The 216378-nt window shown below is 45.0% G+C and overlaps 6 protein-coding genes, 2 long non-coding RNA genes and 2 pseudogenes across 64 annotated transcripts; 5 read left to right on the top strand and 5 right to left on the bottom strand.

Annotated features, from left to right (window-relative positions):
• The first annotated feature begins 5459 nt into the window (after window positions 1–5459).
• Window positions 5460–82863, top strand: MAPK8IP3 (mitogen-activated protein kinase 8 interacting protein 3). Of its 50 annotated transcripts, none has more exons than XR_015277533.1 (34): window positions 5460–6094; window positions 30339–30459; window positions 31209–31279; window positions 32031–32122; window positions 33924–33947; window positions 37891–38035; window positions 43040–43289; window positions 46012–46114; window positions 48527–48645; window positions 52880–52891; window positions 54507–54524; window positions 56801–56858; window positions 57831–57983; window positions 59637–59691; window positions 61482–61612; window positions 62198–62254; window positions 62712–62882; window positions 64582–64708; window positions 65523–65618; window positions 66835–66996; window positions 67937–68102; window positions 68561–68746; window positions 69359–69542; window positions 70321–70440; window positions 70709–70789; window positions 71460–71527; window positions 72595–72743; window positions 75174–75345; window positions 75446–75559; window positions 76771–76809; window positions 78383–78562; window positions 78816–78959; window positions 79985–80444; window positions 81130–82863. XR_015277533.1 is itself a non-coding variant. In XM_086855064.1 (34 exons), the coding sequence occupies exons 1-33, from the start codon at window positions 5777–5779 to the stop codon at window positions 80104–80106; spliced, it is 4008 nt and encodes a 1335-aa protein (XP_086711190.1). In that variant the 5' UTR covers window positions 5460–5776; the 3' UTR covers window positions 80107–80127; window positions 81130–82863. The 50 variants fall into 50 exon arrangements, 26 of the variants coding, with proteins under 26 accessions (XP_086711190.1, XP_086711185.1, XP_086711184.1 ...); XR_015277528.1 differs by having other exon boundaries at window positions 59637–59718; XR_015277527.1 differs by having other exon boundaries at window positions 59637–59718; window positions 61464–61612.
• Window positions 31087–36314, bottom strand: LOC111935828 (uncharacterized). Its single transcript, XR_002867877.2, has 3 exons — window positions 36267–36314; window positions 35290–35449; window positions 31087–34645 (listed from the first exon to the last, which is right to left on the bottom strand). It is a non-coding gene; the product is annotated as an uncharacterized LOC111935828 (long non-coding RNA).
• Window positions 82864–85956: 3093 nt separating the features above from the next.
• Window positions 85957–89724, bottom strand: MRPS34 (mitochondrial ribosomal protein S34). Its single transcript, XM_023936369.2, has 4 exons — window positions 89424–89724; window positions 87614–88717; window positions 87470–87512; window positions 85957–86626 (listed from the first exon to the last, which is right to left on the bottom strand). Exons 2-4 carry the CDS (start codon window positions 88235–88237, stop codon window positions 86352–86354), a joined length of 942 nt encoding a protein of 313 aa, XP_023792137.2. The 5' UTR covers window positions 88238–88717; window positions 89424–89724; the 3' UTR covers window positions 85957–86351.
• On the top strand, window positions 89686–117310 carry GLYR1 (glyoxylate reductase 1 homolog). 6 transcript variants are annotated; one of them, XM_086855086.1, is made up of 17 exons: window positions 89718–89830; window positions 91620–91734; window positions 91849–91885; window positions 92771–92850; window positions 101359–101497; window positions 102063–102305; window positions 105303–105389; window positions 106264–106320; window positions 107376–107426; window positions 107568–107641; window positions 109406–109505; window positions 110717–110827; window positions 111126–111227; window positions 112280–112442; window positions 112854–113033; window positions 113525–113649; window positions 113985–117310. In XM_086855086.1, the coding sequence occupies exons 2-17, from the start codon at window positions 91703–91705 to the stop codon at window positions 114057–114059; spliced, it is 1656 nt and encodes a 551-aa protein (XP_086711212.1). In that variant the 5' UTR covers window positions 89718–89830; window positions 91620–91702; the 3' UTR covers window positions 114060–117310. The 6 variants fall into 6 exon arrangements, with proteins under 6 accessions (XP_086711213.1, XP_086711211.1, XP_086711216.1 ...); XM_086855088.1 differs by having other exon boundaries at window positions 89721–89830; window positions 102063–102173; XM_086855087.1 differs by lacking the exon at window positions 91620–91734 and having other exon boundaries at window positions 89686–89830; window positions 102063–102173.
• Window positions 117311–118120: 810 nt separating this feature from the next.
• On the top strand, window positions 118121–131922 carry ROGDI (rogdi atypical leucine zipper). Of its 2 annotated transcripts, none has more exons than XM_086855092.1 (11): window positions 118121–118487; window positions 120754–120825; window positions 122077–122212; window positions 123537–123591; window positions 124107–124187; window positions 127057–127152; window positions 128412–128510; window positions 128987–129100; window positions 129845–129894; window positions 130403–130529; window positions 131023–131922. In XM_086855092.1, exons 2-11 carry the CDS (start codon window positions 120768–120770, stop codon window positions 131062–131064), a joined length of 858 nt encoding a protein of 285 aa, XP_086711218.1. In that variant the 5' UTR covers window positions 118121–118487; window positions 120754–120767; the 3' UTR covers window positions 131065–131922. The 2 variants fall into 2 exon arrangements, with proteins under 2 accessions (XP_086711218.1, XP_023792135.2); XM_023936367.2 differs by having other exon boundaries at window positions 118365–118487; window positions 122130–122212.
• Window positions 131923–138302: 6380 nt separating this feature from the next.
• On the top strand, window positions 138303–143659 carry LOC147649989 (uncharacterized). Its single transcript, XR_015277550.1, has 2 exons — window positions 138303–139556; window positions 143475–143659. It is a non-coding gene; the product is annotated as an uncharacterized LOC147649989 (long non-coding RNA).
• A 692-nt stretch (window positions 143660–144351) lies between these two features.
• On the bottom strand, window positions 144352–147085 carry LOC147649988 (uncharacterized). The gene is given in 1 exon segment (XM_086855091.1): window positions 144352–147085. A coding segment is annotated over 1 exon segment (1176 nt). The 5' UTR covers window positions 145597–147085; the 3' UTR covers window positions 144352–144420.
• Window positions 147086–162612: 15527 nt separating this feature from the next.
• LOC147649987 (septin-2-like) lies at window positions 162613–180219 on the top strand (annotated as a pseudogene). The gene is made up of 13 exons (XR_015277307.1): window positions 162613–162698; window positions 163572–163604; window positions 164748–164868; window positions 168912–168998; window positions 170156–170279; window positions 173515–173649; window positions 173898–174017; window positions 175293–175394; window positions 175688–175833; window positions 176494–176577; window positions 178278–178335; window positions 179338–179450; window positions 179854–180219. The product of XR_015277307.1 is annotated as a septin-2-like (transcript).
• Window positions 180220–204052: 23833 nt separating this feature from the next.
• Window positions 204053–205632, bottom strand: LOC147649986 (uncharacterized). Its single transcript, XM_086853972.1, is given in 2 exon segments — window positions 204053–205102; window positions 205104–205632. Coding segments are annotated over 2 exon segments (1440 nt in total). The 5' UTR covers window positions 205569–205632; the 3' UTR covers window positions 204053–204127.
• A 3671-nt stretch (window positions 205633–209303) lies between these two features.
• LOC147649985 (uncharacterized) lies at window positions 209304–210801 on the bottom strand (annotated as a pseudogene).
• Between the last annotated feature and the right edge of the window lie 5577 nt (window positions 210802–216378).

The raw sequence follows: 216378 nt of genomic DNA, 5'->3' as shown, positions 1-216378 counted from the left end.
CTGGCCAGGGGCCACCAGCGCCCCTGACGGCTGTGCCCGGAACTGCAACAAAGCAGAAAGTGCCTGCAGCCAAGAGAAGGCTGTGGTTGGGTTTCCGGATTTTGTTTGTTGTTGTTGCCGTTTTTGTTTGCCTTGTTACACACATATGTATCTACTAATAAAGAACTGTTATTCCTTTTACCATCTCTTTGCGTGAAAGTCCTGTAATTTCAGAGTTACAATAATTTGGAGGGAAGGGAGTCACATTTTCTACTACAAGGCAGGTTTCCGCTTTCCTTGGCAGACACCTGTTTTTCAAACCAAGGCACCTAAATGTTAGACTCCGTCAGGGCAAAGGGCTGAGAAGGCGCTTTGCCCCAGGCCGTGAGAAGAAGGATCTCCTATAGTTGGGGTGAGCAAAAGCTCACCCGTGTTATAAATACATATTGTGATACTGGGTTTTTGCAAGTATTAAGATGAATATATGTTAGAATAGCTTTTGCTATGTCTTTTTCTTTTTTCTCCTGCTAGAAGCTAAAAAGTTTTCAGGTGTAGGTCAAAAAGAATTTTGGACATTAGGGCTATGGCTTGTCTGTACAAAGCGAGATAACCTCCAGTGAACAGATGAATGGGGCCCAGGCTACTCAACTTCGCTATCAACGCTCACTGCCTGTAGAAGAAAGAACCCAAGCCCAAATAAAAAGATGATAAAAGAGAAATGAAAACCAAATGTGCATGCTCTAAAAAGGTGGACCCAAGGAGTAGCCATGCAGAACAGTTCCTGGAAAAGTTTGAATATGCATAAATCCATGTAGCAGGAATGCTATATAAAGGGTGTTTCCAAAGCACCAGGTGTGCCCTTGGCAGAGAGCCAAGCACCCGGCCATTTTAACCCTTTGCTTTATTGTCTTTGTCTCCTATTGCCTTTTTGTTTATATTAAACCTTCTAAAATTTATCAGGTGAGTGAACCTCATTTTTCACACCCAAAATGCCCCTGCAAATATATATGCTAATAGTACAAGAAAGTTCTACAATTTCTCTGTTATTATTGGTTAGAATTTGGCGCAATGTTTTACATATTCTGAATTCCTGTTTTTTATTGGACCCTTTCCCTCAGACTCCACCCCTAACCTACCTTATAAATTTGTAACCTATGCTGACCCTTGCCTTTTTAGTGAACCCCATACTGTTGTCTGGCTTATGTGTTTGTTGTTTTTGTATTAAAGTATTATTTTTCGGGTCACTGAATCATACCTGTGAAAAACGAGGTTCACATATTTTTATATAAAATTAAAAAAGTTTAATAGAAAGACAATTAGGAGATAGAAATAAAGTAAAATGTACAAATATACCAGGGTGCCTCAACATTCAGCTAAGAGAGCACACTTTACTAACAAAGGATTGTCCCTTAAAAATAGAACCCTGTTACCTATTCATAAATTCTCATACATGATTCAAACATTCCTCTTAAGTTTTAGATGTTTTTTTGTTTAGTTTTAACTCACCACCTCCCAAAGTAGATCAGTTCTCATGGCTCCACTGAGTCTCACACTCCCTGCTAACAGAGGTTCAATAATTTCTTCCCTTGGAGCACTGGTCACTGCTGTCTTCATCTGGATAAAATAATCTAAGAATGCAGTGGTGGTGGTGGGGGGGTTCTGACTATCTTTTTCAGTCTCTGGGTTATATAAATGTAATAAATGGTCTTGATTCATGCTAACTAAATTGTAACTATTTGGAAAGTTATTATTAGAAGCAATCAGGAGAATCAGTGTTATAAGGCAGATGTACACCTTCACAACTGTTACATGTTAAAATTAAGATACAGGATGTAGTTTGGAAGATAAGTGATGTCCCAAGACAAAAACAGCCTTGAGATGGACAAAATTAGAATGACTTTAGGCATAGGGCCTAAAATTCATTAAATGTAAGACTAATTAGTGGACTTACATAACACAACGCTTAGTATGCCCATGCAAACCTGTAGGGTTATCCAGAGTGTTAAAAACGAGATTCACTTAATAAATTATAAAAAGTTTAATATAAACAAAAAGACAATTAGGAGACAAAGGAAATAAAGCAAAGAGTTAAAACGGCTGGGTGCCCTGGCGGGTTGCCAGGAACACACCTGGTATCTCGGGAACACTCTTTTTATCCCCTCCTGCTGTGAGGGTTTAATGCATATTCAAACTTTTTCAAGAAGTATTTAGCATGTCCCCTCCCTGGTTCCACCTATTTAGAACATGCTCTGTATAGTTTTTATTTTTGCTGATAATCATTATTTTAAGTTTGGTTTCCTTTCTTCTGCAAATGGTCAGTGTTGATAACAGTCTGGGCCCCTCATCCTGCCCTGGTGACAGCTGGGCTTCACATCCGTCCTTCTGCTGCTGCCAACGGCCTGGTCCTGGCTGTTGATAACAGCCATTGTCCTTCCACTGATAACAGCTTGGGCTCCTCTGTCTTTGCCCTCTGGGGTTTCCTTGCTTGTACTAGGAGATTCCTTTAAGCTTAAAACTTGTTAGCAAGAAAAAAGTACATACATAGCCAAGAAGTATTTAACATATAATATTCATCTTAAAACTTGTGAAAGCCAATATCACAATAGAGATTTATAACAAGAGGACAGAGAGGATGAGTGTAAGCCTTCGTCCAAAGACCACCAAAAGAAGACTGAAGACCTCCTAACAAGTGAAGCATGTGCCATGAGGAATAGTGACGTAAAGTCAAAAAAAGTCAGAAATAGGAGGAAACTTATGGGAAACATTAATGAATATGTATAAGCATTCAGTATGTAAGTTTAGCTTAAAGTGCTTTGTTTTGTATGTGAGGCAGGGTGGGAAGCCCTCCCAATACCCTGGTCAGTTTTGTACATGATGTAGGGTAACAAGCCCTCCCTGTACCCTGGTCGGTTTTGCTTATGCTTTAATCATACTTAGTTACTGGCAAATTAAATACACAAATTGTATTTTTTTTGCTAAATTGTATTCTTTTACTAAATTGTATTCTTTTGTGCAAAATTACTATTCAATTCACTAAATTGTATTCATGTTTAATTAAACTGTTATTAACTCAAAGGACCTAGTTGTCAAAATTCTAATTTCATTTATAACAATAAACAAAAGTAGTTTTTGCTTTAATACCATGCTAACATATATGTATTATACCACTATTTGTAAGTTTTATCAATAACAGAAATAGAAGAACCTATATTAATACAGCGAAGTTTTCTGACATTATACATATAATATTCATTTGTGAAAAGCCAATAATATAATATGCACTTATAACAATGCCCATCCCTCATTTATTTGCCATCCTCTTGGGGACCTCTCGCTGAGGATCCTGAGGTAGCAGTGGCCAGACCATCCAGACCCAACATGCTACACATAAAAATACTAATTCTTTCACAAAGCAAAGTTCCAACTGTCCAGGTGAAAAAACCCCAATAGTTAATTGGACATCATATGGTTATTACGAAAGGAAAATTCTGATTTTCCTTGCACAGTCTCAGTGTTTCTATCTATTTCTCACTCCTTGTGCTTTTATTTTTCCAACTTGGAAAGGTAAGCTCTTCAGGAAAGGGCCATAACACAATTGCATATGTATAGCACAGTCAGTTTTTAGTCTGCCATTAGTGCTAAAAAAATAGCAATTTGAATCCTAGATAAACTCCTATGCTAGATGCAATAAAACCCCAAAAGGGATTGAATAAGCAAATATTTTGCTTGCCAACTTTCATCTGGAAGTGGTATTTTAACTCTCACACATGGCAGCACCTAGCATTCCTGCCATTTCTTGACTCATCTCTAGACTTGAAGTTATTTATGAATTTATAAATATAGGAATGTATATTTTAATGTACAAATTAAGTTAAGACAATCACTGTCTTTCAGCAGGAGCTTTAACAATGTCACTGGACCTGAACCAGGATTCTGTTGTATAAAGGAGGATGCAGTTCAACTGATATCCCCACCCCTCAGGGATGCATGTTAGACCTGTTGGGATTACAGTCAGAAGAACTAAGTAATGTCATGAGCTCATCAGTCCTTGTAGTTCAACAGGCTTTAGTTTGTGTCACTTCCATTGTTTCAGTTTCTTATGTATGTGGGCAACATGCAAGAAAACTTTATAAACATTTTTACATGCTCTCTAGATTACATGAGATTAGGACTTCAGTGTAATATGGAATTAGTAAATAAGCCTTGCCTCTCTCCTTACCTGCCTTGCTTTTCTCTCTGTTCACCTTTACGTTTGTATTCATGATATTTTAAATGAAATCATGCATTTAATAAAGCACATGCTCACGTTTGTTACCAATCTGTGTTTGTTGTGAATGACCTCTTTATAGACCTCTTAGTATATAAAGTTTCCCACGCAAGACTCAGTGAATCAAGGCCCAACATGGGTAATTTGTTGGGTTTGAAATTTTTAAGCAAAAGTGTCTTTACATTTGTTTCACATCTGTTTCTTGTATCTATGCATTCAGTGCCTCTGATGTGCTTGGCTGGGCCTGCTCTGTGTGGAAACATTTGAAAATCTGGCTGTTACATTCAGGCGTCTCATGATCTACTGGTGATCCATCCCAAAACTAATTACACCTCAACCTCAATTACTATAGGACCCTTCCAAGTGAACTATACCTGTTTCATTAAGTATTCTATTGCGTTCCATTCCTTCCCTTTCAATTCTCCTTTTTTAGAGACAAATAGGTTTTTGCTATAAAAGCAGCAGTCTAAAAGCTGCTAGGCTCTGAATCATGTCTATCAGCATGTAGTCAGCTATAAAGATGTAACATAGAAAAAAACAGTCATAAAACTTAAAATTCTTAATTACCAGTGAGATGTGATATTCCCATTGCAATTAGGCTTTCTGGGGAGGGTTAAAGTTCTTTCCCTTTGTGCAGTATGAAGCTTTTAGGGTCATTGCTAGTCACGACTCTGGAATTACACTCTTCTTCGGTGCCCTAAGCCAAATGAAGGTCTGGGGAGCCTTTTCATAAATCAGCGCCTTATTTCGCTCTCCTGCCAGGCTGGTCTCAGTACAGAGAATGATTCCTGCTGTCTTCCTCCAACTCTACAGCCCAAACTCAGCTGAGCTCAGGATGTGGCAGACTCTGACTTCTGTGACACCTACTGAAGGTGCTAGAGATTGCCGAGGGTGTTGGAGCTGCTGCCCGTAATTTAGTGTGTGCTGTAGTTGCTTTGGGAAATCTACTGATGAAATTCGGTGGTTGTGCTGGATTTTCTTTTGGGACTTGAGATGGCAAATTTTGCCCTCTGGCTTTCGGTTCATCCCTAACTGAACAGGTCCTTGTCTGCCTTCTGTGCAGTAACTACAGCTGCCTGATGTTGCTAATAAAACTACCGCGGCTGTGACGAGTCTCTAACGCGGCTCCCAGAGCCAGTGCGTGTCCGAGATGCGGCGCGACCCAGGCATGCGCTGGCTCATGCTCGGTGTCCCTGCGCGTGACGCCGCAGCGTGGGGCCCCGCGCGCGCCCATCGCGCCTTGCGTGGAGCCCCGGTGCGCGCTTCTTTGTCTGCCGCGGGACTCGGGGGACGGAACCGGCCGCGGGTGGCTCGCCATCACCGCTGCCGTTCGTGTGTCCAGTGCAAGAAGCACTGCGGCGCCGGGCCTGCTCTCAGCACGGGTATCTCGCGACCCCGATCCAGCAGCTCTGGGCGGTCCGTGACGCTGCGGGCGGGGCGGGGCAGCGCCCGGTGGCGGCGGCGGCGGCGGCGGCGACGACGTCAGCGGGGCGCGGAGCGGAGCGGGGTAGAGGGCTGTCGGCCGGCAGGATGCTGGAGATCCAGCTGGACGATGGCGGCGTGGGGGGGTACCCGGGCGATGATTACTGCTCGGGGTCGGTGATGTCGGAGCGGGTCTCGGGCCTCGCTAACAGCATCTACCGCGAGTTCGAGCGGCTGATCCACTGCTACGACGAGGAGGTGGTGAAGGAGCTGATGCCGCTGGTGGTGACGGTGCTGGAGAACCTGGACTCGGTGCTCACCGACAACCAGGAGCACGAGGTGGAGCTGGAGCTACTGCGGGAGGACAACGAGCAGCTGCTCACGCAGTACGAGCGGGAGAAGGCGCTGCGCAAGCAGGCCGAGGAGGTGAGTGCCGCCGCCCCGCGACCATCTTGGCCTCGGCCGAGAGGGTACCCCAATGCAGGGGAGCGGGAGGGTCGAGAGGGTGGCGGGGGTTCCTCAGGGCTGCGGTTGGGCCACCTCTCACAGGCCTTCGCTCCGTCGCCCCGATCGCCGCCACTGGCGTGTCCCTGCTGCCCGCGCCCCCGCGGTGGGCCCGGCTCGGGGGAGGGGGGGGGCGGGGGGCGGCGGGAGCCCCAGGGCAGTGGCCGCCGGTACTTTCTAGAAGCGGAGTGCGGGGGCGGGCCCGGCGAGGTGCATCCCCTCCCGCGAGGGTGCGGGGCTCCCGCCTCCAGGCCTTCTCCGGCCCCGGCAGGCCCGGCTCCTCCGCCGCACCGCGGTGCTGGGGCCCACTGCGGATGAGCTGCCCCGTGACAGCGAGAGGGAAAAAAAAGCCGAACCAAAATAGCTGCAATCCTGTGGAATTCGTGAGGAATTAAGAATTCACTTTGCAATGCCAACAGCATCCGGAGGGGTCAGCATAATTTGTCGTGTAAAAAATAGTTTTTAAAATGGGTAATTTGTGCAGCCATCCAGCACTTTCAATGTCAGCTGTAAGCTGTTTCGTTGCACCATAGAATTGCCTTTAGAGTATAACCTCTTATTTTTGAAACTTATTTTTATCAAAACTTTGCCTTGCGTTTCAATAAAATCGTTTCCAAGTCATCACCTGCCGTTTCCTGGAGCGTGGATGCACTCCAGGGAGAACCGGGGCAGGGTTGCCCAGCTGGTGGGGTTGTTTGAAAGCGGTTCATGAGAAATCCAACCCCTCTGATGAAGGGAAACGGTTATAGGCACTTGAATGTACACAAGACAGATGGGAGGTGATCTGCACTCTTTTATCTTCCTGCGTCTGTGCCTGTCCCTGCTGAAATACACAACATTCTTTCAGCCTTGAAGGCTGGGAGCCATAGGGATTGTTGTTCAGCCTTTTGGAGTGACAGTCTGTGAGCTGGGATAGAGCTTTGGTGCTGAAAAAATCCATCCTCACCACATCATCCCCACCATATCATCTCCTTTAAACTTCCTAAAAAGTGAGTTTTTCTGTCTTCTAGACAAAGGAAGAGCAGAAGATTTAAGATTCAGTTGCTTTCCTAGGAGTCAAGTCCTGATTTGATATGGGGTAATAATAAAATAAAAGAAATGGTAATTAATGAAATAGTTGTTGAACCGGAGAATGGTGTAAAACATATGCAAGATTTTCACAGATGTGTTCTTGTTGCTTAATAGTCATGTGTAAGAAGCTTTGTAACTTGTGGTCCATTATTGATTCTGAAAGCAAGAGCCAGTCAGTTAAAAGTTTTAGTCCCAAGTTCTAATTATGTATTAATGGACTAATAAATGATCCTGAAGTTCTTTTGAATGCTTGTAGGGGTTGAAAAATTGTCCTGAGTACACAAGGCTTATTTATGTTGTGTAGAGACAGCATTTTGCAGCTTCTGAGAATTAATTTTTAAAGTAAACTATTTATGGGAAAAAATGAGACTGCAAATGGACGTTGAAACAGTCCATCTTGCATCTTTGGACTGGAGTGGATTTCTGTTCTGGGCTTACTAGATACAGGATGTGTCTTCTGGAAACAAATGTACTGATAGCAGTTACATTCCCTACAAGGAAACTTGGGAACCGTGGCAAATGCCATTTGCCAATGGTATTTTTAAAAAGTGAGATTAAAAAGTGCTGCTGCTGCTGAAGATATACTGTCATCCTTATGCACAGCTCACTGTAAGTGGGGGAAGTGTCTGCAAGGAGATTTGTTATCAAAAAGGAATAGATAATGTGTTTCTTATGAGAATAAATGAGCATTCTGCCTCTACAGACCCCCTATTACAAGGTCATGCATGGACTGCACAGCTGCTGTTTCCCTCAGTATATAACAAAGTACATTATTTATCTTTACTTGTTTCCCACGTACTGCTTACTCTGCAGTAAATTACATATTATGGGAATTCTGCTGTCAGGTAATTGTACACAATCAAAAACCAGAAAAGTGTTTTCTTCCCAGAATGTGCATTGCTGCTCTGAAACCGTGCCACAGTGACCAGGGACTGTCCATCCCACTCCTCCAACAGTATCAGTTTCGTGATCTGTGCCTTGGGTAAGATCTTCATTTCTAACTGGGAAGATCCTCCCCTGGAAACAGGATTTGACCTTAGTCTTGATTCCTCTTTGTGTCTGAGTGCCAGTTACAACAATTAATGGACACTGAGAGGTTGGAGATGAAAAATTGATCTGTTCTCTTGCAATATCCTGTCAAAGACCCTGAGTTTATGGTTGCTTTATGTTGATTTATTAAATTCAAAGTAACTGGTATAACAGGTGGGCATTGTTCTGGCATAAAAATGTGCTTTGTATTGGCTGATTACCACCGTGCAGAGCCATTGCACCTTGCTGTTCATCTTTATGCAGCAGTTGTGCACAGCAGACTGTACAGGTATGGTTTGTTAAATTAATATTAATTGTAGAATCATAGATACTTGAAATAGTTTCATCTAGTTCCAACACCTAGTTCCAACTATCTAGTTCCTATATCCAAGTCTAGTTCCAACACCCCTGCTGTGGGCAGAGAAACAGCTTCCTTTTCACTAAAGGCCATAAAGGAAGGTTTTCCTTCCCAAAATCACTGTCTTAAGATAATTCTACATATTGTCTTTTAAATTATTTTTTGCCAAAAGCAAATTAATGCTTTATTTTCTAATAACTATTTTCTAATGCTTAGGTTGTAGAGACTTCTTTGTAGAGACTTCTTGTTTTTTACTTGTCCTAAAATATGGCAGCAAAAGCATCTGGGCAAGTGGATTTTGAATACAAGTTCCTTGGCCTGAGGCAGTGCTGTCAGTTGCTGTTGTTATTGAAATTTTCCATGACCTCCCAGCTACTGAAGATATGGGATTGCACCAGATTTTCGTGGTTTTGTTTTCTTCCATCTGTTTCATACAAACATGGAATACATATGTGTGACTGTAGGGTCATTATTGCTTGTGTGGTTTGGTGGTCTGTGGAATCACAGACTCCTCTAGTGTGTCTGTAATCTCCTGAGATTGAGTCCCACACCCTTGATCAGTTAGGGGCAGCTGGAGCAGATTGTCCAGGACCTAGTTAGAGTTTGAACATCTCCATGAATAGAGACTCTGCAATGTCTCTGGGCCACCTGTCCCAGTGTCTGACCCCTTGCAGGAAAAATGTGCGTCCTTGCATTCAGATGGAATTCTGTGTGGTTTCTCTTGTGCCCATTGCCACCTGTCCAGAGCAGAGTCTCATCCTTGCTCCCTCCCAGCAGGTACTTGAGCACCTTAGTCAGATCTCCCAGAGCCTTCTTGAGCAGCCCCAGCCCTCTCAACTGCTCCGCCTATGCAAGATGTTCCAGTCCCTTTACCACCTTTGTGGCCCTGGTATTTGGACAGGTGCATAGGGCATTACTTATTTTTTAGTGGCTAAGTATTTGGTTTAGCTTGATCTCTTAAGGAAATGAAGCTGTTGTGATTGCTCTTAGGAGAGCCCCAAATAACTTAGGAAACTGGTGGCTGCTTTCAGACATATTTGTTAAATAAAAAGGTTACTTAAATTTTTTAGTGTGTCTTTTTGGTAAACAGTGAAAGATAAAGGTCAAGTGGAGGTCCTGGATGTTGAAGGGACAGATAGAGTTAGCACTGTGCTAGTGATTGGCAGCAGGACAGTTAGCACGTGGGTCCGGGGCAGATGGGTCCAGCATGCGCATACTGTTGTTTTCTGGAGTCTGCTCAGGGGATGTGTAGAGGTAGAGTTGGGATGAGGAAAGGGCTAGGGACCTGCAGAAATCCCTAGGGAAAATTTGCCTTACTGGGTCCACTCTTAATGAGACATTTTGATGTCTCAAAGCAAACTGCTTTTCTAATGTTCTATATTCTTCCTCTCTTGAAGACAAGCATCACTGTGTGCCCTAAATGCTGATTTCTGCAGTTGTTGTTCATCACACTGGGCACTGATGCCAAGATGAATGTGGACATGTGAATGCACATAAAAGCTTTACAAGGGTGTTTGGGGAGTGTTTGCATGGCTTCTTGGAGTTAGAAAAGCCAGATGGGCCTCTGCCATGTGGGAGGTGCCTTCAGACACCTTGTTGCATGAAAACTGCTTCTAGGGAAATTTATGTCCCAAAGGAATGGTGGTGGCTGTCCACAGAACACAAAGCTCTTTAGTATCAAAGTAAGAGTGCTTTGCAACATCAGTTCATGCTCATTAGAGTGTTTAAAATGGTAGTCATTGAAGATGCATATAGGTATGGTGTAGAGGTAAGGACTTGGTGCTCATCAGAAGATCTGACCCCTTTTGTAGACTTTATGTAGCTTGTGTTCTGTGCTGTGGCAGTCCAGCACCTGGGAGCAACTTCCATTGGAATGTGGCTGGGAAAACCTCTGCCTCAGTAACACTGGTTGTTCCCATACACTTGACTCCTGGTCAGTAGTCAATGTGTTGCCAGGCTGCAGGTGTTGAAGGGCAGGTGCTGCTGCTGTGTCAGTGTCCTGGGCCTCTGCTGGGCTCTTGGAACAAGGAGTTAGCATATAAATGTGTGGCAGAGCCTGCTGGGCTGCAGGTCTCATGGACTTGTGTTGTTGGACTTGGCCAGGAGATGGACAGTGCTGTCTTGAGCTCTCTAGGGTGCGGTGTGGGCTTCAGCAGCATGGTAACCCCTTGAAGCAATGTCTCCTGCCTCCTGTGACAATGGGCTGTCTTCAGCATTGTTATTGTGGGCTTCTCTATGGGTCTTTTGACAGAACCACAGACTGGTTGAGGTTGGAAGGAGCCTTTGGAGCTCATTTGCTCCCGTTGCTCAAGCAGGGTCACCCAGAGCAGGCTGCCCATGAGCATGTCCAAGCAGTGTTTGAGTGTTTCCAAGATGGTGGGAGACTACAAGATCTCCTTGGGCAATCTGTGCCAGTGCTCATAGGGAAAAATGGTTTTCTTATGTTTAAAGGGAACCAGCTGTGTTGCAGTTTGTGCACATTTCTTTTTGTTCTGTCACTGAGCACACTGGAGAGAGAGACTGCTCCTTCATCTCTGCACTTCCCCTTCAGATATTCATATACATTGATGAGACCCCTTGAACCTGCTCTTCTCCAGGTATTCCAATCCTTTTGTTATACTTGTGGTCCTTCACTGGGTTCTCTTCAGTCTTTCTCTGTCCCCCTTGTGCTAGAGAGTCCATCACTGGGCACAGCACTCTCAACCTGGTGGCCATAGCCCAGAACACTCATTGCCCCCAGGTCACATCACTGGTTCATGTTTAACCTGGTGTCCGCCAGCAACCCCAGTTTTCTGCCAAGCTGGGTGACCCCAGCATGGGCCTGTATTCCACAGGGGCAGGATGTGAACTGTGAAAGCCCTTTGCTGGCATTGCCAAGTGTAGAACTTTTAATTGAAGGACACCTGGGTGTTGTCATCCTTTCCCACAAGAAGCAGTGTGCCTGTCTCCTGCTGTCGTGTCTCTGGGGCCATCACTCCTTGTTATAGCTTGCTGTTTGCATTGTTATCTACCTTAGAAGCACACTCAATTACCAGTAAGTAATTTTAATGTAATAAGAAGGCTTCGATGTCTTGTTTGAAGATCAGTGGCAGTATTTTGGAAGAGCTGGTCCTTTGTGAGGGGCACTGTGGCTGCCACATGTACCTGAAGAGCTTTCTGCTGTGGAAATATGGCGAGTTTGCTGACTCCTGTCTGCATCTCAAACAGCACAAAGGCTTGTAACAACCTCCCCCCATTTGTTACGGGATGCCTTAAATATTGTCCTACCTTGTACCCTCCTCTTTAGGGAGATGGGGAGGAAGGATGACAAAAGTGATAGTTATGGAGAAAGCACACTGTAAGTGCTTTCTCTTGTCCTGCCTTGTATCTGCTTTCTCTGTGGAATGACTTCCAGCCCGGGAAGGTGTTTTGTTTCCCCAACCTGAAAATTTATCTTAAAAATATCTGATTAATGGGAATTTCTGCAGTCTGATGGAGACCTCATAGCATCCAATGAGGAAAGCTTTGCGGAGTATGGGAGACCAGATGCTTTTACATGGATCCTTTGCACTATAGGCTGGTGAAAATAACTGGCAAGCGTGAAATGCAGGTTCACTGGGTACCTGATCTGTCTCCATATCCTTCACACCCTCTTGGTCCGTTCCTGGAGCTTGCAGGCACTATCAGATTATAATGCTGGGGTTAGGTGTCCTTTCTTTTGTCCTTTCTCACCTATAGAATTTTCCCCATTAATTGTGGGGAAACCTGACTGCAGGTACTTACTGGGTGCTTGAGAAGACAGAGTTTGTCTGGGCCCAGGGGGAATGGGGGCAGGAAAAAGAGAGGGTAGGGGTAGCTGCTGGGGAGCTCGCTTCTTTGGCTTCAGAGCAGAACACACTCGGAGCTGTTGTTGCTTGGAGAAAGGAATTCGCCATAACCCAGATGGAGCTGCTTCTTCTTCTTCTTCTGTGGGCCTCACACCCCTTGTCCTGCTGGGATGTCCTGCAGTGCCAGCCATCGCCCTGGAGCTTCTGATACACCTCGTCCACCGGCCCAGGATTTTCTGCTCAGTCCTGCAGTGCTAGGCACTGCCACGGAGCTGCTGATACACCTCATCCACCAGCCCAGGATCTCTGCACATTCCTGCCGTACCAGCTAAGTGTTCCGCAGAGTCCTGTAGGGGCACCGGGATCGACTGCCCGCAAGGGGGTTTGTGGGGCAAAGCTTCTCCATCCTTTCCCGTCTCGGCCAAGAATGCTTTCATGGGGTCCCTGGTTATTGTTGTTTTGTGTCTTGTTATACATACTAGTAAAGAACTCTTATTCCAACCCCCATATCTTTGCCTGAGAGCCCCTTAATTTTGAAATTATAATTTGGAGGGAGGGGGTTTACATTTTTCATTCCAGAGGAGGCTCCTGCCCTCCCTAACAGACACCTGCCTTCCAAACCAAGACATTCACCCATGGAAGAAGTATCAGAGTATTTGTGGCTATTAGAGGGTTATTCCAATTTACCTTGAATTCTCTTCTGCACTTACCTTGATTTACAAAAGCTTTTGGTCCTGGACAAACCAGATTCTTCATTCTCATCAGAAGTACTGTGATACTTGTAATGATAGTCTTCTGCTGAGCAGGAAGATGTTCCTTACATATTTATGATACTTGTTCCTTTTTCCCAAAATACATCCATTTAGTTGTTCAGAATTAGAAAGCAACACAAGTGAGAGCATTTGTGGTGACACTGTTGTGTCGTCTGGGTGACGCAAACTTCATGTTTTGGGGATGTTAACCATTGTGTCTCAATTTTCTCTTATGCCTTTTTTTCAGTGATTTCATTTGACCATGAGTCAGAATTGATCATGGTCAAATGATTAATTGACAATACAATTATACAGTATTGTAGATTATTATTAAAACTCAGCAACTGAAGATAGTAAAATAAAGTAACCAACAACAAAAAATGCTTCTGGAGGTACCTGAGTTTGAAATTTGTATCTAAGTAGGTTAGTTATTTTAGATTAAGATTCTAATGTTCTCTCTGAACTGGTGAAAGAAGCTCACTGGCCTTACAGCCTCCTTCATGGTGTCTCTCCCCAGGCTGAATTTTCTCACCTTTTGTAAACATGTTGTCTGATAACTGCTATGACAGAAGTTGCTTAATAAAGAAAAAGAACTTTGTGTTTCAAGTGTTACTTAAGATTGTCATACAAAGAATATGCATTAAGTAGGCATGGATGTGTGTTAAGATGTAACTATATTGTGCTTGATTCGTGGAAACCTACAGCTTGCAACCTGCACAGAATAAATGTCTCATTTCTAAAGACTCTGTGTCTTTGTTTAGAGAGCTCCTAAAATTGACAGTGGCTAACTGCATTGGCCGACAGTCAGTATGTGCCTCTTGGGAAAAGGGTTGGCAGTGTTGGGATGCTGAGCGTGCCTTTCCTTACAAACCCTCCAGCAATTAAAACTGAATAGGATTGTAAGTTAAAAACTTACTATCCCATCTTGTGTCTTCTGATGCAGGACTAGAATTGATGTTAATACTAATAACACTAAAGAGATAATTCCTTCCTTCCTCTGAAGGTAGATTGTGACATTTGTTGGGAGGTAACTCAGTGATGCCTTTTGTCTGCTCAAAGTGAGGGTGGAGAGCTGCCTCTGCCAGCAGCAGGGGTGTTGCCTGACATTCTGGATCAGGTGCCCCCCCCCCCCTTCCTGCCCACAGGACAGCACAGCAGGGACTGCTCTCTTCTTTCCTGGTATGATGGCAGTTTTGTGGCAATCTGCCCTTTTTTCTTTGTCTCATCCTTTGCACATGGCTCTAGAGAAGGGCAGTGAAGCATTGTTGGCTATGGGGTGGGGTGGCAGTGCCGGTGGAACCTATGCTGGCAGCAGTGATGCATCCTGAGGGTTGTAGAATGTGCTGTGCTGGGGACCCCAGCTCTTGTGGGATCAGCCAGTGCTGGCTTTGTGCTGTGGAGTGATGTGTGTCCCGCTGCTGCTTTCTCGTCAGCTGGTCTGATGGAGGATACCCAATGCACACTGAGAGCTGAAGTACAGATGCTTTGGGGTTATGCTCTGAGTGATGCAGAAGCAGCTTGTTCCTTCCATTGTACTTTTTTCATCTTCACCCCATCAAAAGTTTGTATGCAGAATAATTTTTTTTTGGTGAAAACTATACATGTTTCTAGCTTATTAGAGATAATGTTATAGGACATCAGCTGTTGGAAAGCCACTTGCTATAAACACATAATTAGTTTTATAATAAAATTTTTTCTAAAAAAATTCATGAATTCTACACTGCTGGGATGAAATGCATTTAGAGACACTTCTGTTTACAAGTTCTGTTAATTTAGAGGAATGTACCAAAGACAGTTTGTGATGCCGTTTTGCAATAGAGACTGGCCCTATGATGCATGCTTCTAAATCATGTCTCTATGAGGAATCAGTCCTTGCCATCTGGTAACCTTTATTCTCACTAATCTTGGAATGAAAAAATCTGTATCCAGACACAGAGCCTTCATACAAATCCTTGCTCAAGCTCATGGCAATTATTAATATTCATAAATATCAGTGTGTTACTAAAAATTGCCTTGTAAATAAAATTGTGAGCAAGCATTATGAGCTGTGATTTATTTAAAAAGCAGTTTAGGAAAACCTGAATATCAGTTGATAATGATGATCAGAGGCGATGGCCAGGTTTCCCCTCAATTATGCAGGGTTACCCGTGCAAGTCAGACTGTGATCCCCAAGTGAGCTTTGATGAGGAACTTCTTCCTCTGGTGTAATGAAAGAGCTGCTGCCTGGTCCCTTTCTGTTAATGGCTTTGCAAGTTGATTTGTCAGTCATACTTTTGGAATGTCCCCAGGTATATGTAGGCAGAAGTTACTACTGGAGATCCAGGATGCAGAGTTTTAAGAGAAAAGCCAAGAAGTCTGGGAGGATTTGGCTTTACTACCATTGCAGGTAGATTTAAATAGTAGAATCACAGACTGGTTTGTGTTGGAATGGACCTTCAAGCTCATCTCGTTCCACCCCCTGCCATGGGCAGGGACACCTCGCACTACACCAGGTTGATCCAAGCACCATCCAAACCCTGGCCTTGGACACTTCCAGGAATGGGGCATCCACAGTTTCCCTGGGCGACCTGTGCCTGGGCTTCCCGACCTTCACAGGGAGTAATTTCTTTGTAATACCTAACCTCCTGAAGTTTAAAGCCATCCCCCCATATCCCATCAAGTTTGGAGAGGGATTGTAATGACTGAAGTTTCAAGAAAATTCTCCAGTCAATCTTCATTTTCCTGAAAATTATGGTCTTCCATCTAGCAAAGGCACCTTGCCACCTTCATTGTTTCTTTTGTCCACTGGGGAGGATGAAGGCCGCCCACATTCCCATCATCATTGGCTGTCTTGGTGCCTCTGACAGGCTGTAGCAGACTGAATACTATCATGCCATTGAGGAGGAAGCAAGGGATGTCCCAGGTGTATCTTGCCTGGCAGGACAGGTGGCTTTATTTCAGGATTCAGTGGGAAGCACCAAACCTTTTGCTCCTGAGTTGAATTGTGATGTGGCCTTCTCTGGTCATGAACACCTACTGGTGTCTGTCTTCTGTCCCAGTGCCCTGGTTGGAAGTGACCTGCTCTTAGCAGGACATGATGCTCAACTGAGTCTGATAAAAACAGTTTCAGGCTCTTAATTATCTTTCCTATTCTGCCTGGGTCCTGGCCATCCCACTTGGTGGTGTAAATGCGAGTTGCTACTCAGTTCCAGAGCAGACCTGCTTGTCCCTCTCAAGACAGCTTCAGCAGAGGGTTGCCTGCTCGTCCACCTGCAAGGTTTTGTGGAAAGATTTTCCCATTGGACGCTTGCTGAGTTTTTCCCAAAAGATAATTGTATATAATAATTGTAAGTACTAACTGAAAACAGGAAAATTTACTGATCTGTTAATGGTTGGGTATTTTCAAGGCGTATGGCCCAAAAGCACATTAGCTTTTTGCCCTATTCTGGTTTGGGATTCTGTGCTTGAAAAAGGACTGAAAGAGCCTATTTGCAACACATTTATGAACAGCACATATAGGGGAAGTGTACAATGTGAGGTACCATACATTTTTAAGAACTTGGGTATGGAGAAGTACCTTCTCCTCCCCATGATGGAGAGAGATGTCATTTCAGTGTATTTTATCATTTATTTCACCATTCAATGATAGCTTTTTAAGATAACTCAAGTACATGTTTTGGTTGAGCTAAATCAGTAATCTCTATTTATTAGCAAAACCAGAGAATTCTACTTTGGAGGGGAGGACAGTGTCTCAGGAGGGACATCACAAAATCATTTAGGTTAGAAAAGACCTTCAAGATCAGCAAGTCCAACCTTTGACCCATTGCTACCATGTCAACCAGACCAAAGCGCTGAACGCCATGTCCAGTTGTTTTTTGAGCACCTCTAGGGACAGTGACTCCACTGCCTCCATAGGCTGCCCCGCTACTCCTGGGCTGGAGTTGGGGTTGTACATCAGGCGGTCTTCTTCCTTCCTTCCTATGTGACTGTGGCTTCAGTGATAGGCTGTTCCCTCATTCTGGGGCCCTGCCCTCCCACCTGCCTACTCCCCTTTAGCTGCCAGTGGCTGCTCTGCTTCTCACTTGTGCATGGTCTTTGATCTTCTGCGCACTTTGTTACTAACTTTTAAACTTGTAAACTAAGGATTTAACACCTCTTGGGTTAGTTCTGTAGTTTAACAGAGTTTTTCATCACAACCACTGTTGCATCTGTGGTGAAACTGCAGCATCTTTCTGTAAATTCTACTTGTTTGAATCACTGATGACATTTCAGTTAGCCCCACCTTGTCCCACCTCCCTGGCTTTTGTGTGCCTTGCCATTCCTTCAGCTGGGTGGCTTTTGTAGTGGTCTTGAGTTCAGTCAAAACCACCACATAATTTGCACCATAATTCCAGATAACAAAAATACCTACAAATATATTTTTGCCCTCACAAAGGAAGACAAGTTTACACTACCAGCTTGTGTAATTTTATTTTTTTTTTCTTTTTATAATGTTTTTCCATTAATATTTGTTTCACTGTCTATTGTAATCCATGCTCGTCTCTGGTCAGCATTTAAAACCAGTGCATCAGTGTCTTTTATCTCCCAGAATGGACGCTTGTGCTAAGCTATGCAGAAGGCAGAAAACTGTGACTTCAGTAATGCAATGTCATACATGTAAAAATATATAAAATATTTAGGAAGAAATTAAAATCAGGCAGGCCAAAGTCTGGACAGTGATAGTTGAATGCTTTACACTTGCTTCACTTGGGGCACTATGATTTTGGAGAGGATCCACATCTATGATCTTGAAGTAGGGAAACTCATCTTAAACTAGTTCTTACCAGGGAATTTTACTGGGAATGCGTCTGTCCAAGTGCACTGCTTTCATGGAGTAGTCTACTGTGGAAGCAGTGTGTGAAGCAGGAGGGTCATGCATGTTACAAGGTGATGGATGTCTGACAGCCACTCCACCTGTTAATATTGGATAGTATAAGCTGTGTGTTTATACACCCACATTAAGGTTAACATTAAAAATGTGTGTAGCTGTAGTAGGTATAGCCACATCACTGAGCACTGTCTTGGTTTAAGTTGAATTACTTCAGACTTGAGCCCTAAGGACTTCATACTGCATAGTAATTTTTGCCCCAGTTCTGTAGCTGTTTTGCTACCAGCATTCTCAGAAACACCTGCTCTTCCTTAAAAACAGGGCAGCAGCACTGGAAAGGACTTCCTGAGTCAGCATGTCCAGTCCTTGAGTTTTGCAGGAACTCAAGTAACATAATCTGTTTCAAAAATATATCAAGCTTGGTTAAACCTCCTGCCTCTATTCCATCCTTCCTCAAAATTGCAGTGGAATACTTTTTTGGGTTTTAATTCATGGCCTGGTTTTCCTGGTTTGTTATCGTGCTATCATTGTCTTTTACTACTAGTGAATTTTTTCCCTACCAAGTATTTATTTCTTTTTTTTTTTTTAAGGGAAACTGGTCCTGTCCTGTCTGGTCTCTACAGGGCCCTGGAGCCAAACTCTATTCCCTTGCCAAAGAAGGCAGATTTACTGGCCTGTGCCATGTGTCACTTGGCCAGCCTAGTCTTGTTTTATAGATTCCCTCATATTTCCTTGACTGACCCTTAGCCACATCTGGTGCTCCGTCTGGTCCTCTCTCTGAGAGGCAGGAGGAATAACATGTGATTTTCCAGAGAAAACTTACCTGTGCCTTATAGTGTGTAAATGCTCTCTGTGAGTGTCCCAGTGGCCCATGGCCTTTTTCAAAGTGTTAGTAATAAGGTTTATGTGGGGGCTTTCATCTTTGTTAGTAGTCTGGTGTGGCCTATATGACATGGAGTAGTTGAAATGGCAGCATGTCCATCTCCTCTCTGCCCTCTGTGGCTGCAGTTGCACCTGGCCCAGAGCATGTCACCACGACGCCGATCATCAGCTCCTTCCTCAGCTCCTTCCTCTCCATCCTTCTCGTCACAGCCCAAGTGATGGTTCTCATGTGCACTCAAGTGCTGTTCAGCCCTGCATTGCTCTGGTCTCCAGCATCATCCAGTTTTTCTCTGTGATAGTTTGTTCTCTTTAGTGACACTTCCTAGTCTAGTGTCATCTGCAGGACTTCATAGCCACACCTTCCTTCTTGTTTGCCATTCTGGTGGAAATAAGGTTAAGGCTGTTATCAAGGCCAGCTGTTCTACCAGAAGCCCATCCCTTCTTGGTGCACCCCTTTCTTCTCCTGCATCTTCTGTCACAATTAACCTTGTCATTAGTCCCATTGGGAGATGAGAGCAGCTGGATGGGTGAACACTGTCTGAGGCAGAGCCTGGAGCAGGGTCCGAGGTGTGGGAGGGTCCCTCTGTCTTTTGGCTGTGCTGGAAGACCAGGCTTACTGCATGGAGAGCATCATAAGGGAAAAGTAAGTCTCCCTTGGAAAAAGGCTCAGGTCCCGTGGAACAGGAATATGGGAGATGGTAATCTTTGCATACATCAACAAAAAAGTCATTTATTTCACAGAAGGCAGCCAAAGTCCCATCTATGATTATTGAATATCTAGTAGATAAAAGATGTTATTTTCACTTCTTGAAGTTGGCTTCAGGAACATAAATCTTTTATCTCCAAGCTCTACAGATATAAAGGAAATGTTATTTCACTATGCTTCCATGGAGGTTGGAATGTTCCTTCAGGAGTGCATTTGTCTTTGAGGATAGCTAAGATTCCAGCACAGGGCATAGCTCAGAGCATCTTTCCACTGATGCCGAATTGATTTTTGCCTTTTTTGCTTTTATATATTCTCTATGTTCTTTACACATGTATTTGAAGCTCTGTAGCCTATTATTGAAGCTATGTACTGTGTATCCTTCTAGGCTAATAAATTGTAAAAGCTTGGTTAAAAATACAGTTAAAATGACATTATACTGTTCTCTTTTATGATGTTTTGGGCATTTTGCTAATAATTTGCCATGTTTACAGTCAGCTTTATTTGCAGACAGAGACCTCACCTGAGGAAGGCTGATAATTATTTTTCCATATGAAATGCTTATATATATGTCTTCATGTGATTCAGGGTTATATACATATTAATTACTCAATATAAAAAGGTTATTGTAATAATGCATTTCGAATATAAAATTCCTCCAGGGCTGATATGTAATGTATGCTGTACCGGGAATATGGTTTGAACTTCAGGTCAAGCTCTGCAATAAAAATGTTAGAGTTTTCACAGTTGCCACAGCTGTGATGGCACAAATACACTCAAAATGAGGAAACCACAGTAAGCAGAACAGAGGACACAGGAGAACACAGAGCACTGTCTGCAAGGGACATCTGAGAACACAGCATTTGCTCAGTTTTATGACAAGTATAGCGTAAGATTCTGAAAAAGTATGAGTTGGTAAATCAGCTACTAGTGAGTTTTAACAAGTGTGCTCTAGTCGCAGATTTAAATTGTTGGTTCTTCATGCCAGAACTGCAGCTCTGTTCAGCTTTTTGTCAGTGCATGTTGTAGTTGATAGCTTGAGATATATCTTTTCCCTTTTCCGGTTGTGATTTCCACCCCCCCAGCCCCCCACACTTCTTTTTCTCCTATTGCTTACCTGGAGGCAAGTTACCATGGTTACTGAAGTTTTCTCTCCTCAGCGAGAGGCCGGATGGAGTGGAGAGGGGACCCAGCTGGCATTTCCAGCTGCTTGAAATCTCTTTAGCCTGGAAAGCACCGGGTTGGGAGGAGAGAGACCCTTCTCTCCAGCATGAAACTTGTAACTCTGTTTTTCCTGTCCCAGAGTGCCTTTGAGCTATGGAAGCCGAGAGGGCATTCTTACCTTCCCTTTCTTTCCCTCCTGCGTTGCCAGGAAACCGTGCCTCCCCCCACCTTTCTCTCCCCCTCTGCCCCTCTGTGGAGAATACTCCTACACCTTTGTGGGCACTTGAAGAAGTTGGTGTCTGTTGTTTCTTATCTTGGTATGTGTAACCTTGATTTGTAGAAAGTTTGTAAAATACACTAGCAGAGAAAAATAATTGTTTCTCTCTCTGATGTTCCCTCCCTCCAAAAAACCCTGTTAAAAGAGACCCCCCAGACCCCAAATCCTTTGTCTCTCATCCTTTGGATTCCCCGTCACAGAAATAAACTGTGGAATGTAACCCAGGGGGAGATTCCACCTGATTTCTTTGCTCGTTTGATAGACTTGCCTTCCAGAAGTAACTCAGAGAGCCCCAAAAATAGAACATATGCTGGCTTGAAACCAGAGTGAAGAGAAACCTCATCACTGGGCTAAGCTGGGCCACTCTGAAGGTTTGAGTCAAGTGCAGTGCGGAAGGGGGAGAGTTTGGCCTTTTGGGCTGTGTGCTGTAACACTTATAGTGGAGACAGTGTCTTCTGTTTCCTGTAATTGAGATCCTTTGGAGATGGAGAACATACAGTCTGTTACCATAATTTACTCTTCCTGATGTCATCAGGATCAGGGGTTCACTCTACAGGTACCATGACTGCAATCACTTGGAACAGGATCTGCTGAAGGCAAGCGCTTTCCAGGAGAAAGGGTGGCATTGCTTGGAGCACCCCCAGACCCATGGGTCTGTCACCTTGAGGCACTGAGGAGCAAGATGAGTGATAATCAGGTGAAATACAGGGAGTTTTTTTTTACCTGTAAATGACATTGCTCTCAAGGAGCCAAAATGTTTCTAAAATTCTTTTTAGGTATAGCATGATGGAAATGCAGGTATGTTTTTATCACTGAGGGGTAACTAATGATCATGGTTTTCTGTTTTCTGAGGGTTCATTTCAGCTCTTGAGACCAGCAAGGGAGAGCAGTTTTAAATATTATTAAACTCTTTGTTTTCCCAAGGGAAACACTAAATATATCTGTACTGCCTTTCTGCTGGGAATGTTTTTGTGCGATAAGGTCAAGGTAACATTGGTGTAAAGTAGACAACTCAATTTCTTAATATTCTACTTCATCTTTGTGAAATAAGTGCCTATAGGGATAAAAAGCTGAAGATAGAATCACAGAATGGTTTGGACTGGAAGAGACCTTAAAGCCCATCTTGTCCTGCTCCCTGTCATGGGCAGGGACACCTTCTGTCGTCCCAGGGTGCTCCAAGTCCCACCCAACCTGGTCACCACCAACCTTGTGCCAGGGCCTCGCCACCCTCACAGGGAAGAATTTCTTCCTAGTATTCCATTTAACCCTGCACTCTGGCAGTGGTCTGAGCATGTCTGTGGCCTCCTCTGGACTCACTCCTGGAGCTCTACATCCTTGTGATGAGGACCCCTGAACTGGAGGCAGCACTGCAGGTGGGGTCTCACCTGAATGAAGTTGAGGGGAAGAATACCCTCCCTCTCCCTGCTTCCCAGGCTAAAAGGAAACTACAGCTGCTTCTAGTGAGGGGTTTCTTCTTCCAACACAGCTTTCACCCACAGCCCTGCACCCCAACTCAGGTCTGGACTGAACCCCAGCACTCCCTTTGCTGGGCACCCACTGCACACACTGCCAGCCACCACATATTAAGGCCACATAATGAGATTTCTGAATCTCTGTGCATCTCTGTCTCTGTTTGATTTCTCACTGATCCGATGATTTCTGATGATATATTACTATTTTTAGTAATTTTCTTCCTTTTCAAGAGACAGGAAAGCAGGAAGCCAAGCAATCCACAATGTACTACTGCTCTTCAGAAGCATGGTCATTCTTTGGCCTTGGTATGGTTTTGTGATAGTTTTTTTCCCTTGAAGAGTAGTGTGTGAACCACTGTTGTTTGCCATAATCCTGGATTATTACAGATCAGTGATTCTTCTTGGAATCCAGGGATAGAGCCTTGCAGAAAAAATTGCATGTGACATTTATATGAATAGTAGTTTCATATTCCAGTTCTCTTAGATGACTGAGGTGATTAAATGTTTAATTGTTCATATTCAGAAATCATTATTTGAAATTAGGTGTAGAGGCTCTTGTCGTGGTTTTAAACCACTAACTAAGAAAATTACTTACTTCTTGCTGTGAGATATGGATTAGAATAAGAGCAAAACAGGCATACAACTTAAAAGGGGAAAAAAAAAGAAAGTTTATTGACAAACCACAGTAATAAGAACACCAGAATAAACTTCCAGAAAAACCTTTCCATCCCCTATCTACCCACTATTCCCTTGTACACATGACAACAGAGACAAAAACTCTGGAACTCTGATGGTTAAAACAGTCCCAATTCTTGCTAGTCTTTTTACCAATCTTTATAGAGAAACAGAAGTTTCTTCCTGTTAATTTATGGAGTTTCTCACAAGAAAACTATTTTTGTTATAGTTTTCTATTGCCCTAATGTTAGCTGTCTAGAGATGCTATTATTAGAGTTCACTCCTCCCATTCTCACATCACTCTGAAGTGTGTATGGGCCATGCGTCTAGAGATAGCATTTTTAAGGATAAGTTATTCAAAGGCAAAAAAAGAAAAAAAAAAGTCTTCTTCATCTGTTTCTGTGAGCTTCACCAGAAAACAGTTTTCTCATGGCCTCTCAGGGCTTCAAATCTCTCAACAGTTTTCTCATGGCCTCTCAAGGCTTTTAATCTCCTAGTACTTCACTATACTATAATTACTCTTTACTCAAATTTACACTTTGAACACTATTCCTCTCTAGATCCTATATCATGAATTAAAGGAGTTCTTTTCAGGACTTCATTGTCCATCTCCATAGTTTTAACAGGGAGATATTTCAGCTTAATTAAAGCATCTTCTTAATTCTCTACTTTCCTTGAAGCTTCTTTTCTTTCCTGTCACTGGTAGTTTATAAAGTCTCTTTTCATGTTGATATCTCTCTCTCTCTCTCTCTGGATAAAAAGATTAATCCGCAAGTCTCATCTGGGTAATGAAAGAGTTAACATCTTGCCCAGGCTTTTGTAGATGGTTCGGTGATCTCTGCCGAACAGGAGCTGGAGCCGTCTGCGATGGGAAGTTCTTCATGGCTGCTCTAGAGCGTGTAGTCTCTGCTCCAACCCGCTGCAAGTCCAGGGTTTCCCTCTTTCTTCACTGGGCAGTTTCTAGTGAATTAGTTACAGCAAAACCTGCAGCCGAGCCAGAGATCGGCCCGGCCCGGGCCCGAAGAAAACCTTCCCCAGGCCCCCCCATCTCCCGGCCGGGAGACGAGGCAGGCCCGGCCCCATCCCCGCCCAGCCGCATGGCCTGGGCAGGGACGAGAGGCCTGGAGCTCAGCCACCCTCCACAGCCAGAAAACAAAGAGAACCCAGAGAGCTCTGCTTTTACATTTTAAGGTAGGGTTCACAAGTTGATCCCACTTTTCAATGGCCTAAACTGCTGTCAATTCCCAGCAATGACCGATAATTGGTCAAGAGAAAAGACTCCAAGCACTTCCCAGCAACTCCAACTCCCTTAAAGGTAAAGTAACTCCATGACAGCTCTGGAAAAAAAAAAGGGGGAAAAAAATAAAATACTAATGTTTTGGTCAGCCTTGCTGTTGAGAAATCCTGGGGCTGGGGGCTGTTTCTACTTCCAGTGCACCCACTGGTTTGTCATGGTGGGAGACCAAAGAAAAAGTAGTTTTTCTTTACCATTAGTGGAATTCTCATGTCCTTTTTATTTCTCTTTTCTGAATGTCTTTATTTCATCTCCAGAAAGCTGGAGTTGGAACCTGTGAATTCTGGAGGTCAAGGTGTGAGCTGAGCTCTGTTCAGTGAAACCATCAGGGAAAACCAGCGACAGCACCTCGCCCTAGGAATGAGAAACCTCTGAAATCAAGGGCAGGTGCATTAGCAGGCTCAACCTGGTATGCTTCACCACCACCAGATTTTTCTTTTGCCTCTTGGCAGCACTAAAGTGAAAGAATGCCATCAATTATTTGCAATGCAGTGTTAAAACTCAGTAGCCTGGGCATTGGAATTGTGGCAGAGTGTATAGTAAAGTGCTTTGTAAAGAGTGTATTGGGTTATTTTAAGATGCATTTAAAAAGTCCATGAGGCTATGCTGTTTGGTTGTTTCTTTGGGTTTTTTTTGTCCCCTACTTGGCTTCAAACTGACAGAGAGCAGGGTTAGATAGGATATTGGGAAGAAATTGTTCCCTGTGAAGGTGGGGAGGCCCTTGTGCAGGTTGCCCAAAGAAGCTGTAGCTGCCCCATACTTGGAAGTGTTCAAGGACAGGTTTATTTGGCTTGCAACAAAGTGGTGTAGTAGAAGGTACCGTGGCAGGGTACAGGAACAAGATGGTCTTTAAGGTCCTTTCCAACCCAAACCAATTGTGTGATTCTATTCTCCTGTTAAATGTTTATAATGAAAGAGCACTATTTGTAGTGCCTGCTTTCAGAAGTCATTGGAATTGTACTGTTCTGAGGTCAGAATTGTGGATTTGATTCCTGCGAATATCCCCTGCCCTTAGGAAAGCTTGCTGGTTAGCAAGTGTGAATTAGCATGCACAGAACTTTGGAATTTAATCTTTGTGCATCAAACATCTCTGCAGCATTTAGGGAGGATTGGCTGGGCACAGACTGAAGATAAAAAGCATGAAAAGTGTGAGAGTAAATCGTAAGAATTCTTTTTCTCTTATAACTGTGTTTGATGCTTTTTGTAAATATTACAGCCAGAAAATATTCTGATGGGAAGGAGACTTACAAGTTAGTGTTCCCTCTGCCTGGTTATTTTTAGGAGGTTTTAAAGGGTTGGGGTGATATACTGGTTCCCCTCCAAGTTACTGAGAAATTCCTACAGCTTCAACAGGGTCAGGGTTGTATAGTCTCCCTGAAAGAAATGGAAAAAGTGAAATGCCAGTGGATATTTGTTTACTGAGTTGTATTCACTGAAAAACATGTACTTGCAGTATGACTGCCTCTGGGAGCCTGGTTAAAAAAAAGTTAAAAAAAACCATAAAAAAAACCCTTATGCAGTTTTTGCTCTCTTTTCTCCTGCCGTGTTGGAAATTTCCAGCACCATGTGAAGGCAGAGTTTGGTGCAGAGAAATCTGTGTGACTGGGGATTTCCTGTGTGCTGGGAATACACTTGGCAGATTGTGTTTGGGCAGCAGAGATGCTGGAGCCAGTCTGGCTGCTCATCTGGGCCACCTGCAGCCGCATACCTTGGGCTTTGAGCCGCATCTTGTGGCCTGTGGTCTGGCATTATGCTGGAGACAAGGTGCTGCATCTGCTGTCTGTCTCTGGAGGCTCTCTCTCATTCACAAGATTAACTCATATGAACATCGAGTGCCTATTTTCTCCAAACTTCTGGTGCAGCTTAGTTGTACTTTCGGGTCTGCTCACATCTCTGACTAAAGTTAGTTAAATCTCTGCTGCTTCTAGTGGCTAGTGAGGCATTTCCGTGGATGCTGTATGGAATGTCTGTTGTGGCCTTACTGGGAAAAAATAGAGTCTGCCTGGATACCCTCATGAGAGCTCACTGGTGCCATGAAGGATGAGCAGCAGTGTCATCTGGATATTAGGAACATCTTCCTTGGGCAAAGCCCTGGCAGGAATACTCTCCTTATTCTGCCATGCTCACTTCACTCTATACTTCGGACTTTTTCTGCTGTCAGAGCTTGTGATGAGCATGGAGAAGCTCAGGTGTAATGAATTCTGATGTCAGAACAGGTATAAGGTGCTGCAGAGCCAGGAACTGTGTCAAGCCTGTGGGTCCCTGCATACAAATGCCATTGTTTGATCTCCTCAGCACCGGGATGGGTTTTTATCCAAAATGCTGTTCTGCCCTACAAACACCTAGGGCAATATTAATTTTTAATATCATTGTCTCCATGTTTCTTTCTTTTCCAGGTGCTTAATTGATTTTTAGTTTTATGTTCCTTTGATTACTTTTGGGTTACAAAATAGACAGTGTGAGGAAAAAGACTGAGCCATATTTATAGAAGAGTTAATATTTCAATCAGTTTCCTCTGAATTAAACCAAAACAGCAGTAGCAAATCTAGGAATCCTATTAAAGGTGACCTACACTACTAGAATAACATTTGGCTTGTATCTTCTTTTCTTTTTTAATTTGCTGTTGAGAAACCTGTGAATTATTTCCTTAATGTGCATTCATTTTTATTGTTTCTAAATCCCTCATTCCTGCCTGGGGAAGGGGGGAGGGGAAGTAGTTGCGTGTTCCTGGGTGGAGAAAGGGGAGCAGGAAAGTGGTGAAAGCTGAGCCACTGCGATGGGATGGGGATTTAGCCCTTGGCTGTAATTAAAAGGGTTAATAATAAAGCTTTAGTACAGAGTGCTTCCAGCAAAATCCTATGAGGAGATGTAGATTATACCAGGAAAAGACTCTTTGTGGGAATAGTTTCCATCAGCTTACAGATGGAGCAAGTGAAACTGCTGCTTCTCAGCTCTGTTGCTCATTGTCAGTGTCTGTTAGGGCTTCTTTTCCTTTTTTACTCATTCTGAAATTGTATTGTTCTGAAAAAGGTTTCAAAAATAAATCCACAAATTTACAAGGCAGGTTGTTCTATAAAGTTCTCAGAACCCATAAAACAAGTTTCTGGGTGAGTGACTAAAGGATTTCAGTGTTTAATTGATATTTCAGGAAGAAACACCTACTTAAAAATCTAAACCCCTGAACAATCTTAAATAATAAGTAAATGTTTAGCCTCTGACATGATTTCTTTATAGCAGAAGAAAGGTGTTGGCATTGGTGCTATTTCTAGAAAATTCTGTGCAAAACAGTCATAAGTGGGAAAAAACCCCAAACACTTACTACAGTATATTTGGGCAGGAAGAGGAATAAAGTTAAAAGCCCAGTTAGAAGTTAAAGGCACTGCGGAACACTGAGTGCAGGGAAGCAAGAAGTGGCTAAAGCGTGTTTGCTTGTTTCTAAAAATACGGTTGTGTAGGAATGCAAATTGAGTCACTGCTCCCAGGAATTTATTGAGCAGTTTTAAAAGTTTGCAAGAATCATAAATATTGTTGCTTTCAGTCAACTGCAGAGAGAATCCCATTTATAATGATGGCTTCAGTGTCCCTGATAATAATTCCAGTAAAAGCAATAGAGAATGTGCACTGGGTTTACCCTGAGAGTGCAGCAATGTGGGTATTTTCATGTAGAGATTTAACAAAATAATCTTACTGAGCATTTAAATATGTTAGTTTCCCTGTGAGTCTTTGCCAAAAAATATTCTTACCACTGTCTGTCTCTTTTTGAGTAAAACAAAGCTTTAATTTGTTAAATTGAAATTCTCATGTTCCTGAGCAGTGGTGCTTGTGGAGAGAACATTTCCCCCATGCAGAGGGCAGAGGGAAGGAGATTTTCTTCCCCATTATCCATGCTTTTAGACAGAGGAGGTTTCTCCAGCCAATGTACATGTACTGGTGAATCTGATGGGCCTGGACCTAAGGAGGATTTGGCAAACAGATAGAGAGAAAGAGAGGCAGGGTCAGGAGCAGAGCCTTATGAGCTCTTCACAGACCCCTCTTGCTTCCTGTGGGCTCATCTTGGCCCATAAACATTTTTAAGGGTGGATAAAACCCTGCTTGGCTTAATTTCCTTCTTGATTTCATCCTCAAGAACTCCAGATCCAGGGCTGCTCCCAACCCTAGCTGTCCTCATGCAGCTCAGCTTTTGGGTTGGTGTTCTAGTTACTGGACTGGTTGGTGCAAATAATGCTGTACTTCTGGCTTCCTTGGATGGAACTATGCAGACGTAATGAGACTTGAATTTTGGGTTTGTAAGCCAGGCCAGGATGTGTACTGCAGCTAATGGGATAGTTTTGCAGTACTGTGCCCTTGTGAGACTAGTGGGAGCATTCAGGCTTGGTTTGCTGTGGAGAGGTATGTGTTCTCTGAGCCTTAGGGACATTCCCACCAGTTTGTGTCAGTGGTGATACTAGAAACAGCTGTTTCTAAATCTAGATGTGTAGGTTATGGGTCATTATTGCATTACTGTACTGTGCAGAAAACCTCTGATAACCATGTATTGCACAAAAACCAGGCTGGTCAAGCTATATGCAGAGATGTGGAGATGCATTCACTTCCCAGGGATCCTGTGTAGAGAGAAACATTTTAACAGAGTAAAAGCATGATATTTTAGTAAAAGCCTGTCTGCACAAGCCATTTTTTAATCCAGGCGGCAGTATTAAAGGCAGTGTCCTTGAAACTCTCCTGAAACAGCGAGAATAAAGGGAAACAATGGCATTGTGTACTGGGGAAAGAATGTAAACAATATGTATCAACCAGTAGTAGCTTGCTAAGCCTGCAGACCCTGTCAGACCCTTTAAAAGTGTGCTAAAGATAGAAATAAACGACATTCGTGATATTTCTGTGAAGACTTGGTGAATAGTCTGAGCGGTTTTTCAATAATCCTGCTTAGTTTAAATATTTCATTATATTTTATTATATTATATGATCTAATGGTATTATAGTATACTATATGATATTTCATTATATGGAGCTTCTGTGGCTCCAGTTCCTACCATGAGTTGTGTAATATCCCACACTGGAGCTGAATGGAATGTTCCACATATTTTACTCTGCTCATGTGTGCTGGTGTCCATGTCAGGGAGTGAGTAAAGCTCACAGGTGAGAAGTGACAGTTTACAGAATGAGGAGCCTGAAATCAGGTATTTTCCTGTTGTGTTTTCATTGGAAATGAGTGTATCTGTGGAATCTTTCCTTTGGTCCAGTGTCCTATCCAGGAGTCACACGGCTGTGTGCAGCTGCCTCTGTGTTGGTGATGATGGGAGTGAGCAGCACCAGAGCTGGTGGGCTTAGTTTTCCAAAAGACTTGCACATTTCTGCAAGACTTGTCCCCCCACAGGAATTTTGGGTGGAGCTCTTTTCATCTGCATCATTAGAAGAGTTACTCTGAAGGTTTTTTACATAGGTATTTTTAAATACATGATTGTGGAAATAAAATTTTCCTTTTGTGACATCAAATTAACAAGAATCAAAATTCAGCCTGTCACAAAGAAGACCAGCATTGCTGATAATGATGGAGTTGTGCTGGTTTACAGAACTCGTGTTGACCATAGTTTATATATTATTATGCATTAAAGATAACAATACGCTTCTAATATAAAATAGACTCTTCATCTTGATTAAATGCTGTTGTGCTACTTACAGTACTTAAAAAATTCTTATTTCTGTTTTGTAATTTATATTCCCTCAGTTTATATTCTCTCAAATCTGTTTTTGTGAGGAGAGGAAGGGTCATGGTAAGGCAAACCCAACTTATGTATAATCCTCATCTGTGCCTCCTTCTCCACTTCTTCCCTATGCAGAAGTTCATAGAGTTTGAAGATGCACTGGAACAGGAAAAGAAAGAACTACAAATCCAAGTGGAACACCTTGAATTTCAGACTCGACAGCTGGAGCTGAAGACCAAAAACTATGCAGACCAGAGTAAGCAAAGCTGTGCACCCAACACCATTATACACAAGCCTTCCACACACATACAATCTACTTTAAAAATAATCTTCATAATTTTTTTTTTTGTTATATTGTCATTTGTGCAAAGCCCAAAATATCTGGTTGTTCCTTCCTTTGATGTAAAATTCTGAGCTTTCCAAAGGTGGGATGTACCCACATTAACTCAGCAGAGGCTACATTTCTTGTCTTTTGTGGTCAGTTTCTCCAGATGCAAGGTGCAAGATTTGGGCCTTTGGAACCTGGTTTCCAGTTTCTCCTTGTACAATCTTCTATTCTTATAAAAGTAATTTCATTCTTTCGTTAGTTACTTAGTTACTTAGTATATTTGTTTTTAAAAATACTTCCTTAATATGTGCAGCCATTGAAGTTCCCCTCAGAATTTGCTGGTGTTTTGTCCAGTACTTCTGCTTCTCTACGAGCCAGAAGAGCCAGTCTGAGAGGACAATTTAAATTGTTGCCAAACTAAGATGCTTACAGGGCAACCAGGCTACTGCTGAAAAACTTCTGTGGTTTTATTGCATTTGTGGTGCAGAATTACTGGTATTTGGAACATGCAAGTACCCATGAACTAAGTTTGTAACAGACGAAATCCCACAATTCTGTTTCTGTTTGTTTTATTCAGTAGGTATAAATTGATTTCTAAAAAAATAGGCATTGTTTCTCAAATAGTTTATTTTGAGAGCCAGGTGTATGTCAGCTGATAGCTGGATCTTCTCTTGCAGTTTCTCGACTGGAGGAACGTGAATCGGAAATGAAGAAGGAGTATAATGCTCTGCATCAGCGTCACACAGAGGTAGGATATCATCTTTCTAAATAAATAAACTCTTTGTCTATATCTACATGACTATATCATGTCAAGGAACTCAGCTTTACAATCCTAGTGATGACCAGAGCTGCTGAACTTTGGGAACATCAGAAATACCTGACTGGGGGGTGTAAAGAGGATGGAGACAGGCTGTGTTCACTGGTGCCCAGTGGAGGCAGCTGGCGCAAACTAGGACACAGAAAGATCACTGTGAACAAAGTAGTAAAAACCACTTTACTGCAAGACAATGAGCCCTGGCATAGGTTGTTCAGAGGCATATTGGAGTCTCCTTCCTTGGTGATATTAATAAGCCAGCTGGACACAGTCCCATGGCAGCCTGCTCTGTGTGGCCCTATTTCAGCAGGGGGTGGACTGATGGACTTTAGGACATTCCTTCCAATCTCATCTGTTCTGTGATGCTGTGCACAGTGTCCCGCTACCTCATCTCCCATTGCCAACAAGCCTCCAGGCTTGTGTTGTTGTTGTTGGGATATGTTCTTTCAAGGCTCTTTGGTTATGAGATGCAGTTGAAGTAATTTCTGACACTATATGTCGAGAAATTTCCTATCAGATTAGACCATTCACATAAATCATCAGCTTAGAAGGCAACAATAAAGACAAGGAAGTCTGCAAAAAAACCCAGGGAATTTGAAATGGATGCCATAGAAAATTAAACAAAAGTAGAAAATGAGCCTTTTCTTCTCATCTGTTTGCCTCATGGATTTTTTTCTCCTCACAGATGATCCAGACCTATGTGGAACATATCGAGCGATCTAAGATGCAGCAAGTTGGGGGAAATAACCAAACTGAGAGCAGCGTACCTGGGAGGAGGTAGGGCCATGACCTCTCCATGTAACAGGTGTCTCCTGGGAGCTTACATGCTGAGTGTGCATGTTTGAGAGAGAAAACAGAGCAGGACCTTTCCCTGGGGACACAGATTGTAGCTGAAGCTCTCATTTAATGGGTTCTGGGTGAGCTGTGGGTACTTGATGGTGAGGAGCTTTGTGTGTTGTTTCATAAAGGCAAAGTTTTATCATGCTATTGATGGTGCCTCTGGAAAACACATTTGTATTCTTAGGTGGTGTGTAAAAGTTTATCTGTAGAACGAATGGATGTGTCAAATAAAGTGTTTGTGTGTGTACATGTCTTTGTATGTGGGATAGGCAGCAAAACCATAGCAATTAAATGTATTAGCTGCTACAGGATATTTTCACCTGTTCTTTAAGAGGAAGCTTTCTGTCAGTCACCAAAGATCCTGCTTACATCCAGGAAATGGATTTTCCTCCCTTCCTGCAGTGTTTGGGTTCTGACTAGAAATAGATTGTCTAAAATATAGGAATCAAATGAGAAAAACAAAAAAAAAGCTAGATGTCAGTTTTCCTAGGCAGAAAAGACAGGCATGAGGGGTGTAGAAAGGTTGAGAGGACATGGTGTAAAAAGAACCAGTAGTTTGTAGGTGCTCGTCTGTTTATAAAATCTCCACACTATTTTTCTTCCTTCTCTTCTATCCCTCACAGTCTGGAAATCCAGAGTTAGCTCCCAGAACATGATCTGATCCTAGTGTTAGAGAAGGAATGGGATAAGTCTCTTAGGCTTTTTTCTTTCCCAGCTTATGCTTCTGGAAGAATATATCTGTGGAAGTGCTTACACAGTAAAATCTAAAAGTACCGTAGGCAAAAGCAAATTCAGGGCACCTCTCTTTTAAGTGGTGAGTCCTGTCTCTTTTAAGTCTCTTTTAAGTGGTGAGCACCTGCCAACTTTGAGTCATAGAATCATAGAATATCCTGAGTTAAAAGGGATCATCGAAGTCCCACTCCTGAGATGGACTGCATAGTAGAAATAATTTTTGATTTTTTCCTTTCTTAAAAGCTTAAAAGCTTTTCCTTTCCTGACTCTGAAATAAAAGTATATGAATTATAGCTTTATGTTAACATTCCATGAAAGAGTAGCCCACTGGAAAGTGTTGCTGGTTGTATCTACAAGGTTGCCAGTCTCAGTGGTGAAGGGCAAAATTTTCATCAAGAATGGCCTTTTTATGTCAGAGAAGTTAGTCTTTTACCCTTTAAGTGTAGCATATTGCTAGTGTCCTTGGAGAGAAACACTGTTGGTGAAAAGCCCGTGATGGGACTGTGATCCAAGTGTGTAGGAACTGCCAGTGGGAAGTGGGAGTTTTTCTTCAGTCTCCAGCTTTACACTGTTTGTGTGTGTGTGTGTGTAGCTCTCTGTTGTGCTTGTGCACAAGCACCTGGGGCAGGTGTGTTTTGATGTCATTGCACTGTTGGAGGGAGGAGGGAGGAACACCAGTGTTTGTGGATCACCCAGTGCACTGGGTGGGGGGGACAGGTATAATTTCTCATGACCTGTGAAACAAATTTGGGTGCATTTATTTTAAATAAATGGGACTAGGGAGAAGTTTCAGCAGCAACTTTTGTGGAGGTAGTGTGTATCAATAGCCATCCAAGAGGTGTAATGAGTTTGTACTCACTTCCACATGGTGTGAGTTGCAGTGCATGTGTACCTTATGTCTGTGGTGGGTTGCATGTTTGCATGACATTTGCTCTCTAATGGTTGTTCTTTTTGTCTCGCTTTTTGTGGGATTGCTGCTGTTTCGCTGTTGTGTTTGTCACTGCAGTCATCGCCAGTCCTGGAGGAAAAGGTAAATCCTATTGCTGCACCTGTACTTCATTAATCCAAGTGTTGGAGGTTGCTGTGGAGTGGTTACAGTGTGATGCTGGGAATGTACTGTACTGACATATTTTCTCTCTGTGTCTACTGACACCTGTGCTGGAATTGCTGGTTCAGGGCTGCAGCAGGACCCGTGGAGCTGGGATTAACACAGCAGGGAGAAGCTTGTGCATGCAAATGCAGAAGACACACAAGTTTGGTTCCAAAACAGGATCAAATGTATGGGATGGGATGTTTACACTTCACATCCCATAATGTTTTAAAAAGTCAGGAATAATAGACCCATAGAATCATAGAAAATCCTGAGTTAGAAGGGGTCCATAAGGATTTTCAAATCCAGATCCATCCCTGCAATCCCATCCTGTGCCTGAGAGTAGTACCCAAATGCTCCTGGAGCTCTGGCAGCCTTGGGACTGTGACCATTCCCTGGGGAGCTTGTTGAGTGTCCACCACTCTCTGGGGGAAGAATTTTTACCTGAAATTCAGCCTAACACTCCCCTGACACATCTGTATACAATTCCCTGAGGTTCCAAGAAATTTATTCTCTTACCATTCTCTAGAGAACAAGCCATGCCTGATTCCTGAGTGGAGAAGAACAGGTGTCAGTGTCAGTAGGTTTCCAAAGGCACTTTTGGCTGATGGTTGGGTAGGGAATGCTGTGCCCAGAGCCTTCAAAGAGAGTAGTTCTACTCTTTAAATTCTGGCAAACAAACTGTAGTTTTGTTATGTTTTGTAAACTTTAGGATATTGCTTGAAGAACTTCCTAATCCCAGGTTTTAGCTACTGCAAACCTGTATTGGAGAGTGTGCTGTTCACTTTGTAACTCAAGGTGGAACTAACAAGTGAAGTGTTAAAGCTCACCCTGGGTGAGTCCTGGAATGATTTGGGTATATGAGGGCAACTGCAGCAAAATTTAGACAAGCCCTGAGGACACTTTAAATTTATTTGCATTTAAATTTGGTAGCCAACTCCAGGACTGCAAAACTGGAATTAGCTCTTCAGCAGTGTTTGCTCTTTACCCTTTGATGAGAGATTTTGAAGAGGCTTGAAGGTGTTTCCAAAGAAACTCGGCAAGGAAATTTCCTAAGTCTTTGCTAAAATTCCTGTCTGAAGATTCTACAGCTTCTGATGCTACAGAGACTCTGTACCTCTGTCTCTTTAATAGGGACTGTGAAATTCACACATTTCCTCTCCATTCAGTGGCTCCTGTATTTCCTTGTGTGTTAAGTGTGTATGTGTTTGCATATCAACAAAAAAGAAAAGGGGAAAGTATAATTTAATGTCTATCAGCATACTTTTGGGGCAGCTCTTACGTCTCAGTGTTGTCAGTGAGTTACGTCAAGTCATTCCAGCATAGTCACTAAGATATTCTGGCTGCACCACTGGTTTGACAAGGACTGTTCTGCAGTTACAGGAAACTTTCTCCTGCTCTATACATCTGTGGAAGCAAGACTCTTACACTATCATTCGGTCCTGAAGAAAAGGAAAGATACAATGGTTAAAGCATCTCAAAAAATTACCCAGTTTTGTTTTCTCCATAAAAAAAGAGAGATTTTTTGGAAGTCGAATCTTAGGGACCCTTGGAATATTTCTTTATCAGTAAAACTAGGAATTTTCTGATTTTGTGGCATAAAGTGGCTCTGATTTCTAGTTTTGAATCCCTTCATAATCTCTTACACATAATTAACTCTACTTTCTGTGGTGCTTGTATCAATGCCAGGGTGAAGATTTCCTAGGAGAGGAAACATTTGCCTAGTACATTATTTAGAAACTTTTGTAGGAACTTAAAACCCAGCTGTTAGAAACTTTCAGGGTCTTGGAATGATAGCAGTGGGATAAAGAAAGCAGAGAGGCAGAGGTAATTGTCCCTTGGCATCATGACCTAGTAGGAGCAGATGTAAGTGGCAGGTTACAGTCATAAATTGGGATTTAGACAAACAGCGGTGAAATGTTTTCACTAAACCTTCAGCAGTTATTTAAGTCACAAGCCTTTCGTAATGGAAAGAAAAAGCTACAAGGAAACTGACAATTTCTATCACATAGGAGTCTGGACTTGAATCTGTGGAGAATGGTAGAATCATTAAGGTTGGAAAAGACCTCCAAGATCATCAAGTCCAACCTTTAATTGGATACCCTCATGCCCACTAAATCATATCTCAAAGTACCACATCCACACATCTTTTGAATGCTTCCAAGAGTTCTGAATCCACTACTGTCCTGGTCAGCCTGCTTCCATGCTTAACCACTGTTTCAGTGAAGAAATTTTCTGCAATATCCAATCTGAACCTACCTTGGTGCAACTTGAGGATATTTCCTCTTGTCCTGTGGCTTGTTACCTGTGAGAAGGTTAATGATGATCAGTGATCTGTGTTCTTCCAACACCCAGTTGCATGCCTCCTTTCTAAGAGGGTATGTATATGAAACTTCCATGTATGAGTCTAGTATCTTAAGGAGGGGATTTTAATGTAGATTCCTAGGAAAAGTTCATCCCATGCAGGCCACACTGGAAACACCTTTCTTGCCCTATCTTGCCTATCCAAGACAGGCCACAGGAGGCCTTTTTGCCTATTTGAGGTAGGCACTGATGCAGCAATGCAGCATGATGTCGTGGCTGGGCAGTGCTGGGAGTGACTTCGAAGGTTGGGCATTGTGGTTTTTCTCAGCAAATATCGTCTCCTCTGCTGGACACTCCATCTCTCTATTTTCTAAAAGAGCTAGTTGGTGTACCATCCCCTGTATTAGTGTGTTTGCTCTGTCCCAGAGGCCCTGTAGCAGTTGCTTGCCATGGTCATAGGTGGGGTGTCTGTGCTTGTTTCCAAGCCTGGGCATGACACCCAATGCTGATGATCATTACAGACAGGCACATGGAGGTCTGCTGTTACTAACAGTGTGCTACAGAATGGCAGGTTTCATCACACCCCCACAATTAAGCAGAAATGCTGTGCAGGAGTAGGTGAAGTATGATTGAGTCCAAGTGTAGGTGCACATCACACAAAGAATCAATTTAGTTCAGCTCCGCAGGGACTGGAGGCAATTAGAGATACTCTGAACCATTTTCTGGGTTCAGCAAGCTGCTGCCACAGCCTTTCCACCTCCACTGCTTGCTCTAGATTTTCTCCCACTGAAGCTTGATCTCAAAATCTGTGCCAGCTTTTGTTTGGAATCAAACCTGCAGCTAGCGAGTCACCTACAGTTGCCAGAAAGGAGAGAGGATGAACAGAGCATACTTAGAGACACCTAGCAATATGCATGATGCATTAATTTTTATCTTTGTTTTTTGAGAATGCATTGTGAGTGCATTGTAATACGGACATGGAGAGAGATCAAAGAGTATAAATACTCTCTTTCATGCTTAAAAGTGGAAGTGATCTAACCCCTCTGGTTCCTGTTGTTGAAGCTCACCAGATTTGGGGTGGAATGTCATAAGTTTAATGTAGATGACACTTAAAAGCTTTATTCTTCACCCTGTGATGACATCTCTAGAAGCTATGGAGCTTTTACTTTTTTGCTGTGAGAATTGTTTTCCGTTGCTTATTTTCCTTGTACCTTTATTTCTCAGAAGAAGCACTGACTTAAATTGGCTGGTGGTTCCCTGCACTTTCATGATCCTCCAAATTTCTCATACTGATTGAGCAGTCAGTTGAACCTGTTGTGGCCACTGACCCCCTCCCTATTAAAGTTTCCCCAGGAGGAGGTGTTACTCTAGCTGTAACACCATGGAACGGAGCAGCCAGCACCACGGAAGTGTGGGAGTTGGGAGTTCAGACAGCTGCCACTTGAGGGTAACAGCTGCAGTCCAGTTAATAGTGACTAGTATTTCACATACACTAGCTTGCTATTTGTTTTCTATCAGAACCTTGTACATTGCTAACACACTTTCCTCTCTCTCTCTCTCTCCCTGTTTGTCTCTTTAGCAGGAAGGAACGTCCCAACTCTCTCAATGTCTTCCCCCTCGCTGATGGCATGGTACGTGGGCAGATAGGGGCCAAGATCGTCCCAACACTGGACCACTGGCACCTGAGTGACCTCGGCCAGCTGCAGTCCAACTCCAGCTACAAGGTTTTCTAGACCATCACAGAGCAAGGGTTTCCCACTCTCTCGCTGTCGATAACATCTCACATTTTCATTAAGCTAGAGACAATCTGTGTCCGTAACCCTTTGCAGCCTCTCCCTATGTATTTGCTCCCATAGTAGCTGTGCTGGAGGTGGGAGGATATTCTTCTGCAGATCTGGCATATGGTGCAGGAAGGATTTGACGCAGCCCCTCATGCTGCTTGTCTCAGGGATAATCTCCTTTACTTGGCTGGCCCCAAGTTGAGAGGGATGTGTGTGAAAGGAGTTAGGGATTGAGTGAAGAGAAATCCTTCACTTCTTAATGGTTTATTTGGAAGAAGGCATGGTGGAACCTATCTCTTCTCTCCACCTCGATAAGAGCAATGGTTCTGCAACTCAAGTGGGGCCAGGCATTGTGTTGCACTTGCCCATAAGTGTCTGTCATTTTTGGCTGATCTCCTGGCCTTCCTGTCTTCACTAAAAAGGGCTCCCTTGTTATTCTCTCTGGATGCCCAAGTCTTGCACTGCGCTTAAAGGTCTTATGTTCCACCTATGCCTAGTCACTGCTCTAGACTTGCACTGTCTACCTTCAGTACATCTTTCACTGTTACTGCTCTGCCTTCTGCATCAGGTGTTCCAAAATCCTCACAGCATTGCAGCAGCACTGGAGCAGCTCATGGTGCTGCCTGATGCATCTTGTGCTCTGCTCTGCCATTCAGAGGTCTCCACTCTGCTATTTGGAGATTGGTCTGAGCCCCAAGGCCCAAGTGGTGTGCTCTGAGCTGACAGCTCACTGCAGCTATTTACAGATTAGGCTATGCATGCTACAGTGCATTTCCCATGATCTATACTTGTAGATTTTGCAAAGTCTTTGTGCGTAGGATCCCACCAAGTTCTCCTCTTTAAATGATTTTCCACAAATGCCTGGTGACAGGTCTGAGAGACACTGGTTTCTCTGCTGAGCACAGCTCAATGTGTCCACTGGTATCTCAGAGATTTTCTGCTCTACTTCAAAAGTGTCTGATTAAATTTACCTTCACTCTGCTTGGAATTTGTAGAACATCAGCTGTTTTATGTGTCACATGTAAGGACTGGTCTTCTTTTGAAAAGTTGTGAATCACTGATCCTGTAAACTACATTGAGGCAGTAAAGGCGAAGAGGAGATTAAGAAAAGGAAATCCCCAGCCTGTTGTACCCCTTCTGTATGTCTCCAGATTCCATGAATGGGCTTTCACGTGAGGCACTCCACAGCAGTGGCCTTGATGCATAGACAAATTCACTGTTTACTCAGAAAACAAAGCAGCAAGTTAATTTTTTTAACACTATGTCTGTAAAACAGCCAGGCCTAGCACAGCACAGATGTCAGCAGTTTGTCAGCTCTCTGCCATTGTGGAATTTGGAAATCCAAAATATCTTTGCCTGTTGGCAAAAGATGGAGGGTTGGAATCCAGTCCTTATTGTAGTGTTAGAGGCACAGAATTTTGGGAAATGTAGCAGCTTGTAGAACACCATTGACATCCTACAGCTGTTCCTTGAAAGCTCTGCCTGAAATTACAGAATAGCAGTGCCACACTGTACAATAACATAATAACGGATGGCGGAAATGAGGACAGAGCATGAATGTGTTTCTTCGTGCTTATGCTGTGCCAAGACAACCAAAATGTATAGAGCCCAGCCCACCTCTGGAATCAGTTATTCCAGAGGCTCTCCAGGCAGTGCTGCACACCTTGGCATGAACAGACCTTCCAATGATCATGGGCAGTGGGGGTTAGTTTTTAGAGAAGAACTGGATGGACAGTGTTGTTAGATCCATCTTCCACAGCCTTGCTAAGGTCTAATTCTTTAAGTAGTCCCACTGAGAACTTGCATAAGAAGTAACCCAGCATCTGCATTTCAGGGGAATGCAGCAGCAACTCAGATAAATGGGAAGCTTTGGTGGCCAAGTTCAGCTCAGAGTGGAGTGCTGGGATAAAGGAGGCTAGATGGTACAGTGGACCTGAGGAGCTTGTGCTGTGGAAGACTTGGATGGGTAGTCTGTTACGGAGAATTTCCTGAGTATGGAACAAATTAATGAATAATTAAAGGATGTAATTGACTGACTTGCTAGTTTGAAATGGAGATTTTCCTCCCACAAGTTTCTTGAACACTCTGTGACTGAAATGCTGTTTCTTAAATCCTCTGTATGACTGACTTCTCAGAGGTGTGGCTCATGCATCCCTTGCCTCTTCTTCAGAGCTCTGGTATTTTGCTGACATCACTTACTCATGACTCACTTTCCCAGTATGTACCTGACTATTCTCACTATTTTTTCTGCTTCATGGCGCCATGCTGTGCTTCCATTTTAAGTATCCTTGTTTTCTTTTTATTACTATTTTCTATTTTAGTTGCTGTCATTATTTTATTTTTGCATTCAGTTGTACATTTATTTTATACAATGTTTTGGAGATAAAAGTCCTTAACATTTTTGTTTTTATGTACTATGCTTTCAGTGTTATAACCATACAATTGTGGCTTCTCATGGTGACATATGACTGCTATGAATGTTGGGCCTTTACAATGCATTTTGGAGGTCACTACTACACAGTTGATGTTTAGGAGGTTGACAGGTATGACTGTAGGTAAGTGGTGGCTGTGGAGATTATTCTTTGGGTGAGCTATGGGTTTTGGAGAATGCCTCCTTTGCTGGAGAGAAGAGCTGTACTCTTAGTGCAATATTTAGCATTAACAGAGCACTCAGACAGTAGAAGGAAGATACCAGCTTCTGGGCTGCTAAGAGGGATACATTGGTAGTATATACATTTGGGAGGAATTTTCCAATGCAGGCTGGAAGGTCGATAAATTATGCTTTCTAGCTAAATGCAAAATTCACATCTATAACTTAAGAGTAGTGAAAGACCGGGGTAATTACTTATTCATGTGTTCAGGTAAGAGGCAAGTTATGTCAATAAACAAGAAGTTACAGGATATTGCTGATGCAAATATCACCCTATAGACACTGATGGTCCAGGGCTTTTGGATGACATCTGGTTCATAAGTACGAGGAATGACAAGTGGAGTCGACCCATCTGGGTGTCTCTTACATGCCTAAGATGCTTCTGAACTTCAGTTATTTTCATAGACTTAGAGTGGATCCAAGAACATCCCTGAATTCTTTCATCCAGCAGCAGTTTTGTTTGAGGAAAGAAGTTTAATGGTGGCACTTCACACTTGATACTCTTTGTCCCTTTGTACATCTGAAAGCACAGAAGACAAACTGCAGCTGAAGTAGTCCAAAGCTTACTGGAGCCTGTTTATTATCAAAAATCCCATTTGATTCTTTTTTTTTTCCTTTACATGCTTGGAAAGTAGCTCCTAAATCAGGAATATGAAGAAGAGGTGGGAAGTGTGGTTTTCACATGTAGCAACCTAAGTGCAAAATTCTCATCTCAGTCTTGCTGCTAAAACCAGCATATATGCTGGGAGATGGTTTGGATACTCATATGAGAATGTGGGTACTGTTTGGACTGACAATGCAGAAAATATACAAAATGTGGATTGCATTTAATGGTAGTGCCATTTACAAAAATGTGAGTTTCCAATATAAATGCACAGATGCAGTGTAAACGCTTTGACTTCCACGGGGTAGTATGCACCACGGCATTGTAAGATAAGTATACAGAGGCCAGTCTAATTAAAGGAAGATCTTAATAAAATTCCAGATTTAACAAAAATAAGGCTGCAAAGGGTTAAGTCACTATTTTTTTTCAGTCTTCCCCTTCATCCCATATTGGATTTTGTGGTCATGTTGTGAAGCTGTTATTAGAACAAGCGAATGTGACTTCCAGATGAGCGAAGTGAAATGGTGTCACAGCTCCAAGGTTGGGGGGCTCAGAGTAGCCTCTGAACAGAACCAGCAGAACTAGAGATCTCTCTAGTACTTCCACAGAGGTGAGAGGCTAGTGATGAAGATGAAAGCTGGGTCTGGATGTGCAGATGCCACCGCACCCAATTGCAATTCACTGTAATGTATAACTCTCAGCGTTATGTCACCTCCCGGCAGGCAGTAGTTAGAGCGGGCTGCCCTTAAGACTGGGGAGGTCTCATTTGGGTCTGAGAGAGGTCATTCGTTATCTGACTGAAGCAGTACTGCCTTAATTCACAAACACAGGTCACAGAGTAAGACCCTGACCAAGTCTTGAAGCCTCACTCTTCCTCAGGAGATGATGGTACAAGAAGTGGGGATGTAATGTCTCTTAGAACCATGAGCCATTTTGCACATTCCATACTGATAATCCATCTTCTGTGTTCATTTCTCACCTTTCTGAATTATTGGGTATTGTCATCTTGCCATTTGGAAGTGGGAGACCATACCTGTTTCTGCTGTGTTCTCAAGCTGGACCCATGCCTGCCTAGCTCTGCATAAGGTGGTTTGGGGACATAGGTCTCCTGTGTCAGACAAGCCAGAGCATCCCAGATCAGTGTCCACTCTGCTTCTGCAGTTTAGTGGCATAACCATTTTGCTGTTTCCTCATCCAGGTGTGTTGGTGGCTTACAGTAATGATACCAGCCAAGACTTCTAAGAGGCCACTTCAGATCCTTCCCAAGCGATATCCATGTTGCCTTCCAGCCTTGGGAAACACTGGCCTAGTTTGCTGCAAGTGCCAAAGCCCTTTAGCTTTCACTGTAGTTAGTGTGAGCGAGCTACAGGTGCTTTTCACCTGTGATAAGGCCACCTTTCTTGAGATCACATACCCGTGTGATTTGTAAAAACCAATATTCAGTTGTGAAGGAGGAAGGTTATAGCCCTTTCCACAGGTGGGATTTGCTTGTTGAGTTCAGCACGAGAACTCACTGCTTCACTGTGGTGGTAGTACCTGGTGTCACCAGCAAACAGTGGGACATGTAACTGGTACAGTGAGCAAGAACCATGCTCATAATGCTTTAAGGCAGCCATACACCAGAAAATGGGACTTACTGAAATGTATAATTGTGCTTTTCCCTTTCTGTTCTGCTGCCCTGGAATTGCCACAGTGCCCTCAAGATGAAATGTCTGAATCTGGGCAGTCCTCGGCAGCTGCCACGCCAAGCACCACGGGAACCAAGTCCAACACTCCCACATCATCTGTGCCCTCTGCCGCTGTCACCCCTCTGAACGAGAGCATCCAGCCCATCAGCGAGTACACCAATGGCACCACCAAGAGCAATAAGAGGGCACGAGAAAAGCGGAACAGCCGGAACATGGAAGTCCAGGTCACACAGGAGATGAGGAATGTCAGCATAGGTATGGCAGCTGGAGCTGAGGTACTTGGTCACTAACATCATTGAATTCCCAGTGCTTGTGTCTCTCTGTTACAGAGAGAGGCTGGGCGACTGCACTGTAAGTATAGAATTTTAGGAAGCCTGACTTCGAAAGGTACATGAATGAGACAGGGTTAATTGGATGTTAGCAGTTTTCTGCATAGCAAATTTTTGAAAACATCAGTTATATGAGTAATTTCACAAATTCACAGGGTGGGAACAGGTTATGGAGCTCAGTTCCCTACAGTGGCATGTATTCATGTCATGGGACCTCTTTCATGAGTGCTCAAGTCACGTCTTAGGCTGAGCTTTTGGAAAGGGGTTTCTGGACCTCATCAATATGACAGTTAAAAGCTTATATTTAGTTTTCTGTGTGGGTTTATTCATAAGTATTTTATATCCAGATGTTCAAATGTCAAATTTGTCAGTGAGATTAAATAATTATTTTCCTTCTGTGCTGTTATCCAACACTATGATTTGCTTAGTAGAATTGTATCCAGCTGTTTCAGCTAAGTGAGCTGACTTTTTTATCCTCTTCCTCATATAAGAACACTCCCAAATCTGTGGAAGTTACAGTTGTTTTCTCTCCATTTTCCAGAGTACTTTAGTAATTTGAATTCATGATTTCTTCTCAGGGAAGCCATCATCTAAGCTTTAGCACTAGGCTGTTAAATAAGTAAATGATGTAATAACATGATAAAAGGCCCTTTAGCTGTGCCTGTGTAGTGTCTGAGCAGATCTACCCTGGATTGTGAGACTTGCAGTGGCCACCAGAAATGAGAAGTGATCTGTTTTACAGATCTTAAAATGAACTTAATTATGAACTTAAAATACAAAAGGACTGTAAGATTTTTTTAAAGATTCTTGTTAAAATTTCTTATTGGAATAATCTGCAGGAGCACAGAGGTAAACATAGGTCTCTGAGGATGGCATCTGAACCAGGTGATCTTCTTTACCCACGTTACTCCTTGGGAAGCAGAAGTTATAACTAAGTTATTACTGCAGCAGAAATTCCTCTGCTAATATTCGCAAGCTGGTTCCTAACAAATTAAGACCAGAAACCAACATACAACATCTTTTGCTGCAGCACTAAATGAGAACTGCCATAACTGAGTCCCAGTCGGTATTTTCCTGAGGGGGTCCTCAGGGTCACAGATGTCCATCTGTCAGAGACTAGGATAGTTGTCCATTGGAGCATATGGGTTCTGCACAGCCTGCTGTTAGATTGTGGTATGGCTGTGATCTTGGCCAAGGCAAGACCATGAAACACTTATAGCAGGAAAGCTAAGCATGGATGTCAGTTGTTTGGATGCTCTGTAAATACCCTGGTTCTTACAGTTGCTGCTTTACAAGCTCATCTGCTATCGATAGTTTTCTTGGGTCAAAGTCATCTCTTTTTTGTATGTGTGCAATTGTGAAGTGGAAGCTTTATTTTTTATTTTTTTTCACTTTTTTTGGTGGAAATGTGATATTGTGGAATTTGCTCAAAGCAGAGAGATATGGCTTCTTTATGTGCTCTGCATATTCAACCTTTCAGCTATTTTTCACCCCTAATGCAAAATCAGTTCTCCATGCTTAGAAGTAATGCACGTACTTGAATTTTAATAATGTATTTTATGCATCTGTATTTAAAATGTCTGTCAGTGATGCACATGCCTTAGAGCTGAGCTGCCAAAAATGGTACTCAGAGGTATTTGCAGAAAAGTGTCCCAGCTTGATAAAATAAAGCTGAGGAAGGCTGTGTTTATATTAGGCCTGCTGGGTGTGGATGCCTGCTTTGGCAACAGATCCACATCATACTTTGTCTTCCAGCCTGGATTTGCTGCCAGCCGGTGCACAATGCCAGTCTAAAGAAATTAACACTTCAGTTGTTCAAAGTTCATGGACTTTGTATATTTGGCTACTGAGATCATCTAGAAAGGTCAAAAATGTCACATCTAAGTTCATTGAGGGACTAATGTAATTCACAAATTAGCTCGTTAATCCTTCAGGAATTCTTTGTGTGAACAGACACTGTGTTCATGTTGCTTGTTCAGAATAGCTGCAAGTCTGAGCTTTTGAAGAGTTTGGTATTCAATAAATAGGACTTGACAAGAGGAAGAAATTCTTTATTCTTTAAATATTGGCTTCAGGCTGTAGATTTCACACAAACCAGACTTCATTTATCAGTTTTGAAGTCAAGTTTCACTGTAATGGGTATCTAAGCCAGTGTAGACTTGAGAATTTGTATTGAAAACCTGATTCTATTAAAACTAAACTAAATAATGCCAGTTCCTAACAATAGTAATTTTTATAAAGCTATACAGAAGAGCACTGTGTTGCCTTCGATCTCAGCTAATCCTGAGTTACGCGTTCTGAATATTCTGAATCCTGAATTTCTAATTGGAAGATAAAAAGGGAGTTTGGGAATTTATTTTCAATGGATAATAATGGATAAAATATTTCTGCTTATCCCATTTTAGTGAGTATTCAGGGCAATGACTTCAGTGATGCTCTGGAATGGGGTTGGGAAGGGGGGTGTTTATGGTGTTCCTGCTCTGGAATTGAGAGACCACCTTCAACAACTTTCTGTTCTGATTTTAAGACTTTGAGCATGGCACCATGAAATTTTCAAACCTCAATATTCAAACCTGTAAATGTCCCTTCAAGAAATACCATTCTCTGAAAGTCCTGATCCTGTACATGATATGTACTGTCTTACCTAGGGATGGGCAGCAGCGATGAGTGGTCCGATGTCCAGGACATTATTGATTCTACCCCAGAGCTGGATATGTGTCAGGACCCCCGCCTGGAACGCACGGGTAGCAGGTACTGATCGTGACTTTTCCCTGTGTGATGTCACTTGGTTTCATGAGGAGTGAAGAGTGGGTTCTCTGACTCATAGTGAGCTCACAATGCAGATGTTTGAGACAGTCTATATACTCTGCTTAGTATCAGAGGTCCTGACCTGCTTTGTGTTCTCCAAAAGGCAGATGCCTGCTGGTGATCTGCGGGAGAATATGTACAGCTGACCCAGGACTGGGCTTGTTTGCCTTGCTGATCCGGGAGTTTGGAGGGATGATGGAGCAGCAGAACGTTTAAGAAAAGCAAAGAGAACATAGGCTTAAGCAGTTTTTTACTGAAATTTACCTTTTAGCCTTGTCCAGTGGGTAATTTGGCACTGTATCAGCAAAAGACCCCACCAAAATCTTACAGATATGAAGAAAATATAGTATCCTGCCAGAGTGAAGGCAAGATTATCTGATGATCCCAGTCTGGACTGGATTTGCTCACCCTGTTGAGAACCCCCACTAAGAAAGGGTATGAGCAGCAATAACAACCTGCATTTCTCAGCTGGGCAGGCACACACAGTTAAGCTCCCCTTGGGACATATAGGATGCCTGGACTAATTTTAGGGTCAGGAGTACTCTAGGGAGTTGAAACTGCTCTGTGTGGGGAAGACAAAAGTGACTGATGAGATCTGATAAAAAATTGGTCACATCCAAGGGAAAGAAGGAAATAGAGAAGATTGATGCACCAGAGCTCTTTAGGCAGGAATCCCTGCTCCAAGTGGTGAGACTGAGAGCTACAGGAGATATAGCCTGACTTGGACTGCTGACAGTGTCTGTGCTGCTCTGAAAGCAGAGTGCTTTCATGATACATATAGCTCTGAATGCTGAACAGGAAATTTCAGTCTGAATTAGGTCTCCAGGTCAGACTGAGTACTGGTTTCTCTTGTAATCTGTGCTGATCGTCGGACTGTGTGATTCATTTGCAGTGCCATTACATCACCATTTGTACCACCTCAGTGCTCTCAGCGTCTGGGTAGATGGAATTTTTCTGTAATTGGAAAACAATTTCTTTTCCTCTTCTTTGCAATGGGCTGTAGCTCCATTATCGGGGCAGCTACTACACTCCATTTGTAATCACGAAGATTATTTATGTGATAGTGAAGCCATACAACTTGAGATCATCTCAGTTGGTTCTGACCTTTCTGATAGATTGCTGGAGAAATTGCACAGCTGCTGTTCATGTTGGTTGATGTCACTCATACAAGGCAGGGCACTGCAAAGTATTTATAACTCACATTAAGACAATTTTTTAGAGTAGACAGCCACAATCCTAGAGGTTGCCTTGCCTGCATATCCTGTAACAGCTGTTTCCTGCTTTGAGCCGTGAGGCTGTCGAGAAATACAAGATTCTTGTTGGTATCAAAGACACTGAGAGGTGAAAATGTGCTGTCAAATGATAACACCAAAAACTATTAACTTTGATTTACCTTTAATGACATACATTTGGGGACATGTAAAGAAGCATTTCAATACATAGGCTTACCCGAAGGGAAAACGGACCCTTCAGTCTGATTGCACTTAACTGGTTGGCCAGGTAAAAAAGGCCATTTCTATTTTCAGCACTGAATTTCTTATCTGGTCTTACTGTTGCCTGAGGTTTCTGTCTAGATTGATAGGAGCATGGGAACCCTTGCAGAATCTGACAGGTCAAAGCTGAGCTCTTCTGCGAGTTGAAATTTTTCTGTGAAACATTAAATAGTCCTTAACTTGTGTGACTTCAAAGTAAATCATATAGGTGAGCTTTGAGGTTGTGCATGGATAGGTGTGTCCTCAGCACAAGAAACATGTGAAGGTGATGGAGCAAGTCCAGAGGATGCCATGGACGTGCTCCACGGGCTGAAGCTCCTCTGCTCTGGAGAGCAGGAGGAGAAGAGGAGGTTCCAGGAAGACCTCAGTGCCCTTTCCAGGGTCCAAAGGGGCTCCAGGAGAGCTGGACTTTGGACAAGGGCCTGGAGGTACAGGACAAGGGGGAATGACTTCCCACTGCCAGAGGGAAGGGTTAAAAGATATCAGGGAAAAAAGTTTGTTGTCCGGAGAAACTGGCTGCCCCTGGATCCCTGGAAGTGTCCAAGGCCAGGTTGGGCGGGGCTTAGAGCAACCTGGGATAGTGGAAGGTGTCCCTGCCCATGGCAGGGGCTTGAAACAAGGTGGTCTTTAAGGTTCCTTCCAACCTAAATCATCCCATGATTCTATTATTTGGGGAATAACACATGCTATTTTTTTTTCCTTTGTGTGTTCCCTGATTCAGCCAGTGATGAACAGATGGAATGTGCTTTCAGGGTTTTGATTGCAACAGTCTGAAATGCTCAGTATTTCGAAGATAATTTTTTGAGCTTAAATGTTGCCAAGTAACAAGATTCCTTCTGTTTATTTTTGCTTCCAACAACAGCCCAACACAGGGGATTGTGAACAAAGCATTTGGCATCAACACGGACTCCCTGTACCATGAACTTTCCACAGCGGGGTCTGAGGTCATTGGAGATGTTGATGAAGGAGCAGATCTGCTAGGTAAAACCTTGTTAGAACCATTCTGTTTTCTCTGGTACAATGACACTGTATTAAGCATTTGGAAACATTAAATGCTGTTTTTCTTTCAGAACTTGGATGTTTAGCTTTTTTAAGAATGCATGGAAATTGAGACACATGTGACAGAAGCATGTACCTGCAGTACAGTAATGATTAATCTAAGCTGTTAGGTAACTTTTATTAGTCTTTAGTGCATAAGTTATTTTTCTATAGGATTCTCCCACACAAGTAATATGAAGACAAAATTTGCTCCTTCTGCTTCTGGCCAAAAATTCCTCCCCCAGTAATTTTATATTCAGAGTAAAAAATTTGTTTGAAATTTGTAAGAAAGTAACTCATTTGGTTAAGTTTTTGATATTTAAATGATGTGGAAATATTATGGTCTTTAATGCAGTATTTACTGATTTACAGTCAGCCTAAGTGATGTAATAATTCACTTTTTAAGTTGGTTTTGAAGGTGTTTGTAATACTTGTAGCCAGGATATGTTCTGTGTTCCTGGCTGGGACTCTGCAGCAGTCAGAGAAGCAGCTTTGCCTCTGAGCCCTCTCCAGACTTTTTCTATCGGATTCCTGAGTATCTAAGTCTTGTTTTTTGACAGAATTTAAGCATGTTCATAATTCCTGCTGTTTTCCTGCATCAGGACACTACAAGTGGTCTTTGAATACTCAGGTGATGTGGGCAGCTGATAGAGTTTGTAGCAGTGTAGCTCATTTTCCATGTTACTGCTTGCTTTAAGGAGCTTTGGGATCGATGAGAACTTCAGAAACAATGTGTTATGTGTACTTAGTGGCAAGAGATCTGATGTGAAATCGAACATTTATTTTCTGATGATTACTGATACAGATCTGCTTATGGATAATCTTGTAAATTTGGTTTTGTGTATGTGTCCAAAACAGAATGAGCTGAAGTATGTCATAGACTTGTAGCAGCTCACCTTTGCCCAAATTAGGAAGGTATTGGCTTTGATATGTCTTGTATCAGGACCCTTAAGAAGCATATGTTTCTGCAGGGGAGGGTGGATTTTGCCCTTTTAAACAAAAAATTAACCTTGACGATGTGGGCTGAAATCTGGAAAGGAGTACTTCTTGTTTGACGAAAGACAAATATCTGTGAAATTGTACTATTATAGCCAATAGTATGATTGGAATTAAGAACATGAACCAGACCATCATGAGAATGCTTGCAATAGCTTTTTGATATGAGTAGGTTTGGGTTGTTTGTTTTTTTTTTAAATCATGCTAGCCCCTGCAGCATGTATGAGAGCCTTCATGCCATTGCCTAAAGCATAAAATAATTTATTGTTTCACCTTCAACTCAAGATTGCCAGAAGAAAAACTATCTGTAGAAGACTCAGGATGAACACACAGGCTTTCTCTGCCTGCAGTGGGAGGCAATCTGTGCAAATATTTACAAAATTAAGAATTTTGAAGGAAAAGCAAGATTTCTGGGTTTGAGAATCCCCTAGATGCTGGTAGCCATTTGCAGAAGGGCTGGAGCTCCTGCTTAAAGGGAAGCTTGACAGTAGGAACACACGTGATGGTTAAAGCTGTGGCATGAATTTTGGTTAGACAGCTCTATACATTATCAGGAGCTCTCTTCCTATAGGAATCAAAACACTAAAACCATGGATAATCTTGCTATTGAGTATGCCTTTCTTGGTCCTTGTGTTCACTCCTTCCTTATCAAGGAGTATTGGGTTGATTCTGTGTCTCTGTCTGCTAATCACTGTGCCAACTGCTGCTTTCCTTCTCCCCCCAGAATGGCTGGGGTATCAAGTATTACAGGCTTGGAAGAGTTAATATTCTGGAAAATGACTTGCTTGGTGTGTAAACGTCTTCAGACAATGTGCTTCCCACTTTGGAAGCCTGCCTCCTGGAAATCCACTTCCCGTTGGGATGACCCTGTAGCCTGACCCAGTGATCAGCAAGAAATGCAGACTGTTGTTTTAAAAGGCCCAAAGCTTTTTGTTGCCCAAATCTTGCATGGTTGTTCACTACAGTCTCAGATGAAGTCAAAGGTGCTTCACCTCTTCCTGCTACAAGGCTGCACAAAGACTTCGGTGTGGTGAGATGTCTGTTGTTTGGGAGTTATGACTTGCAATAGAAGTGTACAAAGACTGTTGAACAGTGCCCATGTAAGTGTTGAGCCCTGAAGATCATAGTGTAATTTTTGAAGACTGTAGCATGGCTTACGAGGAGGACATTTCTATGCTGGGACAATTTTCTGGCACAGCACCAGACCCTCTTGGGCGATCCCGTGGTGGGTCAGCAAAATAGCTGGTTCCTTTTCAAACTTGGGAGATGGACTGTGGTGAAATCAGGTAGTTCTGTGCCTTTTTTTGTGATAAACATTGATCTAATTAATCCTTTTGCTGAGTTTTGGCCACTGACTCTGGCACATACGAGTGTTTTTAAAATGAACACACACATTGTTGGTTGTCCAAAGGGAGTGAGTGCAGAGAGATCTCAGGGGTTGTGTCTGTCAACAAGAAATGAGACTGGTACTTTTTTTTGGCTTTGCACAACAGAAGGCACAAAAGAAAGTCTGGTAAAGATAGAAGCAAAGGGTTAAATCTCAGGGCTGACAAAAATCTGTCAACATAATCCAAAATTTTGTCTTTTTTTTAGGTAGAATGTTCTCTCTTTGTACTGTACTTTTGAATCTGAAGAGACACAGAGGAAATGGTGCTTTATGAGCATCATGTTTATAAAAGCATTATGTAAGAAACAAGCTGAAAGAGTTCTCTCTTGGTCTTATTTGGAGCTCACTTCTTTCTGTAAATCAAATTAATGAATGACTCTAAGGTCACTTAAGTGAAGACTTACTACTTCCTCCAATCTCTGAAAACTTGGCAGTCGTTCTGTAATTTATTTTGGTCTCGGTTTCTTAAAGAAAGAAAAACCTCATTAAAGAAGACTTTAAAAGCAGGACTTACTGAAATTACCCTTGAGCAGTGGCTGGCAGACAAGTCTGATTCTGGAATGAAAAATCCCATTTATTCCTGGTATATAATTGGCATTCTTCATGTTTTACTATTTTGAATAAAACCCACAAAACATGTGGGTTTCCTCCTGCCTCTAATACTGCTTTACATACATGGGTTTGTATAAGAAGTACTCTGGAGAAAAATGTGGAGTGAGAACAATTATTTACTAGTGGGAATAGAGGACCAAATTCCCTTATTTCTCCTACAGACTTAGGAGCACTAGTTGTGTATTTTCCTGCATATTCACTTGTTAATCACAGGTGATCCTGGGTAGGCTCCTGCTCTCCCATCTCCCCTTTTCTCAGCTCCCCCTTCTACCAGATCCCACTTCCTGCTCTTCCCTCTCCCAAGAGTTTCCATCAAACCATCACAGCAGTTTGGGTGTGCTCAGTGGACAGGTCCTTTTATTGAGGGTGGTGGGCTGATTGCCCAAAGAGGCTGTGGCTGCCTCATCTCTGGGAGTGTCCAAGGCTAGGTTAGAGGAGGCTTGGAGCAACCTGGGATAGTGAAAGGTGTCCCTGCCCATGGCAGGGGGTAAAACTGTGGATGATCATTCCAATCTAGACCATTCTGTGATTCAGGTTTAGGATAACCAACTATATTTGCTTTGGAAATGAAAGAACAGGGGGTCTATGGTAAAGACAGAAATGCAGCCTTATTACCGGTAAGTTTATATATAGTGTTGTGTACAGAAATTGTAATGAGATTATCAAACTAAGTTCCAGTGCTACACTGTACAAAAAAAAAGGTTTTACATGCAACCAGTTGTCTTTTGCAGACTGAAGTGTCACTGGAGAGCACAGTTATTGTCAGAGGATCCAGGTGTTAAAATCACAAGGGGAGGGGAAGTGAGAGGTAGTGGGAATGAGCTGTTCTGAATTTAGTGGTAGATGACTAAATAAAGACAAAAAAGGGTTAACCCAGTTGAGGAAGATCTGATTGCCTCGCATCCACGTCTGGAAATCTGGGGATAGATAGCTGAGGTGTATGTTTGCAGTTGTACCACAGGTTACTTTTCCTTGGTTGGTTTTTCTGTCCTATATGTAGAGTCATGCCATCAGCAGCTATGGCAGGTCCTGTCCTTACTATTTCATGCCTTTTGACATTGAAATGGCTGAATCATTGTTAATTTTTTTTGAACAAGATTTTGTTGGTTTCAGTCACTGATGGATCCTTTTTCACTTCCTTTTTCCCTTGTCTCTCTGTGCTTCGCTGGACATGGCGCATAGGGGAGTTCTCAGGTGTGTATCTCCTGCTCAGTTCTCCTTGTTTCCTTTTTTCTAGTTAAGGTTGGATGATGTGGTATACACGTGTGATACTCCCCTGCTCTTGTCCAAACACAGCTGGCTTTGCAGACTTCTCCCACCTTGCCGTGCTTGGTTGCCTCACACTGATGGGTCCCTGCAGCAGGAGGTCCCTGCTCTGCTCACATTCCTGCTGCCTCTCAACCCACTTTCTCTTGAGTGGCTGCAGGCAGGTTTGCTCCACAGTGTCGCACTAGCCTGTCACTTGAGGTCTCAGGGCTCAAAGGACTTTTTCTGCCAGGAAGGATACTTGTAGCAGAGGTTGGGTAGGAACAGACTGAGTGAGGGTCCCGCTGTCCTCTCCATGGCCTGTGCTGTGAAGAGTCCCTCCATGTACCAGTGGCTGTGGGGGGTTACCTGGTGCAAACCAACCCCCTAGAGGTACTGTGGCAGTGACATTAAAGACACTTTCGTGATGGGTTAGAGTGGCAAAGCTCTGTCTTTGGTGAAAACTTTACCTTTTTGTCTCAGAAGCTGGGTGATGGCTCTGTCCTTTGTTGGAGGAAGCTTGCTGCTCTAGGGCCATGCCATCAGGTTTGCACCTGCTTCTAAAATACACTTGGGCCCTGATGCAATTTCAGTTGAAGTCAAGGGGATCGCTCTTGATTACAGTACAAATGGGGTAAAAATTGCTCTGTAGTAAAGACGGAGACCTGGCAGCTGCGATGGTGCCAACAAGCTGTGCTATGTCCCTGTGCCCAGCACTGCTCAGTGTGGGCTCTGTAATGATGCCAAGAAAGGGATGGAATCATGTCTTCTTTTAATTCAGACTTGTTTTACTGTAAGCCACATTTTTTGTGAACATTCCTCAGAAAACCTCCCACTGAAGTTTGGTTGAAGTTTGTTGCAGTGTGGAGGTACCTTTTGGCCTTTTTAGGCCAGACAAAAGTTTTGATACTCAGCCCCACTTTTGTTCTTTTTTCCCCTGCTACTGTTCTTCCTTCGCCCTATTCATCATGTCTATTGACCTGCCTTTGTTGTGGTGATGGGAAACTCAAGGATGAGTTTATAGGGAAGATGATGAAGATGAAGGATGCAGATGAAGGTCATCTCCAACTTACCCTGACATCTGTTGTGATAGAACAAGGGGCGATGGTTTTAAACAAAAGAAGTGAGGTTTAGATTAGATAAAAGAATTTATTTTTTTTTTGCAATTAGGGTGGTAAGGCCCTGGCACAGGTTGCCCAGAGAAGCTGTGGCTGCTTCATCCCTGGGAGTGTTCAAGGCCAGGTTAGATGGGGCTTAGAGAAATGTTGTCTAGTGGGAGGGAATAGCAGGGACTGGAAATGGATGAGTTTTAAATGTCTCTTTCAACCCACACTGTTCTGTGACACTCTGAGGTAAAGTCCCTGTTAGGTCAAGCTACAGCAGAACAAGATAACTTTCTACCAAGCATCACATGTGCTGGCACCACACACTGTACATGTGCTGATGAGCTGCTCTGTTTGCTGTTTACAGACTGGTACTTAATGGCTGCTGTTTTTCTCTTCCTTTCTTCCCCTTTGTCCCCATCTCTTTCTGTTCCCTTTCTCGTATGGGATGGCTCTCATAGTACGGGATGATTTCTTTGGTAAGGCGAAGGCCTTTTTACTTTTTTTCCTTTTTTTTTTTATGTGCATTTTTTTCTGCATTCCTTTCATCCACTCATCATCTGTCCATATGCCTTGTATCACCTTGGTTTGGTTTTTTGTGGTAGAGGCAGCACCTCTTCAAGAATCAGGATGCAGCTGCTCTGTTGAGGTGGTTTGGGGATTCTCGTCTGTTTCAATGTCATTGATTATCTGCTTTGATGCTTCACATTGTTTGCCTGGCTGTGGGATAAAGATGGTGTAGGTGCTCTGCTGGATAGGGCTCTGCCCAGACCTCATATCCCTTTGCTCCATGCCCCAGAGGGTTGAAGAGGTCTCCTTATAGTCTCTGCACACTGAAAGTTTTATTCCCATGAGCAGAGCTGTCCTATTACAGCCTGTGCAAGATGATCTTGTAGCACTGTTCCATGGCTCTACGAGGCTTCCTCCTGTTCTTTATTGCTGAAGGAGCCTTTATGACCCTCTAGGTGTTTAAGGCATTGGGCTGTCACTGCATCATACACAAGTAGAAACTGTGGTGAAGGATACTGAGGGAATGCTGTGTGACCTTCAGTTCTGGTATGATAGCTCACCCTCTTCCCAGAATTAATTTCTTTCCCAAAAACAGCTGCAGAGAGGGATGTATGACTCAATAATATGAAGGAAAAAGATTTAATAAAAAAAAAAATATGGGGATGAGCTTTTCCCTGGATGTTCTTCAGCACCTTTAATGTTCTTGTGTCAATTTAATGCCTTACAGGCTAAATATTTAATTGGTTATTTGTACAATCACTAAAAACGAGCAAGAAAATAATTTTATAAACAGAAGACTTCTGGGTCTTCTGACCTACATGCAGCATGTCGTAAAAAACAAGGGCTATAGATATTTCACCTTATCAACCCAAAATCCACTGTAGTTTTGCATTGCAATTAGTGTTTCTCACTTTTGTGCTGTTGAAATATTCTCTAATACACATTGCCTGAAACATGAAAGTGATTAATTATCTGTCACTAATTTTTCAAAAGTTTTTTGAAAATGCTGCTTCTTACTCATTCTTGCTGGGAATTTGCATTTGTCATCATAAATTCATCCTGTTTAACTGTGGGAAGAAGATCTGTGTGTTGGAGTGTTGTGGTGTTTTCTCACTTCTCATGTGCTGCCATGTTCTTCTAACTTCCATTTAATTCAAGTTTGTGTTGTTTTTACTTTCTGCAAATACTAATTAATCAGCAAATGATGTATCATGAAGACTGTTGATGTCTTTGCTGTGAAGGAAGAGAGAGTTCAGAGGGCAGGACAAATACTGATTGTGGGGAGACTTCTTCATGCTCTGGGACCTGTGGTGAGATATGAGCTGCACCCCTCAGGACTGTCCTCCAACAGGGAGAGGCCTCTGCCTTCAGTTCTCAGGTGGCCTCTGTTCCTTACCGTAGGACAGAGGCTGACCCTGAGACTCAACAAGTTCTTGGCAGTGGGAAACAATCCAGATGTGCTTTTGGTCCCTAAATTTCATTTGTTCTATGAAATACTGAATTTGACCTTCACTCTTAGCCCCAGATGTGTCAATGTTCTTGTAAACCAGTCTGCAGATTGCAATTGTACATGGATGCCAAAGTGCAAGTGCAGTGTCTGCTGTAGGTGTTGAGTGTGGTTCTGAAGTGGTGGAACTGAGACTTCCCATTTTAAATACCTGTGAAGAAACTGTTAGAGCTGTAAGGGTACAGGTACAGGATTGTCCCTGTAGCAAGGGACAATCTGCAGTCCTATTAAATTGCTCTAAATAAACTAAATTAATTGCTATTAAAATTACTCAAGCACAAGGTCAGTAATGGGTAAGCCTTTCGTATGCATGAAACTCTTCACAACCATGATCCCAAATCATGCAAACAGAAAATTTGGCTTATACTAAGAAAGGAAGAAAATCACTGGTGTGCAGATCAGGAGAGCAACAATAGCTCATGGCTGAACCAGGAGTTACTGCCTTGACTTCCCTGATTGTTACTAGTGAAGCTTTCCCCTCTGTCCCTCTCAAAGAGGTCTGTTAAGGTTGGGGTGAGAAGCTAGGTCTGAATTTGTATTCTCTACAGGACAAATGGATGTCTTTGCTGGTGCTGTTTGGTCATTCAGCTAGAGACACACCACTCTCCACACAAAACACAGTAATCTAGGGAAGCCTAACAAAAGTGATTTCTTTTCCTCAAGCTTAAGTTAGGCAGTGCCACAAAAGCTGCATGTTTCTAGGAGAGCAGGTGAAAACTGCCTGGCCTTTCTTTTCAGGAATGGGCAAAGAAGTGGGCAATCTGCTGTTGGAGAACTCTCAGCTGCTGGAGACCAAGTAAGGAACTGTCGCATGCTCTGACCTACCTGCCTGGTTAAAAATGAGATGTCACCTTGGAGTAGGTCTTGGTCAGAACTCCTGCCTCACTTTTTTTATCTAAATGGTTGTTCTGAATACTTGTTCCTTCACTTGCAGAAGAAGAATTGCTCTCCTGAGCTATTTTCTTACTGTTTTCCTTTCTGCAGGCACTTGGATAAAGCCTCTAGGCATGTACTGGTAGGGCCTGATGTCATCTGAGATCAGTTGCAAGGTTTAAATTAACTTCAGTGGGAATCTGTGTGTTGGTCTGAGCCTCTGTGAGGATGTTGCTGATAATAAGGTTTTATTTGCAAGGTTTGTTATTAGGAAAAAAAAAAAATTGTCACTGTTGAGTTCTCAAATATTTTGTAGTTGATGAAGGAGAAGCAGACAATGTAATGGAGTTTATTTTTGAGAAAAGCTAGTAAACCAGCTATTAAAACTGAGGAGCCAGGAAGAGGAAAGCAGAGTACACCCAGGGGAGCTCTGGAGAACCCACTGTTACGGGAAGCTACTGATTTTATAAATTTAAGATGTTTTGTAGCTGATTGGAAATGTGTATTTCTATTGCCATCATCTGTAATCATCCTCAAGTGCAGATGACAGCAGTTCTGAGAGATGTATTTCAGACTTTAATTCTGTCAAAAACAGATAGGTTGCTCTACACATGCCTTCTGCAGTGTTCTGCCATTTTCTGAAGGAGAGGTTGGTTTGTTAGTCAGGATACAGGAATGGACAAACCTCATCCTGAACAATTTGGGTGATTTCTCTGTTCTTCTGCAGCTCCATCTTCCCAAAGTTTAATTTCCCTTGTGTCATAGCTGAATTGAATTGTTAAACACACTTGTTTCAACTCTCCTTGTAGTGCCTGGGACTTTAGTTAAAGGTCTCTTTTATGGACAGCTGCTGGCTTTGGGCATTTTTGCTTATTGTCCCTTTCACATCTTCAAGAAATGCTTTGAACGTTGTGAAGAATGATTTGATTGCCAAGGTGGACCAGCTGTCTGGGGAGCAGGAGGTGCTGAAGGGAGAACTGGAAGCAACAAAGCAAGCCAAAGCCAAAATAGAAACCAGAGTCAAGGAGCTGGAGGAGGAGCTAAAGAGGTGAGTGATTACTCCCCTGCCCCAAGGAGCTGGGAGTGAGGAGTGGTAAGCCCATCTCCTGTTTTATTCTGTTTCATTCATGGGGTTAGCATTGACATCCAAAGGTACTTTAGGGAGCACAACAGGGCAGGATTAGTATTCTGAAGCAGCTAAACCCAGGCTCCCTGGAGTGAAGCATTAAAGGTTTAAATTTGCAATTAAAAGGCAACCAACCAACAACAACCAAAACCACTCAAAGAAAGGGAATTTCAAAACCAATAGTTTTGAAGGAAACTGCCAAGCGCTTGATCCTTCTGGCAGCCAGGCTAGCTCTGAGACAAGTGAATACCCATTCAGTTGCTGAAAGAGCTCATACAGGATTACACAAGAAATATTTAAATGCCTGTATCAGTAATTGTTTCATTGCTCATGTAAAGACTGTGAAGAGGCGAAAGAGTTTCTAAAGTCTGATACAGGAAGATATTACTTATTATCTTGCTTTCAAACTAAAAAAACTAAAAGCCAACTGCCCAGCAAAACCTGGGATGGTTTCACATCCATACACACAAAGCTGCCTCCTGGAGCTCGGATCAGAACAGTTTCATTGTGGCTGGCTGTGCTTGACTGCAGGTGCTCTGGGCAGAAGACACAGTTTGTTCTCCAGCTGGAATCTAGAAGATGCTGTAGTCTGAGCTCAGAATCACCGAGAATAACACAGTCTGGTCTCTTTGTTGTTCAGTATCACACTATATTAGGAACGGTGAAGTAGTATGGCATGACTCTCTTAGCTGTCCAAGAGAGCAAAGTTTATTATTCTTAATCTTCTTTTGTACACATGTTCAACAAGGTCTGAGAGGTAAAACTCTCATTGGTCATTAAAGGTACACATTGCCATCATCTGTTAAGTGGAACACCGCCCCTTGACTGTTTTCCTAAAAACCACCTGCAAAGATTGTTGTCCTTTACCAAGGACTGTTTGGATTCTTTCTTATGCTTTCTCAGGCCCAAATGAGAAACCTGTGTGACTTAGTTTCACACAGGCTCTGTGCTCCCTGCCTGCTTTCAGTATCCGTAGTTCAGAATGTCTGAAATGGAAGTAGTCTTGCAAGGGAGGTTTTTTAGATGCCTTTTGTAATGCCTCATAAAGTAGGAGTTCAAAGAAAATTAAAGCACTTACGTAAATACTTTCAATATTTTTTGACAGGGTTTGGTGTTCTTTATCATTTTGGCAAACTGTTCTTCACATTGGGGGCTTTTTTCACTGTATTGAATCACAAAGAATCAGAGAATCTACTGAAATCAGAAGCATTTTGGCCAGCATTTTCCCTGTTGGAAATGGCTCAATTCTCATCAAATATTTGAATATTAAATATTTGAATGTAGATGCTGGTTCAGAAATAGAAACTGGCTGGATTCTTCCAGTGATCAGTATTTTGGTGCTCACAACAAATGTTTGAAAAAAATGGGGTGAGATCAGTGAAGCTGTTAAGAGTAATGTGCTGGAAGAGGGAGGGAAAATGCCAGAAAAGCATCTCAGAATTTGTACACTTGGTACACATGGTTTGAGATCACCCCCTTGTGATGGATGCAGCCAGACTTCCCATAGCTGGTTCTCTTCCCAAAGCCAGCCATGGTGTCACTTGCTGTTTTGATCCCTTTCTTCCTGTTTCCTAGAGTGAAATCTGAAGCAATTGTTGCCCGACGAGAGCCCAAAGAGGAGGTGGAGGATGTAAGCAGCTATCTCTGTACAGAATTGGTATATGACATTACTAAAATGCCTGTGGGGAAAGGGGGTTGATTTACTTTCCTATATTGCTTCATGTATATGAGTCCTGAGATGCAGATTGATGTGCCTTTGTTAGCAGTGAGGGCAAGGGTGGTGAATGGGTTGTGGCTGATGAGCATGAAATCCCTTCATACAACTTTCAAACCAGAATCTGGCACAGAGGTGCAGCCGACCCAGTGGCAGCACTACTGTGCAGGATACAGTTTCTCCAGCTGGGTGCTAGAGCACTGCCCTGTTCAATACCATCCTAATTTAGAATTAAAACCTAATGTGAAGTGAGGATTCCCTCAAGCTATTATGATTGTCAGGCTTCTCCAGAAGAGCCTGTCCCCTTGTTGGCAGTGAAGATGTAGCTGTGAGGACATCATGCAGTGAAATCCAGCTTACGCAGCCAGCTTTGCAATGGTGACTAGCACCATGTCTTAGTGCTATGTTTTCCTTGTTAATTCTTTTCCATAGTCCAGTACTGCCTGTTAGAGCGTACAGGCAGAGAAGGCTTGTGGGCTGTTCTTCTAGGACAGCTCTTGAAACTGGTTTGGCTGGGATAGGGGCTTTTCAACAAAGACCGGCTTAACTGAAAAAAAGGCAAATCAAGCAGTAACAAGATTGTACTTGTAAATGTCCCTGCTAGAGAATTCAATAGAGTAATAATAAGGTAAAACTTACCAGTGTTACTGTTTTCTTTCTTACACAAGGTATCAGAGCAGGTTCTGTTTTAGCCTAAATCTTTTGACTTAATTGGAGTGAACTTTTTGTCTGTTGAGAATTTAGGTAGATAGGAACATTTTCAGGTTGTGGTTATGAGCTGCTGAAGAGAGTTGGATTTGTTTAGAGCTGAACAGACAGGAGGTCCGGTTCTTTTTATAATTTAAAAAATAATTGATAAATCCCTTTTTGTTTATACAGTTCTTGTTTTGACTAGTCATACATATTTGATTCAAAGTCTAGGGAGGCTAGAGAGCAACTGGGTTAATTTGTGCTGTTCCAGCTCTCAGTAGCACTTACCAGGCAGGCTGAACTAGGGAATTGCCACAATGTAGCACAGCCCTGTGCCACCTCCTAGTAATGAGTTTCCAAAACCCATGCAGTTTTTATTTTGGGCAGATATTTTCTGCAACTTAGTCATGTTGTTCTCATTTTCCACTCTTCAAAAGAGGCTTTCACTCCTGTTGTTCCCAACCCAAAGCTGCCTGTGCCCTCATTGGAAGGTCAGGTTGTCTCACGAAAGAGGAAAAGGCATTTCCTTTGTTTCCTCTATCCTGTCTTTATCCATCTGTACTAACAGAATACCTCCTTCCAGTCCTCCTGAGGGGGCAGATGGCATTATGTGGTGCTCCCTGCTGCTTGTGACTGGCTTTGCTACTGAATTAAAACTTTGGTTTCCAAATTTTTGGACCAACAGGCCACTGTCAATTCTTACCATTCCTTGCAGACTATCAAAGCACCTTGTGGGCAATAGTCCTACACTGAGCTGTGTATATGGGAGGGCTGTGTGTTCAAGTTGGTGGTGATTCTCATTCTAATTTCCATGGGTTTGCCGAACACCCAGAGGTCCATGGCCATAGCTGGGAGCTCACTGTCTGAATTAGCTCCTTATATGGGGTAATGGGGGTGAAATCAAGCAGGACAGGAGAAGAATTAACAGATATGTGTCTGTCTCCTGACTTGCCCGGTACTAACCTCAATCCCATTCCATCTTTTGTTTGCTGAAGCAGTGCTCCTCCCCTCTGCAGGACAACATTCCCATTGCCCAGCGCCGACGTTTCACCCGTGTGGAGATGGCCCGGGTCCTGATGGAGCGCAACCAGTACAAGGAGAGGCTGATGGAGCTCCAGGAGGCTGTCAGGTGGACAGAGATGATCAGGTGAGGCTGGGTGTTGGGTAGAATCCCTGTTTAGGACAGAACCTGTTCATGTTTTACCTTGTGGTCAATGCAATCCCTACTAATATAGGGTTGAGAGGTACTGGGAGTTTTCCAGACTGTAGATGCTTCTCTCCTAATACCAGTTCTTTCTCTCTTGTTCTTGAACCTGGGCTGCAAATCTTATGTTGCCACCATTATTTGGAGACACTGGACAGTTGTTTGTCTTGCTTGTTTCTTGTGTGCTTATTAAATTGGGAGAAGCTCTAGGGAGGAGTATTGCTTCTGATTGATGAGTTCTAAAGGCTACAGCTTGAAGTGACTCTAATGCTGGGGTCCCCGCACTGTCTGTGGCAGACAGCGTTACAGAGAATTGATAAAACTTCATGTTAAACATACTTACTTGCTTTTCACCTCAGCATTGATACTTAAAGTGGAGTGGTGTGCTTGCATTGAAGACCAGTGCATGTCCCTTTCCCTGGTGTCTTGAAACAAGTTAGAATGAATTCTGACTTTCAACATGGCTTCCTTAATGGACATGACCTCATGCTTGGCAGAGATTAACTTGGTTCTGCTGTTTGTCCATAGAGCTTCCCGTGAGCACCCATCCGTCCAGGAGAAGAAGAAATCCACCATTTGGCAGTTGTAAGTTCTTTGGTGGTTCGTGCAAGATAAGGAAAAGGGGGAGTGTTGCTATTTCTACTTTAGACAGCAACTTAGTAGACACTGACATTAATGTCAGAGAGAAGTGTTCTAGACTTAACCCTTTTGCCTTCAAGAGCTTCCTTTGTCCTTAGTGAAATTAAAATCAGATCTCACCATGCACACTGATTTTGTTTCACAAGCTGAAAAAGATCATGAGTATCCTGGAATGGAAACTTTCATACATTCACAGTCAGTTGTAATAGGTACCTATTTCTGGAAGCTAAAAACACCTTGTACCAATCAAACCAAGGATGTAGGTCTGGGTTTAAACTAGAGCAGTTTTTGTGACAGGCTTACAGCCTTTGATCACAGCCTCTTGCTTCCCCTTTTGTGTATCTATGATGCCTGTCTCCCCAGGCATCTTTTCTCTTACTTTTTGATCTTTTTCTGTCCCTAGCTTCAGCCGTCTGTTCAGCTCTTCCTCCAGCCCTCCCCCAGCAAAGAGGACCTACCCCTCTGTGAATATCCACTACAAGTCTCCCACCACAGCGGGGTTCAGCCAGCGGCGCAGCCACACCATGTGCCAGATCTCCTCCAGCAGCCGCACCCTTGAGTTCTTCCCTGACGAGTGAGTTGCAGGGCTGTGTGCCAAGCCAGGCTCCCCTGTAGCTCTCCTAAAGAGCAGCAGTGTTTGAAATAAGCTGTTTTCTACTTTGGAAACAGTGTGTGTGATGTTAATATGTCTCTATTGTCTGTGGTTTATCTCCCTGAGCTTTCACTCATCAGTTACTACATGGATGGGTTCAGCAAACCTTGTCCTCCCAAACATACAGTATCCATGGCTTTCCAGGCTGTGATGGATCATCTCAGCAGGGACCACTGGAGCTCAAGTTGACCCCAGTCTAGTTCTGCACTTGTATTTGCAGACTGGGATGGAATGAAGGAGGGTTTTTGTGGTGGAGTGTGATGGCAGCATCCGGACAAAGGGATGGAATGTCTGCACAACACTTTAGACAAGGGGTTTAAGTGAAGATAAAAGTTCTTTCCACAGTTCATTTAAGTTCCAGTACTTGGTTTTAATCTTAAGCATGCTAAAAATGAGCCTCTGAGTATTGCTACTACAGTCTTACCCAAATTCTTTGTGTTGCTGACATGAAAGGAAGAAAACTCTTCAGGGCTTTACAAGACTAGACAACATGTTCCACCATGGAAAAGGTTGTGTGGTTTCACATGTTTTTATGGAAGGACTTTGTAGAATGTGGTGGTAAAGTGTTACCGCTGAAGATGAATAGATCACACGGACACAGTTCGAAGTGTGGTGAAAGAAAGAGCAGAGTTTATTTTTCCTCCCAGGATTTATAGGTTTCTGACCACGGCCAGGGATTGGATGGTCAGAATAACACTTTCTCACTGCACTGGCCATGAGAGATGCCCATCACAAGACGTGTAACAGAAAAAAAGTACACATATCTATGTTTACAGTTACTGTCCTGGGAAAGTCTTTAGAAAACTATGTTAGCAAGCTCAGAAGCTGAGTTTTCAGGGCAACAGTAAAGTAGGATAACTTCTACAATGAAAAAGATTTGTTGAAAAGACACTGGATCTTGTAGAAGGGTAAATTTAAATGTTTTAGATACCCACTGCGCTTACTCAGTCTTTTTCTCTAATGACATCTAAGTATTTCCCAGCAGTGCATTACATAATGGGGCTGCCCACAGGATTTAATTTTTCTGCTGATGTTGTTTGTGCCTCAGATGATACTTTAAAAACCTTTTGAGGGCTGGGGCCTACAAACAACATTTATTCACATTAAAACATGTCTAAAAGCTCACAGATCAATTTTTGGTTTAACCTTTGCCAGTGCAAAGCTGGAGTTAGTTGTTGGAACCAGCAGTTAGTGCACATCTTCCTTGTCAGCAGAGAAAGCTTAAAAATGAACAGAAAAATTCATAGTTTACTATAATGAGGAGAGGAAGAACTGAAAATGCCTTCCTGATGGAGACATTAGATTAATAAATTGTAACAGCTCAGCAAAAATTGGTGTGATCTCCTAGATAGTTTTTCAAAAGGATTATTTTCTGTTTCTGAAGGGCTCTTGGAACATCATAAGAGGTGATGACAATGCCTTGGCTTGCCATATCGCTCAGGTGGCAGAACTGCCTGTATCTGCTTCTCAACAGAGTTTTTTTGTTTCTGATTCCCTACATCTATTTTCACAGCTGGATTTGGTTTTCTGTGTGTGCCCTCCCCAATACTGGCCATACTCCCTTCACCCTCAGCTCCTCTCTTTAACCATCAGCTGGGTGACAGTGTGCTTCTCTCCTCAGTGACTGTACGTCCTCGGCACGCCGTGAGCAGAAGCGAGAGCAGTACCGGCAGGTCCGGGAGCACGTGCGGAACGATGATGGGCGGTTGCAGGCTTGTGGTTGGAGCCTCCCAGCCAAGTACAAGCAGGTAGGGACCATGCTTTGGACAAGCTGAGTGGGACATTAACTAAGGACCCTAGTCGTAAACTATTTGATTTAGATCTACCATGTGCATATTTTGTTTGTATGATAACTGTACAGACCAAATTAATGTTCTGTATAACTCCACCAAAGTCAATGGAGGGACATTCCTCTGCAAGAAAATACTGAAACTGAAAAGTATTCTAAACTAAAAGTACCCTAAACCAGAGTCCAGTTGTTTTTTTTTTTTTAAAATATTTTGTTATAATTGGACTGGAACATTAGTTACTTCATTTATAATCTGGTAACTTTAACAGTCATTTAGTATGAAAAACAAATGAAAAAAGTTTATGCCCACTTCTTCCCATCAGTAACACAAAATCAAACAGCATCAGCCTCATTTGTTGTTAAAGGCCTCACTTTTAACTGGTCAGAGACCCCCTGAATGGGATGAGCCTGGCAGCATGGCTTGGAGGTTTCAGGCCATAGAATCATTAAGTCTGGAAAAGACCTTTAAGGTCATCAAGTCCAACTGTCATGATGGAAGGGACTGCTAGTGTCCTGACTCTTTTCAGGGAGCATCCTTTCTCTTATCAGCAGAGCAATGTGTAGCCTCTGTTTGCCATCACTGGGGCACTGATGATTATAAGATGTTCTCTTGGGTGTGCTGCTCCTCTTAAGGACTCTGTTTCACACAAGATGTGATAGGAAGTCTCAGCAGCAGCCACCTCTGGTTGGTTCTGCCACATTGATTCCACCTCTCTTTCCATATCCTGGTGTTTGCAGCTTTATACTGTCTTTTTTGTCTTTTCTCTCCCTAGCTGAGTCCCAATGGTGGTCAGGAAGACACTCGCATGAAAAATGTCCCTGTGCCTGTGTACTGTCGCCCACTAGTAGAGAAGGATCCAACTATGAAGGTATGTTGTTTCTGCTTACCATGCAGTCCAGAAAGGGGACATGAAAGAAATAAGCAAATAATTTAGGTCACTAATCCTGCAGTTTTTACAATTTGTGTTCTTTTGACAATATATATTTCAGATTCCATCTTCCACTTCCTTTTTCTGAATGGTGGTTTGCAGTGAATGTAGGAAGAAGTATTTTAGGACAAATTCTCATCTGGTTCTGGTTGCTAGGTCCCCTGATGTTTTCTGACACCTTTTGCTTTTTTGAGATAGTTCATCAACAACAGCAATATTTTATGCTTCTAATGCTTTTGCTAAGACTCCTCAGGGTGTAATGGAAACTGATATAAAAATTAATGAAAATGACCAAGTGAAAGCAAAAACATATTTTATCACTCCTTAGGTTCTACTGTTAACCAGAATTCATTGGTAATAGGCCAGTATTATCTGGAGCAGATTTTTGTGAAGCCATGTCTATTAATACTAGAATGTTTTGAGTAGAATTGCAGTTGGGCAAAAGTGGTCATCTGTGCAGGTGGCAGACTTAGCTGCTGTAACTGATTGTTTTGAAATAGCCAGTTTGTCATTACTTCATTCAGAGATGATTTTCAGAAGTCATCCTGATGCTTAAATTGTAAGAAAAAATTTATGCTGTTGTTTCTAGAAGGTTCTAGGAATGATCTTTAGATAACGTTCTGTACAGCATCTTTCCCTTAAGGTTTTAGATAAATCTAGTATTTGTTTTTGTAGTCCTGTTCCAAGCATTCTCTTAAGAAGCTCTCTGGAAATAATTCATAGGAGGTTAGCTGGATTTGATTTCAGAAAACTGCTTATGTGGGAGCTAAACCAGCAGACTTTTTTCCACACTTCCAGAGATGGGGCAGCCACAGGCTTCTCTGGGCAACCAAGCCTCACACCCTCACAGGGAAGAATCTTTTTCTAATACCTTACTTAACCTGCCTTCTGTCAGTTTGAACACATTAAGCAGCTGCCATGTCCTGGGTTGCTTTGCTGCAGTGATTAAAAAGCAGTGAAGTTGCTGGATACAGAGATCCTCTGTCTTACCTCCATCAAATTGGATATCTTCTAGTAGAAATCATCAAGATCTGGTGTTTCCAACTAAATGTTTTAGATGTTTGGCATTTGACAGTTCTACACAAAGGTAACTGAATTCAAAGAGACCAAGGAGCCTGCAGAATTCTTAGTTCAGATTCTGGCTTCTCTTTCTTAGCTGTGGTGTGCAGCTGGAGTCAATCTCTCAGGATGGAGACCTTTGGAACAGGAGCCTGGGAATGGACAGAAACTAGATCCTGGGCACGATCCCCTCACCTGTGATAGGGAAGTGGAAGGCGAGAACAACAAAAGTAATCATACATCTCCTGAGAAAAAAAAGGTCAGAAAATAAAATGGATTTTTTTCCCTCCAATGTTTTTTCTCATTTCATCCCTACCATACCCCCTCTCTCAGTACTTTTGTACTATGCCATAAAATATTCTTGTACTTGTGGGGCAGTTGTGGTGTGCTGGTGCTTCTGTAACTTTTGGTATGATTTGGGACAAATCATCTAGTATAAAGTTTTCCAACCTTTGCTTTTGAAACGTTTGGAATTTTGAATAAAAACCTAATTAATAAGGTCAATTAAATGCTTGATGAGGTTGCTAGGAAAATTACATAGCCCTCATCATTGTAAATTAAAAAAATAATAAATACATTGAGGCAAAGCTTTTGTTAAAAGAATAGAGTCTGTGAGTCCATTTGGGCCTTTTGAGATTTAATCCATTTCTGTTTTTTGGCAGTCTTAAGTGATTATTTGGGGGTTTTTTCCTATGTAAAGAACTACGCTGTAATTTGCAGATAATAATACAATATTTTATGCTGTCTGGTTTGTAGGGTTTTTCTCCATACCTGTCTTACACTGCTGCCTTGTACTCTCCCAACACCAGCTTGCTTAAGCTCATCAATTGTCTGCATCCCAGATTCATGGCATTCTGAATGACGTGATGAATATTCAGTGATACATTTTTTAGACATCTCAACAGAAAAATTAGTGACGGAATTGCCCTTGCCCTAAGGAATCAGACATGCTCTTTGGCCAGTGCTTTGGATACTAGTGCAGCAACATGAATGGAATAAAATTAATAAAAATAAAAATTAAAATATAACTGATTAGACAACTACATAAAAGAGAAAAATTTCTTTTATAGATCTACTGTAGAATAGAGTATATAATTTAAAATAAATAACACTGTGTGTAAATATTGCCAAGCACTGTTTGGCTCAGGTTGATCCAAGAGGACTGCTGATCATGCCTGTGTGTGTCTACTCTCCCAAAGGCAAAGGAGCTCCATGAGATGGATGCCACATCCAGCCGTGTCTGGATCCTCACTAGCACACTGTCAACCAGTAAAGTTGTGATCATTGATGCCAACCAGCCTGGCACAGTGGTGGACCAGTTCACTGTCTGCAATGCTCACGTGCTCTGCATCTCCAGCATCCCTGGTGAGTGCAGCCCAGGCTGGGGCCTGCATAGGGTCACCTGCCCCACTGAGGAGTAATAGACGTCCTCACTTTAGAAGTAACCCCTGGGATTTGTTGTGTTCTGTAGTGGTTCCTCAAAATCATAACCTAGATGTTGCCTTCCTGTAGGACTTCTCTGTGGAGATCCCTCCCTGTTCAGAGTTCAGTAAGTCGTTTCTTTGGTACACAAAGGGTGTTTTTTGGAAGCAGGAGTGAACCTTGTCTGGTGTGGAAGGGCTCTGTACCTGCCTTGGATGCTGATACTAGGCATGAGGGGATCTGCTGTGGATCAGGCTGCTGATGGATGCTATGGTGCCTCCCCAGGGTAGTGAACCACAAGGATCAGAATTTCTCATCAGTAGGGTGACCTCAGGAGTACAGCTAGATTAAATTAGCAGTGACTGCTTGATTCACATGGGAACCTGTTCTTTGCCCTTCAGCGGCCAGTGAGAGTGACTATCCCCCAGGTGAGATCTTCCTGGAGGGGGAGGTGAATCCTGAAGAGTCAGCTGGAGCAGATGGTGTCTTGGCAGGGATCACGCTGGTGGGCTGTGCAACCCGCTGCAATGTGCCACGAAGCAACTGTTCCTCGCGTGGGGACACACCTGTGCTGGACAAGGGACAGAGTAAGTTTTGGGATGTAAAACTTTGTAACATTTCAGTTATGGCTAGTCCTGTATGAGCTCATGGTATAAGAGCCACATCCTCCTGTCCCCAAGTTAAGCACTTCAGAGGCCTCCAGAATTTTGTTATTATGGTACAGGGTACCAAGGGCCCTTATGGTACAGTTATTTTTATAGCAATCCTTTTTTGTTTGCTTCACATGCTGCAGCCTGATTGTGGGAGTCATGAAGCAGAGTATTTTGGGCGTGTGAGATGTTTGCCCTGTTACAGATGCAGCTGTTCTGATTGCTTTGTTCCCTGAGCCTTGGAAAGCCAATTAAGCTCACATGCAAATCATACTGCTGCCCTTGCTGACTCCATACTGTAGTGACAGTCTTGGAGCCCTTCCGATGCTGTGCTGTGCTAGTCACAGATTAGGCCTCACTTTAAAATAGTGTGTATTCCCATCCAGGCAGAAGATACTGGATGAGCTGCTGCTATGTCTGTGGCACATGGTCAGGGCTTGATTGAGTTTGGCAAGGGAAGGTAGATTAAAAAATTGACAGCCTGATGTCTACATAGTTAACTCACCAGCCTATTCTTCAGAATGTCTCACACTGTTCATTGTCCTCCAGATGAGGTGGCTCCTGTCTGCAATGGGAAGATCAACCAGTCTCAGTCTACTGAGGAAGCAACAGAGGCTACAGAGGTGCCGGAGAGCAGTGCCAGTGAGGCAGAGCCAACACAGGCCCGGCCTGGGCCTCTCACCGAGCACGTGTTCACAGACCCTGTCCCAGCCCAGGCTCCCAGGCAGAATGGGTAGGTGGGCTGGGGTCAGAGTAATGATTCTGTTCTATTACTAATCAATTCCGTTTTCGTAAGCTTTGTGATAAGAGAAGCAATCAGCATGATCTGATAAAGTGTTAGTCTTCTGTCAGTTTTGTGCCCAAATAATATTACAGATGGGGTAACAGGGAAAGAAAAAAATGAAATGAAAGCAGATGTGACTCAGCCTGCAATTGAAGGTGTCAGCTGTTAAAATGCAGATATTTGACCTCTCACTATGAATTTAGACCTGTGGTTAAGGCAGATCTTCCAAAGTATGTGTACACTTCCTGTTGTTATTGAAGGAGCTTACTGATATGTGTATAGAAATGATGACTAATTTATTCTCGTAGTACTTCTGATGTGCTGTAGAATAACCAAGAAAGCGTATTCACCACTCAAAAGCTCTTAAGACAAATAAAGGTGATGTGATGGCCTGAAGAACAGGGTGGAAGTCATGGATAGAGATTGTTCCCGAATGCCCATGTTGCTCTGAGTTGTTTCTGTTGAAGCTGGAAGTGAACAGAGAAAATATTATTTGTGTAATAGTCTTGCTAAAAGCTCAGGGTCTGTAATTTGAAGTATTTTTGTAAGGGGAAGAGGAAGGAAATACTGTAAATTACAGATTTGCAGTTGAAAACTACTGAAGAGAATGAAGCAGTTTGTGTCTTCCAGGCCCAAACCTCTCTGTGGGTGCCGGGCTGTGGGTTTAGGTGGGCATTCTGTGCACTGCTGCTGCAAAATCTCTAACATGTTTCTTTTGCTTCTTCAGGGAGAATGGGCAGCTGAAGATGGAGCCAAGCACAACACTGCCAGATCAGGAGTCAACCAGGGATGCTGGGACCTGCACCAGTGCCTCCCCCACCATGTGGCTGGGAGCTCAGAATGGCTGGTGTGTTCCCCTTGGGCTGGTAGATCTTTTATCACCTCCCTGCTCTGGGCTCCTATTTTTCATGACCACACACATTTTGTTCACTGCTTGTTTCTGGAAAAGGTTTTCATTCCTCTTTTCATTGCTCAGCTCACCATAGTCTAAGTGATTTAACATCACTTTCTTACCTCACCTCCACCTTTCCTACCAGAAAGGAAGAATGAAACCTGGGCAGGCTGAAGTTGTGGGGCCCTGCTGCTAACCTTCCCCAATTTGCTCTCTCTCACAGGCTTTATGTGCACTCAGCTGTGTCCAACTGGAAGAAGTGTCTGCACTCAATAAAGCTGAAGGACTCTGTGCTGAGCCTGGTGTAAGTGTGTGTTCCAAGGGACCCGGTGGAGAAGGTTCAGGACCTGAGAAATGCTGTAGAGGGGCTTAGCAGCTCTTTGTCGTGGACTTACAGAATCACAGAATGGTTCGGGTTGGAACGGGCCTTAAAGATCCTCTTGTTTAAACTCCCTGCCACAAGCAAGGATACCTTCCACTAGACCAGGTTGCTCCAAGCCCCGTCCACATCCCCAGCCTTGAATACTTTCAAGGATGTATCAGCCACAACTTTTTCTTTGCTTTCCTAAGTGCATTGTTTTGTGAGAGAAGTTTCCCAAGGTTTTTTTAATGGGAAAGCCTCATACCAACCCATTTTCCTGCTCAGTTGCAGTCCTGACCCAATTCAGTAAATACATAACTAGCAATATCAGGAAGAAGTGGGGCAAAATTTCACTGGGGGGTAAATTAGGGGGAATTTGTTGAAATTGATGGTGTTTGTATTATGAAGGAGAAGAATTTCATCAACAGAAAATTTACAGATGTGATGATCTTACTGCAGTGAAGGTAAGAGGTGTAACCTCTTGCAGGATGTTCCTGCAGTGCAAAACAGACTGGGAATTTTGGAGACACTGTAAAGATGGTGTGTATGGATGAGTTTTTGAATCCCTCACTTCTACGGCATTTTTTATGTATTTACTATTCTGTTATTTCAGGCATGTGAAAGGGAGGGTCCTGGTTGCTCTGGCAGATGGAACACTAGCTATATTCCATCGGGGAGAAGGTAAGAATCAATGTAATAGAGAACACAAAAATTGGCTGAAAGTGTAGCAGTGGATTAAATGCTCTTCCAAGGTGAGAAAGTTGCTGGCTGCTGGGGTACAAACACTGAGTTAAAACACATAGCTATTGTACACATGATTGCTGTCCTAAACCATCTCAGATGTACTCTAATACCACTTCCTGAGCTTTTCTGAACAAAAATGTGTGTATGTGCACATGTGAAGTAAATTTGACACTTTTCGGAATACATATGCTGTGCACTTGTTTGAGATACACTTAGTAAACTCAATTTCTGGTCCTCTTCACTGCTGTGGGCTTTGTTTCCCTTTGTGGCTTGAGCAGTTTCTTAGCTGTGTTCACATCGGACAACGCATGGTAATTTGCTAACTGTGACTAATGTTGTCATATAAAAAACTTAGTTATTCACTGAGTAGCAGTTCATTCAGCAAGCAGAAATAGAGATTTCTGGGCTTGTGCAATTCAAATTTCGATTAAGCTTTTGTCATGAGCTCAAGCCCGACCATTGACACATCAAAATTGTTCCCATCAGAAATAAGATAAAGCTTCATGACGTAGAGGCCTCCTGTCTGTGAAGGACACAATATCTGGTTAGTTAAAAATAAGAGCGAGAGGAGATTTGATTCCTTTTCCTGGATTTGACACTTTGGGGGAATTATGTTGTAGGTCTGTGATGTGAGGAAGCCTCAACATGAAGACTGTATGGCCCATTTCCTTTTAAGTTGCTGCATAGTCTTCTCTCTTCTCCCGCTGGTTTTGTTGTACTTGTTAGAGAAGCCTGTTCACTTCTTGCAATAAAGGATGTTTAAATTGGCCTGATTTGAGAGCTGTCGGACACCAAACTAAACTGTATTGTTACATGTTTCATAAGTGTAAGGCTGTGACCCCAGGAGTCATGGGAAGGTCACAGACATAAGCAAACTGAGCATTTGAGTATCAGCTAAGCCTGTGTACCCAGATATATATAGAAAGTTAGAGGATTCTGTTGTATGCTTACATGTCATGCATGTATGTTTATATGCATCTTTCCACACTTGTTCTTCACCGTAGATGGTCAGTGGGATCTCAGTAATTACCACCTGATGGATCTTGGCCACACTCATCACTCCATCCGTTGCATGGCTGTGGTCTATGATAGAGTCTGGTGTGGCTACAAGAATAAAATCCATGTTATCCAGCCGAAGACGATGCAGATTGAGGTAAGAGAGCACATATGTGTCTATGGGTGCACACACTTATGTTGTAGTTATTCTTGCAGTTGTTCTCTGCTATTTTGTGTAAAATTCAGAACATTTGGGTTATCATTGCTGACCACAAGACCAAGACTGTCAGTCTGGGTCATGTTATGATCTAATCTGCCAGGGGATATTTGTTCCTTCCTCCCTTTGCAGAGCATAATTCTATCAGTCTAAATTGATAATTTTCTTTGCCTTTACTGGGGAGTCTGTGAGGTCATGTACTGTTCAAACATAGGTGTTTGTTTTACAATGACTCTTCACGTATAATCTGAGGCTTTTCCATATGTAGGCATGCATTAGCTTTGTTTAATATTTGGTTAAGAAAAAAGAAACTACTTACAGAAATTATTTTTTTGAGAAAAATTGTTAGAATTTTTTTTTCTTGTGCTTGAAAAAAACTAATAGCTGGCTAGTTTTGAGAATTCATAATTTATTAAACTATTTGGAAACTGTGTCTGTTTCTGTGAAATTCACATTTTAAAAACAGGCAAGCCTGCTCTTGCTTTTAGTTTTGAGGAAGAAGTAGTGTTGGTAGGGCCAGCCCCATTCTGTTTTGGCCTGTATGGCCTGGCAGGGCCAGGCCGGGCCCTAGCAGTAGCTGGGGGAAGGAATGGAGGCTGCGGCGCCCTGGCCGAGATTAGGCCATATTAGTAGCCTAATATGGCTACTAATACTTCACTAACATTAAGCTTTTTTTTTTGGCCTGTGCTGAGTTGGAGTCCGCTGGGCCCTGGGAGTGGCTGTGGGCCAGGCTAGGCTTCTTTTGCTGTGTCCTTTTAGCGGCTGCCAGGCAGAAGGAGGGGCTTAGCACCGTTTATAATTTATTAGCTACTGCCTAGTAGAAATTGTTACAATCTTCTGCAGGCTTGGGTGAGATACTAACTTTTTTTAGTACATAGATGAGACTTGTAGACTATAATTTTTTGGGGGTGAGAGAAAAAGATAAAATAAAGACACGTAGAAGACAATATAAAGACAGTGAGGTCAGTAAAAAAATGTCAAGTCCTAAATAGAAGGTGAATGAGAAAATGCCCTAGTATTTGGGCTAAAAGTTCTTTTAGTAAGGCCATAAAAATAGACTATGATACACTAAAATATCACCTTTACTTCATGGGAAAGTATGGGGGATAAAGTGTTCAAACTGTAGATGTGAGCAGAGGCATCCATTAATGAAATAAAGTTAATGTTAAAGTAGCTATGATCTCATGCAAAGTTTGAACAGAAAAAGAAAAATAAGAGTAATAAAGATCCTTTGCTCCCAGGGAGAGAAGAAGAAGACCTCTGTTCCCAGAAATAGAAATAATCACAAAAATAAATAAAAAAACCCTTTACTTTTAAACAGCTCATCCTTAAGATAATACCCCATAAGTTAACATAGCCCATTAATTCAGCTGTGTAAGGCTGTAAAAATAAAAAGAGCTTCACAATTACAGATTTTTTTCCTGGGCAGCTGCTATTTGTGAAAATAAAAAAACTACAAGAAAACTGTTCCTTGTAAAGAAGTCTTCATAGCATGGCAAAAAAACCCCCAACAACTCCTCTCCCTACAAGAGCTGATGAAAAACTATTGTAAAAGTACTAACTAATTTAAAATCCCAGATCTTGTCTCTACATGGTCAGTTGGGGAAGAAAAAAGTCAAGCAAAGGGAGGAAAAGGGTTCTGAAAGTTTTAGTCTAATTTTTCTTATTCTTTTAATTTTGTTAATAAAGTATTCTTCATACCCTTTAAGTTTAAAGCCTATTTTGCCCTCCTCCTCATCCATTTCTCACAACAAAAAATAAATAAATGCACTAGTAATTTTAGCTAACACTAAACCCACGACATTATTTAGTACGTTAACCGAAAAAATCAGATTAACAAACCTAAACCACTACAAGGCATTCTGGCACAAAGGAACAGTACAATTAGTAAGCCCCCGGGATCCCACTAAAGAAGAAACAGTGTTTAGTGCCTTTTGGGTGAAAATCAGTACAATGGTGTTGGTACAAATCTGTGAGTGCTTGAAATAATTCTAATCAAGGAGATAAGAAGTGCTGGATCTGAAGTTCACATTAATGTTCCAAAGCAGTTTGATCTTTGGAATTTATCCTGGAGTTTTGTGTTTTCTTCTTCTATCAAGTACATTGAAAGCTCTTGGCATCTAAATGTTCTTGCTCCTCAAGTGGTCTGAAAAGACTGTCAACTCTTCAAAGCTGCTATACAGCTGCTCAAGCAAAGGATTTTTTTGTGTACAGTAGTGAACTGCTGGGATCAGCTGTCATTTACACAGCTTTTCTCCAAGATCTTTCGAATCCAAACAAGTGATCTCAGTTGAAAATGGAATGTATGTATATGTGGAGTATAGATAATGGCAAAACTTCTGTGAACTCAGGTTGGTTCACCTATTTCAGAAATCCTTTGATGCCCATCCTCGTCGGGAGAGCCAGGTGCGACAGCTGGCATGGATTGGAGATGGAGTGTGGGTTTCCATCCGCCTGGACTCCACGCTGAGGCTCTACCATGCCCACAGCCATCAACATCTGCAGGATGTTGACATTGAGCCTTACGTCAGCAAGATGCTAGGTGAGGGTCTGTTGCTTACTGAGCTTAAGGCAGAATTAGCCCAAAGCAGACCTTGCCCAAAGTCATCACTGACTCCCCAACTCTCATTTGTGCTTCCCAGGCACTGGAAAGCTGGGCTTCTCCTTCGTGCGGATCACAGCCCTGCTCATTGCTGGCAACCGACTGTGGGTGGGCACCGGGAACGGTGTTGTCATCTCCATTCCCCTGACTGAGAGTAAGTGACATTATTGAAAGTACTCCGGCATCTCCCCTAAAAAAAAGAATATTTTAGGTGGTACTTGTTCAGCATGGCAGGTGGTTCAGGCAGGCTGATGCTTTCCTGACATTTGACACCATTTAATCATAGCCATGTTCGGGGAGAAGAGCTCAGAGTATGAGCAGCCCTGGACCTTGACAGAGCAGTGATGCAAACTCATTGTGTAGCTACTGTGAAACAGGGGAAACAAAGCTTTGGGAATTGTAGTAAGTCTCCAAAGGGAGGCGATGGAATGAGAGGTCACCAGGAAGATCTCCCTGGAAATTCTATTTTGGCCTAGTCATCCAAATGTTTCCATAGCAGTATTTTCCAGAAACTGAGCTTAGAAAAGCTCAATTTACTCAGATTAGGGCTCAGTTTTATCAGTCAAGTAGAAATAGGTATCCTACACCAAATCCAGCCTGGTGAGGGGACCCAACAGTAAGAGTAAATAGGTGAATCTTTGGAGCTGGAAGTTTAGTTGAAGATCTTACTAGTTCTGTTCTGTACCTGCCTGTCAGCATCTTATTTTGAAGGTTTTATCCAGGTCACCATGGGGAAGTAGGATTTCAGGCTGATTGCAATTGCTGTCAACAGAAAGCAGACAAATGTATGTTTTCTCACCAATGCCCACAGGAAAGCTGAGAAGCAAATAAAATTGTGTAAAAAGAGCAAACCTCTTGTAATCCTCCTGAAAATCAGGCTTGGAATGGTCTCTGAGGGCAGTGAAGCTGTATGTGCCTGGGATTAACACCAGGAGGGCAGCGACACAATCCTGTTCATGCATTGCAATTTTGGTCTTGTTTCTAAGTTCCTATCTGGAGTCCATTGTCTTAAGGCTGCTGTCCTTGTTCTGGGTTAAACTTTTTCCCTGCTGTAAACCAATTACTTTATCTTTGTGTGTTCCTGTAAAAAATGAGGTAAACAAGAAAATCTCACTAAAAATGTAGCAGTGGGTCCTTGTGACATGGACCCTCTCCCACCTCAGATACTATGTCCCTGTATGGTAAGAGCAAAGTGAGCAAGAATAGTGTTAGTATGTTAATAGGAGCTTCTGTGGTGGTTTCTCTAGGTTTTATACTATTTTTGTTGCCCCCAAATTACCTCCCAGTAATCACCTTTTTCTTCTCTCCCATCCTGCCTGTCACTTCCCGTGCCCCTCTGTGTTCCCACTCCCTTCCTGTGCCTAGCTGTAGTCCTCCACCGCGGCCAACTCCTTGGGCTCCGGGGTAAGTCCATTGCCTCCCCTCCACAGCTGTCATTCCTTTTACACTCATCTCCCTATGTAGTCATTCTCCCACCCTTCCATTCTGCCATTCAACTTCTCTCCATCCATTTTTCCTCATCACTCTTTTGTTTTAAGTTGCATTAGAAAAAGGCAACCAGAGACAGTCATGTAAAGTATCCTCATTTCCCATGGCTGTAAATAATTTTTTCCATCTCATTGTTGATCCTTCTGGTTTTTTGTGTTAAGAATAATTATTCTTCAGCAGTGGTTCCCTTACTGTGGTAGACTGGTTTGAGATGGGGACTGGAAAAGTTCATTGATTCAGAAGCAGGAGTAGAGTGTTCTTCCAGGGTCTCCCTTGCTCATCCTTTGTTTACAAGGTTGTTTCTTTTATCAGTTTCAGGCCAATGGCTAGCAGTGCTATGGCACCTGCCAGCTGTAATTCATCAAACAAGATGTTGAACCCAAGTGGACTTGATAAGCATGAAGAATTGTTTATGTTTGTGCCAGTTAAGGCAGGATCTGAATTCAAATTCACGGCTTTCCAGGGTCTGAAATTAGAGGGGCGTTTTTCTCACTTAAAGACATTCATGTGGATGTCCAGATGCATTATCAACACATGTCTCCACCTTTTAAAGCATATGATATTAGTTGCAGTAAAAATCCAGATACTGTACATACACACTGACTCTCATTCTTCCGTCAAAGTATTTGTACTTGTCCCACCATCCTGGCTTGAGCTTGATGGGGAGAAGTCTCTTTTGTCCAAGTCACATAACTGAAATTCACCCCAAGTTAAAACACAGAACTGCAGATAATTAATGAAACAATCAACCTCTCTCACAGAAAAGTGAAATCTGCCTGGTTTAATATTGTTCCCGTTGTACTAATATACGTGCATGCAGAAGGAAAGCATCTCCCACCCCGAGCGCAGTGTACTGGTCTCTGTTGCTTGGTGAGTGGAAACTGTCACATTCTCGGAGCTTGATCATGAGGGATACAGGCACCTAAACCCTTCTTGGAAGCTGTGGATGATGAGCATCTGAAAGATGTTAATTGCTGAAGTAGCTGACAATCTGGTGTCATTGTTAAATCAAGAAATGAGGAAGGTTCTCACTCCACTTCTGTGATGGCTCTGAGTGGACTGGGAGGCTTCACCAGACTGAGAGACTGCTTTCAGCAGCATGTGTACTCATGACTGGGCGTGAGCAAAGGACTTGACTTGGAAGTTGAGCAGCATCACTAATCCAGAGCAGTAATTCTCCTCCAGGGGACAGTGGACACTTCGGGTACCCTGCCAGCTACAAAAGACCAAGGTTGATCCTAGGACAGCAGGTTATTTCTGGAGGCTGGACAGGATCACTGCTGGTGACACCAGTCTAGCTTGCCCCACTCCAAAAGAGAGGGACTGTGTAATCTGGTCTTCTCCATCACATCACTCGTAAAAGACCTTTAAAGAGACCTGCACATTTACAGGTTTTCCTTCACAGCTCTTGAGTTTTCTCTTTGAGTCCCTTCTGTAAAGGTGACTCAAAGCTATCACCACTGATGGTGTTCCTGCTCCCTGTCTCCAGCCAACAAGACTTCACCAACCTCTGGAGAGGGCAGTCGCTCCGGTGGGGTCATCCATGTGTATGGTGATGACAACAGTGACAAATCTGCCAGTAGCTTCATTCCGTACTGCTCCATGGCTCAGGCACAGCTCTGCTTCCATGGCCACCGTGATGCTGTCAAGTTCTTCGTCTCTGTGCCTGGTAAGGATGTGCACAGTCCTCCCTCAGCAAGGGCATGTCCCTCCACTCTTCTGTAGCAGGGGCTGGAGCTGATCTGCAGCAGACTAGGGTTCTGGCCATGGCTGGCACTTCCAGTAGTTCACACATCTATGTTTAAAGTGGAGTGACTGCCAGATATGACTAGCAGAAAGAATTGCTCTGCACAATATGTTTGTGTGTGTGAACTGTGTGAGGGCTGAGCAGAGGCACTGACAGCACCTCTGTCCTCTCCTAGGCAATGTCCTTGCGACCCTGAACGGGAGTGTGTTGGACAGCCCTTCGGAGAACCCCAGCACAGCAGCCACTGAGACTGAGGGGCAGAAGCTAAAGAATGTCCTGGTGCTGAGTGGTGGAGAAGGGTACATCGATTTCCGGATTGGTAAGTGCCCTTGGTGGGAAGCATCTGGAAAGGTGGTGGGTGCATAGCTGTGGTCATGGAGTAAGGCATCACTGTTGCGGGGAGCCAAAGCAGAAAAGCCCCACACTGTTTCTCCTGCATCTGGCTGGGAGGGCAATTAAGGATTTTCCTTGCACAGCACAAGGCTGTCAACCTGTGCCCTGTGGCTGCAGTGCCACATGGCTATAATGATGCCTGCAAAATGGAGAACAAAACAACACTCTTTAGAGACAATACTGATAATAGGAAGTAATATAAAAGCAGGTCTTTAACTGGAGGCTTCCAGGTACAGTATACACACATGGTATAGGACTTCTACAATTTTGTAAGTTAAACAAATTAATGTATTTAACAAATATTGTCCAATCAGAAGAGCAGTTGGTTAGGTAATTTTCCCCAGGTTCTACCCCTCTGGAGTTGGTCCAAGAGCTTTGCCACACATTTATTATGCCTGTGATTCATGGTAAAAAGCAAGGTGTCCTTGGTTAACTAAAAATGCAAGGCTAAATAGTATATCAGGAATGTGTTAGTGAGTTAGTGTACTGTTCTAAAATGTAGGGGAAAAGGGCAGGAAAAGTACTGGGAGCTACCACCATGCATTAGCAATCTACAAAGCTACAAATATATGAAAACTATCATAAAATAGCATCAGTATGAATGGTTTTGGAAAGAACAAATGCATCTGTGCCACTGGCTCCATACACTGCTGCCCCACTACAATCATCTATGCTGCTGAGGGTGCTCTGTGTAAAAATCGGCTTCCCTGAAAGGAAGGGTGTTTTTTGCTGCTGCTGGAGCTAGTTTGTCCCATCCATGCAGTCCAGCTTCAGAAAAGAATGGGGTTGCTGTAAATGTTCTCCAGGCACAGAGAAAGATCTCAGCTCACAGTGTCTATTACCAGACTTCTGGGACTCTAAAAGGGGTATTGGCCTCTTTGGAGTATTCCAGAGCAGTGCACTATGACATTTTCCTTCCTGACATTTCTACTCTCTTTGTTCTCTGTTCAGGGGATGGAGAAGATGATGAGACGGAAGAGAATGCAGGAGATGGCACCCAGGTGAAGCCAATACTTTCCAAGGCTGAACGGAGCCACATTATTGTGTGGCAGGTATCATACATCCCTGAGTGAGAATTCCTCTTTTTCCACAATGTAAGTGTCCCTCCTCCCACCCGAATGCCATGATGTACATACAGAACGCCTGCATTATAACTCCTTCTGGAAACTGACCCTGGACAACTGCAACGGTTCCTGCCTTGGACTGTGACCCCCTTGAACCTCTGAACTTGCAGCTTTCATCTCAGGCCCGTATGCTTTTGGCATGGTTAGGTTCTTGTTCTGCTCTGGAGCTGGCATCTAAAAGGAGAAGAATGGCAGTACACCATGAAGTGAGCTTGGAGCCAGGACTGTGGGAAACCTTTGCCCAGTGTCAGGAGGGGCAGCTGGAGGGGAGTGGCTAAGGTTCTTGGGTAGGTTGCCTCACTCCCACCTGCATGAGAAAAAAGTGTGTCCCCCAGGTATTCCCTGCTAAAGCAGTGATGGTGAATCATTTCTGCAGCACCCCAGCAGAAATCCTTCTAGCTCATGGGTAGACTCTTCATCTTATCCTTATTCACCCTTAAGCACAGAATAACATCCTCTGGACTTAGAGAAACCAATGTCCAATGAACCCTCCAAAGAGCATCATGGTTTCAGCAGCACTTTGGCTGTGGGGCTGGAGAAGGCAGCAGCACCCTTACTGTGGGGATCACATCTTCCATCTTTGCAGGGGGAAAGTCCTTTCCTTTACTGCTGCTGGTTGCCTTGGCAGTCATGTGCTGGGAGTCTGCCTGTGTGTGTGCCAAGAGAATTGTTTTGTGGGCTCAAATGGGAGATAGGTGTTTGATTGTCAGTGCCAAACAGCCATAGTAGCTAAAGGGTACTGGAGTGTTGCTTTTTTAAGACCAGAAAAGGCAACACTTTTAACTTCCCTTCCAAAAATTCCATACAGAAAAGAACTCCTGAGTTCATTCTGAAAGGTTCATGTGGTGGTTGTCTCTGCTTTGCATTTGGTGGCTTTTAAAAGACAGGCAAGGGCAGATGGTGTTGATCTGCTGTGACTTCTACATTAACACATTGAGATTGCCTCATCTCAAGGCTGTGTCTTCTTTTTAGGACCTGCTGGAAGGAGATCTCTTTTCACAAAGACTTGGAAAACAGAGACTTGGCAGTTGGTTAGGAAAGACTGGACAAGTGCAGTCAAGGCTATTTCTCACCTGATGTCACACAGAAAAAGGAACTGAGGCTAGATTCCTGACATCTTTTACCTAACATCACAAGCAGTGACTATGCTAGTAAGTAGTTTGAAAAGATGGAAATTTCTGACTCCTGGAAAAAATTGACAGCCCCCAAGAGAAGTGGTGATAGCCCTTTCTGTCTAAGCAATGCTGAGTGATTGCAGATATGCATCCTGCTTACAAACCAAGCAGCAAAAAATGGGCCCAGGGTGAGTGGTTTTGAGCTCAAGATGCAGAATATGGAAGTTCCTGGTGTAGAGGTGTGTTCTCCCTTTCTGACACGGTCCTGCAAGGACAAATTCTGTGTCCCTTGAACATTGTTTTCTGGGTGTGCAGGACTAGGGCAAATTGCATTTTTTAGTGATGAATTTGGAAGCTTGTGATGGTCATCTTGTTTCTTCCTTGACCTGTACAGCACTCCAGGGTTCACAAAGATGTCCATGTGACAGTATGGGGACAGCTGGGAAAGCCTCCATCTCCTCTTCCACTGTGTCCTGTGCTTGCTGCCATGGATCAGGTTTGCAGGTCCTGGTGTGCTGCAGGGATGCCATATTCCCAGGGGATGCTTTAATGTGGCATCTCTCCTGACACAGCAGCACCAAAACACTTTTTGTATCCACAGTTCAGGAAAGGGTGAGGCATAAATTTTCCCTGCAAGAAGGCAGGAGACACCTCTGGTGAACAGAGGCCTCAGCCAGCCACAGTGGTGCCCATGCTATGTGTCAGCAGTGCTGGTGACATGAACCACCACACCACTCCTCCCCAAGCCAGGAATCCAGCTGGAGGGCATCTTCCGGGTATCTGCATACTGGGCTCTGTGACTGGCACGAGGTTAAGGGATGTTTTGAGCCACTGCCTGCATGTTGGGGGAGCTTTCACCAGGGACATTTTGCTGGGGCACTGCTGACTGTTCCAGGCTTCTCATTCACTTTCGCCATATACGCTCTGTTAGGAAGACTTCTTTGGATTCCAATACACAGTGCATTGAAGTTAACAACACAACATTTAGAGCACAGATTCCACTGTCATGTAATATTTCATCAGTTAGGGCCAGGCAAATTTCAGAATTTGGGCTACCTGAAGGGAAAAAAAGAAGCCCTGGTAGGGTTCAGTTCCTTAGTTCTGTCAACACTTTCATAGGAAAGTCAGAATTTGTACCACTGACTGGTTTGAACAGTTGAAGGGACAGCACTTGGTCTCCTGTCACCCACTGGGCCCTAACAACATGATGGAACCTCCCATCAGGTTCCTTTCCAACTCAATGCTGTGTTTTCTTCCAAGACAAGCACATGGCCCAGAGGGGCAGTTGCAGGGGGGATACCCAGCCTCCACTGATAGCTCCTGCAGCCTTGGGTGGCTGCTGGGCATCAAGGTGAAAACTGACTGGCTTCAGTACGCTTCTCTGTCATATCTCCACTGTGATGTATGTAAAGTATCTTGTATGTTACAAAAGGATTTTTAAAAGTGTCTTAAGGCCTGTAAACTCCGCTGTTTGGTCTGAAGATGGCATTCTGTAAAGAGCCTGCTGTATGAATACATTCCCGTGCTTTGTCCCCTATGCTATCAACAACAAACCGTATCTGTTCTGTATGTAATAAACATGTTAACATCAGCTTGGGCAGTGTGTTGTGTTCCTATGAAGGCACTGGGATTGTTGTTCAGTCTTTAACAGGACACTTGCAAGGATGGGAATGCAGCTCGAGTGTTCCCTGTTGAGCAGTTCAGTGACAAGAAATGAAATGTGGATGGGTCACAAGGTGAGAGCAGAAGGGGCTGGTCCAGCAAGCAACAGTGCAATCTGTAGCTTGTACCAGTGGCAGAAATAAATGGTGGAAATAAAAGGTGGCACAGATTCAGAACTAGAAGCTGGAGCAGAGAAGCATTCTGCTGGCTTCCTGCAACTTTAGTCAGGGTGGCTCTTTCAGGTGAACTGTCAGGGATAACACATTGGGTCATTTTTCAGTACTGTACAGATTGGCACTTCACAGTCCCATAGGCATCAGTGATAACAGCATCATTTGACCGTAGGGAGCTTGCTCCTCAGTCCCAGCAGCATTTGGACACCTTCAACAATTTTGTAGAACTGCATTGATTCAAGGGCTAGACATGGCAATGTACAAGGGAACTCTGTCCGTAAGACTGGAGAGGTGCTCCAGGATCTTCTGCCCTAAGGCAAGTCACCTCCACACCACTGTGGTGTGGCACAGGCCAGGGTGTAGTAAAACTGGCAATGCCTCTGCAGTTAATGGAGCGAGGTTTGGAAACATGTGCTGTGATCCATCCTAAATCCCTGGGGCTGCACCCCTTGAAATGGGCAGGAGCAGTTTGAGCAGAGCTGTGGAGGCCCAGGGACCAAAATACCTGGGGGTGCAGAGGCAAAAGGGGAGAGATGCCTATATAGAACAGTAAGAAAAGGCCTCCCTCCCATGGGCCTTTTGCAGCCACACGTTCTTTTGGGTTCTGGTGTTCTGATAGTGTGTGGGGATTGATGTCACCCTTGATCAGCCCCTGTTTACCATTCAGGTACCCTTCCTAGAATGTTCTTCCTTCCCTTAACCTCCACTGGCTCTGTTTTGCCACATTGTTCCACCCCTGTTATCCCCTTGGTTCTCCTAACCCTTATCCACTCCCCTGCATCTCTTCCCTTGTCCCTATCGGACTCTAACCCTCAGATCTGCCCCTTTTGCCCCTCATTTAAGTCTGTGCCCATAGCCCAATCCTTGGTCCTTGTCCCTGCACCTATTCAAAGCTGTGTTCAATAAACCAGTTGTTGGATTGCAAAAAGAAGAATCCATCCCTTTGTCAGCATTTTCTACGATGTGCTCTGGGCCCCAGGAATGCTAGTCAATCTCGGGATCTCGTTGAGGCATGCACTGTAACACAGGGCCCTGGGTGAAGTACACCCATGTCTGGTGGCTAAGAAAGCATGTCACTGCCAACACCCTTCAAACAATCCCCCTGTGTTGGTAAACAATCTGTGAGGTAACATACAAGTTTGGGAGGCCCATCAGAGCTCACAGCATGTTCTGAGCATGGAATCCAACACACACCCAATAGGCTGTGCAGCTTCCCAGAAGGGACCTTCACTGTCAGGGTAAGGCTCCCAGGCTGTCGGGGCTCTGTGAGAAGACACCCATTCCCCCAGGTGTTATGACCCTGAGCTCACCAGTAGGTCCTAACTGTCCTGATCAGTGACACCTAGACCCCCACCTTTACACGGGCCCTTTCCTCCTATGGCTCAGGAGCCTCACTGAAGCACAACCTGGAGTCTTCAACTGTCTGTTTCCAGCCACCCCTGGATAGACTCTTTGGACCTGGGGGGCTGCATTTTGACTACATCATCTTCAGAGATTCACCCAAGCTTTTAGGTGAGTCTATACCTTATCAGCTACATCTGGTTTTGCTGCTGGCTTGGCTCCCTGGTAAGGGTGACCCATGACCCTTGACTTTTGGTCACAGGTCATTTCTTGCCTTTCTGGGGCTGCTGTGATCAGCACTTGGGTCTGTCCACTGTGGTCAGATTCTGTGTGCCCCCTCAGGGAGACAACTTCTCTGCTGGTGCTACATTGAGATCCCGACTGGATTCACAACTACACCTCCCTCCCATCTCCGTTTTTCTTGGTTTGTGTTCAGTAGTACCTCAGTCATGGTGAGGACAGGAAGACACCAGCTCAGCTCAGTGCCCAGCAGTGAATTCTGGGAATCAGTCAAACTACCTTCCAGCCACAGCAACTGCCATGGGAAGGCTCACAGCCCTCAAACTGTGCATTTAACACTATTCCCGATTCTCCCTCTCCTGTATTCTCCCATTCCTTCTGAAGCCAGAGAACTAGATCTGGCACATGCTCTTCAGTGCTCCTGCCACAACAAGGCAGGCTCAGTTCTTCCCAGACTCTGCTCCTTGTCACAGGACCAGCTTATAACTCACAAGAAAAGCTTTCCTTCATATCACATGGCATCTTAATCCTTCAGGAGCCTCTGGTGAGGAAATGGAAATACAGGTAGCCACTGTCAATCCGTGTGCTCCTGCCTGATGACAGCCATTTCCTGCTGGCTGGGGCCACATGTTACCAGCCTCATCCAGGCCACACACACCGGGTTGAGCAGAGTCCCATTTGCGCTCTCCCTCACTAAATCCCTTCAGGTTATTTGTGATTTCAGGATGCTGCAGTAAATGGAACACCACCTCCTGACTACCTGCAGACACAGGGACTAAAAAGTTACCTCTGCAGGGAATTGATCTATAGAGCTGAACAGCTCTTGTGCTCCTTTCACCCACACCCAGACCAGACCCTCCAACAGCCTTTGACACAGCAGCAGCATTTGCAGCCACTGCATAAGATGAAATACCAGGAACTGTGCTCAGGAGCTCCATGTTTTAATGTTCATAACATGCTGCCCTGGAACAGGGATAATTTACATTTGGCTTCAAATGGTAAGAGCCCACCTCCTTTGCATCACCAGAATTAAAAAAATTCTCCTATCTCTTGACAGCCATCTTTGGCAGTAAGAGATGGATATTTTTGGAATATCTTAGTATTGAAGTCATGTTCCTCACTTCCTGTTCACTGCCTTCACATTCAAGTAACCCAGAACATCCTGCTGTGTTCAGAGAACCAGATGCTGTGCCTGAACTAATGGCTCTGCATTTGGCTGCCATGATGATTTCCAGGCATTGAAAAAAAATCATGAATTTTCTTAGAACTGTGCTGCAAAATTAAGAAAACTTTTATTTCCATTTGCAGATACATTTTTTCACAGCTCTGTGAAATACTGTGATAGTCATTTTTGTATGATTCATGCAGGACCCAAGTTGTGTAAAAAATTTTATGCTCCAAAGAACTGCAGCTGGCTGACTGGAGCTGTGTATTTAGAGACTATCCAAGGAATCATTTTTGCTGACTGAAACCAAAGTTACAGAAGAGGAGTCTGAATATATCTGCAGCTTCCCTTTCAGATGAGGTGACTGTAGAGGGCTGAGGAGAAAGCTGGAAACATACTACCATAATGAGCACAGAGGGACTCTCTAAGACCCCTTATGCACTGGGCTTCTAACAGGCAGCGAGAGCACATGGGATGCTCAGAACACATAACAAGTCTTTATACCAGTGTCCCTGCAGCTTTTTTCTTTGCCGGATCTTGGGGAGAGGCCAGCACCTTCTCCAGATCAATAATTGGCTCCATGATTGGTTTTCCCTCCTTCTGCCACTGTGCAAGGATCATGGCTCGGAGCAGTGGTGGGTAGGGCAGGAAATGAACAGTCTCCTCAGGCACTGGGGTGAATTTCTTGAAGGCCTCCTCCTCGTGTTTCGGCACCATACGCCAATCATGGTACATGGCTTTGTCAATCTCCCTCACTTTCTCTTCAGTTTTACCTGGGAAAAGATGATGAACACCAGTGGGTAACACCATCACAAAAAAATGACTCCAGACACATTGTTAACTCTTTGGCACCCAAAATGCTACAACAGGCAAGAGTAAACAGTTTTCAAAGGGCCAGATAAATTATTCCCTGCTACACTGTAGGATCGTTCTTCTGTCCTTGAGAATTGAAATAGGAACAGGCTAGAAGGACTACAGGCAAGATGTTCCAGCCTTGTGGATGACAACCTCTCTTAATTTAGTTTTGCTTGGTCTCTCTCAAGTTCCATTGCCATGGCTAAGGAACAAGATTAATTTCTCCCTACAATGACGAAAGCTTCCTGGAAAACCAAGTGTTAAAAGTTCTCAACAACTTAAAAGCCTTTGAATGGGTACTATTTCAGTAATTCCAGTAAGGGAAATTTGTATACTTAATATAAAACAGCTCTAAAAAGAAAAACTCACTCATACAACTCCAATCATTATTTTAAAATTCTAGTGAAACAACTTACTTGCCATTGCACTTTTTCCTTTTTAGTGACAATTTTAATTGGAATACCATCACGCTCATATTGTGTCATGCTTTGAAAGTCTCAGAATAGTCAGCTCATCTAATATGATTTTAGTGCTGCTGTTCCCCAAGGTCATACTGTACTGGCTCTCCCACAGCATTCCTTGGAAAGACATTCTGAAGTAGCTAGATCCCAGCTTTTGAAACGCGGGGAACTTCTTTTCCAATTAGAAGATCTGAGAAAAACAAATTTCCCAGGCAGGTAGCCCACGATTTCCCTACCACCCTCAAGCACCCGGTGCTCTCTAGCCCTGCCCCCATGTGTGGGAAAACGAGCCGGTTTTACCTTTGAAAGTCAGGTAGCCCCAGGCTCTTCCATGGTCCATGTTCTGCAAAGAAAAGAGAAACCTGTTGAGAGTGGGTCGCGGCGGACCGGCGGGCGGGAGCTCCGCAGAGCGCAGCGGGGCGGCGGGCAGCACGGGGCAGGTACCTCGGCCATGTAGTCCGCCTTCACCTTGGTGATGACCCAGTAGCAGGGCTCGTCGTGCGCCCACAGCCAGGACTTGCGGGTTACGGTGCGGCCCACGCCGAAGCGCGGCAGGCGGCAGAGCAGCGCGAACAGCCGGTTCTCGTTCCGCACGTCCTCCCAGGCCCGCACGGGCAGCCGTTTCTGCGTCAGCGGTCGCCGCATGGTCTCGTAGTCCACGGAGAAGCGCTGAGAGTCTCGCGGCCTATCCTTCAGCGCCCGATACTCGCGGATCTTCTTGGCCATGGCGGCGATGGGCCGGTGCAGCTTCTTGCGGGCCATGGCGACGGCCGAGGGCGCGGAGCCGAGCAGAACTGAGAGCCGTACCCGGACCCACCGATCCCACCTCTTCCGGAAGCCGTGCCGTGTCCCGCGGAAGTCGCCCCGCCCGTCGTGAGCCACAGCCGCAGCGTTCCGCGTGGCCCAGCCGCCCGCGGTGGGCACTCTCCGGCTGTTGCCCGCAGAGCGCATGGCGTGCCGCGGCCTCTCGCTGTGGTGGTGGACCTGCCGGTGCCAGCAGGCCCGGCGCGGCCTGACGGTTCTGTGTGCTGGGCGGCTCTCGGGGGAGCCGGGCTTGGTTGTTGACATGCATCTCTGAACAGCGTCTGGTTTAGAAAAATCTGAGCAGATTCAGCTATGTCAGGGAAAGTTCAAAGCCTGAGCAAACCAAATTTTAGGACGATTAAAGCAACAGGTTTGGCCCAGTCTTCAGTCAGAGGCTGGGCCGCGAGCAAGGAGCTGGGTCATGGAACTCCATACTGGGAAAAGACAAAATTCTTCTGACCTGCTCCAGCCATGGAATACTAGCACAGTTAGGCCACACTTTTAGTAAGTAGACTTATAAGTAGAAACTGCATAGATCAGTCCCTGGATTTTGGCTATAGACTGGTAAATTAAATCTGACAGAAGAGTTTAATTTTTTCTTTGAAATCCCTATGTTAAATTAAAGGAAGTTCAACAATTCCAGCGTTGCTGCGATGTCCTATATTGAAGGCATTCAGGACACTGAGTGGGTTTTTCCAGCAGCCAAGATCAACGTGTGAGGAGAAAGGGGTGTATTCATGTGTGCTACACATAAAAAAAGTAAACCACACATTAAAAAGTCTGACAACACTCTTAAGACTAATATGGTGCATCTCTTGAAAAAAGACAGGGGCATAGGAGTAAGCAGGAGGTACCTGACTGAGAAACACCAGTTTAGAATAAAATACTTTATCTCAATCCACACAAAACTGGGGAAATAGCAGAGCAGTTAAACCACTTATTACAAGGTACAGATTTGGGAGCTTGTACCCAGGAGTTGTGAAGCACAAGGATCAAGCTCGTGTCCATTTAAGACACCCAGGCATCAGTTTCTGTGAGCCCACAGAGGAGAAGAGGTGACAAGAATGCTTGAAAAAAATGTGAAATTTGCTTTGTTAGATGGACAGAAATTAAAAGCATTATCACACACAGCAAGTCATCACGGAAAACGATGCAGCTCCGCAACAGCTGACCACATACGGCGTCTCCCCCAGCATGGGAGAACGAGCGCAAATCGTATTCCAAACCCGCCACTTCCTGGTATGGCCCCGCGGGGGATACATATGCAGTCCAAGGGCAGCGAGCAGCGGCACCAGCGGAGCCCGGTTACTGCTTCATAAGGGGAACTCTCAAAGAAACCGCTGTTAATTCGGGGGTGCTGCAGTGCCCTTCGCTGCCCCGGCACAAACATGGCCCCACTAGATGTGGGGGCGGCAGCCACCACCAGAGTGGCCCAGCAGAGTAACACCACCTCACGGGCTGCCACCGGCACTTCCCACGATGCGCTCGGCACACAGCGCTCCTTCCACCGCCACTTCCAAACGCTCCACATGAGCTCCTGCGCGACAGCTCCCACGATCCCACGTCCGGCGGGTAGCCCCAGGAACATCCGACTAGAGAGGCCGGTGAGCCTCCCTCCTACCTCGGCCCCGCCCCGCGCCCAAATGGGAACCACGGCCAGCACAACGAGGAGGGAGAAGGGAGAGGCCGCTGACAGCCCTACCGCCCACGTGATGGACCGCCTGCCCACGTGACGGGCCCACCCAATGGGCGCGGCCGCCGCTTCCCTCCCGCTGCTCCCGGCAGCCCCTGCGCGGCGCGGCCGGTCTGTGTCGGTAAGATGGCGGCCGTGAGTCTGAGGCTCGGAGACCTGGTGTGGTGAGTGGCGGCTCGGGCTGGGTAGCGGCTGCGGAGCATGGCGGCCCGGGCGCCCTTAGGAGAATCAGGCTGCGGCTGCGGAGATGCAGGCGGGGCTGCACCCAACCCTGGGAACGACGCAGCGGGAGCCGAGTCGGGCTGGGCCGCGCTGGGCGCTGTCAGCTCGCGGTCGACTCTGGGGAGCGGGTGCGGGCAGGGTGGGGCTTGGCAGGGCAGGGCAGTGATGGGGCCGCTGCCGGGTTGCGGGTATCGTCGCCGCCGTCCTTGGGGCGGTGTGGGAGGAGCGGCGGGAGTCAGCCCAGAGCTAGGGCACCGGGCCGGCGGGAGGTGGGCTGGGCTGTGAGCCGGGCCGGCACTGGAGGCTGGCGGGGGCGGTGCATTATGGAAGCTGTGTCAGATGGAGGGATGCGGGAAGCCGGACGGAAGGACGTACGCTTTGGGGTTCCTTGGTAAGCATGGGCTCAGCTCCCGAGGGATGCGAGAAAGGTTAGAGATAAAAGGTGTTTAGGGAGAGCCACGGCACCGTTTCATGACAATGAAGCGACACAACAATCCAGCGTTTCGTTGCAAGGTGGGGTGTCCCTGTGGAAGCCCCCAGAAGCCATTTCCCCTTGTCACTGCACTCTTACCCTAAAATAGTCAGAGCTGTGATTTTGTGTTTCCTGGTTGGGAGAAGTAAGAGCATTCCACTGTGCCCTGTGAGCACCGATTAAGTGTATAGGTTCTGCTATGCTGAATGGGCTAGGCTGTCCTGCCAGGGCTCAGAGAAGTAGCTAATTCCCAACACGTAAATGCATGCATTTATACTGATAACCCAGATAAAAAGAAGTATGTGCTTTAGGCTGTGACAGCTGCAGCTCTCATCTGAAAAATTTACAGTGCTGGGAAGTTGTTTAATTTATATAGCAAAATAAGCAAACATTAGTTACTTTTAGCATATTTCTTTCAGATGAGATTTTGGGGAGTGTTCTGCTCTCAGTGTTGGAATGCAGATTATCCTGCTTTAGTTTTGTACATGACAGCCAGGTACTGTCCCTAGACCTGTCACAGGGAACTTTTAACAACCAGAAAGCAATAGCAGAAAGGGTTTGCTGATTTATTTTCTCAGTGCAGGAATGGGAGCATTGATTATGAGACATGGTCATAGTCACAGTTCTTGGCAGTGTTCCTGCCTGCCCCGGCTTCTGAATCGTCTGGGCAGCATTGCCATCTCAGGGGGCTGCAGTGCCACTTGCTGAGAAGTTTTGTGTCAGGAGTTGTTGGGCCCCACAGGTTCTTTGCCTGTCTCTTGCAAGACAGTTACTAATGGAGTTTTGAGAGTACTGCAGCACAAGTCAGTGACAAGGGTGAAATAAGGATAAAGCTCACCAGGAAAGCTGGTGAGCTGAGGGCTAAGACTAATGTCTCTTTCTCCTCTGTGATTATTTCTAATATTGCCTAGTTTTCATAATGGAAACATTTCCAAGTGTAGAAAGTAGACTTTTCTGCCTGTTTTTCAATGACTCTTCGCATCTTTAGTTAGTGTGGGGGTAAGCACCTGACGAAAGTGATAGTGTTGAACCTGTTGTGGGGATCCTGCCATTAGTGCTTTCCTGTGAGAATCAGAACCTCAGATTTCTGAGCTGGGAAATGGTGGCTGCTCTGCTCACCAACTTCTCTAGACAGGCAGATGGACATTCTCAACCTGAATTGTGGTCTGATTGCCTGCATCAGTGCTTTTTTTCAGTTCCATATGATGAAATATCCACACTTATGGTGCTGCAGTGGCTATTTGTTTTGTATCTTGCAGGCAGTGTAGCTGCTACTCTTCTCTTCAGTTCTGACTGTCCAGCAAGGTCAAACAGACTGTCCAGAGACCTGAGTTAGGTGCAGATGTCAGCCATGTGTCCTGCCTTGCATAGAAGGTTTGGACTGCAAATTGTAATTAATATGAAAAGTGACAAAATGTGAAAAAGCAGACACTGGGATAGTTGTTTTTTTCTCTGATTCTAGTGCCTAATACTTTATTTTTTCTTTAGGGGGAAGCTGGGCCGCTACCCTCCATGGCCAGGGAAGGTGAGGTTTGTTTGTATTTATTGTTGCTGTCTTAGTTTTCATGGCTTGTGGTTTTTTTTTTGTTTAGGTGCACATTGTTTTGTGTTTTCCTTCTGTGTAGGGAAAGCTTTGCCTGAAAGCACATATACCCCACAAATATAAACTGTGAACTAGTTTAGGGCTTTATTTGATCTATTATCTCAGTCTGTCAGTAACAGGTGGTAGTTCATATGGAATGAAAAGCAGAGACACAGCTCTGGAATTGCTAATGTTTCCCAAATTTAGTTGTTTAATCCCTGTCACTTTCTGCAAGACACATTTCTTCCATAATAAGTTGGTTAGCAGTATTGTGTTAAATAATAGACATAAGGAGTCTGGCTTCTCAATATACTGTTTTAAAGCTGTGTTTTTTGAGAATTATTTGGGGTAATTTGATCCTACTTCTGGTTTGGTTAGGGGTTTTTTGATTAAAGATTAAAAAAAAAAGAATTTTATATGCCATTTCTATTATTTCTACTTCTCTGAAAGACTTTTTGTCTTTTATGTCGTATGAGGGCTAAGCATGCTGAGGTAACAGCATGAGTCAGGGAAAAGAATTGTTGGTGTGGCTGACAACTATATATATTTGGTTTTTGAATCAAGTTAACACCAGGCTCATGTACAGGTGTCGCCTGTATAACTGAATGTTAGCTTTTCTTCTTGCTAATATTTTGAACTTGATAAGCAATCTATTCTGGGAGTAAAGACAAAATTTAAATTTTAAGGATTACCTAAATGGAACAAATTTTAATGCCAGTTATCTTCCTAATCAGATTTTAAAAAAATCTATAAAGCTGAACACTGGCTGGTAAAATCACAAAATTTGTCACTATGTGCTTTTTAATTTTGATTTCTAATCACCTTCAGATTGTTAACCCACCTAAAGATCTGAAGAAACCTCGAGGAAAAAAGTGCTTCTTTGTGAAGTTTTTTGGAACAGAAGATCAGTATGTACCTGCTTGTTTTCATCTGGGGAAAATATTGTACCACATAGCGTGGATCTTTTGTGGAAGAAATATTTACTAATATTTTTTTTGTGGAAGAAATATATACCAATATTACTGTGCAATATAGCGTCATAAAGGATTCCCTTTGAACCACACAATAAAATAAATTCAACTATTACTAGATGATGTAGCTGCTCAATGGGGTGTAGGAAGACTGTAAAAACTTAGCTTAGGATTTGAGTTGCTGCTGTGATGATAGCTTGCCACTTTTAGCTGAGACATGACTCTGTTAGATTTTAGCCTGTAACCATGAATGAGAAAGGTACAGCTCAGAGTATTTTATTTTGCTGCCAGAGGAGTACAATTGACTATATAATTGCCATTTGTGAAAGAATATACTGTCCTACTTACTGATTGAAAATATTCTTGCTGTGCTTTTGGAAGACTTCACTATAAGAGAGCCAAAACTGTTTTAGATTGCCTTTTTGCAAGGCAGAATTTAATGATTTCAAATGTGAACAAAATCATAATTGTCTTAGATTTAAATGATTACAATCTAGGGGAAAAAAACCCCCAAAAAAAACCTCTGAGAACTTGGATATTTTATGAAACTGAAAATTATTTTGATAATTTTTCAGTTTTCCTCTTTGTTTTCTGCTATATCCTATTAAGTCATGGAATAAAGAAGGAAATTGCAAATATCTGTGGAAGACTAAAAAACCCTTTACTTTTTGGAAGAAAGGTGACAAGAACTGAGGCCATTTGATGAATATGTCTTAAGGAAATTATTTTTGCTTAATACTTCAAAAATTTTTTCCATTAAGAAATGAGGTCTAAACTTGATGGAGTAGTAGTGTATGCCACATACTAATGGTAATGTTTGGATCTCTAGTAACTTGAGGCAGGTGAAGGTTGATTTGAGGGCAGAGAATGTTTTTTGGTGGTGTTATTAAATATGGTTATTTGTGCTAATAAATTCTGAGTTGAAGTGGATTATTTCTGTCCTGATAATTTGTTCTCAATTCTTGTATTTCACATTATTGAATCAAATACAGGGGTTTTTTGGTATTAAGACAAGCAGTCAAATATCTTTGATACTGTAGCTGAGATTAGTAACGTGATTGCAAACTAACAGTTCAGAGCTGCAAAATAATCGGGATTATTTGCAAGATTCTAGAGCTCTGGCTGGGGCATATTCAGTCATCTGGCACAGTAAGATAGTGTGGTTGTTGTAGTGTAGCCCCTTACCCCAATCTCCAGCTTGTGAAATTTAATGATATCATGCTAGATAATCATTAATTAAAAATTTGTTTGTTTTGATTGGCATACCCTACCTGAAAACTGAACAGAAATAAATACTATCACCTTTCTTTCAAATAGTGTTGATAGAGAGAAGATAGAGAAGCCTGTGTGCCTCTTCTGTCCTGACTTGGAACTTCAAAAGGCTGTGCTGGTTAGATCTGTGCTCTTCTAACCAGTGTGTTCCTTGGGCAAGTTCTCACATTTGAGCATAATCAGTGAGCCAGTCTCGAGTATAGTAACAGTATTAAGTATATAATCAGTGAGATATAAATCAGGAAAGATATAAATTATTTCACTTTAAATGTGAAGGTGAAGAGAAAATCTCTTATTTTGTACAAGTAAAGTAGTGGGTTTTGTGAATACTTTTTTCAGGTCTTTGTATAAACAGGACTTGGAAATATGAAACTGAGAGAATGTCACCACCTTATGAGCAGCCTGAGTAATAGCAGAGTGCAGAGGGGGTGTTTGAGGGATGGTGAGGAGCACACTTATCCATACTGGTGGTCTAGTGTATGTAGCTTTGTTTTTTGGCACTTCTCTTTTTCTGCTATGTTCATGCTGTTTGATGGCATTTCTTTACCATGGATCCATTGCTGCAGCTCTTGTATTACTTGCTTATCCTTTGAGCTTGAACAGGAGAGGATCTGGTGTCGTCTGTTCACCTCTTGTCCAGTGTGTATAAGGCAAAAATGAGGAGAGTCCCTCCCATGAATTTCTGAGTGTTCTTGCCAGTGAGTTTGTGGAGAGGTAGGCAATCTTGGGCCTTATTTTAGTCTTATTTCCTTCTGAGGATTCCTAGGTGCCTGCTGTGGCCAGAGATGCCCCTGTTCCAGTCTGGGTGAAAATTGTTCCCTCCTGACTCATGTGCCTTTGGTTTGTCATGCTAAAGGTTAAGGAAGAAGATGTTTGGAAGTAAAAATGGATGTGCATGAGCAGAGCAGAGTGGTAAATAAAAACATACTGATGGTATGGCAGTGGTTTTTGGTGTAATGTGTAACTTTTGGTAATTTGTGAAATTCTGGCTAGCTTAGGATACAGCACAGCAGAAATGCATTTTCCTTTTCCTGCAAATTGAATATTACCGTGTACTGGGCCTGTGCAATGCCACAGTGAGTAAGGGAACAGATTAATTGGAAAGCTGTGAGTGTTGTGGTCCGAGACACAGGTGAGAGCATGAGTGCATTCAGACTGTTCTCTAGGTCCTGGATTTTGATAATTTTTCTGCTGAGCTCTGTGTTAATTGTGTTGGTGATGTTTCTCCTGTTAGTTCTGAAGGAATGGGTTTTCTGGAATCTAAGGATTGTCTACCCATGGAAGCAGATTTTGCTTGTGTTTAAGCTGTGAAGTACATATCTTTACCACAGTGAAAGCCACCTTGATGTTCCTAGTAGTGATGTAATATCTATGTCCTATTCTAAGTGATTGTGTGCATCGCAATTAAGGCAATTGTGTAATGTCTTTTTATTACCTTGTTCTCCAAATTGATAATAAGGCTTTTCTAGTCTAACTAAGAGTTGTTTTTCTGAGTGTCTCTTCTTAGAGTAAGTCACATTAAAAGGATTCTTTATATAAAATCAAGAACAGTTGATGTTTCCTGACCATAGACCTGACAAGCATGTAACAATATCCATTGCAAGAATCTAAACAGCAAATTTCATTTAATTTAGAAGCGGAACTTACACCTCTTATCTGTGTTTATAACTTCTCAGATGTGCTTCTCAGGTAGTATTTAAAATCCCCTTTTATTATAATTTCCATGCTACAGTCTTGTCATAGAAAATCTTTGTAGATATTTCAGTAGTCAAGTAAGAACTTTTATTTTGCTGTATATGTATATTTATTGCTTTTAGTAGTTACAACTTATAGACTGGCTGGCCCACACGTCTTTCTTGGTGTGTGTCATACAGTTAAAAATATTTTTATATTTTTTGGCCTGCTTAGGAATTCATTATTACATTTGTCAAAACTAAAAATACCATTGCTTTGAAGGTGTTTTTTTCTGCTATGATTTTATAGAAATACTAATGTGAGTCCTGCAGCCATCAGAGATGTGTGTACAAACACAGCCATTCACCTTCCTTCCCCTTTTGGTACTCACTAACAGCCAAATGGACTTGCAAGTCATGTATGTCACAGTCTTAACAGGAAGCTGGGAAAGCCCATTCTTTCTTACACCCTTTTGAAGCATCAGTGTGAAACTAAATATGATGGGGTCAAGGGGCACTTCCTGACTTTATGTATTAAGGAAGAAATGGAGGAAGCATGCAATCTAAGATAGCCTGTTTCCATCAGGTGCAGTGATTTTAACACAGCACTCCTTTCCATCCTCCATGTTCTATTTGGGTGAAAGCACCTACCCTTTTCTTCTGCCTATTTTTTTTTTTCTTCACTGTTTTTCCTGGTTTTCAAGGAGAGAGAGTAAATTCAGGATGTAGTCTTTCTGATATGTTCTTCCAGGTCCTGACACCAGAAAACACTTGTTTTAAATTTGCCAACTGTTGGAAATACACCTTAGTAGTCAGAGGGGCTGGAGGGATAGGCTGATCTGATGGAGGGGGTGAGCTTGTGTTTCTGGTACTTCTCAGTGAGGCAGATTATCCCACGTGGAGCTCTGTGTTGCTGTAGCAGAGCCAGCTGGAATGTTGAAAATCTCTGCAGGCACAGTACCATAGCTGAAAATCACTACAGACAAAACTGTGGATCATGTTACGATTTAGAATTTCATACAAGGTGTAAGGCTGTTGAAATCTGAGAATCAAAATAAATCCAAATTGGCGGAGTTGAATGCAAAAGAAATAATGGAATTGAGAAAAGACAAAAAGGAAGTGTGCAAAAAGGTTTGTGTGGAAATTGAAAACAAAAAAAAGGTGCCTTGACTCAGAAGGGGAACCAAAGAGAAACATGAAACTAAATCAGATATCATACTTGTGCCTTATTATCTTGTTGTTTGCCTTAAGTGATGCGATCCTGCCCATGAGTCAACCAAAAACCAATGTTTGGGTGACCTTGGCCAGTACATCAGGCTTGGATACCATTTGTTTGATTTATTCAAGTCCAGAAAAGCCATTCTCAACCTTCTTGGTCAGTTTACCAGTAGATTGGCCAATACCAAAAAATGTCTCTCCAGATCTTTCACGATTTGTTATAAATCCCAATGACGGATAGGGTGTCTTAACCAAATTTCTCCCTGAGGCACCCTATGAAGCTCAAGAATTGAAAATCTTTGGCTCAGTGAAAATGGATTTTTGTATAATATTTGGCTTTCCTCAGTCAAAACAAAATGAAGACAAAATCACAGATGTCACTCCAAATCACACCTTGTAAAAAAATGCGACATCTTGGTGCAATTACACCTCAGCCTTGCACCTTTGTGGAGAGAACTTCTGAAAGTAAGCATGTATGTATTGATTGTTTTCATAGTTATCATAGTATTTGTACCTTGTCTACTTCAGTGTATCCAATAGTGCTTTGACAAAGCTGTCAAAGCAGTGCTCATGGTTCAAACAGGAGAGTGAGATGCTGGAACCCTAACCCCCAACACCTGGGCACAGAGAATTAAAAGCTTTCTGTGCTAACAGGCACTGACCCACAGGAGAACAGTGTATTTGACCTGAGGCCATGGAAAGGCTTCCAAAATTGAATTGAGATTGTAAATGTGTAGTTTAAATAGAAGTGTGTTATATCACATGGTGGAAAATACAGTTTAAGGTTTTAGGATATAGTAATACATATGTAGCAAGATGGGGGTTTTAGGGCGTAGGCTTATCTTGCTTTTTCACCTTCATGGGTATTGGTATTATGGGATTGGGTGGGAAAGTCCACAGTGCGGAGCACAAGTGTTTGGTTTTTGGGTTAAAAGTAAAAATAAATTAGTTGCCATTTTATAATTGGATAGCTTACACTTAAAAGGTCCTGTAGAGAGAGATCTGGGGTTCCATTTTTAGTTTGTTAGCTTGATGTGCTGTGTGCTGTCTGTGAGAATGTAATACAGATACGAAAAGATAAACAACTGAGTCCGAATACAAAAACCGTCTCTCTCATTAATTCCAACCATGAGGAAAAGAGCAGTGAGACATTTTGCACTAAGTTGAAGAGTTTAGTTATTTGAGTGATTTAATTGATGAGGGTTAGGATGTTCCCTTTTAATAGAAGGAAATCCATCTTGATTTCTGTTGTGCTCACACACACTGGTCTTGTAAATAACTAAGCAGTTTTCTTTTGACTTTTAGAACTGGTTGTGTTAGCATTTAGTATGGGCATCTAAAGTTCTACAGTCTAAAGCAATAAATTTTTTCCCGGACTGTGGTAAATAGAAATTTTGAGATATAGTGCCACTGTTTTCATCCCTAGCTGTACAGTCTGCAAAAAGCAAGTATTAGTCGATATTCTTCTATCTCATTTCTGTAGCTTATCATTAGGGGTTGGTATCTCTAGACAGGAAGAGAGTGGCTGAAATGGTGAGGGTTTGAAGATCTCCTTGCCTGTGCCATGCTTGTGCCGGGGATTTGAATCTGATGTCTGCATCTCTCTGTTCCACTACTTCCATGTGGCTGCAGGTTGTTTTCATACCTGCCTCATCTTATTCTAAGTTTTGCTTATTGTTCATGTGTATAATGTGCATGTTGACATGAGCAGTGTTTTTACGAGTGGTATTTTGGAGAGGATGAGGAACAGTGTGGAGAAATGAAAAGAGACAGCTGTTGCTAACTGGTATTTTTGTTACATCTTTTCACTTTCCATGTAGCCCATTCTTTACACATGCCTGGTGACTGTGCAGCAGGATGAACACAATTTCATCTTAAATATGACATCTTAAGTGTCATCGCTAATGTTTTTCTTGTGTATTGATTCATTGCTGAATCAGGAGAGAAACAGTAGCTCCTTTTATATGTCATATCCTTAAGACTGATCTAAATACTGAGCTTCATTGGCCTTGAGGGTATTGAGATCTTGTGTATAAACGTGAATGATTTTGTTTGGTGAAAAGTTTTTTTGTTTTCAAGTTTTGAAACACTGCATGCAATTGGTTTGTGGATGTTGGTGTCAAAAGATGCTCATCTCTTACAGAAGGTTGTCCAGGTAGGTGATGCATAAACACACTGGAAAGGAAAAGACCAATTTAATTTTTTTCCTGTTTTTTTTTAAGTTTCTTTTTAACCGAGGCAATGTTTAAGATTGTTTTTCACTTATTAGTTTTTCTCTGAGATCTCTAGTTCTTTGTCCTGGTGGATCACAAGTGCCAAGATGCACCTTTGAAGCTGGGGACCAGAAAGCTTTGTGCTTTGTGCTTTCTCTATACCAAAGAAAAAGGAATGAGAAAGGAAGCTAATGAGCATGTGCAGTGAGGAGGGATAGGATGTGCAGACACCTAAGAGAATGCCTTGAGAGCAAATAACTTTTTTTTATTTAGAAATTGTCCTGTAACAATGTTTAACATGCTTTCTTATATTGTGGTCCAAAATTTTGTTTCCTTTGCACACACACTTCGTGATGAAAGGCTTCTCATGAGCTGGTGCTCTGTAGTATTCAGGGGTGTTTGTCACTGTTTGTCATACAGGCAGGCTTTACAGTGTAAGGTAACTTTAAAGGTGTGTTTTACAGTAATGTCTGGGCAGTTGGTAGAGATTCTCTGAGTAGCTGCTGGACTCAGACTTTATGCAGACTGAATGCAATGATTTGACTTGTTAGATTAAGTCAGTTGTTATAAAAATGATGTAAACTAAGTGAATGGATCCAGCTTTGCACGTAGGAGCACTGGGTTCTTTGGAAAGAATGCTGGCATTTTCCATAGTCAGTTCTATCAGGAGGTCTTGTCTCTGCAAATGAGACTCAAAATGTTTCAGTCTACTTTCTTAAAGTTGATTCCTGATTGCAATTTACAAGCAATTGCTACTTACAGTGAAGAGAAAGGTCTTAATGAAGTTATAGAGTTTGTTTTGTGAAGAGAGGACAATCAAGATTCAGCAAAACATTACTATTATTTTTTGTTATTTTAATCTTCGTGTTCAGTTTAACTATATGACATGGTGCATACAGTGTCTGAAAATGCAGCTATTAAATAACTTCATCTGCTTGCAGGAGCTAGATTGCACTGGGAAATATTTAAAACCTGTAATTGTGGATAGTCTATGTAACAGAGATACCTGGGGACAAGAGAAAGTCTGATTGCCTCATTTTTGCTGTGTTCTAAGAAGTACCATTGGCTATACTAACTGAGGGAAGGGCTTTCAAAACTTACACAGTTCTGTTTCTGGTAGGGTAGAAGTAGCTTTGTAACAGTGTGGTTGATGAGCCTGGGCTTGAATTTGTGGAAGGGGAAAGGTGGATTAATCTCTGAGAGCCACAACGAATTCAGGCACCAAGAGGAGCAAAGACATTCCCTTAAACCTCACTGAAGAAGTGGTAGAAGAGCTTGTTTATGTAGAGGAAAGTGAAATTGTCACCCATACTTGATGACTTCACCATTTGGTAAATGCTAAGAAGTCTTATTTATCAGGAGCTGAAACAGGGAAAGTTGATTTTCCTTGAAAGACTGCAGTCTTAATAGGACTGCATGTTAATACTCTGCTATTGTACAAGTCAGGTTATCTTAAAATAGCAACAGTGAAGGAAATAGTTATTTTTCCTCAAAAACAAAATTGTTGTTTTTGTGCAGAATACCTGGGTACATCAGAAACAAGTGCAGCAATGAGCTATGGCTTTTGTATTCACTCTGTGTGGTCATCTCTATAGTGAGATGCATAATTTTGGGGTTTTTTTCCTACAGTTTTTTTAGACAGCTGTGTGCTGAATACTTTTGAACCAGATTGATAGCTGAGAATTGTTAAGTGAACTTTGCTTTCAACAACCTCTTGAGTAGATTTGTGGTATTGGCTAGTTACCTGGAGGTGTGGGATTGTGGGTGTTCCTCATGGTGAAACAAGTGCAGTCGTTGTTTTAAATGCATCCTGTGATCACATCCTAAAGATGTTTTGCCAATAGAGAATAATGCTTAGAGGGGGACAGTGCTGGAATGAGAGGAGATAAAGCTTAAGAAATAACTAAGTAAAAGTACCAGAAGAAAATTCTCAGTTTCTAGATAGGAAGTACTTTGGGATGCTGTCATCAGTAGATTAGGGGAGAAAGTGTAGCTGTGTTTCTCAAAGTGAGATGACTGAGAGAGTTGCAGTTTGGAGACTATAACTAGCTTCTTTTTTTTGTTTCAAGTGCTTGGATCAAAGTGGAGCAGCTGAAGCCTTATCACCCTCACAAAGAGGAAATGATAAAGATTAACAAGGGTAAGCGCTTCCAGCAAGCTGTGGATGCCGTAGAGGAGTTTCTTAGAAAAACCAAAGGCAAGGACCAGGTGAGTGGGTTCTTTTTCACTGTGTGCATCAAAACAGGTCTTGGCATGAATGTTGATTAGATGCCTTATTATGTGAAAGGAGCTTGTTCCTCTGGCAAATTGAGGAGGATTTTATTTTCCTTTGGTTTTTGGGGTTTATTTCCTATCCTCTCTTCTTCCCCATTTAATCTTGTTTGGTGGGGAAAAGCGATTATTGGATTATTAAATGATGAAGAAACTGAAGAGGCTAATTGGTCTGCTTGTGATGATTTTATACATCAGTCTTAAGAATTTGGTATCTAGTAATCTTGTCTTTAGTATGTTAGAAGTGCACAGTCCTGGCAAGTCTTCAGCTGGCCTGTTCCGTTACACGCTTGCTTAAACTGGTGTGTTTTTGCAGGAGAACTAACCAGGAACTTCACTCACCAACTCCAAAGGGCTAACAGATATGTAGTTTTCAAGTTGTTGTGCTGTTGTTTTGCTTGATAGTAATCAGCACAGAGTCCTTCACATCCTTGGTTTTGCATGAAAATCATTCCATCTCTTCTCTTCTTTCCTTACCATCTTCTATTCTATAATCTCTCAGGCGTCTTCCCATAACTCCACTGAAGAGAAGAATCGGCGTAATTCCAGTGAAGAAAGAGGCAAGCAATCTGCTGGTGAAGAGAAACGCAAAGGCAGTTTGTCTGAAGGAAAGGTGAAGAAGGGCACAGGGGAAGGAAAAAAGAGGGTCTCTTCTGTCTCGTCAGAGAGAGGATCAAAATCACCCTTGAAAAAAGCCCAGGATCAGAGCCCCCGAAAGCGGGGGCGTCCACCCAAGGACGAGAAGGTTTGTGTTGTGCATGTCCGCCAGTGCCCATGGACTTGGCAACTGGCCTTGAGGGCTGACTGGCACCTTGACTAAAAGGCCACCAGGAAGGATCAGTTCAGTATCCCTTTTTTTAAACTTTTCCATGTTGCTACTTCTAGACCATTTGGCTGCCCGATACCCTTGGCAAGTATATTGTTGCTACTTCCTGTGATTTTTACCAGTTAGTTACTGTGAGTGGCTCTGTTCGTATCTTTGAGAGGGCTTTGAAAGCTGTATCAGAAGGATCCATTCTTTTGTCTTGTTATCTCTCAAGTTCAGTTTGTGCAGGAAGGATTAGCAAAGAGATACAGGTCTTCATCTGGCTCCTGACTTCTCCCATCTCATCTACTTCGTATGATCGGGTGATAAGTAGCCGCTTAACTTCAACCTCAGTACTCACAATGAGTGAAATATCCTTAAGAGCTAGGGCTTAAAGAAGAAATTTGTAGCATGGGGAATCCACCAGAAGAATTGTCTTCATTTCAGCTTCTGTGCTTTAGGATATGTTCCCATCCTCCATTATAAAGGAGCCTTAATATTTTATTCCCACCACTTTCCTGGTATTTCTTGATGTTGTGGCAGCACTTTGTCTACCCTTGTTTAGAGTTCCAGCCTTTTGATTAAGGAACTCCCTGTTGTGGTCTAGATCTTCCTGTTCCAAATGGATATTTATTTTGGTGGATTATTACAAGGCACATCCTCCATTGGAGACTACACCTGAAGACAACTGGGAGACCTCGACTGAAACATCATATGGCAACGTGCTTGCTCACCTGTACTTCAAGGGGACCATGTTGTGCTTCACAGTTTTATGTTTCAGTCAGGATGCAAGTCAAAATTGTGGTCTTTGCTCTCCCAAACTGTGAATGGATTGGCCTTCACTGGTTGAACAGCAGACTCTCTCTTGATGTAGTAAAATGAAGTTGATCATCTCGGATATTAGCTGCGAAGGCATCATAAAATAGAGTCATAGAATATCCTGATTTGGAAGGGACACAAGGATCATCAAGTCCAACTCCTAAGGGATTAAAGGAAATACTGGCTCTTTTTTTAGCACCAGTGTCTGAAATTAGGCTGTGCAACAGATCTCATCAGTTTCTTCTTTTGAGGGAAGCTGGAGAAGGGGAGAATGGATGCTTATTTATTAATTATAACTAATAATTACAGAACTTGTCTTGACTGATGCAGGAAAATGCTTCATTGGCAACATAATTTTCACTTTTCGAAGTGTCTTCCTATAAACATGTCCCCACATATTTCTGTCAAAATAAGCCACAAGACCTTTTTTTTTCTCTTGCAAAATGATTCTGTGTCTTTGAGCTAGATTCATTCCAAAATTGATCAAAGCTAATGGCTGGGTGAATTCTGATTGTGCTGACACATTGCATACATAGGTTTTACTGTGTTAGCTACCTTAGGACATCAGAGTGCTTTGAGTGAGCTAATTGTGGTAGTAGACATTATTTTACACATGACAAGCAGAGTGATTTTAAAGTTGCCCCGAAGTGGTGGCCAGCTGTGTGATAACTTCCTGGCTACAAACCAGGAAATTAAGCAGAATAAGGTAGGAAAGTAAGCCTTATAGCTTCTGGAAAGTGACAAATAAAATAATTGCCATGAAAATATAATAGTACTGCCTTAATACTGTTTTTCAGCTTATGAAGTAATTTTAAAATTTTGTCTTCTTGCCTGGTTCTCAAAAATTCCTCAAGTTTTTAGCCCTAGAGTAGAAAACATTTTCATGTTGTCCTGTATTAATACAGGATTTGGGATTTTTTTTCTCCATCTCAGTCCAAATTCTGGCTTCCAAGCAATAAGGATGCATAAAAATCAAGAATCCAGTTGTTGCTGAGGTATGCTCTGTCTAGAAAGCCCCAGAAAGGCTCTGTGGCCATAGATGATCATTCAAATACTCTTATTTTTAAGCTTATATGAATATTTTTGACGGAGCAACAGAACTTCATAGGTATCCAAGCAGGTTTTATCCATGCTTTACCAGCTGAAGTGTGCAGGACTCTCTCTAGACACTACAAGGTTGGAGACTGATGTCTGCATTGTCCTGCTAACACTTGGACAGTTGCATCGTTCTGGGTTACCTCCAGGAGTCTTGCTCTGGCTATTTTTGCAAACAGTGTTCTTCTCTTGTGCTTCTGTGTGGATACTAAGGTATATTGTGCATTTTCAGGAAGAAATTTCGGAGGGGAGATAATGTGACTCCATTTCTGAACCTTCATTTCAGAGGAAGACAGCACGTATTATGCAGAAGTCTTGTGCATTCTTTTCACATAGCATAAAAACCTAGAGGTCTGTAGCATATGTTTATGACCTACAGCATGAAGACCTATTTTAACCTATATGTCTTGGGGAAATAAAAGATAAAGTTTTAATCTTCTCAACAGTAAAACCCCCAATATGTTAAGTACTATCATGATATTACAAACCAGGGCCTGTGGAGCAGATGGGGCAGCCCACATACCAGTTTATCTCTTGGGTTCTGCAAACTTGAGCAGGTGTGGCTGTCAACCTCATGCTTTGAAGGTTCTCCTGATAACAGGTAGGCTATTCTATTGTGACAGGGTAGGATTAAAAGAGTTCAGACCTCTGCTTGTAATGATGTTCTTTACTCATTTGTTAAGCTTCTTGCATCCACCAGAGGAAAATACGGAATCAAGCATGTTGGTTTTCAGCTCACTTCATAAGTGCCCAAGTGCAATCATTCCTCTTAGGTGTGAAGAATGGACTCTCCAGAAGCCATAAATCTGGTTGAATTCCTTCGCTGGCATTTGATGTTTTTCTCACCTCACATGTATTGCTAATACTCTGTGTTTAAATTTGAATGCTCATGGAAGGCCTGTGAAATGGAAGGCATTTCTAGTGCTTTCAGAGCTCTGTGTGTGTGCTCAAATGGTGATCGTGATGTGACCAGCCCCTGAGCCAGGTTTTAAGCTCTTTCTGATCCTCCTTCTGTCTCCTCAGGACCTCACAATTCCAGAGTCAAGTACAGTGAAGAGAGTGATGACTGGAACAGTGGCTGGATTTAAATGGCCACCGAGTGTGAGTGAGGTGAGAAGCTTTACAACATCTAGGATCTGAGTTTGTGGCAGCAAATCTAGATCCCTTTGGCTGTAAAACATCAAGATCTTGTATTCTCGTGTTAGAATGTACTGCAGCGTAACAAAGCTGAACAATATCCCAGACAGTTCACAAATATGCTGGGAAATGAGATTTCTGTCTCTGTGGTACTATTTGCAGATTCACATTTAACATGCTGTACTAATGTTTACACTTTTTGTTTCAAAAGCATTTTTGTGACTGACTTCCCAAAAGTGGAGGTGGTGTGGATAGTGTCTCCCTGTCTGAATACTAGCACATGGGGTGCTTTCATTTGATTTCCTTCACAAGCAGCTTTTGAAGACCTTTTGATTTTGTTGAACAAATGAGTGATCAGTAAAGCAGTGTAAGAGCAATGTGATTCCAGGCTTCTATTTATGATGATCACTGGGGAGATGAGGTATCTGGGCCTGCAGTCCTTGTTGCGGTTAGGATGGGTTTGCTTGGCATGTGACAATCTCCAGTCAATTCCCAGAATGCTAGAAATTCCTTGGAAGCTGGAGAATAAGTGTTTTCATTTGCTTGGGAGAGGAATAAGTGGAATATGAATTTTCTTCCTCTCATGTTTATCTTGCTTGTATACTTCTTTGATTTTCTTACAGATGTTGAAAAATGAGGAATTTGGTTAGAGTGGATTTGGTTTTGAGAAAGGAACACAATGTAAACTACTCAGTTAATTAAATATGCTCCTTGTGACAGCTGATACATTTTATATTTCCCCCCTTATTCTGTTGTTCTCATGCGGCTTAGGAGAGCAAGGGAATTGTGCTGTGGTCACTCAGTGACTCTGGATTTATTTCTGAGGCTGTACTTTCTCTCTTTATAGCCTGTGAAGGACAGTGATCCACACTTTCATCACTTCCTGCTAAGCCAGACAGAGAAGGTAAGGATTTGGCGGACCAGATCATGCTGCTGAGTAGCTTGGAATCTTGCCCTTTGCTGGAACTGAATACAAAGAGCATGCATAAAGAGCTCCAGAATTTTGTTCTTTAAGGGCTGGCAATTAGATTAGTTGAAGTACTTCCAAGCCTTAAGATTTAGAGTGATTTAGCATTAAGCACAGTGAATAGATTTAAGTAATTCAAGATTATCTAGCACTAGTTTTTGACAGATCTGATGCAATAAATTCTGTAGAAGGAACAGGATGGACAGGAAAACCTTTTTTTTTGTGTTCAAAAATCCTGTTGTTTGATTGTTTTTGATGGTTGTCCTATCAGTTTCTTCATCTGGATAGGCTTGTCAATTCACTGAATGTTGCAGGAAAACTTCCAGGACCAGAAAAGCTCCTTATAAAATACAACCAGTTTATCTCCCGAGAGTCAGAAGCCTTACAGGATTTTATATTCAGCAGTGAACATCAGGAGGAAAAGGAAAGATCAAATTAAGCATAAAAGGATTTATATCTCGCTGAGGATCTGGGCAGAGCCAGAAGGATTAAGAGCTCCTAACAGTTTTATCTAGACAAGCTCACAGTAGGCAGCATGGGGAGAAATAGCCTTTGCCTTAGCATTTGTGGAAAGCCACATGCCTTCTCATATTAACCAGAAGGTTTTGGTTCCACAACTGCAGAGACATAGTGGGTGTAGATGTGAGGCTTCATGGCAGGCTTCAGAGAGCTAAATGTAGGAGTAGAGATGGCCTGGGTTCTGCTGCCTCCAGAGGAGCCTGTTGTAGGAACTACAGAAAGGAGTTAGCAGTGCCTCTCTTAGAAGACAGGCTGAATTGTTGGAGCAGGGTGAGAAAGAATGATCTTAATGTCTTGCAATGTATTTTAGGTTTTATTTTCTCCCCTTGAGGGAAGCCCCAGAGTTGTCCTGCTTTGAAGGTGGTGGTGGGTAGATGAGCTGCCTGTTTCTGTGGAACAAGGATATGGTCTGTTTGCTCGGCAGAGTAAATCAGCACTGTCCTTCCCCTGAATGCTTTGTCTTCTCCATACAGCCAGCTGTCTGCTATCAAGCCATCACAAAGAAGCTGAAGGTTTGTGAAGAGGTAAAGCAAATCTTCATTTTGATGGATTTTTATTGTTATGAGGCCTTGCAGTTCTTCCAGAGCTGTGCATGATATTGTTTTTAATATTATTTTTCCCTTCTCTCTTCCCCCCCGCATCCCCCCCACCCCCCACTCCCTCAGGAGACAGGATCCACCTCCATCCAGGCAGCAGACAGCACAGCAGTCAATGGCAGCATCACGCCTACAGACAAAAAGTAAGATTTCCAGTGCACTTCAGCCATTTCCTTCCCGGCTCACATATACAGCCACTCTCCAGCTTGTCACTGAATGAATAATAGAATGAATAAACCTAACATTTCCCTTTAACTGCACATTCCTTCTGTCCTTGTGCAAAACAGTTTTGGGGTGCATGGTGGGAGGGAGGCAGCTAAAAACAAAGGGGGCTGTACAATACAAAATTCAGAGTAAGTTCTGTCCTGGATACATTTGCGAGTGTTTCAGGAGCAGTCCTTTTCAGTAGATCCCACTGCAGGCTGTTAGCAGCATATTCCTGAGTGTCAAATGAGATAGGAAGATAAAAGGGGATCTGTCTCCAGTAGGGCCTGGCAGTTGACTGGGATTGTTTAATTGCTCTCCTGAGCATGCAGAAGACAAGAGGAAGAGGGAGATGTGTTTTCCCATCACAAGGAAGCACGTGAGCTTTCTGGTTTCTCCTCATACCCTCATTCTCCTTTTTAGAGTGAGAGAAACTTAACTTGAGCTTCCTGTTTTGCTCTGTAACTTCTGCGCTGTTCAAATTGAGTTCAGGCCACTTACTATTTGCTGTTGGGGCAGTTCACATGGGATGTCAGTTCTCACCTATACTGCAGGGGAACAAGAATAACAATGAAGCTGTTCAGGTAAAACAGTCTCTCAGGAAAGTGCATCTCAGAGGTGGGTTGGGAAGGAAGGAGTATTTCTGCTGGTTTAGAGATTTGAAAATAGGTAGACCTTATTTGGGCCATGTGAGGAAACCGTAGTGATTTGCTCTGCCTTGTCTAAATTAGTTTGCTTGGAGAAAAGGCAGCATGGCTAGCTGGGAGAGGACAAGTGGCTTGTGAAAGCCATGATGCAGCTGTAGTGTGGCTAATTCTGCAGAATTAACTGCAGATTTGCCAGGTAGATTTTATTGTGAAGTTACCTTAGATGTAACTGAATACTTCAGAATCTGTCTGAAAACTGTGGGTTTTGTGGGAGCTGCATGATGGATAAAAGGGTTCTTGCAGCAATATCTGCAGAGGAATTCCTGTTGCAAGTGATTGTAGGGACTTGGTGGTATATTTTCTTTTCTTTGAATGGAGGGAGTGAAACTCTTTCCAGCTTGTGGGAGGAGGGGAAGGGTGTTTTCTGGGACTGATGGGGAACTGTACTGGCCTAATACTTCCTTTCTTCTTGTGTCTGAAATGGCAGCTGTAGAGCAGGGACTAAGTCTTTGGTCTGGCATGATGCTTAGCCTAGTAGTCTTTGCTAGGCGTTATTAAACATAAGATACTAATGTATCATTCAATTATACAAGTAAGCATTGTATGCGTGACTTAGTTTTAAAGCCAGAAGTTAATTAGAGGAGTACCTGCTCATTTCTAAGTGTTTCCTTTAACTTCAGTAAGGCAATGACTGCCAATAGAAGGCACGCAAATAGCAATTTTAGTAAATAAAAAACCACACACAAACAAAACACCCCAAACAAATAAAAAGAACCCAGACCATCCAAACCTTTAATATTTAGGTGATCTTCTAAAATACGCTAAAGACTTTCTTCAGGAAATTGTTAGGGATGCTTGGTGAGCAAAATAAATTCCAGCCTGATTTTAAAGCTTAGTATTTGCCCACTGTAGCTGTGGCTGCAGTGGAACATGTTTGGGTATTTTTTTGTGCTGCTGATTTTTTTTGTGCTCCAGTTTGCTCTTCATCATTTCCATCACCATGAGAAACGGACACTGATTGCTCTTTCTTGCATTAATGTTTATCTATACCCTCAGGATAGGATTTCTGGGCCTTGGTCTGATGGGAAGTGGCATTGTCTCCAACTTGCTGAAGATGGGTCACACTGTCACTGTGTGGAACCGGACTGCTGAGAAGGTAGGCATGTGCTTAAACCTCTCCTAAATATTCAGTTACTCCCTGTATCTCATGGAATCATCTGTCAGTGGTGCCTGGGAGAGGATGCCAAAGAAACACAAGGATACGCTTGTGAACTTGTTCTGTACTGTTTCCTGTGTGCTTGTTGGTGGGCATGTGTAACTAAGTGCAGCTGTGGTCTGTTCTAGTGAGGTCACTCTTATGTAAGCACTCCCGCTCCACTGCCTTTTTGTGTGAGAGGAGAGAGTTGTCAGAAAAATTACACCATTGTATGTGTTAAAGAATGGGATGTAGCATGTCTCTGAAAATACTGCTGATGTGAATAGCCATGTCAATGTATTGTGCATCTGTGAATAGCCATGAAAATACTGCTGATGTGAATAGCCATGCAGTGTATTGGGCCAAAAAGGCCAAGTGCAGGGAGTTATCCCTGGAGATTGAGGTATGGTAAGATGCACTGCCCAGCCACAGGTTAGTCTACATATATTGTGCTAGTCATATGGTAACAAGTGTTCTGTTAAAGATCTACTGTGTCATGAGACCAGGATGGAGAAGGGCTTTATAGGAGTATTTGAAATGAAAATGGAGCTTACATTGCATTGCACTTATATACTAGGCATTGTCCTAGAAAAATAGGTAGCTGGGGGACCCACTGTAAGATACTGTGTAATATCAAAGTGGGAAGGGCACCGTGGTTACTTTGTTAAAAGGTGATTAAAAGATTTATTTTTTTCAAGAGCAAAACATGGCTGGTATGAGGGGATAAATAAGAAGGAGCTAAGATTTTGAAGCAGCAGCCCTCTGAAACACATCAGTCTCAGCTGTGCATGTTCCTGTTACTATCCAATAACACATTTTGCTATCTCCTTTTTACATTATTTTTCCCTAAATCTCCCTTTTTTCCATAATAATTTATTGTCAAATGCACAACATTCTTACAATTTCGCCTAAGAGTTTTGTTTCTGTGTGTCTTTCTTTCAAAGTTGTTCACCTGTTCTTCAGAAAAGCTGCAAAAGAGCCGGGTGTGTGCATGTGCGTGCGCGTGTGTGTGTGTTGACAAACAGAAGTAACAGAAGACGAAGTTGCTGTGTAATTAACATGCCTGACTCCTTTGGAGTTGTGTCCAGCAGTGGAGTTTGTACAGCAAAATGCAGAAAATCCATTTTCTCTGTATTTAATTTGTCTTACCTTTGGACTTGTGCCTTTTGCAGTGTGATTTGTTCATCCAGGAGGGGGCACGGCTGGGAAGAACCCCTGCTGAAGTAGTCTCCACCTGTGACATCACGTTTGCCTGTGTATCAGATCCAAAAGCAGCAAAGGATGTAAGGATTAGCTCTTACTTTACCTCTGCTGGTTAGCCTACGAGACGGCAGTCATTGAATGCCAGTTCTGATTCCTGCTAACCACAGTAGTCTGGATCATGGTACATCCTGAGCAGTGCAGCTGTGTAAAAAAGAAATGTCCCAACAAAAAAACATTTTAAAAACTAAGTCTTTGAGGGCATGTTCTGATAACGCTCTGGGGGTCTGTCACTGCAGTGCCAGTCTCAGTTGGACTCCTGCAAAACTGGGACTTCTCTGCAGACACCCTATTGCTTTACCGCTCTTCTGTTCTCCACAGCTGGTGCTTGGTCCAAGTGGAGTGTTGCAGGGGATTCGCCCAGGGAAGTGTTACGTGGATATGTCCACCGTGGATGCAGATACAGTCACAGAGCTGGCCCAGGTAATCACCAACTGAGCCTCTTACCAGCAGCAGCTGTTCATTCAGCAGCAGTTCTGCAGTTTGTGTTGCTTCAGGTGCTTTATTACTTTTGGTAATAAAACTGCTTCTAGCGGTCTTTGGGCTTTTGGGAGAGTCTCAAGTTCCAGGCAGACAAGACAAAATAGCATGTCAAATCTTGACCAGCAAAGAGTGTTGGATGAGATGTTCCCTGGTGATACCAGCAAAGCCTGTAGATTTGGCAGAGCTATTACCTGGCACCAGTGCAAACAGATATCCAAATTTTGATTTCCTAAGAAATATTTGTAGACAGGTTGGTATTCTGTAACAAACTTGAGGGTAAAACCCTGTCTGGATTAATGACTAATGAAAGGTATAATGCCTAGCTTAAATGCTTTGGTTGGGGAAAATTATTGTCTTCACATTTCATTCTATGGAAATACTATTATAGGATTTCTGTAGAAGTGTTCTGATTACTTCTGCTGTAGTATCTGTGATTTCTTTTTGACATCTTGATTGTTCCCCACTGGCTAAGGCAGCGTGGTGGTTTTACAAGGAAGGGGAGCTGGTTTTGGTGAAGTTTTAAGTAGACATGTTGGTGATGCACTATTGTCTAACATCAATTCAGAGAATGCAAATCACCCACATTAATAAATGTCTGGCGGAAGACATTTGTCAAAGGCCTTTCCTCTGTGGGAAAGAGGGGAAAATATAATGATCAATCTTCTGGGATTCTTATGCCATATGTACACTTTCAACATTGGTCTCTTGGCCAATATAGGGTGCCATGACTAAAACATGTCAGTTCAGCTACTTAAAACATGCACAGTAGTGATGGGTACAGGAGGGTCTTGCCTGGAGTGTGAGGTCAACTTCTGATCTTAAGCACATTTTGCAGGATAAAATGTGATACATCACATTAGTGCTTGCCTCTCCTGTTTATATGGTGGAGCTATTTGTTCTGCTTTAAAATTCTGTCCTTAGGAGCAGGAATGCCCTAAATGATGGTCCTGCTGCTGTTCATGCACAGCTAACCAGAGATGCTCTTCTCCCAGGTGATTGTGTCCCGAGGTGGTCGCTTTCTGGAAGCACCAGTCTCAGGAAACCAGCAGCTCTCCAATGATGGAATGCTTGTGATCCTGGCAGCTGGTGACAGGGGTTTATATGAGGACTGCAGCAGCTGTTTCCAAGCTATGGGGAAGACCTCTTTTTTCCTAGGTAATTGAAACATGGAAGGCCTGATAGCAGTTTCTTAGTGCAAGGACTGGGAAATTTCAGCAAGGAGTCTGATATGTGTCATCTTTATCTTTTCTCTTTGGGCAGTTTGGGAAACTGGTCTGCTTCTCCAAAACTTGGCCAGTTTCAAAGCCTGCAGGCTAAGGATTCTTTTTTGAATGCTGGCTCATTTTGGAGGATCTGTGATGCTTTTGGTTTTACATTATATTTTAAAATTTCTCCATTCCTTTGAGTGCTTGGAAAATGGGAATAATTTCTGAAGTCTTTCAGGACAAGGGAGAGCGGCCAAGTGCTTGATGCTAGGAGTCTAGCAGTGTTACTGCTGTGTGGGCTGGCAAAGTAGGGTTGTTGTTTCTCTTCTGGAGGAATCCCAATGATGTGTCTTGCTCCTAGGTGAAGTAGGCAATGCCGCCAAGATGATGCTGATTGTGAACATGGTCCAAGGCAGCTTCATGGCAACAATAGCAGAAGGACTCACTTTGGCTCAAGTGACTGGCCAGTCCCAGCAGACCCTTCTGGATATCCTCAATCAGGGACAACTTGCCAGCATCTTCCTGGACCAGAAGTGCCAAAGTAAAGTTATCTTATATTGTTCTCTTACAATCCATCAGTGTTTCAGATAGTGGCAAAAGGTAGAAAATAACAGTCCCATTCTTCATCAGCCTGGGATTATGATTATTTTAAGCACTCTGGAAATGAAGAGCTGAGTTCCCATTCCTTCCCCTTTATAGCTAGGACTTCTGAGAATCTGAGTTAGGACTACTTAGAGCTTAAGTTAGGATTTCATGGGGGCAGGGTAACAAGTGAAATGGAGGGCGAGCTGCTTAGAAATCTGAGCTCACTTTGTCAGTGGGCAGTATCTGTGACATCATATATGTGACATCATGTATAGTAGTGACATCATCTACTGTGGCCAGATGAAGATAGCAAGTAGAAAAACAGGAGAACTAACAATAGTGATCAGCAATGGAAAGGAAAGATTGATGTTGAATTGGCAGCCCCCTGCAGTGTGGGCTTGGCTTAATTTTGTCACGCTTACTTTTTGCATCGGTTCCTCTCCACAGATATCTTGCAAGGAAACTTTAAACCTGATTTCTACCTGAAATACATACAGAAGGATCTTAGATTAGCTATTGCACTGGGCGATTCTGTCAACCACCCAACTCCCATGGCAGCTGCTGCCAATGAGGTAAGAGTTGGTCAGTGTTCAGATGTGTTCTTCAGCATTTATTCAAAAGAGCCATTTGTCAACCAGAGACACAGATCTAAGAGTTACATCATCTCTAAGACAAAGGAATAGTGATTGAAATATATTTTTACTAGGGTGGCATTCGATTTGTTTTGATTGTAGAGACCCTTAGAATGTTACATCAGGAAACACAGAAAGACCTGGCACTGTGATCTGCACTTGGATTATTTGACACACTGTACAGTTCTCTGGTTGCAGTGGTCAGCAGAGGAGTTTTTCTGCTGGGAAAAGGCTTCACACGAGCAGGGTCTGATCCTTTTCTGATTTCTCTTTAGGTATATAAACGAGCAAAAGCATTGGACCAATCTGACAACGACATGTCTGCAGTGTACAGGGCCTACATCCATTAGGCTGCACCCTTCTTACTGTTCATATGATGATTATTGATTAATATTATTATGATACTGGGTTTTAACTCTGGACCAGTCCATCTCTGTCTTTCCATTTCCTTTTATACACAAACTTTGAGACCTGCTGCGGTGAGCCTTCCACTGTGGCAGAAGGGGGGAGGAGGGGGCTGGGATTGTTGCAGTCTAATTAGAAAAATCCATGTCATGCACTGACAGTCATGAGACAGAACAGCGGCAATTGTTCAGAAGCTCTGAGGCAACTCTGCCAGAAATCTGCTGCTTGGCTGCTTTAATTTTCCTCTTTGTTTGCTAGTCCAAGATGCTGTTTCTAACAATCCCTTTTCTCCTTTGCTGTGAAATAATGCAAGTGTTGGACTCTGCATCAAGGGGACAGGGCAACATCTATCTACCTGTCATATCAGGTCCCATCTATCTACCTGTGAATATGACTCAAGTCCTTGGTCCCAAGTAAGGTGAGGAGCATTCCTGCTAATTAGCCACTGTTAGAGAACAAAGCACCTCCCATGGAGGAGAAGGGCAGTTCCAGAGGGTAAGGGGAGTTGAGTGCAACACTGTTGTGATTCAGTTTCTTTTTGGACTTCCACTTCCCCAGCACCTTGCTGGAGGAATTCCTGAACTGTTAAAGACAATACATTGCATCCATGTCTTCCCCTGTACAGACAACTATGGCTTAGGGAACACAAACTGTACTGAAAATAGGAGAATGCCAAAGTCAATGAGGCTCCTGAAAGGCTTATCATAGCTCATCCAGAAAGTCACTGGAAAGTAACATGTTTGCATAGAAAACTGCAAGGGAAACATAGAGCCTGTAAAACTGGGCTAGAGATTTTACTTGTTCCTGGCCTTAGCTTATGTTATGTTACTACTTGTTTGGTTTTTTTAACCCTTGTAGTCAATAATTACTAAGGTATGTTGGATTACAGCAGTGTCACAAGCAGGGTGGTGAGTCTGAAAGGGGAGAGAAGAATGATACAAGATTGAGTTTCCTGAGCTCCTTTCCATAGTCTCTGGCCTTTGCATGGTTGTCACATCTCTCAGTCTCTTTGCCCATCTATGAAGGTGGGTGATGGTTACCTACCTCACACAAGGATACTTTTGTGTACTGGCTAGTGATCTTTATACATGTCAGATTTTCCATACATGTAGTAGCGTTACTACTTTGGGTACAAGATAGCACAGCATAAGCCTTCTCCCTGTATCTGTGAACTCTGCTTGTGGCCAGACACCAACTTCTAGAAAGACCAGTAATTGATACTGGGGAGGCTAAGACCACTGCTGAGCTTTAGTCTAGGGATGGGTGACATGAACTGCAGATGCCAAGGCTAGAAATCAGATACTCTACTGTCTATCTTCTCTCAGTGTAGATGGAGCAGCTCAGAGTCCAAAGGATACCTGTCACTAAAAATGCACAGTGTGGCTTGTATTTTGGTTTGTTTGGGGTTTTTTTCCCCCCATTCTCAGTCTTAGCCTTTTGGGAGTGTTCTTATATTTTAAATTCCAGTGTTAGAAAAATGCCAATGAGAAACTTTGGCCAAAATCACTTCTCAGTGGTACAATCTCTGTCCTCCCTTGGGCTGGGATTATGAAAGGAAAGAAGATGAATTTAAATTGCACCATGTTCCTGACATCTGCCCCTGCCACCTTATTTTTTTTTTCTAGGAACTTAATGGCTGTGTAAGGAAATTTCCCCTGGGTTAGGATTTCTTACCAGTTCTGCTTTGTGCAGCATAAGGTTCAGGGGCATCTTTTTAAGAAAGTGTCACATACTCATTTTGAATCACAACATCTAATGCCTCATGCTGTAAATGTTACTTTGAGTATTTTACCTCCTGTGGTGACTGTTCCTAATTAGACTGTGGGCTAATGCTGTATTCTGTATTACTTATGTCCTGTGGTGAACACCTGGCAACAGAGCTGTCAGACCTCACTGCCTGTTGGCCACTGTGTGTAGATGATGGTAGTTCTATACCCAAGTTCCTTTGGCAATGCCACTGCTCTTCTGCATGTAGGTATTCACATTAAAGGTATATAAAATTCCCAGGATAGCTAGCCATTGACCTACTTTGGCACACTGTTCTTGCCCCAGAACTCCACAGTTAGTATCTGAAGTACTTTGTTAAACATGCCACAGTAAAAAATAAAAGCTCTCACATGAATTACGCATTGAGGGCATCCGAGGGAAGTTGTGGGTTTGGGGGGCAGGAGATGAGACTAAAGGAAAAAAATCTTTTGGGAGGAAGAAGGAGGTACTGTCCCATGTGCAGTTGAGAGTGAACAGTGCTGAGCCAGTTCAATGGCATCCCCACCTGTCCCTGCCTTCATGGGCCAGAGTGACAGTGAATGAGCGTGAACAAAGGTAATGGAGGATCTTTGTTAGTTTGTGGTGCCTCTGTATACAAAGAGAATGCCAGAGGAGCTCTCTAGTCCTGTTACAAGTAAAGGACCAGTCCCTAGGCAGTTTGCTGCTGCAGGGTTTGTTTCTAGAAATACTGTAGTTCCCAGAATGGAGATGGTTATTTCTGTAGGAGTGGCAGATGTAGTTCAGCACTGTAATTTATCCTGTGAGGATCTGACTGCAGCTTTCAGCTGTTGTGGGTGGCTGTAGAGAGGCTGCAGTGCTGCCTGGACAGCTGTACAGTCACAGGTTTGCCCAGGAGGAGGAGCAGGAGACGACCAAGAGCTCTGATGTGGCTTTGAAGAGGAGGGATGGAAATGGGGGAATCCAGACTGTTCCAGACGCCGGTTGAGATTGCTGTCAGTCTCACTCAGATTCTTGTATTTATGTCTGTAGCCTCTGAACATGGATTTGAGTCTGTTCCTAGGCCTGGGATTTGGGGGAGGGAAGTGGGGGAAGCAGTGGATTGAGAGATGCTCTAATAAAACTGGCTAGTTAATGTTGTCCTAATATTGTTGACAATTCTGTAAAGTTTCTTTTTATGAAGATTTGTTTTAGCAGTTGGCTTTTTCTTTTGACTCCCTCCTTTTTAAAGAGAAAATGTGACACTTGTGAAAAGCTTGTAAGAAAAGCAGTTTCATTTTTCCTCAGTGATAGATCCCATAGTTCATTAAGGTTGTGAATTTTTATTTTCCTGCCTTGTTTTTAATTAACATTTGTCATTCAGAATAGGATGTGTGAAAATGTTTAAATGGCAAAAGGTTTTTTTGATTTTTTTTTTGTGCAATTAACAAAGCTACTGGCAAAAAGAATAAAACCTTTCTTGGTAACAGAATGTTCTTGTGGCATTTTCTGAAGTCTGTCAGAGCTGTCTCGGGGCATTAAAGAAATATGTGTTCCTCAGAACACTAGAAACGCAGAACTGCTGAAAACCGAGTAACCTTAAGAGCACTACAGTGAAAGATGAAGCATGGAACTGTCAGTGAGGAATTACAGAGGATGAGTTTGGATAAATTCCATGCTCTGTGTGCAGAAGGCTGTATGCATCTGGGATGAGAGGAGGATACTTGGTTTTAATGTTTTAGTGTTGATGACAATTTCTGATAAGTTTTGGGCTGGGACATCTATTCTTCTGGCGTTTGGGGTTTTTTTGAGCGCATTGGAAGATTCCTGTCCATCGCAGGAGAGTGGAATACGATGAGAATTAAGGATCGTCTCAACCCCAGACATCTCATGATTCTGTGAACACTAACTCAGCAGTGAGTTGGGTATTCTAAGACCTGATCCTTAACTGAAATATTTACAAGTTCTGAATACTACTTGTGGATAATCACACAATTGGACAACAGTAACTGTTGCTGCCCTGAGGCACGAGGATGAAATGAAGTGTAGATAAGAGTGGGGTTTGGGTGCAGTGAGTTACAGGTGCCCAAGGAAGCACACCTTTTGAGCACTGTCAGTAAAGGCAACAGTTAGTTAGTTGGTCGAGAGCTGTGCTTGCAGCAGGAACTAGGGCTGTTGGAAGGTTTCCCTACCCTGGGCACGAAGGTTCATTCCCATCTCCCAGCCCGCAGCGGCTGGTGTGGTGAAGGTGCTATGACCTCACGTCTCGCCCGCAGTACAGCCATTGTGAAAGGGAACTCACGGACTTCCGTACGAAGACCTCACCAGGATAAATGTATTTATTTTAAGAAGTGATGAGACTTCTACGTCTTCACTAATTTCTGAATATTCTTACACGCAGCTCGGTTTGATCCTCGCCGCTGTGCCCTTGGCTGGGGGGGCAGGTCACAGCCATCTTCCAGCATCGACAGGCTCGGGGGCGGCTGTCCGGGCCGATGGGCCCCGCCGTGCCTGATGTCGCGCACGGGGCCCCGCCCCTGCGGACGGCGAAGGGCAGTGGCTCCGCCCAATCAAGCGCTGCTGCGCCATGCGCGCTGGGAGCCGGGGGCGGGGCCGGTGGTGTCGGAGTGGCGGCGGCGATGGCAAGCCAGGGGGAGCGGGCGGTGCTGGTGAGTCGGGAGGGCGTTCGGCGGGGCCAGGGCGAGCGGCAGCGGCCTCTCCCTGGACATGACAGTACTGCCGGCCCCCCGCAAGTTCGTTCTGTCTGGTCGGGCTCGGGCGGGGAGCCGCTGGATGGCGGCAAGGACGTCCCCATCGCCCGTGTCTGGGCCGAGCGCTGTGCGGAGGCTGCCCGGGCCTAGCCTTAGAGCACCTGCCCTGGCTGCCGGCGCTCCCCAAGTTCTGGCTCTGCTGTCGGGCCAGGCTTTCGGGCACCCTGTCGCCGTGTGGCTCGGAGGCCGCGGCCTCCTCCCGCCTCGCCCGCCAGCAGCGCCCAAGGCGCTCTGCCACCGGCGCCGCTCCTCCGATGGGCCGGGTGGGATGGGATAGCAAGGCCGGGGCCGCCCTGCTCCCGTCACACCGTCACACCGTGAATGTGCCTTTCGGCCTTGGTGTCCTGCTGAACCGCCCCGCACATGGCGGGTGCCCGAGACACCCTAGTGACCTGGTAGCAGCGGGGACGGCGCAGAGCTGTCGTCACTGCGGCTCCCCGGGACAGGAGCTCCGAAAAGAAATGAAATCTCCGGTCTGGAGAAGGAGTTCAGAGATCCATCGATCCTGGGTGGAAAGCCACATGGGAAAACGGTTTTTTCTAGTGTCATATGGTTTAGAAGAGTATGACCAGCATTACCCAAAAACACAGATGTGCATGAACTTGACTTAGTCCAAAATTAATAGGCGGGGAAGGGAGATTCCCTGCTGTGACTGAAGGGAGGAAGGATACCAATGGGAATTTTGAGTAGAAACGCCTGCATGGTGCTGGTGGGTGTTGGAGGTATTAAGGACATCTGCTGCACCCATGGGATCACTGTTCCTTCAGGAACCTGGAAGAGGGCAAATCGTTACAGAGTGAAGAGAGCTGCAGATCTATCTTCTCTGTGGTGATCAGTGGCAGGATATGAGGGAGCACCATGGAGCTCTATGTCAGGGGAGGTTTAGGCTGGATATTTGGAAAAATTTCTTCACCCAAAGGGTGGTCAGGCACTGCAGTAGACTCCCCACACTAGGACTTCATGATCCTTGTGGGTCCCTTCCAGTTAAGAACATTCTGTGATCAGTATAATTTCCAGAAACCCAGATCAAGATTAAAGTGTTCCTGTGCCCAAACTGCTTTGAAGAATGTCAGGGAATCCTGCCTGGCTTTGTTGTGTGTGCCTGCCTTGGATAAATGTTTGCTGAAACAAACCTGACTTTGTCCTACTGCTTGTTGAGATAACTCTTGCATAAGGTGATGACACATCAGTGGGGGGGTTGTGCTCCTCATGGTGAATAGGAATAATCTAGCAGAGAAACTGCAAGCTTAAAGTTCTGAGTTGACCATAGCTTGCTTATTTTTCTGTGGGCAACATGCTCAAAAATCTCCCCATGGAAGATTTCTCTTTTCTTACAGGATGACAAGTGGCAATCTTTTCTTTCTCCCATACTTGCCTCTGTCACCCACTTCTTTGATGACCTGCATGGAGCTCATGGTTTAACAGGAACTTTAGATGTGCTTTGAGGGTCTGCTTTATGCATGCTTCTTTGTGGCAGCAGCCGATGGAGGCTCAAGGCAGTGAGTCATCAGATCCAAACTTGTTCGTTACTGAATCTTCCCAATGATTTGGAGTCCCCAGCCTGTGTCCCCCTCCACCCCCTTTTCAGCTTAACTTGTTTTGGTTTGAGACTGCTATTGCTTGGGGAAATGTTTGGGATGGGGGATGCTCATTTTAGTTTTTATCATTGTTTCTCACCACCTAATTAGCTACAAATCTGTCTGCAAGTTGATTCAGTTTTGCCTGTGCCAGGAGTTGGTAATGGATTTTCCTAGCTTTACCTTGGCCCATGATCTTATTTCCTCCCCACCCATTGAGGAAGGGGCAGTGAGGGAGGCTGGGTATGTGTCTGGCAGCGACATCCCAACAGCTTAAAAAGATGCCCCAGTTTTTGAAGCAATAGGATTTGCTCTGAAAATTGCATTTGACTTCAGTAGGTTTTTGGTACAGTGATTTGTGTGAATGTTGCTTTCTTAAACTAAGTCAGGGCAAGAATGAGGACAGTTCATTGGACTGGGGTGGAGAGGTGTTTCAACAAATCGGGAAGAAGTATTTGTTTTCCTTTACTTAAACAGCATGCAAACAGCAGTACACTTAGAACTTAAATAATTTTCGCATGTGTCTGAGATATTTGTTTCCAGTGTTTTATGTCTAATGATTCCACTGCTATTTTTCCACGACATAGGAAGAAGAATTTAAATGGCTTTTACAAGAAGATGTCCATGCTGTTTTGAGACAGCTGCAGGATATTTTGAAGGTGAGGTTAATTTTGTCTGAGTTTTGTGTTGTGGCTTTGTTTGACCTTCTGTGTAAGGAATGGTGATAGATTTCCCCTGCAGGAAGAAATTCTTGGTAGAGGCTGCATGGAAAGGTCATCCATGCATGTCCAGTTGTGTCCCTAGTGCTTGCTTTCCCTCTGCTCTTGAGGATGCCCAGTAAAGCTAATTTCCCCAAGATTGCTCTGTTCTTGACCCTCTGCTGAGATCTGCTTTGAAAAGGCACATGGAGGCAGCCAGACCTATCTGCCAGGCATTTGCCTGAGATAGGAGTACTTTCTGGTACAGAGAATCTGAATCTGCCTGTAAGTCTGACATGTGCTAGTGGAAGCAAGCAACATGTCCTTTAGCTGACAGCTGCTACTTGTGCAGTAGTTACTAGCATGAACTCTCCTTGTTTAAAATCTTCCTTTCCTCAAAATGCGCACTCCTCAGCTGGTACCAGCCTCTTTCAGAGGCCTGATGTCTCCAGCTGAAGCAGATGGGCAGCACTTTTCTCACCCTTCTCCAGCCTGAGCATGTGCTGCGGGGTTGACTCTTTCCAAGCAGCCAGTGGAGAACTGGCCAAAGGGACTTGTGTGCACCGAGAATTCACCATGTGTCTGCTGGGTCGTTGTTCAACAGGCCCAGCCCCTTAACAATGTCTAGTTTTGGGAGGTTATGTAGTGATGGAAGAGCAGGGCCAAAAATGTGGAGGAGAGGGACAAGTGCCAGAGCAAATATGAGTACCGTAGTGCTGACTCAGAGCCCCAGGACTGGAGTTAGTATCAGGTGACAATAGACTGCAATAACTATATATATAGCATCCGTTTTGGAGAATTTATTACTGTTTTGAGGGTGAAGTGTGTGAAGGGCAGTCACCAGCCAGTATAACCAGGTGGAGGGCTGGGGAGGGCTGGTTTTCACTTCAGACTTCCTTCATGTGTAAAGACAGCTGTGATAAGGGGCAGCACCATGGTGCCTGAGGGTGTGCAGAGCTGAGCTGTTGTGTGCTGCTCCTTCTGTGGACAGCTTGGGGATCCTGCTGGCACTGCCCAGCTACAGGGTGTGGGATTTCCAAATGCCTTTTCCTATGGGTTGCATGTGCTTAGCCTTCTCCTGGGCTTCACCAGTCCTGCAGTAGGATGGAATACAAGTGCTTTGCTTGATGGACTTCAGGAGGCTGGCAGAGGTGACTGCTACATATTCAGCCACTTGCTGGTGTCCACATTATCTTTGTTTCTGACTTACAGTGTTCTGGGCCCAGGCACATGCTCCAGCACTCACTGTGTCTTCTCTTGGGCAGGAGGCCTCCCACCGCTTTGCCTTGCCCACCAGTGGCTCAGGAGGAGCTGTCAGGCAGGAGAACTTTGTATTAAGCACATCAGGGTAAGTGGTGGTGGTCAGTGGGTCACTTCCCTCTGCAGCAAAGGGTGCAAGTCCAGGAGGATCTGTGGTGAAGGGCTTTGCAGACGCCCTGGAGTAATGAGTTTTCTTTAATAGGAGATTTTGCTTTAAGGAAAACAAGCTAACTCTCATGGCAGGTGAAGATAACAGTCTGTAGCGATGCTCCAGGGCTGCCTGAGCCAGCCTTATGCCATTTCCTGCTGTCACCTGTAACATAGTCACTGATTCCTGACCACATATTTGTTGGTTGCCTTAGTCCTGCTGGCAGTTTGTCAAGGGGCATTTTTCTCATTATGACACAGGGAGTTGCAATTACAAGACCCTAATTCTGCTCTTGGCTCAGTTTCTGACCTTCACTATGAAGAAATATTAATCTTTGTTGTAATCTCCCTACAACTGCAATAGTAAATCTTCTTCACACAAAACAAACAGAGGCTTGTGCAAAAGGTGCTATAGGTGAGCACTTCTTCTGAAATGGATACCCAGTTTTTGATCCTCAGTGTGGCCCTTGGTCTCGATAGGTGCTCTGGCAGAGTTCACAATCATGTCAGAAAGTAGTTAACCTTAGTCATTAGGAATGTTACAGGATTTCAAGGAATCATACAGTAATTCTGTATGTAAAAACTAAGTTTGAGGGTGTCTTCTTCAGATCTTAGTTAAAATTAATTTAGTTTTCATTTGTTATTGTTTTAAGGATGATCTTGCAGTGTTGATGTAGAGTCTCTAATACAGTAAAATGTAAGGTATGGCCCAACCAGGTGCTTCAGTCTTCTCCTCACACTGTTCATTGTAGATGTGAGTCATCTTACAGGACTTTTCAAAGGGTTTGGGATGTGGGATTTTTATTTATTTAAAGTTGTGGGGTTTTACTTATTTAGGGTCTTTTTTCTTGGAATGGAGTGTGGTTTGGGGTGGCTTTCAACTCCTGTAGGAATCACGTAACACTTCAAAGTCAGTAATTAATTTATTGTCTTGTGCTTGTGCCTGCTAGGGCTGTTTGTAACAGCAACCAAATTGTTGACAGGTGATAAATGGAATAAGAATAGGATCAGAAATGAAGTTATTGTTTTTGGCAGAGCAATTAGGGTGAGGTGGCCCGTAAAGAATATGACAGGAGTTTACCACAGGCCAAGAACTGGGTACTTGAATGTGTGTGTAGTGTTCAGCTGCTGGGCAGGAGTAGTGTTCAGACACCGGGCAGGAGGAGCCATGCTGGCTACACAGGACAAGGAGGGGAGGTGTTAGGCTGGCAGTTGATAGGTGTCTCTTGTGACATGTGTTGCCCAGATGTTTCCTCTCATTCCAGCACAGACCAGGTGAAAGGTGTGATGACGCTGCAGGGAGATGCACTGTGTCAAGCTGTGAGTACTTGCCACACTTCTTGCTTTGTGCTACAAGGGGTGGGTGTCATCCTTATCACCCTTTGATCACCTCAGGGAGGGTGGTCACCCTGGTTATGTGTTACCAGTGATCAGTGTTCTTTGTCAGTCCTCCCTAATTGGCCTTCATGTTTCAGCAACCATTGAAATTTGTCAAGATCCAGCATCTGACATCCCCTTCTACCACCACCATATGGTGGTGAGTGCTGTAGTCAACTTCTGTGGGGATTCCTTGCCTTTACCACTTTATTGTGTAATAACAAATTTCCTTGGGGACCTTCTGGGCTGAGGTCATATGTCCTGCCTGGATCCTGATTCACTCAATGCACTTCAACCTATTTGTATTAATATCATCCTGTGGAAGCACTGCTGTTCTGGCTGTGCCAGGACTCAGAAGGCAGTTTGCCTGGATGGTCTGAAGGTGGGAATGTGACTGCCAGCCCCAACTTCTGCATACAGGCATTTCTTGCTCTCATGTGTTTGTTTCTTTTTTCAAGGATGTTAATCTGAAAATGCCCAGAAACAATCAGCTCCTGCATTTTGCATTCCGGGAAGACAAGCAGTGGAAATTGCAGCAGGTACCTGTTGGGTCTACATGCCCACCTGTCCATAGCCTCAGTGCTCTCTGAGCAGTAACTTTAGTCTTTTGAGAGAGACTGTAATGTCCATTCCACATGAGCTACAGTGGTAAAAGCTAAGGGAGGAAGCAGGTGCAATTAAATCAGTTACATTCAGTTAGGGTGCCTGGATGGGCTCATTTCAAGACACACCATTTGATCTGAAGGCTGTCTACATAGCAGTCATGGTCCTTTAAAGGAGTGCCTGAGGTGCTTGTGTGGGACTGTCCCATATCACCCCAGGCTAGTAAGGCAAAGAGCAGCTTCAGGGGCTTTGAGTAGCTTGCTCTCATTCTCTTACAGATGCACTTGTTTACACTGAGAACAAATTATTATGTTCCAGCATGTCTGAGTTCCCTCAGGTAAGGAGTTAAAAGAATACAGCTATCCAGAACCAGAATCTCTTTCCCATCGTTTTGCTAGGACATACCTGATTTCAGGATCTGACCTAGTATCTGAAGACATGTTTTTCCTCGATTACTTTGTCACAGCTGAGTAGGTTGGAGGAAAATGGAATCAATATGCTTCCTTGTGCCGTAGCTCAGATTTTTCTAGATGGTGAATGTAGTTGGCATTGACTGCAGTTCCAAATATCTGCTTTAGCAGTGAAAGCTCCACCTAGTAACTTTGTAGAAATCTAGAAAATTGTGTACTTGGGATGTTAATACCAAACTTGACTGAGTTTGTTTATGCCTTGCAACAAAGCAAGGAAGGTTTTGTGACAACACCCAGCGGTGCCTCCTCTTTTGTGGCTGTTCTGTACTGCTGCCTGGTTGATAGACTTCTACCAGCTATAAAAGGAAAACAACTTCCTTTATTTACTTGCATTATGTGTTCTAACGTTATTTAGATATGGAGTGTGAGTGCCTAAAGGACTGAGCACAGAAGCAAATAAAGTGGTTCTATGGTGATCTTTGGCCTGAATTAAAACTTAGCATCTCAAGGGAATATCTTCCCTTAATGAGACATGTCAGTTGGAGTTCTGTTTCTCTGTACAAAGTGAAGTCATGGGTAAGAAGTTGTAGTGTAGGCATGTTTTTGAGGAACACAAGTGCAGGCACATTAATTTTGAGGAAATTGTTTAGAAAACAAAGCAAAATCAAGGGGAAATCTGAATGAAGCAAATCATAACAGCAGGGTTGGCGTCGCTTGTTTGGGTAGTGCTGCCAGGAAAAGTTTAGCTTGCTCAGAAGACTCTGGGAGATGTAAAGGCTGGAGGTGATGACATTTGGAGATGCCCAAGTACCTGCAGTATCTCTGCAGTCTGACAGTGGATTCTCACTCTTCTCTCTCTGATCTCCTGTGCAAGAGCTTTCTAAGAGCAAGGCTGTTTGGCGTTCCCTGAGCTCTGCATTAGAAGGAACCAGAGCCAGGTCTATGCCAGTGGGGCTTCTACAAGGATATAGAGGTGGGAACTGTGACTGCTGGAGGGCACTGTAAATATATCAAACTACAAATACTATAGGCTGTGTTGCCTGTCTCCCAGCAGACACTTCTCATACAAGCTTCTCTGCTTAGCTGTTCCATTTGCACCCTCTAATTTACTCCTTGGGCTTGTTTTTTAATTTTCATGCTGCTGCCTGAAATTGAACACAAATCAGTTTCTCCCAGGGCCATTATCTTCCTCTGGTTTGTCCTTGCTCCCATGAAAGCAAGGATACACCTATCAACCTTCCATTTATAACTGTGTTCCTCTTGCTTGAGAAGAACTTGAGCCACCTATGTCCTGAGTCTGGTCCAGTCCCACACAATGGCACAGCTTCTTGATGCTGGAGATAACTCTCAATTCCAACAATTTTACTTCAGAAGGACTCTGAGATACTGAGAGAGACACTGTATTAGAAATTACTGCTCATTGATGTCGTCTGTTTTAGCTCTGATAGGATGAAATCATTGTTCATGGTGCTAGAGCTGACTGCTATATGCCATTAGCAGTGAGAATTTCTATCAGGGCATTGTTTTCAGAGCACTCCCATGTTGAGAGTGCCTGATGTCACTTCAGGACAGGAGCAATATCTGTACTGACAATCCAGGTTATAGCTGTCAGACTGGTCTGCATCTCCAGTCAATGAGTGGAGAGCCCAGTAATGCTTCTGGACAGCAGTGGTAGGTTTGTGTTTGAGAGTGTCTGACATTTAGACATGACATTATATCTGAGAAGACATCGTTCTTAAGGCCAGTGAGATAATAGTGAAATCTTTACTTCAAAGTGCAGAGCACTTGATAAGCTTGCCACGGTTTTCCCCTGGAGGGATGTCCCTTGAATGGGCTGTGATAAGCTTATCTCAACCCTCTCCTGGAGAGATACCCCTTAGATGGGACCATCCTCCCTTGTCATGGTGAGGGCTTCAGCTATCCCACCATTCTTTGATGCCTGTGTTGATTTTTTTGTAACCCATTGGTTTCTCCCCCTTGGTACCACCCTTGCTTTCCCCCATAAAAACCCCAGCTTCTGCCCAGTTAAGGAGGGAGCCACTGTCCCTGGCACCCCTTCACAGAGCTGCTGGACAATAAAGGCTGTCTCTGTGGAATCGCCACATGATGCTCATGTCTGTCTCTGAGTTGGCCTGGGATAATCTCGCAAGCTGAGCTGAAATCACTGAGCTGGAAATCACTGAGCTAATCACTTGCAGCCACAGGCTGCACCTTGCTGAGGTTTCCTGGTGGCCACAAGACTGCCTGAGACCCCTAGAAGCCCATCCCTTGCGGGACCTCTCCCTGGGAAGGTCATGGCATTCCAGGTCGGACCAACAGACCCGGCCTGACTACCACATCCCAATGTGTTCTTATGGAATATTTCTTTCATAGGGCTGCATTTGTACCTTTGCAGATCCAGGATGCTAGAAACCATGTGAACCAAGCAATTTACCTGCTTATGAACAGAGATGTGAACTACCAGTTCAAAACAGGCTTGGAGGTGCTTAAGGTGAGGAGAAAGCCCCTGCTGCTTGGGTCGGAACATGCATTTTTCTTCCCTCCATTTGTTGTTTTAAACACATTTAATGCACATTACTGTCTGAGTCTCCTAGTGGAAACAGTCTTCATAGTTGTACCAGTATGTACCCATGTCAAGAAGTGTCCATGTGACCTCATTTTTTATATGAATCTGTACTAGTTTAGCATTCGTAACAGGGCTGTACATCCTGGTGAACAGTAATCTGAGCAGTCAGTGCCCTGTTACACACCAGTGATAATCTGGATAATATTCTTTGATCTTTTGTGGATGATGTTACATAACTTAATGCTCTTTGTTGATTGGTGCTGCTGGCGAGAGCAGTGAGACAGCCATCAGTAAACAGAAGATGACAGTACTTGTGATTTACTGAAAATCTGAAAGTGACTTCTCTCTTGCCAGTAGTATTTTCTGGGGTCTAATACACAGCAGCTGCTGCATGGCAGTGAAGCCCAACCTTCTGCTTGGAAATGCCCTCTGAAGGCACCAGAATTTCAGCTTGCTCATTAAAATCCATCACAACATCAAACATGAGAAAATTAAACTTTTTAGTTTCCATATGGGCAAGGGCTACATATAGGAAGAAGCTAGGTAATAAAACTATTTCCTTTAACTTTCAAGTGGAAGTAAGGGGAGATGTTGGTCATGATAGAAAGTGCTTTCATCTTAGCAGTCATGAGCTCTATAACAGATATGTTGCTTCTCCCTTTTTTTCTGGAAGAGGAAGTCTGTCTGAATAGAGCCTTTGAACGGTGGTTTCTAGCAGGATTGGCCTCACAATGAGCGCGTTTTCTATTGCCTTGCTCATAGCTGGTTATGAACAGAGGGAGCCCATGCAGCAGTTGCACCTTTGATGTGGGAGTGGGGAGACTGAGAATGCAGCTTGTTTTTTCCTTAGTGCCTGTTCTGAAGAGCTGATGATGAATTTGTTGATGCCTCTGTGGCATCAGTAATTGATCTTACGTTGCCTTGGTATTCCTGTCATGAATAGCTGTTCTCTCATCAGTTGCTGGTATTGAACGCTTCTGACCTGTCTCATAACTCTCTAATGGTGGTAACTGTTAAACTGCATTTATGTGGGAGCCATCCCTTCCCAGTAAGTTCCTGAATTCCTGGAAGGGTGAGGTGTAGTGGTGGTTGTTGTTTTAACACTTGCAGAAGGCTATAGGATTCTACAACACACTGTCCAGAGCTGTGCACACTCAACAGTGGTTCTGTACATTAACTTGTAGCTTATGGATGCTGTGATGTTGCAGCTCTCCAGAGCCCGAAATCGGCTGACCACTCCTGCCACTCTGACACTACCAGAAATTGCCTCCAGTGGTCTCACAGTAAGTATGTGGTGGTCTAGATCTCTATACAGGTCTGGCAGCATTGCAACAGTTTGGATACTGGGCTGCATCCTGGTGGAAGTGGGTTTCTGAAGTGTCTCCTGAGGCAGAACTGAAGCAAATGCAAATCCTGAGTGGTTTTGGCTGCTCTGTATCTTCCTGGGACAGCACAGCTGACTTGGGCAGCTGACTCTGGTTCTCAGAGAGTAAGTTCTGTTCTCTGCCCAAGAGTCTTGTCCAGGGATGATTTGCCCTTGTGAACACTGCTCCACCCTCTCTTGTCACTGTCATGCACATACTGTTTGATCAAGGGCAGTGAGAGCCGCATTCGTTGCCTGCAGCTGCTCAGTCTTTGTTTCTCTCCTAATGTTTTTTTTTTTTTTTGCCATGGGGTCATTGTAGTGTGGCTTGGGAAAAGGGAATGATTTCCCAGCATTAGAAATGATGATCTTTTCAATGACTAATTTTCTTGCCAGAAAATGTTCACCCCTGCGCTGCCTCCAGACATCCTTGTGAATTTCTATATTAACCTGAACAAGCTGTGTCTCACTGTCTACCAACTCCACATGCTGCAGCCCAGCACAACCAAGGTGATGCCTGGTATCTCCTGAGCCTTTGTTTAGTTTCCTCTCCTTACATCCCAGTGTGAGGAGGAAATCACACTACTACCTGATGCAATGTTATGTTCATAAGATAATGCAGAAATGAGTTCAGCTGGTGCTAAGTGTCTGTGTTTTAAGTCTGCTGCACACAGAACACTGGCTTTAAATCTAGTTTGGGGCATGGCTGTTTAGCCCAGAAGAACATACCAGTGCTGTGGAGTAAGCCGTTTTTTACCAAGTACTTTAAATATAGCTTGGTAATTTTGTGTACTTTTGGAAGGACATAGTTATATTAATCCAGCTTACATCAGAGTAGCATCTTTGGTTTCCTAATGGAGTTTTGATGGATACTTTTCTGTTTCACCTTTTGTATGGGTCAACTTGATGTCCTGTAAAAACAGTGTTAAACTCCTAAGATTTATGAAATGCAGTTCTTCCATAAGGAAGATTTTCCTGAAAATCTGTATTTTGTTTTTCTTCTGGGTCTTCTCATCTTATTTCTGTAGTTATAAAATTTGTAGCTACATTGAACTGAGCCAATGTGTAGAATTTCTTTCATGATGGAGTAGGAAGGGTTCTAACAAAAAGGGATTCCATACTGATGAAGTGTCTAGGCAAATAGAGCATGGGTGTTTCTTGATGTCAGGCTATTGAAAGTGTAAACCTTGAATGTCTTTCTTCTAAGTGGTTTGTTCACATCATCAAAATCCTATTAATCTTTTCCTTCTCTAGAACTTCAAGCCTACTGGAGGGTCTGTTTTGCACAACCCTGGGGCCATGTTGTAAGTATAGTCATTGCAAGGGTAGTGTACCTGAATAACAGGTGTTTGTATGTCTTGAGGGTCCAAACAGCTGTGTGCAGTTTCCATTATAGCATCTACAAAGTGGAGAAACTGGACTGAGTCACTTGCTGTGGATTCTCTGTTGTGTCTCTTTAATGATTTGGTCCTAAGGGTCAAAATATGTGAATTTCCAGGATTCAGCCCATCTAGATAGTGCCATGAGTTTATCTAGAGATGAGAGTTTACAACGAAAATGAGTGTTTGGTTATTGGCATTGCCATCTGCATTCCCTACCTCTGTGCCTGTCTGTAATGAATGGAAGTTCCTACCTTCATCCCCTAGCTTAACTATAAATCTGGTCAGAGATGGACTTGAGTGTTTGCATTCTGTAACTGCCAGGTGTTGATTTAAATGTGACAGAAATCATTATAATCTCTCCTATGGGAATGCGGGACAGTTGAGTTCTGTGCTGTTGTGTGTGAAGCTGTGCTCTTTTCCCCCCCTCCAGTGAGTTTGGCAGCCAGCGATATGAAGTCAGCCATGTCCATAAAGTGGAATGTGTTGTCCCATGGTTAAACGATGCCCTTGTCTTCTTCACAGTTTCACTGCAGCTTTGCCAGCAACTGAAGGACAAGGTAATGGCCTTGAAAAAGGGGCTTTGTTTTTAACTCTGGGTTTTGAGAGGACCTCTGATCTGATGTGATGTTATTCTGTTCAGCTTGCCAAAAATAAGGGGTGAGTCAGTGTTCTGGAGCCGGGGACCTGGCTGGTACTGCCTAGCAAATAGCCATAGGATAAGTATTGTGGCACATGTCTGCTGAGCTGTTGACTAGATGGAAAGGAGCAAATAGACACTTCCATGTTCTCAGTCATGAGGTGGATGAGAGGAAACAAGTAACCTAGATTCCAACAGATCAGTGCTCAGTTCCAGCTCTGTAACTGCCGCCTTGAGCAAGTAACTTTGTGCTTCTTGAGTGACAGCAGCAGCAAACCTGCTCTTCAGTAGTACAGTGCTGAAGTGTGTAATTCTGTGAAGCTATGTCCTCCCTCACACATTACATGCTCTTTTTTTTTTTTTTGTGGTCCAAAGGGTATGGGAACTTACCTGCTTTTGTTCTTGCTTTCCAGATCTCTGTTTTCTCCAGTTACTGGAACTACAGGCCATATTAATTCTCTATGGAATGGTCTAAGCCCTTACAGTACTTCCAGTGTCTCTCTCTGTTCTCTCATGCCAGCTGAGTCCAGGTCAGCCTGAGGAGTGCTGGGTTTCACTGCCAGATGCCCTGCACAGGGCAGGGTCAGTGTACCCAGAGACACAGCTTTAGTAGCCTTGTCTGGGATTGCTGCATAAACAGGGCACCAAGTAGTGCTAGGTGGTTGGCAGGAGCTTCCATTGGTCCCTCTCGTGCATTATGTGGCTCACAATTCCCTATCTCTTGACGAGTTACACAGGTCTGCTAAAAGGGATAGGTGCTCTGGAGCACCCTCACTAACTAGATTTGTGCTGCATTGTGCTGTAACTAACTCCTTGACTGTAAAGTGGCTGGGAAGGGGGGAAAACAGACTAACTTAACACACTTGTTAAAAGGTAGGGCATGTTGCTCCATGTAGTGAAATATGTTTCTCTTATCTGGTCCAGCTGTGCTTATAACTAACCCTGAGTGACTCCCTCCCCTGCCTGTTTTGCTCATCCCCATGTTACCGATTCCCCTTTGGGGATGCTCTTTCTTGCTGTTGTTTGAATTATTTCCCCCATCATCCAGCATCAATGTGATAATTATTTTTCCCTAAGCCCTGGTTGGGCCGGTTGGTTTTTTTCTAGGTTTAGTATCTTGTTTTCACCACCAGCCTTTGGAGTTGCCTTGGTGTACCTTGTGCAGTCTTTCATCTTGTCATTAAACGCAAAGTGAGTACTGCATTGCTGCTATGATTTGCTGCCTATGTATGCTACAATGTATAACTCATCCCTTTAGCCACTGATAACCATGAAATAAAGACCCTGCAGTGCTCATGTGGGCTGTGAAAGAATGAGTATCTGATATTCTGTGCTCTCTCACAAGTGAGTGTCTGTTCTTGGTTATGCATGGTGGGTTGTCTTTTGCTTTACTGGGGAGGACAGTAGTGGAGGCACTACTAGCTGAGCAGCTCTTCAGAGGCTGAGCTGTTTGCATAGCCTCAGCTCAGTGTTGTCTGATACTTGAATGCTAGCTGAAGTAGTTTTCCAAACATGCCTTCCCTCTAATCGACACACACATTTATGTATTCTGGGAGAAATCCAGTCCAGGTTTTCCAAGTTACTCACTGACTCCATTTCATTCTCTGGGAGAAATCCAGTCTGGGTTTTCTGTCCAACCATCAGACTCCTTTCCTTACTCTCCAGGGAATCGAGTCTGGGTTTTCCAAGTTACTCACTGACTCCATTCTGTACTGAGCAAGAAATCCAATGGACTGACTTTATTTCGAATTCTAGGAGAAACCCAGTCCAGGATTTCTCTCCAACACAGTCTGTTCTAAACTCTAGGTGAAATCCAGTCATGGTTTTCCCTCCTACCGATTCCATTTCGTACTCTAGGAGAAGTCCAGTCTGGATTTTCCCTCCAACAGACTCACTTCCATACTCCAGGATAAATTCAGTCCCAGTTTTCCAAATTCCCAACTCACTTGATTCTGTACTCTGGACGAAATCCCATTCAAGTTTTCCCTCCAACATGCTGACTCCATTCCGTACTCTGGGAAAAATCCGTGCTGGGTCCTCTGTCCAACCAACTAACTCAATTCTGTATTCCAGGAGAAATCCAGGCTGGGATTTCCCTCCAGCTGGCACACACCCATCCATATTCCCAGAGAAATCCAGTCTGGGTTTTCTGTCCAACCGTCAGACTCAATTCCATACTCTGCAGGAAATACAGTCCGGGTTTTCCATGTTACCGAGTGACTGTACTCAGTACTACGGCAGAAATCCAGTCCAGGTTTTCCAATTTGTTGCCTGACTCCATTCTGTACTCGGAGAAATCCAGTCCAGGTTTTCCCTCAAACCGACTCCCCTCCGTACTCTGGGATTAATCCAGACCCAGTTTTCCCTCCAACGGACTCCATTCCATACTCAGGACAAATCCAGTCCAGGTTTTCCAAGTTACTCACTGACTCCATTCTGTACTCTGGGAGAAATCCAGTCCAGGTTTACTCTCCAACCAACTCTGTTCCGTACTCTGGCAGAAATCCAGTCTGAGTTTTCCAATTTCCCGCTGTCTTGGTTCTAGAAGACAGGTGTCTGGTAGGGAGAGCAGGAGCCTCCTTTGGCATGAAAGAATGTAGACCCCCTCCCTCCAAATTATTATAAATTTGAAATCAAGGGGCTTTTAGGCAGAGATCTGGGGATAGGAATAACAGTTCTTTACTAGTATAACCAGGCAAACAGACAACAGTAACTACAGCATTAGCAAGAAAACAGAACCAGAGACCCTGTGACAGCCTTCTCCGCTGAGACAGGATGGAGGAGAGGCTTTGTTTTCACAAACCCCCTCAGGCGGGCAGTCCTGGTGCTCCTGCAGGGCTCTGAGGAACAGTTGGCTGGAACAGCAGGGATGAGCAGAGATCCTGGGCCAGTGGCAGAGGTGTATCAGCAGCTCTGCAGTGGTGGCTGGCACTGCCACACGTCCCGGCAGGACAGGGGTGCGAGGCCACCAACAAAGAGGGAAGAAGGAGAAGAAGCAGCAGCTCTGTCTGGGTGATGGCGAAATTCCCTTCTCCCTACTGCAGCAGCTCTGCGCCCAAAAAGAAGAACGTCTTTCCCCAAAGCCAAAGAAAGCCCACCAAACTGTCCCCACCCTCCTTTTTCCTATCCCCCTTCCCCCCCTGGGCCCTCTTTGTCCTTTGTCGAGCACCTGCTAAGTACCCATAGTTAGGTTGTCCCCACAACTAATGGGTAAAAATTCCACGGGCAAGCCAGAACAACAAAAAAAAGGACACCTAACCCCCAACACCCGCCTGACTGCATTCCGTACTCCAGGAGAAATTGAGTCCGGGTTTTCCAAATCACCAAGTGAATCTATTCTGTACAATGGGAGAAATCCACTCCAGATTTTGCAATTTCCTGCATGATTCCATTCCGTACTCCCAGAGAAATCCAATTTGGGTTTTCCCACCAACTGACTCCAATCTGTACTCTAGGAGAAATCCAATCCAGGTTTTCCCTCCAACCACCTCCATTCCATACTCTGGGAGAAAACCAGTCTGGGTATTCCCTCCAACCAATTCCAGTCTGCACTCTGTGACAAATCCACTTGGTTGTTCCACTTTACTGCCCAACTGCATTCCGTACTCGGGGAGAAATCCAGTCCAGGTTCTCCCTCCAGCCAACTTAATTTAGTACTCTGGGCTGAATCTGCTCTGGATTTTCAAAGTTAATCACTGACTCCATTCCGTACTCTGCGGGAAGTCCAGTCTGGGTTTTCCAAGTTACTGACTATCTCTGTTCTGTACTATGGGAGAAATCCAGTCCAGGTCTTCCAGTTTGACTCCTGACTCTATTCCATGCTCTCAGAGAAATCCAGTCCAGTTTTTCCCTCTGACTTGATTCCACTGTCTGGGAAAAATCCACTCCTGGTTTTCCAAATTACCAGCTCTATTGATTCTGTCCTCAGGAAGAAATCTCATTGAAGTTTTCTCTCCGACAGACTGACTCCATTCCGTGCCCCAGGACAAATCCACTCAGGGTTTTCCAAGTTACTCACCAACTCCATTCCGTACTGTGTGAGAAATCCAGTCCAGGTTTTCTCTCCAACAGAGTGACTCTATTCTGAACTCTGGGAGAAATCCAGTATGGATTTTCTGTCCAATCATCACACTCCATTCCTTAGTCTGTGGGAAATCCAATTTGAATTTTCCAAGTTACTGACTGACTCTACTCCGTACTATGGGAGAAATCTAGTCTGGGTGTCCCAATTTGCCACCTGACTCCACTCCGAACACTGGGAGAAATCCAGTCAGGGTTTTCCCTCCAGCCGACTCCATTCTGTACTCCAGGAGAAATCCAGTCCCAGTTTTTGGTCTCGCCGATTCTATTCCATGCTCTGGGAGAAATACATTCTGGGTTTCCCTTCCAAACATCTACTTTTTGTACTCCGGGACAAATCTAGAAGTAGAGTCAGGGGTTTCCTTGTTACTGACTGGCTCCATTCCCTACTCTGGGACAAATCCACTCCGGGTTGTCATGGTTTTAAAGCAGCAACTAAAAAATCACTAGAAAACTTACTTATTTTTTGCTGTGAGATACGGATTAGAACAAGGGCAAAACAGGCTTAAAACTTAACAGGAATAAAGAAAGTTTATTAACAAAAACTACAAGAATAAGAAACTAGAATAAAACTTCCAGAACAACCCTTTTCTCCCCCACTACTCAACCATTCCCTTATTCACATGACAGCATAGAGACAAAATACTTTGGAGGTTAATACAGTCTTAATTCTTGCTATAATCTTTTCATCAGTCTTTGTAGAGAAACAGAAGTCTTCTTCTGCTAATCTATGGAGTTTTTCCCAAGAAAACTATTTTTCTCCATAGCTTTCTATTTCTCTGATGCCAGCTGCCCAGAAAATTCTGCCGTCAGTCCACCCCTCCCATTTCACATCACTCTGAGGTGTGTTATGGGTCAAATGAGTCTAGGGATGTCATTTTTAAGGATGAGTTATTTAAAGGCAAAAGTTCTCTTTATCTGTTTTTGTGAGCCTGTCTAGAAACAGAAGTTTTCTCTTTGCCTCTCAAAGGCCACAAATCTTCAACTATTACTTCTCCCCCTCTGTTACAATATTTCACAGTATCACAACCACTTCATCATTTGCTCAAAATCCTCACTTTGAAACACTCCATTCCTCCCAATATACTGTCATGAATTAAAGGAGTTTTTTTCAGAACACTATTGTCCATCTCCATAGCTTTAACAGAAAAGTATTTCAGCTTATTAAAGCATCTCCTTCTTTCTCTACTCCCACTGAGGCTTAATTCTTTTCTTCACTGTCTTTAATAGTTTATAGGGTCCTTTTACATGTTGATCATTCTCTCTTTCTCTCTCCGGAAAAAAGGATTAATCTGCAAGTTTCATCTGGGTAATGAAAGGGTTAAAATCTTGCCCAGGCCTTGTAGCTGGTTCTGTTATTTCTGCCAGAGCGGCGGCTGGAGCTGTCTGCGATGGCCTCTCTTTACTTGGCAGTCTCTGGTAAAACTCAGCCGTGGCAGAAACTGCAGCCGAGCCAGGGGAACCGGCCTGCCCCGGCCTAGGCCCGCTTGCCTTCTCCCCCACCCCCCACCTCTGTGGCCTTGAACAGCCTGGTGAGGAGGAGGCCGAGCTGGAGCCTTGTTACCTGTTGAAAAGCTGGAAACCAAAGAGGACCAGAAATTCCCAGACTTACATCTTAAAGTAGGTGTTCACAGGTTGATCTCACTTTTCAATGGTTAAAATCACTGCCAGTTTTCAGAAATGGCTAATAATTGGTCAGGAGAAAAAACTCCCATCAGCCTCCAGCAGTTTCAACTTCCCCCAGCTCTCAAAGCTAATCCTAAAGGTGCAGAACTCAATATATATATATAAAGCAGGAGATTGGGAATACCAATATCATAAAGTCACCCCAGGACATGGGTTTTCCAATTTACTCACCATCTCAATTCCGTGCTGTGTGAGAAATCCAGTCCTGGTTTTCTCTCCAACAGACTGACTATTACATATTCTGGGTGAAATCCAGTCCGGGTTTTTTGTATAGCCATCAGACTCCATACCTTACTCTGTGGGAAATCTAGTCTGGATTCTCCAAGTTACTGACTGACTCCATTCTGTACTGAGGGAAAAATCCAGTCTGGGTTTTCCCTCCAACCAACTCCATTCCATACTCCAGGACAAATCCACTCTGGGTTTTCCAAGTTACTCACCAGCTCCATTCTGTGCTGTGAGACACATCCAGTCCGGGTTTTCCCTCCAACCAACTTCATTCTGTATTCTGTGTTCTGGGAGAAATCCAGTCCAGGTTTTCCAAGTTACTCACTGATTCCATTCCATACTCCGGTTTTCTCTCCAACAGACTAACTCCATTCTGAACTTCAGGAGAAATCCGGTCGGGTTTTCTGTCCAACTGTCAGACTCCAATCCATACTCTATGGGAAATCCAGTCCAGATTTTCCAAAGTACTGACTGACTATTCCGTACTCCAGGAGAAATCCAGTCCGGGTTTTCAAATTTGCCACCTGACTCCATTCTGGGAGAAATCCATACAGGGTTTTTCCCCCACCCGACTCCATTCCATACATTGGGAAATATCCAGTCCAGGTTTTCCAATTTGCTGCCTAACTCCATTCCATACTCTGCGATAATGCCACTCCTGGTTTTCCCACCAACTGACTCAATTCCATACTCCGGGACAAATCCACTCTGGGTTTTCCAATTTACCGCCTAACTCTGTGCCGTACTCCCGGAGAAACCCAGTCAGAGTTTTCCCTCCAGCCGACTCAATTCCATATTCCGGGAGAAATCTGGACCAGGTTTTCCAAGTTACCGACTGACGCTACTATGTACTATGGGAGGGTTTTCCAATTTATCACCTAACTCCATTCTGTACTGGGGGACAAATCCAGAAGTACAATAGGGGTTTTCCATGCTACTGACTGACTCCATTCTGTACTCCAGGAAACATCCAGTCTGAGTTTTCACTCCAATTGACCCAATTCTGTACTCCAGGAGAAATCCAGACAGGGTTTTCCAATTGGCTGCCTGACTTCATTTCATATTTCAGGAGAATGCCACTTCTGGTTTTCCCACCAACCAACTCAATTCCGTTGTCCAGGACAAGTCCACTCCAGGTTTTCCAAGTTACTTGCTGACTCCATTCCACAATCTTGGAGAAATCCAGCCCAGGTTTTCTCTCCAACAGACAAACTCCATTCTAAACCCCAGGACAAATCAAGTCCGGGTTTTTTGTCTGAGCTTCAGACTCCATTTCGTACTTTGCGGGAAATCGACTCTGGGTTTTCCAAGTTATTGACTCTATTCTGTACTATGGGAGAAATCCAGTCCAGGTTTTTTTTCCAAATGACTCAATTTCAAACTCTGGGAAAAATGCAATCCGGGTTTGCCAAATTACCACTCACTCAATTTTGTACTCCAGAAGAAATCCCGTCCAAGTTTTCCTTCCAATAGACTGACTCCATTGCATACTCTGGGAGAAATCCAGTCTGGGTGCTCCATCCAACCGATTGATTCCATTCCATACTCCGGGAGAAAGCCAGTCCTGCTCTTCCCACCAGCCGACTCCATTCTGTACTCCCAGAGAAATCTTAAACCAGGTTTTCAAAGCTATTGACTGATGCCATTCCGTACTCTGGGAGAAATCCGATCTGGGTTTTCCAATTTACAGCCTAACTCCATTCTTTACTCTGGGAGAAGTCCAGTCCAGGTTTTCCCTCCAACCAACTCAATTCCATACTCTGGGAAATATCCAAAAGTAAAGTTGAGATTTTCCATGCTACCGACTGACTCCATTCCGTAGTCTGGGAGAAATCCAGTCTGAGTTTTCACCCCAGTCCACCAAATTCTGTGCTCTGGGAGATACCCAGTCAGGGTTTTTCAATTTACTGCCTGACTCCATTCCGTAGTCCGGACAAATCCAGTCCAGGGTTTCCCTCCAACAGACTGACTCCATTACGTACTCTGGGAAAAATCCATTCTGGGTTCTCCATCCAACCAACTCCATTCCATACTCTGGGAGAAATTCACTCTGGATTTTCCCCCGAAGCGACTCCATTCTGTACTCCGGGCCAAATCCACTCTGAGTTTTCCAAGTTACTCACTGACTCCATTCCGTACTCTGGGAGAAATCGAGTCCAGGTTTTCCCTCCAACCAACTATATTCTGTACTTTGGGAGAAGTCCAGTCTGGATTTTCCTTCCAACCAACTCAATTCCGTACTCTGGGAAACATCCAAAAGTACAGTCGAGGTTTTCCATGTTACCGACTGACTCCATTCTGTGCTCCAGGAGAATTCCATCTGGGTTTCCTGCCGCGGTGACGGAAAGCCCGGAGCACTGCGACTTCTCTAGAGAAACGGCCCTGAGAAGGGCCGGGTCGAAGCACGTGAGCAGCTTCAAGCAGTCGAGTTATTCCAGCTCAGGCTCAGTGGTAGTTGAGTGATTTCAGCTCAGCTTGGCTCGGCGGCGGCAGGCAACACAGGAAGCAGGGACGAGAATGGTGGTCCAGCATTCCACCAAGGCAAAACCTTTTATTCAGGCAGAGCTTCGGGGGCGGGGGTGGGGGGGGGGAGACACCAATGGGACACAACAGTTTAACATATCTAACTCAAAGACCCCTGGGAGTGACACATTGTGTCTCTCTTACAGAGAAGTATCTCCTCTCCAGGGAAGAGCCAGGATCTCCGGCTCCCGGGCTCCTCCACACCCGCAGTTTCCCTATTTACTGACTGACTCTGTTCCATAGACCTGGCCCCCAAATTCTGCCTGCCACTGGTGTAGACCTGTACGCCAGCTGTGGACCCAGGTAGACCTGCCCTCCCGGGATCACCAGGATCAAGATAGATCTGTTTGCCAGCAGCAGACCTGGATAAACCTGGCCTCCTGGGACCACACGCCACAGGATTTGACCTGCTTGCTGTCCTCGGACCCAGGTAGAAATGGCAGCCCAGGGCCACCCACCACCACAGTAGAGCTGTTTCGCCGGCCCCAGCCCCAGGTCAACCTGGCCTCCAGAGGCTGCCTGCCACTGGGGTAGACCTCTCCACAGGCTCCGGACCAGGGTAGACCTGGCATTCCAGGGCCACCAAGCCACCAGGGTAGACCTTACTGCCTGCTCGAGACCCAGGTGGACCTGGCCTCCCACAACCGCCCCTCTCTGCGCAGTTCCCCCGTCCCCGTGTCAAGCTGCCCCACCCCGTGCACCGCCCCCTGTCAACGCATCACAATGCCCCACACCATGTGCCGCCCGCCATCGATGTGCCACGCTGTCCTGCCCTGCCCCTTGTTGCCGAGACATACCGCCCCGTGCACCACCCTCCGTCCCCGTGTCAAGCTGCCCTGCCCAGCGTTCTGGCCCTTGTTGCTGTGTCATATCATGATGCCATACCCCTCTCTCCGCCTCCTGTCATGCCACCCCGCCCCTGCCCCCCGCCACTTTATCACCTTTCTCTGGCCCTCTGTAGAGGTGTGTAGAGGTCACCTCAGGTCACTGCCCCCTGTAGAGATGTCATGCTGCTCTGTCCCAGGCTGCTGCCCCTGCCGCGACATCATGCCACTCTGCCCCCAGTTGCCATCCACTGGAGGTCCATCACGCTGCCCCGCCCTACACGCTGCCCCCGGCACCACATCACACTACTCCGTTCCACATGGCATCGGTGACGTAAACAATGGCACCATGATTCCCAGTATCAGATGGCCACACTGCTGCTGGAGTTACTCATTAATACAACCCAATATTCATTTACTCACATGATCGCCTAACAACTCACACCTCAACTTCCACACCATGCCACGTAAAACCATCCTGCACTGGCACATGGTCCACGCTGCTTCACCCACACAGCATTGGTGACGTAAACAATGGTACCATGTTTCCCAGAATCACATAACCGCACTGCTGTTAAAATTGCTCATTAATACAACCCAATAATCGTTTAATCACATAATTGCCTAACAACGCACATGGCACCCATCTGCTTTCCAGACAGAACGACACCAGTTCCCCACACTCTGCTGCGCAACACCAAGCTGTGGCGCGCTACCACATGGCAGATCCCCCTGGCGTGGCCCAGGCAGATGGTGAGGAGCCGCGAACAGCCAGCAGCGTGCAGTGCAGCTCAGGGGACATGTGTGTGCCACCATTTTTTCTGGAACTATGTGACACTTGGGCGCAGCCTTTTTTTTTATCAGACCCACATTGCTGCACTGCACCGCTAGGCCACCGCCATGCTGCGCCCTAGCGCTGGGGTAAACCTGGCCTCTACCCACCCCACTCGTCACCCCCAGCCACTGCATCACACCACCCTGCCACGCCCACCAGCCCCCATTCTTGCATTAAGCCGTCCTGCCCCACACGCCGCCCCCATCGCTGCATTAGGCTGCCCCCCTTCGCCCCCCATCAGTATGCCGCTCGGCCCCACCCCATGTTTCACCATCTGTAGCTGTGTCATGCCACCCCGCTCCTCTCACTGCCACCCGTTCTCGCATCAATTTATCCCGCCCTGCCCACCACCCCCCGCTGTGACATCACGCCGCTCCACACTCCATTGCCGTGTCACACCACACCGTCTGGCACCACCGCCACGTTGTTACACTGCTCCGCATTTGGTGGCCACCCCCAAAGTCCCTTCAAGCCGCGCAGCCCTGTGCACCACATCTGGACATCATGTCACACCGCCCTGCCCAGCGTGCTGCCGTCCATCGAAGCATCATGGCACCCCGTCCTGCGCACTGCCCGCCGTCTACGCATCACGACCCCTGCCCTGCCCTGCCCCTTGTTGCGGCGACAGGCAGCCCTGCCTTGCACACCTTCCATCTCTGTGCAAAGCCCGTTTTTCCCCATTTCTTAACCCTTTGTCCCCATTTTTTAACCCTTTTTCTCCCATTTTTAACCCTTTTTTTCCCTATTTTTTCCACATTTTTCCTCATTTCCCCCCCCTTCCAGTATACACCAGTTTAACAAGTCCCAGTTGAGGCTCAGGAGCAGTAGAGAGCCTGGCTCCCAGTATAAACCAGTCCAAACCAGTAACCCCAAACCCCCTTTTAACCCTTTCTTAAACCATTTTCCCCCATTTCTCCCCCATTTTGAACCCTTTCTCCCCCATTTTGAACCCTTTTTTCCCCATTTTCCCCCAGTTTTTCCCATTTTTTCCCCATTTCTCCCCCTCCTAGTATAAATCAGTTTAACCAGTACCAGCAGAGGCCTGGGAGCAATAAAGTGCTTGCCCCTCATTGGGGCTGAATGCCATGTCCAGGATGCTCCAGCCCACCTGGCGGCCCCTGCTGGCCCAAAGGACCTGCAGCCCCTCCCCTAACACCTCGAACAGACGCAAGGCGTGGTCTCGGGGGGGGGGGGGGGGGGGGGACGGGACGATGGGAATTTCATGGGATTTTTTTGGAATTTTGGGGGTTTTGGGGGAATTGGGGGATTTGTGGGGGAAATTGGGGAGATCGGGAAAAAAATGGGAGTTTTGTGGAGAAAATGGGGGATTCTGGGGGAAAATTGGGGATTTGAGGGAGAAATCTGGGGGTTTGTGGTGAAAATCTGGGAAAAATTGGGGATTTTGGGGGGAAATTGGGGGTTTTGGGGAAATCTGGGGGGAAATCGGAGAGATCAGGGGAGAAAAACCAGGAGTTTCAGGTGGCAATTTGGGGATTATGGGGGAAAATCAGGGGGAAACTGGGGGGTTTGGGGGGAAATTTGTGGATTTTGGGTGAAAATCTGGGATTTGGGGTAAAAAATTGGGGATTTCATGGGGAAATTTGGGAGTTTTGGGGGGAAATCTGGGAAAATTGGGGGTTTTGGGTGAAAATCCAGGAGTTTTGGGGAATTTGGGGGGGAAACCAGGAAAAAATTGGTAATTTGGGGGGGAAGTTGGGGATTTCCAGGTGAAAATCCAGGAGTTTAGGGAATTGTGGGCAAAAATTTAGGAGTTTTGAAGATTTGGGGTCACATTTCTGGGAATTTCAGGAATTCCACCGAACCCCAGCACCCAAAAATGCCCAAAAAATGACTTGAAACCCCAACCCCTACCCAACCCCTGCCCTGAAAAATCCCCAAAACACCCAGAATTCTCCCAATTTTTCCCAAATTTCCCCAAATTTTCTCCAATTCCTGGGAATTCTGGGAGTTCCCACCTATCCTGAGAGGCCGTCAGGAATTTCCAGCTGCATTCCAAGATGCCGCTGAAAACCTTCTGGGGGGTGGAGCTCCACTGCTGCCTTGTGATTGGGCAGGAAGCTGCAGAGGGGGCAGGGCCTGAGGGGCCAGGGACACCATGCCCTCTCTGAAGAGACATGTCCCCTGACCCAGGAAACCAGTATGGACCAGTATAAACCAGTATAGATGGGTTCAAACCAGTCCAAAACAGATCAAACCAGTCTAAACCAGTCCAAATCAGTTTAAACCTGTTCAAACCGACCTGAACCAGTTCAAACCAGTTCAAACTGATCCAAACTGGTTCAAATCAGATAAAACTCGTCAAGACAGGTTCAAACTGGTCCAAACCAGTTTAAACCAGTTTCAAACCAAAGCCAAGCCCCCTTTTAACCCTTTCTCAACCCATTTTCCCCCATTTCTTCCCCATTTTTAACCTTTTTTCCCCATTTTAACCCTTTCTTAGTTATTTTAACCCTTTTTTCACTGTTTTTCCCCGTTTTTTGCCATTTCTCCCCATTCTCCCCCCTCCCAGTATAAGCCAGTCCAAACCAGTCCAAACCAATAACCCTATTGCTCCATTTCCCTCAATTTTTCCCCATTTTTAACTCCCCCCCATTTTCAACACTTCCCCCCTATTTTTAGCTCTTCTTCCCCCAGTTTTTCACCTTTTTCCCCATTTTCCCCTTCCCAGTATAAACCTGTGTCACGATCCGCAAGGTGGGATTCGTGATGTGCCAAAAGACCACAATAGGCCGTCCTGATCTTCCCACTGCCTTCCAGCCAAAACATCCAACAAATCATTTGGGATATCTCCAAGCACTACTTTGATACTTAATTGTTCTTCCTCTCCAGGTAATAAAATTTTTACAAAAGCTATTTTCATAGTTTCTGAAGTTCCCAAAGCATTCAGGACACAGTATCTTTTCTTTATTGGAACAATTCCACATTTTTGGGCAGTTGCATTTGTTAATGCAGAAATTTGGGCTCCACTGTCTATTACAAAAATGACCAGTGTTCACTTGGGACCAACTATTGCTGTTATTAATAAATCTCCAGTTTGTTGATTGCAGGTGAGCTGTCTAAGATATATCCAACTGCCCCCCCATCTCTATGCTCACCTTCAATTAGAGACGGGGGTTCAAGTTTCCCTGCTTCTGAAAATGTTTCAATTCCATTGCTAAACTTTGGGGTTGTTTCTGCTCCCTGTCCAGAGCTTGTGAGTGATTTTGCTTTGACCCACTGCTCAGAAACTGTGATTGTTTCTGTTCACTGTCCAGAACCTGTGAGTGATGTTGCTTTGGCCCACTATCCAGATATTGTGCATAAGGCTGTGTTGGCTCACTGCCTGGAGTAGGTTGAGGGGAAGGTGGAGCACTTGGTACAACGGGGCTGGACTGCTGCCACTGAGAAATCAGTTTCTTAATTTTTCAAATGGTAGGTTATCCATTAACCCCTTTGGTATCCCCTTTTTCAGCCCCAAGTTCCACCAATACTGTCGGCTAGAAATTTGCCTACCCTTTTCTGTTTTTATGTTGGGAGGGGCAATGTGCCTAACACCCTTTGTTCTTTCTAGCTTTTCCTCTGGGGTTTTTACAGGACCATATTTTCTATTATAGTTTAGTAACTCTTCTGCAACTTCACTCCATGTCCAAATTTTGTGATTTCCAGCAGCTAAATTGAGTTGTGAGTTCATATGTGGTGAAGGATTCGTGTAGAGAAAACCCAGGATCAACAGATCTACTTTTATTATTTGGGTTTTCCAGAAGCCTGTCCAGTCTTTCTATTGGGCTTATGGCAGCTATCGTTTTCTGGAGAAGGATAACAGTGGGTTTAAGCGATTCTGGAAGGCCACGAATTAAAGGAGTCATAATTTCAGCCTTCACGGGTAACAACATTGGTGATTCAGAACTAACAATTAATTTTCTTTCATGAATCAGTTGTAGACAAGCTGCCTTATGAATGTTTTCTAGAATTTGGTCTGGGGAGCCAGTTAGAGCTACAGGATCTCCCCTTTCCAGGGGATTAAGTCCCCCTGCCCAATATGCAGCTCGCTGTGTTAGGGACTATGGGTTGCGGTTATCTCCTGTTGTTGAGAAAACACCATGTCCCCAATAACCACTTGCTTCTTGTTCAGATAATCGAATTTGATCTCCCCCTGTGAGAGACACTTGAAATACGTATTCTGTCTCTGACTCGTGAGGGAGACGCCTGTACTCCTTTTTTAACTTAGCCAATTCAGTAGCAGTGTACGGGATTTCTTTAGTGGTTATATATGGATCAAGATCTTCATCATTGATATAATTATATTCTGTTTTAATCAAAGGTCTTATTTGGGAGCAACAGTTTTCACCACAATTTTTTACCAAATGTAATTCTGCTTGAGGATATATGTGATTTATCTGAGGAGTTTCTTTTTCCAACGACTCCTTAAAGCAATCAGCAGACTGTGAATTTTTGGCACACTTCTCACTCAGAGCAGTTCGTAAGAAATGAATTTCATTTTGCAAACTTTCAACTAAATTTTGTAGGGATTGTATAATTACATTCTCTTCCTGCCTTCGTTTCATGCAAGCCTCTACAGGTGACGTAAGGCAAGCTCCCAATACAGAACAAATTATGGTTTTATTACGGCCAAATTTGAACTTTGCCTCATGTTGCAGGGAGTAAATTCTATCAGTTACATTTTCCAGGTTGAACCAATTATTTTGAGCCCATTCTTCCCCAGCTGGGGAGGGCTTAGCATTGTGTTTTGCTAACAAAGCAATGAATGCAGCTTTATCTTTTATACTAGAGTTTTCAGAGTGTTCACTCATCTTTGTGTGTGAAGGGTTCAGTACCACTACAGGGAGGTAAGACTTAAGTTACGCACAGACGCAGCCTTTGCCACGTCACCCTTTGCGTCCCTGTATGGATGAAGAGACCAAATCTGCTTGGGAGGCACCCCTTTATGTTAAAATTCAAGTTGTCTCTTTACTACACCAGGCAGTCAAAATTCATCAAAAACACATAACAGTACACAGAACCACTACAGGGAGGTAAAACTCAGTCACACTACATCAGACACAGCCAACACTGCGTTCCCCCATGCCGTGGGTGGAGAGACCAAATCTGCTTGGGAGGCACCCCTTTATGTTAAAATTCAGGTTGTCTCTCCACTACACCAAGCAGTCAGCATATAAAAAATCAGTGAGTCCCACCTTTTGTACTCAAAGATCCCATGTAAAATTCTGAAGACAGAGCCCTCAAATGAGTGTAGGGGTGCTTTGCCCTGAGGCATGTGCAGTTTGCGAGAAATTCGAGTCGCCTCCCTTGCTTTCTAGACACTGCTCACCAGCGTGGCAGGCTAGGTGCGGCTGAAGCGAAATGTCCTTCCCCTGATACAGACTGCACAACAACCTGCAACCCCTTCTGTCTCTCAGAATCCTGTCCGTGACGCCAATTTATGTCACGATCCGCAAGGTGGGATTCGTGATGTGGTTCTTTTAGTCGGTCTTAGAGTACAAAAGATTATCAGCAAACCAAGGACTTAAACAAGAAAACACAGTTTATTGAGTGCTCATCAGCACTAATATGCGATAGAGGGAAAGAAAAGAGAAAGCAAAGCATAAGGAAAAGAGAGTAAGGGGATTATAGCTACCAACGTCGAAGTCCACTCAGCTGTCCAACGACGCAGAGTCTTCTGTCCGTTGGGGAGATCTCAAAGGAAGGTAAGTTTGGGGTATCATTTTATAGTCTTTTGCAAAGCGAGGGGCGCAGGGCCAAAACCAGAGGAGATTGATGATCATTGTGATGAATTTCATTGTGCAGGGAGCAGGTGTAGGGTACAGAGAGATCCATGTCTTGCAAGTCTTTGCTCACCAGCAGGAACGAGGGCAAGGTGTTGTGGAAAACCCATTGCACAGGGTACCACGCACAAGCCTCTGCTCACCAGCAGGAATGAGAGCCATGAGTCGTGGAAAACCCGTTGCATAGGTTACCAAGCCTCTGCTCACCAGCAGGAACGAGAGCAGTGTACCGTGCAACCACCTGCAAACAATCACTGAGCAAACATCCATCTCAGCTAGGCCCAAACCCCCTGTCATGGAGTTACTTTACCTTTAAGGGAGTTGGAGTTGCTGGGAAGTGCTTGGAGTCTTTTCTCCTGACCAATTATCGGTCATTGCTGGGAATTGACAGCAGTTTAGGCCATTGAAAAGTGGGATCAACTTGTGAACCCTACCTTAAAATGTAAAAGCAGAGCTCTCTGGGTTCTTTTTGTTTTTCTGGCTGTGGAGGGTGGCTGAGCTCCAGGCCTCTCGTCCCTGCCCAGGCCATGCGGCTGGGCGGGGATGGGGCCGGGCCTGCCCCGTCTCCCGGCCGGGAGATGGGGGGGGCCTGGGGAAGGTTTTTCTCGGGCCCGGGCCGAGCCGATCTCTGGCTCGGCTGCAGGTTTTGCTGTAACTACATTCACTAGAAACTGCCAAGTGAAGAAAGAGAGAAGCCCTGGACTTGCAGCGGGTTGGAGCAGCGACCACACGCTCCAGAGCAGCCATGAGGAACTTTCCATCGCAGACGGCTCCAGCTCCTGTTCGGCAGAGATCTCTAAACCATCTACAAAAGCCTGGGCAAGATTTTAACTCTTTCATTACCCAGATGAGACTTGCGGATTAATCTTTTTATCCAGAGAGAGAGAGAGAGAGAGAGAGATCAACATGAAAAGAGACTTTATAAACTACCAGTGACAAGAAAGAAAAGAAGCTTCAGGAAAGGTAGAGAATTAAGAAGATGCTTTAATTAAGCTGAAATATCTCCCTGTTAAAACTATGGAGATGGACAATAAAGTCCTGAAAAGAACTCCTTTAATTCATGATATAGGATCTAGAGAGGAATAGTGTTCAAAGTGTAAATTTGAGTAAAGAGTAATTATAGTATAGTGAAGTACTAAGAGATTAAAAGCCTTGAGAGGCCATGAGAAAACTGTTGAGAGATTTGAAGCCCTGAGAGGCCATGAGAAAACTGTTTTCTAGTGAAGTTCACAGAAACAGATGAAGAAGACTTTTTTTTGCCTTTGAATAACTTATCCTTAAAAATGCTATCTCTAGACTCATGGCCCATACACACTTCAGAGTGATGTGAAAATGGGAGGAGTGAACTCTAATAATAGCAGCTCTGAGCAGCTAACATTAGGGCAATAGAAAACTATAACAAAAATAGTTTTCTTGTGAGAAACTCCATAAATTAACAGGAAGAAACTTCTGTTTCTCTATAAAGACTGGTGAACATACTAGCAAGAATTGGGACTGTTTTAACCATCAGAGTTCCAGAGTTTTTGTCTCTGTTGTCATGTGAACAAGAGAATAGTGGGTGGATAGGAGATGGAAAGGTTTTTCTGGAAGTTTATTCTGGTGTTCTTATTATTGTGGTTTGTCAATAAACTTTCTTTTTTTTTCCCTTTTAAGTTGTATGCCTGTTTTGCTCTTATTCTAATCCATATCTCACAGCAAGAAGTAAATAATTTTCTTAGTTAGTGGTTTAAAACCACGACACCCCCAAACCAAGTCCCTTGTGATATTCAGGGTCTCAGTCTCTGTCCTTGAGACAGCTGTGAGAAAGATGAGGGAATCTTCGGACCGTCTCTTACAACCTGTCCAAACCAGTAACCCCAAACCCCATTTTTCCCCATTTTCCCCTTTTCTCACCATTTTTAATCCTTCCCCCCCACATTTCTCTTCCATTTTTAACCCATTTTCCCCATTTTTTTACTGTTTTTTCTCATTTTTTTGCTGTTTCCTCCCATTTTCCTTCCTCTCAGTATAAACCAGTACAAACCAGTAACCCCAGACCCCCAGGCACATCAGGGCACACCAGGGCAGACTGGGGCACACTGGGACACACCCAGGCACACCTGGGCACACCCAAACACACTGGGGAACATGGGGGCACATCCAAACACACCGGGGTACACCAAGGCACATAGGGGCACACCCTGGCACACCTGGGCACACCTGAACACACTGGGGCAGAACAGGGCACACCAGGGCACACTTGGGCACACCCAGACAAATTCGGGCACACCCAGACAAATTCAGTCACACAAAGACACACCCGGCCACACTGGGGTACACCAAGGCACACCAGGGCACACCAGGGCATTCCCGTGCACACTCGGGCACACCTGGATAAACTTGGGCACACAGAGACACACTCGTGCACACCTGGGCACACCTGGGCACATGCGGACACACCTGAGCCCACCTGGGTACATCTGGGTGCACCTGGGCACACCATGGCCCACCCAAAGACACCTGGGCACACATGGGTACACCAGTGCACAACTGAGCACAACTGGGCACACCTGGGCCCAAAGGGGCACATCTGTACTCACCAGGCCACACCCAGCCACTCCTGGGTACTCCTGAGCTTGCTTGGGCACAGTTGGGCACACCCGGGCACATGTGGGCACACCCGGGGATGAGAAAGCACACCTTGGAACACTGGGGCAGACCCAAACACACCTGGGCACACAGGCACATCTGGGCACACCGGGGCACACCCGGGCTCACCTGGGCACACCCAGACACTCCTAGGCACACCTGGGCACACTGGGCTTACCCTGGCAAACTTGGACACATCCAGGCACACCTGGGCACTCCAGGGCATACTCGGGGCCCACCTGGGAACACTGGGGCACACACGGGCACACCTGGGTGTTGCACTCAGCAACCTCAGGATCTCGTCCAGGGAAGCAGCAGGATTCTGGGGACCAGCATCAAACACCAACGAGACGGGCTCACGGTTCATGAAACCATTTATTCAGCATGGGAACAAACTCAGGTCCAGAACAGAGAGCTCTGAAGAGAGGCACAGCAGGGGTTTTTGAGGGACAGAACCGAGGGCTTCCACCTTTGAGGGTGGAGTTCAGGGTCAGGGACCAGTAGAAGCACAGCAAGGGAGAAACCCCCAGGGACTCAAACCCAATCAGAACTCCTGGGCTGCCCTTCACAAGGGGTTTGGGGTGGGACAATGTTAACTCTTTGTCTCCCTGAGGCTGCTGCCACACCTGGGAACACCCAGGCACACCCGGGTTTAACTGGGCACACCCGGGAACACCAGGGCTCAGCTGAGCATACCTGGACACACTGGGGCACACCCAGGCACACAGGGGCACATCCTGACACACCAGGGAACACCTGGGCACACCTGGACTCACCCAAACACACCAGGACACACCCAGGCACACTCAAGCACACTGGGGCACACCTGCGCACACCAGGGCACATCTAGGAACACCTGGGCCAACCTGGGCAGAATTGAGCACACCTGGACATGCCAGGGCATGCCCAAACACCCGGTCACAGCTGGGCACTCTGGGGCACACCTGGGCCCACCTGGGCACACTTGGGCACTCCTGGGCCCACCTGCACACACCTGGGCACACAGGGGCACACCCAAACACACTTGGGCATGCCCAGGCACACCTGGGCCCATTCGGGCATACCCACGCACACCGCTGCCCACCCTGGCACACAGGGGCAGACGCAAATGCACCTGGGCACACCCGGGCACACCTGGACACACCAGGGCACACCTGGGCACACCAGGGAACACTAGGGATCACACAGGCATACATGGGCACACCAGGGCACACCCGGGCTCAACAGGGCACACCCAGGCACTCCCAGGCACACCTGGGCTCACTGGGCTTACCCAGGCAAACTTGGGCACACCCAGGCACACCTGGGCACACCTGGGTGATAGTAAAAGGTTTCAAAATCATAGAAAATTTGGGGACTTAGAAAGAAAGTTAAGCTTGGAAAGCCCTGGGAAAAGCAGGCCCTGGGAAATGTTAGGCCTTGTGCTTGCTAAAGATCAGGTCAAACTGCACCTGTGTAATCAGTATATGAAAAATGATATAATTGTTAGAAGTGATTAGATATAATTATTGTTTAAAGAACATAAGGAACAATGTTAGGGGGTTGAGGGGGATCACGAGAAATCCATGCTTGGATGAAAACAATGCATACAATAGAACAGTGTAAGTTTAATAATTAATATGTAAGTTACATAACGATAGAGTATAAAAACATGTTCAACTCAAAACCAAGTGGGGTCAGATTTGGGTATGTGTACCCCTGACACCCAGAGCTCTTAATAAAGCACTTTCATATAATCATTCCGTGATTATGTGTGTTCCTGAATGCTAACACGGGCATGCCTGGGTCCACCTGGGATCACCGGGGCACACCTGGGCACACTCTGGCACACCTGGGCAGACTCAAGCATCCTTGAGCATTCCCAGGCACATTCTGGCACAGCTGGGCACAGCTGGGCACAGCTGGGCACACCCAGGCACACCAGGGCACACCTGGGCATGCCCAGGCACGCCCTAACACACCTGGGCACACCTGTGTACACTGGGGTATAACTGAACATACCTGGGCTGACCTGGGCATGACTGAACACACCTGGCCACTCCAGGGCACACCCAAAACACCTGGGAACAACTGGGCCCACCCGGGCACAGTTGGGCACTCATGGGCAGACCTGCGCACTCCTGGGCACAGCTGGGCATACCGGGCACGCCCAGGCACAGCCGGGTTCACCTGGTCACATCTGGGCACACCAGGACACACCTGGGCAATCTTGGGAACACCTGGTCACATGTATGTTCACCTGTGCCCACATGGGCCCATCTGGGCACACCTGACACACCTGAGCACACCTGGGCACACCTGCTTGCATCTGGGCACATGTGAGCCCACTTGGGCACCACCTTGGCACTCCTGGCCAAATCTCAGCGCATTTGGGCCCACAAGGGATTACCTGGGCACAGCCAAGCACACCTGTGCATACCTCGGAACTCCTGGGCATACCTCATACAACCTTGGCACATTTGGGAACTCCTGGGTACACCTCAGCCCACTGTAGCACACCTGTGCATACCAAAGCACACCTGGGCACATCTGGGGAACATCTGGGGAACAACTGGGTACACCTGGCCACACATGGACACTCCTAGGTACTCCTGGGCTCTCCTGGGATCATCTGGGCCATCATGGGCACACCTGGGCCAACCTGGGCACACCTAAGCACACCCGGGAGTACATGGGCTCACCTGGGCATGACCACCATGGAAGCCCTTGGCAAATCTCAGCACATGTGGGCCCACATGGGCTCACCTGAGCACACCCAAGCACACCTGGACATACCTAGTAACTTCTAAGTAATCCTGACCTCTCCTGGGCACATGTGGACAAAAATGGGAATACCTGGGTCAACCTGGGCACACGTAAGCACACCTGGGCATACATGGGAACACCTGGGAACAGCCAAGCATACCTAGGACTACCTTGGAACTCCTGGGCTAACCTCAGACCGCCTTAGCACACCGGGGGTCATCTGGGCTCACATGGGCACATCTGCACACACTTGCATACACGGGTACACCTGGCCACACCTGGGTACTGGTGGGCACTCCAGCATTTTCCTGGGCACATTTGGGCCAACATGGGCTCACATGGGCCAACCTGAGCACACCTAAGCACACCTGGGTGTACATGGGCTCATCTGGGCTTACTCAAGCACACATGGGCACACCTAAGATCTCCTGGGCACACCTGGGACCACTGTGGTACCCGTGGACATAGCTGGGCACAGCTGGGCTCCACTGGGCACTCCCGACTATGCCTGGGCATGCTCATGCACACCTGGGCACACCAAGCACACCTGGACATACCTTGGGACACACACAGGCACTCCTCAGACCACCTTGGCACCCCTGGGCATATCTGAGCACTCCCAGTGACGTCTGGGCATACCGATGCACACCTGGGGACACCTGGGCACACCTGGGACCACCTTGGAACCCCTGGCCAAATCTCACCACATCTGGGCCCACATGGGCTTACCTGGGCACACCCAAGCACACCTGGGTACACCTGGGAATGCATGGGAACAACTGGGACCACCATGGTACTCCTGGGCAGACCTCGGGACACCTTGGCTCCACTGGGCTCACATCGGCTACGCCTGGGCATGCTCATGCACACCTGGGCACTCATGGGCACACCTGGGACCACTTTGGCACCCCTTGGCCTGTCTGGGCACATTTTGCATCACATGGGCCCATCTGGGCACACCCAAGCACACCTGGGAACACCTGGGCTCTCATGGGCACACCTGGGCACACCTGGTCTCCACTGGGCACACCTGAGCATACCTGGGCACACATGGGCTCTCATGGGCACATCTGGGCACTCCTGGGCACACCTGGGTACACCTTGGCACCCCTCGCCCTTTCTGGGCACATTTTGGCTCACATGGGCCCATCTGGGTACACCAAATCACATGGGAACAATTGAGAACATCTGGGCACACCTGGGCACACCGATGCACACATGGGCATACCTGGGCATAGCTGGGCAAACATGGGCACACCTCATAACACATTGACACACTTGAGAATTTCTGGGCATATCTGGGTATACTGGGCTTGCATGGCCAGTCCTCAATCCACCTTGGCACCCCTGGGAACTCTTTGGAACACCTGTGCACACCAGGGAACTCCTGGCCATTCCTGGGCTCTCCTGGTCACATCTGGGCCAACATGGGCAACCCTGGGCTAATCTGGGCACAGCTAAGCACACCTGGGCATGCATGGGCTCACCTGGGCAGACCCAAGCACACCTGGGTACACCTGGGAATTCCTGGGCACACCTGGGACCACTGTGGTACCCCTGGGCACAGTGGCGCACAGCTGGAATTTGCTGGGCTCTCCCGGTTACACCTGGGCATACCCATGCACACCTGGGCACTCCTGGGCATACCTGACCACCTTGGAACACCAGGGCAAAACTCACCACATCTGGGCCCACATGGGCCCTCCTGGGCATACCTGGGCACACTTGGGCACACCTGGGCAAACCTGGGACCTCCTGGGCACATTTGCGACCCCCTTGGCACCCTGGGTATATCTGGCCACACCTGGGCTAACATGGGCAAATCTGGACACATCTGGGCACTTCTGAGAACACCTGGGACCACCTTGGCACCCCTGGCCAAATCTCAGCACATCTGGACCCACATGGGCTCACCTGAGAACACCCAAACACACATGGGCATACCTGGGCAGACATGGGCACTCCTCAGACCACCTTGGCACCCCTGGGCACATCTGAATACACCTAGGCATACATGGGCCAATCTGGGCACATCTGGGCACTGCTGGGCACACCTGGGAACACCTTGGCACTCCTGGCCAAATCTCAGCACCTCTGGGCCCACATGGGCTCATCTGAGCGCACCCAAACACACATGGGCATACCTGGGCACACATGGGTGCACCTCAGACCACCTTGGCACCCCTGGCCATATCTGGGCACATCTCGGCCCATGTGGGCTCATCTGGGCACGCTTGGGCCCAGCTGGGCACACCTGGTCTCCACTGGGGACTCCTAGCTACGGCTGGGCATACCTGGGAACACATGGGCACACCTCATACCACATTGACACACCTGGGCATATCTGGGCACATCTTGGCTCACATGGGCCCATCTGGGAACATCTGGGTACACCTGGGCACACCTGGGAACCCCTGGTCTCTCCTGGGCACACCTGAGCATAGCTGGACACACATGGGCTCTCACAGGCACATCTGGGCACTCCTGTTCACACCAGGGACAACCTTGGCACCCCTCGGCCTGTCTGGGCACATTTTGGCTTACATGGGCCCATCTGAATACATCCAAACACACCTGGGCACACCTAGGCCACCGGGGGCACACCTAAGCACACCTGGGCAGACATGGGCACTCCTCAGACCACCTTAACACCCTAAGGCATATCTGGGCACACCTGGGCTCACATGGGCCAATCTGGGTACATCTGGGCACTCCTGGGCACACCTGGGAACACCTTGGCATCCCTGGCCAAATCTCAGCACATCTGGGCCCACATGGGCTCACTTGAGCACACCCAAACACACATGGGCATACCTGAGCACACATGGGCACACCTTAAACCACCTTGGCATCCCTGGGCATATCTGGGCACATCTTAGCTCACATGGGCATGTCTGGGCACTGCTGGGCAAACCTGGGCTCTCCTTGGCACACCTGGGCACACCTGGGAACTCCTGGGCACACTTGGAACTCCCTTGGCACCCCTCGGCCTGTCTGGGCACATTTTGGCTCACATGGGCATATCTCGGCCCAGCTGGGCAAACCCGGGCTCTCCTCGGCACACCTGGGCACACCTGGGAACTCTTGGGGACACTTGGGACTCCATTGGCACCCTTCGGCCATTCTGGGCACATTTTGGCTCACTTGGGCCCATGTGGGAATATCTGGGTACACCTGGGTATATCTGGGCACTCCTGGGCACACCCTGGACCACCTTGGCACCCCTCGGCCTGTCTGGGCACATTTTGGCTCACATGGGCCCATCTGGGTACACCCAAGCACACCTGGGCTCTCCTGGGCACACCTGGGCCACCCAGGGCACACCTAAGCACACCTGGGCAGACATGGGCCCTCCTCAGACCACATTAGCACCCTAGGGAATATCTGGGCAAACCTGGGCTCACATGGGCCAATCTGGGTACACCTAGGCTCTCATGGGCACACCTGGGAACACCTTGGCAGCCCTGGCCAAATCTGGGAACATCTGGGCCCACATGGGCTCACCTGAGCACACCCAAGCACACATGGGCATACCTGGGCACACATGGGGGCACCTCAGACAAACTTGGCAACCCTGGGCATATCTGGGCACATCTTGGCTCACATGGGCATATCTGGGCCCAGCTGAGCAAACCTGGACTCTCCTCGGCACACCTGGGCATACTCGGGACTCCATTGGCACCCTTTGGCCATTCTGGGCACATTTTGGTTCACATTGGCCCATGTGGGAATATCTGGGTACACCTGGGCATTCCTGGGAAATCCTGAGCACACTTGGGACCACCTTGGCACCCCTCGGCCTGACTGGGCATATTTTGGCTCACATGGGCCCATTAGGGTACACCCAAGCACATCTGGGCACACCTGGGCTCTCCTGGGCACACCTGGGCCACCCTGGGCACACCTAAGCACACCTGGGCAGATCTGGGCCCTCCTCAGACAACCTTGGCACATATGGGCATATCTGGGCACAGCTGGGCTGACATGGGGAAATCTGGGGACATCTGGGCACTCCTGGGCGCACCTGGGCACACCTTGACACCCCATGCCAAATCTAAGCACATCTGGGCCTACATGGGCTCACCTGAGCACACCCAAACACACATGGGCATACCTGGGCACACATGGGCGCACCTCAAAACACCTTGGCACCCCTGGGCATATCTGGGCACATCTTGGCTCACATGCGCATATCTGGGCACTCCTGGGCACACTTAGGACTCCCTTGGCACCCCTCGGCCTGTCTGGGCATATTTTGTCTCACATGGGCCCATCTGGGTACACACAAGCACATCTGGGCACGCTTTGGCTCACCTGGGCACACCTGGGCCACCCTGGGCACACCTTAGCACTCCTGGGCAGACATGGGCCCTCCTCAGACAACCTTGGCACATATGGGCATATCTGGGCACACCTGGGCCGACATGGGCAAATCTGGGTACATCTAGGCACTGCTGGGCACACCTGGGAACACCTTGGCACCCTGGCCAAATCTCAGCACCTCTAGGCCCACATGGGCTCATCTGAGCGCACCCAAACACACATGGGCATATTTGGGCACACGTGGGTGTACCTCAGACCACCTTGGCACCCCTGGCCATATCTGGGCACATCTTGGTTCACATGCGCATATCTGACCACACTTGGGCACACCTGGGCTCTTCTCAGCACACCTGGGCACACCTGGGAACTCCTGGGCACACTTGGGACTCCCTTGGCTCACCTCGGTCTGTCTGGGCGCATTTTGGTCTGTCAGCTCACATGGGCCCATCTGGATACACTTGGGCACACCTGGGCACACCTCTGCTACAATGGGCAAATCTCAACACACCTGACCATATCTTGTACACCTGGGCATACCTGGGCACACATGGACACACCTGGGACTATCTTGGCACCCCTCAGCCTGTCTGGGCACATTTTGCATCACATGGGCCCATCTGGGTACACCCCAGCACTCCTGGGCACATCTGGGCACACCTGGGCTCTCCTGGGCACACCTGGGCATAGCTGGGCACACATGTGCACTCCTCTGACCACCTTGGGTCCCCTGGGCATATCTGGGCACTCCTGGGCACACCTGGGATCACCTTGGCACCCCTTGGCCTTTCTTGGCACATTTTGGCTCACATGGGCTCATCTGGGTACACTTAGGCAAACCTGGGCACACCTAGGCCTTCATGGGCACACCTGGGACCACCTTGGCACCCCTAGCCAAATCTTAGCACATCTGGGCCCACATGGGTTCACCTGAGCACACCCAAAGACAATGGGCATGCCTGGGCAGACATGCGTGCACCTCAGACCACCTTGGCACCCCTGGGCACACCTGGGCACACCTGGGTTCACATGGGCAAATCTCGACACACCTGAGCATATCTTGTACACCTGGGCATACTTGGACACACATGGGCACTCCTCAGACCACCTTGGGTCCCCTGGGTATTTTTGGGCAATCCTGGGCACACCTGGGACCACCTTGGCACCCCTCAGCCTGTCTGGGCACATTTTGGCTCACATGGGCCTATCTGGGTACACCCAAGCACACCTGTGCACACCTGGGCTGAAATGTGCACTCCTCAGACAACCTGGGCAACCCTGGGCATATCTGGGCAGACCTGGGCTGACATGGGCAAATCTGGGTACGGTACATCTGGGCACGCTTTGGCACACCTGGGACCACCTTGACTCCCCTGGCCAAATCTCAGCACATCTAGGCCCACATGAGCTCACCTGAGCACACCCGAACACACGTGGGCATACCAGGGCACACATGGGCACACCTCATACCACATTGACACACCAGGGCATATCTGGGCACATCTTAGCTCACATAGGCCCATCTGGGAACATCAGGGCACACCTGGGCGCACCGAAGCACACATGGGCATACCAGGGCATATCTGGGCACACATGGGCACACCTCATACCACATTGACACACCTGGCAATATCTGGGAACATCTGGATTCACATGGGGACATCTGGGTACACCCATGCACGCCTGGGCACACCTGGGCTCTCCTCGGCACACCTGGGTCACCCTGGGCACACCTAAGCACACCTGGGCAGACATGGGCAATCCTCAGACCACCTTGGCTCCCCTGGGAACATCTGGGCACATCTGGGTTCAGATGGGTTCACATGGGCCAATCTGGGCACATCTGGGCACACCTGGGCACACCTGGGACCACCTTGGCACCCCTGCACCTTATCTGGGCACATCATGGCTCACATGGGCTCATCTGGATACACTTGGGCACACCTGGGCACAGCTGGGCTCTCCTGGGCACACATGGGCACTGCTGGGCACAACTGGGACCGTCTTGGCAACCCTGCGCCTATCTGGGCATATCTTGGTTCTCGTGAGCTCATCTGCGTACACTTTTGCACACCTAGGTTCTCATGGGCACACCTGGGACCACCTTGGCACCCTGGCCACAGCTCAGCACATCTGCACACACATGGGCTCACCTGAGCACACCCAAACACACATGGGCATATCTGGGCATACATGGCTGCACCTCAGACCACCTTGGCACCCCTGGCCATATCTGGGCACACCTGGGCTCACATAGGCTCATCTGGGCCAATCTGGGCATATCTAGGCACTGCTGGGCACACCTGGGACCACCTTGACCCACCTGGGCATATCTGGGCACATCTTGGCTCACATGGGCTCATCTGGATACACTTGGGCATACCTGGGCACACCTGGGCTCACATGGGCACTGCTGGGCAACACTGGGCACTGCTGGGCACAACTGGGACCTCCTTGGCACCCATGGGCCTATCTGGGCACACCTGGGCTCTCCTGCACACACCTGGGTCACCCTGGGCAGACCTAAGCACACCTGGGCAGACATGGGCACTCCTCAGACTACCATGTCACACCTGGGCATATCTGGGCACATCTGAGCACTGCTGGGCGCACCTGGGACCATCTTGGCACCCCTGGGCATACCTGGGCACATCTTGGCTCACATGGGCATACCTGGATACACTTGGACACACCTGGGCACACATGCAGTTTCATGGGTACACCTGGGCATAGATGGGCACACATGAGAACACACGGGCAAATCTCGACACACCTGAGCATATCTTCTACACCTGGGCATGCCTAGGCACACATGGGCACTCCTCAGACCACCTTGGGTCTCCAGGCCATATCTGGGCACTCCTGGGCACATCTGGTCTCACATGGGCACTGCTGGGCACCACGGGGCACTGCTGGGCACAACTGGGACCTCCTTGCCATATGACCTCTGGCCATATCTGGGAACATCTTGGCTCACATGGGCATATCTGGGCACTCCTGGACACACCTGGGCTCTCCTTGGCACTCCTTAGCACACCTGGGAATTCCTCAGCACACTTGGGTCTCCCTTGGCACCCCTCGGCCTGTCTGGGCACATCTTGGCTTACATGGGATCATCTGGGTATACCCAGGCACACCTGAGCACACCTAGGCTTTCCTGGGCACACCTGGGCCACCCTGGGCACACCTGGGCTCACATGGGCTCATCTGGGCACGCTTGGGCTCAGCTGGGCTCACATGGGCTCCACTGGGCACTCCTAGCTGTGCCTGGGCATACCAGGGCACACATGGGCACACCTCATACCACATTGATACACCAGGGCATATCTGGGCACATCTTGGCTCACATGGGCCCATCTGGGAACATCTGAGTACACCTGGGCGCACCGAAGCAGACATGGGCATACCAGGGCATATCTGGGCACACATGGGCACACCTCATACCACATTGACACACCTGCCAATATCTGGGCACATCTGGATTCACATGGAAACATCTGGGTACACCCAAGCACACCTGGGATCACATGGGCTAATTTGGGCATATCTGGGTACTGCTGGGCGCACATGGGACCACCTTGGCACTCCTGGCCAAATCTCAGCACATCTAGGCCCACATGAGCTCACCTGAGCACACCCGAACACACGTGGGCATACCAGGGCACACATGGGCACACCTCATACCACATTGACACACCTGGGCATATCTGGGCACATCTTAGCTCACATAGGCCCATCTGGGAACATCAGGGCACACCTGGGCGCACCGAAGCACACATGGGCGTACCAGGGCATATCTGGGCACACATGGGCACACTTCATACCACATTGACACACCTGGCAATATCTGGGAACATCTGGATTCACATGGTTACATCTGGGTACACCCATGCACGCCTGGGCACACCTGGGCTCTCCTCGGCACACCTGGGTCACCCTGGGCACACCTAAGCACACCTGGGCAGACATGGGCAATCCTCAGACCACCTTGGCTCCCCTGGGAACATCTGGGCACATCTGGGTTCAGATGGGTTCACATGGGCCAATCTGGGCACATCTGGGCACACCTGGGCACACCTGGGACCACCTTGGCACCCCTGAACCTTATCTGGGCACATCATGGCTCACATGGGCTCATCTGGATACACTTGGGCACACCTGGGCACAGCTGGGCTCTCCTGGGCACACATGGGCACTGCTGGGCACAACTGGGACCGTCTTGGCAACCCTGTGCCTATCTGGGCATATCTTGGTTCTCGTGAGCTCATCTGCATACACTTTGGTACACCTAGGTTCTCATGGGCACACCTGGGACCACCTTGGCTCCCTGGCCACAGTTCAGCACATCTGCACACACATGGGCTCACCTGAGCACACCCAAACACACATGGGCATACCTGGGCACACATGGCTACACCTCAGACCACCTTGGCACCCCTGGCCATATCTGGGCACTGCTGGGCACACCTGGGACCACCTTGGCACCCCTGGGCATACCTGGGCACATCTTGGCTCACATGGGCATATCTGGATACACTTGGACACACCTGGGCACACATGCAGTTTCATGGGTACACCTGGGCATAGCTGGGCACACATGAGAACACACGGGCAAATCTCGACACACCTGAGCATATCTTCTACACCTGGGCATGCCTAGGCACACATGGGCACTCCTCAGACCACCTTGGGTCTCCAGGCCATATCTGGGCACTCCTGGGCACATCTGGTCTCACATGGACACTGCTGGGCACCACGGGGCACTGCTGGGCACAACTGGGACCTCCTTGCCATATGACCTCTGGCCATATCTGGGAACATCTTGGCTCACATGGGCATATCTGGGCACTCCTGGACACACCTGGGCTCTCCTTGGCACTCCTTAGCACACCTGGGAATTCCTCAGCACACTTGGGTCTCCCTTGGCACCCCTCGGCCTGTCTGGGCACATCTTGGCTTACATGGGATCATCTGGGTATACCCAGGCACACCTGAGCACACCTAGGCTTTCCTGGGCACACCTGGGCCACCCTGGGCACACCTGGGCTCACATGGGCTCATCTGGGCACGCTTGGGCTCAGCTGGGCTCACATGGGCTCCACTGGGCACTCCTAGCTGTGCCTGGGCATACCAGGGCACACATGGGCACACCTCATACCACATTGATACACCAGGGCATATCTGGGCACATCTTGGCTCACATGGGCCCATCTGGGAACATCTGAGTACACCTGGGCGCACCGAAGCAGACATGGGCATACCAGGGCATATCTGGGCACACATGGGCACACCTCATACCACATTGACACACCTGCCAATATCTGGGCACATCTGGATTCACATGGAAACATCTGGGTATACCCAGGCACACCTGGGCACACTTGGGCTCTCCTGCACACACCTGGGTCATTCTGGGCAGACCTAAGCACACCTGGGCAGACATGGGCAATCCTCAGACCACCATGGCACCCCTGGGCATATCTGGGCACATCTGGGCACTGCTGGGCGCACCTGGGCACACCTGGGCACCACTGGGCATATCTGGGCACATCTTGGCTCACATGGGCATATCTGGATACACTTGGACACACCTGGGTACACATGAGGCTTCATGGGCACACCTGGGCATAGCTGGGCACACATGAGAACACACGGGCAAATCTCGACACACCTGGCAATATCTTCTACACCTGGGCATGCCTAGGCACACATGGGCACTCCTCAGACCACCTTGGGTCTCCAGGCCATATCTGGGCACTCCTGGGCACATCTGGTCTCACATGGACACTGCTGGGCACCACTGGGCACTGCTGGTCACACCTGGGACCACCTTGGCACCCATGGGCCTATCTGGGCACATCTTGGCTCACATGGGCTCATCTGGATACACTTGGGCATACCTGGGCACAGCTGGGCTCACTCGGGCACTGCTGGGCATGACTGGGCTCTGCTGGGCACAACTGGGACCACCTTGACAGCCATGGGCCTATCTGGGCACATCTTGGCTCACATGAGCTCATCTGGATACACTTGGGCATACCTGGGCACAGCTGGGCTCACATGGACCAATCTGGGCACACCTGGAAACTGCACGGCACCACTGGGACCGTCTTGGCACCCCTGCACCTATCTGGGCATATCTTGGCTTTCGTCAGCTCATCTGGATACACTTGGGCATACCTGGGCACAGCATTGTGCCCACACCCACATTGAAACAACTTTATCTTGTGCCTTACACAGGAAGTTTGGCTTCTGCTGTCTAACACTGGGGCAATTTGTTTTGACTCCAAGATGTCTCTGCTGGGAGGAACAGACTGAGGGGTGGTGCACACTGAAGCAGTTTGGTGTAATTTCACACAAAGCTGAACTTGCTGACAAAATCTGCATGGAAGATGGAAAGAATTGGGTCATGATAATTTCAAATCTGTAGAATTAAGGTACGAGTGAGCTAGGTAAGAGGTGACTGTGAGCTTTGGGAGTGGGAACAGGTTCCTTGTGCTAAGAGGGTGAGCCAGGGGAGGGACTAGAAAGGGGAATTGAGCTCTTATCACTTGCAGATACAGCATATGCTGTCATTTTTATGTTGCCACAGTAAATCACAATCTTTTGAAATCATGCATGTTAGTGGTTGGTGAGTCTTTGTTACGAGACATTTTTGCATAGAAATGTTAGATAAGAAATATTTTAAAAAAATTTTTTTTTGTGCCTGACTTTTATATTTCACATGCAGCTAGCTACATATGGAAATTTTATATTGGTAAACAGAAGGTAGAATAGCTGAGTTTGCAAGCATCTCGATAAAACAAGAAGAGAAAAAGTTTAATTTTGAAGCTCTTAGCTCTTTACAAAACACTTGAGCATGGGTGGAAATGTTGAGGAGAAAGAGGCTTGAAAAAAAATAATACATGAGTTAAGGGTTTTTTTTGGCTTTGAAGAAACTGTTTCCTCTAAAGGGCAAGGTGTTTTTTAGCAAGGTGTTTGGTTTGGTTAGTTTCCGGAAAGGATGTGAACTTTCAAGGCTTCAGAAAGGTTTGTCATGTATCTGGTGTCTTCAGCTCCCCACATTCATATTGCTTGAATTTATTGTCTGACTGTGTTTATAGGAGCAACAGTAGCTGAAAATTCTGCCCCTTGTTAGTACAGAGGAATCAAATACTCTGTGAAGAAGTTGACACTGTTTCAGAATGTGGCATCCAATCAGGGATGCTCCTTTTTCAGTTTAGTGTGCAGCAGCAGATATTACAGTGGTTTGTGGGTGACTTTTCCTCATACAATGTTTAATAAGCTGAAAAACATTACTATTTTTTCAGATTTTTTCCTGTCCTTACCTGAAAATGTCCAAGGTAAGAATAACGTTTCTGTCTTTCAATGTAACAATGTGGAACACATTTTTTGTTTTTAAATATTAATCTTCAATGACAAATTGTGCAACTTGCTTCTGTTTCATGGTGAAGGGTATTCTAAATTTACTGTCTATAGGAGACATGATATTGAAAGATGAGTGATGTAAAACATAGATTAAAGTAGTTTCATGCAAGTATAAATCTCTGCAGTTAACTAACACTTTTGGAAGGATTAAATTTTGGTCAGAGTTGTGTAAAAGCTCCCTGGTGCATCTTCATTGAAACTTATTTTCTGCGATTCTGTTTAGAGCAGGCATCATTTAAGAAAATGGTTTAGATTTCTTTTCTTTCTTTACTAATAGAATCAACTGGCTTTCCAATAAAATCCTTCATTTTCATTTCCAATAAAATCATTCATTTCATTTAAAATATTGTAACCTAAAACATTATTGTCATGCTGGGATTCATTTAATTCTCGGTCCCGAGCATTGGATATGATGGGTAAAACATCCATTTTGGCTTATTGGAGTGAAATGAATGCTAAAGGGGGCTTGAGTAATGTGTTTGAAGAGGGAAGTAAGACATGTAAAGATTTCTCTGCTATATCTGTAGCAATGAGCGTTCTAAACCTTATTGAAAATGTAAATTCCCCTTCCCCACACTTGAAGACAGCTCTCTGAAGAGTACTTCCAGCAGCTGGCTGTCACTTCACAAGTTGCTCAGGGATTTTCTTTGGATGTGCTAAAAATGGATTGGAAATGGTAATCTCTTTATTCAAGTCCATAGAATACGATGTTATTTTAACTGTTTGTGAAAACTGTTCAAAAAGTGATTAGTACCCACAATTCATACTTTGTCATACTTTGATAAATAATTATTTGGGATTTTATTTCTGTTTTACTTAAGGTGATCTTGTCTGGATAACTGAACAAGCGAAGCTTTGTTTTTTAAGCTCTAGGTCAATGTACTTGTTCTGCATTTCTTTGTGAAACTGTTGAGTAGTGGGAACCTCTGAGTAGTTTCCTCTCTGTCACATAGCTTCAAACCTTTCGAGCTAAGTGAGGAAATCAGTTATACAAACTAGTAAGTCTTGAGTGGTTGCTTACTATGTCTTATTTTATTTTTATTTTATTTCATTTTTAGCAACAGCCTGCTCAGTTTACCAATCCAGAAACTCCCGGCTATGTTGGATTTGCAAACCTTCCCAATCAGGTTCACCGAAAGTCTGTGAAAAAGGGGTTTGAATTTACTCTTATGGTGGTTGGTAAGGAAGTTTTATAAAGGAAGTTTTATAGTTTTTCTCATAATTAGTACTTGCTCACAGGGAATTTGAAGTTAAAATGAATGTTACTTGTGCTATTCTTAGGCTTCAGCTTGCAGCAGAAATTTTCCTGTACTGTTGCATTTGACTTTCTTTTATATTTCGTTCATTCTTCCAGCAGTTGTTTACCAGATTACAAACCATACTTGAATATATTAATAAGTTTGTGGGTGAAGAAATTTTATTGTGCACTTCAGCAGTCTTTCCTTCCTTCCTTTCTTCTCCCCTGTCTTACAGGATTCCAGCACTCCATTTAAAATGTAGTTTAAAATTGGTTTTGCATTTGAATGCAGTCTTAGTTCAGTTGTGTGTTTTGATTAAGAGACCAGTATTAAGGAGACCATTCTATTTAAAATGTTGCTTACACTTCTTTAGTTCAAAAGAATCTGAACTCCAGTCTTTTCAACCCTTCCAAAGACTCTTGTAAAAGAGTGAGAATTGGACCAGTTGGTTTTGATGTGAGGTATTACTTCTTTCTTTGATTATATGTTAGCAGTTGTAATCTAAAGTGTTATTCTATTTGATAATTCATGGGGAGTCTGTGTAGGTGTCTGGAATGGAAAGAAAAGTCTAGTGTCTGCAGAGGAAATACCTTGATCCTTTGAGAAATCTTTTAAGTGGACTCCCAAATCAGGCTTGGGTGTCTTCTCTGTCTCTCTGTGAGCAATAAATTGTGAGTTTTGGAGTTTGTAATTCTTGCTTTTAAATAGGCTTTCTCAAAAAGTGAATGATAGAATAAGGCTCTTCATTACCTGGCACCACAAGACATAAATCCCATTTGTGTGCTAGATTTGCCTAAGAGAAATCTTAGGATTTCTCTTAGGCAAGTAAAGAAGAGAGATCACAGTGAGAACAAGCAGGAGAGGTGAGATAGTGCATAATAGGAGGTGTTTAACTTCCTAATTGTTTTGGATTTCAGTAGTTACAGGGAGAGTCTATCCTCAAAGCTTTCATTAGTTTTGCCAAATGACAGCCCTAGCACTGATTATGTCCTACTTCTGTATTTTGTTCTTCAGTGTTGTACAGTTTGCCCTTATTTTTGTCTTCCTAGAATTTTATTATGGTTTTTTACTGTATCTTTCATTGGATTTGATTTGGATGATACCATAAAGGATATCTCATAAAATCTAAGAGGAAAACCAAACTATAAGTAGCTGCTTCAAATTACGCTGTCAACTTTAACTCCTCAGAATTTACTATTCAGTGATTATTGGTGTAAATAAACACACTCATGGTGAGAGACTTCTCCAGGGTCAGGCTGTTCAGGTATAAGCAGTTTATTATTTAGGTAGAGGGTGGAAGAGATCTGTTTATGCTGCCAGCCACAGCGTAAACATGCTCAGAGAGGGAGAGAGTGGAGAGACGGGTTGGAGAGCATGAGGGCTGAAGATAATTAAGGGGGTAGAGAGAGAGGGGCAAGGGGGGGTGTAAGAGCAGGGAGTAAGAGAGGAAGTTAATAGAGGGGAAGAGAGCAAGTTAAGAGAGCAGAGGAAGTTAAGAGAGGAGTGGGTAAGAGCAGAGTGGAGAAGTTAAGAGACGAGCTTAAGAGAGAGTAAGAGATGAGTGAGTCAGAGGGTAGGAGCAGGTAAAAGACAGTAAGTTAAGAGAGCGAAGTTCTTTTTAGAATACATTGTATCTTCTTCTATAGTGAATATTCTAATTCCTAGTGACTAATCAGTATACTACACACATCCTATAGAATTTACATGTAGCCTTTAAGAACTACCACATTACCATACAGTGTTACATTTTAAACTCTAAAAGCTACTTTTCAAATTCTTCTCTTGCTGCTTGACCTTTGCATTCGCTATCTGCAGAAGGGTATTGTTTCATCAACAGGGATTCTCTTTCAGCTGGCTAGTCTATTGTTCTTTGCTTATATAGTAACTAACACTCAGTATCCTATAGCTTAAAGCTAGTTTTCAATTCTATTTTGATCCTAGGTTTCATATTTTCAGAATCTTTTGCTAAACAATCATATTCATAAGATTTCCTTGTTTCATCTTCCCCAACAAGTGATCCTAAAAGTGTGAACAGTTTTGAGAAATAAAAGGTGTGCTTTCTTTTCTTTTTTTTTTTCTTTTTAGCTGTAGCTAAACTTAACTTCCAGATCTCTTTGAATTTTAATTGGAAATAGTGCCACATAAAACAATTCTGGAAGAAAGCAATGCAAAATTATATAGACCAACAGTTGTTTCTAGCCTCGTGTAAAATAGAAATAGAGGGGAAATGACATGGTGTAAGAGTAACAGAAAGGCAATTAATCCACCCATGTTGGAGTAAGGTGGAACTTTATGGTTGCTGCCTGCCAGTATTTTAAGAGATAAATGAAAACTACTGGAAGAGGACACGGAAAAAAATAATTTCATTGAAAATTTGGAGTAGTATTTTAAGATACACTAGCAGGGGGAAGCAGCTGATGTAAGATAAAATAAACTGTGCTTTAAATTGTTGATTATTTCAACAGTTTGGAATGTGAATTCATTCTCTTCAAATATGCACAGAGTTTATGTTCTCTCATGGGCTGTGTCACAGTGCCTGTTTTGAACTATCATTCTTCATTAAGTTGCCATCCTTCTTCATTTCTGAGCAGGATAATACTTTAAAAGCTGCCTGTGCTGACAGAATCCTAATCAATGATTTTGCTTTTTCACACAGCTTTTGGTTATGGGTTTTTTTCCTGCTATTGTTTACTGTGGTATCTGAAAATATGAGCTGGAGTTTATAAGAATTTGGTTGCTTGGCTGTGTGGCTCCCAAATAAATCTCAGTCACTTATATTTATTTTTATGTTCATTCTCATTATTAAGTTATGACTTAATCTAAATTGTTGTTTCAGTTGAGTCATTAAACTGCTGTAGCCAATATAATCATTGACAGTGACTATGGAAGCTGATTTGGTTTATGTGTAATATTTACTCATACTGAAACCGTGGAATGTGGTACTGGATGAAATCAAACTTTTTTGGTTTTGCTGAAATGATTCCATGTGACTGTTGAGTTATTCTGGGTGCATGTCATCTTCACTGGTGAAGGCTGCACTGGCACAATCTGATATTGAAAGCTGCATTTTATAGGGCATTAAAAACTGGCAGCTCCTAATCAAATCTTCATTTTAAAACAATTTCCATCCTTTTATTTTCTTTTGTTCAGATGTTTTTGTCATATTTGTATTGCAGAATAGTCTGTGTTGCTCAGAGATTCTGTGGTCCATCATTTTTTGACATCTAATTTTTTAATTTAATTCTATCAACACCTGAAATAAAACTAAAATTCTAGAAAATGATCTCTTCAGTGAACTCAACTACTGAGCATTTCAAGTTGCTGCTCTTTTTTATGCTATGAACATTTGTTCTGATTAAAATCTTGATCTTTAAGTGATTAGCTGACCTCTGAATTTTCCTCATGGCCATCAGTATCTCTGGAACAAAAATATATTTACAGTACAATTTGGTGATCTCCAAGTTCATCAGTATAAAATAATTGCTCAGTGACCATACTACTCTTGCTTTGAGTTCTTGTTTGCCATATTGGCATAAAAACCAGAAATGAATCCCACTTGATGCCTGCCTGTACAGAAGGTCAGTAATGCGTTTTTCATTGTTTAAATCGATGATAAAGCCTTGACTGGATCAAGGATTTCTCACTGGATATATTTCACATTCTGGAGCCATAACAGAAAACCATGTCTTAAAAAAAAAGGAGACATGAAATGGGAAATCTTAAGTATAAATGGGTCACAACTCCACTTGACTAGAAGCATTAATTACACATCATCTGTGAAAGCTCTGGGAAAGTGCATTACAAAGCCAAGATCCAAAAAATTTTTTCAACCTTTTTGTGCAAACTTAGCTAATCCAAAATAAAAATTTGTAGATTTTTAATTTGAAAGAAATATGAAAAAAATATGTAGTCACATAATACCATCAGGTACTCTTGAAATTATTTATGTAAATATGTTGAATTTATCTTTATATTGAATCACAGGTGAATCTGGATTAGGAAAATCTACATTAATAAACAGCCTCTTCCTGACAGATCTCTACCCAGAAAGGATAATCCCAGGAGCTGCTGGTAAATACATCTTTATTCAATGGTTTTTGGACTAGAATGCTTTTATCTTTGAATTTTAGTAACAGCCAGCAGTGATTTCTAGCTGTAATAGTTTCTAAGGTATTTCTTGACACTTGAGCTGTTTGATAAAACCATTTTCCCCCTCACCCAGGATGTCTCTTGGGTCTTTGTTGTTTAGTCCTTGGCTGTATTCATATTAACACCTAGAAGTTTGTTCCCTTCTTTTGCTTAAAAACAGTCATTGTGTCACAGTGAAATAAACAATCGACTAAAACAATCAGAGAATTTATTCAGTTTTTAATTTGTTGCAATTATAAACATATGAATTGTTTATACCTGCTTGCACCTTGATTCATTTGCTTTGGATTGATATTTAGTGGATGAGAATTTCACTTCCTGTTCTTATTCATTTCCTTGTCCTATTTTTAATCTGTTAACCAAGGTATGCAATAATCCAACAAAAGAGAATATTGTAGTAAAATAAAAGATGCATTTTTTCTCTTTTTGCTACCAGTTGAATGACTTGCTTTAATGGTTTTATCATGTTTGCGGATGATTACTTATAACTTCTAACCCTAGGAAAAGAATCCATTACATATAATTTTGTACTGTTCTCCAGTTACCTATGGTTTTGTCTTGTCACCCTGAAAACTAAACCTTCTGATCTTGTTTTCATAGTTTTAGTTACTTTCCCAGGAAAGTAACTATAAACATAAGTTGTTTACACTTTCCTTCTAAGAAACGTTCCTTGATGGATGTTTCACATGATCAGTGTGATTGGGAAGGTGGCAATTTAGTTATCCAATCCTTGGTCATAGTCAAGAATCTATAAATACTGGAGTCAGAAAATTACTTCTTTTTCCTGTCACACCACTGAGACGTGTTTGTGTGAATCATTCTGTGTCCGTTAGCGATGTTGTCTTGGTCCCTTTTGCCATAATTTCTACATTATTTTTAAGAAAAGTATGAAATCTCATACAATCCTCTAATAACAGCTAAAGAATTTATTTCTGAGTCTTTTTGTTATCAGGCCTTAGAATGTAATCGACAGAATAATATTTATGATGTTCTATCTGCCAATTCATCTTTGGAGCTTATCTCAGAATGACATGGTCTTGCAAATTGGATTCTGAAAGACGGAGTTTGTTGTCTTTCAGATAAGATTGAACGCACTGTGCAGATTGAAGCCTCAACAGTTGAAATTGAAGAGAGGGACGTGAAACTGCGCCTGACAGTTGTGGATACTCCAGGATATGGAGATGCCATCAATTGTCGAGACTGGTATGTGCACAGAGAATACCTCTTGATTTATCTGTGGAGACTGACATAGATTTCTTATCTGTCCTGTGGGGGTGGAAATATGGTGTGTGTCTGTGAAACGCTGAATTTGAGGTGGGATTTTTTGTTTTTTAATTCTGAGGAAGCTTAATTTTAGTGTTATGAATTAATTCCAGTACATGTGAAGAGGCATCAATAACTTTGACACAACTTGAAATAAATTTTGTGGCACTTTTTTTTTTCTTCTTTAACTTCCATTTTGCTTGAAAGAGCTTTAAGTGAACAGTGACCTTGACTCTTAATAATACTCTGAGAAAGTAAATCACCTACTCTTCAGTGCAAAAATCCACCCCTAGATCTTGTCCACATTCACTTGAGCATTCTCAGATTCTGTGGCTAATTTTTAAGTGCTTTTCATCATCTTAGATTTTGTTTGTTTGCTTGGGTTTGTTTTGGTTTTTTTAAAATTTACATTGTAGTAAATACTGAGAAGTAATCAGTGGCAATCAGTTTTCAGTGGTATTCCCTTTTCCCACATCTCTCAAGCCCCTGAACCTCAAGGTAACCTCTGGCTTTCCCCAGAGCTTTGGAAATCAATGCCTCCTGATAAAGTGAAAATCATGTTCAAGACCAAGTGTCCTGTCCTGGTGAGCCCAAGAGCTACTACATGAACAATCTCCTGTTTCATTTGTTCAAAACTTTGTTGTTGCTCAGAACTTCACCTGAAATAATTGTTCTTCTGGGTCACGATAGGCCTTACAATCTGAATGTACTCTGGAATATGCACGTTACAAAAACCCACAGCACTGGGAAAACCTGAGCTTCATTGCTTCTGGTCACTGGGGACAGAGCTGATGTTTTGTTGACCACATCCACTGGAGTCTGACAATGCCTATTTTGCCATTTTACTCCTAAAACCAGAATTTCCCAGGCAGGTCCCTTGACCTTACTTTGTTTTATGGCAAAACCAGCCTTCAGGAAGATCTGGATTTTCTCTCCTTGCTCAAAAACTTCCTCTGCCATGTTTCCCCACACGTTGATGTCATAAATGTACTGCAAGTGTTCTGAAGCCTTACACTTCAGAAGTAACATTGGCCCTTCTGCTCTGAGTACTTGCCCACTGGAAACTGGAGCTGTGTTTATGCTTGAAGAATTTCCTGTGGTGGTTGCACTTCCTTCTCAACTCCTGTACCCATGCTGCTGAGGCAGTGGTGGGTTTTCCATCCCACTTCCTTATGTCTTTTCTCTGGTCATGCAGGTAAAACCACAGGTTATGTCGTGTATATCCTGTCTCTTGAGGATGCTGGTGTTTGCTCACAATAGCAGAGTCTGGCCCGTACTGGTGGAGTATAGAATATTTCCTCTCTAGTTTGCTCAAGTTTTTCAAATCTGTTCTTAATCTTGGACAGTCTTTTCACAGCTGAGGTGCAGGTTAGTAAGGAAAAACCCCTGATATTCATGTTGCCAGAGATGGGTCACCTGAAACTCTGTTTGCTCTCCTTCTTTCATTGGCAACAAAGCCAATGAGTTGATGTACAGAAGTGGTGCACTCTGTACAAACTTCTGCCACGTGGATTGTGTACAGTGGACCTCATTTGGATCTACAGGGGACTGATGGTTATTTGGACCCCTATAGATTGCCTCCAGTACAGCTACTTCTGTCGGTACTGGATACCTTCTTCCATGGCCTTCCACCTGCCTGGTCACCATTAGATGATCCTTGAGAGAATACCTTTCCCTCACTTTTGACAGAAGTTGCCACCAGAGCTGAGGGTTTCTGTCTTCTTCCCAATCCCCTTGTCAATGCCTATATCCCAGGACAGGGATCCCAGTTGCTTGGCTTCCCTATGGTCTGGTTCTATATGGGTGGGCCACAATATCCTGGTACCAGAGCAGCCAGGTTGCCAGGATCTCCCCCAAACGGCAGCTGAAATCCATTCACATATCTTGCAGCTCACCAGCAACTCTGGTTGAAGATTATCTCTGGTCCTGCCTCTTTCTCCTGCTGTGAGGGCCCTGCTTCCCCTTCATCCTTTGCTAAGCAAACTGATTTGGTCTTGGGTTTCTTCCATGTAGGGGCAGCTGTTCATGGCACAGGTTGTGGCAGTGGTTCAGCTGCAGTTGGAATGGCCATGGTGCCTGTTTCTCTGCTTTCCTCCTCCTTGCCTGAGGGTGCTGTCTAGTGATGAGCAGTGTCGAGTAAATAAAAGCCAGGGCTCAGCACACTGCAATAAGTTGCTCCTCTTTGGAGTTTCCCCCTCCTGTTAATCTGGGCCAGAACCAGGACACTAGAGGACAAAAAGTTGGGTATGAGCAGGCAGTCTCTGGAAGCCATTAGTATCCCAAGCTGCATCAAAAGCAGTGTGGGGGAGAGAGTTCTGCCCTACTCCTGTTCTCCTGTGAGACCTACATCCAGTTCTGGGGGTCTAGGACAAGACAGACATGGAACTATTGGAGCAGGTGCAGAAGAGGATCATGGAAATGATCCAAGGGCTAGAACAGCAGTAAGGAGAGGCTAGGAGAGTTAGGATTCCATCTGAAAAAGGGAAGAGAAGACTCCAAGGAGACCTGACTGAGGCCTTCAAATAGGCTTCGCAGGAAACATGGAAAGACACTTAATACCAGGCCCTGTAGTAGCAGAGCAAGGGGCAATGGTTTGAAACTGAGAGTAGATGTAGGTGTAGCAGAGACTTTTTTACAGTGATGGTGTTGAGGCCCCTGGCATAGGTTGCCCAGAGAAGCTGTGGCTGCCCCATACCTGAAAGTGTTCTAGGCCAGACTGACGAGCTTAGAGCATCTTAGACTAATGGAAGGTGTCCCTGCCCAGTATCTTGGAAATAGGTGATCGTTAAAGGTCTCTTCCAATGCAAATCATTTATGATTTTAGATCATTTTGGAACAAGAACCTTAAAATGTCTTGAAAATGTGTGGTTAATGTTAATCACTATATAAACATTAACCCAAGAGAAATTTGTTGTAGAATTGAGGTTGAGTTATGTATATTTTATCTTACTATATATGCATAAAATATGCATAGTAGTTTGTTATTCTAGAATTCAGTTAAATTTTTAAGATATGTGCTCTTCTATTTTCCCCGTTCTATAGAATCAGTAAATAAATTTTTGTCCGTCATAAGACTGGACCATCAACAGGGTATCTTAGTGGTTTAATATTACCTTTGAGAGTCCTAAAATAGTGGAACATTTGGTGATTCCTCAAATCCATGTTTATTTTACAGTTTTAAGACCATAATCTCTTACATTGATGAGCAGTTTGAGCGATACCTGCATGATGAGAGTGGATTGAACAGAAGGCATACCATAGATAATCGAGTTCATTGCTGTTTCTATTTCATTTCACCATTTGGTCATGGGTAGGTGTTTCTGTCTTTTATTTTTTTTCTTTTTTTTCCCCCGTTTTCCCCCGTTATTTTATTTTAGAGAATTGGTTTGTGCCTGTTGACTTAAATTTTCAGAATCAGGTTGCCACTACTTGAGCAACTGCTATAACTGCTGACATTAATTGGCTGTGTTCTTTCTCTCTGTGTAAAGATAGATATTTATGTTGGAGTGAAAATAAATTGGTAATTTAGAGTAAAAATTTTCTGTATCTTAATTTTAGCCTTAAGCCTCTGGATGTTGAGTTTATGAAGGCCATACAAAACAAAGTAAATATTGTACCAGTGATTGCAAAAGCTGATACACTTTCTCTGAAAGAGCGAGCGAGAGACTAAAGAAAAGGGTGAGTGATTTCCTGGCTTGCAGAAATGTGTTGTGCTTTGGCTATGGCAATATGGTGGCTGTAGAGAGGCATTCTCATTAACCTTACTCTGTCCTAGCTGAGAAAAATGTAATCTCATGCACAGTGTAGCATCACTTAATATGTAGTTTGATGTCTTGTAAATTATTTTATGATGTATTTAACTGAGAAATTATCCTTAGAGTGTTGTTTGCAAAATAGCAATCTGGCTACATTTACAATTAGATTATGAGTGAATTTTGAAACTTTGGAAAAATATTTAAATACATTTTCTGATGATAATTGCTCTGTTACTTGTTTCATCAGTCCCAAAGCAGATACAGTATCTGCATATAGAATGTGTATATGTGTATTTGGTTTTTTTACCTGGACAGAATTCTAATGGTTAAAAAATGGGATTTTCAGAGATGTTTCTGATTTTGAAGTTGTTTTAATTCCCCTATGTCACTCCTTCTAAAGCATTCCACTTCTGTCTTCCAAAGGCAAGACTTTTTAACACATTCAGTTGTGCATTTGCTGGGAGGAGGTGGGATTCAACAAACCGTCATGAGCTAATATCAGCTATGAAGTTTAGAAAGAAGTGTTAGAATTAACTTGTCAGAGGCATGCTCCAGTCTTAGCTCTTGCATTGAAAACTTTATGATTTTTGTCAGTTATTCTGAAAATGCTTGTAACTCTCTTACCTGATCAGGGATAAAAATAGAGACTTTATATATAGAGTACTCTAATAGGAATGTTTAGAGTGCTAGAATTCTGCAGAAATAAAGATTTTTCTTTTTTAAAGAGCAAAATTTGGGGTCTGTAGCAAATGGATTCCTGCTGCAGATACCATTACTGTCATGAAGAAAAAAGTATTTCTTGTGTCTATATCTCAGTTTTCCAAACACTCCCACCTCTACCCCCAAGTAGTAATTCAGAGATAAGAGCAAGGAGATCCAGCTGTAGAAAATAAGTATGACTTGTGAGTCAATGCTTTTATTATTACAAAAAAAACCTGCAAAGATTTATCAAAACACAGTTTCCACAAAGGACAAAGTTTTTGTGAACACTGTTGTTTGTTTGTAAGTCTGTGCCAAGTAGCTTTTGTCTATCATGAAGAAATACGGCATTTAAAACCAAATGCTGATTGAGTGATTTGGATCAGTAAGATAAATCCAGATTTCTTTATAGTCTGTGTATTAAGTAATTTTATGCTAGGATTTAAAAGTACTGATTCTACATGTACATTATATTGATTTCTTTTATTGCATATCTCAGATTCTGGATGAAATAGAAGAGCATGGCATCAAGATTTATCACCTGCCTGATGCTGAATCAGATGAGGATGAAGATTTTAAAGAGCAGACCAGACTCCTGAAGGTGTGACTGGTTTAATAGGTTATATACATGGATAATATATTGTATTTTTTCAGATCACTCAGATGGCTTTAGAACAAAGCCTACAATGCAACCTAGAGTGAGTCACTGTCTCTGTCCAGGCTTCCCTAGCCTGGAAGATGGTTGCAGCAATTACTTTTATTTATTTTACACCTTTAATTTAAAAGAGTTATGAACTTATTACCATAATATGCATTGCTGAGCAGAAAAAGAGTTGTTCTTGGAGTTGTTTGTCCTGGCTCATTATAAGTAACTTTTGCACTTTTGGCTTTCAGGCCAGCATTGCATTTTGCGTAGTGGGGTCCAATCAGCTCATTGAAGCAAAAGGTAAAAAAGTTAGAGGTCGTCTCTACCCTTGGGGTGTAGTTGAAGTGGAGAATCCAGAGCATAATGACTTCCTGAAGCTGAGGACCATGCTAATGTAAGTTAGAAAATTCCAATTAAATAGTTGTTTAGAAAACAATCACCAAGATAATCAAGCACTACACTGGGGGCTTGCAGCAGTTGTGTAATCCCTGGGCACATTCAGAATTTGTGTGGGGAAGGCCATGAGCAGTCTTGACCTAGCTGAGCTAGGCCTAGTCAGGGGTTGGACCACACAGGAGTTGGACTATGCAGGACCCATAGGTTCTCTCCGATCTGAATTACTCAGTGAAAATAATGATTTGTCTGATTCTTTTGTCCAATATAGTGTTGCATTGTTTCTCATATCCCCTGGAATATAAAACAGGTTGTTCTTATTTCAATGTATCTATAAGTAGATACACTTGCAAGGGAGCAGACTTGAAAAGCTGGTTGTTTTGGTTGGTTTTTTTCCTGGTCTTTGTTACTCTGTTTTGCCTCCTCAGCTTCATCAAAGGCCTCGCCCAGGACTAGAGTTTCTGCCAGGGCAGTCTCAGGGCTGGGTCATCTGTGTCCTTTATTGCACCAATTTAACTGAAATTAGATTTTAAATTATGTATGCTAAGTGGGCATGCATGCTGAGGACATTGATCCAAGACAGTGCCGAATGTGAGAGTTGCTTAAGCAAACTGATGTGACACAAAGATGTTTTATTTTTAAATTACTTTTCTTACTCCAGCACCCATATGCAAGACCTTCAGGAGGTAACCCAGGATCTTCACTATGCGAACTTCCGCTCTGAGAGGCTCAAACGAGGCAACAGGTTGTCATCTCATGGTTACAAGCTGCTTCTCCCTCTTCTGAATTTGTATTTTGCTCTCTCTGTGTCTACCATTTCATTGCTAGGATTTGGTAGACCAAGGGCAGCTCTGTAACTCCAGTCAATAGGATTCTACTGACCAGTTTACAAAGAGTGTAACAAAAAATATTTGGTAAATCTGAAGAGACAGTTGTGGAGTCAGGGAGTTGTGGGAATAGATCTGTGCTTTTGTCTGAGGCTTCAACAAAGTTGGATTGGAATGTTGAAGGTATTAAAGTAGGACAGATGCCTGTGATAAATATCTTAAAAATATGAAAATTAGATCAGAGCGGATATCTTAAAAAGAGTGTGGGGTTTTTTTTCAGAATTAACAGCTGGAATATTTGGATTGGGCCTTTAAAAAGAGATGATTGGATTTTTTTGCAATGCTTTATTAAACATGACATGCATAAATAGTAGCAGTCAAAGGGTAATGGCTGTTAGCCCTGTTTTGAGCTGGGCTGGAGAGGGCATAGCTTTTCTGAAAAGAGAACTGGGCAAAACACCCCATTTTTAAGTACAATAGCAAGGTCTGTAAAGATGAGTTGCTGAGTTGTTGTGGGAAACTCTGTTCCCTGGTTTAGTGTTCCAGCTGCATCTCTTCTTATAGCCACTAGAGGGTTCCAAATTGCACATTTTGGGGGCTTTAGGGCATTTTGCAAGTTTCCCCATCTTGCTGTTAACAGAGATTTTGTCACATGTCTAGTCAGTTTTCAGCAAAAGGTGTTTTCCTTTTGCAGTTTCATGCCTGTAGCATTGACCTACAGGCAAGATAAAATGCTCTTCTCTCCTGACTTTAAATCCTGCTTTCTGAAATTCAAGGTAAAAGTCCCCAAACTTCCCAAGTTCTGGAACCTCTTATCCAACAGGTGTGTACAAAGGCCTTAGACGTAATGTGACTTAAGGTCATCCAATTCTTAGAGGATTTCAAGTTGCTGTTAAATTTGGTATGTGAAACTAAAACATCTTTTTGTATCTTTTCTAGTTCAGTGGCCCATATATCTTTGCTTTCACATTTCTGAAGTGGTGCTAGAATGTAGTTAGGTTTACTGTAAGGGAGGGTAGATTTTATATGAATTTATTTCAAGAAGCTTGCACTTCTGCTACCAGGAGTGCTTGACAATAGATGCTTGTTGACTGTACTCACTAAGGATCTCAGAGGTTTTAAAGCGCAGCAGATTTTTTTACAATGTATTTCTCTGTTAACTTTTAAACAAACACCAGTTTGTTTGCTTTGCATGTTTGATGGCACTTGCTTGATTAGATCCATTTGTAGATCTTCCCTGTTGTGACATGGAGTAGGAGAAAGGCATTAGCAAAGTGGTAGGAAATCTTGAATAAAGCCAGGTGGGAGGCAGTGGCTTCTCCCAAGTAACAAGTGATGTGATAACAGGAAATGGTCTCAAGTTGCACCAGGGAGGTTTAGATTGAATATTAGGAGAAATTTCTTCACAGAAAGAGTGTTTGAGCACTGACATGGGCTGCCCAAGGGCAGTGCTGGGGCTGCCATCCCTAGAAGTGTTCAAACTGCTTGTGGATGTGGCACTGGAGGACATGGTTTAGTGGTGAACACAATGCTTAATCAATGCTTGGACTCAGCAATCTTAGGCGGTTTTTCCAACCTTAATGATTTTATCTTTCTAAAAAAATTAATATTATTTTAGGAAAATAGAAGATGAAGAAGTAAATAAAGACAAGATTTTGCTTGAGAAGGAAGCAGAAGTAAGATGACAGAACTTTATATTCTTGGGGGAGTTTTTGTTCTTTTGTTGCTACTTTAGAGCAAATATGTATATGATCTTGGTAATTCAAGGTAAATTTCCTTGGGAAAGGAAATCCAGTTATATGCCAATATAAAGTTACTTAAGAAAATAAGAAAACAGAATGAGAAGAGGTGAGAGGAGACTCAGGATAGGATAGGGATTTTTTGGAACAAGTGGAGTCTCGTAAAACATGACTCCACTGTAGTGATCAGCAATGGATGTAAAACACACTGTGTGGGCAAGGAGAACCATCCTTATGGGAGTAAGGGTTCTGCAGTTAATAACTGCAGATTGGGACAAAGTCAGTTCAACTCTGCAGCAAAAGTGGGAACGAGGTAGAAATGGTCAGAAATAAATTAAATGGAAATTCTCATTCAGCCACTATGACAAATTCATAATGCGTGGCTCTAATGCTGCTTTTCTTGTTCCTCAGACCTATAAAGGTTATAGATAGGCAAGACTAGAAAAAGTGCAATGAAATTATGCTTGTGTCTCAGTGGATGGTTTGCCTGTAATACTTTTTTCCACCTAGTCATACCTAGCAAGGGAGTTGGGGAATAATCCTGACAATTTTTTTTATGACAGATACAGGAGTAGTTTGGAGGGACATTATCAGGCTGCTTTTTTTCTGATAAACTTTAGTAAGTGTAAATGCTTGTTCAGTACTTCAGAACCATAATTTTTATACATTTAACATCAGAGAATTCCATTTAGGGACCCTCAGAAGTCCCATCCCACAGTACAATAGTAAAGCCTATTTATTTCATTCAGTAAATGCCAGCCTCTTCAGTGATGAAATGCAATAAAAGAAGATGCCATAACCTGAGATCATTATCTGTCAGATAAAGAAAATGCAGATATGTGATCCCTCTAATAAAAATAAATATTAGAGTAGTGACAGTGAAGAATTATATTCTGAAGTGAGATTAAGCTACAGAATTCATCTGTGCTGCTTTTCCAGCTCCGTCGCATGCAGGAGATGATTGCAAGAATGCAGGCCCAGATGCAGATGCAGATGCAAAGTGGAGAAGGTGACAGCACTGCAGTTCATGGGCACCATGTGTAAAGTCTTGGGTAAGATGCTTAAATAGACACTTAAAGGGCTTCTCCTTTAGCTGCTCTCTAATGTGCTTGGTATTAAGGAGTTTTGGAAAAAGGTTTACACATGGTGTTCCATAGGTTTCAGTTTTAATTTTAATTTATGAGGATTAACTGCTGTTTGCAAAGTTAAATGGCTTGCAGTCAAATTAAACAATGTGGTGGTGTGTGTGTGTATATATGAAAAATTTTCAGAAAGGTGATACAATATATACTGCTAAGAATGATGGAAGAAGTCTTTGAAATAATTTCAACAGGTATCTTAATCTCATGATGAAGTCATTGCTTCCTTGTGACTCATAAAATGTCTGCAGTTCTTTCAGGTTTCTTAATGTGGGAAGTGCTGATCTGAAATGGTATTTTCCTGTCATGTTTTTAGATTATTTTATCCCCTGACTCGCAGGAGACCTTCTGGAGCTGGATTGCAGTGGTGGAGGCAGAAAGGATGCCTCCATGTGGTCTGGAGCTTGCTGTAGAGTTTAATGTGGGACTGTTTTGTGGTAACATCTTGTGAGATGTATTTCATAACATGTAGTGAGTTGGTGTTTTTATATATTATACACATTTGACTTTTGTTTTCTTTAGTCCTTCTTATCTTTTAAATTTCCTATTAGGGATACAAAATAGTCATTGAAAATTTTCTAGCCTGATAAGCATTAGATAATAATATTTTTTTAATATACCTTATTAGCTCACTGCTTTTAACTTTGTATTCTATTAAGAAATAAAAAGCTGTCAGTGATTCCTTGTTCAGTGCCAGTCACCTCATTAAGCTTGCACCCCTGCAAGGTTAATTTTATAAATATAGCAGTGTTTACATGTGTGTGGAGACCAGCAGCCCTTTCTGCTCACAGCAGAGGATTTCCTTGGCCTCTGCAAAATATCAAATGAAAATTAAAGCATGCCTTGTGTCTTAGTGAAAGAAAGAAGAGGAAATGCCTCTGTGAGAGGCACACTGTACATGGCAGGCATTGTTTATTTTAGATTTAACCTTGAGGGATCTTTTACTCTATTGCAGCTAATTTTGAATAGTTTCTTGTAGGCCATCACAAATTACTCCTGCTATTTTCTGGCATTATTGTAGCCAAATAAACTTGAATAAGGCTGATTTTATTGAATGAGGTAAACTCCAAAGAGTAGTTTTCTATGCATAGATGTTTCCTATATTCAAATTATAAGAAATTCTATAATTTCTAGTAAGTATTTCCATACTATTCTTAGGGCATTGAAAAGTGTTACATGTAGTAAATATATATATATGTATTGACACACTTCTCTTTTAAAAAGTGACCTGTTCCTGACAGGATCAATGTGAACTGTGTTTTAAGTTCTTTCTCCAGAACAGAGTCAGCAGTATTACTTCAGGAATGACTGGTTTATTTTATTAGGACAAGGTCACTTTCTTAATCCTGGTAGCAAAGGAGACTGTTTTTTGCTTGGCTGGACTGGTCCTGCAGATCATGCCTCATGTTGTGTTTGTATCAAATAATAAATGCAGCACACAGCTGCCCAAGTGGTGTCTGACAGGGCAAGCAGTGACACACCCTGGGTTGTCTGCTGCTCCTGATAAAGCCAGCAATCAGATTTCTTCATCTGATCTATCACAAAACATCCTTATCTGAGCAGCTAATAAACAGATAGGTAGAATTGCAACTTCTTTTGGCTCTTTGAGCTCAGGTGCTGCTGTGACTTTTATAATTTTGTTAATATTTCTTTGAAAAAAACAATAGAATTTCTACAGCTAATGTATAATTCCAGTGGTACTTCACTAGCTAAATTAAATATAAACCTGTTAATCAACTGAAATTTTTACCTGCCTGAAACTACTGTCTTATTTGAATTTTTTTCAAAATGTGAAGTAAAACCCTGCATTGTAGCCTTTGCTGAGGAGCTCCAGCTCTTTCCAAAAGCATGTACAATCAAAGTTTGCCACGACTCATTTGACCTTCCCTAACTTTGACAAAAGTAAAAATGAGAACCTTTTTGTATGCACAGAAGAGTTAAATCCCGTTTTGTCAAATCTCTACATATAAAACTTGGATGGAAGAACATGTGCTTCTAAATCCTTGAGATGCTTTTTCAAAAGAAAGTATAGGACCAAAGTAATGTAGCAGAGCTGTGAGAGAACATCCCCCAACACCTTATTTATTTCTATTACCATGAGCCTGTACTTGAAGAAAAACTGTGAAATGTAAAATGTCTACACAGGGGCCTGGTTGTACTTGTCACTCATGCTGTGTATATTGGGTTGATAGGGTTTTTTTCCTGTATTTTTAGCATGGGAACAAGAACAGATTGTCCATTTGATTAGTGCTGTTGATCACCATCTGTGAAATTATTTCAGGCAATGTGTGATTCTTTGGAATATTTACATATCTATTAAAATATTTGATTAAGATAAAGCATTTCATGTGATTCTTAAGCAAAAATTAGTTGATCTAAAAATTCAGCAGGAGAAACATTTTTGTATGCTGTTTTGGTATTTAATGGGAAAAAACAAGTTTATGGCACTGGCCATTTTTGCTGCAATACTCACGACAGGTAATTAATTACTGATTCTTTCCCAAGCCTTTGGGGCAACTCTTCATAGTGTGCCTGATGTCTCTGAAGGTCTATTTCCCCTTCACTTTTCTTGGTATGGTCTTGAAATTTATGGTTTTGTGCTAAGGCATGAAAAGCCAAGACTGCTTTTCTCAAAAAAGCTGCTGGTAAAAGGAAGACATGAGTAACCAGAAAGACCTGGGGACAAAAGGTAGATTCTGTTTGGTGGCTTGCTGAACTGGCCACAGGTTTGTTTTTTTTTTTTCTGTTACTGTGTTGTGAAGGTTTCAATTTTAGGGGTAAAAGTACTTTTGAATTTTCAGAGCTTTATAGTTGATAGCAAAAATTTCTTGTTCTTGGTACAAAAACCTATTATAATCTATGTACTACAATTAGCCAAAACTGTAATAAAAATTGCTAAAAAGCTATTTTGTGTTTATTATGCTTCATTATTATATTCAATATTAATTTGTGGTAATATGTTTGAAAATTTGGTAATATGTTCCAGCCAGGACAGGATTAATTTTTGCAGCAGCCAAAAGGACAGGGTTGGTGTGGCAGTGAATGGGATTAGGCTCCATGGGTAAGCATTTTTCCATGTGAAGAACTCTCTTTTGTATAATTTCTGTTATTTAACATGGTTGCTGTTTACCGGTCCTTTTCATATCTCATTGCTGTTTCCAGTAAATTGTTCTTACAACATTTTGTGCTTCCAGTTCTCCTCTCCATCCTGATGCAGAAAAGAGAGAGAGGAAGAGGGAGTGAGTGATTGGCAGCCTGGTTTGAAGTTTCCGTGGGAACAGCTAAATTGGGGAATACCATTCCTAAACCAGGACTGCCTTAATTCAGCCCCAGTGTGGGGGCACAAAGGGGTGAGATAAGCACAGATCTGCCCAGAGCAGGTTAGAAACAGGTTTGAGCCAAGCATTTTCTATATTTGGTCACAATGTTACTTGGTCTGTTCATGTGGGTGTGGACCCTAGCTGTATATATTGCCATACATGCTCCTTATGGGGAGTTTTTTCAGAGCAAGGAGAGCAATCAGGATTGTTGCTGTTTTGTGGGACACCAGTTTATGACATGATAACACTGAGGGCAGTGAGGGCCTCTTGATGAGTATTCAGTATTGCTATCCAGGGAGAACAGGAAAGGATGATTTTCCCCAGCTTTTCACCCCTTCTTCCTCCCTCAGGCCTGTTACAAGAGCTTTTGAGAGTTTTGAATTCCCTTTGTAAGTGAAGGAAAGCGTGTTCTTGTTGCTGTCTGCCAGGCCTACTCAGTGGGCTCCATACCATGTTGAGAGTTGGGACAGATTTCTAGGGAGGTCATTCAGAGATTTGCTCCCAAGGGTGAATAGACATGCAAAACACAGGAGAAAATGGGCCAAGTTTTGGGGAAATTCTCTGATGTTTAGAAGTTCACCTCTAAAGTACAGGACCCTGTGTCATGATCCACAAGGTGGGATTCGTGATGTGGTTCTTTTAGTCGGTCTTAGAGTACAAAAGATTATCAGCAAACCAAGGACTTAAACAAGAAAACACACTTTATTGAGTGCTCATCAGCACTAATATGCGATAGAGGGAAAAGAGGAGAAAGCAAAGCATAAGGAAAAGAGAGTAAGGGGATTATAGCTACCAACGTCGAAGTCCACTCAGCCGTCCAACGACGCAGAGTCTTCTGTCCGTTGGGGAGATCTGAAAGGAAGGTAAGTTTGGGGTATAATTTTATAGTCTTTTGCAAAGCGAGGGGCGCAGGGCCAAAACCAGATGAGATTGATGATCATTGTGATGAATTCCATTGTGCGGGGGGCAGGTGTAGGGTACAGAGCGATCCATGTCTTGTAAGTCATTGCTCACCAGCAGGAACGAGGGCAGTGTTGTGGAAAACCCATTGTGCAGAGTACCACACACAAGCCTCTGCTCACCAGCAGGAACGAGAGCCGTGAATTATGGAAAACTGTGGCGGAGGAGCCCGCCCAGCCAGAGATCCTGGCTGTCCCCTGGGGACAAGATACTTCTCTGTAAGAGAGACACAATGTATCGCTCCCAGGGGTCTTTGAGTTAGATATGTTAAACTGTTGTGCCCCGTTGGTGTTCCCCCCTGCTGTCCCACCCCGATACATGTAACTCAGGCTCCCCCCGCCCCTCTCCTTTCCTATAAATATCCCAGGTTTTCCCCTGTTCGGCGGATTAGCTGTTGCTGGCTCCCTTCACCAAAGCTCTGCCTGAATAAAGGTTTGTGCTTAGCGGAACGCTAGACCAGCTTTCTCGTCCCTTCTTCCCGTGTCATCTGCCCGCCGCCGCTGAGCTGAGCTGGAATCACTCGCCTGCCTGAAGCCGCTCACACGCGCTTTGGCCCAGCCCTTTTCAGGGCTGCTTCTCTAGAGAAGTCGCGGTGCTCCGGGCTTTCCGTTGCCGCGGCAGAAAGCCTGTTGCGCAGGTTATCACGCACAAGCCTCAGCTCATCAGCAGGAACGGGCAGTGTACCGTGCAACCACCTGCAAACAATCACTTAGCAAACATCCGTCTCAGCTAGGCCCAAATCCCCAAACCAAGTCCCTTGTGATATTCAGGGACTTGGGATAGTTGTGAGACAGCTGAGGGAATCTTCGGACAGTCTCTTACAAAGCCCCATTAATATTGGGGTTCAGGCACCCCAAAACCCCTCCCAGCAGGGCTTGGTTAACCATGTTGTCCTAAGAACTGCGCCAGGAGTAATAGAGGGGTGCAAGTACCGTAATGCCTCTAATAGCTGCGCCTCCCACAATGGCCACCTTGGGCGTTACCCGTTGCTGCTGCTGCCTACCATAACGCTCCTGATAGCGGTGCACTGCCGTCACCCTCCTAGAAGAAGTGCACACCGGCTATGATCAATACCAGCTCAATACCCTAACCCTCGTCACTGCAGCGCACAGCATAACTGAGCACATCTGGGCACACCTCAACACACCTGGGCACAACTGAGGACACACCTCAGCACACCTGGGCACCCTCGGCCCCTCCAGTGACACCCCTCCTCTCGTCCAGAAGCCACAGAGCCAGGGCAAGGAGAAGAAGCCAGGGCTACCCCCAAATCTTCCTGGCATCTGCAACATGAGGATCAAGCCATAGCCCTGCCCCTTTTTGTAAGCTCTGACACCCCGCCCTTAGCCACGCCCTTCCAAAGCAGCTCCTGAGGGCGGCGAGGACAGAGACAAGCTTTGGCTCCGCCCATTGTTGTAAGCCACGCCCACCCACCACTAGCCACGCCCCCCCGGAGCAGCTCCAGAGCCAGGTGAGGAGAGAGACAAGCGCTGGCCCTGCCACTTTTTGTAATCCCCGCTCACTGACCCATAGCCACGCACCCCTGCGGAGCAACTCCTGAGGCCCGTGAGGAGAGAGACATGCACTGGTCCTGCCCCTTTCTCTAAGCCTCGCCCCCACACACATAGCCACGCCCCTCCCAAAGCCACTCTTGAGACCGGCAAAGCCCTAATGCCCTTCACTTAAGGGCCCTGCATCGGGGTGCATGTACGGATATGATTCTTACAGCCCTTCCAGAACCGGATATTTGGGTTCAACGCATTCAAGCCCCCATAATATTGGGGTTCAGGCACCTCAAAACCCCTCCCAGCAGGGTTACCCATGTTGTCCTAAGAAGTGTGCCAGGACTAATAGAGGGGTGCAAGTACCGTAATGCCTCTAAGAGCTGCACCTCCCACAATAGCCGCCTTGGGCGTTACCCGTTGCTGCTGCTACCTACCGTAATGCTCCTAATAGCGCTGCACTGCTGTCACCCTCCTAGTAGAAGCGCACTCCGGCTATGATCAATACCAGCTCAATACCGGAACCCTCCTAACAGCAGAGCACAGCATAACTGAGCACATCTGAGCACACCTCAACACACCTGGGCACACCTGGGCACAACCGGGGACACACCTCAGCACACCTGGGCACCCTCGGCCCCTCCAGTGACACCTCTCCTCTCGTCCAGAAGCCACAGAGCCAGGGCAAGGAGAAGAAGAAGCTGGGGTGATCCCCAAAGCTCCCCAGCACCTGCAAGGGGAGAGACAAGATTTGGCTCCGCCCCTTTTTGTAAGCCCCGCCCACCCACTCATAGCCATGCCCCTCCCAAAACAGCTCCACAGGCAGGTGAGGAGAGAGACAAGCCCTGGCCCCACCCCTTTTTGTAAGTCCCGCCCCTCCACTCATAGCCACACCCCTCCTAAAGTCACTCTTGAGATTGGGAAAGCCCTAATGCCCATCACTTAAAGGCCCTGAATCGGGGTGCAGGTACAGAAATTATTCTTCCAACCCTTCCAGAACAGGATATTGGGGTTCAACGCATTAAAGCCCCACTAATATTGGGGTTCAGGCACCCCAAAACCCCTCCCAGCAGGGCTCGGTTACCATTGCTCTCCTAAGAACTGCGCCAGGAGTAATAGAGGGGTGCAAGTACCATAATGTCTCTAAGAGCTGCGCCTCCCATAATAGCTGCCTTGGGCATAACCTGTTGCTGCTGCTGCCTACCGTAATGCTCCTAATAGCAGTGCACTGCCGTCACCCTCCTAGTAGAAGCGCACTTCAGCTATGATCAATACCAGCTCAATACCCTAACCCTCATCACTGCAGTGCACAGCATAACTGAGCATATCTGGGCACACCTCAACACACCTGGGCACAACTGGGGACACACCTCAGCACACCTGGGCACCCTCGGCCCCTCCAGTGACACCCCTCCTCTCGTCCAGAAGCCACAGAGCCAGGGCAAGGAGAAGAAGAAGCCGGGACCTCCCCCCGCATGTGCCGGGTTGGGCTTATTGCCACACTGGAGTTTGCGGCCGGCCGGTGGGACCCCGGTAGAGGCGTCGATTCCAATTCCTGCCGTCGCAGGCGTGTCCGCCGCCCAGCTATGGAGCCGCGGAGCCCCGCCGTCTTTGTCCTCGCCCTGGGAAAGGCGGTGGAAAATCGGGTGGAGTGCGCGGAATCAGTCGGCGTCCTGCGTTTTTTTGTTCAGGCAAGTAAGTTAGACAGACGCGCTGAGCGCGGCAGGGGCCTTCATGGTGCCACAACAAAGATGGCCACTTGACCGGAAGTGGCTTCAGCCACAAAAAAGATGGCAGCCAGGAAGGGCAGAAGTCACGTGATGCCACGCACAAGATGGCTGTCAGGTCCTGGCTGGTTTGACCTTCCAAGGATGGCGGCCAAAAAGGCAGGAAAATGCAAGGACCCCAGGCGGTGGGTGTCTTCGCTTGACTGCCTGACAAACACCCCGACGCTGACGCCGCTCCGGCGCAATTTTCCGCAGCTTTTCCAGCTGTGCGGACACGGGCTGTGTGCTCAGCAGGGCCGGGGCCAGACACCGGCCGGCTGGCGTGCCGACAGGCAGCGGTGCCGACGCCTCCCTCTGCAGGGGTCCTTGCCACAGCCGCATTCTTGGGGTATGGCACTTGCGCCGACCTGTAGCATGCCGCCGCTCCTCTTGCTCGGCTCTCTCCCCCCCAGCCCAGGGAAATGGAGGAAAACCCAATTGCATTGGGCCGGAACGGTCGCTCCCCGGCGCTGGGACCAAAGCGGCCCGAGGAGGTGGATGCTCTGTGTACCGGAACGGTGATAGGTGTGGGCAGGGCTGGGGGGGTTTATCAACCGAGTATATAACTCTAAGTATAAAGATGATAAAAATAAATATTAAAAAATATTGAAGATAAAGGGGCTGCTTGGTTTTTATTTAGTTAGAGGCAAGGTTTTTAAATAAATAAGAAAAATAAAAATAAATAAAATATGGTAAGAATGAATATATAAAGGGATAGGGAAATATATATATATGTAGGCATAAAAATAAGTAAAAATAAGTAATAGAAATATATACATATATATTAATTTATAATATATAATATGATTTATATACATATAGATGGTAATATAATATATTTTAGGATATGTTATGTGTTATGTATATCAACAAGGTATATAAATACGATAAAAAATATATTAAAATATATTTAAAAGATTAAAAGATTTTTTAATACTGTTTAAGATAAAGGGACTGTTTGGTTTTTATTAGGTTAGCGGCGGGGCTTTTAAATAAATACTACAAAAATAAAAAGATAGAAATGTATATTAAATATATAAAGATATAGACGTATGCGCACCCAGAAAAGGAAAGAAATATAAGTAATGCCAATATATACAAACAGATTTATATTAAAAATATATATTATATATATTTATTTAATATATATGTTATATATAATAAATATATGTAATTAAAATGTATATAATATATTTAACATATAATAATATATATGTATACATGTTGAAATAATATATTTTGATACTTTATATATTGTGTGTTATATATAAATGAATATAGTATATAAATTTAAACATGTGTGGTGGAAATAGACGTTAAATTTTTTTTTTTTAATTTTCGTTGTTTTGGTATGTTTCTTGGAGGCAATCCTACTGTTGCAGCACTGAAAACCTGTGTGCTTCGTGGTGTCTATTGCCCAGCTGGCAATGATTCCCTTGCATTTGGTGCATTAAGTCACACCGAGCTGTGTGGGATGGCAGGTGGCCACATTGCCTGACCCTTTTAGCTTTTCTTTCTCACACACAACTTCCTTTCCTTTTTTATATGGAAAACAGGGAAGAGAGGGTAGCGTGATATTAGCATTTCTAGCAGATTTTCAACTGCCACTGATGCTCGTTCATCTTTGCAGTGTGGGTTTTCATGCTGACAAATCCTCTGCTTTTCCTTCTGCTCAGAGTCAGGTGGGCCTTTTATTGAACAGATTTATCTGCTATAAGGCTACGCAGAAGGATAGAAAGGAGGAACACAGGGGGAAAAAAAATAGATTCAAGGCCATGCATTGATCACCTGATGTACTCCAGAGACAAACGTGGCTATTACAGGTAACATGGAGCAGCCCTTCTGGCCTTTTCAGTTGTATTCAGAGAGATGTTTGCCTGCTGTGAATATCTGGGTGCTTGGAGTTCACTCTGATTTTAACAAGCCCATCAATAATAAAACATTGTATTGATAGAACAAGATCTACTTCTGTAAAGTTGTTGCTCCACAGAAAAGCGGCATAAAGAAGCTTTATTTGTATGGTATGTAGCTTTTTTAGGATGTTTTGTTCTTTATATGGCGTTAATTTCACATACAAGTCTGTGAACTTTGTGTTCCCCTTTAGGGGCTTGTTCTGGGGTAACGAGGAAACACGAGGCCTAAACACCTCTGGCTTGTCTGTCCAAGGATCTACCTCAATTGTGGCTCCCATCCTTCTGAAGAACTCTTCAGCACAGTGAGTTACCTTCTATAACTGTTTATTGTTGTATTGTTGTTGTGAGACCTCATTGCTGGGTGAGAAGACCAGGGGAAATTAAAGGCTGTATGCCACTGTTACTTCATCACTGAATTCTTGTACTCTGTTAAAATCATAACAAAAGGGATTTACACTGTAAGAAACACTTAACTGTAAGTTGAGGTAAAGGTCACAGTGCTAAAACCTAAGAGCAGATAGCCTTGAGCTCCTTTATATTCCCTCTCTGGCAGCTTTTGTGACTCCTACCTCTAAGGTATCATCAGATATCCCCTAGATCTTGCAGTGGAAGGGATGCTGAACCATCAGCTGTTCCGTATTCTACACCACGTGCCTTTTTACCATGCTCCTCTGAGAAGCATCTCTCCCTTCTCTGTTTCTTTGCAGACAAGAAGAGAGAAAATGGGATTGCCTTTGTTCTTTTGCCTATTAATAAAAAGGCCGCTTGTGGCTATGTGCAGTGGCAACTGCATCACAGAATCTTAGAGGTGATTATTCACAGGTTAAGGAAATAATTCCTTTTTTTGTCACTGATGCACTGAATTTCATATGCGTGTGTGTGTCTCGATGCCTAAGATATTTAAAGCAGGTTTTATTCTTACAGGTGTTTTGCACACTGAAGTGTCTGCCCAGGTTTTGTTTCCAAAAGTGAGGTATAGTGCTGGGTGTTTAATTTGGTATGTTACTTGTTCTGTTGTGTAAATAACTGCAGTGTCCTCCCTGTGCCTGTGTATTGCAGGGGCAGGGGAGTGCTGGTTATAAAGGTGGTGATAATTAGGAATAAACTGTTTAACCTTGGATGAATGTTTAGAAATCATTGCTTAGATATTGCTGTGTAAAACGCTCGCTCGCGGTGACTTCTCCAGGGTCAAGCTGTTCAGGTATAAGAAATTTATTATATGGGTAAAGAGAGGGGAGACCTGTGTCCACCACCAGCCTCGACGTCCACGTGGTCCAGGGGAGGGGAGAGAGAGTGGGGAGAGCTGGGGAGGAGAGGTTGGAAAAGGGGAGGGAGGGCGTAAGAGCAACAGAGGGAGAGAGGGGGAAACCAGGGAGGCTTAGGAGAGAGGGGGAAGACAAGAGAGGGATAAGAGGGGAAAAACCAAGAGGGTAAGAGAAGGAAAGACTGGAAGAGGTAAGAGAGGGGGAGAGGGGAGCTGAGAGAGGGGTAAAGGGGTAAGAGAGAAGAGCCAAGAGGTACGAGAGAGGTCAAGAGGTAAGAGAGAAAAGCTAAGAGAGAGGTTAAGAGAGAGAGGTTTAAGAGCGAAAAGCTAAGAGAGCGAAGTTCTTGTTACAATCCAATATATCTTTTTCAATAGTGGATATTCTAATTCCCAGTAACCAATCTCTACGAGATACACCCACTAAAGATTTTACATACAGTGTTGCATTTGAGGCTCTACAAGCTTTAAAAGTTCTTCCCTTGCTTCTTGGCCTTTGGGCTTTCTAGCAGCAGAAGGGCATTGTTTTATCAGCAGGGATTCTCCTTTAGCTGGCTAGGCTATTGTTCTTTGGTTATATAGTAACCAGTACTCTGTATCTTATGACTCAAAGCAGACTTTCATTTCTACTTTGATTCTAGCCTTCTTTTTTCAGAATCTTCTGCCAAACAATCACATTCATAAGGTTTCCCTGTTTCACCCTCCCCAACAGGCAGCGAGTTGTGCTTCGCTCTGATAATTCCACACTCAACCTGTTCCTCATTTCTTAAAGGTTCACTTCAGCCTTGAATCAGCAGGTCTCTAGATCCCTAGGTTTGATTTTTTAGGATGCCATTCCTGTAAGATCTTCCCCTGTGAAGACCTGAGTATGTCCAGTCTGACCTCCAGATTAATGAAGGGAGAGGAGCTCCCGTTGATTCAAGAGTGAAGCAAGGCCTCCATTCTTGGCCTCGGGCTGTTTCAAATGGGGAGGGATCAGTGTCCTGACTTCTCTCCTATGGATGCTAAATCTGAACCACAGTGCCTGTACAAATTACAGGCCGCATAGCTCCTCAGGCTGCCTGAGAAAGTAGCCTGGGAAAAATATGAGAAGGAATTAAAACAATCCTCAGAGACAGAAAACAACTGCCAGGTGCTGTTTGTCTGTCCTCTTGTTTTCCCTTGCAGGAGAAACTCAGGGGGGTAGTGTGCCCCTGACCAATGATGGTGATGTAGCACTTTGCTAACCAATAAGTTTCCTTTCTGTACTTTTCCACGTATCTGTCTATAAGACAAGCCTAGAGCAATAAACTAAAGAATTCTCGTGTTGTGACTCCCTTGAGAGTTTATGTCGTTTTTTATAGCCGTTCCCAATCGGAAAGACATCTGGTGACCCCGACGTGATGTGCAGCCGACCCTCCGAGGTCTGGTAACCGACGTGACTTCTGCTAATCCCCTGAGGGTAAGCAGCGAGCGGGGAAAAAGCCAGCCCTTCCCCCTAGAGGGGTAAGTGGAATTCTCCCGGGCTTTCCTAGAGAAAGCTGGTTCTGGAAACCAATGGGATAGTACAGCCTGCCTGTGAGTGGGCTTGGAACGGCTGTCTTGGCGAAGCAGAGCTCAAAATCCCGGGTCTGAGCCGATAGCGTGTGCATAATTGCATTCGCGAAGCCGCCAAGATCAAGTCCTCGTAATGGGGAGCTGTACTTCAGCTGATGAACAGCTTGCCTACCTTGCATGGCAGGATGCCCTGCCCCGCATGGGACTTAGTGTTTCTGAAGATGCCATGCGCGCTTTATTTCAGTGGGTGAAAGAGCAAAGTTTTGTTGTAACTATGGACAATGCCTTTGATCTCGAGATTTGGCTGTCGATAGGAGATTATTTATGGTCGAAATTGACTAACGGAGATACCAGCGTGTGTGGCCTGGCAGCCACCTGGGGAGCGCTTTTTAAGGTGCTAGAACGGAGCCAGTCTGAAAATAGTGAGGCCAGGATAGAAGACTTAGAAGGCTTAGAGTGCCTCTTTTGTGCGAGATGAGAGACCGAGAGATGAAACCGTAGATGAACTGCGTGGTGCTCTTTCGGCTCTGCCCGGACACTCGGAGGACTTTGGCGGCGAGCGAGAGCAATCTGCGGACTGAAGATCTCCCTCTCCAAAACAGTTTGAGCGCCTGCCATCCGCGGAGCTCGGCACGCGGACTTTGCCAGCAAAGGGGCCTCTCTTCGCCCCCTCCTGTGCCCGGCGCGCGGGGCGCCGCCGAAGGGTCCGAGCGCGGGTCTAGAACACCACTGGCCGCCGCTGCCGGGGGGCCCGGGTGAACCAATTCCCCCCTGTACCAATGCGGCGGGGCACGCGGCTCCCCCCAGCAGAGAAGCAGTGGGGGGAGGGGAAACAGCAACCTCGCGCTCCCCCTGTGCCTGCCTGCTGCCACCAGCCGCGGCCCGGGTGGCTGCCAGCCAGCCGCGAAAACCCCGAAAAAGCCGAGCCCAAGCCCAGATCTAGGGCCGGGGCCAGGCCCGTGGCGGGCATCGCCCCCCCACCACGTCCGAAGTGCCAGCGAAAAAGCGGCGAGGGGGGGGCCGGCGGCCTCGCTCGCCCCGCGCATGCGCGAGACGCGCTCACCCTTGCGCTCCCCCCGCGCTCCAGCGGGGAGGTGCGGGGAGAGGAGGGGGGTGAACCTTGCTCCCTCCGCGCTTGCCGTTCTGCAGAGCGCCGACAAGCCCTCCAGCGGCCTGAGCCGCGCCAAAGTCCTGCAGTCCCTGTGGGACCCACCTTTGAAGTCTTGTGTTTACAGAGCTGACAACCAGCCGTGAAGAGATAGTAACTTCGAGTTCCCTGAACCTCCCAGAATTCATGAACTACTGTTTTAACAGCCAAGAATCATCCCAAAAAGAGTCTACATCCTATCCATCCTTAGTGAAACCTCCATAAACTTCCTCATTCAGCACAATCCAGTCAAAAAACCCGACAAACAACAACAGTAGCCATGTAAACTTTATAAATCCCTCAAAAAACCCTTCAATTATAATTGAAGAGAAAATCCAACTGAAAAAAAAAAAAAAAAAGGGATAAAAAGGGGGGATCAAAGCATCATAAATTGCATTGTGCATTGTTTTTATCACTTTGGTGTTTTTTCAAACTACTCTATTGACAAGTTAGACTGTCAATTCGAACAGACTAACAGTGTTGTATATCGTGTGTGTATTAATTCACTGAATTAGAAATATTAGACTCAACCATCAAGTCCTTGCAAGGAGAACAATTCTTAAACATCAAAATGTAAACCAAAATTCTAGATCAGCATCCATTCAAAGTTCTAGCAAAGAAACCTCTTGTGCTGTGTTTGTTCTCTCTCCTGCAAGGGCCCAGCAGGACGTGACAAACACTGCCTTTTTAATTTTTCTAACAGAAAGGGTAAATTATGGATGCTAAATCTGAGCCACAGTGCCTGTACAAATTACAGGCCGCATAGCTCCTCAGGCTGCCTGAGAAAGTAGCCTGGGAAAAATATGAGAAGGAATTAAAACAATCCTCAGAGACAGAAAACAACTGCCAGGTGCTGTTTGTCTGTCCTCTTGTTTTCCCTTGCAGGAGAAACTCAGGGGGGTAGTGTGCCCCTGACCAATGATGGTGATGTAGCACTTTGCTAACCAATAAGTTTCCTTTCTGTACTTTTCCACGTATCTGTCTATAAGACAAGCCTAGAGCAATAAACTAAAGAATTCTCGTGTTGTGACTCCCTTGAGAGTTTATGTCGTTTTTTATAGCCATTCCCAATCGGAACGACACTCTCCCTCAGAGACAGGGTTCCTGGACGAGGTGAGCCAGGACAGCTTTGTGCTGGGCCTGGGCTACGACCGCCCTTACCAGCTGGAGCCTGCGGTGAGGGAGCCCATGAGCATCCAGATGTACCAGCCCCTCAACCTCAAGAGCTGCATCTGGACCTTTGACACTTATTATGACATGACCGAGTTAACTGATGTGTGTGGGGGCTCTGTCACCGCTGAGTTCCAGGTGACAGGCCCATCCAGAGTTCTCCAGGTATCCCAGATCTGTCACAGTTCTCAGGCACAGCTCTGCGTTGTGTGGAGCTGCTGCTCTGCCCTGCACAGGTGGAGCGTGGCTTCCCCCCCCGCCCCCTCACCTGGAAGAAAACAGTGCTGTGTGCATTTATTTAATTTATTTTCCATTTCATTCATTTCCCATTTATTTTATTCTCTAAATCTTCAGAGTGCCAGGAAAATACTGGTTTTTTTCATGTAGGGCCATATTGGAAATACAAAACGTTCTCAGCTCGGCTCTATTTTACAATTTTGACTGTGTTCTCGGCCAAGAGAAATGAGCAGAGGACAGAGCAGAGGCAGCTCAGTCCATGCTCCACAACATGGGATATTTTAGCTCATTTCCTAATTAAGAGACCTAAAGCCAAAAATATTCCTCTAGAAATGAGTGGCTTTCCTTATTTGGGGTGTCTCACTTCCCTCTCCTGGCTGCATTATCCATTTGCAGCCCACTCCATTTCCCCCAAGTTCTTCCATTAAATTCCCAGCCACATTGCTTGGACCAGCATCATCTCTGTTAATTCCTGCCAGCCTGGAACTAGTTCATGAAGTTTCCTTTTATAGCTCCTATTGTTTGCACAAACCCAGAGGAGCCGCCTGGCCAGAGAAACTGCCCAGTGGAGCATGTGGAGCCTGGCCCCAGCCAGACTGGAACATCTCCCCGAATTCTCCAGGGCCTGCAAAGTACAGCTGCACTCTGCAGATAATAAATGGAGAGCTCTGGGAGGCCTGATCAAGCAGAATTGCTCATTTTTAATTCACAGCCTTGGAAATCAGGGGGGTTTTGAGGTGAAATTGTGCCCAGAGTTCCTTTGTCCCATGGTCCCAGGGAGCCTTAGCACTGCCCCTGGATTACAACGCAGGTTTGTCTGAGGTACCTGCACGTAAAGAACATCCAGAGTCACCTCTGACTTCACTGGAAGGTGCACAACCCCCTTTTTGGGGTTTTATTGCCAGGTAAGGGACTCTGCCCAGTCCTTCCTGACAGTCCACGTCCCTCTTTACATGTCCTACATCTATGTGACAGCACCGAGGGGCTGGGCTTCCCTGGAGCACCACACCGAGATGGAGTTCTCCTTCTTCTAAGACACCGTTCTCTGGAGGACAGGTGAGCCTGAGGCACTCCAAGGGCTATGGAAGAAGTGGTTCCTTCATGTTTTCCCCTTAGCTCCTGCACTGCCCCCAGAGTCCTGAGGGAGCGGGGAACTCGGAATATTGCCTTCCTCTGTGCTTGCGGGGGGCTTAGGCAGCCGATGGCTGACGGAGGGAGCGTGCAGCTGGCTCACTGGAGGCTGATCCCAGCTGAACCCTGCCTTGTGGAGGTGTCCCAAACACTTCTGGGGCTGGCAGAGCCCAGCAGAGGAGAGCGAGGGTGCTGTGTGGGCTCCCATTGGCACTGTCCTTGCAGGGATCCAGACGGACAGCGTGCTCTCAGCTCGCCTGCAGATAATCCGCATCTACATCCGCGAGGACGACCGGCCGGTCATCGAGTTCAAGACGCAGGCCAAGTTCAGAGGTGAGGGCAGTGATCCTGGCAGGGACACAGAGCAGGGTCACACAGAGCTCTGCTCTGACGGCACAGGCAGCGGAACGAGTCCCCGTCCCCGCCGGGAGCCCCTCTGCCCCTGCGAGGTGGGGCCTCTCCGCGCTCTGCCTCCCATCACCTCCTTGTCCTCCCCCAGGGCTGTTTGTCATGGAGCACCACAGCCTGCCAGATGTCAGGTCCTCTTTGGTAACTCCAGAGCACCTGGGAGGCATCGAATTTGCCCTGCAGCTGCTGTGGAGCGCTCAGACTTTTGATTCTCCCTACCAGCTCTGGAGAGCAACCAGCTCCTACAACTGAGGTGAGGGTTGGGGGTGCAGTCCCCTCCGGCAGATTCCCCCGCAGCACCACGTTCTCCCTGGCACCCCTTCAGCAGCCACGCCAGCAATAGCACGGAATGCTCAGGAGCTTGGCCAGAGCTGGAGCACTGTTGTACTGAGAGAAAAATCAGCTCAGCCTCTTGGAAAGGAATTTTTCCAGCAATGAAGCCTGTGGATAGACAGATCCCAGAGTCACACTTGTCCCTCGGGGACTGCTGGATGACATTGCTGGGGCAAGGGAGAGGTGCTGCCCTGGGTGAAGAGCTTTGAGCTCTGCTTGGTGACTGCAGGGTCTCCTGTCTGTTCCCAGGAAGATTTACTCTGGAGAATACACCATCTTCCTGATCCTCTGCACGGTGCAGCCCACGCAGCCGTGGGCAGAGCTTGGGGCCGAGCCCCTGCCCTGCACGGCTCACACTCCCGAGCGGTAAGAGGGCAGGAGGGCAGGCTCGGCCCCTTTGGGGTGCACACCTGTCCAAACCTCATCTCCCCTTTGTGTTCTTCCTTGTCCCAATTGCAGGTTTTGATCCCGATCTCCTTCCAGCAGACAAACCGCCCAATTCCAGTTGTTTACTCCCTGAACACAGAGTTTCAGCTCTGTAACAACGAGAAGGTTTTTCTAATGGACCCCACCAAATCAGAAAGGTCTCTGGCAGAAATGGATTACAAGGGGGCTTTTCCAAGGGTAGGATTTACCTCTCCTCTTCTGCTTGTACCCAGTGTTCCTGCTTTCACAGCTTCCATTCCCTGGAGAGGAAAGGGCAAAACCCACATGTAGCTTTGCCTCTTCTACAGCAGTAATTGACATCTTACAGCCCTGTGAAAGAACAGCGTGCTCTGGCACCACGTTTTGTCAGTCCCACACACCGAGCCCTTCCCAAACAACTCAAACCCTTCTGAACACGGACACTTGGCTCTAGCAGCGTTTTCCTGCTTGGGAAATTTCACCTGCCCCTCTTTGTCCCGACCTCCCCAGGGCAGATCCTGTACGGGCGTGTGCTCTGGCACCCCGAACAAAACCTCAACGCCGCTTACAAGCTGCAGCTGGAGAAGGTCCACCTGTGCACAGGCAGGGCTGGCCACGTGCCCCTCTTCGACCCCACGGGCACCGTCTACAACCAGGGTCCCCAGTACAGCTGCATCCAGCCCCACAAGTACCTGAAACACCGATTCCTCCTCCTGGTGAGTGCTCTGCTCCTGCTTCTTCCTGTTTGGGATTTGCTCTGGCAACCAGCAGGTGGTGGCTGCAAAGGGATGAGGAAGGGAGCCTGTGGGGGATGTTTTGTGCTGCTGCTGCTGCAAGCTGTGAACACCAGATCAGTTTTTTCCCACGCTTTGAGTGTGTTCCTGAATCGGTGCCCACGTGTAGGTGTGGAGATGGGGCATTCGGACTAGATCCCTGGCACAGGTGTTTGGTGGGGCTCTGGCTTCCAGTCTCCCTTGGGAAAGCAGACAGCATCCCTCACGACACTTCTCTGACTTTCCAGGACCAAAACCAGCCAGAAGTGACGGATAAGTATTTCCACGATGTGCCTTTTGACGCCCACTTTGCTTCCAAGCTGTCCGAGTTCCACTCGGTGAGCAGCATGCCCGGAGTTGATGGATTTACTCTCAAGGTGGATGCTGTCTACAAGGTATGTAGTACCCAGTGCTTTTAGTAGCCCGAAATGGACTTCTCTGTCCAGGACCTCCCAAACACTTGGTGAATTGTAGACTCTGGGCCTTCAGAATTCACCTCTGATACAAGAAATGAAGATTAGGATGTTAGTCCTGTAATTTCATTTTTTTTTTCCCTGAGGCACTGTCACGATCCGCAAGGTGGGATTCGTGATGTGGTTCTTTTAGCCGGTCTTAGAGTACAAAAGATTATCAGCAAACCAAGGACTTAAACAAGAAAACACAGTTTATTGAGTGCTCATCAGCACTAATATGCGATAGAGGGAAAGAAAAGAGAAAGCAAAGCATAAGGAAAAGAGAGTAAGGGGATTATAGCTACCAACATTGAAGTCCACTCAGCCGTCCAACGACGCAGAGTCTTCTGTCCGTTGGGGAGATCTCAAAGGAAGGTAAGTTTGGGGTATAATTTTATAGTCTTTTGCAAAGCGAGGGGCGCAGGGCCAAAACCAGATGAGATTGATGATCATTGTGATGAAATTCCATTGCGCAGGGAGCAGGTGTAGGGTACAGAGAGATCCATGTCTTGCAAGTCTTTGCTCACCAGCAGGAACAAGGACAAGGTGTTGTGGAAAACCCATTGCACCGGGTACCAGGCACAAACCTCTGCTCACCAGCAGGAATGAGAGCCATGAGTCGTGGAAAACCCGTTGCGCAGGTTACCAAGCCTCTGCTCACCAGCAGGAACGAGAGCAGTGTACCGTGCAACCACCTGCAAACAATCACTGAGCAAACATCCATCTCAGCTAGGCCCAAACCCCCAAACCAAGTCCCTTGTGATATTCAGGGTCTCAGTCTCTGTCCTTGAGACGGTTGTGAGACAGATGAGGGAATCTTCGGACCGTCTCTTACAAGCCCTGAGGAGGAAGATGACATACTGACTTTTATGCAAACGAGAGAGACCAGAGACTTATGGGATGCACCCAGACTGGAAAAAACCCCAGAACAACGAGCCACGCAAAAGGGAAGGAATAGAACCAGCACCATCTAACAAGGAAGACCCAGAGGAGTCCCCTGACTTCTTTCCAGAGGCCAACATAACCTCGAGGAGACTCGACTGGGATGACAGCCTAGACTATGAGCCCAAAAGAACGAGTCTTCCTGGGGACTCCCGTGAGGAAGGAAGGCCCAGCTCTGCCCTAGTGACACAGCTGCACAGATCCTTCTCTTCTGCGGTGTCCAGTGGGAGCAGTGGCGGTGTGCGCAACCCCTCGGGCCCCCACCCCAGAGCTGTCCTGCTTAATAAAGGCCTTTTTAAAACGAGCTGGTCTCCTGGCCCATTTATCACAGATATCATGTCACAGAGAGGAGAAAACTGGCACTATCACCGCTGTAAATGTTACAGATAGGGGCTTGTTCAAGTTAGGCTTGTTCAAACTGTGGGGTGACAGAAAGGGTGAAATTTGGCCTGTCAGTGCTGTGATGTCATAATGGGTGGAAAGTGCATCTTTGACTGCTGTGCTGTCACAGGCAGGCATAAATTGGGGTTCCCACAGTTGTGATGTCACAGAGAGGGGAAAACTGGGGCTATCACACTGTGGAGTCTCAGAGAAAGTATCACAGGTGTTATGACTTGTCTGTTGCCACAAAGGAGATGGAATTGGGGTTGTCATGGCTATGATATCAAAGGGAGGTTTTAATCGGTTCTGTCTGTTCTGTGATGTCACAGAGCGGGGAATAATGAGTCTGTCAGTGCTGTGGTGTTACATCAGAGCTGAAATTCAGGCTGCCGTGGCTGTGATGTCACAGTGTCCTGGGGTGACTTTATGATACTGGTATCCCCAATCGTCTGGTTTATGTTATATATTAAGTCCTGCACCTTTAAGACTGTCTTTGAAAGCAAGAGAGGGGGAAGAAGAAGTGCGCAGTGTGTTAAGGCAAACATCACTCCCACACACCCTGCTCCTGGACTGTGTTGTCTGCAGCACGGACAGACAGCGGGACAGAGCTTCTCTCTGGCTTTTAGTTAGTTTTAGCTAGCTGAGACAGAGGAGTTCCCTGGACCTTTGTTTTTTTCCCAATTTTCTTGGATCTGTGCAAGCCTGCTCTGGACTGAACACCCAGCCAAACCCCGGGAGCTCACGCCTGTGGCCCACCAGGGCCTGGGCCTTGGCACTTTTCCAGCGCTGGAGCCGAGCTGCACCACATGAAAAAAGATTTTTCTTCCTAGACTTACCATCCCATTGAACAGCAAGAGGTTTTATTATTTAATATTACTCAATTTCTGTTAAATAAACAGCTTTTTCCACTTCTCTCCACAGAATTTTTTTTTTCCCTTTTCCCGGACCCGTTGGTGGGGAGGGGCATTTCCCTGTGGAGATCCCCATTTGGAGTTTTCCTTCCTGATTTGCCCTAAACTAAGACAAATACAGTTTTTGGCGCCCAACTTGGGGCAAAAGAAAGTGGAAAAACCTGTACTGATTGTTGGTTGTATTTATTCTGTATTGGGATAAAGCAGTCAGTAGTCATGTTGTTTGGATACATAATATCTCTTGAGGTGGAGGTCTTCATGTGGACCTGGTCCCTAAAAGTTTTTGAGGTTTTAATACCTGTCTTTGCCCTCTTTCACAGTAGAGGGGCACGGATTAGAATGGTTATTGTGCTGGGCTCGGTGATAATGATTTATAGGAAGTTTATAGAACTACTGAAGTTTCTGTCAGGTATGTTTGGCTCATGGTTTCTTCGCCCGACCCTGCCTCCCAGTCCTAGTAGCACATTTTGGGAGTTTATTGGTAATTGCACCCAGTTTGTTAGAGGAAGACCAGAGGATGAGGCTTTTCAGCCTTTTCTTTCTTTCTTCTCCTTTAAATCTGTTATGTCCCTCTTTGAGAATACCCAGTTTCCCCTGAGTGTTAAGGATACCACTTTCCTGGTAGTACAGCTGGCTCAGCTGTTAAGCTTCCTCTATATAGTCTGCAGCTTCTATAGGATGAGGGCTGAGATATCCAGAAGAGCCAACGAGACCCCTGCCCCAGAAGTAGACTCAGGTGTGGGAAATCCTGAGTGGTGTAGAGAGTGGGAGAGAATTGGCCGAACTCTGAAGGAATTTTCTGATCCCCCAGCCTGGGAATTTTCACGTGAACAAATTCAGAACCCAGATGAAGTAGGGAAATATCTGGAAGAGAATTGCTGTGATGATTCTAAAAAGAAAAATATCATTGCAATAAGCTGGGCCCTAGCGTATGCTTATCGCACGGTGCTAGATACTGTTGGGCAGGCAGATAAATCAGCAGCTACCCCAGTGACTCAGGCTAAACCAGAGAGTGAGCCTAAGCCAGCAGTCAAACCAGACAGTGAGCCTAATCCAGTGTCTGTTGCTCCTGCCACGAGAGGCATGAAATTCAAAACCAAAACCGATCGGCCAGTAGATGATGATAATGGTGATGTGGGGGAAGGACCCTCAAGACCAGCAACTGACACAAAATCAGAAGGCACTGGTGAACCTTTCTCCCTGAAGGACCTTCGTGGCCTGAGAAAAGATTACACTCAACGACCTGATGAATCTATAATTAGTTGGTTAGTCCGTCTGTGGGATGCTGCAGGTGAGGCTACCGTTCTGGATGGCACTGAAGCGAGGCATCTGGGATCCCTGTCACACGACCCGGTTATTGACCAGGAGATGATGAGTGGGGCTGACCCTTATAGTCTCTGGGAACGGGTCCTAAGAAGTGTGGCACAATGATATCTGTGTGCAGACGATCTCTATATACAGCAAACTCGTTGGAAAACCATAGAACAAGGGATTCAGCGCTTGAGAGAAATGGCAATAGTAGAGATTGTCTTTGTGAGTGACTTAGGTACTAGAAATCCAGACTTGGTGCCATGCACATCTGTGATGTGGCGAAAACTTGTTCGACTTGGGCCACAAGAATACGCTTCTGCTTTAGCAACAATGAAGCAGGATGACCGGGAAGAGACTGTGTTGGATATGGCAAAGAAGCTTCGAGCATATGCAGATACCGTGCATGGCCCCATGAAGGCAACAATTGCAGCTATGGAAACACGTATGCAAAACTTCCACGACAAAATGGAGGAGAATTTCAAGAAACTCAAGGAAGACCTTCTTCCAGTTTCAGCAGTACAAACCAGGAGCCCTGGTACTCAACGCAGAAGTTACCCAGATAGAGAGAAAAAGCTACGAGCTGAGCTGTGGTTTTTCCTACGTGAGCTCTGTGGAGATGGCTGGAAAGGTGGAAAAGGGCCGACTGGCAACGCAGAGGAAAGCCAATCTGGGCTGCTGATGAGTGGAAAGACATCGCCACCAGGGTAGAGAAACTGTCTGTGAGCGTCCGTCATGTAGATGCCTATGTCCCCAAGAATAGGGCTAATGAAGAGCACCTAAACAATGAGCAGGTGGATCAGGCTGCAAAGATAGAGGTGTCAAAGATAGACTTAGATTGGCAACACAAGGGAGAGTTGTTCCTAGCTCGATGGGCCCATGACGCCTCAGGCCATCAGGGTAGAGATGCCACCTATAAGTGGGCACGAGACCGAGAGGTGGACCTAACCATGGACAGTATTTCCCAAGTTATCCATGACTGTGAGACGTGTGCCACGATCAAGCAGGCCAAGCGGTTGAAGCCGCTATGGTATGGTGGGCGTTGGTCCAAATATAGATATGGGGAAGCCTGGCAGATTGACTACATCACACTGCCCCAAACCCGCCAAGGCAAGCGCTACGTGCTCACAATGGTAGAAGCCACCACTGGATGGTTGGAAACCTACCCTGTGCCTCATGCTACAGCCCGTAACACCATCCTGGGACTTGAAAAGCAGGTCCTTTGGAGGCATGGTACCCCTGAGAGGATTGAGTCAGACAATGGGACTCATTTCAAGAACAGCCTTATAAACAGCTGGGCTAGGGAACATGGCATTGAGTGGGTGTACCATATCCCTTACCATGCACCTGCTGCGGGAAAAGTGGAGAGGTACAATGGACTGTTAAAGACTACCTTGAAAGCGTTGGGTGGGGGATCTTTCAAAAATTGGGAGCAGCATCTAGCAAAGGCCACCTGGATAGTTAACACCCGAGGTTCCACCAATCGAGCAGGCCCAGCCCAATCCGAGCCCCTGCATAAAGTAGACGGAGACAAGGTCCCAGCAGTACATCTCAGAGGTTTGTTAGGAAAGACAGTTTGGATCAATTCTACTTCGAGTACAGACAAACCCATTTGTGGAGCTGTTTTTGCTCAAGGACCGGGTTGCACATGGTGGATAATGAGGAAAGATAGAACAACACAATGTGTACCTCAGGGAGATCTGATGGTTGGGTGAAGATTATGAATAAATGCCCTTGTCTGTATACAATGTATGTGTTGTAGGGTTAAAATATATATATATATTAATTTTGATAATAAGTTGACGATATGGGGATAAGGGGTGGAATGTCCTGGGGTGACTTTATGATACTGGTATCCCCAATCGTCTGGTTTATATTATATATTAAGTCCTGCACCTTTAAGACTGTCTTTGAAAGCAAGAGAGGGGGAAGAAGAAGTGCGCAGTGTGTTAAGGCAAACATCACTCCCACACACCCCGCTCCTGGACTGTGGTGTCTGCAGCACGGACAGACAGCGGGACAGAGCTTCTCTCTGGCTTTTAGTTAGTTTTAGCTAGCTGAGGCAGAGGAGTTCCCTGGACCTTTGTTTTTTTCCCAATTTTCTTGGATCTGTGCAAGCCTGCTCTGGACTGAACACCCAGCCAAACCCCGGGAGCTCACGCCTGTGGCCCACCAGGGCCTGGGCCTCGGCACTTTTCCAGCGCTGGAGGGACTGATAAGAACCTGAGCGAGCCGAGCTGCACCACATGAAAAAAGATTTTTCTTTCTAGACTTACCATCCCATTGAACAGCAAGAGGTTTTATTATTTAATATTACTCAATTTCTGTTAAATAAACAGCTTTTTCCACTTCTCTCCACGGAATTTTTTTTTTTTCCCTTTTCCCGGACCCATTGGTGGGGAGGGGCATTTCCCTGTGGAGATCCCCATTTGGAGTTGTCGCCAGAGGTCGGGGATTACCGGAGCCGCGGAAGACAAGCCTCATGCTATCATGGTCAGCAAGTCTCAGTTTATTGAAATCTTATGCACAACTTATAATGCTTTTAATTAGTTTATACATATTGCAAAAACTCAGCTCATTATTGGTCTGCTACCATTGACGCCTATTGTTCTTTGTGGTTGGCCTTGCAGTTACCAGTTCCTTATCTTCAGTTTGCAGTTCTGCATATTTTGGCAGTTTCGACATCTTGTAATCTATGTAACTCTCTCTTCAGGGACATACTGACCCTGAGGCTTCATACTTTAACTAATCTTACAGTATCATGTCCTTTTTCTCTTAGCCATTCTTCTGTCAGGCTCTCTACACTTCCCCCATTTTCTTTAATGGTCAGCATAGACAATCGGTGGTTTTCAAACATCGTCATTACCGTACGCTGCAAACATTGCATTAAACAGGGTAAGATAATCATGATGGCCAGAATTACAAGAAGAATGACTAACCCCATCTGTACTAAATTTTTCAACCACCCCGTTATGCCTAGGGACTGCAACCATCCATCTATTCCCAATCCTTCTTGTACCCTCAAATGTGTAGTCAAATCTTGCAACTTCTTAATTTGTGGATGTATAGAAACAGAATGATCAGATATATTCATACAACACATCCCTTCAAATTCATCGCAACCGTGTCCTTGCGCTAACAACAAAAAATCAATAGCAGCTCTATTTTGAAGCGTAGCATGCCTAATTGAATCTACATCAAGCAAAAGATTGGACAAAGCTTGCGATGTGGCATTAGTTTGTCTTGCAAGCCAACATCTCATTTTCCTCAATGTGCTCAAGGCTTGTGCGGTCCCAATACCATGGACAAGGGACCCGAAAACTGTCTGCACTGGGCTCCAAAAGTCTGCATTACCATCACAATCCTTGGCAAAGGCATGGACAAACCTTCTCTCTCTATGCTTTCGATATTGGTGCAGGATCATTGATGTATTGGGTGTTAAGAGAGTCAATCGGCCTAGCGTGCAAGGACCGCCTTCCATTCGTGAAGGGATCCCTGCCCAAGCTCGATCTCCACATATTAGAAACACACCGTCTGGCAGCCTGATAGGCGTGTTAGAGGATCTTGAGATGTTCTGCGTGGTGTAATTACACCATGCTGAGTTATTTCTATATATCGACAGAGATGAGTTAACATTAATGGGCAATGACTTATTAGGTCCTACTCCTCGAGAAACACTTGTCCAATTAAACCTTAAACAAACCTTAAACATCTGCTAATATGGATCCTAAAATCTCAAGCTCTTGTGGCTCAATTGCTAATGTAGGAAAATGGGGCATAATTTGGTCCCACTGATCTACATTGCCCTGGGGATTAGTGGAGTTACAGTTGTGTGCTGATGATGGACAAGGCCAATTATCTAGAGGAATGCCTACAAGACAAGTGGAAAAAGGATTGCCTGGGGAGCTTAGGGCTAAACATATTGCTTCTTGGCCAGTTTTGTTAGCCAGCGTAACCCAAATATTTTCTTTGGGTTGTGCTGGTACATAAACACAATTAATCAATGGTAGCGTCGCAAGCACAAGCAAAAGCCATATCATAATGTTCTGTCGTTTAAAGGATCGCAACATTTGATCAGTGGCTTTTTTGATGGGGCCTGCAACGTCGATCAAAACGACGGCAAGTATGGTCCCAACGATCTGGAGAAACTTGCCAATTTGTCGGGATCCGAACATCTTTTCCACAAACAGTATCAAGAATTGCAGAGTTGCTATCTGCGATGACACGGTCTACTGTGTGTTTCACTCTCCAAACCAGCTCCCTGAGATGTAAATGCTCCCTGTTCTCAATCTTTTGGACCACGGTTCCAAATGGTTCTCCCACTAAGTCAACTAATGCTCTCTGGGGGGAGGCCCTCTGCCACTCAAAAGAGCAAACAAGGCACCAATACCCTCGTCCAAGCGCACGCTGTGACAACCAAAGAGTCTTTTCACACCCGCCACACCTCAGTTTAACCCACGCAATGTGTTCAACTGAGTAACAATGAAGGCAATGCCTGGGGAGATAGCATAGATAATGATTATTCAGAGCTGGGAGCACAGAGTCTTCTATCTCCCGTTCCGACTCAAACAGAATCCGGGTGCCGAATCTTTCCTCAATCCGCAGCAGGAGAGGTGCAATCGCCTTCTGAAGCCGGAGTTGCCTTCTCCTGTCCAGGCTGCTCACCGGGCTGTTCATCGGGTATGGCAGCATGCGTCCACCTCCCGGGTATCCACTGTGGACCTGTAGGGGTGGAAACACACACATAGCTCCGCCCCCAGTAAAGGACTTGGGCAGGATTCTGCCAAATGCCAGTTTTGGGGTCCTTATACTTGACAAATATAGGGGGCGAGGGCAAGGGATCTCTCTGAAAATGTACAATAACAGGGGGCGTGTCTCTGTCTCCAAACAGACATAAGTGATTTAAAACAAACAGGCTTCTTAGCAGTCTCTCTGTGGGGCTCTTGATATCTGTGTATTTTTCTAAATAACTCTTCAAGGTCCCATTGGCTCTTTCTACAATTGCTTGCCCTGTAGAGACATGTGGAATACCCCTGGTGTGTTTGATATTCCAAAAGTCCATCAATTTTCTGAATTTCTGACTGCAATATGCTGACCCATTATCTGTCTTTATGTTCCTGGGAACGCCCATTATAGCAATACAACTGTTTAGATGTTTCTCAACATGCTTAGCTTGCTCTCCAGGCTGAGCTGTAGCCCAAATATAATGACTATATGTGTCAATAGTTACATGAACATATTTCAGCCTGCCGAATGATGGCACATGAGTAACATCCATTTGCCACAGTTCATTGGGCAACAATCCCTTTGGATTAACTCCCATGCTAAGTCCTATGCCCCCATTACGGTGACTGCAGACAGGGCAAGTTTTCACAATGGCTCGTGCCTCGCTGAGTGGTAACTGGAACTCGCGGGCCAGTCCTTTTGCATTCTGATGGAAGATGTTATGACTTTCTTTCGCTGCTACAGTGCGTGGAAGGATGTTTTGCTGCTGCGCCATTACCAATTTATCGGCTCTGGCATTTCCTTCTCCAAGACCCTCTTCCCATTTATGGCTACGAATGTGGATGATGGAGTAGGGGTACTTTCGGGCTTGTAAAGTTCGATGCAGTTGCATAAACAGTTCGGCCAATCGAGGGTTGGTTACTTCTTTGACACTTGCATCTTCAATTTTCGATGCTACTCCAACGACATACATTGAATCAGAGACTACATTGACAGGCTCTTGAAATTTCTGGAATGCCCATATGACAGCCAGAAGTTCTAGGGTTTGCAGATTATCATGCAAGGTTGCTAAAATAATGTGATGATACCATTGGCCACCTCTATTCCAAGTGACTGCGGCTTTTCTGGAACGCTTTCCTGCATCGGTAAAAACTGTAATTGCGTCTTGAATGGGTTGATTTTCTCTTAATGGCCTGGTGATCCATTGCCACTCCCCAAGCCAATGCAGGACTTTAGGAGCTAATGGTCCTGTGGTGATGCAACTAGGAGCTTGTAAAAGTGCTTCCGTAAGGTCTGGCGAATTGAGGAGAAACCAATCAAGAGTTGCTTTTTCCATAGGTAACTGAATAATTGCAGGTTCTCTTCCAGTCAGTTCGATCGTGCGCAACCTGCCTTTAATGATTAAGGCCGCAAGCCGTTCGATTTTTTGAGTTATTGTTTTTCTTTGTTGCAACTGAGGGCTAAGCCATTCTAAAACCCTTGTCTCCCCCGCTTTCTTTAGCTGGGTTATAGCTCCCATGAGGTGATCTCTGCTATTCCAAATAGTGAGGCTGACCGGGTAGGCTGGATCGTAACGGCTGACAAATCCGGTAGAGATACACCATGAGATGTCTTGCAGAGCGGCAAGCTGGGGTGGCGTTAGCGTCACTGGAGCGCAAGGATCTGTGCCCTTTAACAGTGGTCGCAAGGTGTCTAACAGCGTGTTAGGGATACCAACGATTGGTTTGAGCCACTGGAGATCACCTAGTAATTTTTGTGCTTCATGAAGAGTGGTTGGTACATCTTGAATAGTGAGCTTTTGCGGCCTTACTTGCCTTTCGGTAATAGTCCATCCTAGGTATTTCCACGGCGGCTGCACTTGAAGTTTTTCTTCGGAAACTTTGAGACCATATTTCTGCAACAGAGTGATAACAGCACGCACTTGTTCTGTAGTAAATGGAGATTTCTGAGCAAATAGTATATCATCCATGTAATGATAAATGATAGTGTCTGGCATTGATTGCCTAATAGGCTGCAATGCTGTATCAATGTACAGCTGACACAAAGTGGGTGAATTTCGCATGCCTTGGGGTAACGTTGTCCATTCAAATCGCTTGTCTAGTTCTCCTCTATTTAAGGAAGGCAGGGTAAATGCAAACCTTTTTGTGTCTTGGGGGTGCAGGGGTATTGTGAAAAAACAGTCTTTCAGGTCTACAATAAGAATAAGCCAATCTTGGGGTATCATGGCTGGGTTAGGGAGACCAGGTTGTAAGGCTCCCATGGGCTCCATCTGCTGATTAACTGCACGCAAGTCCTGTAATAAACGGTAGTTGCCTGACTTTTTCTTAATGACAAAAACAGTCGTGTTCCAGGGACTTGTAGAAGGTTTGAGATGTTGTAGTTGCAGTTGTTCTGCCACTAAGCGATGCGCTTGTTCAAGATTTTCTCTTTTTAAGGGCCATTGCTTAACTACCACAGGTGTATCAGAGATCCATGTTAATGGTAGAGGGAATGTCCAAGCAATGGCTGCCATGATAAAGGGGAATCTGTGAGTACATACCCTAATTGCGACAAAACGTCTCTTCCAGTAATGCAATCGACCTCCGGTGGGAGCGGGGTCAGTGAAAAAATTGTTGTTGCCTGTTTTCCTTCAATTCCTGCAGTGATCAATGGGGCACGTTTAGCAAGTTGGATTCCTCCTATACCGGAGACTGTAGTATTGGCTGATAAAAGGGGCCACATTTTAGGATATTTATTAGTGTCAATAATACAAGTATCTGCCCCAGTATCTAGCAGGGCCTTTTCAAGGGTAATGGTCTGCCCTTGATAACGGAGATGGCAGGCTTTCTTTGGTCGTGTGGCGAGGTCAATGACAGGCAGAGCAATGCTCCCTGAAGAACCAAGACATTTTGTCCGACGTGGTTCAGTGGACCGAGGCGGTATGTTAACAGTCAAGTGTGGAAAAGGCACAAACTGCGCAATTCTTTGCCCTTTTGGAATGGTAAGCGGAGGAAACTGGGTACTAACAATGATGAAAAGTTCTCCTTCAGTATCAGCATCAACTACTCCTGGTTCGATGGAAAGGCCTAGAACGGACCCTGAGGAGCAGCCTAAAATCAGTCCCCCAGTTGGCTGTCCATTAATAATCAGTGGTCCATGAATGCCGGTAGGAATAGTATGTGGAGCATTATTGTAGAGTGTGGTGTCTACTGCTGCTGCCAGGTCCAATCCGAGGCTGCCGGAGGTTGCTGGCAGAAGTTGATCGCTCGGCTGTCGGAGGCAGGGGCTACTTGTGTCTCTGCGCGGCCCGGTTTCGTGCTGGCTCTCGAGTTTCCCGACCCACGACGACAGGCAGTGTTATTGTGAGTGCTGTATTGACATTTTCCGCACCAGACTCCCGACGCATTGCATTCACAGCAGATGTGTCCCATTCGTCCACATCTGAAGCACTTCATTCTTCCCCCCGCAGCGGGGCGCCGTTGCACTATCGTCGCTTGGAGGGGTGCAAGGGCAGCTAAAACCTGACTCTGGGCTGCTAAAGTTTGCTCCTTAAAAGCTTGTGCCTGGTGCTGCAGTCCTTCTCCTATCTTCTGCAGAGCTTCTACCATAAACACCTGAGTGCCACTTGGCATGGCTGCAGCCTTATCTAACAAGTCTTGGACATTCCAATGTCCTGGTGCTGTGGCTATTAAGGATCGAGTTGTAGCATTTCCATTTTGTAATATGCACTGCTTTACTAACACATCTTGCATATGCTCAGCTATACCTGCTTTGGCCAGAGCTTCAATAATTTTGTCCACAAAGGAGCCTAAGGCTTCATCTCTACCTTGCTTAATCCCCATATACATGGGAATACCCCCAGGTGCCCTGATCTTATCCATAGCTCTTTTTGCAACTGCCATAGCCTCTCTCAGCTTTTCCCCCACAAGGCCGCCTGTTGTTCTAAACGAATGTGGGCTCCATTGCCCATAAGTTCATCCACAGTGATGCCTGCGAGAGGGTCACCGGCAGGCCGAGGAAGTGCAGCGCTTGCGGCCGCTTCCTCCCTCCACCGGGTTTCAAACATAAGACTTTGATGAGGGGTATAAATGAGGCGAGACATGCTTCTAATGTCAGTGGGCAGCAGGACAGCTGAATTAAAGAGGTACTCGATCATTTGTTTCGCGGGCTCACTAGTGACTCCAAATTGTGCCACCGTTAATTTTAATTGAGACAAAAGTTTCCAATCAAGCTGTGTAACTTCAGCTCGTTGCCCCCCCCCTGCAAAGGGTGAAATATCACGGGAAAAGCAAGTGGGCAGGCTATTTGCTCTTGAGCTGCTGCCGCCAGTTCCGTGTCTCCCTCTTGCAGACCCTGCCTTGCTAGCGCCGCCCACGCTTCACGCCGACCCTGTGCCAAAGCCTCCGCGAGATCTGATAAGGCTCCGGGGAACGGCTCCGTGGCTGCAGCGTTAGATAATGTACTTGAAGAGGGGGGCGGCGGAAGCGGCGAGTGATCCAAGGGGACAGGGGGTGCAGATGGAGTGGTAGACTCCCTAGGATCTGGCGGGGGCAGATCAACAGAAGCAAATATTGGTGGATTTGGAGCTGAGGGATCGATATAAGCCTTATTGTGATCCTGCGCAGCACGGGCATTATCGGCAGCTCGCTTTTCTGCCTGAAACATTAACAACTCATTCTGCACCACCTTCCATAACTTACTCATCTTTTTTGCTACTTTGTCATCTTCTAAAACTAACTCCCATAAGCGATCACCATACCTGCACCACTCATGCAGCTCGTGGACTGAGTGAGGGTTAGTAAAAAACTCATAAGAAACAGCAGGGGTTAACAGGAGAGGTAAATCCTTCTCTAAATCTAAACCCTTGATGCCCCGCTTTCTCAAGAAGGCGGCAAAAAGATCATACGCCGCTTGCCTGTCCATACTCACCCGTACCGTTGCAACCCCCCAGGCGTCGGCAGCGCGTAGTGGCAGAGCCCACCGATGTGGCACTCAGGGCGAGCTATCGCCGTTCAAGGGACCCTTCCCCAACGCAGCTCTAAGGAGGAAAGGGAAAGTGTGTTCGCACCCCAGATGTCGCCAGAGTTCGGGGATTACCGGAGCCGCGGAAGACAAGTCTCATGCTATCATGGTCAGCAAGTCTCAGTTTATTGAAATCTTATGCACAACTTATAATGCTTTTAATTAGCTTATACATATTGCAAAAACTCAGCTCATTATTGGTCTGCTACCATTGACGCCTATTGTTCTTTGTGGTTTGCCTTGCAGTCATCAGGTCTTTATCTTCAGCTTGCAGTTCTGCATATTTTGGCAGTTTTGACATCTTGTTATCTATGTAAATCTCTCTTCAGGGACATACTGACCCTGAGGCCTCATACTTTAACTAATCTTACAGTATCATGTCCTTTTTCTCTTAGCCATTCTTCTGTCAGGCTCTCTACGGACCTGTCACACGTTCTCCTCGCCAGAAACAGTGCAAAAGCTTTCCGCTTGCACTACGAAAGGCAGAATTCGCGACTCCACAGTTCAGTGAAAGTAACCGCAAGAGGCGAGCCTCCTTCGGCAGAAGCTGCTTTCCAGAGCTCTTGGTCACAGGACAAAGTACCATGTGTGTCAGAGGGAGAGTGCCGGTCAGCGCGCGGGCGGTGGAAAGCGTGAGCGCTGTGGGCAGGTGAATAAGAAAGCTGTTTAACAAGCATCTGGCGCGGGAAACTTTCAGACTGCAAGTGGAACGTAGCTGCCACTCGCACGCTTCCTGATTAGTCGATAGTTGTCGTGTGGAAGAAGTACGACCACGACTTCCTTCTGCTGCTCCCTACTGCTGTTGCTGCTCTCTCCGACAACAATTGTGCTTTCCCTTTTACTTCGAGATGCTGAGAAATGCCCTGCGCAGCACAGAAACCTGTCACACCATGGGTGGCATAGGGTGCTGCAAATCCATTCTTGCGTCAGTGGCAGGGGTAAGCTGCACAAACATGTGCTGTCCTGTCACACGTTCTCTTCACCAGACGCAGTGCAAAAGCTTTCCGCTTGCATTAAGAGCAAGAAAGGCAGAAGCCACGACTCCGAAGTTTCGATTAAGTAACCGCAAGAGGCGAGCCTCCTTCGGCAGAAGTTGCTTTCCGGATCTGATACCAACCGGCTAAATTACCATGTGTAACTTGGTACGTACTAACGGCCTTTTGAGGTTACCTACTCCGAACTCTGAAGAAGAAAGTTTCAGAAAGTTTCTGCAGTACATCTGGCGAGGTGAACGTGTGACAGGACAGCACATATTTGTGCAGCTTACCCCTGCCACTTACCCAAGCACGGATTTGCAGCACCCTATGCCACCCATGGTGTGACAGGTTTCTGTGCTGCGAGGGGCATTTCTCTGCATCTGGGAGTAAAAGTGAAACCACAATTGTTGTCGCAGAGAGCAGCAACAGCAGTAGGGAGCAGCAGAAGGAAGTCGTGGTCGAACTTCTTCCACAAGACAACTAGCTACTAATCAGCGAGCGTGTGAGTGGCAACTACGTTCCACTTGCAGTCTGAATGTTTCCCGCGCCAAATGCCTGTTAAATATTTTTCTTTTTCTCCTGCCGACAGCTCTCGCGCTTTCCACCGCCCGCGCACTGACCGGCACTCTCCCTCTGACACACATGGTACTTTGGCCGGTTGCCAAGAGCTCCGGAAAGCAGCTTCTGCCGAAGGATGCTCGCATCTTGCGGTTACCTAATCCAAACTGCGGAGTCGCGGCTTCTGCCTTTCTTGCTCTTAATGCAAGTGGAAAGCTTTTGCACAGCGTCTGGTGAGGAGAACGTGTGACAAGACAGCACATGTTTGTGCAGCTTACCCCTGCCACTGACAAAACCACGAATTTGCAGCACCCTATTCCACCTATGGTGTGACAGGTTTCTGTGCTGCGCAGGGCATTTCTCTGCATCTAGGAGTAAAAGGGAAAGCGCAATTGTTGTCGCAGGGAGCAGCAACAGCAGTAGGGAGCAGCAGGAAGAAGCCATGGTCGTACTTCTTCCAATAGACCACTAGCAACTAATCAGCAAGCATGCGAGTGGCAGCTACGTTCCTATTGCAGTCTGAAAGTTTCCCGCGCCATATGCCTGTTAAACACCTTTCTTATTCAACTGCTTGCAGAGTTCGCGCTTTCCACCGCCCGCGCGCTGACCGGCACTCTACCTCAGACACACATGGTATTTTGGCCGGTTGCCAAGAGCTCCGGAAAGCAGCTTCTGCCGAAGGAGGCTCGCCTCTTGCGGTTACCTTCTCCAAAATCTGGAGTCGGGGCTTCTGCCTTTCTTGCTCTTAATGCAAGTGGAAAGCTTTTGCACTGCGTCTGGCGAAGAGAACGTGTGACATGACAGCACATGTTTGTGCAACTTACCCCTGCCACTGACGCAAGCACGGATTTGAAGCACCCTATTCCACCCATGGTGTGACAGGTTTCTGTGCTGCGTAGGGCATTTCTCTGCATCTAGGAGTAAAAGGGAAAGTGCAATTGTTTTCGGAGAGAGCAGCAACAGCAGTAGGGAGCAGCAGAAGGAAGTCGTGGTCGTTCTTCTTCCACACGACAACTATCGACTAATCAGGAAGCGTGCGAGTGGCAGCTACGTACCTCTTGCAGTCTGAAAGTTTCACGCGACAGATGCCTGTTAAACACCTTCCTTATTGGCCTGCCCACAGCGCTCGCGCTTTCCACCGCCCGCGCTGTGAAAAGCACTCTCCCTCAGACACACATGATACTTTTGCTGGTTGCCAAGAGCTCCGGAAAGCAGCTTCTGACAAAGGAGGCTCGCCTCTTGCGGTTACCTTCTCCAAACTTTGGAGTCGTGGCTTCTGCCATTCCTGCTCTTAGTGCAAACGGAAAGTTTCTGCACTGCGTCTGGCGAGGAGAACGTGCGACAGGACAGCACATGTTTGTGCAGCTGACCCCTGCCACTGACAAAACCACGAATTTGCAGCACCCTATTCCACCTATGGTGTGACAGGTTTCTGTGCTGCGCAGGGCATTTCTCAGCATCTGGGAGTAAAAGGGAAAGCACAATTGTTATCGCAGAGAGCAGCAACAGCAGTAGGGAGCAGCAGAAGGAAGTCGTGGTCGTACTTCTTCCAATAGACAACTATCGACTAATCAGGAGGCGTGCGAGTGGCAGCTACGTTCCACTTGCAGTCTGAATGTTTCCCGCGCCAGATGCATGCTAAACACCTTCCTTATTTGACTGCCGCAGCGCTCGTACTTTCCACCGCCCGAGCCCTGACCGGCACGCTCCCTCTGACACACATGGTACTTTGGCCGGTTGCCAAGAGCTCCGGAAAGCAGCTTCTGCCGAAGGATGCTCGCCTCTTGCGGTTACCATCTCCAAACTCTGGAGTCGCGGCTTCTGCCTTTCTTGCTCTTAATGCAAGCGGAAAGCTTTTGCACTGCGTCTGGCGAAGAGAATGTGTGACAGGACAGCACATGTTTGTGCAGCTTACCCCTGCCACTTACTCAAGCACGGATTTGCAGTACCCTATTCCACCCATGGTGTGACTGGTTTCTGTGCTGCGAGGGGCATTTCTCAGCATCTGGGAGTAAAAGTGAAAGCACAATTGTTGTCGCAGGGAGCAGCAACAGCAGTAGGGAGCAGCAGAAAGAAATTGCGATCTTACCTCTTCCACATGACAACTATCGACTAAGCAGGAAGCGTGTGAGTGGCAGCTACGTTCCACTTGCAGTCTGAATGTTTCCCGCGCCAAATGCCTGTTGAACACCTTCCTTATTCGCCTGCCCGCAGCGCTCGCGCTTTCCACCGCCCGCGCGCTGACCGGCACTCTCCCTCAGACACACATGGTACTTTGGCCGCTTGCCAAGAGCTCCGGAAAGCAGCTTCTGCCGAAAAATGCTCGCCTCTTGCGGTTACCTAATCCAAACTGCGGAGTCGTGGCTTCTGCCTTTCTTGCTCTTAATGCCAGCGGAAAGCTTTTGCACAGTGTCTGGCGAGGAGAACGTGTGACAGGACAGCACATGTTTGTGCAGCTTACCCCTGCCACTGACGAAACCACGAATTTGCAGCACCCTATTCCACCTATGGTGTGACAGGTTTCTGTGCTGCGCAGGGCATTTCTCAGCATCTGGGAGTAAAAGGGAAAGTGCAATTGTTATCGCAGAGAGCAGCAACAGCAGTAGGGAGCAGCAGAAGGAAGTCGTGGTCGTTCTTCTTCCACACGACAACTATCGACTAATCAGGAGGCGTGCGAGTGGAAGCTACGTACCTCTTGCAGTCTGAAATTTTCACGCGACAGATGCCTGTTAAACACCTTCCTTATTGGCCTGCCCACAGCGCTCGCGCTTTCCACCGCCCGCGCTGTGAAAAGCACTCTCCCTCAGACACACATGGTACTTTGGCCGGTTGCCAAGAGCTCCGGAAAGCAGCTTCTGCCGAAGGAGGCTCGCCTCTTGCGGTTACCTTCTCCAAACTTTGGAGTCGTGGCTTCTGCCATTCCTGCTCTTAGTGCAAACGGAAAGTTTCTGCACGTCGTCTGGCGAGAAGAATGTGCGACAGGACAGCACATGTTTGTGCAGCTTACCCGCAGGCCAGCTGAACCTGGCATCTCTGAATGGGTCTTTACATTCTTCCCAGGAAGATGAATGGCAATCACTATTTTGGCAGGGAGGAAAGTGCATCAGCTAGGAATTTGCTGTAGAAAATGTGCTTTCTGCTCCTCTCACAGCCAAAACTCCTACCCATTTCTTCGAAGTCCTTCTTAGATAAGGACCGTGTTCAACTGAGTGACAGTGAAGCCAAATGGCAATGCCGCAATCAATTGTCCTGTACACAATCTCCTTCATCCACGTGGAAGGTTACTCACGGGCACACAAGAGGACGGAAGAAACCCAAATGCATCGTTGGACATAATAAAGTCAGACGTGTGGAGGGATGAAGAAATCTTGCAGAGATATGGAAAGCTGCCCTGAAAACCCAGTTCGGGGAGAGCCTGAGCTCTTTTGTGCTTCTAGGCCTGAAGATGCTCAGCACCTTTCCCAGATGCTCAGCAGGCAGTAGGATTGTGCCTGAATCTGGCTCTGGAAATGCCAGTGCCTCAACTGAGAGCTGTGGCAATGATTTCCATTGCATGGAGAGGGGCCACAGTCCTGCAAGAGTCTTTCAGCAGAGCAAACAGCAGCCTGGAGGGTGGGCCATCTGGACCACTGCATGCTCATCCTTCACCACAATGCAGAGCTGCCATGGATCACTTTTTCCATTTCTCCTGTTGGATATGTTTTGGAGAAGTTGTTCTAGGTGG

The sequence above is a fragment of the Cyanistes caeruleus genome, chromosome 17 (genome assembly GCF_971803275.1).
Source record: "Cyanistes caeruleus chromosome 17, bCyaCae1.hap1.1, whole genome shotgun sequence".
NCBI lineage: Eukaryota > Metazoa > Chordata > Aves > Passeriformes > Paridae > Cyanistes > Cyanistes caeruleus.
This window is presented reverse-complemented; position numbering and strand designations above follow the sequence as displayed.

Coding starts and splice junctions, on each gene's coding strand:
- MAPK8IP3 (XM_086855055.1), top strand. CDS start 5,777: ATGCTGGAGATCCAGCTGGACGATGGCGGCGTGGGGGGGTACCCGGGC. Junction 66,997..67,936: donor CATCTCCTGAGAAAAAAAAG/GTCAGAAAATAA, acceptor ACTCTCCCAAAG/GCAAAGGAGCTCCATGAGAT. Junction 70,441..70,708: donor CTGGGAGCTCAGAATGGCTG/GTGTGTTCCCCT, acceptor TCTCTCTCACAG/GCTTTATGTGCACTCAGCTG.
- MRPS34 (XM_023936369.2), bottom strand. CDS start 88,237: ATGTCAACAACCAAGCCCGGCTCCCCCGAGAGCCGCCCAGCACACAGA. Junction 87,513..87,613: donor AGGCGGACTACATGGCCGAG/GTACCTGCCCCG, acceptor TTTTCTTTGCAG/AACATGGACCATGGAAGAGC. Junction 86,627..87,469: donor GGGCTACCTGACTTTCAAAG/GTAAAACCGGCT, acceptor ATCTTTTCCCAG/GTAAAACTGAAGAGAAAGTG.
- GLYR1 (XM_086855085.1), top strand. CDS start 89,793: ATGGCGGCCGTGAGTCTGAGGCTCGGAGACCTGGTGTG. Junction 89,831..91,848: donor AGGCTCGGAGACCTGGTGTG/GTGAGTGGCGGC, acceptor TTTTTTCTTTAG/GGGGAAGCTGGGCCGCTACC. Junction 106,321..107,375: donor TGCTAAGCCAGACAGAGAAG/GTAAGGATTTGG, acceptor TTCTCCATACAG/CCAGCTGTCTGCTATCAAGC.
- ROGDI (XM_086855092.1), top strand. CDS start 120,768: ATGGCTTTTACAAGAAGATGTCCATGCTGTTTTGAGACAGCTGCAGGA. Junction 124,188..127,056: donor AGCAGTGGAAATTGCAGCAG/GTACCTGTTGGG, acceptor GTACCTTTGCAG/ATCCAGGATGCTAGAAACCA. Junction 128,511..128,986: donor TTGCCTCCAGTGGTCTCACA/GTAAGTATGTGG, acceptor TTTTCTTGCCAG/AAAATGTTCACCCCTGCGCT.